At 35.9% G+C, this 288,358-nt stretch overlaps 1 protein-coding gene across 9 annotated transcripts; it reads right to left on the bottom strand.

Annotated features, from left to right (window-relative positions):
- Positions 1-22,125: 22,125 nt before the first annotated feature.
- Tp63 (tumor protein p63) lies at positions 22,126-239,558 on the bottom strand. 9 transcript variants are annotated; one of them, XM_026389332.2, is made up of 15 exons: positions 239,286-239,558; positions 238,984-239,084; positions 152,229-152,357; positions 151,312-151,444; positions 95,551-95,805; positions 52,867-53,053; positions 50,561-50,676; positions 49,409-49,518; positions 48,615-48,751; positions 46,820-46,902; positions 43,613-43,749; positions 31,577-31,734; positions 29,250-29,394; positions 27,911-28,004; positions 22,126-24,954 (listed from the first exon to the last, which is right to left on the bottom strand). In XM_026389332.2, the coding sequence occupies exons 2-15, from the start codon at positions 239,043-239,045 to the stop codon at positions 24,658-24,660; spliced, it is 2,043 nt and encodes a 680-aa protein (XP_026245117.1). In that variant the 5' UTR covers positions 239,046-239,084; positions 239,286-239,558; the 3' UTR covers positions 22,126-24,657. The 9 variants fall into 9 exon arrangements, with proteins under 9 accessions (XP_026245117.1, XP_026245111.1, XP_026245113.1 ...); XM_026389326.2 differs by lacking the exons at positions 22,126-24,954; positions 27,911-28,004; positions 29,250-29,394; positions 31,577-31,734 and adding an exon at positions 37,211-37,712; XM_026389328.2 differs by lacking the exons at positions 22,126-24,954; positions 27,911-28,004; positions 29,250-29,394; positions 31,577-31,734; positions 239,286-239,558 and adding exons at positions 37,211-37,712; positions 204,237-204,359 and having other exon boundaries at positions 238,984-239,269.
- Between the last annotated feature and the right edge of the window lie 48,800 nt (positions 239,559-288,358).

Here is a 288,358-nt window from a genome sequence, read left to right on the forward strand (position 1 = left end):
TGAAATGTTCATATAATAAGAATCATAATTTTTAGCTTTTCAGACTGTTTTCAGAGTGGCTCTTTTCACACAGCACTCAAAATTTAAGACTCCTCCATGCTAATTTATATTCTCATTGAATATCAATATTCAGTTGAATATCTGTATCACAATTTTTGGAATCCTTCACCTATTGAAGGATGATATAGTAGCTTCCAGGACTGACAAGTGTAAACAAGGCTGCTATAAAAATTGGCATGTTGATTTTTGAGTTGTTATAACTCTTCAAATCAATTACATGTAGAAATGCAATTGCTATAATCATAAGACCAAGTTTCATTTTGTAAGGATCATACGATCCATTTTCTAAAATGAACACACGATTTTGCATTACAAGTAGAAATACATAAAATTTTCTGTTACTATGCATTTGCACCAGTAATCAGTACTGCTAATAATCTGTTTTGTTTTGGTTTAGCCATGCTAATAGATGTATAGAGGTGCCTCTTTGTTTCAGTTTTCAAATTCTTAATGACAAATTCTTTTTATGTGTTTTCTGACATCTGCATGTCCTCTTTGATGATATACAAATTCGTTACTCATTTTTATTGGGTTGTTTGTTTATTTATTGTTTATTTTTTAGAGCTCTTTCCATATTTGAACATAAACCTTTTTTATCTGATGAGTGGATCAAAAACATTTTATCTAAATCTGTGGCTTATATTTTTGCTCTCAACATTGTCCTTAGCAGAAAAGTTCTTAATTTTTTTTCAAATTCCAATTGATCATTATTTTTTATTTTCATGGATTTTGTACATGTAATCTAAAATTTCTTCACATAGTTTTTTTCCCTATATATTCTTTTTAAGTTTTGTAGTTTTGCATTGTACATTCTTGTCTGATCCATTTTGACTTTATTTTTGTGAAAGGTTCATTTAGTTGACTTTTTTTTTTCTAACATGGATATCTAGCATGATTTCCTAAATAAGTACATTTTAAACACTGGACTCATTTACACCTTTTCAATTGGCTTTATTTTCATGAAACTATTTCTAGCTCCTGTTTTCTGCTTCATTGGTTTTATTTTGCAACTTATTTATATTTTGTGGGGTTGGGGATTGAACTCAGGGCCTAGAATATGCTAGGAAAATGTTCTACCACTGAGCCACATCCCTAGCCCTATTTTTCTTTCTTGAGTAGTGCTAACTATTCTAAATCTCTAACCTTTAAGTATATACTTAAGAGTCATTTTTTGCTGATATCTACAAAACAGTTTGCTACAATTTGTTTAAATTTGTATTGAATCTATAAATCAAGTTGAGTACAATTGATATATTTACAATATTAAGCCTTTCAGTTCATAAATATGAACCATCCTATCTAGTTGGGTCTTTGATTTGTTTCATTACAACTTCATAATTTTCCACAATTATGTTATATGCATATTTTGTTGTATTTATACAGACTTACTATTGTTTTCAATGTTACTGAAATGGCATTTTTTATAAAAACAATTTCAAATTCCAATTGCTTATTGCTGGTCCATAGAAAAATTATGGATTTTCTCTTTTTTTTCTTTTTTACATTAATCTGGTAATTTGTCACCTTGATGTACTTACTTATTAGTCCCAGGAAAGATTTTGTACAAAAATGGTCATTTTGTGCACAAAATATTTATTTCCCGTCTACATATATTTCATTCCCTTTGCTCATCTTACTATACCACATAGAACTTCAAAGCCAATGTGGAATGAAATAGAAAGAGAGGAAATCCTTGCCTTCTTCTTCATCTTAAGGGAAAGCATCCAGTTCAACCTCAAGTAGAACAGACCTTTATTAAATTGAGGAAGTTCCTTCTATATTTAGTTTCTAAGAGATTTTTTGTTTGTTGGATTTGGCTTTGATTTTGATCATGAACATGTCTTTGGCTTTATCAAATACATTTCCTGTACTTAGACATACGATTTTTTTCTTTAGCATTTTGATATGGTGGATTACACTAATTTTAAAATGCTGAAACAGACTTGCATACTTGGAATAAATCCCATTTGGTCATAACATATATAATATTTTCTATATGTTATTGAATTTAATTTGCATTCATTTGTTGAGATTGCTGTTCATGTGAGGTATTAGCTTCTAGTTCTCTTTTTTGTTGTTCTTTTTATTTTTTTGTAATTTTTTCATCTAGTTTTGATATTAGAGTCAAACTGGCTTCTAGAATGAAGGTATTCCCTTTGCTTTTATTTTCTGAAAAATTTGTTCAGAATTGGTATAATTTATTCCTTAAGACTTGGTAGAATTCACTATGAAATGATTTGGTCTACTGTTTATTTTATTGGATATTAATTATTGATTCAATTCATTGGTAGGTATAGGCCATTTCAAACTCTTTGCTTCTCCCTGTGGGAGTTTGGTAAGATGCTGTCGTAGAATTTGTCATTTCATCAAAGTTATTAAATTTGTAGCCTTTGAGTTATCATAGCATTCCATATAATCCTGGTCATGTCCACAGGGTCAAAAATGATGACTTCTCTTTTATTTCTGGTATTAGTAGTTTGTCCCTCCCTTTCTTCTTGATTTTCTGGCCATAAGTTTATCAATTTTTAAATCTTTCCAATGAAATAGTTTTTTTGGTCGAATCTTCTGTTTTCCTGTTTTTAATTCTATTAATTTCTACTCGAATTATTTCTTCTCCTCTGTTTGTTTTCAGTTTATGTCAACTTTTTTTTTCTATTTAGTGTCCTAAAATAAGCGATTAGTTTACTGATTTTACATCTTTCTTATTTTCTAATACATGGATCTAAGTATAAATTTCCCTTTAAGCACTGCTTTTTTGTAGCCTACCAATCTTGATGTCTTATTTCCATTTTCATTTAGTTAAAAGTATTCTAAATTTCACTCAAGACTTGCTTGTTTCAAGTGCTATTTAGAATTGGGATATTTAATCTCCCAATACTTGCAGATTTTTCACTTTTTACTATTAATTTCTGGCTTAATTTTCTTGTGCCTTTAGAACATATTTTGTATAATTTCACTTCTTAAAAAGTGTATTTTATGGCCTGGAATGTGATCTTTCTTGGTGAGCTTGAGCAGTGTGCAAATATTCTATCATTGTTGTGTGGAGTGTTTTATAAAAGTCAATTAGATCACATTGATTGATAAGGCTGTTCAGGCCAACTATATCCTTTTTGAACTTCTGCCTATTTAATCTGTCAATTTTTTAAAAAGTTTTGTTGAAATCTCTCCAACTGGAATAGTGAATTTGCCTACTTTATTTGTTGTTCTGTCAGTTTTACTTCATGTTTTGAGACTGTGTTTTAAGATGCACACACATTGAAAATTGCCTTAGAGTGTTGACCCCTGTTTCATTAGGTAATATGAACTCATTATCTCTGATACCTCGTTCTGAAGTATGTTTTGTCTGAAATTTACATATCTATGCAAGCTTTCTTTTTAAAAAATATTTATTTTTTAATTTTAGGTGGACACAATATCTTTATTTTATTTTTTATGTGGTGCTGAGGATCAAACCCAATACCTCATGTATGCTAGGCAAACACTCTACCACTAAGCCACAACCCCAGATTTCTTTTGATTAGAATTAAAATGGTTTATCTTTATTTTCAAAATGAGTCTTTGTATTTCAAATAGGTTCTTTCTAGAGGACATGTAGTTATATTTCACTTGTTCTTAATTCAATTTGATGTTCTATCTTCCTTAGTGTTTTTAGACCCTTTGTATTTAAAGTGATTGTTCACACATTTGATTGGAATCCAGTGTTTTAAACTGTTTCCAATTTGTTGCACATGTTCTTTGTTTCTTTTCCTTGTATTTTTTCTGACTTCTATGTTAATTAATTATTTTATGTGATTACATTTATCTCTTTGTTTTGCACCTCTATTATACTAATTTTAATTTTTTAGTGGTTTTCCTAGTATTTTCAATATTAATTTAAAATTATTCCAAGTTCACCTTCAAATAAAACTATACCACTTTACATGTAATATAGGTATTTTACAAGAGTGGATTCTCAGTTCTTCCCTGACATCTCTGATAACATTGTTGTCATCTATTTCATTTATCCATATGCTATACTCAATATTTTGTTACTATCATGGATTTAAAGTTATTTTTTAGATTAAGTATAAGAAAAATGTAAAGGTCTTATTTTACATTTCTTTGTTCCTTCTGTGTGCTCTTCCTTTTACAAATGGTTAGGAAGACTTACTTTCAAAGCTATCTGTGCTTGGAAATCTGTGAGAAGTTTTAAAACTAAAAACTTGCTTTTAAAAGTCATATGTTGACTATGTATATTTACTCTTTTACCTGTGCCCTGTCTTTGTACATCATGCTTCACAATAAATTTATTCATTTTATTCCAGTTGAAATTCATTAGATGAAAATCACTCTTAACATGCTCTTGTTCTTTCTAATATACGCATCAATAATGAGGTGCACTTTTACTTCCTTAAGTTAGTAATATATCCTTTTTTACTTTCTTGATTATTATTGCTAAAAGACTTATTCATTGTATTATTATGTCAGAAACCAACTCTTGCCTTTAAAAAAACCTTTTGTTGCACTTTTGCTTTTTAATCATTGATTTTCACTATTATTTTATTTCTTCTGTTGTCTTTGTATTGACACTGTCATTACTTTTCTAATGCCTTAAAATGAAAACCTGTCATGAAATATTCCCTTTATTCATTTCTAGTACATAACAGTGAAACAAAATCCTCCTTTGTGTCAACTTGGACTGCATACTAGAAGTTTTACTCTGTCATATTTTTATTTGTATTATATTCAAAATATTTTGTAAATTACATTACGATTTATCCCTTGATTTACAGGTTACTTTAGAAATATGCTAGTTAATATTAAATATTAAATATTAAACATTTAATATATAAATATTAAAAATTTTTAAAAGAATACTGTAGCATATTTTTGGGGGAACATAATCTTGTTAATTTTATGAAATATTAATATCAAATTCATTAATTATGTGGTTCAAACTTTCCATATTTATCTGATTTTGGTCTGCTAGTTCTATCTGCTATTGAAAGAAAACTTTAAATATCTCAGTTTATTTGTGTCATATTTTCTTTTATATACTAAGATTGTGTTATTAGGTAAAGACATTTATAAAATTGTTAAAAGTTGTGTTTCTTATTATTTCTAATAATGCTTTTCATTTTATTGCCTACTTTCTCTGATATTAGAGTCAATCTGTGTAAATTTTGGTTAATATTTGCACCATATATCTTTATTCATTCTTTTATTTTTAACCTCTCCACATCTTTATGTTTAAGGTGTGACTCATAAATTGAATGCACATTTTTATTTTTACCAAGTCTGAAATATGTACTGTTTACAGATAATTGTCACTGATATTTTTATGTTGAAATCTACCACCTTGCTATTTGATTGTTGCTTGCCCCAGCTGTTCCTATTTTCTTTCTTGTTTCTTGCCTATTTTTCAATTAATCATTTTTTCAATGATCATTCTATTATTCTATTTTCCTAGTAGTTGTATTTTTTCTTCTTTGAGTGCTTACCTTAAGGATTATAGCAAGAGTCATTGAATTATTAGTGTCTATCACACATTAGTATTTTGCTCATTTCTCCGAAAGTACCAGGACTTGAATACTCTTAAGTTTTATTTACCACATGCAGATTTCAAACTTTTTTTTATTCTATTGTCAGGTACTTTGATACTACATATACTTTAAACACCATATTGTATCACCATTGATGTTTTACCATTATGTATTACCATTATGCTATCAGGATTCATTTCTATTTATCTGTGTGTTTACCCTTTCTAGTAATTTTTATTTTCCTACTTACATTTCAATCTGGGATAATTTTCTTGTATTTCTGTCTAGGATAATTTTCCTTCTGCTCAAAGGACATCCATACTATATATTTTAGTCAAAGTCTGCTTCCACTGAATTTTCTCATTATTTGTCTGTAAAATTCAATATTGTTATGTATTTTGAAAAATATTTCAGTATTTTAGCATTATCAGTGTGTTGTCTTCTGGCTTTTATAATTTTCTTGAAGAGCTATCTTACCAGATTTTGTTATTGTTATTGTTGTTGCTTCCCTGAAAGAAATGTCTATTCTATTGGTTGCTTTAAAATATTTTCTTTTTTGCCTTTTTTTTTGTGTGTGTGTGTAATTTTTATCTAATGTATCTAAGGGCAGTTTTGTTTGTAGATGTCTTTATTAAGGTGCTTAAAACTTTTGAATCTGTGAATTAATTTATTTAATCATCTTTGGAAAATTCTTTACTGTATACACTTTACCTGTTAAGCTATTTCTCATGGACTTTTCCCTCTCTTGTCTTTTATATTATTCTAGAATATCTAATACTTGGGAATTGAATGCCTGATATTAAATATAACAATTATAGTATCCCTGTATATTTCCCGTTGGGAGATATTTTCTTTTCTTTTAATATACAAATGGATTATTGTTTGATAATCATACTTATATAATGCCAATTTGATGCCAAATTTTAATCTTTATGAGAATTGGTCTATTTCCAGTTTCCCCTTACTCCTAACCAATTCACAAGATTTATTTAATCCATTAATTATCTTTTTTCATTAGTCACCAGGAAGATCCACATCAAGTTTAGTGCTCAATTAATGTATTGAACTTGGTTTGTGCATTTGTTTTCTGTTTTTTAACATGTATTCTATTTATAATTTGATTATCATACTGATATCTATTATTGTAAATATTCTTAAATACCTTTTTTTAAAAAAAACTTTAAAAATAATTCATTCTTTTATTATTAATAATTTGTATTATTTGGGGCAGTAAACTGGACTCTAAGTGGATGAATTCCATATTCCCTGATTTGCAATCTAATAATGAGATAATAGACAAGTAAACGGAAAAGGAGAAAGTAGAAAAGCTCTGTAACAGGTGCACAAACCTTGGGCTGCAGGAATGCAGATGAAGGAATGGTCCAGTTTGTCTAGAATGATGAGGCTGGGCATGGGGGTGCTGGAATAGCAGTGGAAACTTGAAGAATGAGCAGAATTGCTAGGAAGGCAGTATTACTTCAGGCTAAGGATACAACATGAATAAAGATAAAATAAGAGAAAAATAATATATTTGGAGAAACAAGACTGCTCAAGGAAAGGATGAATGAAGTATGTGAGGGATATTGCTGTGGAATGGAGGCAAGGAAAACTAACCTCTGAGATTCTTACACCAGCCCTTCTCTGCTACAAATATGACCAAATGTTATTGTTTGTTATTTCTTTGTTGATCTTAATATTTGCGCAGGTTCTTTAATGACCTCCCAAGAGATTTGTTTACTAAGTAAAAGACAAGAAACAATTGCTGCCTCCAGGTCTTAGAGTAACCAAGGAAAAAGAAACACACCTGTCTTTTTGGTCACCAATACTAATATTTTACTTTCTTGCATCTTGAAGGGTAAGCTGAAGCCAGGAGTTGGAACGGAATGCAGGCCGCTCTAGGGTGATGATTCAGGATGACTGTTAGACTTGCAAAACTGAATGTGGGTGGTTTTGTTGTGTAATCTTTGGCCTTAATCTTTCTGCCTTTAATGAAGTGCTTTGACTGTCTCTTTATGTGTGTGCCTGTTAGAAGTGGGACATCATGGAGTTTCTTAATGGAACCTCATCAAATTTAAAGTCATGATTGAAAAATTGTTTGCCTTAGGTTAAAGAAGTCCTCTTTAGTTAGTTTGTTAGAGCAAGAGACAGAAGAAATACTATTAATCAAAGCCAGACTTAGCAGTTGGCGCTATTTTATTTTGGGATTTAACTTCCACACAATAAAATAATTTGGACAAATTTGCTTCCTATTTTAAGGACACTTTAGATACAGGATTTAATATGCATAGAACCAGTGTCCACCTTGCCATGTTGGAGATAAAAATATGGATATAAAGTGTAAAAACATATTTTGAACAGTAACTAAATCACTAGCAGAATATTTTCTTTATCACTTTGAAAGAAAAAAATAAGCGTTTTTTTCCAATCATTATGCCATCACTTCAGATATGACTCAATATTGCATTTAATCTTCCTTCAGCCAACACTTATTGACTGTATACTACATGCCACATTCTTTGTTAGCCTCCAGAGACCTTGACGATTAAAATATAGGCACCATTCTTAATGTTTCAGAGATTAGACTCTAGTTAGAATCAGCAGATATTTGTCAAATAATCTGCATATGAAAGGATAATTCCAGATTAAGAAAACACTTTGGACAAAAAAAAACAAAAGAAAAAAAAAGCACAATTTTATGAGCACCAATAATAAAGGGATTGTAAAAAACAAAACAAAACCCTCATTGTTTGCTGACCTCAGACCTGAATGGTATGGAGGGATTTGGAGCTATCAACTCCTTGATTCTGTGGGACGAACAAAAACTTAGAGATAGATTATTGTTCTCTGGACATTTATGTCTTTTCCATGAAGATCTGCAAGGCTGAAGTTTCCTAAGAGGCTCCTGAAATTAGATTTGTCTTTCTCCTCCTGGACCAGTCCCTTCACTAGTCCTTTGATTTCATCCGGTACATCTCCACAGTGCTTCCAGAGTGACATTTCCAAAACTTGACTTCTAGACTGCCTCACTCCTCCTCCACACCTGACATTTCTCCTGTACATGGTCGCATTTCCATGCTCCATGTTGATATAAAATCAGGCTCAACGTTGTTCTGGCAGCAGATATGCCATAATCTTCCCAGACTCCAACCAGCCTTACCAGATTTGTCTTTCATCACTCCTGTCCACACCCCATGCACCCTGAGTTAGAAACTCAGTTAATATTTTGTAGCAAAATCATTCACTTTCCTGAAAGAAGCATGCACAGTTTCCTGTTCCTGGGAAGCATCCCTTTTCTTCTATGCCTGGAAAAATCACAGTTCTGGTCAAATGTGACTTTGTCACTGAAACTTTCTCCTACCCCCTAAGGTAGAGTTAGTTGCTTCCTTGGTGCTGTTTCCTCAGCACTGGGTGCCTTCAATAGTTGCAACTGTACTGTTAATGATTTTATTTTGTTTTATTTCATAAATTAGCTTGTGAATTTCTCAGGGTGAGGACGAGGTCTGGTATGTTCTTCTATAATCTTATTTTGGTTCCTACTGGGAGAGTACTTAATACCATGCTCACTTACCTGGTTTTATTGGCACACAGAAAGCTAGAAGCGCCTGGGAGACCCTTTTTCCAAAGATTGATACTCATAGGATTATGAAATCTCAAGCTCCCTGATCTCAGGTTGGGACCTTTTTGAAATGACTTGATCTTTCAGAGTTCAGTTTCAAGTTCAGGCTGAAGTGTCCTCTCTCCAGGACTCTGGCTGACACTGTACCCTTGCTTGGATGGCTTCTTGCTCTCTGCTCTCCTGCTTTTTCCACTTATTGCTTTCCATTAGAGTACTTTGTAAATAAATAATTTGTACATTATAATTTTTGTTTCTGATCCCATGTGAATTAATTGGTTCCTATTGATACCAAGAACAGTGTCTTCTCATGGGCATGCAGTCCTTTTTCTCCACTAATGTTCTTTCGAGATTCGAAATGGGAGATTATTGTTCACTGGAACCAAGTTGTAAAGGAGACTTACAGTTAAGGAAAAGCATTTTGCAGGAAATTCCCCCTGGGTGTGCATAGATCCTGGTTCTTTGCTTCATGGAGTTCATGCATAGATTTGACCTAACTCATTTCCTCACCACATTTCTGGCTGGTAGACAAGGGCAGGGAGGAAGGAGGAGCTGAGTCATGGAAGCTTAATTCATTTGTCTATTTCTTGGCCCCTAGAGCTTGGTTTAATTGAAGAAGCTTTCAGTGGGATTAACTTTGCTGCAAGAAAGCATGCTGGGTCTCCTTTCAAAGAAGGCTTTGGCTGTATTGGAACAGCATGAATACTTAAGGTTTTTGAAGAATGCAGGTATTTTCTAATTCTGATGGGGCTGGCTCTCCAACTTGGCCCACCGACATCACCCCCTCCTGAGCCATCTCTCTCTGCATTAGAAATCTTTTAGGAATAGCAGCATAGGGGTGCAGTGTCACAAGATAATTATATCAGGTGACCAGAACAGCCCTTCTTCCTGAGGCCCAGGTAGTCATCACAAACATTAATGAGGTTTAGGGAAGACCAGACTTGCCTTATACCATATAAGACCCAACAGAAATTTCAGGCCTCATCTAATAACTATGGGTAAATGTCACTCTCAGAATCTTCCTAGTATGCTATTTGCTTGGCTTAAGCTGAAGTGGAACATGTTTTGCCAGAGAAATCAGAGAAATATTTGGTAATATAATTGTCAGGAGTGATGAAAAGAATATTGTAGAGTATAAAGAAGAGACCTGGTGAGTCATCCCAGACCAATTATTGACTAGCTTCCTGGCCTTGGGAGATAATCTCAAATTTTCTGGGTAATAGTGTTTGCATGTGTACAGTGAGGTGGTCCCTATGAGTTCACTGTTGTCAATATTCTACGATTCACCACTATCTCATAGTATTCAGTGTTTCTGTGGACAGTGAATTGTTCTGGGATGACCTAGCCTCTCACAGAAGACTGGGAAACTTTCCGTATGGCACTGACACCAACACATTGGAGCCTTTCTGATACATGTCTTAGAGTTAAAACTGTAAGTTACTTGCAGGGTAAAACTAAGCTGCTATCCAAATGATCTGAGGGGTGGCAAGTCCCACTACCAATTTTTAGATTTTAGCTAAGATGTAAAGTATGAAAAAAACAGTCTAAAATTATGTAATCCTTTTAGAGGCAAAAGTCCCCAGTCTAGATCCCATGGTATGTATTTTCTGGCTTTAGCCATATGGGAAGATATAGGTTCCCATTCATGTCTCTAGTCCAATGAAGTCATTTATTAATGTGTTCATATTGACCTGCCATTCTGGTGTCACTTGTGATGTTCATTACATTAGATAATTGCAATTGCTGCTTTTCTGTAGCATGTGGATCCATATCTCTGTAATCAAAAGCATCTTTTCTTCCTTTGGACTCTCCCAAGTAGTGCATACTGCAGTCTTATTCTGAAAGACTTTACTGATATTATGTGTTTATATCTTCTACTACCTTCTCTCTGAACTTTAGATTACGTCACCTAAAGGGCAAATTCAGATCCAACAACCATCTTGCCCTAAAGATACTGTGTGGAGACTGGCATAAATTAAAAATTATGGACTTTAAAAACTCTGTAGCACTGGCATATATTTTATTCTATCATTTTAGAAGGGTCAACAAGATGCAAGGCTTTGGAAGCAGAAAAATCAATTTCAATCTTGCTTTCTCTACTTTAATTTCTGAGTAGCTTTGGGCAAGTCATTCCAAATACTCAAATCTTTATTTTTTTCATCTACGTGATGGCTAATTGTATGTGTCAATTTGAATGGACAAAGAGATGCCCAGATAGCTGCTAAAGCATCATTTCTGATGTGTTTGTGAGGGTATTTCTAGAAGGGAATAGCATTTGCATCACTGGACTGAGTAAAGAAGATTAACCTCCCCAGCATGGGTGGGCATCATCCATTGAGGTAGAGGTGGGACTTTTCCTGCTCCCAGATATTGAGAGAAATTTGCAATATCCACCTACACACAAACACCTCAACCAATTTTTAGGATTTTAGGCTCAGTCTGAATTTTACCTCCAGCTTTCCTGGTCTGCCAGCTCATACAGAGCAGCCATGAAACTGCTATTCTCCAGTCACGTGACCCAATTTCTGGTTTGGTTTCTCTAGAGAACATTAACTGAATCTGAAACATGGCAGTTTTATCTCTTTACTCATAGGACTGTACAGGGGTAGAGAAACTGGATGAAAAAAAATCAAATAAACCCTTCAATGTAGAAGTTATTATGATTATGTTTATGTAGAAGTTATTATGATTATATTTATGATTATTATTATATCATAAATCTTATCTATTCCTACTATGAAGATAACCTAAAAGAGGGAATACTCTAAACTTATACAGGGCAAGGACAGGTAAAGATGTGCAGGCCTGTGGAGGTGGGGGCTTTTACTTTGTTTTGTTTGATTTATATGAAAAACATTCATGTATTTGTAGTAAATACCCCCCAAAAAATGTTAACAATCAAAATTTCTGAGTAGTTCATATATGGACATGTATTAATTTTTAAACCTTGTTTACCTTTAAAAGTACAAATTATATGTAACCAGAGAAACATCTATAGAGCTTAGGGTATGCTTTTAGATACTAAATCCTTTTTTCTTCAATAGGAAACATGTCACTGTCAAGCAAATGGGTTATCCAGGAGAAACAGAAGCATATATTACTGGAGCCTGAGCCCCAAAAAGAAATACAGATAAAAATGGAAATAGCAGGTGACTTCTCCAGTCTCCTAAAGCATTATTTCCCAGCTGGGAATTAGGAGTCACCCTTTTGCCACAGCTCTGTCCCTTCAGTGACAGATAGTAGCTTGAACCACAGATGATGCTATATATAGTATGAGAATGCAGTCTTCAAGGAAAAAATATAGATGCATGTGAAGATTAATTTTGAATATACCCCACTAGTATCTTCTCACCTGATTATGTCTTTCTATTGAAAGTTCTTCAGATAAAGAAAAACATATTACCTGTTTTTCCTGTTTGCACATTATTTATTATAACTTAATAAAGGAATCCACCAAGCCTTTAAACATTTAATATATTTTAAGCATTTTACTTAGGGATTGGGATAGAAAACGATATATTAAATGATCAGGTCACTGTGCAGGAGGAACTTTTAAGATACATGGCCATGAAACAAAAACACAAAGCAAATTGTGATGACATGCATAAGAACAGGAATTTATATTCAAGCTGGGTGCAGTGGCATACTCCTGTAATCCCAGCCCCTCGTGAGGCTGAGGCAGGAGGATCACAAGTTCAAAGCCAGCCTCAGCAAAAGTGAGGCACTAAGCAATTCAGTGAGACCCTGTCTCTAAATTAAATACACACACACAAAAAAAATAGGACTCGGGATGTGGCTCTGTGGCCAAGTGCCCCTGTGTTCAATCCCTGATACCCTCCCCCACTTATATAGTTATATATAAATATAACTATTTATATAATTATATACTTATATGATTATATAAGTATATAATATATATTATTTATATACTTATTATTATATAAGTACATAATACATATATTATTTATTATAACTTAATAAATAATATAAGTTATATACTTACATAACTATATAAATAGTTATACTCAAACTATTTAAAAACTCATGTGAAATGGGCAAATACAACATAGAATGCAGATGTTGATCAGTCACAGTGGGTTATCCTGTGTCAAGGAGCCCTGGTATTTTGCAAGACTTTTTGATGGATAAGAAGTGGGGAGGGGAGAGGAGGGGGGATAGTAGAGAATAGCAAAGGCAGCAGAATACAACATACACTACTATGGCAATATGTAAAACAGTGGATGTGTAACCGATGTGATTCTGCAATCTGTATACGGGGTAAAAATGGGAGTTCATAACCCACTTGAATCAAATGTGTGAAATATGATATGTCATTAACTATGTAATGTTTTGAACAACCAATAATAAAAATTTAAAAAAGAAGTATAATTGGAAGTAGCTAGGGACAAACATATTTTTTTCTTTTCTTCTTTTTTTTCCCCCTTCTATTTCTTCCTCCCTAGATTATGGAGAAAGTGCTGTCATATTTTTCCTCACAACAGTGAAAATACTTCTTATTATTCAGAAATAGGCCAAACTGGATGACGGGGGTCATCCATACTCTATCATCGAAACAGGAACAGAACTAAGTGCTATGGAGTCACTTCACTGGTCAAAGAAGCTTTGTTATGGAGGTGGTAGTTGAGTTTATTCTTGAAAGATGGGTAGAAAGAAGCAGATTGAGTAGGGGGAGATAGGGTCAAGGCATTCTGTTGAATAGACTAGCATAACAAACACACAGAAGCATGAAGACCCAAGAATTGTTTGTTCATTCTACAAATAGTTATTGGATGACTATTACATTGGGATCCATCAGTGAACTACGCAAAGAATCTTCTTTCCCTGTGAGGATTCACATTCTAGCAGGGAATGTTGAGTAGTCAGAATTGGTTGGAGCATCTGAAGACATCAGAGTTTGAGTAAATAATTGAAAGAGTTAGAGAGGCTTTATCTTGATGGCAATGGCCAGCTAGTGAAGGGTTATCCCGTCACAAGGAACCCGAGGAGCCAGCACTTGTCGGATGTAATCTAAAGCACACAGATTCTGGAAGAATCACTCTATCTTCATGTAGCACAAGAGCATAGCTTTAGATTCCTGTGGGTATATGTGTTCAGCCTAAGGGGGTGTACCATTTAAAATTTATTTGCTGATTGGGAACCATAGTGCCATGAAAAAGAAATCTACAATATAATAGAAAGGCATGTTGCACCCTTGACTCTACCACTAACTAGCTTTATGAACTTGGACATGCATTTTATTTCTGAGACAATGTTTTTTCCTCAAATTTCTGTACTAATAATGTTCACTTTTTCTGCTTCATAGTATTCTAGAAGTCAAAGAGACAATTTGTATGAAATTTCCTGAGAAAACCGAATTAGTATACACATAGAATACAAAAGAATGAGCATTTATTTATGCAGTGTGTATAATTATTAGGCCTCTTACTAGATTTTCTGTAACTTGTTTTTCTTGCTAATATTCTTCTTTTTTTTTAATAAAGATAATTTAAAGATTTTCCACTTCTTTCCCCCTGTGGTGACATCATCTGTTCAATTTCCTGAGAGATTAGTGTGAAGGGATATTGTCATGGAAAATGCCTTGAGGTGGTACATAGATCTTTGCTTTTCTTCCAGCAATTCCTTTTAGCACTTAGCACAGTTTTTCCTTGGATGTTATTAATTCTTATGGCCTCCTAATTTTAGCTACCTAGTGTCAGGAAGTAAGCAAGCTCTCTTGTCTTCCTCAAGTGGTGGGCTACTTAACATAGAGCTACAAGTGTCCAGGAGACTAAAGCTAGAAGAGAACTTTGAGCTCCTCTACTCTGTATTTCATCTTAGAGATCAGAAAACCAAGGCCCCCCCATGTCTTGTCTGAAGATACATATGAGTTCCTAGGAGAGGGAGGATGAGATGCTAAGCTCTCTGCTCTCCAGCCTATGTCCCTCCCACTCCTGTACACACGTCTTCCCACTTCTGTACCCATTATCTCCTCTATACCCCGCCTTGGGCTCTCTGTTGCTTCTGCAAAGGAAGAAAAGAATGAAGAAAGAAAGCCTAATGTCTCTCTTGCAAATTTTGGGTACCATTTAAAGTGAGAAATGTACCAGGAAAAGACTGATTTCAGCAATATCATGCAAAGAAGGGGCTTTCTCACAGAAACACTTTCTTCAAGTCTTTGGAACACAGAATAGGAGCTTTAACATGGTAGGGTGGCAGGATTCATCCAAGATAGAGATACAGAAGTCTTCTGTTTAAAAGAGTTAAATTGACATGAAGGAACTTTAGGCCTATTTAAAATAGTTTGCAAGCTAATCTAGATCCCAGAATGGAGTTATAAGTTACACAATTATCTCCATTATGAAAGAAGCCAGCCATTGAAAATTTAAATAATTTTTCCAAGATGACCAGCTAGAAACTGGGCTAGAAACATAGGGGATCATACTGCAAAATCTAAATTCTCAATTACTGTTTTGTTCAACACATATTGCCTACGCCCTCTCTTCCATGTAAGCACTGGTTGCCCTATAGCTTGAGAGATGTGATAAAAATCACAAAACACAGTGTCTTTTCTGGATTCTGCAGATTATTCATTGGAGGAGAATCTTGCTCTAGTCCTTCTAAGGGGTTCCAGGCTTAAAAACAAAACTGGCTTCTTTTGACAGGCCATATAGATAGATAGATAGATAGATAGATAGATAGATAGATAGATAGATAGAGATACAGAGAAATAGTGCCATCACTGTGCACTATATATGTGTGTGTGTGTGTGTGTGTGTGTGTGTGTACGTACACAGGTACATATATATGTAGTTTTATATATAGATAGATAGATAATTTTGTTTGTTTTATTTCATTGTAGCCAGAGATATTCATCATTGCCAGTGTTCTTCATGTCATGGGTGTTTGTGGTTAAAAACTAGTATGGGGGTAGAAAAAGTTAGCAGTAGGCACCCACTTGTAAGCAGAACTCTAAAGTATCCACTGGCACATTCAGTTGAGAAAGAGAATGGGAACAATGATAATAGCACAGCTTTCTCATGGAAGAGGACTTTTCTAAGTTGGGGTTATGTTGGTTGTGATAAAGTGAGAAAGGAAGGTCTGCACTGTCTGGACCTTGCTTGCTATTGGCTAGTTGAATGCAGCCTTCCTGTAAGACTCCAATTCCTTTTCCTGGCTGAGTCTCAGTTTCCTACTGCATACAATGAAGAGTTTAAACTAAATGATTCCTCCATTCTTGGATTACCCTTCCACCATCAGAGCTGCATCTTTCTCAACTCCGAATTTCTACATATACTCACATATATCAGAGTATCAAAAGAAGCTGAGGAACCCTTTGGACAGGAAGTACAAAAACAACTTTGAAAACAACCAAAGACCATGTGCCACTTCTGTGCAGACCTTTGCTGGCTCCACCTACCCACCTACCCAATCAGATTTTCACACTTACCAATGTTTATCATACCTGGTTTCCTCTTGAATGCACTCAATCCATTCAACATGAGGAAGAGAGCCTGGTATTACACAAGAGTACCATGGAAATAATTGGAATGAGGTTTACAAGAAATTAGTCCCTTAGCCAAGGGACAGGGAAGCTCTTTTCCTCGGGGAAGGAAAGAGTGCATTACAATCATGGGAGAGGAGGCAGGCCTTCACCACTCCCGCCACCCTCACCAGCGGAGGTCAAAGTGTTATGGAGGCTGTGATGATGAGCAAAGACTGTGGTATTATACCACAGGACAAGAAGTAATGAGGCAAGGAGATGAAAGACAGAGCGAAAGCCAGCCAAGCGACGTTCTTATGAATAGGATATTATACCAGGGAAGAAGAGGGGCAGTATCTGAGGAGACAGAACACCCATTGATTGCTAAATGCTGACTGAACACTAGCCAGCCAAGGGACAGTGTGATGCCTTCTGGTGAGCCTTTGAGGAGACCAGGCTTAGACATGACTTCCTGCCTTACATGTGACTCTTGAAAGTATCATGGGCCTGAGGGCAAGGGTCCATAAGAGTGAGGGGGCAGGCCACCGCCTCCAAGGAATGGTTTGAAGTGCCTGGCAAAGTGCAAAAAAACTCTGAGCCTTTCCACCATAAAAAGAAGTTAGGGACATAAGGTTTGAGTAGAGAATGGAATACAATGTAGATGTCTTCTGCAGAGAGGAAAAAAGGAAACCAGGAAACTGAATGATCCAAAGATAATTTTGATGTGGTTTTTCTGATAGTTTGTGCTATTTTTGAGAAAATTACTTAGGGTGACAACACCTTAGGGGTCCCCAAAAAAGCAAAAAGGAATGCCACACACACACACACACACACACACACACACACACACACACTTCTCAGTGGCGTGAGAACCCTTTTTAACAACGGGTATTGTTAGTCAGCATTTGTCTAATATACCAAATGCGTTGGTACCTAGATGCCACTATAGTTCCAGAATTCTTGAGAACAAACTTTCTGAACATTTCCAAAATGCTTTTGGCAGGAGGCCCTATGGAATGACACAGCAGAATTTTCTACTCATTTTACAGCCCAGAATCTGACAGTGGGTAGATCTTTTGTGTTTTCTCCTTTCACTTTCCTTTGAAATTTCAGCATTCTGTACCCTTGGCATTGTGAGTGCTTTCAGGAGCTTTCTCTAACTCTTAATTATTAATGGGGCAGATTCACATTAGGAAGACATTGATAAATTGGAGAAATACTGGATAAAAACTTAACTAAAAAATGGAAGAGCAGAGTGCTCAGCTTATAGAAGGTAGTACGTGGAATTTAAGAATATCCAACCAATATTTAAAATCATAATACTTTATCTTCCCAAATCCTAGAAAAGAATGTCAGATGAATTAAAGGGCTCATAAAATTCATCATTTTCCTTTGTTCCTTATTCCAAACTCTTCTAGTACTTCCTGTCTCTTGTCTCCCTATATCTAATTTTTATTTAAATTACAAAATGCTGGTCTTCCAAGGTCCAAGACCTAGAATTCTGATCAAAACCACAAAAAGGAAGTTTGCTTGCTAGTACTTGCCACCCACTTGGCACACACACACAGATTCAGGATTAGAATGAGGAGTAACGAATCTCATACATTTCAAAGACACACCCAGCGTAACTCTAAAAGCACCAAACTAATGAACTACATGTATCTGAAATATGTATGCGTGTGTCTAATGTTGAGGGCTCCATGAAGTTTCTCTAGAGAGGGAAGAAGTTTCCAGATCTGAATTTAATGTAGAGTGTAGCTTTAGACTGTAATTTTGTTGTAAAATTATGACCTCTTTTCTATACTGGCAGGGTGTTTTTTAATGCTACCATTCTGCTATTTTCCAAAGAATATTACTGACAAGTTGTGGGTCCAAGCCCCTCATTTTATAGATATTAAATCTGAGCTGCAGACTGAATCAAGTCACCAGACTTCTTTCAGTCCAGTGGTGTTTCCTCTCTTCATATGTCCATTAAAATCTATAAATCAACATAACTTGTTTGGAATAAATCTAAAGCATAAGAAAAATTGTAGTGTCAATCGAGATATTAAAAATGATAGTGGACACTAAGCCTTCTGTGGGTACAAATAAGATGCTGGAAGTCTATACTCAGGGTTCGAGTGCCCCATGTGCTTGCTACTAGTAGGAGAACTTAGAACACAAATGTGGAAGAAGGGCTGACAGGAGAATGGACACCGGCTTCTGTTAGTCTGTGGATGGCTGACTCATAATTATAAGACTGCATTCCTCAGGTCTAGGGAGACACCAGTATGTACCCACTATTCTTATGCAGTACATTTTTGCATATTTTTATTTTACTAAAAGAAATGCCTTCTACACCAAAGAGGATCCCTGTGTCACCTCCTTAGATAATGCAAATGCTGCCACAAAATGTAGACATGTAGCCCCTGGATCTCAGATATCCTGGGCAAATTTTAGATTTATCTAAAATTTGCCTGTTTATTCAACATTAGATCTTTGGTATTACATAACTATTAATAGCAGTTAAGGTAATCAAAAAGCTCCCAGCATAATAACAAAGCATTGTCCTCATCCATTATTTTTTTTCTAATTTTCCATATCTCAGTAACTTTATGAATGAAATAGAATGAAGAGATAGCCAAAGATAGTTTCACAAGAAACTTTTTTTTTCCCCTTTTCAAGATTTTAGTGGTATATACACACAAAATTGGAAATATCCTCTGAATGCAACTAACTGCTCATGAACTGGCATGCAATGTGGTACATATCAATCTTACAAATGTTGATTTCAATTGCATCACGAACAGGCTTCTAATTACTTATCTTGTATTTGCAACATATGAATATAATACCCCATATGTTTTTTGAGCATTTCATGGCTCATAATGTTTTTTGTTTGTGTTTTGTACTTGGGATCAAATCCAGTGCCTCATGTATGCTAGGCAGGCCCTCTATCACTGAGCTGTGTCCCCAGCCCTAGATGGCTCATAGTTTTTTGAAGAAAGATGACTATGTTCTTTGCTCCAAAATTTCAAATACTTTTTAGATTTGTAAACACTAATTAGAATGGCCAATTCATGAGTTTAATTTCTACTCCATATATTTACTTCCAACAATCTTTCATAACACACCTACCATTAGCATCTTTCCATTTGTGAAGAATATTATACATTTTGGGCACAAGAATCATTAGAGTTGAAAGAACACCATTATATATCCTTTTACAAAATACAGTGGCCGGATTTTTGCTGCAAAATGTATTACATGGTCAAATTCTTATTTTTGAATGACTACTGTGGATGACAGTACCATATGTCCTTTGAACCACATTGTTTAGCCATTGGGCCTTGTGTTTGGATAATTTATTTTAGAATACCATCAGAAGACTCAGTCTGAGACTTAAACAATAACTTCACCACCATCACAGTCTAAAGTGCCACTCTCTCTATATAGTCACCTCACATTTAACCCCTTTGAAATATTTTCCTCCATTAATTTTAACATTTTTGCCACTATGGGGAGAAAATGAAAAATTCTGACTACAAAATATTGTATCCTATATTCTTCTGTATCTCCTTAAAAGATGATGCAATACTCGTGGAAAAATTGCATAATTGTACAATAGTAAGTTTACTTTATTATCTTTCAAGGTCATTTGTCAATTATAATAAAAATCACATATAATTTTAAACATTTGACAATACATAAAAAGCCAGGTAAAATGAAATATTTAATCCAAAATATCCTCTTTTTTATAGATAATCAAGATAAAAATTATCAAGTAACTATTTTATATTAAGAATCTTATGTGTATTTTGCACACATAGTGCAACTTAATTTTGACTAGTCCTATGTAAGTGCTCAAGAGTCACATATGTAATTAGTGGCTAACATATTAGCACAGTTTTAAGTTCTCATTCTTTTTTTTTAAATAAAAATGGGCTCTTAAGAGTTTATTTTACAGTTAACTAAACAAATTTTATTGACAAAAATGAATATGAATTCATATTCAGTTACATGTTTTCTATAGGATTTAATATTTTATCACATCCTTTTACCTTTCTTCCTTTGTAAAAAAAATTACTCACTTTTATCTCACTGGAATTTCTCAATGAAGATAAAGTAATGCCTAAAATGCATAAAAAAAAATTAAATGTCTTAAGATGTGTAAAACAAAGATCATTATCTTTCCAAAATGTATTTTAGGTTTTAAAAAGGATTAATGGAGCCTATGATAATAGGAAAAAAATAAATTTTATTCTTATTTAACTTATTTTTCCTTGTACTTCAGAAAACCTGAGATAATAAAATCATTGAATACCAATCCATATAAATGGTTAGCATTTCTAAAAAAAGAAATAAAAAACTAAAATTGAGCTGCCCAGAAGTCTATGATTGTATATCAAATATTGGTGATTTTCATAGATGTTTAGTTTTCCTTGCCTCATACTGACACTACCACATCAATCATTTTATTTTGGATAATCTATCACCTAGGATTCAAGAAATTAAAATTTTGGTGTCATTTATATTCACAATGTCTTAATAATGTGATTATATCTATAACTAGGAAAACAAATTGATATCACTAAATATTACATATGTAATGTGGAGTATGTGTATAATGTCTATACACATAACATGTATATGTGCTATGTATTTTCTGTAAAATCCTCTGTAAGCCTAAGGTAACATATTGTTTTCAAGCCATCTAATATTAGTCAGTGAAAGAATGTTTTTTCATTTCTTTAATAAAAATCATTGAATTATTTTGTTAGGGACAGTAGATAATTTACTGACTGAATTGAAAGGCAATATCCTTGAGTTTAAAAGGTAACATGGCCAAATCAGAGCCCATTGTCTGAAATTATTCCCATGAACAACCAGGGTCGTCCGCATCACATTTGCAAGTACTAAGCAACATGGGTCAGTTACCGCAGTTACAGACATTAGGAAGTTCTGCAGTTTAGCCCCTTCTGGTCTTTAGTCAAATAAACTATACCTGTAAACGTATCATGTATCAAATAAGGATACCTTTCTGGTATTTTCTCTTTTATAGATTGGAAAAAATAAAACAACGATTGTTTGTGCTGAAATGAGAAAACATCAATATGTGTACTTCTATACTGCTTTCCTCGGTGTCTCTTCCTCTTCTCATGTATATAAATAAAGATAAAGGTTAGAAATATGGAAGACCCAGACACAAACGCACATACACTAATACAATTTCTCAATGCATTTTTATTTATTTTTAAATTTTATTGCATGTCTTGGCAAACATAGGTGGCTTATAGATTTGCCTATGGCTCACCAAAAGCCCAGAACATAAAAATACCAAGAGACAAGCAACTGAAGCTTTAAAAAAAGTATTACATCTATAAGAAAGAAATGTTTGAAAACATTAATAAAGCATATAAAACTTTTGACATGTGCTTAATTTTGTATAATTATAAAAATAATAAAAAAATCCAAAATCTCTTTAACATTCAACATCCCACATACTATATTTTAGGAGAATATAAGAAAACAAAAGTTAAATGGATTTAAGGAAGAGAATTCTGCTCTCTGTTCCTCTTTATAAGTTTCTCCTAGCAAAGATCATCCTGTTTTTCAGCTAACTGCACTGAGTTGAGGTCACAGAAGGCCACTTAACCTCCACTCCAGTTGTCTGTATGCCATGCTTTTTCTTCTTATCCTGGCTAGTCACATACCCAAGGAATAAAAGTTGACACCTATACGTAATTGTATGTATGTAATTGTATGTAATTTGGTGTATGGGTACACCAAACTCATGAGATACAGGTACAGGCATTTCTGAGTCACTAGTGCCACTTGAATAGATCAGAAGTCCTAGGTTCATTAAAAAACTAAGGACAGTAGAGGAAGCTATTTGTCTTCCTAATAAGGGCCAAAGCACAGCTTTTAATTTTCCCCAAATGAGTTTTCAAATCTGCATGCTCATTCCAGAAACTAATAGTGCTTACAATCATTTAAGCACAAAATGTTGAAATCAAGGACTCTCTTTCTTTAACACGCAAAATAAAAAAATAATAAAAAATGATAACTTCCCCTTCCCCCCTTCTTACAATTATGGTGTTCTTACTTGACACTGCATTCTTACTGAATAACATTTCCATTAAAATGTAAAAAAAAAAAAATACAAAAAAGCTTTTAACTGTGGTTCTAGAAAACCCACTATCCCAAGAAGAAAGAAAATACAAAGTATGCAATTTCACACACAAAACATATATACACTTCTCAAATGCAATTCATACATTTTAGAGCTCTATTAGCCCTTTTGCACTTTAAAATAAAAATGGAAGCTTCTGTGCAATGATAACCCTCTACCAGAATGCATGGACAGATTTTAGCGCTCATTAGCATATATACAAAATATTTGTTTTATATTCTGAAAAAAAATATATATATATTTGTTACAAAGTTCGTTTCCAAAACATCTAGGGGGAATATTGTCATTTACATGTTTCCCCAAAGTTCTAAAACAAGTCTTTGTTGAAGCAACAGCTTCCATGAAAGGGTTACCCCTCCGATCTGTGAAACATGGTTAAGTATGTGCACATTCCCCAAGGGACTGAAGGGAAACTGGGTCCCCGTGGTTACTTTCTAACACTTATTGATCAAAAAAGAAAAATAACACAGTGATGCAACCGATGCCATAGGAAAACTGATTTCACAATTCTATATTTTCCAAATCACCATTTCTATTTTAAAACTTGAAAAGAGAAAGATAAACATGCCTGCATGTGCAGTTTTATAGAACAGTAAGGTCTTTCAAAGAAACATTTACTTGCTATTACTTATGTTTCAAAAGACTATAAAGGAATTTCAATTTATTGCTTGATGATATATCTACTTATTAGAGACTCAATATTCTGAATCAGTCCTGTTATTCCTGGATATTATTAATAGAGAATACAACTATGCTGTAACAACTAGATAGATGGCATTCATCCCAACTGAGTCAACCTGAATTGTAACAAGGAGCAGCAAATGTGTATTGAGTTAGTCAATCCAGAAGTCAAATTTAGTTTTAAGACTCCTATAATGGATAATGGCAGCAAATGTTTCCTCAATAAATACTATTGTATCTGGTATTAAATTTGAGGAGGTTACTGATAGATCCAGCTTTAAGCTGGCTATAAGGACCTTTAAAGAAATTTAGTTGTTCCTTGTTCCCAAAAGAAGCAAAAAAGAGATGTATTCTCCTTTAGTGTTTCACAAAGTGAACACAAACATCCCTACTTGAGCAATGGCATTAGAAGGGATGCCATCAACATAAAATGGGCCAACACAGAGAACCATGTACATATATAGTCTTACCATATTAATAAGTAATGGTAAAGACAACCGAATCTATCCAAAGTTTTGATATGGCATGTGTTTAGCATCCAAAAAACTGGAAGGACCTCACACCATTGTCACTCACACGCACAATCAAGCTCTAGACACCTTTCATCATACATGATGCCCCTGATAAAAGGGGCCAAGGTAAGCCATCCAAAACAAGTAAATTTTTTAAAGGTTGATAAGTGCAACTCAATATCTATTCCTTTAAGTTATATTTTAAACAATATTCAGTGCCCCCACCCCAAAATATATATTGTATATTTATATATTTATATATATTTATATATGTATATATGTATATAGTCTTAGACTATAAGAGTGAAAATGCTTTATAAAAGTCAATGAGAGATCTCTACAGCTTAAGGAGACAGCCACTGCTTTTTTTTGCTCACTTCTATCTAGCCCTGACCACTCAGTCCTGCAAGCAAGAGATTTGAAGGCTTGAAGCCAGAATCAGAATCAGATGCCAGGTCAGAGGTTAGCTAAGAGGTAGCCTCCTACTACTTCTTTTCCTAAGAAATCAGAGAAGAGGAAGGGGAGGAGCTAGGGACAATGCTGTGAAGATCAAGCAAGGGTGCCTTTTAAGGGGTGGGCTGGCGGGAAGAGTGTAGGAAGAGCCCACAAAATGGGTTTTACTCCCCCTCCTCTTTGATGCGCTGTTGCTTATTGCGACGAGCATCCATGTCGAAGTTGAAGTCATTCCACTCGTCACGCGGTGGGAAGGAGATGGTCTGGCGGAGGGTGAAACGCACGGCATCAATCACACGCTCGCCACGGGTCTCACTGGAGCCCACGCTGACTGTAGAGGCACCACTTGGGGTCCGCAGAAGATGGGGAGGAGAGGAGAAGTCGTGCAGCTGCCTGTGGTCCAGAATGCCCTTCCAGATGGCATGTCGGAATTGCTCAGGGATTTTTAGACTTGCCAGATCCTGTGCCACAGGGAGTTCCAAGAAAAATGAGAATAGATGCAAACTGACATTTATTCCATACCATTTTACCATCCTTATTTAATTGAACTGAATTTACTGATCTGTAACCTAGAAAATAAAATATCTTTCTGATAGTTTCATGTATGTAGCTAAGCACAAAGGCATAGACTTGGCTTATGGATAACAACTCACTTATTCTCTGTTAACCTTAGTTTCTTCATTGGTAAATAGAGGAGTTAGCAGTAGGATGAGAGGGCAAAAATTCTAAAGAGAGATATCATGTACCTTCTGACTTCCTGTCTACTCAGCTGTAGTAATTAGAAGAAAGATGTTAATGGGATGTCACTACAACTGGGGAGTAGATGAGAAGAAAAGATTACTGATGGAGATTGAGCACTTTCCATGTGCCAGGCACTGAAGTAACTATTTTATATTCATGATCTCATTCAATCCTCTGTTTAGTGGTAAATATTCTTACACCTTTTTATAGATAGAAAACCTGAAAATCCGTGAGGATGAAAAGTCTACCGTTATACATCTAGGTAAATAAACTGTAGGCTCAGGATAGCTCCTCAACCTAAAATTGACCTATTGGTCAAAGGGTCTCTTGATGTTTGGATAAAACTGGGTATCAAGATACAGCAAAATTGTGTCCATGTTCTACAGATGTGGGTAGAGTCATTTCAAATTGTGTCAGTCTTAGGTAAAAGCTCTGGTCTCAGTTTCTTCATTGGTAAAACAGGGTATGATTAATTGCTTCTTTTAGGTATCCATATATTGTGGACTCAGGAAACTATTATAAAAGTATTATATAAATTACTAAGCACTCTATAAAATGTTAACCATTTATATTGTTATCATATTAACTCAACTTTGTACCTCACAGAAGATACTAATGAAGACCATTATTTTAATCACATTCCTCTTCTAGGAAAAGATGCCAAATAACTTGATTGGTGCTAAGAGAAAAGCTGAAAAAGAGGTAATTATTTCCAGAAATGAGCAGGGAGAAGCTGAGGCAAAGATGAGAAAATTCTATAGGTTTTCAACATTTGCCAATTCAGAAATTTGCAACATAGTGTTACATCTTCCTATGATGTGAATTTTCAGGCCATTAGAAGTACTCCAACTTCCTACTATAGCAGAGGAACAGTGTAATGAAGAGAATCCACAAATAGATAAGCTAGTATGCTCTTTATGCTTCTTGTACTTTTTATGCTTCTTAAGCTCTCAATTAGCCCGAAGCTCCTTGTAAACTAGACTCCATCAACTAGTCAACACCAGCAGAGATGGACTTGCGCAGAACATCTGCAGATCGAGTGGAGCCTCCTGCCATACCCCTCAGTGGGGGCAAATGAGCAAATGATAAGCATGTATTGAAAAATATAGGAAAGGGAAGATTCCCTGTTTCCTCAAGGAGGGCTCTACTACAGAAGACTCTCAAATATAAGGCAGCTCTGTTGAGTGGGTGGAAGCTGGTATAAAGTGATGCAAATCCTGTTGGAAGGTACTTTTAAAGTTCTCCCTATAGTTTTCATTTATATTCTTTTGGGCAGCATCCAGGGGTGATTTATGGGATGACTAGGGATGGGTGGAAAGGCAGCATAGCAGGTACTTGTCACCATGGGGCTTGGGCTCTCATGCTACAGGGACAAATCTAGCATCGGTGCTCAAGGAGGGGGTAAAGAGAGGTCCCAACTGCAGAAGCAGGGGCAGAGGCAGAGACTGTCTTCACCCAACAGTGCAAAGTGCTCTCCAGAAGCTAGAAGAAAGGACAGAGAACCCAAAGAGAGTAGCATGAAGAGCAGCCTGGAAGAAAAATCAGATTGCTGGGACCAGAATACCAGGTTCGGAGTGAGCAGTAATTCAGGAAATGAGGTAGGAAGCCAGAGATAAGTCCCCTCACCTCCAGATTCTTTCAAAAGCCAAATCAAAGTAAGGAAAGATTTTGAACTCAATTGGATTAGCTGAGACCCAGAGAAACAAGAGGATAATCCTAAATTCTTGTTGCTACTAAAAAGCATGCCTAGGATTTGAACCCATGACCAGTGATCATTCTCAATGATCAGGAATGGCTGGTCCAATTCAGATGAATGGATGAATGAAGGAACTTAGTTTGAATTGAGAGGAATGGCTGAATCCTCCTTAAGTCCTACTTTAAGGAGAGGGAGGAAAGGCCAGTTAATAGAGTTAGAGACTGAAGCTTACGCCCCTGGCTCTGTTCCTGATTCAGTCATCACTCACTGTTTTATCATCTCTCCATGCCACGATTTTAAGTAAGAATAACATGGCCCACTTTCTACTCTCCTCCCTGGGGACTTGTAGAGATTAATAAGAACATTTGAAAAGTTCTCTGAATTCTTCAGATTAAATTTATTTTTCCCCCTCCCTTGTTTAACATTTTTAAAGTAAAGGTTGTTATGTTGCAAAGGAAAGCGAATATAATCTTCCTGCCAAAGTCTCCCAAGTGCTGGGATTTACAGGTATGTACCATGACACCTGGCTGGAGATGATCTCTTGATGGTGGGAATGATATCTTTTTTCCTACTTTGAATATAGTATGGGCACAATAGCCAACTGTTGGTGGATCAGACCAGCTGAGGAAGATTGAGTGCTGAGTTTTAATATGTCTAGGTGGAGATGGAGGCCTAGGAATCTTTTTAAAAATTTTTTTTTAGTTGTATATGGACTCAATGCCTTTACTTGTTTTTATGTGGTGCTAGGATCGAACCCAGTGCCTCACACTTTCGAAGCAAGTGCTCTACCACTGAGCTACAATTTCAGCCCAAGGCCTGGGAATGTTCCTACTGTGATTAGGGGTTATTTCAGAATTGAAGATTAGGGGCATGGATAAAACAAAATTTAAAACTACCAAGGACTGAACTACAAGGCATGTGTCACCAGAGGGAGAAAGTGAAGAAATAAAACTCAAGAGAAAAGTCTAACAGTTACTTACATCCATGGAGTAATGCTCAATCTGATAGATGGTGGTCAGCCCCTGGGTCGTGAAATAGTCCAGACATGATGAACAGCCCAACCTTGCTAAGAAACTGCAGAGGGAGGAGGGAAGAGGAAGGAGGAAACAGAAAAAGAGAGTTCACCCCAACTGCATTGGCGAGATAAAGGAAAACCCAACATGTTGCCCTTGGATGTCCTACATAAGAGACTAGGGGAAGATAAAATATATGTGGGCCTCAGATTGGAGGTTCAGGAATTATAACTTGGGTTTTATGTCTACAGAAAATAAAACCAACTATGTGGATTGCACAGATCAAAGTTTTCAAATGGTGATCTGTGGTATTCCAGGGTTCTAAATGTGTTAGGAGCCATTGCAGGGGGTGAAAGGAAGAAGTCTAGTGGTCAGGTTCCCAGCCCTCTTGCCTCCTGGCTCTTCACTTCAAAATGAGTACCTCCACAGTAATTGTTTTATACTTGGATTTCTGAGAATGGTTCATATGAAAAACATAAAGAAATTGTCGGCCACAATTTTAGAAAATCATCAACACTTTAGGATATACTTCTTCCACAAAATACCAATCCTTCCCTTTGTGATGCTGAGAGGTATGGTGCCACCATCATCACAGAGCCAATGTCTGGGTGAGATGAGCCTTGCATTTTGCCATCTCTGATTAACACTTCATGGAGACTAGCAGCCACAAGAAAGAACCATTCTGCACAAGAAGCAGAGGCAGGAGACAAGTACTGGCAGGAAATTTAGGAGCTGACTCTTGCCTCTATGAGAAACAGATCTTTCAGGCTTCATGCATTTCTATTTTCTGCCATTTGCACTCCCCTTGCCGTGTTCTATATGCAAATGGGAGGTGTGATCTGCTTCTTGACTCTGTCATTTTGGTTAACATTTAATTTTCTTATGGACATTCAACTCCAGAACAACAGTTCAGTGGTATCTGAGAGATATGAGGCCTAGAGAGCAGGAAAGGGAGCAAGATAGCAAGTACTGCCCTTTTTGGGAAACCCAGCCCTGAGCACCAATTTGGAGTCAACTAACAATCTACAAACGTGAGGGAGGGAAAGGGAGTAAGTGAAGATGAGAGAACAGGAATGAACCTGTATGCATAGAAATACACACATTCACTTTCTCCCAGGCTGACTAGAGTAGCTCTCCTTGACTGAACTATGCTGACCACTCCACAGATCAGAGAATAGTGGCTGAACTCAGCCACTGGACTGTTTTCTTGATTTTCAAAGGTTTCTTTATCAACTTTGACAGTGTCCACCCTCCACCCCCAGCGATGCTGAGGACAGGTCCCCAGGAGCACATGCTGTGGACTCACCTGACAATGCTGCAATCTGTGGGATACGGAGGTGGGGGGGTGCAGTGGGAGGTGGATGGCATGGACAGTGGGGGAGGGAGGGCCTGGGTGGGGCTGAGTCCATTCATGTCTCCAGCCATTGGCATGTGGGTGCTCATCATAGGAACTGAACAGAAGCAGGAGGAACAGAGAGGGTTACTGCTGTTATCATATACCAGCACCCCAGTGGTCCATCTTGCCTGGTTTAATGTTACCAAGGGCCTAAACTACCAGTCTTGCTTTTATTTCTCATCTCTCACTACACTCATTCAAGTAAATTATATCTAGTCAAACAGAATAATCACCAGACTCCAAACTAATTACACACTTCTTGATCTTTGTTCTCCTAGGACAATTTCTTCCCATCCCTTTCTCTGCTCCAAATTCTCTGCCAAATGGCTCATTTCTCTGAATGTGAACAGATTCCTCCTTGTATTGGCCTTAATGGGTATATTTCTCTCTCCCTCAATTGATGAATCTCCTCAAGCAGGAAATCAGATCTTATACATGTTTAGATCTCCATAGACCCTAGCACAGTGCCTGGCACAGTAAGATGCTCAATAAACTTAGGTTAACAAATGAACAAACATGTGAATAAGAGAGAGACCTTTGGGATATTCATTTGTGAAAAGAAGGACTTATTTAAATATTTGTAAGAAACCAAATTCCTAAAAAGGAAGGAAATAATTAAAGATTCTAACTATTTTCTGATGGTCTGTCAGCCTTCTACAGGAATATTACCAATACTTGCTGATATTTTGACTTAGCCATGAACTCACTGATAGGGAATATTTAATATTTGTAAAACCCAAATAATGATATTTGTGAAACAAATATTACTTTCAGACCCCCAAAAGAGCAAAAATACTATATCTATAAAAAGATAAGTGTAATTTGTTTCCTTAAGTGAACAGAAGTGTACCCAAGGGGAAAGGTCACTAACTAGCTAACTACTAGCACATGACCCTATTGCATCTCATTCTGTTTTCCCCCTGATTTTCCTAAATACATCAGAGGATAACTATGAACTATAAATAAGAAAAAGCAGGCAAAATGAAAGTTGTACAAATGTAAATCATCATTCCCAAACCCACTGTTTTATCTTTCCAAGAAATAAGTTGGGATTGTCATAAGATGTAAAATAAATTAGGAAATGAATGCTTCCTATTCTCTTTTGCTGTCACAGCAGTAGGTCAGGTTTTGACTCATGCAGTTATCACTAGTGGGTGAGCAGTCTGGCTCTAAAATCTGTGTTGCTGTTCTAGATAATCATACCACACTCACCTCTCTCTCACTAAATACGAACAGGGGCCATGATAACCACATCTGGTCACAATCCAAGCCTCAGCATTTTTTTTCTGTTTTCATTCCCCCCAGAAAATCCAATATTTAAGGCAACACTTAAATGCAAGTTTAAAGCCTCCATCCAAATAATTAGGGGTTTCAAAGAATAATGTGAGGTTTTTTTTTTTTTTTGTTTTTTTGTTTGGTAGAGTAAGGATTATAGGGTACTTTTGCAATGTTTGGTCTTCTGCATCTCTGAAGATAGTATGTATCCTTCTGTATTTTCACTATCATTTTTTCTTTCAAGTCTGTGTATCTATTTTATTATATTTAGTTCTACTGGGCAAGATAATTATAGCAAAGCTATATGCCAATCATTATCCAAGTAGAGCCAATGTCTCATTGCCTTTTATATTTATACTTAGTCAATATATGAATTTACATGTGAATAAAGAAAAGTCAGAGCCTTTTGTAGATCAGCTTCCTACTGACTGTTTTGGGGATGGAGTTGATGAGTTGGAAAGGCTGATTATCAGGATACAGACTTATAAAATGTTAAATGTGCAGAGTGATATTTTTATGGATGGAAAGATGAACATTGGCATAGAGAAGTGATTTGTTCATAATTTTATAATAAGAATCCAGACCAGAATCCCTTTCTTTACATTTTAAGTCTACCACATCATGCTATTTCCCACATACTGGACACATTCAAGCTCAAAGATGGCGGGAAGATGGATTTCCATCCATGTTGGCAGGAATTGCACTGTATCCCTCATAGAGATCCTAATCCCTACTGAAGGATCAGCCTCCTGCATCTCTACCAGTGTGTTATGTAATGAAATATATATATATATACACAAGTGAGAGGTGATTCTGCAGAAAAGTCATGTTACTCAACTTTGGTCTGATCTGTCCCACTGTGCCTCTGGCTTGGCTTAGGAGAAAGCCTCTTCCCCAACCAGAGCAGTCTTCCCCTGTACTAGCCCTTTGGTCCTTCAGCTACAGCTACAGAAGATGCTTACTGTTGGCTCCCATGCCATCTGGAATGGTGGTGGGGGTGAGGGCGTTGCGCTGCTGGGGATTGATCAGCTGGCTCACAGAAGGCAGCTTGTTCATGTTGTTCATTTTGTTCAGAGGTGGGGAGCTGTTACCATATGAAGACTGAGACTGCATCGAGGTCCTAGGAACACAAATGTGGGAATCATGGTCAGCATAGGACTGGTCATTTCCAACAGGTCTTAGATTAAAACACGGCTACAAACCATATGCTTGCAAATTGTTCTTCCAAGACTGATGATAAGAAGTTATTTGCGTTTCCAGAAGATAATATTTCCAAGACAAGGGAAGGAATGCAAAGCTCCCACCAAATTATGTTTTCCCTGAATGTGGAGGGTATAAAGTGTAATATCTTTATGAAGTATCTCCTTTGTGAGAGGGAAAATAACAGTATCCTCCTTTTGCCCTTAGTATTTCCTCCATTCTCCTTCTCTTTCTGTCATCATCTCAAACAAGTTTGAAAAATAGTAAGGAAAAAGAATTCAGAAAAGATACAAAGGCTGATGAAAGACATGGAGATGCAAAGCTCAGATTGTAGCTCAGGCACTCCATCTGTAGCTTCGTAGGCCTATTGGGATATACAGAATATAACTGTAAAGCCAATCAAATAGGACATTTGGAAGCACATCCCACCAGCATACCCAGGCCCTAGGTTGGAAGCATGCTTTCTCAGCTGAGGGGTTCATGGGCCATGTGAGGACCTGCTGCAATGCCAACAGCCTTTCTAGGCAGGAGGTATAGAATGAGGATCAGATAATCCAAATTTTAGCCCCCTTCAGATACATTAGGAAGCTATAGTCCCTATGCAAGCTACTAATTAACAACCTAGACTTTGTTTCTTTAACAGAAAACTATAAATTACAATCACATGTGTGTACCCATGCTAACATCTAATGTCATTAGATGTTAAAGCTTGGAAAGCTAAAGAGAAACAGACTTCATTTCTGAGATGCTCATAAAATAGCAGTTACATGGGGAAAATAATCCTCCTACCATGGAGGGCTATAAAAAGAACTGGAAAAGAAGAGAAAAACAGTTTTTTAGATCACAGCAGTTATAGCAAGTAATTATTTTGACCATACAACAAATTTTGACTTAAAGCATATTTCTAACCTGTAGTTGGAAAAATTCCCCTTTAACATTCCTCAAACAATATGTATTATTTGGTCCCTATTTTCCTCCTTCTTGCATTAGCCATATTTATATTAAAGGACAAATTTTAAATAAATGTCTCTGAGGTGTATTGCATAAATATGTGATACAAAATTTTGAGGCTTTGTAAATGAAACCAGGTTTCAAACAAGCAGAGCACAATGTTTGAAAAAAAATTATAAAATGACTCTGAGCACTTGAGTGTCATAGGGGGTGGTAGTCTTTGAAAATCCCATCATGTGTCCTCTACAATTATGTGTAACCAGGAAAGCCCCCATACCCTATTGCTGAAGAGCCACAGCCAGGGTAATGTAAACAATATGCTATACATTCATTTGCATTAAATTAGCATTCTCATGAAAAATTAACAAATCCACTACATTTTACAATCACTGACTTTAAGGTAGGAGGACACTAATTTTTTTCTTTAGCTCTTCTCCTGTACCCACAATTATAGGTCCAAATTGTATAAACAGGTCTTGATGTAATAAGTCCTCTTAATTCATACTACTTCAGATTGCTCTCTTTCATACACGTTCTCAATGACTATGACAACAACCCTGTGGGCACACATCACATATGGCAGGGCAGGGATGGGCAGAAATTATTATTACTTTTTAACAGAGAAAAGCAAGTGTGAGGATTTAAGAGGAAAAAAATGTGGCAAGGTTGCACATTGCTGAATGGAGGGGTTACAGGTAAAGTAGGTCTCTTGGCATCTTGTTCAAGAGCTTTTGTTTGTTTTCATTCTATGACACCTCCCAGAGAAGTATGGGCAATAGGTTACAGGATCAAGAAATGGGTTACGTGGTAAGAGAAATGTGGGAGACTAACATAGACAGGGACCAAAGCAGGTAATAAACAGAGCCACTCCAGCTGCCACCAAGTATTTCCTAATCCACTCCATGCCTGTGCGGGAGCCTGGCAGAAGAACCAGCACATTTAAACCTATGCAAGAACTTCTGTAAGTCCACTCTAAAGTATAGAAAAGCACAGGGCAGGGAAATGAAGAGATCTTTTGCCAGTTGCTTTTTCACTGTCTTTGCTCACTATAAAGTACCTAAGATGTTAGGTGACCCATTTTTCCAGATGCAGGTTGGCCCTCTGTAACCAAAAGAGACCTCCTTCTGTCTCCCCTTCTCCAAAATATCCAAGAACTTAAGTACAAAAAGAACTTACAGACACCTTGTTTGAACCACCATTAGGAAAATAAAAGTATATTTATAAGATTTGCATTCACCCTGTAGTAAATGCCACTTTGTACATCCTGTTACAAATCCCTCTCCCTCGTTTTCATTTTTTTTAGTATTTATTAGTTCATTTGTGATTTATTGTCATAATCTACTTAATTTGACAAAGGTAGATCAGAAACCACAGGTGAAAAGGAAGGAAGGTGGATTTTGGAGTCTGTGGAAATATCTAGGTCACCTGGATCTGACACAGGTGAATTGACTTTGGAGGTTACACAAGTGTCTCCCAAGTTGCATTTTCTTAATCTTTAGAAGAGGCATGAGACTCACTCTGGAAGGTTCACTATTAAGATTGAAGGAGGTCAGGTAAGGTGTGTAGTGATTTGTTGGCACTCAAGGAACACTGGTTCTTTTCACTCTAAGAAATGAAAACTCACTTTAACCCTAAATGGTGAACCCTGTAACAATGGAAGGGAACAACTTAGGAATTAATAGAACTGGCCAGAGGTCACAGAGAATTTTTTCATTGAACAAATTCAGAAACCAGGGTGAGCAAATGATTGAGGGAAATTCTGAATGCATTCCCTATAATGTATAAGTGTGCTTTAAAACCACAGACCATCAGAATAATCTGTTTATTAACAAACTCACAGTGTCCGAAATAGAAGGATCTCGTTAATAACCACTGCACACTCAGGAAAAAGGAAGGAGTCTGAATAAATTCATGGTTAATTTACAGGGCATGAAAGAACAACCATATTTTTTCCACTATAAATATGATGTCATGATCCTTGCCAAATAGTCCCCCAAATTTCTGGAAAAATTAAAGAGAAAGAAAAGCATTTGAGAAAATAGGACCTGTGCAGTGTTGGTTTTCTCATGTCTACTTCACTGTGTTCCCATCATTTCAACCAAAAGCAAAAAATAAAATAAAGTGAGAACATAGCTCTGTCAGAAAAAATAACATGGTTTAGGCCTGACATTGTTTTTTCTGGAGTCTCACTAAATATTTCTAAGAACTTAGTGTAATGGAGATATTGAAATGTATATCTCATATATGTCTAGTTTTGAGGAAAAATCTTAGTGAAGCCTCACCCCAGTTCTTTACTCTAACAACATCAGCTTCTGTGCTAAGAATAAAATTCAGAATTTCAGAACTTTTGGTTTTCCATCACTCAGGATTAGAAATCATATTTCTTCATTCCAACTCTAATGATTGTCTATGTGGTGAATGTCAAAACTCCTAATAAGCTACAGCTACATTCTTTTAACTTTCAAAAGAAGCCGAGAATTACACAAGCTTTTTTTCTTTTGACTTTCCATTACTCATGGGGAAAAAAAAAAAAAAGCATCTCTGTAGAACAGTTTGATGATACCTTGGGGGAAATTTATTTTTTTCTAAACTAGTTCTTATAATATGAGAAGGGAGGGAAATAACAAATGTTGAGAAGAATACCCCATATAACTTGAGGAAGATATGGGGGAGATATGCCCTCAGAAAAGGAATGGGACCTCTCTACATTTGCCCCAGTACTGTCCTGCCCGTGACCCTTCTAACCCAGCAATCCCTCTTGTACCGACAAGTGCAAAATTGATTCCCTAGCTGGTCAACGTTTCTTTCAAATATGTTTCATGATTTTAAATATGTGCATTTATATAAAATTGACTAAAAACATATCAAAAACTTACATAAAATTGAAAGAAAAAGCAAATGTTAATAAAGGCAAACATACTTACCAATCTTTTAAGGGATTTGTGAATTGAATTTATAAGACAAACTGAAAACTCTTTGCAAATGTAACAAGACCATCTGCTTTTACTAACATACTTTTATCTCAAACATAAAGCTATAATTTCTCAAGAATTTATCTAATCTACTAGATTAGTTTCATTTAGAACAACTTCTTTTGTCATTTTAAAAGCAATTACTCAAAGCAAAGACAATAGGTCCTATAACAGATTTCTGGCCAAATATTTGCTAATGCTTATGTCATGTTGGGTCTTAATTTAAATTCATTTTAGAAAATTTGCCAATGGAAGACAATTTGAGGCTTGTTCAGAGATGTCAATAAAAAATACTGTGGCCCCACCAGAATGAAATTAAACACTCAGAGCACCAAAATATTTTTAAGCTACTTTAGACATTATAATTAATTTTTCAGGTTGATGACTTTGATACAGCGTATCTTAAATAAAAACACCAAATATATATGCAAGAATTATATGCAGGACCAAAGTGATTATTCTATTACACTCATTCTTTAGCCCTAACTCATGGTACTTCAAGCATTTATGTATTCTAGTATCTAAGGGAAAAAAAGTCAAGAGAGACAGAAACAAAAACTGCAAGATAAACCAAGATGCAAAAGTTTATTGAAAATTAAAATCACACATCCATAAAGCAACAACCTCAATAACAAGAAATCATTGTCTTGGTGACAGATTGAAGTGCTAGTGACCTGTGGGAAGATGGGGGAGGGTGGGTAAAGCCTTTACACTATATCTTAATATGGAAAGAAAAAGATTCTCAACTCTTTGAGTCAAAAAACAAATAATGAAAGCAAAGAAAATCATCTATTTTTTTTCTCTGTAACTTATAGACCAGAAATATTGATTTTAGCATGTCTGCTTGGACATCTGTTAACCAAAACATCTCTCTCCTGGATAAATGACACTGAGCATAGTCAGTAACCTGGCTGATTTTATGGTGGGTAGGATTGAGAACCAGGAGCCCCAGTTAAATAAATGAATCTTAGATTTGGTAAGAGGACTCTGAATTCCATTTTGGACATGGTGTAATGGTAAACAAGTACTTGGGGCAATATTTCTGGGTGGCTTTACCTTCCTATTAAAACCAACCACAAAGCTAGTTTACCTTCCTTGGGGTCTAAACAACAATTCAAGGGTTAAGTCTTTAGGGTTTCGTAGGCAAACAACACTATCATATCAGATGGTGACCTATGGTGCAGAGAAAACTCAGACAGAGCACTGAAGAACTTTCTACCTGTACATGAGGAGAGGATACTAAAAATGCAAATTCTCAAAAAGAGGAAAAGAGCACCCACCTTGCCCTCAACGTAGGCTACTTAAGGTGATCATCACCTCTCTGCCCAGCAGTGCACATGGTGCCCTAAATTGTTACTATTTGCAATATAACTGCATGACCAGCATTAAAAGGGCCTGACTGAGTCCCTCAGCCGCCGATGCATTACCTATGTACAGACAATAACAATTTTTGTCTCCTTTTTTTAAAAAGACATCTTAAGTTTGAGACCTGCTCAAAAGCTTCATTATGAGTTTGAGAAACACAAGGGAAGGGAAAAGAAAAGGGTTCCAATAAACATCCTAATGGCCCCTCTTCGGCTTAACCCCTCCCTCTCAGGAAACAACAGAAATCTCACGGACATACACAGTGGTTCCTGTCTGACCAATGTCAGATCTAAGGATACAAAATCTGCAGAAAGCGTCCTTTCTTTAAAGTTTTGAGTCCCTTCAAAAGATTTTCTCACTAGTGGCTGTGTGCCTTTGAGCAGTTGAGTCTCTAAGCCAAAGTGTCTTCAAGTTCTGTTTCCAAAGGCTGGATACAAACACATATACACACATGGAAACCCAACAAACACACACTTGAAATACAGAGACACAGTTCTATGGGTACACTGATCGGTTTGGGGGGTTGGAATGTCTAAAGAAGACGTCAGATTGTTTCGGAGTTTCTCTCCGGGGCTCCACAAGTTCATTCCTGAGGCAGGCTGAAAGGAGACTGCGGAGAGGAACCAGAGAAAAGAAAAGATGAAGGCTTAAAACTTCACATATCCAAATCTAATGAATGCAGAAACACTTTCCTCACACCTTCATGATCATAGTACAGACAGGATAGAATGCCTGCAAAGGGATTTTTGTTCCTTCCTAATTTTCCTCCTTTATATTATCCAGAAATTTCTCCTTTTCAAGAATTTTATGAAGAAGAAATGAGGTAGGGCTGTAGTAGGTAGCCACGCGTAAAAGTCTGAATCATCTGTCGAAATTATTTAAAAAAAAAAACAAACAAACTGGATTTCTCAGATCACTTCTGAGACCAGGTTGGGGCCCAGGCATATTATTTTTAACAGGTTCCAAATGGGGATTCATTTGAGAGTTCTGGATACAGGGTAGGTCACAGTGCTTCATACAATGCTTGGCATAAGGGTTACTGGACTCAACTAATTCAAAAAGGGAGTGCAAAAACAAGAATAAACTTTAAGCTTTCACAAAATGTCATCTGCCCAATTATTATACTTCATTACTGTTCATGTCTAGCCAAACGATGAAGTATGAAGAAATGTGATCTTATCTCAGTATGGGGGTTGTGTCGTCATGCGTTTGTGAACTATTAATGAGAATTTTGTATGGTGCCCAGATTGAGATGGATAAATACCTTAATCCTTTCAGTCACAAACTTGGCCTATAAATGCGTATATCAAATTCATGACAGCAACTTTTGCATAATTAAGAAATCAATTGTGCCACAAGGATGCCAGGAACAAGCCCTTTTATTTTGCTAAAGGTTGTGCAACTCCATGAACTGTTCGGGAACTATTTTCCAGACTGGCTTTCTGAATCCTACTTGTTTACTCCTTTCAGATGAACAAAGCCATTTTTACTTGGTTAGCTCTGAGAACCAGTAAACCATCAAAAACCAGTACTATCTCAACAGAATCTGCCAAAATACAAATTGGTGTGGAAGCAACTTATTGCCAACTAAAGAACCAGAGCTTTGACTCCTAGTCTGGATATTAAGGTTTGGTGCTTCTCTCTCAGCAAACAGCATGCAGCAGCATGGGATAGCAAGCAACAATCAAGGTGGTGTGCAATCATGATAAGAGATTATAGACCTAGAACTGAGACCATCCTAGGATGAGATGTGCAATGCAGAGAAGCGATGTAATCTGCATTTCATTAATCTTTGAGTTTTTTCTTTACAACCAATTCAGAGCTAATAAACCTCAGCCTTGAAAGCGTAGTTATGAAGTTCAAAAGTAACACTGCGTATTCTGCAAAATCCTGTGCATTTTCACGACAGCTATCAGGTTGAACCATGTGAAACTGCCAATATTTATTTTTTTTTCATCTATAAGGATAGCAATTTCAAACAAATATTCTGTGAATGTGGGGGATGTCTAGCCAAATTTAGAAACATAACACTAATAACTTCTATTTATTTACATATTTATGTCTTTGGTTTTCACTCATGTTAATAGCCTTTAAAATATTGCTTACTTCTCACAACATGAATACATGGAGCTGTAGAAAAAAATATTAGTACTCTTGAAGATAACCATAGACAAATGAGCTTAAAGAGATACACCTTTAAATCAAAACCGAAAGAATAAAATATCAACTGACATATAACAGAGACTCCAAAATGGGAATTAATACTTGCTTTAGTTATAGTAATACAACTCACTGAACTAGTGAAACAGACCAAACCATTATAAAGAGTTCTATGTTCTAAATTTGATTCAGTCTTATCTGTATTATGAATTGGCTATGAAATCACAGATGTAGTTTGTTGGGCCTCAGTTTTCCTACTTGTGCTGTAAGGGGCTGGAACTGGGCTCTGGCCAATCCTGCTCTGTTGCAATATACTCTGACTTGTGTTACTAATGAGGCACCATCATTGAGTGACCCTGAGAGAGAAGGAAACTCAACGTGAACCTCAGGATGTCTCAGATTTGTATTTAGATTTAAATGGAATTCATCCCATAGAAACTAGAAAAGAAATTTTCCAGAGGAAAGCAAGAGTTAGTTAGGCTAAGCAAAGCTCTAACAGTCATGTTGGCCTGAGAACAGTAGAAGCTAAGAAGGAAGGTCAGCTACAGAAAAGAATAAAAAATAAATAGCATGAGTCTGAGATATAAGACTGCCGAATAGGTGTCAAGCAGCTTGTGAACTGTTTTGCTATGAGTGAATGCCCCTTAGAAATACAAAGACAAGGAGTCTAGCATAAAAATGGGCTCCAATTTGTCCTCTCATTAGAATTAGTCTTCTATAAACATAATGGCCTGTATTTATACCAATATGGGCAAGTTAACGAAAATCAAGTTTCTTCTTAAAAAATGGAAAGCCTACTTTTATCTGTAACAATTTGACTCACAGCAACTCAGTATAAAATCTATCTTTCCTAAAACCTATGATCATGAAGGTAATTGTGAAGGAATTTATAAAAAAGGAAAACCATGCACAAATGAAAAGCAAGCAGAGAGAAAATACACAGCGGGAAAGCAATAGAAGTAATTAAAGTGGAAATATTTTACTGCTACCTTGTAGAAAGTATATTCCCTTTCCACAAATTTTCCTTCTAGTAAAAAGAAAAATATAAAATTGATTCCTTACCAGAATAAAATTGATACTATGTTTTGGGAAGGAAATGTCGAGCTATGACAGGCATTTTCCAAGCTGATTTCCTCTTTTAACATTATTGCCAGAAAATTAGATTTCCATTTTTCTTTGTCTAGTCATTCATGGTCTTTCATGAAGATTTGCATGAAAATTAAAGAGCTGAAAAATTCAGCTGAAAAATAAAGCAACTGGAGAATTTATATAGATGCCTATCAGTCACTGGGACCCAAGTATGTATAATGTTTTACAAAGGAATAATTAGACCAAATGTCTATATTTTGCAAAGATTTCATTTTGTAGTTAGATTTCCATGCATAAGTTATCACAGCTGTAAGATAACAACTCAAAACCATGCATATCATACTTTCAAATGAACAACCCAGAAAACTATAAGCTATTAATTCCCCACTATTATCTGTGGTTATGTGTGCAAAAAGGTGCAAATATGTTCCTAAAATCTTTTGAGCTAATTTTATGGGCACAATGCATTTTCTTCTCTGATGAAATAGATCATTTTATAAAACATACATAATAAAAAAAAGTTCCCTTTGGAGCAAGCCAATCAGACAACAATCATGGGGATAACTTATTGTGTAGGGATACAGGCTATGTATTTTCAAGTATACCATGTAAACAACACAAATAGCATCTGTCCCTGATTGATGTCAATCCTACTGGATTGTGAAATCTCTAAAATAAAGACATTGTACTATCCCTTCTCTTGTATAATCTATACAGGCTATTTTAAATTGTCATATTAATTTACACAATGCTGAGAATTAATTTCCAGAGCTCTCTTCAAATTCAAAAGGAATTTTGGTTTGGAAGGCACCACTGAATTGTAAACCACGAGAAGGCAGGAGCTCCATTTTTCTCATTTCTATCTTAATGCTTTCACGTAACAGATCTTCAGCACACACTTGTGTGATCAAGTCAACTATTATAGTCTTATCTGATAAAGGAACTGGTGTTATTATCCATTTTATATTTGGATAGACAGGCCTCACTTTCTAAGATACACACACATACACACACACACACATACATATACACATACGTACGTACATACATACACAAGAGATCTCAGTTATAGGCTACTGTAGTTTTTGTTAGTTAAGGCAATGTCATTTTAAAACTCACATTAGGATTTTCGAAAACCTTTTAATAGCTGACAATATACATACTAGCTCCTGAATACACATATGCAATAAAAACTGCACTTCAAGAAGCAATGGAAGAAGGGCCACTTATTTATTTATCAGAGTGTTTGGCAAACTATAGAAAGTGGGCCAAATCTGGCACATAAGGTAACAATGGATTTTACATTTTTCAACTGGGGAATACTTAAAGAGTACTGTTCATGTCGTGTAGTAAAAATATGAAATTCAAAATTCAAGACCCATAAATAAAGTTTCATGGTAACAGCCATCTCATTCATTCACGTATTATTTGTAGCTACTTTTCTGCTCCAAGAGCAAAACCAAGCAGTTGCAAGAGACTATATGAACTAAAAGCCTAAAATATTTCCTACCAGTGCTCTACATAAATAATGTTTACCAATCCCTTTGCTAAATGGTCAGAACCTTCCCTATTATCTGGAGTAAACAAACAAAGAAACAAAAAGGAAATGGTAGCACAAAACAACTAGTACAGCATGACATGTCACTAAACTCTATTCCAGAGTGAACCAAAAGCAATTTGGGACATTTTATAATTCCAAGATATACGTGTCTTGGGGAAAGGACTTATCCCTTCTGGGTCTGTAAATGATGTTTCAGTTCTCTATTTCTTTGATCCCTGTTGTATGATTTTATAAGAACTAAATTGATTTTGCACTTGAATATATTAACATATATTTCCATCTGATACCCCCTAAAAGCCATATGATTGGCAATAGGAATTCTGTCTGCAACCCAGAGCTCTAATTCTCCATTGGAATATAGTCTCCATGGAACCACCTGATTAAACGTCCTGATCAGCCTTATGTAAAACACCATATAGCTATGATATGCAAAACTTTCATACTGAAAGTAAATGATGAAATCCCTTCCAGCCAGAAAGTATATTAAATGCTCAAATAGCTTAAAGTCCTTTGAAGAGAGAGCATGAGTGTTTCTTGTCCTCCTGCTGTTCCCCACACACTGAAGACAACGGATACTCAGCAAGTGCCTCCTGTCTATCAGAGCTGAACTCCAGCACCTCAACCACATTCATATTTATTAAAGAAAGAATAAGGAGTCCTTTTCATTATACTTATCATATTCCTATAATAGCTAATAACATCAGAGAAAACTATTATTGATTGTTCATTTACCCTTTATTTAAAAGGTCATCTTTGCCTTAAAAAGGTAATTTTTGGTTTTATTTATTTTTGCCTAAAACATTAAATGTTTGGGTTTCTCAAATGTGCATATATATATGTCATGTGGTAAAAATATGAAATTCAAAATTCAGGACCCATATATACACACACATACATATTCTATCTATCTATGTTCATTTATCTATAGAAACTCTGTCAATACTTCTAGCACATATTCAATTAAGTGATTATTCTTAAGATAAGTGATTAGTCTTAATCACTAAAAGGTAAGTGTAAAGAGAGTCCTGATTGGTCAACTTTTCATTGATTTATAAGAGTTATTCTATTCTTGTTAGTCATAAAACAATTAATATCATCAAAGATCCAAGAGTCAAGGTGGAACTTAATATATAAATTGGCTATGTGTATATGCTAATCTCTCCTGCTCATATAAAAACGTGGTGCTAGAAGACAGTCTAGAGCAAGGATGCTCAAACATGGCCACATGGTATTACACTGTCCTTCTGCACTTGGGACATTTTCCCAAGGAACATACAGTGGGTCTCTGAATCCTTCTCCACAAAGCACTCAAACAAGTCATGGTGTAGTAAAACCTCTTCTCTCTCTAAAGTCTATGGCAGTATTCCTAAAAATGGATTGTGCATTTCAGGAGATGAACAAAAATCCATCAGGATGAAATAAGATTTTATGTTTTTAAATATACATGTTATTACTATAATCAAGCATTAGTAGTAACTCTGTTAGTATGAGTTTCTGTTTTTAATTTCAAAACAGACAAAACTTGTCAAAGAGAAGGTTACGATGAGGCACACAGAAAGCTCAAACTGAAAAATAAGTGCCACAACAACTCATCTAAAGCTATTATGATCTGCTACACTGCCCATCAACATTCTATTGCTGGTGTACATAAGCAGTCACGCTTGCCCATGCCTCCTTGAATGACAGATGGACACACTCACTGTTTCTGAAGTAAGTGCTGGTGTTGTTGTTGCTGCTGCTGCCTGTATGTTTCAATCGTGTGCTGAGGAAGATACTGCATCAGCTCCAGAGACTCTTTGATCTTCAATAGCATTTCATAAGTCTCTCGGCCCCTCACCTATGTAAGCGAGAAGAAGGAAAGATGGGACAATGAAGAACTGTAGAATTGTTAGAAATGCAGTCGGTCTTCCTTATGCATGGATTCTGTATTTGTAACTTCACCTGCTTATTAACATTTATGTGTGACATGAAAATCAATACTCTTGGCACTTGCAATGGTCATTCACAGACACGCACAGTGATGAAAAGCTTACGTCACCTGTGCTTATTCCCAGCTGAGGGTGAACAAGGAGAAGGACTGCCTTCTTGTTGCTGCTCTCATGTTTCGAACAGTGTCCTTTTCGTGGTCTGTTTAGTAGCATAATTTCACATTTTTGTTCTTTTTGTTGGTAATTTTGCTGTATTAAATGTCCCTAATACAATGCTAAAGGGCTGTTTTATGTCCCTATGTGCAAGGCCATGCTGTGCTTTTTTGAGAAAATACTTGAGTTAGATAAACTTCATTCCAGGCATCAATTATAGTGCTGGGGGCCAGGAATTCAATGTTAATGAGTCAAAGTATATATTAAATAGGATGTCTTTATACAGAAACACATGTAACACCTGGTTATGTACTGATCTGTTGATGTAATGTTGGGACCAGAGATTCACAGGAACCTAATCTTTTATTTCCCCTAGGAGCAATGATTAACTATTCATAAATATAGTTTTCATAACAACTTCATAAAACATGACTACCATAAGAAACAAGAATCAACTCTGGAAGGACGAAAAGTTTTCAGCAGAGACAAAATGTGCTTCCTTTTAAAAGAATCTCTTAAAAGCTTAAAAATGTTAAGACAAAGGCCAGGAACAGGATGAGGTGAGCAGGGTCCTGAGTGTGAGTGCCTATTTAAATTGACATTGCTAGGTACTTTGCTTGCTTCAACCCAGTCCCCAACCTGAGCACGCAGTGCAGAATTGACCAGAATTTGAAAATGGAAGGAGACTCTCTCCCTTGTGCTGGGTTAAATCCCAGCCCTGGGGGCCCTTCACTGAGCAGCTTTGCCTACCCTTCCTCCTTTGGTCTGCAACCTGATTTCTTCCTGTGCATCCATAGCTCCAGCCTCAGTCCACTGAGGCATGTATCTCATTACTTTGTAACTGCCCATGTGCTCAGTGGAAGACTAGCTCTCTGAAGGCAAGAACTGTGTCCTACTGCTCTCTAATTGCCCAAGGACTGGCCCATTTCTCCCTTAATGAATACCACGAAACACATGCTGAATTGATAGAATTGTTACCCCCACCCTCACATGCACTTAAATTTTGCTTATTTTCCCAAATTTCAACATGTAACCCATTACAGAGTACTTCTTCCTAAATTAAAATTTCACTAACTTTTCAGAGAATTCCCATGTTATAGGCTGAAAATAGTAAGTATTTGGGGATATTTAATATATCAGGGTAATGCTTTACCTAAAAGTCACAAATCCATTGCCATAAGTAGCCTGAGAAACAAGACACTGAGAAGCTCAGATGATTCGATGTTTGACTGGTTGATTGGTTGACTGGTTGTCTGTTGCCCAAGGGCCAGGACCCAGGGAAGGTGTGGAGCAAGATGTGACACACCTAAACCTGTTGAGTGGCTTTAGCTTAGATCCCAGGGCAGCAGCTCACAGTGGCTCTCTTGGCCCAGTGTGCCTGTCTCATGTCACTTAGATGGCATTTAGGACTATACTGGGCACCAAAATTTATTGCCACTCTAGATGACAAAGACCTAAGATAGCAGAAATTCAATGAACTACAACCATAATCTAATTAAGTAAGGTTATTAGTGACCCTGAGAACTGGGCCAAGCCTCTGACTATTCACATATAATTGAAGATTCTGCCTTGCTAGACTTTTTTTTTTTTTTCTGGTACTAGTGATTAAACTCAGAGGCACTATACCACTGAGCCATATCCGTGGTTCTTTTCATCTTATTTTGAACAATCTTGCTAAATTGCCCAGGCTGTCTTTGAACTTGTGATCCTCCTGCCTGAGCTTCCCCAGTATCTGGGATTACATGTGTGCACTCACTGTACCTAGTTCCTTGGCTTTCAATATTACACTCCCGAAAAAGAAAACGAAAGTTCCCAACACCCAGAAATGATTAATTTTTTTTTTTAAGGTCAGAGTAGAGATTAGAAGTTTATTAAAGGACAGCAGAAAAGACTTCTCCCGGAGGAAGAAGGGGACCCAAGAGGTGGAATCCTAGGAATGATTAATGCTTGAGGAAATGGAGTGCTTATTACCCTGATTTGAACATTATGCATTGTACACAATGTATCCAATTATAATGTACCCCTTAAAGAAGTACAAATATTATGTTTCAATAAAAAATAAGGAATCACATTCAATATGTGATTTCTTAATTCTATAATTGCTATATTTCAACTTTGTGAACTTTTTTTTGACAAAATTTGCATACTAAATTGTTATGTCCACACTGTCTTGTCTTATCATTCACAGATAATAAAGTACAAGTTTATTTTAAATATCTGGGATACAAAAATATTGTTAGGAGGGTATCATTGTTTGGGAGAGAAGATAAGTAGAGAAGCTCATGCTATTAAAGTATTTCAACTATGAAGGAGAAGGGTAATTTCTTGAATTTAAAATATATATTCTTTTTGCTTTATTTTGATACCTCCCCCTACACATTATGGACTGAACATTTATGTCTTTTCATAGACTTCATACCCTAACCCTCAAAGTGATATTAGGATGTGGGGTCTTTGGTAGGGTATATAGATCACTTAAGTGGAACCTTCATGAAGATTAGTGCCCTCATGAAAGAGACCCTGGAGAGCTCTCTGGCCTTCTGTACACCTGTGGGCCATGAGATGAAGGCAGTTTGCAACTCAAGAGGGCCCTTTCCAGAGCCTGACAGGCTGGCACTTTGATTTTAGACTTCTGATCTCCAAAACAGTGAGTAATAAATTTCTGTTATTCATAAGCCATCTCAGCTATGTTACCTTGTTGCAGCTCCAAATTGACTAAGATAGCTTCTATGTCACCACCACAGATAATTGGATGATTACCATTAGTAAAATCTCAGTATAAGACTGGTAAAATAAGGCAATCATGAACATCCACAGGAGACTCACTGGTAAATATAACAGCTCATCATCTGGGGATCTTCGTTTCTTGATGGATGTCATCTGGATGCCATGTGTGTTCTGACGAAAAGCTGGTGGAAGAAAAAGGCAAGTTTCATCCTGGGAACATTTGTGAAGCAAATGATATACATTAAACATATTGCGTTATTAATATTAATATTCATAACATTTAATAACACATGCTGAACAAACATGTAGCTCCAGCAACACCCATGACATTGGTCCTAAGCATCCATTTAATTGGTGATGACTACTTTTACATTAAATGAAATTTTACCAATAATGGGGTAGGGAAAGGTTGGAAGCAATAAGTGAAAGAAGGAAATTCAGGATGCTGGGAAATGTCCTTTAGTTTAAGTTATGAGGCAAGAAACCTCTGCTTTGCTCATTTGTGTGTGTCTGTAAAGAGTTATTAGGAAAAGAAAGAAGACTCACTTCTGCATTTCATATTTTAAGGCATTTATTTATTTCCCAAAGAGGCAAATGAATGTTACATAGACTGTCTTAATAATGGTAAAGTGAGGGAATTAATGGGAGATCAATTCCTAAGTTTCCCCAAATTAAAAGTGATACCCATCTAGGATCCAGTGGACAGAGACTATCCTTCTACCAAAAATCAGTCTATCTATAAATTAATGATTTCAATTAAGAATAGAGTACTTAGGGAAGAGTTAGGAACTATGCCATCAGGCAGGCTAAAGAGTACATTTAGAATGGACATATTTATCTATTCTATATCATATATATGATTTTTTGAGGAAAGATCAGAAAAAGGGAGAGCTCCATAGAAAAAGCATATCATACTGAACAGAAGTTGATGGTGATGAATTTGTTTGTAAAGTATAATACAATTTTTAAATTTTTCTGGATACTAATCAGTGATGATTAAACCCTTTTAATAAAATAAGTCATAGTGTACTGGTATACTTTAAAATACTTGTAGTGCTATCCAGCTTATGCAAGTATACCCTTCTAGAATCAAATTTTACCACAAGTGAGAAAGACATGGGGGTCATTGGTTTTCAAACCCTGTCATTTTGGGTTCTAGGACTCTATGCAGTGGCTGCAGGTAGACCATGGAGCTGTCGACTATCCCTTCAGCCTGAATAGCTCTGCTTTCATTGATTCTACATTATAGGTTCCTTGAAATATTTTATTTGTTAAAAAGCTTCCAATGATTAAAAATCAAGTTTGAAAACGTGAAATTACTGAGGCCCCAAGAGGGTCATATATGTGAAGTCAAGACTCAATGAGACCCTAATCTACAGAGCCCCATACTGTGCTTGGCAAAATTTGTCCACAAATATTACTGTTCTCATAGTCATGACATGGGCAGTGCTATTTTAGGCCTCATGCTTAATAGTAGGAAGATAAATTGATACCAACAGGATAGATACTGGTTCTCAAACTTTTGATATCATTAGAATCACTTGAATTGCCAGGCTGCACACCCAAAATTACTGATAGAGTAAGTCTGAGGCCTAGAAATTTACATTTCTATCCCATTTCTAGATGATGTTGCTGCTACCTGTGTGTTGGTCACCTTCTAAGGACTCTTGTACTAAGAAATCTGGGCACAGACTGTGTTTGTAAAGCCACAGTGTTACACCTGGGATTCACCTCAGTGCCTCCAACAGGTTATGCCTTCTCTCACCGACTCTCAAGTCATATTTGCTGCTGATGTGCACAGGTCTCACCCTACAGCTTCTCCAACGTCACCCCAACCCTTACATCTGGAGAAGACTCAGTCCTACCCCACGGGCCGGCCACTACATCTACTTACGGCGCTTCGTACCATCGCCGTTCTTTGTGCTGTCCGAAACTTGCTGCTTCCTGATGCTGTCTTCGTCTGCCTTCCTGTCTCTTCCTGGGCAAGCACAGATCCGGGCCTCAAAGCAACGGCGGCCCAGGACCTGCCCACTAGGAATCAGAGAAGAGAAGAGGAAGGGGTTAAAGTCAGAGAATTTAAAGGCCTCCTAGAGTCCTCCCATTTCTGTCCCCACTGCACATGGGCACCCTCACCACCCGTTCCGCGTGGCTGCTCTGAGGAAGGACCCGGAGCACTTGGCAGAACACGAAAGTGCTTCCATGCCACTAGCAATATTAGTAAATAACATTCCATTTGTTCTGCAAAGAACCTCCAAGCCATTAGCAGAACAGCTGTATTTAGCTACATATTTTGAAGGAAACTTGAGTTAAGCCAGTGGATGTCTTAGGATAAAATCCCCTTAGGCAGCCCAGACTTACTCAAAAAAACTGTTAAATGCCTTGGGGCCACATGAAAACAAACACTGTCTAATCAAAAACAATTCCAGTCAAATGTCAAGAATTCAGGTATAAAGCAACTTATACACCTTCCCAGCTCTTCTTTCCCTTCTACTTTTACCCACCCCTCTTCTGTCTTCACCTTCTGTGATCTTTTATAGTTAGTGTTTACAGCAAGAATCTAAAGCACAAAGGACAAAATCAAGGGCAGCTCTCCACTGTGCATGCAAAGTTAATCATAAAATAGACAATTTCACTCTGTCCTCTGCCTGTGATTGTTTGTAGAATGACAGCTCTACACATGCCACTTACTCTCTGGTTTCTAGAGTAACAATGATTAAAATTGGACGGCGGTTCATCCCTCCAACACAACTGCTGTTACACATGAAATTGTATAAGACTGTCGTGAATTCAGTGCCAACCTGAGAACAGGAGAAAAAAAATCTGTATTAATGATAGTTCGAACTGATGTTCTTCTTTCTCAGGTTTTCCCTTTCTTGAAAGAACTCCATTTCTAAAGAAGGGAGAAGCTTCCTTCTAGAAAGGAAAACTCTGAAATCCATTGTAAATTCCTCTAGTCTTTGCCTTCTGAAAAGCTTCAAGCTAATGTTGGCAACATTGGACAAGACTTAGGTAAGATAAGCTTTAACAGTTCTTTGATCTTTAATCCCATTCATATACAAACAGAACCAAATCACCCAATTCAAATAGGCTATACCCAATACATTAATATCCCTGAAAGGGGAGAGCTAAAAAAAAAATCACTCCAAATAGCAGCACTGCTCCAAGGATATTTTTCTTATGTAGACAAAACAATATGACACAGATTTGATTATACAGTTATTCCATAACTAAGAACCCTGGAGCTTCAAAGTTCCTCCAAATTAAATAAAATAGTCTGAAGTGTCTAAAGTGCTCATTCACGGTTAAGGCAACTGAAGCCCAGAATAGAGAATCATATGCCAAAGATCCTCACAGCAAACCAAAGAACTTTGGTCTAGTTCCTCCTGTTGCTTTCCACTCCACTACTCTGCTCTACACAACAGATTGATAAACTTGCCCTTCTGTGAGTTGAATTTCAGCTAAGAGATTCCTTTTAGGGAGTCCAATTTATATACTAGTGTAAGAATACTTACATTCATTACTGGGGCATGTCCACTACCAATTGCCAGTTGGATAAAACAATATCATTTGTAAACCCATTTTCCAGTTCAATCGTTATCTGGATGGGAACATGAATGGGAACATGGGTATGGAGCCATGTTCCCAAGTTAATTCAGTACGTATTTAGGAGTTATGAAGGGGAGGCACATGGAAAAGAGAGACAGAAGGAATACAAAAAGTTGCATATTTGATGATAAGGACTAAGAAAATGATAAGTGCCAGAAATACTCTTGTCACCAAAACTAACACTTCAGAACTACCTCAGTCAGTTGGTTAATCATTTTTTCTTGTCTTTTTTACCTGGGGTGGTTCATAAGGTACCAGTACACTCTGTCTTCCTGTGATAGGGTCTTCTACATATTGGGCATGGCTGTTCCCTTCCACTCGAATCAAATGACTAGGAGGGGCAATCTGTCCTGCAGAACAACAAAAGACAAAACAGTTAGTTTGCTTACTCTCACAGAAAGAAGACAAAATGAAACCACATGGATAGCATTCTGGTGGCCAAAAGAAAGAGGAAAAATATATGCTTGAAAAAGGAACGATCCTGTTGCTAGATATGTAACACAGGTGGATATCTCAATCTTGATGGCAGAAGGAAGGGCTGTAATGCTCTTCTCCAACTGAGGGAACAGTCCTTGCTTTGAAGTTTAAGGTTAACTATTCAAACTGTTATGAAATTGTATGACCACATCAATTACCTCATTCATGGAGAAGATTTTGCCATATTCCATAGAAAATGGAAGAAAACCAAGCAATGTTATCCCGAAGTCTGAATAGCAAAGATACTATATAGGTCAGTGGTAGAGCATCTACTAGGTATATGCAAGGCCCAGAGTTCAATTTCCAGCATGGCCAAGAAATCAAACAAAAAAACTAAATAAGAAGCAGAAGATTGCAAGGACACACATGACCTTCACTTTGCTTATTCCTTTCTCCTTTTCCATCTTAGACCTTGCTTTGGTTAAAAAGATAAGAAACTTGCTGGAAAGACTGTGTTGAAAGAGTCCCAGGTTGGAGACAAGAAAAGGCAAGCAAGTTTTAAAAGGAGCCAAGGCAAAGTCTTACAAAATTGTAATAGTTGGCAGGGCTCCAAAAGAAAGAAACTGCTCCAAGAATTAGCAGCTATAAAGCTGTTCTTACTTCTGCCTGTGTAGTTCTGTTATATGAAAACTACTGAATAAAAGTAAAAAGCTAAGTCTATCAAGATGTGCTCTTCAGCATCATCTATCTTGATCCAAACAAAACAACTATTATGTGAAAAAATTGAGAAATTTTTTTTAAAATAGTCTTTTTGATGGAACACAAGCATTTAGGTAAACTGATAATGAAGCCTATGTACATGGAATGTTCTTTATGCAAATTGTTAAGCAAAATGTAAAATGTGAAGGTGTGGCTAAGGCAGCCATGTGGGCAAGAACTAGGAACTAATGTGTGAAGAAGAGTTGTGTGAAAGAGAATTTTGGGTTTATTTTCTTCTTTTATATTTATCCATTCTCTTTCTTCCTTTAGCTTTTTCCTCTATACTCAGATACACCTGCTGTATATTGACATATTCTAACCACCTACCAATATTGGTTTCTAATATTTTTCCATGAAGTATCCCAACTCCCAACCCCTTCTGCACCATCACCAGGCTTTGATGATTCGTTATGTTTTCTCCTGTTTTTCTTTTCTACTTCTCTAATAAGTTTCCCATAAATCAGATCCAAGGGAACACTTAGAGGTTCTACAAAGCTGTTGTGCTCAGATGATGGGTGTGGTGCATACATGGACATAGAGCTTAAGTGAAGTCCTCCAGAAACTTGTGCTTGACTCCTGGCCCTCCATCTGATTACCCCATCTTAGGTTCTAGATCTTCCGTTTCCTCTCCTTACTCCTCTTACCTATTATTTTCCTTCTCGTTTCTTTTTCTTCCCCATTTTCTCTTTAATTTTGTTCATTATTTCTCCCCACCCCCCTGCCCCCTCTTGCCCTTCCAGCTCTCCACTCATCTAGACTTGAAAAGCACAAACATTAAAGAACACTATAGCCTGGGCCAAGCAGAATAACTATCACACTGTTCTGCTTACACCCTCTCATAAAACAAAAACAGCAAGAAAAACAAAGCAGAACAAAATAAAACAAAAGGAAGGAAGCAGTAAGGAGCAGAGAGACCAGTCTAGGTCATTCAGTAACCACTGATATTAAATTAAATAGTTTAAACACTGTAAAAGCCACATTTTTTTTGTTTTGTTTTTTTTGTTACTGGGGATTGAACTCAGGGCACAGGGCCACTGAACCACATCCCCAGCCCTACTTTGTATTTTGTTTAGAGAAAGTGTCTGAGATGCTTAGTGCCTCGCTTTTGCTGAGATTGGCTTTGAACTCTTGATTCTCACTGCCTCAGCCACCCAAGCTGCTGGGATTTCAGGTGTGCACCACCACACCTGGCAAGACCACAAATTTATTTGTCATTATACTCAGATACTCAGTCAAAAAGGAGGCTGAGCTGACATTGGATTGCAGAAGCCTGAACCAGGTAGACAGGAACCAAATAAAAGGCTCCCAGGATCTTTACCTTCAAGGAGCTCATTTAAAGAGACACAGATTCTAATCGCCCTTACCCTCATTGAATTCACGGCTCAGCTCATGGTTGGGGCAACGCTTCACCACTTCAGTGACGTGTTCGGCTTTCTTGTAGACAGGCATGGCACGGATGACAGCGCCCTGAGGAGGTGGGGTCATCACCTTGATCTGGATGGGGCATGTCTTTGCTATTTGGCAGTACAGTTTCTTCAGCTCGGTGGAATACTGCTTGGAGATGGGGCCAGAGGTGCAGGGAAGGAGAGAGCCAACAGGAGATATTGTTACATTCCAAATCACAACAGTCAAAGCATGCCCACTTTTTATAGGCTTTATAGCTGCATGATATTACTGTTACAATATACATGATATTTGGCAATCTTATTAGAGGAAGTTATATTCATTAACCAAATTAAAACTTTTTTTTTCTCTCTAAACAAAATATTATGTTGCTAAAGGTAGCACATTTGTGCCATTATTTCCTACTACACTGTCTTTAGAATGAAGAAATTTAGGTTCAGAGGAGTTAAAAAAAATAATGCCATGAGTAACTTCACTGCTCACCAGAAAATGAACAGAAATATAATACTTTCATATGCAGAGTGATACTGACCAACAAAACTAGAAAGATAGCTTTCTGCTTAATAAATTATAATTAACTCTTCCCTTATAACTCTAGAGATATTCACAGGAATTGGTGTTTGTAGAATGCTTTTTTAAGACAGAATATCTGTAAGAGAATGAAGGTAATTTATCTGATGTCAAGCAGCTAGAATACTGTTAAGCATGAGCACCCGCAAACTATTGCACTGATCTTCTGATGTCATAAGCAAAAGAGAATGCAAGAGCTGGGAGAAGGCTTTTGTTTCTATGCTCCTCAAAATGACAGGCATAGTGTAACACAGCTGATCACAGCAATGAAAGGATCCAGATATAGCTCTTTTCCCTCACAGTGATTGAAGTTTCCTCCCACTCTTCCTTCTTCAAGGAAAGGTAGTTCAGTGGAGGTTAGTTAGTTGGAAAACTAAAAGAGTGAAGAAAGCATGAGACCTAGAACAAGGACAGCATGAGTCCCGCCCTGCATGCTGCATTGCTACCTTTTCTCCTCTCTGAGCCAGAATAAAAGCCTTCATGCTAATCTTTCACTGTACTAAACCTTGCTCTCTGGGTCTTCATTCTGACTCACTCAGATGCTGGGATGAAACGACCCAGGCACTGGAAATACTGGCCAAAAGTGGGGCACCTAGTAACATGTAACCAAACAAAGGGTAAACACACTTACAAGCTGCTGTCATCAGTCGGCAGCAACATCCTTCCAGGGGAGGGACACAGGGGAGCAGCAGCCAGAGTGGCAAAAAGATTCCTTATTGATAGTCTCACCCTAACTCACCCTAACTCAACCTATAGGCAAACAGCCTAGCAAAGAGCACATTTTAAATGATCAATTTATCTCTTCCTTTTGAAATATAATGTTTATTTAAACAATAGTTCTTTTTCTCTCAACCATTTCAGGCATATGAATTTTTCAGTTAAAGACTTCCTAGTGCTAGAAGAGTATTGTGAAATCAGTCCCCCATGCCTACAGGCTAAGGATTAAATGCAGCAAAAGGGTTCTACATAGCTGGGAGATACAGGAAACATTCCAAAAAAATCAACCACAAAAATAAAATTCTACTTGGGAAACACTGAATAAAATGTAGATATATGTGTTTTGCCCTTGTGTTTTCAAATCATTACAAAGTCATTGTTTTCAGACATATTAAGAGTTCACTTTTATGGAAAAGTCTAAGGCAGTAAGTTTCAGACATATTAAGAGTTCACTTTTATGGAGAAGTCTAAGGCAGTAAGTGCATCCATCAGCATTTCAGTTAGGAGATAAAGGATACATAATTCTAACTATGAGTTTTTATCAAATGAACCTAACAAAAAATGACTGAAAAATCAGTCTGACAGCTATCACCTGAAGGCAAATAAGGCATTCTTTCAAGTATGTAAAGATTGCAAAAAAAGAGTAATGTTGAGAGTAGGACAGTTTCTTAGGAGAAACATTCCATAGCAATAATTAATATACTATAAATCAAATCTGACAGTCTAAAGTACAGAAGTACCAAGAATAAGGTTAGGCATCATCAAACACAAATCCTTGCTCACTCTCAGGGTAATGGTAATATAAGTTAGGTAATCTAAGTTATAAATTAACTACCAATAATAGATTCACTAATCATTGAGTTCTGTTATTAGAAATTCAATCCTCACAAGTGCACTACGAGGAACATATTACAGGTATACAATGACTTAGTTGAAACCCTTGGGGCCAGAAGTTTCAGAATTCAGAATTGCTTAGCAGTTAGAAGGGGAGTAAAGTTCATATATCAAATATGATAAATACCTCCATCAGCAATTAAAGCAGTACTCCATCATACCCAATATTAACATTTCTGTAGGATTCATAAACACTTGGAGAGGGAAACCATGATAAAGCCTCACAGTTCAGGCTAGATTTCACTACCAAATCACAATGCCACAAAGTCAGAAAATTAAAACAAAACAACTTTGAGTTTTCAAAGCTCTTTGAATTTCAGAATTGCAGATAACAGATAATGAACCTGTATTATTATCTCCATTCTAGAGATAAGAAAATCAAGGCATAGAGAAGACATGCCTGAGGTCACAAAGAAGATCTACTCTGTCCTTGTCATGTAACAACAGTAGGTTACCTCTCTATTCTTTCAGCTCAGCAGTGCAAATTTTTGTACTTGTATATTTTTTCTAATTTACAACATCGTGGCTCTTCGAAAACTGAACTTCAAACATACATGATCTTCTCTAATGTTAAAATGGAGCTTAAAAGTATTCCACTGAACATCAATAATTTTGCTCTCTTTCTCAGTAAAATGTTTGCTTGTTTAATTTCAGGAAGAGGAAGTAAGTAACACAATTGAAAAAAAACCTGGGCCAGGTGGAAGTCTACCTGGGCTCTAGTGACTTCTAGTATGATCTGGGGAATTTGAGAGTAAGAGCCTCCTTTTAGCAAGGTTTAGTAAGAACTTTATAAGGTATCCCCATCCCTCCAAACCCCTTCTCCTCTACTTTCCATTGCTTGTACTACCTCTACAAATTTTTATTGCAGGCTTTTTAAACATATCATACGTTTGCCACCCACAATTCAAGTGTGCCACCCTGTAGAATATTCCTGTTTTCCTCAGTTCTCTATCCATGTCAGGGCAATGTAGATATTAAACCTAGTGAAGAATGCATCTCACTTTAGCTATATCCATAAAATTTTGATAGATCTAAATTTAAATATTGAGGAGCATATGAATCATTCCTTTTGGGTATTCTTTTAGTTCCCTCTCATATCCAATATAATAAGTGACAATATTTAACATTTATGGAGAAAAATAATTCTCTACATCTCATGCTTGTACCATAGGTCCATTTCTAACAAATTTATTTCCCCTTTGATTTTCTTTTACCATTTAATACAGATTTTTTCATTGCTATCTCTAGGGTTCTTATATCTCTAGGTAGGTTTCTACTGCACACAAGCATTAAGTAAAGTATTCAGTTAATTTTACAACTGAAAAATTTATATAATTTTTATATAAATTCAGTTAATTTATATATAATTTTATACAAAGACAGAATATTTTAAATCTAAGAACTTCTTTGTTTCCACAAGTCCATTATATTGCACTTCCAATAGCTCTTTGGATGGATATTAAACACTTCAAGCCTTATATTTGAAGGCTAGAAGTATCTAACCCCTTAACGTTATCACTATAAGAAAAGTTATGAAGGTTTAAAGACTTTTATTAACCTCTTTCCAACTTCTATTTCTACATATTATATGCTTTTTTTGAAAAGTATAACAATGTGCACATAGAAACTCTGGCAAAAAAATTATATTCACTAACCTATAGCTATATAACATTATCATTTTGAACTTTTCTCTGTCTACTCAAACATATATACACACAACCCCTTATGTAAACTGAGGGCATAAGATAAAAAATTGAGTATTCTTCATTTAACATAAGGTGACTATGTTATAGTTTAAAAATACAATATTAAGGGGTTGATATTAAAGTATTTAATCATATAATTCTTACAGAATATACCAGTTTAAAAATAATACCAGTCAGGACATTTTAATACATAAATGTTTGGTACATAAATAAGTTTTAGTTAGATCTCTTGAAGCTGTAATTAACAAAAATAAAACAAAACAAAACAAAAACAGTGTTGCAGAAAAGTCCAATCTGAATTTTTTTCCATAAAACTGCTTGTTCTGCTGTCATGTATATCTAATTAGAACAAATAAAAAAGATACATAAAAATAAGATGACTTATGAAGCAAAGATGGACATAGGAAAGTTCCTATCAAATAATCCAAGTGAACTATGAAAGAGACTTCTGATGGAGTGGAGGTGGTGAGAAGTACCTGGTTTCTAGGTATATTTTCACCAGATTTGTTGATGGATAGGTTGGGGTGGGAAAGAAAGGGAAGACAATGTATTCAACTAAAGCAGGGAAGAAAAATGTCATAGTAGCAGTGATATTTAAACTAGGCCTTACAAGACAAGTTATCATTCATCACTGGATTATGTACCCCAAGAAGGGGAAGTTGGAAGAACTAAGAGGCAGGCAACAGGCTTTCTATGAGGAAAGCACATCATGAGTGAAAGCAAAGGGATATTTACTATGGGAAGTATCAGTGGGCTGGGGAAGGAGACTGAGAAGCAAAGCAGACAGCAATGAGATTAAGGAAGGAAAGTAGGACCAGATTCTGAGGAGCAATGGATATCTTGAGAAACTATCAAAGAAGAATCAGTGAACACTGTAAGGTGGGAGAAAGAATGAATCATAATATTATTAAGAAATACAAAGCTGAAGCAAAGAAGAAGCAGGGAGACCCAACATGAATTAGTCAAGCAAGAAATCTGAGTAGACTGTTGAAAAAGAATGAAAACGTAGAGAAATGAGAGTAAACTTTCTACCCCAAATTCAGTGTTCTTGTTATCATAAAAGATGTGAATGCATGCACCAAAACACACCAAGAAACATTGTTATTTAAAGCAAAATTTGCTTACAAAAACAATGCCAGTTATTTGCTTAACTATTCTCTGAAATCAAAGTGGAATGAGTGAGTTAGTTTTAACATAGGGCTCCTACTATTCAACAGTTAGCTAAGACCTGGCTTAGTCAATGGACTCACTAACAAATACAGAAGAGAGTTTTAATTCTGGACAAATAAAATAACATAAGGTAATCCTGTAATTAATAGATTAGTTTCCTTGTTAAGGAGGAAAGGGCTCAGTTCTCAAAGCCAGGAAAGCTACTGTTACCATAGTCTATAACTGGGGGCAACACTTACTAGATTAGGAGTCAAAAGACCAGATATAAATCTGCCTCTTCTATTTATTCCCTGTGTCTTTATGCTGTCACTTTGCTTTTGACAGATAGGAAAAATGTATGATATGTATCTCTTAAAGTGGAAGAAAAAAGTAATGGATATGAAAATCCTTAGTCTACTATTATCATAGAAGCCTGATCCTTTATAAGATCCTCCACACAGAATGTTTAATGTAGCTTAAGTAATTTTGAGACTATTATGCAAACTTCATTTCCACTTAAAGAGAATGTGGTTGTTACCAAATAACAAAAGTCTGCTGAAGTCTGAATATTAACCATTAATGATTAATCATGACTGCATTTATCTATTTATCCACTAGCAGTCACCAAATTCTGAATCATGTCAAAGAATGAGATTCATTTTTTTAAAAAATGAATTAATTTGGTTTATCCACTTCTATACTTTTTAATACACATCCATATATCTGTAAGCATATGCAATATAATTTTGTGCCTTTAAAATGTACCTAAATTACATTTTTCTATATTTAGCTTTAGCAATCTATTTTTGCTTCTCATGATTTCAAGATTTATCCATTTCATGTACACAGATACTTTTCATTCATAGTAATAGCTGGAAGGAGGGAGGCAAATGAGATAAGATGGCAAGGAACATTTTTCTTCACCTATACTTTATTTAATAAAAAGAGTTGAACCCAAACTACTAACAGTTTAGTATGCTAAACTGTTAATACTAACAGCTACTCAGGTAAATACTAAAGGATACTCAGTTAAACAGTTGATACTAACAGATACTACTTAGGTGTCTTCATTTACATGCATTTATTGTGTATATTTTAAATATTTCCTAATTTAAATTTTTAATGAATAATTTCAGCATGAGCAGCACCAACCTTTAAAACTGTTACAGACCTGTGATTTCAGAACACACAGAAGATGTTAGAATTCAGAAGGAACATGATAAAATATCTTGCCAAGTCTTACTCTCCCTCCAATTTTCAGATATATAGCTAAGACTCACAGAGGGGAAATGTGTTCATTAATTCAACAAATATTTATTGAGCTCATGCTTCATGCTAGGCTTTGTCATGGGTCCTAGGAAACCCTAGTGCTCCTTTTCCTAGAGAAGATGGTCTAAAGGAACACTGGTATTCAATCAATCATATCTAAAACTGTGATACAAGTTCTGTAGGAAAGGCAGAGACAGAGAAGGTGACAAAGGTCTATTTAATATAAGAGTCAAGAAGTCATCCCTGAAAAAAATGTTTTTTTTTTTAAAACCTGCACCACTAAATCCAGGCAATGAGGGGATGGACAGAGACTTTCTTACTTCTGTAAAGGTAATGGTTCTGTACTCTATCATAGTCTAATTACAGAGTTTCCATAGAAAACCAACCTGCATTTTAAACCAAGGCCTTGATTCTATGTTTCCATTATTGAGTCACCCTAATTCAAGGCTTTTTTAGTTGAAGACAACTTTGTTAAGATTTTCTTAAAAAGTGAAATCAGGAGAATTTGAGCTTCCGGATCATTTGGTTTAGGTACTTCATTTATGAAAGCTAAGCTCCAGAGAAGAGGTGAGATATGCTTAAAAACACTCATCAGCCAGGACCATCCTGATGCATGACCAGTGTTCTTCCTTATGTACAATGTGGTCTTAACGTTCATAACACTGGGCTATGGTGGGCCTGGTATATTTGGTACCAGTGAATTTACACAAATACACAACTGGAAAAACACATGAAGAGACAAAAAGTGTCAATTTCAGAGTTTATCTTTTTAAAAAATGTGATTACCAACTTCCTAAAGGATTATAAGGGTACTGCTTTTTGCCTCAGGGTCACATCCATTTTAGTTTAATAAATAAGTCTGTTTAGGAATTGAGATTTTCTTCCTAAATGGTAACCTTATTCTTTGAATGGGAGCTCAAAAGTAAATAAAACATAAAATGTCCAATAATTGTTTTAAGAACTAGCTCTGCTCCATCAGACCTTGGGCTAGATAAGTCTGCAATGGGTTCCACTAATCTATTTTTTTTTTTTTAAGAGAGAGAGAGAGAGAGAGAGAATGAATTTTAATATTTATTTTTAGTTTTGTGTGGACACAACATCTTTATTTATATGTGGTGCTGAGGATCGAACCCAGGCCACACGCATGCCAGGCGAGCTCGCTACCGCTTGAGCCACACCCCCAGCCCCAGGTTCCACTAATCTTTTTTACATACTTAGTTAAGACACCAGGTGCAGCTGTGGCTCTTTAAACCATGCACATCCTAATGTGAAATTAGAAATAAAATATTTTGATAAAGAAAAAAATAAAGAAAGCACATTTGAATGAATTTGCTTCCAAGGATGAGAGTGACTGACCTCTCCAAAGTAGTCCTGAACATCTGATAGCCACAGAGGCATTTCGATCAGCTCCCACAACCCCCCTGAATCTTGAGCTAATTATTCATTGGTGCAAAAATGAGAAAGTTATAGTGTTTTAGTTTGAATAGTTCATGATTTTATGCAAACCATTTGAAGAACCCTGTTTCCAAGTTCACAACGCCCAAGTGAGTCTTTAAAATGAATGTAGAAATGGAAAAGACAGTAGAATAAATCTAACATAATTTTCCCATGAACATATATGAAAATACCTAAGTGAACCCCATCACAGTGACCACCCACAAGAATGGGGTGCTAATTAGAATAAGATATATCTTATGCTTGTATAATTTTATCAAAAGGGATCCTACTCTTATGTATAACTAAGAAGAACCAATAATTTTTTTTTTTAAATGAGGGGAAAAAAGAATGTGAAAAACAAAGTTGTGACCATCTTTCTGATCTCTGATCAGATATAAATAAAAAGAATAGGATTCAATGTATTTTCTTATGTATATGTTTGCAAATTCAATATGTTGTTCATTCCAAGGAAGTGCTAACCCATGATAAGACTAAAGAACCTAATTATTTGTTGCACTCAATCAAATTTCGTCATGGAAGACATGACAGTTTTGAACATCAGCATGAACAAAATATTTCTTTAATGCCATGGAAGAGAAGTGCCTGAAAACTAACAAATGAACTCAACTCTTTCTTGTTATCCAATATCCCTGACAAAATGGAAAAGCAATCTCTGCCTACATTTTGTTTTGTTTTGCAAAGGAGGGGAGGAGGTTTGGCATACTAAGGGGTGAGCTGCTTAAAGCCAAATATCATGTTCAAATAAAAATAATTCCAGGGGATTTTGGAAAACAAGAGCAAATTCTGCTCCTTTACTAATAATATGTTGCAAAGAGAAGGAAGGGGGGGAAAAGCATTCCTGTGATTAGGACACCACCGTCACCACCTGCCTCAGTGACATACTATATTACACACTCCTGGCTGCCAGACTAGTAATTCAGTACAATAATTCACAGAGATGCCAGCTGATATCAGCACACACCTGCATAATTTTTGAACAGCTCCCTTTCCTGAAGGTACAAGCAAGACCTCCCTCCCCACTACATTAAAACACACACACACACACACACACACACACACACACACAACTTTACTTCTTTAAACTTATTCCAGAAAAAGTGCCAATATTGTATATAAATTTCAAACTAAATATGGATAAAATGAACTCCCAGGGAATGAATAAATCAATAATTTTATAAATCATCTTGTTACTCTACACTTCTTTATGGGAAGCAATAATATAGGCCAGTGCCAAAGCCTGATACTACAATACCAGATTGATCCGAATATGACATTCTATCATACTAAAAGGAAAAGTTTTAATAAAATGTACATTATGTCTATTGAGTGAACCCACTAAAAAAAAATTAGAGTTAGCTTATAAAACCAAATGCAGTTGTGACCCATGAACACTTAGGGAAAATTACCTATCCACAGAGAATGGCTGGTCTGAAGAAAAAAGAAAAATCTAGATGTGCTTAAATACATCAATAAACATATTAGTCTCATTTTATTTCTGGCTTTCTGAATGAATCCGAGTTCATTTAAAATAGAAAATAAGGGCTGGGGTTGTGGCTCAGTGGTAGAGTGCTCACTCAGCAGGAGTGGGGCCCTGGGTTCGATCCTCAGCACCACATAAAAAATAAATGAATGAAATAAAGGTATTGTGTCCAAATACAACTAAAAAATAAATATTTTTTAAAAATAGGAAAGAAAAAATTAACAAGATTTGCCAATAATCTTAAAGATAACTACCATTCACGAACAGAAAATACTAGATGTACTTCTAATTTGTGGTTCCTATTTTAAGAGAGTTCAAAAGAATGCAAGAAGTAAAGTGTGGTCTGTAATACTTTAAATAATCTAAAGTACATGGGGAAAATGTCAAGCCCAAAAGCTGTCATGACATTTCCATGAATCTCAGTTTAGCAATTATCAAGTACAAAGCCTGTCCTAATGGATGTTAGTGTTATACTAAAACATTCACAGATTTTTTTTTTCCTTTTCTAAACTGTTTTCCCGGGAATCGCCAAATTAAAATTTCCCTTTCAAAAGGTATGAGGATAGTAAAGTCAATAATTGTAATTGGTAGAGGAGGTCTTGGAAAACTAGCCCCAAACATCTAATTCATTAAAATACAGAAAGAGTCCTATTCAGAAAGAGGTAGACACAGCTGCTACTTGGTCTGCTTCTAACATATTAAATAACCATCCCATTGAATTGTATTGGGATGATTATATACCAAACTCTGGATTTGTTCTCTACAAATAAACATACTTGAGAAACACTACAAATTTTGCATATAGAAAAATATACTTTTTAAATTTTAATGATTAAAAATTGCTCACTTCAAAGATTAAGTATATCCACTCTAAACAAACTTCAGGTAAATACTCTGTAATGGACAGTATACCTAAATACCAGAAACTGAAAAGGGGGAGGGAAGGAGTATATGTGGTTTGGGAATGGGGCAAGACTTTCTTTTAACAAGCCAGACTTAAGAGGTTGGGTTAAAAAAGCAAAATATCATTCAAGAGGCAACTGATTTTCCTTCCTGTGACTAAGACCATGGTTTTATCATCCTATTTCTTTTTTGTTTGTTTGTTTTAATTAGTTACACATGACAGTACAATGATCTTGACATATCATACATTTGAATCAGATGGGATATAATTTCTCATTTTTCTGAGTGTACAGGTTGTAGAATCACATTGGTCATGCAGTCACGTATATACCCACAGCAATAATACCCTATTTCTAAACTGCATGTAGTTAACTGGGCAGTAATAGCTTGGTGAGTTAGGAACAGGAAGTCAAGGAGACAGGATTCTAGTCCTCAATCTGTCCATGAATTGCTGCACCTTCATGGGCAAACCATGTCCCCTCTTGAGTCCCAGCTCGCTGATTCATATACCAGGCATTCCACCTCAGACTCTATCTATGTCAAATGAACTTGCAAACAGGTCCCAGGCCACCATATCCTTTGGGATCTATAGTAAGAATCAAGCAGAATCAGATCCCAAAACTGGCCCCAGAGTCATCTGGCAAGGTATTCTCCTCCCCACCTCCTTTCCTGCCACAGCCGTCTAGCTGCCAGACATGTACGAATTGTGCTCTTCATAGTTTAAAAAAAAAAATCCTTCCTCCAAGCACTTTTCCTGACAGCCCCAGCCAAAGGGCCGCCTGTTGCCACCTGTCAGTTGTGGGGATTAATTACCTGAGCTGAGGCTGGGAGCGGCACATTCTTCCTGAGGCCTCACCCACAGATGTTGACATCAAGCAGGTGGGCTGTCTGCTACCCGCTCACTATGAAGACCAGCGGATGGGGCCTGGCAGGTGGGGGTTCCAAGGGACACTTTCATTGTACCATAAAGCAGCACAACCTCTGTGGTTGAGGAATGTACACTGGGGTCTCTCCCGGGGACCACAGCCAGTTCTGTGGCTGGCCCTGGGCATCAGCTGAGGAGGCAGCTTGGGCCTCCCTGTGGGAGGGCAGCATGCTGGCACCAACGTTGGGAAGGGGTGGGGGTGGAGTCTGTAAGCCTCATTCTAGTTGCCTGAGGTTATGAATTTGGTAAGCCAGTTTTTAAAAAAAAAAAAAAAAGTGACAGACTTGATTGGTAATTTTGCAACTTTATCTCCCCAGGAGAGTAAAAGGACCTTTCATGTAAAGTCTCCTGTCACTGCCACCCCTGTTAACCCTGCCTGACCAGTACTATCATTCAGTTACCTCCACAAAGTAGACCCTGGAAGGCATTTTTCAGAGGGAACTGGTATACAGACAGTGCTCAGTAAATGTTAGCTTACCTTCACATGTCTCCTACAGTCATATCAATATGAGACTAAGGTCAGAGTGAGATGACTGCTGTTTTGTGCATGTAAAACAGAAAGAGTTTGAAGCAACACTCCAATAAATGGTACAGTGAATTGATCTAGAGGCAGTTGTCTTCTCAGTGCTGATCAAACACCTTCACAACACTTTCCTTACTATCTGACGCACATGGGCTCCCTGTCCCTATGTAAACAAACTTGGGAAGACACAAATATCAGTTGAATAAAAACTCTTTTAGCAGGAATCCTGGTAGAATAAAGGACTTTTACTCCTCACCTTCATAGTACATATTTATTTTTATTAAATAAGACCCAAGGAAAAGATTCCACCAGGAGTTATTAGGAAGATAGAACTGTGACTTCTAATTTCTAATCCTGCCATCATTTCACTGTAAATGTATCTGGACTTCTGCTCTTCAAAGAGATGCTATCTGGGGGACATGGTTGATAGGCAGATAAGAGAGATTTTTGGATGGATGTGTGTGCTTCTCTCTTTCTAGTAGCAGCAGACAGTATATGCCAACCCTCCAGCTACCCTTCCACTGTGGAAGCAGCAGTCCAACTAGGGGAACTGCTATGCATTTTAGTAATCATTTGCCCTTAAGGTAGAGAAACTGTCATCTCTCCCCCTCAGGGTGACTCACTGTTCCCAAGAGTCTGCAAAAATCATAGGCTACTACAACTACTGTTTCTGTTCCTTCCGGGCCCAAACTTGTAGCTCCTGTTCCTTCCTCAGCCTCACCTTGGCATACCAAGAAGACAGCCTTTGGTTACAAAGGCAAGAGCTCTGCTCAGAGTTCAGGTCACTCACTGCCCATAGGGATATGTCTTACCCTCTGGTTTAAGATGAAGCCTTGCACTCAAACTAGTTGGAGTCCCTGTGCCGTCATTTCCCCTATAGCCATACTTCTTCAACCTCCAGATGCTAGAGATGAAGGTTACTGTCTATACTTCCACACACTCTTTCACTCTCTTATAAAATGACTCATGGTAAATAACTCTTCAGTCTCTAGTCCCTAAAGAGGGCCACACGATTCCTGATAGAAACATTCAGAGATCATTCATTGCTGAAGGCATTTACAGCCTTATTCCTATATCATGGCCCATACATGCTTGGCAAGATAACAAAAAACACACATGCTTTTTTCTTGTAGATCTGTCACAATGTTGTTTTGTATGTTCATTCTCAAAGTGAGCCCTCAGCTCAAATAATGTAATTTATTTTGTATCTGTGAGGCACTTTTTATGGGAAGGCTAGGTAGGCCTAAAGAAGAAATGGAACAGTGTATATTGACAGTGTTGAAGATAACAGCATCTATTGATTTCCATAAATTACACTATAACTCACCAATATGTAGCACCCTTAATAATTATAGAGCATTTTCATATATCCCATTCATTTAATTCTCAGCTACTCTGAGAAAATCATCTTCTCTTTTTTTGTCAACAAAGAATCAAAACCAAAGGCTTAAGTAGGTATATTAGTTTGCTCACAATAACACAACAGTAGAAGAGCAGTTTAAATCTCCAGTATAGGTTTTAAATTCAAATCCAGGCCCTTAATTGTACATATTTCCATACCATACATGCACATTATATGATGTTTTCCTGTGGGTGATGGAGTCCCTGCTGTGTTCGAGTTATTATACTACATGTAAAGATGGCAAGAGGTGGGACCAAGTCTCTACCCTCCATTTGGAAAATACCAACATATTTATTTTTAGAATATAAAATATAAATATAGAATTATGACACAGACAAAGCAGAGTTTGCATTTCAAAGTGCTTTCTAGATTTAAAACCCAAGATCATTGAGAAGACTTGAAAAACGTTTAACATTGCTCCTAGATGCTGGGCTTGCAAACACTGCGATGAACATCTTCCAAGCCTTTACTACATGTGTTCACCCTCCCCCATCTCTTCATCTCTGTCTCTTTCTTTCCTCATCCTTCCAACAAGTGTTCACAGGTAAGCTCTTTTTAAAACAACAATTGTTTAACAAAATTAGTCTGAATTTGGAGAAGAAAAAACAAGCAATTAATTCCTTAACTGTTTAGCTTACTAATTCAGGTTTTAATTCAGAAACTGAATTATGGATAGACATCTCATTTTTTAAGATTTTAATATGATAATAAAAACATTGATATCTACACCCTTTCCCAAGTCTCAGCATCTCCCACCCCTAGTTGCATCCTCAAATATTCTGTTTATAAGGAAAGATGTAGAAAATAGGGATCATGTTTGACATATGAAACATAAAAAGCTAACCCCTATTGAATATGATGTACAGTATCCACACTTTGATAAGTTCTTTTATGTCTTAGGTGATCTTCATAGTTACCTGTGAGGTAGATGCATCAACTCTAATTTGCCAGTTATTTAAACTGAGAGGTCAATGGGTTAAAGAAGTTGTCCGAACTTTCATAGCTACTGTGTGCCAGGGCAAGGCTCAAATCCAGTCTCTGGTTCACAATGCCCTTGTTCCTCACCTGTATAGGCAACAGCAGAGGGTACTGGGGAAGAAAATCCTCCTGTTGGCCTCAAGCCCCTATGTGAATTTAGCCAAGTGATGTGACTACTGAGCCTGATTCTTAATCTCTAAGATAAAGATACTAGTATTAGTCACTACAAGCTTGTTGTGTCAGATGAGAGAAGTTCATGCCATCCTGATCTTACCTTGCTTAGTGTCAACGCCTGATGAATGGAGCTATCATTTTTTGCATCACGTTGTTTAGTCTCAGTGATTATTCTCACTATGCATTTTTATTACCAGATCAGTAACCAGCTATTATTTTCAAAACAAACTTCTAGGTATCCTTCTTTACCTCGGCATTAGCTAATATTATTGTATGGGAAGATATGTTTCTGGGATAATTTAGAAAACTAAGAAAAGAAAGTAGGGACAATGAAAAAATTAGAAGGTTAGTTCCAGCACTACAGATAAAATCAGTTAACTGGACTCTCCATTCCATTTCTGCAGTTCCCATAATGCACCATGTTTCATTTTTTTTTTCCCCAGGGTGGGTAGAAATAGAGATTCCACTTTCTGCTTCTACTAACTATATATCAACTCTAATCCTAATGCAATGTCCTTCTGACAGGAACTAAGACAGGCAAAGAGTTTTAAATCTCTCCATGAAAGAGTTCCAACAATAACTGTTGAGAATCACTATTACTCTGATATTTTATATCCTTTATTCTTTTTACTTCAGAGAAATGGCTGCCCAGGTGTAAATATAATAGGATTTAAAAATGAGGGAAATGAGTAGCAAATGGATTTCAAAACATAAACAGAGGCGATGCTTGTTGATCTCCATTAACTTAACTGTATTTCTTTTCAAACTTAATGATACTGGGTGCTTTTTTGTGTTCTGTGAAAGTGAACTTACAAATGCTAAGAAAAGTCTAAGGGCCTTTAAGGTCCCTTCAACTACAGCTGTCCCCATGTTTCCATGTGAACAATGCTGAAGTAGATTTCTTTGAAGGCTATACCATCTTGCAGGCAGGTTGCTGAGTTTCTTTATTTCAGATAAGTACAGGAAGCTAACATGCTAAAATGCCTAGATCCGAGGGGTTATTGTTAAGATATTGCCAAAAAGGAAAGGTGTAACTTAATAAATTAGATCAGATTTGCTCTTTAATGCCTTTAAGCCAACTCTTAAACTTTTGCTCTCCTCCCTCTTTTTAAATAAATCCTTAAGAACTAAAATGATTTTGCGATGTCTATTTCCATGGTTGTTAATTAGGCACTATGTAGGCCACTATTATGTAAGTGTTTGTGTGAGCTGCAGGTGGGGGCTGGGGTGGTGGAGCAGATATTTAAACAAACCCTTTCCTCTGCTTGCAACACCTCTTAAAAGCTTATCATAACGTTACTTCCTACTTCTTTACAGTTCACTTGTTTAAGATGGAAACATGCTTCATCTTGCTTGCTATTTCTTTATTCTCTATAAACTTAATATCTAATTGGCCCCAACAGGGAACAGAAAGCAACATACTCATGTTGGTCATGCTATGCAGTTAGAGTATATTTATTGCAATTTTTTAGGAATAACAAGAAAATTAATAAAGCAAAACCCTTAAGGATCGGTTGCCTATACCAACAATTTTGAAACACTGAGCCAGGCACAGCTGTGCACTCCTATATATAGTTCAAGCTATTTGGGAGGCAGAGGAAGGAGGATCACTTGAGCCTAGGAGTTCAAGATCAGCGTGGACAACATACTGAGACTAACTCCAAAAACAAGTCAAAACAAAATAACAGAAGGAAACATTACAAGGAAGGATAAGAGAGGAAGGAAACAGAATACGACGGTTGCAATGAAAAATGGAAGAAAGGAGAGAGGAAGAGGGGAGACGCATGAGGCTACGGAAAATGAGATAGCTGAGTTTGTACCAAACTTAAAACTCATGTGCTACCTTTGATAGCTCGCTAATGCTGAATCCAGGATGATGAGAGAGATAAAATGTTCCCTTATCCTTCGAGAACTGTTTTTTGAAATGGGGATGGGGATGCCAGATAATATCTAACACACCCAGTTATAGTTCCATTTTTTTTTTTTAATGGTGCCGGGGATTGAACCCAGAGCCTTGTGCATGTGAGGCAAATACTCTACCAACTAAGCTATATCCCCAGCCTACAGTTCCATTAAAAAAATAAAAATAAAAATGGATCTGATTTTACCCTAAGTACCAAATACTGCATGAATTATACTTATGCTAAATATTTCTCTCATTGTTTATCTGAAATTTATTTTTAACCACTCTGTAGTTTTCTATTTGCTAAATCTAGCAACATTAGGTTGAAAAAGATAAAAACTTTCTTAAATTTTTATGACCTGCATTGAAAAGGTCAAATTTATGCACTCTATGTATCTGTCATTTATATTCAATATTTGTAATATTTCCCATTCTGTTTCCAGACAAGTGGGTTCACAGGCAAGTTGAAAGGGGAGAGAGATGTTTCTGACAGAGGCAACAGCAAGAAACCATGAATGGAGTGGGAAAACAAAACTCATCTTGTGATGACTATGATATACCTCTTCAGTTCTCAACCAGAGTATCTAGAAGCCCAGCACACTGTGAAGGACACGGTGCTCACACAGGCAGAAGCTCACACCCCCACTCTCCAAACTGATGTATAATCTCAAGAAAAGTTATATAACCCTCCATCTGAAAAGTGAGGGTTATATATACTTGCCAATATAACATGTTTGTTATAAGGATTAAATGTGATAATATATAGATGTGTGTTTTTAAAACTATAAAGTATTTTACAAACAGAAAGGGATTATCATTCATAGTCCAGGATTGGTCCCAAAGGAATACTCTCATCAGAGTGTGACATCGTTAGAGGTCAGTGTGCAGTCACCAACAATGGCCTATGTTTGATCTGAGTTGTGTGTTAAGTTCCTTCTACTTGCCACTGTAGCAAAGAATTGTGGGGGAAAAGGTCCAGGAGCATTGATGGGGCTATTTGAACCAAGTGTATGAGAGGTGGGTACATGGAAGGGCTTGCTATAAACAGAAACAGTGAAGCAAGATGAGGAACATTGCCAAAAATCTACTCAGCAGGATGCCAATGATTCTGTTTCTTGGGCATGAGATGAGGGATGGTAGCATAATTTGGCTAATCAATATCATTATTTCTCAAGTTACAGGACAAAACATTTTGGTTTGCCCAGTCCTAGAAGAGCTATACTTTTCAATGCTACCAAACATAGCAAACACAGACCTAATGCTAGAAGATATCTGCTAAATGATTCCATTTTCCTAAGGTGAGGATTATCATTACTAAAGTGCTGACTATTCCTAGGAAGCTCAAACACCACCTACACTCAGTTTTACATCTTATTCCAATGGTTAAGAAAAGTCAACTTTTTTTATTTTTTTATTTTTGGCAGGGGGAATGTATTGGGGATTGAACTCAGGAGCACTCGACCACCAAGCCACATTCCCAACCCTATTTTGTATTTTATTTAGACAGGGTCTCACTGAGTTGCTTAGTGCCTCACTAAATTGTGGAGGCTGGCTTTGAATGTGCAGTTCTCCTGTCTCAGCCTCCCAAACCATTATAGGTATGCACCACCACGCCCGGCAAGAAAAGTCAACTCTCAAAATGGAGACACTGACATTCTTAGTTGCACATATACATTTGCTTCATCTCCTTAGAAAAATCAAGTAAAAATAATCTATTCTTTCAAAATGGGCATTTTCCTGAATGTGGAATGCTGACAGAAACAAGAGCGAAAAACACCCAATACCCATGGACATAAACCATTCTCCATTCAATCAAGGGACAGGCATTCTGAGCACCTGCTTCAAAGACAGACCCAACAAGGGCAGCACCTGACTAGTGAGCCACATCTTTCTTCACTTGCTTCTATGGAACTCCTTAGGATGGTTTAAACCCAGACATATACTAGTGGCAGCAAAGTAGCTGTTGTTAAGGTGGGGACTCAGCACAGAGTAAGAACGGACTGCAGGGCTTCCATTATTCTAATTATATCTGAGATACCAGAGTCTAGTACACATACTAGAGTCAATTTTTCCACTTATTTATCGTATTGGCCACTAGATTCTTTCCAAATAGGATTAACACACACACACACACACACACACACACACACAAAAAAAAAAAAAAGAAGAAGAAAGAAAAAACTAAAAAGCTCAAGAATTTAGAAGTAAACGGCAGAGGTAATTTGTTTTAAATGTCTTCATAATCTATAATTTATTTCCCCCTCATTTAGTCTTTTAGCACTTGAGGTTTAATTTTTATCAAATATAATGAGCTATCTATATTTTTTCAGGTTATATAAATCACTGTCTAACTAGTTTAAAAGCTATTTGGAGAATCTGAGATATAAAGATGGAAGGAATTTAATCCTAAAACCTTAAAACTTTACATGTGAAGGATCCCACTGTCGGTATAGAATATGACTCCATTGAGGTCACAGTAAACTAGGGACAGATTAAAACACAGATTTTAGTCTCACAGGAGTTTCATAGGTCCAGGATACCCTCCCTCTATCCCAATGCAGATGAAAACATTTAGTGCAGGACCTGTTCTCACAGATAGAAAAATAAACAAATATATATATCCTTAAACAGTTTTGCAAAAACAACAACAAAAGGAAGAGAAAAACTTACAAAATCAACATTATATTTTAACAAAATATCAAATGTACTTGAAGTTTTCTTCCAAACACTGACTGAGTCCAAGCAAAAATGCAGATTCAGAGAAGTAAGAATTGTGTTTCCCACAAAGAAAAGGGTGTGCCTGCTGTGTCTAGGGCAGCCAGTGCCTTCACCACACCAGCGGCTTCACAGTCACAATCAGCACACAGAGGAAGCAACCCACAAGTTCAGGGACCTACATGCCACGTACTGGAATGGTGTGATCTGTGAAAACAGCTGCAGCACCATGGTGGAGACCCGTTGCACACAGAAGTACACAGAATGAACACTGGTCTCCTGTTTTTGTTGATGTTCATTCAGAATTCCTCTTGGAAAATTCCTGATTTAGACCTTATTAAAGCGGGGACAAGCCCATACATTTAAATGATACAAAACCCATTTTTTCTTTTACTTTGATTGATAAGAAGGCAAGCCTAAAAATCTGTTGTTCAAATCATATACTAGTCTTCCCCCTATGTCTCTCCTTCTAAAACTTAGAGGAAAAAAAAAATCTGTCAGACTATCAAAGCATTGCTAGTGCCAGTAAAACACATCATTAAGGTGAGTAATTTTCCTGTTTACTTCAAACACTTTTTTTCCCAAACTCCAACCTGGGCAGGTCTGATCAGGTAATGCCTTGGAACGAGTAAAAGCGTCCCCAATTTCTACATAAACGCTGCAGGCCATGGGGCAAAGACAAGTCTCAACTGAGCACTCCACGGTAGTCAAGCTTCCCGGCGCCTCTGGTCTTGTCTCCCTCATACCTTACAAGTAGCGTCATGTCTCCCAACCTTCCAACTCGGCTTTATCGGCAGCACACATGCGCACACATGTCCCACTTATTTTCTTACTTTTACTTGCCATTAATATGTATGTACAACAAATCTGCTTTGTAACAACTGTCTCTTTCTTGTGCACCTTTCAAATTCAAATACTTTGACTCTGAATTCATGCATTCTTCACATGGAGACAGCAGAGTGCAAAAGAAAGATCTTTTCTCATTGCTAAACTGTTCCACTTTGAAATCCAGCACAGGCAAAAACTTGCTTCTCAAATTTCTCATAGAAACAGTTACTGTGGTCAATAAAATTAATGTTTTGAAAATATATATTTATGCAAATATATCTCCCGTGTAATTTGTATTTGCCTTCTTAAAAGAAAAAAAAAAGGATAGAGATTGAGAGAGAAAATTGCTACCTTTAATGTAAGATTAGTCTTTCAGTGTGGTCTACCTCTAAGGAGACAGGAAGCTGGAGTTAGAGTTTAGTCTTCGGTCTATTTTGTAAACGTAGTCAGATCAGTAAGTCTCCTTGAGTTTATTTCCTGATCTATAAAATAGGGCATGAAAAGTTTTGTCCCTCTGTTACAGAGGGATGGTGAGTTCTGTTTTTTGCAAAGAGTTCTGCACTCTTTGTGTGAAAGGTATTGAGTTTGTATGAAGACAATTCACTTACATAATCCTAGACATGCTCTTGATTTGGGAAGGCAGCTTTCAAGCCAAAGGCACAGGGATTTTTACAATAGAGATCAGCTTACACCCTGGTCTGCAGTACTTATTTGCTCTTAGCATTCTCCCTATTTCCTTCTTGGTGCCATCTCTGTCATCACCGCTTCTTCCCCCACCACACATAATTTGTTTAGGTAGAACAGGAAAATGGCAAGGAAATTAAATAATGAGTGACACAGTCTTAAACTAAGTAGAAGCTCATGTTGCTTCCCAACCCCAGGGTGGCAGAGGCAAAGTAAAGGAAGCAGGAAGGAGAGAGGACCTTAGCAAAGCTGATGGTGTTCACTGTTCACCAGTGGGGAGTAAGAGAAGATCTAGTCCCACCCTTGCCCTTGCTCTCTTTATCTCATTGTTAAGTGCTTAAATTTGAACAGGCAAAAATGATAGCTATTAAATAGTATTAGGTTCACAAGGGTGAAAGTCAGGATACTAGCAGGAAGAACCCTCATTTCAGGGTCATTCACTTCTGGATTAAAGCTAGTTCTGTATTTATTTGGTAGGTGAATTTACCCTAAAAAGGTAAGTAATTCTGCAACAGTGCAATGGAAATATTAAATACCTACCTTGGTGAATTATTATATAAACCAGTTACCACAATGCAAAATGCCTCATGAAGTTCCTGACTTCACACTCAATAGGTGGGGACTACCAATTGCAGTTCCACCATCTAAATTTCAGAATCTGTTATCAGTTGCCAACTCCTGACACTGGAATAATATATACAGAAGAATAAACACAATTGATTTTGGTGCTAGAGTTTAAAAGATAGGTCGAATATCACATTATATTAGAAAAATGAAGGAAACAGCAAAGACCTTATTTTACCCTTTCTAACTATGTTACTAAGGAACTTTTAATTTAGCTGGTGAGATATCTCCAGTTATAGCTGCTGACCTTGAGCTATACTGGAGCCATTCTACCTGGGTATTATATACTTAGAAAAACTGTCTTCAAACTACTTAACAGTTATCCACCTGCCAGTCCCTGGGGTTGCTTATACGAAGGAAAGGGTAGTCCATCAAGTCCTATGCAGAGAAGTCCCAGTTAACTGTCATGTTTTCCATTAGCCATTCATTTAGCAAAACCCAGAGGGGTAAAGAAATTAAGATGCTCACATCATCTGAAGATTCATTTCCCTCTAATGAGAGCATGATAGCTTTCCTAGCACACCAAGTTCCAGGCCAAATTATAATGCTAGCCCTATATATTGTAAATCAACCTACTACTTATCAGTCAAATGACACTTCTTTAATTATAGTGCTCCTGTAATAGAGAAATAAGATTGGAGGGAAGGTTTGAACAGATAGACTGGAAAGAGATTCATGCTGCTATTGTAAAATGAGCACCTAACAAGAAAACCAGGATCCAAACTTTACCACCAGGTAGCCTTGAGACTCAGTTTGACACTTGATCTGTGCAATTCTGTGTCCCTATCCTCAACATGAAGACAATGAGAATAACACTGAGCTCAGAGTGTGTAAAGCTCAAACAATTTGGAAGTGAGAATATCCTGTGCATTATAAATGTATAGATAGAACCATTACTTAAGAATTACCTAAGAAATGCCCTCAAAAATAACTGGGGAATTTCCTGCCTATTAATCTTCTTCTATAAATACAAACTTATATTTAAGTCAATCAACTGAATTGAAAATAAAGATAAACAACCCATTCAAGTAGAAATATTTAATAGTTACAAAAAGAAGTCAGAACCCAAGGAACCTCACCAGCAGATTCTCCTCTGCACCAGAATTATAAGGATTTGTGTTGTCACAGATGGCACAGCCTGATCTCAGCTCATAGTCTAGTGACTCTGAACCCCTGGTACTGGCTGGGAAGGTGACAGGTGCTATAACATGGGGGAAAACAGACAAGAGAAATACAGCTACTCCTTTCAGGTAGCCTTTTCTAGACCATCTTAAACAATAAAGGCCAATGCAGAAACTTTTTTTTTTTTTCATTTCTCTCGTAATATATATGACCACTTTTGAACATTTTAAAACCTCATGGAATTCTATGTTCAAATCACTCTAGACTTTATACATGATGCTTATTTCACTTCATACACTCGTTCCTTTATTCAGTCAATATCAACTGAATGCCTAGATACTCCTTTCTTCCTTCAAAGTCCCAGAGGAATTTATCTTTATTTTTTCTTACTGATTTGTCTCTTATTGTAACCATTGGCCTTTATTTGTCTCCCCCGCCAAAACTCCATATTTCTCGATGGAGACATTACTTTATCTATTTTTCACTCAAGGGCAGGTACAATAAATTATAGCAACAACAAAGTTATATGCATGCTAGGTAAAAAGAAATGACCCTTGTAGAAAACAAGTAAAAAACTACATTTCAGATTAATATTGCTAAGATCTAAAATTCAAATTCACTAACATAACAGGAATCATGATTTTCACTCCTGCTATAAAACTGGAAGTTGTTTTTTTTTTTTTTACTCTGGTGAAATAAATGCTGATTTTCAACTCTCAAAGTTTAATTTTACAGAATTAGCTCTATCCATATCCACAAATCAAATTGTAGCCTAGATGGTTTTTATTTTCTTTTTCAAAACTACAAGTTTTTGATCTCTTGTATGAGGAATGGCAATAGACAGTTACATGGGTAGCTCTTAACTACAATTTGTAAAAAAAAAAAAAAAAAAAAAAAATCAAGCTTTATTTAGCAACTGCACTTTCCTGTCAGTTCTAGAATCTGAATTCCAGATATGCTTCAACTATCTTTCTGCAATCAATAGTCTAATACTCTCTCAGCAAATCCCCTTCTCCATCCTATTATAATCCCAGTAATGGCCAGGAGCCTCTTTCCAGAATCTAATAAAGGCAGGCTGAAGGTGTGGCTAACGTTTAATCAGACTTAATAATTCTTAAATTGCATAACATTATTATATATCTGGTGAGATGTGTCCATGAGATAAATACAAATGTACAAATGTACTACAGAAAAATAGCTTATCTTGGTTTAAAGAAATTAAAGTTACTTTTTTGGTTTATGATTAAAGAATTAAAGGGCAAGTAAAGCAAAAAGCAGTATAGAAGTATCTGAAGCTAAATTTAGTTAGAAGTCATCTGATCTAATTTTTAAAGAAGCTGTCCCAAATACTTTCTAGTTATATCTATAAAATAACCATGAAGTTCTTTTCCAGCTCTTCATTCTTTCTATAATATTGGGTCAAATAATTAGGTAAGGAAGAAGGAGAAGCTAATTCTCCTGAAATTAACTGTGGACTCTAATTTGTTTGCATGGATCTAACTTTGAGAATAACTGCTTAAAGCTCTTAATCATATTATATTTAGTGGCAAGTAGAACAAGCTCTGTACTATGTTTCTCAGAAATAAGATGTTTTAGGTATTCTGAAGGAAGATTTAACTGATTTCTTGAATTCTCTTTTCAGAATTTTGTATCGCTAATCAGATGATTTACAAAATCATCTCTCTTGTTCTGGCAATGATAGCTATATTTAGTAATATTATATTTGTCAAGAATTCTAAATCTATCTTTGGGAATCAGTAAAAATAAAAGTAGATTATTAAGAGTAATACATTTTTTATAAATTCATGATCTCTTAATAATTCATAATTATTCAGCAAAAAGGAAAGATTTTATAATTCAACTTACTGAATATTCATTGGAAACCAAACATGGGTAAAAAGACATATACAATTTTCCAGTGACTGATTTTATAAAATAGCATTGTATTTAATATCATGCATTTTTTTCATTATGCCCAAAACTGAAGTGAGAGATGTTTCTATTTTCACAACAATTATTAGGAATGCTATTTTTGCCAAAAGTGTACATTTCTATTAGGATGAGACAAAGGAAGAAGGCTTAACGGTTTTAGCCTAATATATACTTCTTTTATAGACAAGAAAACTAAAGCCCAAACTAGCAGAAGGATCTAGCAGAAGCCCTTCAAGCCTGTCACTGGGTACTTGGCCAGATCTCTCCCTTCTTCAGTCAACAAAACTTCTTCCTCCCAAACATTTCCAATGTAATTTACAGCCATAGAGATAAGGTGCTGTCTTATTTGGCCAACTATACACCCATGGGTCCTGTCATACACAAAGCAGTAGAATAAATAACCAAGGTGAATCCTAAATGATGACTATAAAACATGGCGCTAAAAATTACCCCAATGCTTGAGGAAAATATCCTTTGACCTGTTTGTTACTATAGTTCTGATAAGAAGTTAACCCAAAACAAATGCGTAGGAGATGCTACTATTGTAGGAGTCAAAACAACTACAGTCAGGAGAAGTGGGTTTTAACCTCTGAAGTATACACAGCCCTTCTATCCCCAGCTGCACACTTACTCCTCCCCATGCTTATCTCTTCTCTGCATTCTACCACCACCTCCCAGCCTGCCTGCCTACCCTCCATCTTCCAGCCTCTGAATACTGCCAGTTATCTTCCCACAGCAGAACATGACATCATTCCCCTACTGTCATTTTCTCAATGCTTGTGAGATCAGGGTGAAACTCCTTAGTATGGAATTCCCAGTCCTTTTCAGCTCAAGAAATAGACTTCTGCATATGTCTGTGAACTTCTCTCCAGCTTCATCTCTTTCCTCCACGTGTTCTGTGCCCAGATGTTATAAAAAGACTGCTTCCTACTCCTGGACATGTGTGACATACTTATATCTCCATGCCTTTACTCCCTCTGATTCCCGCCACCTGGAATATCCTTTCTGTTTTCCCCAATGCAAGACCTTTAAGAAACACCACTAAATGTTAAATCCTCTGTGAAACTAGGTAAATTAGTCTGCTTTCTATGTGGCCTCACATTTTGTTCAACAACAAATATCATCTGAGAACTGTGTGTTGTGACCAGCTATAAGTATCAGCACTAAGACAGGGAAGTGAAAAGACAAAGCTACTGCCTCTGATCTTCTGCATATGTGTGTGTGGTGCTGGTGGTGGTGTTGGGAGTGTAGTAGGGGAAGATTTTATCCATAATTAATGCTTCCAGTTTAAATGCATGAGCTGGAGTCTGCCTGGAAGACAAAGGTAGTAGTGGATAGAGGGACATTCCAAACAGATTATAGCACCTGTCATGCTGAATTACAACTAGGTTTATCAGTTTGCCCCAATTGGCTGCAAGCTCTTTGAAGAAAGGCTAACGTTATCTATTAATATGATTGCTCTACAGCATTTAGCCTTAATAATAACTAGCATGAATTATCTAGGCTGGCCCTGGACTACGTGCTTCCTATACTGAACTCTCAATAACCTCCAAGGGAGATTATTTCCATCTGACAGAAGAGGAAATTGAATCTGGTCATTTGCTTCTTACACCAGCTAGTAAACTATGGAGTTCTAGCTGCTTTTCTTCAAAGTATGCTTTCTGGAGCTCAAGAAATAGACTCTAAAATTAACAGTTCTATTCAGTGAATAGCAACAACTGAGACCTTACATGAGGCCTTCAAGTTAGCTTCAGCAAAGCCATCTTGGCAAGGCTGTGCATGTGCTTATTGTGTGAACCATTCAAGGTGGCAGTTGGGCAAATCCTGTGAGAGCCATTATGAATGTCCACTTGGTCATGTCAGTTTGGGTGACTAGAAATTTTAAGGCTTTTGAAAAAATTAAAATATCTCAGGCAAAATTCTTAACAATGCATTTTTTGTGTAATTATGGAGCTCAACACATTGCTGTTATTTTTTTAAATATTTTTTTAGTTGTCAATGTACCTTTATTTTTTTTATTTATATATGGTGCTGAGAACCCAACCCAGTGCCTCACACATGTTAGGCAAGCGTTCTACCACTGAGCCACCACCTCAGCCCTGCTGTTATTTCTTGAAACTTACTCATATTTTTTAAAGAAAGGTTTTTATTGGGGAATTGCTCTTAGATCTAGATTTCAGTATAGTTCTTTCATACTGTATTTTATAAGTTTTTCCCTCAAATAAAAATTGTATTTGTTTTAGAATGCCTAAATGTTCAAAATAAGATGGAAAATATGTGTCATCTTGCTTGGTTGAGAGACCCATTATTAAAATTTTGTTATCCATAAAATCTTTTTCAAATTATGTATGAATGAAAAGGAAATTCAATGTCTGGGTGTGAGTAATAATGCCTTTTCCAAGAAGTTGATCAAATATATTCAATTTGGCTTCCCTTAAGTAACTTCTGAATTTTCCAAGTCAGAGGACAGCATTTGTCCTTGACATATACAATATTTACAATTGGCTCAGAGAGTATGGAAAGATTCACATTTATAATCTAGAAAAGTTTTATTACACCAGCTCACCCTGTGGAGGCTTAAATGATTCATTTTACTAAAAACTACTGAACTTTAAGTTTCCTAAGTATTTTAAATCTTTAACAAGAGCAGTCTTTCTTATGAACTCTGGACATTTGATACAAACTACAACACATACCTGTAATTTTGTTCTCAAAGTATATTTTGAGAAAGTACATCACGGCCATAAAATATCACTGTTTATTAAAGCATGTAGATAGTAATGTCTATTTGGAAGGAAAAAAAAAAAAACTAAGACCTCCTCCATCTTTCCCATAAGAGATTTGCTCTTATAAAGATAAATAAAAGGACAAAGAGTGGTAGATACAATGAAAAATTCTGTTATTTGATATTATTATTATTATTAAAGACTATTCCCCCTAATTTCTGCTATTTTCTTCTTAATCAAATTTTAAGCAATATCTCAGTGTATTTGAGAGCAAAGATTCAGGTACTTCTGATTTTTTTTTTTTTTTTTTTTTTTTACAAAATATCTGCCATGAACATTTAAGAACTTGGAAAGCAAAATATATATTTGGTCTACTCCTGATATTCCTAATAATATTATATCCACTTCACATTGATAACCATGTTTTTGTACCACTTAGTTCAATACTCACACTGTCTGAATTTTATCAAGATGTATATTTTAACCAGACTATCAATACATATGCCTGTTACATGAGGAAATAATACTTTAAAAGTAATCCTCTAAAACTTTATAAATCTTCTTAAAGTTAGACGTGTTTGAACAGGCACTGAAGCACAAACAAGTCTTGGCCCTATCTCATACAGAATGGGTTGGTTACAGATGTTTTCCTGCAAGCTACGTCTTGCCTATTACAAGAACATTCATCTCCCAAACACATCATTTCACTTACTTTGCCTGAAGCAAAACAACACACACACACACACACACACACACACACACACACACACATCACAGAGTTTTATTATTCTTATTCTTAACTCTTAACCTATTCTATTCATCTACATTCTGACAGAGGAGAGGGGACCAAATACCAGATTTTTGAAACATCAAGTTTGCTTTCCCTCTGTATGAGCTAGTGCCAAGAAGGGAGTCTAACCTGTAACCTCTCTCTCTTTCTTAAACCTACAAAACCAATGCCTGGGCTATCACTGACTCAGAAAGCTGGAGACATTAGCTCATGAAATGATTCAGTCATGAGAATTCTGACCAGGCCTCTCCCCTCACTGGTGCTTCAGGAGGAAAATCCATCCCTAGCAGGTATGGCGTCTGATCTAGGCACAGTCATTCATGTACCTGTGGACATATACTATGAGTAAGGGGCAGCAAGAAAACATCTGTCTCTCTAGGGAAGCAGACAGTTTAACAGCATCCACAGCACGCCCCGGTTAGGAGAGTCTCATGAAAAGGCCCTTCTCTCCCACAGCCAGCCCTTCCAATCTGTCTAGGAAAAAAAAGTGTAAAATCTATTGTCTAGACTGCTTATGCTTCTCCTTCGGGAGACAGGAAAGGTAGAAGGGTCAAGTTTTTGGCAGTTGGTAGGCTTTTGGCTTTTATTATCAGGGGTGAGAGAGAACGTGGTAGGAAGTTTTGAAATAGGTTGGATAAGAATCATCTTGTTCAACCATTACCTTCAGCCTGGACCCTGGGTGAAAGGATGTGAAGTTCATTTTGCAAGACAGGAAGCTACAAGGCTTACCTGCTGCTTGTATCCCAAGGCAGCAGTAGCAGTTTGCATGAGGATAGGCTTCCTACTTCACAAACCACTTTTACCTCATTATCTCATTTGATCCTCACAGCAGCCCTGGAGGGTAGGCATCATTATCATCATTTTAAGATGAGAAAACTGAGGCACCAGGGAGGTAAGGCAATTTGCCAAGGTCCCAGCGAGAGAATGGCAGCCCATTTTTTACTAGCAGCTCTGCTCTAGAAAGATGCTCTAATCATTCTGCCTCCTTTTCTGGCTCTCAATTTCTCCTATCTTCTTATCCAGCCCCTAGAAGCAGTGACTTTAGCAACTAACTCTTGCCTTCTCTGATCCATCTTTCCAATGTCAGGAAGCCATGTCACAAATGTGTGCTCAGCCTCTGCACTATGTGTCTGCCCTATCTTGGCATTTTCCAAACCACTCTTTTTTATTCTGGTCTCCCCCAGTGACCTGCAGACACCATCAGATTAATCTGTTTTATATACAGATCTGAGCACAATAATTCCTGTGTTCAAAGCTATTCAGAGTCAGCACACTGCCCTTAGGACATGGTCCAATGTCTTAACCTACTGCTGACAGCTCCCTATACTGGAGCACAGCTTCAGGCAGAATAATAAAGTCACTAGCTTGGGAAAAGCATGGGTTTGTCCTGCATTTTTTTCCTTGGCTGCTTCCACCGCTTCTGTGGACAGTCTAATCTCTTCCTCACTTAACCGATAGCCATGCACAACAGGTTCTCTCTTTCCAGCCACAAAAGACTCCTCTCAGCATGCACAGAACTCTAACTCAGATGAAATTTCAGAGAACAGTTGAATCACTTCTCATCTAAACCTTGAGTCAAAGATCTTACCTCCATCTTCACATTTTCCAGAGACAAAGAGCTCACAGGCTGTGTGCTCCACTCAAGTACCCTCAAGTACCCTGACAATTCTTCATGATGAGCCAGAATCCACCTGCCTGTGACTTCTCTCACATGGTCATTGTGACCTTCACAGATATCCACACAATCCCAGAATGTGGCTAGTTTCAGAAAAGCTGGGGATAGGAAAAGAGCCTTGCCTAACAGATGGACAGGGTCGCCATTCCTTAGCACAGGTCCTTGTCTGTTTGCAATTAAGACTATAAAAGTGACTCCCCTGCACTGTTTTCTTCCAGAACAGTTGAATTTATCTCAAAGTTGTGTTTCTTAAACAACCACCAAATTATTAAAATGCAAAGCTGAAATATATTTTGCAAAAAACAATGATTACTTGTCTTCTATGGACTACTTCAGATTATACCCTCAGGATATGCAGACTTTCATCTTACTCTGTTCTTAATTGAGGTAAAAATTAAAAGTACTGTTCTAATCTTGCCTCTACCACATAGTATAAGGCTCATTACCACAAGCCAGAGCTTCTCCATGGAGTGAATTCTCTGCTATGGTTCCCACCATATCTGTGAGTAAGGTATATTCAGTATTCTAATCCTAAATCAACAACCCATTCTAATGAAAGTCAGCATTTACCAGACCCTGCGTTAAACACTTTCTATTCATTATAAAATTCTACCAATAACACTGCAACCAAAAGGAGCATAATCCAACTTTGGATAAGGAAACTACCCTAAGGAAAGTGTTGTATAGCAGGCCAAATAAAGAGAAAGAGGTGGAATTCAATCCCAGGTCTATCTTACCACAAAAGTGAATTCTGTCCTGTATATCACCTGTCTCCTCAGGCACTTTTTTTAATCCACTAGTAAAAGAACTGAAGTCCCTGCTTTCACAAAAAGGAAATGATGTGCTAGATACAGTATCTGTAATCATCAGTTTTGCAAAATTAATTAAAAGGATACACTGAAAGAGTCTTTTATATTTTACAAGATTGCATGCTTTATGAAACCTCATTAAAATTTAGAAGGGAACATTTTTGTTTTAAATCAGAAATTTGTGGAAAGAAGATCATACCAATATTTCTTTTTCTGTTTCTGAAGTCTAAATTCTAATGGCAACCAATATAAGAAGGCCATAAAGAGTTAATCTATGCCCTGTGACCACATGCTCAAGTGACAACTTCAAAACAAATTTTTAAACCATTTGCAAAAAGAAAACATGCTAGATTGAAATGCTTGTAAACAAGCCTTAAAAGGATATAACATCTTACTAGTCATATTATTGTGTGGGCAGTAACCAAGAAATAAAAATTGCTACTCTCTTTCCTCCTTTTCTAATTTACTTTGTCCAGAAAGATCCTCCATATGATGACCAAAGTTGACTCTCTATTGTGACCAGCATGAAAAGATGATGACACAGCTCTGGCCATTTCTTCCTTACATGAGGGCTCACTGTCTCTAGGAGGCAGACATCACTGTGGTCAAGAAGAACATCGAAGGCAGAGAGCATAAGCCTAAGCACCAGATCTAAACTCCTTGAGGTTGGGCTGTGTTCTGCCTGAGTCATTAGAAAAAAAAAAAAAAAACCTACATTCCAAAATAATTATAATAAAATAATAGTTCTAACATTTAAAGGTCATATAAATAAAAAATATGCTACATGAAAATACTGCTTCAATTACACAATGACATTAACCACTGAAATACAACTACCAGTGGTTTTCATGGAGAAAAGGTCTTAAAAATTTTATTGATAAATTTTTATTTTTTCTCAATAAAATACAGGCAGATATTGATGGATATTGACAGAGACCTTCTTTTTTAGAAATTTCAAAGCATTTTAGAAAAGCATACAAAAATTTTTTACCTAAAATATATTTTGAAGAAAATGAACAGTTCTCAAAAAGAAACAAGGCTTGCTAGGCAAAAGTAAGAAATGTCCCTTCTTCTGCTTTCCTGAAAGAGCTGTCAACTCCCCCAGGAAGACAACTGAAGGAAAGGAGAGGGCATGTCCTCACACACACCCAGGAGACCACAGAACACAGTGATCAAGAAAGTGAAGAGTTTAGGTTTGTTTTACATTCTTTTAAATTGGTTTGGGTCTCTTCCTCAAATTAGATGTCTATATCCATAAAAATATATCATCAGAGCTACAGAGTCTAAAACAGCTCACTAGCCAATTTAAAGTGTGTGTTTTTTTAAGCTTTTTGTAAAACGCTTGGTTAAAATCTGTTAATAAACCATTTCACTTCCCCTTCCTTCTGGTTATCCTTTCCCATCTCCACTCCTCATCCCAAAGTGTCTAAGCAGATGATTACTCTTGGGTGAGGGGTAATAAAAAAGTCTATAAAATCTTGAAAGACTGCTCCTAACAATTCTTTCTTTCTTTTATCATTTTTTTAACAGTAGAAACATATTTATTTACTAACTAGAGGGATGATCCTAGTTAAACCAATACTCTGAAATAGCTGTATATAAAATATTTGGGATAAATATAGTTGAACACTGGGCTGAAAAAAAAAAGCAGAATGGAAATTTGCTCAATAAACTCAGCTTGCTCATTCTTGAAACAAGTTGGAAGGATGGAATTTTTTATTCTACTTTTTCATAGATCTAAATACAGATGAAATTCACAATGCAGTCCACCACCAATTTCCCATTCTTCACCTTTCTTGCTAATGTGCTTTCCTTACATCCCTGTTTCTGATGGTGAACCAAGGTGCCACTGGAAAGCTGCAGACTGAGTTTTTCTGCAATTAGCTGTAGTTTATTCAAATTCCTTTTCCAGGGTATAAAAAAAGCTGTGTTCCAAAGTGCTTTCAATTTTCATGATGAGGTTTTTGCCATTACAAGTGATGACACTACCTGATTGGGCCACTATACCTGTGCTCTGCACTAGCCCACTCCTGCTTCCTTTCACATGTTCACGAGGCGCCATCTTCCTTCCAGATGCTCAGTGGGGGCCAGGGTGGGCAAGGGCACACAAGCCCAGAGGGGAGAACAAGGTTTAGCACCAGAAGCATCCTAACTCAGCACAATTCTTACACCTGGACCTCCATACTTGTGCAAAGAGAAGATAAGCATTATGACTGAAAATGATGTGCTAGATAAAATATCCATTCTGACATATGAATATGTTACAGAAACTTACACAAATGGCCATATATTTGTTTTTGAGTGGAAACTAGACAGGAAATCTATAATTCCTTCTGGTTCTGATGCAAAATGAGAAGTCTTTCTCATCTACATCACTTCCTATGTGATTCCTTTATTCTTTTAACAACAACAAGAAAAGGTATACAGATGATTAATGCTTATTAAATTATATCATGCTTCTCAGACATAAAATATAAATATCTTCAAAATATGCTTTGTGACTTTTACACACAAAAACATAGGCTAAAATCTTTTAAGATACATAAAAATAAAATATAACCCATTACCATGAGTATTATGGGAGAATAAAACAATGTAAAGAATGAGTTGTCTTGTGGTAACTGGTGGAAACTGTCAACTCTATTTTTAAAAGACAGACTTAGGCAATATTAAAAACAGTTATTTACCATGTATCTTCCTAAACTCAAAGGGAACAAAGTTAGACAAAAGACATTTTAAAACATTGTGTATTTATTTATAATTGTATAATTTCCACATAGTCTGGGTGGGAAAATAAGCAAAAAGGAAGAGGTTATTTCTGATGTGGGTTAGTTCAAAAAGATACCATTAATCATCACAATGGGGACACATTTTCTAACCATCCATTCTAACTGGGAAAGTATAGAAAAAGTTATTACAAATTCTTCTTTAGAAAAATTATTTTTTTAACCTGTTGATCAATCTACTTTATCAAATGATAAACTATAAATCATTTCCAAAAGGTACTATCTGTTAATTCCATGATTTTGTATAGAAAGGTTAAAAGAATAAGTATAGGTGAGTTTTAATAATAGTGGGTAAAACAGCTCTGGGATATATATAATATAAGATATATATATATATATCCCAGAGCTGTTTATATATATATCTTATATTCCTCCTCTATCACCATGGCAAAGGACTAGAAATCTCCCCACTAACACTCTAAGCCCTTGTCTGATTTGTTGCCTTCTCAAGACCACTCTATTTTGGGGAGTGGGCAGGCAAGAATAATAAATACACAAAGTATACTTTTGAAATCATTTAAATACATTTTTTTTCTTAAAAGCTAAATCCTTGGTAATATCATAAAAAATAATTCAACTTCTTAGAATAAAGAATAGTCTACACTATGGAAATTTTTGGTATCATTTCTGGCAATAGGAATACATTATATAAGTATTCACTCTAATGTTCCTATAAAAAATTTGGAGAAATGTACACTTCTAAAATTATTCCATATTAAATGCACCGAAATTCTGGCATGTCAAAATGTCAATTAAAATATTTATGATAGATAACAGTAATTCATTTTACCTAAGTCAATTTTATAAAAATAACCATTATAGTTGTGTTATACATAAACAACACATAAGTCAAGGAATTCAAGATATTAAGCAAAATCTATAGGACTATGAGAATCATTTTGCTGTTTTAGGTGACTACGGGGGCTTTCAGTAGCCCTAGCCTTGCATTTACTACATACAGTTAATCATATCTATGACTTACTTGATGACAATTCTTTGGTCAAAAGTGTAATCCATAATTACATTGTTCTAATGATAAAGTGTGATTATCTCTCCCAAGAACACAGAGAAGGAAAACAAAACAAAAAGAGTAGAAGTCCTTTATATTATCTCCACAGCTCTATATTCACAAACATAAAAATCCTAAATTAGTGAACAAGGTAGAAGGAAAAAGTAAGAAGGGTGAAAGGTAGAAGGAAGAAGTATCTTTATGGCCCAAATTATCAATATATAACCAGTATTGATTAATTACATTATTACTAGAAAGTAAGAATATTTATATGTACATATATACCTACATATGTGTGTGTGAATATATATTTTTGTATTCAAAAAAATAATTTTTTTCTTTTTTTTAAAGAGAGAGAGAGAGAGCATTTTTTTTTTTTTTTTTTTTTTTTGTAGATGGACACAACACAATGCCTTTATTTTTTATGTAGTGCTGAAAATCGAACCTGGGTCCCACGCACTAGGCAAGCGCTCTACCCCTGAGCCACAATCCCAGCCCTAAATTTTTTTTCTCATGATCCAGTAACAGTAATCACATTTAATTTTTTTTTCTGCTAAAATGTTGCCAATAAAACACTGAGGAAATAAAAAAATAACTGATTAACAGGTAATAGTATATAATTATTCATGTTTAAAGAAGTAATGTTTTTACATTAGAAAAAATATATTTTTAATCCAATATTTATGTCTAGGAACTTTACATCTATATTGTTTCATGTCAATTTTTTATATAAAATGGAAAAACCTCAGAAAACTGGCTGAATTATAAATACAGATATGATATAGTATTTGAGATGGTAAGTCTTAGTAAATCCAGGTGAGTGAATAACACATTAGATTCTTAGAGCTTCATCTCTCAGGCTCCTAAAGCACTTTATAAACTTTACTTAAGCCTCCAGACATCATGTAAAATAAGTATTATAACATCCACTTAATAAATGCAGAGACAAGACCACATGCCCTAGTTCACATTGCCAATCAATACCCATAATTGGATCATTCTGAATGCTGTGTTCTACTTACTGAGTCATAATCTTTAGTAGTCTATCAGATGCCTCCTCAACTTCAAATAAGAACAATTAAATAATCATTGTTCTTCCTTTTTACTGAACTTTGGAAACCATTTAAATAAAAATTCTTTTGAAATAGTCTTCTCAACCTAGTCATTATATTTTTCACAAGTTTCATGGGAAAACAAGATTTATATTTTCGCAGATGATACTGGTCAAACAGCATACAAAGAAAAGCAAAAATAAAAATTTAGAAAGTAACCCAGGAAGGAGCTCCTATTTGATTTATGAACTTGATATTTCAGTATTTATTCTGCATAAAGCACATAGAATTTATGTTGTCTATGTTCAGACCTTTCAAGTATAATAACAAGGTGGTAAGTTAAAAAGTCTTTTTCACGTGAATCTTCATTATTAGATCAAACAAATAACATGAAGGCAAATTCTATTTGTAAAGTAAGATTCTTTCCCTGATTTACCTCAGAATAAATTAAATCTAGAGTCTATATCTACTATCAAATGTTGTTTTAAATTTCAGCCAAAAGGAGCCTGATACTGGTGTCAAGATCATTATTAAACAGCACAGGAGAGACATCTGCTAAGATCAGTACCTTTAGACCTCTGTCTGCCTAATTACAGGACCCCTTATTCTGAAAAACATTCCATATCAACAACACATCTGCAGGGCTTCAAAGTACCTTTCTATTCTACAACAAACCCTTTAATCTAGAAGGATTGGAAGGTGTTGGGCAGAAAAGCTATTTCAGGTCTCCTCTCAGTCACAGTGATCCAAGTAAATATATTAATTGCTGCTGACATAAAATTCAAGGTTTCACTTTATATGGAATTGCTTTTGCTCATTAACTGACAACCGAATGCTAAATGCCTTCATGAGAATTGAGCATCGAGCATCTGCCCTTCACCAGAAGATGTGGGAACCCTTGCAGACTTGGCCACACTGTGGAAATGGCTAAATTGAGGGCGGGGGTGAAAACAGAAGAAGGTGCAAAGCTCATCTATGAGAATGCACCAGGAGCAACAATCCCATAATAAATGGCTCATAACACTCAGAAATGATTTTAAGTACACATTCATTTTAAGGGATATCTGTTGACCTTAATGATACATCATATTTTTCCTGAGTCATTAAAAAAAAAAACTCTTATGACATTATTCTATTTATACATCAATTTTCAGGTGATTTTTGTTATAGCACATTGTGCCAATTAAAAATAAACAGTTAGTAAGCTGAGAAAATTGATTTGAAGCCCTTTTAAATCTCAGTGACCTTTTCTGATTATAGCTTTGGTCAAGATGGTTAAATTATGGAGTTTCCGGTAAATTCTCTAATGATAAGAACAAAAACAAACAAAATAATCTATGTCAAGTATTCAATACTGCATATCAGACTTTTTTTATAAAATAAAATTTTAGTAATGGGAAATTAGGGAGGACATTTAGTCTAAGAATAAACTGAGAAAAATATATTCTGATAATTCATTGCTTAGCTAAATGTTGCAAGAGGATAGTTCACATTTCTTTTGAAAGGAGTACGAAATTATTATTTCTGAATGAAATACAACTGCTAGTAAGCCTTCCTAGGATACTGGCTTTAGCTTACAGTTATTTTGTTTGAACTTCAACCATCCTTAGTCACTGTTAACACATTGCACAGGATGGCATTCAGCTTGCCTACTGTTTTGTTAGTCCTGGAGTGTATTAAAGCTTAAAAAAAGTTCTTTACTCTTATTTAAAGATCTGGGGGAATCACATAAAAACCCGAGTTTCTAGCTGCTCTTTAAAAATCAGTCTTTAAAGCTAAGCCAACTTTCCCCCACATAATAGTCTGGAACTGTCAAGCAGATGACTCTATAAGCAGGGTATGCAAGTTCCTCCTGCCACAGTCCCTGAATTCACCATTTGGCTCATTTTTGCTACCCTGTTTCCCCAATGGCACCTGAGCTTTCTACCTCTGAGGCAGCCTATCATTAGTCAAAATGATTTGTTGAATGCAAAGGGCCTGATGATCTGAATCCTGATCCTGAGGAAAATGTCTATGATGATTAATTCATATGATAATCTTCTCCCTATTATTCCACTATTCCAGGAAAGTAGAAAAACAAGATACCAAGCAGTTGGTAATACCTACAAATACCAAATTGGCCACTACTAATAATGTAAATGAGGAAAAGAGGAGAAGGTGGGAAGGAACGGGAGGCAGGAAAGAAGGGATGGAGAACTTAAGGAAAAAGAACAATGAAAAGGAAAGAGAAAAACCAAAAAGAACTTTTGTAGTAAACAAAAACTAATAGAAGCTTTATTTAATTTTTAAAATTTATTTCTGTTGAATTAGTAGTCAGTCCTCATAATATTCATATATAGTAACTCAATATAAAATTTTTCTTTTAAAGAGAAATCCCACGGTGCAGTCAACGAATCACTTAGAACAGTGTGGTAAGGAGATAAAAATTAGGTGAAACTGACTTCTCTAATTGATCTAAGTGAATTCAGGTAAGTGTGCAGAATAGGTATTTTTCTCTGGACCAGGACAGCAGTAACAGGTCTTACCATCAACATTTATAAATCCAAACCATAGAAATAAGTGATGTGAACCATCACCAAGAATCACCACTTAGACATTCTTCCTCAGTATTCTGTGAATTTGAGTGAGAAACAGCGTGGATACCGGCTCAACATGTTCAATGTCACCATTTTCATCATCATGAGAGGGTTACAAAAATGCATCTCTATCCATATCTCAGGTGCTTTACAAAACAGCTAGGGCAAAAAGTGAAAAAAAAAGCCTCATTATGAACAAATGTATCACTGAAACAAGCTACTGATTTCTCTCCTGTCCTTCACCAGTACAATCTAAGAGCCACTCAACTATGTTAGATCAAGCCCCAATTGAGGCTCAGATTTTTTGAGGGGAGTAGTGCTCCTGTTTTCTCTCTCTCTCTCTCTCTCTCTCTCTCTCTCTCTCTCTCTCTCTCTCTTTCTTTCTTTTTTTAAAATTTTCTTTATTTTTTTGGTGGTGCTAGGAATTGAACTCAGGGCCTCACACATGCTAAGCCTGCCTTTTACCACTGAGCTACATCCCCAGGCCAGAAGTGCTTCCTTTGTGAAAGGAAGCTGATAAATCATATTTACCATTGAAAAGTTTGTATGTACATCACGTCCTTTGATGGGGTATGCTTAAGAGTCTACATTCCAGAGGACCATGCAATGCGCTGGCTTGCATTAGATTTCGGCCAAGCTGGCAGCCTTTTTCTAAAAGTCTTACATTACAGGTAACCTGATGACAGGGAGGGTGGGCCACACATCTCAGCTGCCTGTCTGCAGAGCCAAAGGGAACAAGTTTGCAAGAATGCAACAATATGCTGGGATCAATGGAACTCTCCCTGGAACTGGCTGTTCCCCCTTTCAAAGGACACCTCCCTAATCTCTCCACTTGCTTAAGGCAGATTCTTCAATGCTCTGAACTTGTCAGGAGTCTGGCATCATTAGGAAGCGCAAAGGGAGAAGGCTCTTTATTAATCATGGGCAGAGGCAGAAGGGACCAAATTCATGGACAATTAAGAGTCAGGGTCAGAATTGAAGGCTCCTCTTTGAAACTACAATTGTTTCCTTTAACCATGAAGAGAAAAGGAAACATTTTTAAATTTTCATTAAAGGGTCTACCCTATATCTGACATAGGGCTCGACCCTAGGTCAGAGCATCTACCTTAAAGAACTTGAAGTCCATGACAAGATAAAGATAGAAGAGGAAAAAGTGATCTTTCACCCTAAATGCAGGCTCATTACCTCAGTCTGAGCACAGTAAAAGATGGAAAAAAAAAAAAAAACAGCAATAACAAAATACTTACTTGAGGATTTCCACAGTATGTACAAAGAGTACTGTGAGCCACGGGCTGTGCAAAAATAATTCTCAAACTATTAAAGGTGTGTGAGGCTAGTAATCAAGACAGACAGACTGACACAAAGCTTTGCCACTGGAGTCCAAGACAAAGCACTCTGCCACAGGACTGGGGTTCTTCTCACTGCTCTCAGTTCTCAATTAGGTGCCATGGAAAGACCTTCCAGCTCCTTCCAAAAGCATTTCAAATCAGTAGGCTTCTGTTTAATGGCCTCACAGCATATTGATATATGGATAGGCTACAGTTTATTGGATTAGTCCTGCCATGGTGTTTAGGTTATTCTACAAGTTTGTCACTATAAATTAATATGCATACTCTTAAGTGAAGCCTATTGTTATTCTTTATTTAATACAGAATAATACGAAAGATATCCCCATAAATAAAGCAAAATTAAGAGCAAGGAATAGATAGATGCCTGAAGTTAAATGGTCTTTAAATCTGAGAAGGGCCCTTCCTAGTGCTGTCAAGGAGGCTCCGCTTGGGCTGGCTCAGAAGGCATTGCAGCTGGCTTCAGCTCTGCATTCAGGAGAGACAGTTATCACCCTATATCACCTGGCCATGTATATGTATAGTGGATGGTATCACAGCTCCTTGGGGCTGGAGTATGCATGTTAATGGATCAAAAACATTTAAGAAAAAATAAATAGTGGACATTTTATTTCGCATTCTCTCAGATTATCACCTGTGGTGCAACGGAACCCTCAAGGAAACTATAATAAACTCATGAAATAACAGGATTCAAATTCAGACTCAATGAATACCTGTATGCCTGTGACTAGCCAGGCACTGAGAGGCAAACTTACTGGTTGTGAAATTATCATCACAAAGAAAATATTAACATACCCATTTGTAGTTAAGAAAAGTAAGATTTAGAGAGATTGAATTTGGGAAAGTCCATACACTACTAGAAAATTTGAAAGTTGAAGTCTATCTACACTTGTGTTTCTTGCCATCTCCAAACCATCATTTTTTCAACTGTCCTAAGGCTGATGATTTCCAACTAAAATACAAGATAAGCAGTACACATGGTATTAAGTGATAGGCCTCTATGACTAGTGATAAATTGTGGAAAAATAAAATCTGAAATTAAATCTTAAATTGAGTGCTACTTTGTAAGTATATGTGTATATAAAATAGAGACTATGGAGTAATGTTATCATTTTACTTTATTTCATTGAAGGAAGTTTAAAATAAATATCATATTTTTATTGAACTGGAACCATAATCCCATTTATGATTTTAATTCGGAAAAAGCAAAGGAAAAATGTGTATATGCTTTAAATATGTTAGTTATATTTTGATAGCAATTCTGAGAGAAAAACCAGAAAATTCAAAGGGAAAATTCAACAGGACTGGATAACAAGTGATGAAGGGTAGAAGAAAGATTCTTATTGAAGAATTATCAGAAGACTATACAATAAACATGTGTCACCCAAATAACAGTATGTGAGCAATTCTAAAATGTATCATTTTATTTTAAAAAGTTGCCTTAAAAGCACAGATGGCTAGAAAAATAGATGTGCAATATAGCACCAAAAACATATCCTCCAGCAGTTGGGCTTCAGGATATAAGAGGACAGCACTACATTACACAGGGCCTGTCTGCTCCATTGTGTCCCCACCCTTCCATTAATCAAAAAGAGAGAGAGAGTCCAGGCAGGATGAAGGAGAAACCTGAACTAAAGAGGTAGGCCTTACATTCATCTACCTCCTTGGCTGGTGATTAGCCTTGCAAGTTTTACCTCTTGAATTCCTCATTTATAAAACTGGGGATAAGAGACTTAGTCATAAGGCTCAGCTGAGATAAATATATGAGAAAATATTTTCAAACATTTGAAGACTTTGTATATATGTAAGGATATATAAACTGGCCCAAAGTACTATATGATGCTATGGTATATACAGGTATCCATGACTAAGAAAAGAATATCTTTTTAGGTGCAGCTACTCAGACAAGGGTTCAAGTGTCCTAGATTTAGAAGAAATGCAACTAAACCTAAAATAAGCCTACTTGTAAGCAAGAAAGAAACTTAATTAAAATGTAAACACCATGCAATGTACTAGTATGAAGCGTCTTCTCTAAAATCTACAAAGTAGGCAGTAGACAAACAGAAATCCAAAAGATGCAAATTATTTAGCAAAGGTTGCTCATGAATGGCAGACAAAATACTTGATTATGATCAAATTCCTTCTAAGAACTTTCTGTGCTGATTATTAAGACTATCAGAAAACATAGTATGTTCACTGTTTTCATCCTCATCTGATGCACACGCTGAATGCCAGAAAGAGGAAGTGATTGATTGAGGTCACACAGAAGATCAAGACTAGAATCCATGTTTTCCAGCTTTCAATCTTTACTCTTTTCTCAACACCCAAGTGCCTATGCCTTTTTTCATGGTATTGACATTACTGCTGTTATTTGAAAGGAAACTGTATCAATGCATTACACAAAAATCCTTTCTTTTCTTTCTATTATATTATTTAGGTGGAGATCCCCAATGCTTTTTGTGAGACAATACACTCTCAGAGAAGAGCTTTGAATGAAGATGGCTGGGGAATGTGCTAACTGCAGAAAGACCTTAAGATTCCTTTGTGAGGAGATGGGACTGATCTGATGTACTTGTAGCAAGCTTCATCCCCATGGTTCTTACATGACTTTAGAAGGGAAGCAATTGTTCTTTTAGTGACCTCAATATGCCCATCATCCTCTCAGACAAGTCCATTCATAATACAGTGGAGTCCTGACTCAGTAAAGCAAGCAAGTAGTGGTTATCTTTGAAGAGCTGTGATTATAAATGTCCAACTAGTGATCACCCTCCTAAGCCACATGTGTCTCCTTTACAAAATGGTCACCCTGGTCTCAGAAACTTACTTAGATCAATCAACCATCTATGTAAGGCCTGTAACTCTTAAGTTACTCACCTGCAGTATCCATCTCCAGGATTATACATACAAAAGAGACTAAAGATTATCACACAATTGATTAGCAACATGTGGCGCAAAGACAGAGTTTTAAGCTGCTACTTAGACTTCATGGTTGAAACATGAGCTGTGACAGAACCACTTCGCACACCATGAAAGGAACACAGTAAAATAAAATAAGTTTTAGGACAATTTTGTGACAGATACCCCGATGTGAAATAGTGGAAAAGGAAAGGATACAATGGGGAGGGAGGACATCAGAAATCCATCCAGCTACACAAAAGCCTCTGTAAATTTCAGGATTTTTATCCAACTTAATCTCCTTGTTCTTCAGCTTTCCTCACTAGCACAACAGGAGTTATAAAATGGTCCTACCTACTTCACAAAGATGTGAGATCAAAATGGGGGAAAAGATGTGAAATTGTGCTGGAATGTCATCAACATTATGAGTATAGATAATTTAATAAACTCTGTACCACTGGATTTGAGTCTATAGTGAACGAGATACTATATAAAGGGTAAAAATGAAAAAAAATTCAAAGAATCATATTTTTTCACAGAGAAAAGGAATTGTGAAAATAATTCTAAAGTTATTTTTCAATAAGATGACATATTTGGAAGATTTGTATAATCCATGTAAATGTTAATTTTTTTTTTTTATAAACATGCATGCCATTTTGTTCTGGAGCGTTCTTTGATCAGCCTGTTAAAACCAGCTTTGTAAGTTTCTCCTTTATATTTGAGCCATTATTGTGTTAGAATGCATTATAAACTGTAAAATAGAATAAATCATTTTTAACTTTTGAAAGAATATGTATTCTTATAAAAGTTATATATAGAAAGGTTTTCTTTCTTTTTCTTTCAATATTTTAATTTAGTATTCATTTGAACTAAGGGTGCTGTGTGCAGCTGTAGAGGTAGGTTTGTAGCAAGTTGGTAACTAGAACAAGAAACGTCCCAATTTGGAATTGGGAGAAACCCCAGTGGTTGAGGAAGACCCTGGTACTGGGCAAAGTGAGATGGCAACTTATGCCGGGGATCTTACCGTCCAGGTGGCAGACTTGGCGGTGCTGGACTGTTGGAACGACACATCGAAGCTGTGCGGGCCTGGGTAGTCAGTGTTGGAGGGGATGGCCGGCGATGGTGACAGGGCATCGAAGGTGGAGCTGGGCTGCGCATAGGGCGAGGGCGCTGTCACGCTGTTCTGCGCATGGTCTGTGTTGTAGGGGCTGGTGGACGAGGAGCCGTTCTGAATCTGCTGGTCCATGCTGTTTAGGAGCCCCAGGTTCGTGTACTGTGGCTGCAAGGACACCCAGAAACCCTGACATCAGCCATCTAAGCCAAGATCAGTACTCCAAAACAGGCGTCATTTGGTGCATACCTTCTACAGAAGTCCCCTTCAGGCCCCAAAGATTCCACATGAAAAATAAAACAGGCAATCTGTGATACACAGAACCTTCAAGAGGAGTTGGAGGCCTGTGTTTGTAATGATCTTCACAGTTCACAGGGTTCTTATGGTGCCTTTGGGTATCCTCAAGAGTGTTGCAAGTAGAATACATGCTTATTCACAGACTTGGCAAAAAGTGCACTGTGCTCAGAAGATGCTTAGGGATACTTCAAAACAAAGAAGTACTATACCACAGGTATGAGTCTCCCTAGGGAGGGGGCATATAGTATTCAGAATGAGAAAGACCACTTGATACATTTAAGGGATTTAAGCATCATATTGTTTTATATATATGTAAAACTATATATATCATTTTATATATATGCATGTATTATTATATGATTAATATAATAATATATTGTTTATATCATATAAAATTATTCTATTCAACTTTAATTATTTTACATGAGGAGCAGAAATAAACTCAGCTATTCGATTTAGTCCAGAGAGTATCTGTCTAAATGTTAATAGCCGCACGCCCATTCCATGACATTCATGTATGTACACACACACACACACACAACACACACACACACACACACACACACACACACGGGGAAGGTGGTAAAAGGAACAGGAAATGTCCAATTTGGAATTGGGAGAAACCCCAGTGGGTGAGGAAAACCATCATACTGGGCAGGAGATGGATATATATATATGTGTGTGTGTGTGTGTGTGTGTGTGTGTGTGTATCCATATGTGACAAAATGAAATAATCTTCAAGTATTTTCTTGCCCTTATACTTCCACATTCTATCCCAGAGCACCAATAATGTTCCCTTGATCCCACCCCAAAAATTAGTGTCACAAGACTCAAGGGGAATGGGTAGCTAGCAGGTAAAGGAAAATCTTATGTAAATATTTTTAATTAGTTAATTTATTTAGAGATGAGTTTCCAGCCACGTTGCCCAGACTGGTGTGGAACTACTGGCTAAGGTGCTCCTCGTGCCTCAGCTTCTTCAGTAGCTAGGACTAAAGGCCTGCACCACTGTGCCCAGCTTCAACTATATATTTTAAAGTAACTTGCTACGGTATCATCTAAACCTGGTCTAAATTTTAAAATAAAATAAAATAAAATTTCTTTGCAGCTCTTTGTATTTTACTAGAGTAGAACATGTACAAGGGAATCACAATTTAATCATGAATAAAATCCTCTGCTCAATATGGTTCAGAAGTGCATCAGCTCATGTCACTCCATCTGCCAGCTTCTTTCATGTCTTCTATGTGAATGGACCTGAGCACAGAGTCAAGGACTCAGTAAGATGTTTGTAACAGATTAATTTCTTCCCATTTCACCTACAAAACAACTTTATTATATGACTACCGGAGAGGGGAGGTAAGAAGCATCAACTAATCCGTAGAGTAGAAATTTAGAGACTAAACCTGCTTTGAGTCCAGGGCTCTATCACACCAGGCCATCACATCCAGGGCCCGATAAGCTGAGTCAGGGTCCTAAGCCTAGCTTAACTGAGCACATTTCCAGAAGAAGCAACAGTTTTCCCTTTGTTAAGCCCTTTGACACATGGGAATCTCATATTTTCTTCAGGTTATTGAAATAGCGAGAGATCAAAAGCAAGAAGAAGGCAGCCCTATCATTACACATTTTGTTAAAGAAGCAAGAAAGCTGGATCTTTCATTGGAATGTCTCTTCAAGCTGAGGAAAACCATGAAGAACAAACTCACTAAGAAACAGGGGCCTGGAATTCTTTTTAAATTTTAAACTTTAAGTATAATGAAATTATTCTATTCAACTTTCATTCTTTTTACATGAGGAGGAGAAACGAACTCAGCCATTCCATTCAGTCCAGAGAGCATCTGTCTAAATGTTAATAGTCGCACGCCCATTCCATGACATTCATGCATTCGCATTCCACCGCTGAATGCCACCTCCCCATTTGCTCTGCAAATAACTATTAATCTCTTTACACTTATCCCCTTGCTGACAAGAGCAGCTGTTGGTCTCGCCTTCTCTCCCCTCTGACTTCTATAGCTCCTGCCTCTCTCCTATCCTCCATCTTGGGCTTCCCCTCCTGACAGGTGTGGCAGAACTACAGGTAAAGCAACTACTGAAGGAAAATAAAACCTGAGGCCCAGGCTGGTACAGATGTATCCACGCCCCTGGCTGAACTAAAGCTCTTAGGTATCCAAGCCTGAGGCAACCGCCTGGAAAGGGGGTTGAAAAGATATTATTTGTGTTCAAGTTAAGGGTCAGTATACAAAGCACTCCCTAACCTCCTGTAGGAATCAGATAATGCACCCAAAGGCACGTGCTTCCCTACAGCAGTACAATTAGGGAGGCAGCCGTCCCTGACAAAAAGGACAAAGAAACTGGCTGAGCACTTTCTCAGGCAGTAAATGACTGTTGGACCACCCCTTCCTCCGCCTCCTTGCTACAGGAAGGAACTATAGCTAATTGTGGGCTTGGATGAGAACAAAGAAGCAGGGGCCCTTGGAATGTTTTTCCCCAATATGTATAAAGGGAAAAGTTGGGGGCCCAGCTTTAAAAGACAGTGAGTAAACACTAACCCATTCTCCAAAGACTTAAGAGAAAGGGAAATTCCATTTACCAAAGGGTCACAAAGAAGACCCCTGCAACCACAGCAAAACTGAACATACTGGGTGGCACCAAAGAGGCAGAAACTGTATCCAAAGCCCAGTGAGAGCGGGGATTGATGGGTCTACTTTTAAATGCCATGTTTTAAAATTCTTTATAATTCCAAGTAACATATTATTCTTAAAAAACAATGGAACTTTTTCCTAATGCTAATGCTTCAATTCATATGATAAAGCTACATTTCTCAATATTGCAAAAAAAATAGCGTATTATCCAAAATAAAAGTGAGAAAACACATTTCAATTGAAATGTTTCCAAATTAACACTTTAAAGACAGAACCTGAGCATTATATTCAATTCTCTTTTTTTTTTGTGATGACATTTTATTTTATTTTATTTTTTTATTTTTTTTATTTATTGTTGGTCGTTCAAAACATTACATAGTTCTTAATACATCATATTTCACAGTTTGATTCAGGTGGGTTATGAACTCCCAATTTTACCCCGTATACAGATTGCTGTATCACATCAGTTACCCTTCCATTGATTGACATATTGCCTTTCTCGTGTCTGATGTATTCTGCTGTCTGTCCTATTCTCTACTATCCCCCCTCCCCTCCCCTCCCCTTTTCTCTCTCTACCCCTTCTACTGTAAATCATTTCTTCCCTTTGTATTATCTTGTCTTACCCCTCCTTTCCTCTTATATGTTCAATTCTCTTTTTTAAACATAAAACCAGCACTACTTACACATTAACAAAATCATCCAAGTAAGAACTGTGCGACTGGAAATCTACTTGGATACTTTTCTCAATGTACTAAAATTCAGTAAGTCAAAAGCCCTCCATAGGAAACAGTTCTTTGGAAGTTAATCATTTAAATATCTAGTTTTGTAAAAAGGATTTTATTTGCTTATTTATTTGATTAAAAGAGAGATTGCATGTGTTGACAGAGTATGATTGTAGGCCAAGGGCCCAGCAACATAGTAAAGTTGAACACGTGATAGGACCAAGAAAATAACCTGAAGTGTACAATGCTAAATGAGCATGCGGGATCTCTTGCTCATTAATTATTAAGAATGTTGAAACAGTGATAGTAGGGCTTTAAGCAAAGCACATCACTCTTCAGGAGACAGTCCCTGTTATGACTAACTCCATGGTTTGCATATTTATGAAGCTACCCCTCACCCAGGTCAGTGAATAATATCTATTTCTCGTTTTCCACCAGAGTGAAGTTGGTAGGGGGAAGGCAGCAATGCCTGGGCCCCTTCTTAATTGCCAATAATTTTATAAACACAGAGGGGAAAATGCATTTATGGGATATTAAGGCAATGCTTATTGACAAAGACAAGTAAGAGAATCAGGGATTAGAACATAACATTTTCACATCAGCCATAAAAACTGCCCTTGGAATAACACTGTTTGGCCCCATATGTCCCATGTGTTTCTTATCTAACAAAGTTTATTAGAACATTTGAAGTAAAAAGGAAGTAAATTCTCCCTTTCTAACTATAAAGTACTTTGATCTCAGAATAACCTAAACACACTCTACAGGCATAACAATATGAATGCACGACAATATTAGATATCTATCCCATCATATCCAAAAGGTACCTTATTTCCTATGAAAGAACTTTGAAATAGTCTAGGTTCAGGCAACAAGTCTACTATCAGAAATGTTTAGAACTGGAATATATTCAAGTTCATCCAGACTAGGCAACTTTAATAGGAAGGCAGAAGCACACTTTGGTTGCAGGAACTTAGCATATCCCAGGGCAACACAGAGCACTCTCAGAGTGTTCTGAAACATGGGTGCACCCAGGCCTGAATCTTAAAGCTGTTTGTTTTCACCATATAATTATAAGTCCTTTTGGCCAGATATTACTATCTGCACCAAATATAAGCATCAGTTCCCTAATATAATGAAGAGGGTTTTATTCATTATTTTTGGTTGTTTTTATTTTTTGTTCATAAGTCCTTTTACATTCTCAATATTTTACAGACTGGTCTGTTCACTAAATTTCAGTTCAGATGCTGGAAATTAAAATAGCAATAGAGAGGACATGATTTTCTCTGTTTGATCTTTTAAAATGTCCTATAAATACAGTTCCTCTAATTTTATTTTATTTATTGTTGTCATCATTATCATCATCATCATTATTTTTGTAGTATAGAAATTGAACCCAGGGGCACTTTTACTGGTCAGCTACATCCCAGCCCTTTACTTTTTACTTTGAGACAGGGTCTTCCTTAAGTTGCCCAGGCTGTTCTCAAACTTACGATCTTCCTGCCTCAACCTCTGGAATCACTGGGATTACGGGTGTGCTACACTGCACCCAGCTCATTTTATTTTATTTTTCCTGCACTATGTCTTTGTAATGATTTCAGATTCTAATATATTATAAGCCTGATATTTCTTCTCATAAGTGCAACAATAATGTGTTGGTATATATTGTTATAAACAGTGCTCAATATTAAATAACTAGATTTATTCTTAAAGTTGATGGCTTAATTACTTTCTCATAAAAGGATTGAACACCAAAAAGGGATTCCAATCAAATCATTTGAAGAATACAGTAGAAACAGGGACATAAGTATAATTTGTATTCCTGAAAATCTCTCCACCAATTTATCAATATTAGAGAGAGATTATAAGTCCTTTTGGCCAGATATTACTATCTGCACTAACAAGTTTATGGCAACAAAGCCAACAGCAAATGGTAAGAGGTTAATTGAAATGGAAATAGGAACCAGAAAAGGTATAGGAGAGTTTACTATTGGGATTTATAATCATCATTTATCTCAATTCATACAGATCCTTGATACAGGAAATAATACCTTGTACTCCTAATTTCATTAGGAAGAAACTGTATTTATAATCCTGGAGTGACTGTTAGATGAGGCTAGGGAATGGAACCGGTTTCAGTAATCCTACATTTCTCTCGGATCCTGATAATGCAAGAGAACTCTGAACTTAGACTTGGAATGACATGGGGTCCAAGACCCAACACTGCCACTAATGGGCTGTGTCCCCCAGGACACAACAGTGGAACACATTGGACCTTAGTTTCCAAAAAGGTAAATCCAATGTAAAATTGAGGAGACTGAATCTGATGATGCAACGTAAATAATATATCAGTTCTAACACGCTGTTTGTTCATCTCTGTGAGGCTACTTTTAAAAAGCTCCATAAGACCACTTTGAAAACAGGTTCATAACTGATTTTTTTCCCTTTGTACATAATTCCCTGAACAAAACTCAAACTCCTGTCTTGGAATGCATATATAGTTCCCTCCGCTGGTATAACCTTTCACCTCAGGCATCATGGAGGAGCTTTTGTGAACATTCTGTAGTCTCTCCTGGGAAAACAGTTTTCTTTGGGACCCTGGCTTTACAAAGTGTTCATTCAATAATACTTAAGCAGACAGTACTACATTTTCCTCCCCTAATATTAGCAGGATAGTGATTTTCAACAAGTATTGCCTAAGGGAGAAATATTTGTCATTTTTAAGTCTTCAACCACCTGCCCCACCTCAAAGAAAGATGGTTTGTTTTATGCTAGAATTAAACACAATTAACTTGAAGCACTCCCTTTGAGGTCAAGAAGATATTTGTATTATGTCAAGCAAAAGCACCAACTTTCCACCTTAGAAATGCATCTACTATCACATTTTTCTCAAAACCAGATTTTGTTAAAAATGAAGTATTTCACTGCTTTTGTCTTGTAAAATGATCCTAAATAGTGAATGCTTGGAAAGTCAATAGACTCACACACCTAATAATGAGCAAAATGTTAGAATAAAAAGCATTTAAGTACACATATATCATGAAAGAGAGTAGGAAGAGGGGTTATGAGAATGTGTTATGTTCTTATATAAACTGTCAAGATTCCTAAAGGGTCAAGATTCCTTAATTTAGGAGAGAGATCCCCTAAAGTCTTAACTGGCAAGCCAGACAAAGTTGGCTAATTGGGTGGACAAAAGTGTCTACAATTACTACACATAGCATTTGAAAAGACAGGAAGCAGGAAATGTATTGAAGATAAAACATGATCCAAGTATAGCTAAATTACAATATCTAGAGATCAATTAAGGAAAAAAATTTGAGAAGTATTCCTTTTCAGTAACCACAATAAATGAACAAAATAAAAATCATGAGGAATCTCAAATCTGACACATTATTATTTGCCAATCTAGTTAGTACAGTCTTAACAGAAAGCATAAGTCTATCATTTTAATATTCAATAATTCTTGATCCAGATTTTAAGAGAAAAATGTTTAGTGTTTCAGTTTACTCAAACAAAAAGTTATTTCTTGAAACAGAAGCAAAATGCATTTTCTCTATTTTGTGTTTTGAGGGCATTTTTTTAAACCCATGTCCATCAATTGTTTTACTGGCTTTATTTTGCACACATGGTAATGAGAGAAGAAAGCACAAAATAACAAAATCTTCAGTTAAAGCTCAGCCATCTATATGGAAAAATCTCCCGTGGCTTCAGAAGCTCAGCAATAAAACTTTGTTCATTTTTTTTTTAATATTTTTAGTTGTGGATGGGTGGACATAATACCTTTATTTTATTTATGTATATGTGGTGTTGAGGATCAAACCCAGTACCTCACATGTGCTAGGTAAGTACTCTACCACTGAGCTACAACCCCAGCCCACTGCTTCGCTCATTTTTAAAGTGAGTTTAAAATAGCCCCAATAATAATAATAATAATAATAATAATAATTTTGTTAGTGTATCTGTTTAATCTATTTCAGAAATTGTGAGTTAACACAATGTGAATGTGATATGAAGTTGAAAATATATCAATTCTAATAAAATCATGATGAACTTGAAGGGTAAAAAACAAACAAAAAAAAGCTGGCACATATTTAGCACCTACATTCAAGCTTTTCTATAAGAAGAATATTTGCTTTATTAGCTACTACTGCTACAATTATCATTGTTCTTACTGAGTCCTTACTATGTGCCTCATAATATTGAAATGCACTGCATTTTCAACTGTATTTATTTATTTAATATTCAGGAGATAGGTATCATTATCATCCCATGTTTTACATATATTTTTACAGATGAGGAAACTGAAGCGCCACAAGATTAAGTAATTTGCCCAAGGTAGTAACAAGAGCCAGAATGTGAAACCAGTAAATCCGGCTCAATTACCCGTTTTAGCAGCCTCATTTCTGATTACATGTGAACGGGAGTCACTCAAATGTCTGCCTGGAATTTTTATCTAAAAGTTACATTCAAGGAAAGCACATCTCTTTTCTATCTACAGATTTTTTTTCCTGCCCATTAAACATAGGGTATAAAATTTTAACCAGGGTTAAAGTGGGTATATCTGCAGAGTTAGAGACCCAGCTCCTCCAAGCCATTACCAGAAACAAACAACTCTGGTCATATGACTCTCAAGATGGACATATTCAGTCTTTTAATGGCCTAGGAGGTGCTGTTTGGAACTCCCCTTCAACAAATAGGCCTTCCTTCAGTTTTCTGAAGGTAAACTCCTTCAATCCTCAAGTCTTTCACAGATCCTGACTGTTTCCCAATTCATCATTCAACTCTTGGCTTCAACATCATCTCCCAGGAGCCTTCTTTTACTGCACAGGTCGATTATGCTCCTGTGTTTCACATTTCCTAGCACATTCTCTGTGTATCACATGATTATACTTAAAATCAGCTATCTGTATAAATTATTTTCTGATGTTGGTCTTCTCTAATACACAATTTAAGAAGAATGGTCTTATTTATATTTGGCATATTTAGTGCTAAATCCCTAGTACCTGGACTTTCTGAGACATAGTAGATGCTTAGGAAATAATTCTAAAAAGAATAAATGTAAAAACACTACAAAATAAAAATCACTTTCAGAAATTATCCCTTTTATTCTAGAACAACTAAGTGTTGCTTTTTTTTAATCTTGAAAAAAAGTGTCCAAATGAAATTTATCTCTTCATATATTATTGCCAGGTGAACATTATAGAGTATCATCAAATAATCTCTCCAAGACATTTCCTTTGTGTTTTACCTTGTCTTGGTAAGTGGGAATGGTTCTTTTACCTTCAGCTTTTATGGGAACTAGTAGCAGAATAGCCAGTCCTGTCACTCACAATACAGTGAGTAACACCTGGTAGCTCACACCTAGCTGAGAAGTTTACTAATGAGCTTCCACTTCCTTAAAATGAACACATACACACTTTGGTGCCAAGGCAGTGTTTTTTACCTGATGATCTAGATTTTGTTTCTAATGCATCTAGGTCAGCAATAAGAATCCAAAACTGTTTGGTGATATCATTTTTCATTTCCTACTGATGGCCATTATAACTGATGCAGGTTGCTTTGGAAAGAAATCACCTGGAAATACACTTAAGAGTGACACTTAGTTTCTTGTATATAGGCCACAGAATTGGTTCCTCCCTATCTAATTTCCATGATTTCTGCCCAGTTAGCCAGAATTTAGCTTAGAATAATGACTTAATTAATGGCTTACAAATGTATGTTTTGAGGAACTAAGATTATAGTTTATCCAACTCACAAACTATTTCTCGGAAATGATATAAATTCATGACATCATTTTCCAGACTTTAAAATACACCCTCAGAGTCCAAAACAGGAGCTTTTATTTGCAAGAATACTGAAGTATGAAACAAGGAGTATACTACTGGGTGTTAGTATTCTAAGTGTATTCAATTGAGGGTCAAAGCTTCAAGAGTTCTGATTTGCATTTGCTATTCAAATGCTTTGCTGGTTGATACTTTTTTATTATATTAGAGGCACAGTTCTCAATTATTTAATATGTTTTGTAATTAGACATGGAGATTTACATATCATTGGAGTATCCCTTTAAGCTTTTTAACAGCAAAGTAAAACTGAAGTTTGTAGCTGTGTGGAAGGCATTTCCTACTCTGAAAGGGCACTTAAGTATTCATTTCAATCTATTTACTCCACTATGAAAGCAACAATCCATCAATCAGTTTAATAATTATAACAACTCATTAGTGTCTTCAAGAAAAAACAAAAGGCTGGGCCACTATGTTTAAGAGCAAACTCACTTCAAGACTTCACAGGCATCCATTAGTAATAACACCATAGAAAATAAAAAGGGGAGAGTGTTTGCAAATCATCAAGCTTATTCACCCAGATCAAACCACCCACATCTCTGGTGATGATCGGGAGACATGCAGGGAACAAACTGACTCAGGTAAACACTCTTAAAAATTGATTGCAATGCATGATAAAAATCTAATCTGTTCAGCTTTTTCTTTTTTTAAATCAAACACATTCTCTGTCCTCATGGGTAATCAATTATGTGAAAGCAACATTTACTTCACATTTTTTACCTATTAGGGTACAAGTTCTTTCATACTTAGGAAACTACCCTGTATTTAAAATTTTTCCCACTGGAAGTATAATGAAAATAACACTGGGATCAACAAAAAGAAAAAAACTTGCAATGTGTTGATGAAAACTATATATATATATATATATATATATATATATATATATACACATACATACATACACACACATATACATATATATATATTTTAATTTGTTCTAGTTATACATGAGAGTAGAATGTATTTTGACATATCATACATATATGGAGTATAACTTCTCTTTCTTATGGTTGTACATTATGTAGAATTACATTGGTCACATAATCACATATGCACATAGTAAAATGAATTGGACATTATTATCCTATCTTTCCTGTTTTCATCCCCCTCCCTTCCCTCATTCCCCTTTGTCTAATCCAAAGTATTTCTATTCCCCCTGCCCTTATGATGAATTAGCATCCGCATTTCACAGAAATCATTTGGCCTTTGGAAAACCATATAATTCTGTTGTCTGCAAAACAGGCAGGTGAACAAAGCTTATGTAATGTATGGGAGCACGTTACTTCTTTTGCACAGGTTAGTTATAGTCTCTCCTTAGTTTATATCATATATCGTATGATATATTTCTTTCTGAAAATACCATTTCAAGCCACAGCAGTCCATGTTTGTCCCCAAGACATCCAGGGAACATTATAGGATACAGAGATAAATAGACATATCCTCTACTCTAAAACAGCCTTAGTCTAGGGAGAGGGCATCTGGTATAGAGAGAAGTAAAATGTGTACAGGGTGGAGGCCTCATTCAGAAGGGTGGGATCTGAGAAATCTTTAAGGCAGAACCTTAATGACTGGAAAGGACCTGTAGATAAATACTTGGATGTGGCAATGTTGAGGGAATAAAAAAGGTTTAGAAAAGAGTCTTTTCTGAAATCTCACTATTCTGAGTTTGCCTTTCTAGCACTGGACATTGTTGAAGTAATGCCCTAGGAATTACTAAGGCTTGTAAGAACTCATACCTCATCCAGTGTGACCATTTCTCTCTGTGTGCCTGTGGAGTCCTCCACCTTAGTCTGGTAACAAACTTTCATATAGTCTATTTGAAAGTAATCAAGCCATTCCCAAAACATCTGATGTCCTGCTCTGAGAGGGTAATGGTTTTCCTTTTAATTCTGATTCCATCAATAGGGTGACACTAATCCAGACTGATTTGAGTAAACAGGGCACATTCCCCATTGTCTCTGTGATCTGAGAAAGAATAAACTTGAAAAAGATCACTGCCTGGATTGGAAATGGCCCCTTTGGGTGTTTTGCGCAAGCTTAAAAGGAAAAAGAAAATGCCTGTGCAGAGTTCTGTCCAAAGCGAGCTCACTTTTGAGGGTGGTAATTCTCACAGGGGTATTATACTAAACTGCACCTATTAGTGGCTTTAGCACCAATAAGAAAGTAGAACTATTTCTTTTGTAGTGTTTCCAGAATGGCTGACAAGAGAGTTTCATAAATTTCTGCCTCTGGCAACACACCATAGCTTGATTCAAAATTCCCTCTTTCAGCTTTTAAAAATAATGTTTTTCCCCATTTAAGAAACCCAGGCAAGATGCAATCCTGATTACAAGTTTTGCATGAAATATCAATTCATCCATTTATGTACACACATTCACTAACATTCCAAAAATGCTTTATTCTTGCCAGTTATTCCCTCACCTAGAACATGTGCTTTATCTTAGCAACAGTTGCTGAATTTTAAATGGACAGGTGAGCATTATCTGGTGAAGCCATCTCAGCGCAAATCTCCGTAGCAGTCCAATTTCACATTGTCTTTGGTAAAGAAACTTAAAATTTTTTATTTATAAATCATAGTGTATAAAGCTATGCTTTATCAAACAGAATAAATTTAGAAACAAATTTCAAAGAATTTTTTTTTCTTTTTTTCTTTTCCCCCAAAAAGGAGTGTGTTTTGTGTAGTGCAGATGTGCTACATTATCATCCTAAATAAGAGAATCAAAGGTGGAGACGTCTATGCTTCTGAAAAGCCTTTGTAGACAATTCAGTTTCACTACTTATTCAAATGAGGCTGAAGAGCAATGTGACATTTGGTAAAACCTCATGGTTTCCATAATGTCTGAAAGAAGTGGAAAGGAGGACAATCACATGCTAAGACTGGATACTTTCAGAATCTGTTCGTATAAGTGGAGGAACAGGTTGGTAAGGAAGAGAAAAAAATGAGGTACAAGCTTGGATGTCTCCCTATTTATCACCTTCTTCCTCCTACCCCTTCCCTGGCTTTAAATCAACTCAGTGGCCCCAACATCACTGCCGCCACCTAGCTGTGGCCCCCCTCATCTTTCCTGCCTTAGCCTATTAATGCCTTCTCAAGTTGCCTGTTTTCTTCCTGGGTGAGATGGAAGTGGTGAAGGAGGCTGTGGCAGGAGAGGATATTAATGCGGGCAAAGATATGTGTTCTCCTGGTATTTCCCTTCCAATATAAAGTCCTAAATATGTTTTATTGTTTCAAAATGAAATTTGAAAATTTTATGACAAAGATTTTTCATTTGTGATACTGAAGTTTTTGTTGTTGATGATGATTTAATAGGGTGGGATTTTGTTGTTGTTGTTGTTGTTGTTGTTTAATAAGTCATTAATATTACTTCCCAGTTGGGATTCTCATTCCGAACAAATGCCATACTTCAGCTCTAGCATTACTACTTGCATTTACAACAGTGACCAGAGAAAAAGGTTTTTTTTTTTTTAATCCTATATCTAAGATGAATATTTAACGAATAAAATTTAATTCCTAATTAACACAGAGAATCAGTCTGAATTTTGTTCCTAATTTTGATTAACTTTAAAACATAAACCAAGATTCAAAAAGGTAAGATGCCTTATCAGTCTCTGGCAAAGTCTAAGGAATTGAGCAGGAAATCCTCTACTTCTCCCAACCCAAGCAATCATTTGGTCTTATTCTTTACTCTCACTGTACTATGCCAACAAAGTGCAGTGCAAGTTTAGAATCCTGAATTCTGAACACTGTTCATACTTTAAAAACATGAAGGTCCTGGCTCTTAGTGAGATAACAGCCCCTACTATCTTGTCTTGCTGTTTCAGTGGAAGCTTCCCTTTTTGACATACATATTAAATGCAGACCGGCAGTAAAATCAACACATTCCCTTTTTAAATCAATATACTATGCTCCTTCATGGGATCTGGTACAGTTCTTTGTGTCTTCATTCATTTTCTACATGCTACACAGAGTAACCTTGGTCCTCCCCATTCTCAGTTGAATTCTGGTCTTCTGACCATGTGCAATTGTACCTTCATCATGAACACCTTAAACTCTGTTCCTCTTTTTAGAACTTGTGGTGTCTCTTACTAGTCCTATTTTATACTGGAGTCATCTATTAGCATCTAAAATCCTCCTTTGATTGGTGGATTCTCCAGGGTTCACGGCTAAAAGGTGCTCTTTGCTACTTTCCTAATGATTTCTTACAGTGGGAGAAATAATCTAAATGGTTTATGGCTGGTATATCAAAATCATTGCATCTAGGGCCAGGCAAAGTTAGACTACTTTTTCATTTTGGAGTGGTGTATTGGGGAAAAGACTGAAACAAAAATGGGGTCTTTATTTTTAAAGTAACCAAGTAATTTGTCTGAACTGGGATACTTTTGACAGTGAAAAGGGGTGTTATCAAGAGTTATGCTGGAACAGCTGGTGTAAATAAAGACAAACTAAGACCAATGTTTCCTAATTTATCTATCGCAGAGACCACAGTTAAAGAGAGCTATGGGCAGAGAACACATGAGTTGTATGGGATCTTAAAAACAATCCATTTCTACTTTTCCAAAAGTTCTAGAAAAGTGATGGATGTTCTTACAAAAATGGCAGCCAAAGTATCAGGTGGAGAAATGCATTTTTATACTTCTAGGCATTTCTAGAGTGAACTTAAATTTACATCTTCCCAAGAGCTCCCTAAAAGAGATCAAACACACCCTTCCTCTCTGCAGTCCTTCCGTGGCTTGTCATCGTCACTATATTAAACACTCTCTCAGTGTTAGGGTCCTCATGGAGATGCTCTTCTCTTATATTTTCCTGACTGTATTTCATAATCATCTTATGCTTTCAAAATGCATAGGAACTACTGGACATTTCTAAGTGCACCAGCCATCACCCCACCCCTGTGCCTCTATTGTTTATTACTTTACCTCTCCTTCTCTCTTACATTTCAAGGAAACAGAAATTTCTACCTCTCCTTCCAAGTGCAGTGGCATCTTAAATATTTTTGTGGATTTTCTTGATCTACCTACTTTGGGACTTTCTTGCTTGCTTACTTTATATGGCTCACACTTCTCACATGACACTTAGGATCTTCCCTATGTTATAATTGTATGTGTATGTATAATTGGCTCACTCTGCCAATGAACTATAAACTTCTCAGTGTAGAAGTATTTTCTTAACTCATTTTTAGAGCCTAACATTATATACATAACTGATTTTAAACATTTATTTGAAAAGAAAGAGCAGTTTTTCTAATATGTAGTTTTCGCAATACTACTTTAAATGAATAATGACCAAGTACAACTCAACTAAAAACCATAAGTGTAAATTATAAAATGTTCAGAGAATGGACACATTAAAAAATTACACTTTATTATTTTCTTGTGCCTCTGAGGTATGTTTGAAAAGATTAGAAATAAGATTAATCTTGGAATTAATTTACTTCTTAAAAATTCAACCTATTATGTTCTAGACCAAAATGTCCAACCCTACTGAGTATCTTATGTAGGAGCTCCTAAACTGGCACTGGACAATGACACTGTTATCAGTAACCTAACCTTTTACTCATTACACATCAAATGAAAACTGGCAGTCCATGGGCTTGGACAATTTTTAATCTTCAAAACAGTAAAATTTTAATAGAAATGATAAGAATAAGTTACTTTTCACTGAGATATATTTTGGTTACCTGTGCTCATTCTTTCTTAATATAAAACAATTAGAAGTTAGGGCTGCGGCTGTGGCTCAGTGGTAGAGCGCTTGCCTAGTTTGTTTGGGGCACTGGTTTCAATCCTCAGTATGACATAAAAATAAATAAATAAATAAATAAATAAATAAAATGTCTATCAACAAATAAAAAAAAGTTTGAGAAAAAATTAATTAGAAGTTAAAAAATATTCAATAGGACAAAAAAAGTTTGATTTGATCATCATAATCTGAAGAGAAGATTTTTACCTATTTCTGTTTCTCCTACCAGGTCAGGTCCCGCTCAAAGCAATCACATGCACATCAAAGAAAGCTAGAGTGCATTTGTGGCAACATATTTCTCAACCATTTGATCCAAATCCTTCCTTGATAAACAAATCTCGTGACCTTAAATATATACACCCTTAATAAGCACAATAGAGAATCTAAATTCTCTATAGGCACATCGTCTAAAAAAATGTTAACAGGTATGTTCAGAAAATGAATGTAATATGATAAAAAAATAAAGCAGCCAGTATTTTTTTTTTTTGGTTGCTACAGATGATCCAGCATTCATTCATGGTGTACTCCCCATACCCCCGTTGAGGATCACTGCCCTCCTAAAGAACAAACCAAACATACTTTCCTTAATCGAGATAAAGGATAAGTGATTCATTATCACCAAATCATTTTTCCAATAGTAATGAAGGAAGGTACGATCTATGATCTGCAATCTTAGATCTCTTTCTCCCAGTCCCCTCTCTGCTTGAGGGCACCCAATTGGAAAACAAGTAGTGCAATCCAATGCCACAGCCTGAACTTAGGGATGCAGCCTGACTGACACCTGAATTAAACCTGCAGTTTCTGCTTCTTGCCCACTGCTATTTTTACAGGAGGCTAAATATCCCAGAAGCACAACATGTGAAAGCTTAAGATAATGCATTTAGTTAGCAAACAACAGTATTAAAAGAAAAATCACTCCCTCTTAAAACAAAATGGTTCAGCCTGTCTGAACAGTACTGAGGTACGAGAGACTATTCTCCTTGACCATGGAGGCCCAGAGGTCAATTAAATGACAATGACCTGGACTCAGAGCTCACACTGCTACCTCAGCACTTTTGCTCTTGCATTCAACTAGGTTTTCACAATGGGTTTTTTCACAAAAGCTATTTTGGAACATATGCTATGAATTGCAACAGCCCTCTTTAGGGTCTTCAATTTCTCCTTGATATTGAGAAAAGAAGTCTTAACAAGCAGAACTCAATCATATTCCTAGAGTACTCTCAAATATGGAAAGAAAAAATCATTAACTGTGATTTGTTAAATGAAGCGTGTTGGTGTATGAACCTTGAATTCTTGTTACGATCCTAATTCATTAGACAAAACTTTCCTCCTTCATTTAAAATCCCAGATGAGGACTTCTGATAAAGATCTTTTCTAAAATGGAGTGTGGGTCTCTGTTGCTCACATTTACACATGCAAGTGGTTGCACACATATTCACATATGCACACATCAATGCAGGCTAGGTTTTTTGGGGGGTGGGGGCGAGCAAGAAAGTGGAACTAAAACTTAATCAGTGAAGAAGCTCCTTTATTTTGAGCCTATCTTTCTCCAAGTCTGAGCTGGGTCTCAAGACAGTCAGTGGGTAGCGGAGCCCAGGGTAAAACCACTGTAACCCCAGGGTAGAACCTCAAGCCCAGCTTGTTACATCCTGCCCAGGTTCCCCTCCCTTCCGGAACTTTTCCTGTTCATTACAGCAAACCCAATCTAGCTCTGCTGAAGTGATAATAACTGGTAAGTTGTGAAAAAAGGGAATCAAAAAGGAATACGGCTCTTGTGTCACTTTTTACTCATCAACTCAAAGAAATTGCCTGTAAATTAAACCAACCAATTATTTGAAGTTGTAGAGTACACTATAGTTCTCAAGTAATTTTGATTTTTTTGCGGAAACTTCTAAGCCTCTTTTTATTCATAACCTGGCTATTTTAAAAAATTATTGTGGAATAACAGTAGAGTGCTATTTCTCTATTGATGTTGCTAATAAATATGAATCCCAAAACATTATAACTTTTGCACTGAATTTCAGGATTCTTGGGACCAGATGGCCCAGGCATTTCATAGTCTATAATGTAGAGCTGCATTTTTGTAGAGGACTGGTTATGAAAGTACACTGTGCATGGAAAGAAAGCTGCCCCTAAGAGCTAAAACAGAACCCTGACCATGAAACAATCCCACAATATGCCGGCGGAAGGATACGAAAATCATGAAGTAAATACACCAAAAAACATAGGGAGGGAGGAAAAGTTCAGCCATATTTTTTTTTCATAGATTCCTCTGTGCACCTAAGCAGCATTCCAACAGGAAACAGACAAATGCTGCCTTTTGAGCTCCTGACCACACATTTACCTAACGTTTTTGAAAAACACAGACCTGTGTAAAGGTATTTTCTTTCATCATAAGGATGTCATATTTTCCTATACGGCTGACTCTTTGGCCTCTACCTAAAAGTAATCCCTACAAAGATCTTCTAATCACAGTGTTTATGCAGTTTTTTTCATGACATTACATTCATTTTAAAATAATAATGTTTTTTCCACTTTGTACATCCTGAGCTTTTCTTAAAGATATCTCTGAACCAACTTTTCTTCTGTTTTGTAAAACTTAGCTACACAGATCTTACACTGATTATAAATACTATGTGAAATCGCTCGGGAACAAAGGCATATATATGTAACAGACGGATCATAGAGATTGCGACTGAGCAAAATGGGATCCAATAGAACACAACAAGAAGATCATAAAAAGTTATCACCGTTTAAAAAGAATTGTTGATGAGTTTAAGCTCTCAACTCAATTTTAAGGTAACTTTCAATATTAAAGCAAAACAAGAAACTCAAGTTTCTCTACTGAGGACAAGTAGGACTGCCTGAATGTTTTAAAGGAAAATAGACACTTCCTTTTCCTTCTTCTGATAACTTGATATTTCCCCTGTTATATTTACACAGTTCAGGTGTCTAGACAATAGCATGGTCAATGTGACAGTGCCGGCTCCATTGCCCTCTTCCCTTTGCGGTCTGCCTGGAGTACTATGCATTTTGTTTTGATTTTTAAGGAGCTCAGTTTGAGGACTCCAGCCTACTTTTTCAAGCATTCACCTGCAAGCATTTTCATCTGAAACACTGAACTCTCCACAACCAGCCCCCCCAATCTGATTAGTGTCAACACAGCTGCCCTATTCTGAGGAATGTAAACTAATATTGTTGTTAGACCTCCCTCAACCTTAGGAAACTTCCTCAAAGCCCTACAGTCTCTTCAGGATTTTTTCCCCCCTCCTTATCCTCTTTGCCCGGTGATTTAAATCCGTAAGTCAAACTTGTTAAGAAATCAGAGAATCATCAATTCCTTAAACAAAATCTCGCCTGCTATGGTAAACATTTACATGTATGCATGCATAATATTTAAGGATGTATTTGCTCTTAGAAACCTCTGTCATTACACAGCAAACATCCAAGTCAATCACCAGACAATAAGTACATTACTAAAATCTCTTCAGGATTTAAGTGGGTCCTTGGATTGATAAAATTAAAAACGAAGATGGCTTTCAGAAAAAAAAAAAAAATCTCACCACCTGATCATTTTGAGACAAACAAACTTCATTTGCTTTTAAGATGAACTCTGGCTATAGAACTAAGTAAAGACAACATAGCCAACTAATTTATCTCCCTGACACATGAATATCCATCAGAATAATCAACTCAATGTATGTAACAAAGTGCGATCTGCTAAAGCAGCCTGTTCTTAAAAAGAGTGATTTTATAAATTCCTGAATATTGGATTTCTTCAAATACGCAATGTTAACCAGAAATTTTTCTTTTCCCTTTTCTCCAAAAGTTTCATCTCCTACTTTAAAGAAAATATAATAATAATCTTAGAGCCACTACAGAAAACATTAACCAAGAAAATGAGATTCCCATATACAATCTGCAAAAACATTACATTGGGTAACCGAGAACCCCAAACATCTTTTTATTTTAAAAACCAAAACTGAGAAAGCATCTCTAAATGAAGTGCTTAAATCTTAAATCCTTACCTCACTAAATTGAGTCTGGGCATTGTTTTCCAGGTACAACATGTTAGCTGTAAGATTGATCAATGCTGCTGTCCTCTCTTCTGGTTCCAGGGTTTTGCCAACCCCCCCACCCCCTCTGAGACCCTCACAGTATAAATCTACTAAGAAGATAAGAGAACTCAGGTACCTCTCTCCCTTTCTCACTCTCTCTACATACTTTTAGGTTCCCTAATATATACCCAACTATAGGCATGAGGGGCGGGACTCTTCTCTTTACCTGTCCAATCCATCAACTTCCACCTGGACTCCTCCACTCCAATGGAGTGAGGCCTCTCCCATCTCATTAAGTAGTTAGAATTCCTTATCACCAATCTTTAAAAGAAAAAAGAAAGAGAAAAAAAAAAAAACAGGAAAGAGACAGACAGGTAAAACTTTCCCTGTCTCTTTCATAAGAAAGTGCACTCTCTCCCCAAAGCAAAACAGAGTCTTCCAAAGAAACCGACCACCACCAGGACTTACAGGAGGCATTTCAAAAAGTTATTTTGTACTTTAAAACTGGAGAGTAAAATGTCAGGGAAAGTTTTTGAAGTTTTTTTTTTTTTCTTTTTTTGAGTTTAAATCCTAGATTTAAGGTTTCATGAATGATTATACAAATTTATAAATTAGGGGCAAATACTAAAATCCATTGTTATACTTCCTAAATTAAAAAAAAATCAAAATGTGCTGCCTGAAAGCTCAAAAATTTCCACCTATTCTCTCCTGAGACATGCCAGTGGTTTCATACGGAGCAATGCTGATAAAGCCACTTCATTTTTCTGACTAGATGTTGATCACAATTCAAACCATTGGTCCCATTGCCTTGTAAGAACAAATAATTATCCATATTACATATAGGAAATATAAATCCTTGGAAATATGTCCAGTTTTTTAAAAAAATCTTCTCTAATTGAATATTTACTTTATCCACTTTATTACACCTAGATTTTATTAACACTCAAAAACATTATTATTTCATGTGAATGGATAATAAAATTGAGTATTTACTTGATGCTTCTATTGAAATGATTAATAGAATGTATTCTAAAGCATGACAGATCTATTAAACTTTTGCTTTAAAAATGTATTTACATAAATACATACAAACACATTAGGATCTGGCCTTGGTCATCATGATTTAGTAAAGATGAATATACACTGATAGTTATATGATTTTCTAAAATACTCTTTCATTATGCTCAGTGTTTGGATTAAGTTAGATTTATATCTGTCCTCTACCCTCTAATCAGGAAGCCAATTTCCTCTGTTCTGCCCGAAACTTACAACTGGCTAATATTATTATGCATATTTAAATTTCTTCCAAAATGTAGAAGAACATTAGATGAAAATTAGTAATCATAATAGATTAGTACATAGCTTTCAGAAATAAAGTTTGTAAATATGTTTATAATGTTGGATTTGCCTCCTCCTTAATTCTACTTTGGCATTCATAAAATGCTGCATATAAAAGATGATGTAGTCATTGGGATAAAGGTCATTTTAAGGTTCCTGAATTACTATCAATAATTCTGCTGCTGCTTTTTTTTAATGAACTATTTTCTATAGTATAATTTGATCTCAAGTATCCAAGAACATGAAAATCATATAAGGCTACACATTTATATCACATAAAACATTAATTTCTTCACTCAAACATTAAGAAGAATGACCTCTCTTTTACCTGTAATTAAACAAATGAGCACTAGCTATAAAGAAAAAAATTACTTACAAAATGCAGCATAATCATTTACACTATGTATTTCAGTTTTATACCCACTGACAGCTATAGGGCAATAGTGGAAAGCAGAAGCCTGCTTCCTTAAAACTGTGCTCTATTACAGTGTCTGGAAAACTTGGATGACCCAAGAATCACCCAAGGTTCTTTGTAAAAACAGGGATCTGGTCTCAGCGCAGTCTGACTGAATCAAATTCTCCAGATTTGCAGGCCCAACAACTGGCTTTATACAGCCTTGTAGGTAGTCCTGAATAAGTCAGGCTTTGGGGTCAGTGCTCTAGAGTAGATGCTGTTAGCACAGCTGCCCAGAAAGTCGTTACTGCATTGTATTATTAATTATTATTATTATTATTATTATTATTATTATTATTATTATTATTTACTCATGGGATAGTGTAACCATTTGAACCCCTAAATCTAGAACTGAAGGTCTTAAGTGTTGATAACATACAATCAAAATGTTAAACTTTAATTTTTACAAAGTCCAAAGATTTCCAGCAAGTAAAAAATGGTCAAATTTCTTCTGTGTATTAGCACAGCATGAAAAAAATCTGATATGGTCTTGATCTAGCATAAATCTACCAAGATTCCAGACAAAATCTCAGACAATATAGGCACTGTGACTCCTTGAGGACTCTGGTAGTTGAGGAGAAGAGCACTGGACTGGGAGTTAGAAGATATGGGCTGTGTTCCCAGTTCTGCCTTCAGCTAGGTCTGTGCCCTAGGGGCAAGTTACTTAACCACTCTGGATTCAAATTCCTTATTTGTGAAATGAGGGGCAGAACTAAATTATTTCTTAAGATCATTACTAAGATAAGGGTCTATATCCTTGTCCAAAATTCAAAGGAGTGACTTGGAGGATTACTTATGTTTCTCTTATTTTACTTTGACATTTTCCCCCTCAATTTGCTCATCTTCATATTATACAAATAAAATAGTCAAATTGTATAGATAATAAGATAAATGCCATAAAGCAAAAAGGAGCAATGTGTTGGGACAAAATGCATGTTTTTTGCTATTGTTGTTGTCTGTTTTGCCTTAAAATGAAAAATCAGCTGACAGGCCATGTAAATTTGAACTTCGCACAACATTTCCCTAAGAGCTAATTAAACTATTTCTTATAATGTATGATTTCTGAATTAGTGTGAATATTTTATGTAAGTATCATGCATTTATTTGAGCACAAGCTTACAAATAAAGTAACAATTCTCTGCGCTCACCACAAAACAATGCTTATCCATGGATCGCAAAGATTTAGTAATGTGTATTCATTTTCGCAATAACCTAGATGATGTAGGTAAGTACTATTATGCACACTTTGAAAACACATGAAAAAAATAAAATACCTTCAGTGAATGTCCCAAGCCCTCAGGAGTCAAAATAACTCTATTTAGAGTTCATAACTTTCCATTCTCAGGTATTTTTCCAGATGAGTTGAAGTTTCATGGCCTCAGAATTAAGGGTCAGTACTGTCCTCTGGATGAAAATATCATTGATATAAACCCACAGCTTTGGGAACAGATTTTTTACAGGTGGGATCATCATGTATTTTCCATAAATAGAAAAATGCCAATATTTTATTGAATATGCTTCTTAACAGTTATTCAATTATTTATCATAAATGTTTGAATATTTTTTTCTCTTTGCATATATCTGACTTTTCTTGCACATGTTTTTGTGGTTTGCTTTTTGGTACAGAAGAACTCTAATTATTTTCCATAATCAAATGTATTATTTTTCTTTTTATATGACTTGCTGGTTTTAAGATAGGTCTGAAAGGCCTTCCCTAACCCAGTGCTATAAAATACTACAAATGGATTGCAGTGTTAGAGAATCGTGTCCAAATATTTTTACAGGCAAATTTTCTAACTTTCCAGAAGTCATGCTTGTATAAGAAACATACAAATACTATCCATAAAATAAATGATTTTTATCATTTATTGAATAGTATGTATTTTTCTCTAATTTGAAATGCCATCTTCCGCATGTACCAATGTCAAAGGCTCTATAACATATCCCCCTGAGGAAGCTAAGCAAGTAGAAGAGCCCTTGGTACTCAAAGCATTTATGTAAAGCTCCTAACTCATACAATTTAGGTTGGAGAGAGAACAACATTACACATATGATATTTCAGAAAGGGATGGAAGCGATTTTGTGCTCTTACCTTTTTGTGCATGCATTCAGGTGGAGGAAGCGAAATGCTAAGGTTTTGTGAACTCAAGTAATGTACACCCTCATGATGAGATTAGTTCTACTGAATTGAAGGGGAGGCGAGATTAGAAGAGGCCAAGGGTTTGGGTAAATTTGGCTAGGATTAGGTAGATATTAAAGGAAATTAAAAAAATTGATGACTGGTTTTTATAGCAACAGTTGAAACTCTAAGAAATAATGTGTATCTAGTTCTAAATAGATCATTCCTTTGATTCTTTAACCAAAAATCTACCTGAGGAAGGTAGAAGAAAGAATGCATCACAGTGTCTCTTCCCTCCTGCCTTCTGGAGCTCCCTCCTGGTGACCTTGTCTTTTCTAAAGAGCAACTCTGATCATGTCTCTCCCCAGGATACCCCAATGCCAGGGGGAGGAAACTGGCTATTTAGAGAGGCATTCAAAGTCCTTCAAAATCTCTCCCCAAACTACCTTCTCAGCATCATCTCCCCTAAATTCCTATCTGTGGACTATATGCTGGCCTCAGGGACCATTTCTGTCCCTCTGCTCTATCTAGATCCTCTGTTTTGAATGCCACCATTCTCTTTACCTGATATATTAAGACATTTTTAGATTCTTTAAATGCTACCTTCATAAGGACTTTTTCAATTCCCTATCTGAAGTTAAATCTTAGCCCACACGAATGTTTATAAAAGCATTCATAAAATTCTACCTTTCAGCACACAAGATTGTGTACGTGTTTGTCTCCCTCATTAGACTATGAGGCTTATTGAAGTGAGAGTAGATTTCATACCATGCTTAGCCTCTAAAGCTCAATGAATATAAGTTCAATTAAAACAGTTTAATTTTTATAAGAAAGAACTAGAAAGTTGAACCATAAATTCTTTCCCAGAGTTTATTATGAGACTGACACTTATTTCAGAGATGCCTTTCCTATAAGAAGCTAAGCATGCTGATTAAAATATAAGAGAGAAAAAATGGTGCTCTCCATCAATCCAAGCTCAGCATCTCAAATCTCAAGGATTATTTGTCAAAAGGGAAACTTGCCAGCATGATAAACATGTAATTGTAAAAAAAAAAAAAAGAAAAGAAAAAAAAAAGGTTGGGGTTTTTAAAGCATATGTGAAACATCAGAAATGTGGGGACTTTCCAAGCTGCTGCAGAATAAAATCAATTAGGTCCTTTTAACGTCAGTTACCATTCAGGTAAAGGATGTTCAACAGAGCACACTGAGTAACTTTTGAAGCACTGATCTTCCCTGAGCCAAGTTTCTCTTACCTCACATAAGTGACAAGAATAAACATTTGTAGAAGCTACTGAAAGCCACTAAATTAATTCACCAGATCAATTTTCTCTCTAGTCTAAAGCTAAATTCCAAAACAAGATACAATACCATACCATTTTTAGGGTCACTGGCTAGGAAAGGAAAATGAGTTCAGTCCCAAGTCTGACAGCTGTACTCAAGATAACAGTGTTTTATTTGTGTAAACATTCTATAAAAAATAAAATAGTGGACAGGGTTTATATTTTCTCTCTCTGAACTTTTTATGAGTCAAGTGCTCTTCAAAACACTTTACATATATTGAGGTCATTTAATTCTCATAAAAATTATGATTAAGGCTATTTGTATTATCCTTTACAGACAGAGACATCTCTATGTAGGGTGATACCAAGCAGTGGAATCAATATGAGAATCCATACATTTAGGTTCCAGAATCCACACATAGACTGTGCTGTTTGGTTAGATGGCACCTTAATATCCCTCTGATCCTGTATTTATCCCTTTCTCTTTGTTAGGTCCAGAGCAGCCCAGCAGCTCATTTCCCAGAGAACTCACTCTATGATTATAATAGTAACAATATTTTTACTACTCCCATGGATTTAGATAATGCCTTGCTTTTAAACATTTCTAAAACAGGCTGAGTAAATAAATGCAGAAATGTAGGAGACACAATCACATTTCTTCACATTGACTTTCATTTTGCATTTAAAAGGAGTTAGATTACAAAATAATGTGATATTTAGAAGAAAAAAAGAAAAATCGAAATTAAAATCCAGCTAACTATAAGCATACCAATCAGAATTATTGTCAAAAAGTTTCCTTTGCCATCCTCTGTATTTATGTATGTAAACAAATTAAGATCACACGGTATATAATTTTTTGTTAGTTTTCACAGTATTATGGCCACTTCCTTTTTAACACATTTATGCAACTAAAGATACTGGTTCAAATATTATGGACTTAAATCACTAGATGGGTTCAATCCCAAGATACTAAAAAATATATTTGCATAAGGATATTATTATAGCACTGAGGATTATCTTTTCCAACTTTATAAATGAAAAAGTCTTATTTTATATGAATTCCCTTGGTTACTAGCAAGAACAACTGTGTTTCAATGTATTCATTGGCTCTTTGCATTTCTTTTTTAAATAATCTGCTAATATCCTTTGCCTTCCCCCCACCATCTCTGTCCCATTGGATTAGTGGTGTTTTATTATTAAAGATATTAAGACTTCGAAAAGTTTGTCAAATATTTCTAGGTTATTTTCTTTTTATTATAAATGCAAATAAGAACCTAAAATGATTTATTTTACACATGTATTATTTGTTTATACTATAAATATTATTGGAAGCATAGAAAACAAAGTATATGGAATATAATACAGTCATGTGTTCCAAAACCTGTAGGTTACCACTGTTAAGATTTTGATATATTCTCTGCCAGAGATACGTACTATACAAGTATGTATGTTTTATAAACTGAGCATATACTATTAAATATTACACACATATTTTGTTAAATGTTTATATGTGTATGTGTATACACACACACACACTCACACACACACGTTTACTATTTATTTGTATATATTCATGAATATACCTACTTTTTAAAATTAACCTACTAATACGAGTATATTTTCAGGTCATTTACCATATTTTCTGAACAACATTATGATTTTAAATTGCTACTTAGTCTCATTGAATTAGCCATTTCCCATTAATTGAATATTCATTTTGCTTCCAGTTTTCTTTAACACTCTAATGGTAAAACAAAAAGTACTATGCTACTAATTAACATAAGCTGAATTATTCAATTAACAGACAACATTCCATTGATAAATAACACTACATTGATTTCCAGACATTATACCAGTTTATGTTTAGATCAACAATCTGCACTGCACTTCACCTTACCACAATAGCACTAATAGCTGATAATAGTTAAAATAAGATTAATATTTTGTATAAAACTTATGAAAAAATTACCTTCTGCCTATTGCTATGTTACATCTGTCATCTTAATAAACATACTCATCTCTACCCCCATTGATTGGTCTACTTTGGAAAGAGCATGTCTTTAAATCAAGCCCATTTGTGTTTTGTTTTTGTTCTTTTGTTTTGGGCGGGGCGGGGTGGGGGGATACTGGGATTGAACTCAGTGCACTCAACCACTGAGCCACACCTCCAGCCCGATTTTGTACTTTTTATTTAGAGACAGGGTCTCACTGAGTTGCTTAGCCCCTTGCTTTTGCTGAGGCTGGCATTGAACTCAAGATCCTCCTGCCTCAGCCCCATGAGCTGCTGGGATTACAGGTGTGCGTCACCAGACCCGACCTGTTTGTGTTCTCATACTGTTGTTATTTTTTGTTTTGTTGATCTATTATCTTGTAAATTAAAAACTGTAGCCACAGTTCAGCTCCCAAAAGTAAGAGAAGTCACAGCTTTATGACTTTGGGAATTCTTGAATAATCCCATTGCCCATATTATAATATTTAACTTTCCCACCCAACCTTATCACAGTAGTTTATATGACAGATTCCAAATAAATTTCAGTATACTTTTAGTTATTTTATTCATTCAGGTCTTTGGTTACGAACTTGGCTATTGAATACCTTCAACAAATTATTTTTTAAACGTTAGATTGTTTTGTGCTTAATGCCTAATATATACTGTATTTCTGTCCTTGACCTTCCTATCTACTGTCACATTCTCTATGTGTGAATTCTCTACGGTGAGTGGTCATAAATGACACAGTCTACTACAAGGAATAGTAAAAAGCTCTAGAATCCTGGGGTCCAGGTCTCATTTACATCATTTTCAGTTCTTTTTGTTAAGTGGACCACAAATATTTGTTCAAGCTAATTACATAATGTATCATCTTTCCTTCTAGTTACATACTGAGGTATTGCCCAATGCAATTCCAGATTTTAATGATCTATACTACCTAAAACCACAGGGAAGGCAACCCTTCTTGCCTGTATGGATGGTACAAGAAAGATCATTGCCCTGAGAGTCATGGACTTATGTTTAAGTTCTTGCTCTTAAATTGGTAAACTGAAGCACAGTTGTGCATGCCTCAGTTTTTCAACCTGTTAATTAGACAAGTCTAATTAACAGGTTATATATCCTATATAACTCTGATTCCATTTTTTTGGTCTTTGCCTGTGTCTGTTTAACCATGATCTGAATTTTGCTATTGATGAAGACAGACAACTCCCCTATTAGCTGATACCAGACATCTGTCTCTTGTGGAATTTCCTTCCTTTAGAAGCCTATGAGGCACTTGATTCTGTGGACTTCTTGATGTCTATCAAGCTTTGAGCCCTGGCAATTTTAGGCTTCACTTACATTTCCTCAGAGAGTTCCAACATCTTTCTCCAGTTTCAGCTCCTGCTGGGCTGTACCTTTCTTGTAGGCTATGTGTCTACTGGCTGCCACAGTTCAGCTCCCCAAAATAAGAGAAGTCACAGCTTTGTGACTTTGGGGATGCTTGAATAATCCCATCTGCAAATCTCACACCCAGTGTGCATACCACCCTTGTGTCATAGACTACAGGGGTTGAATTAATCCACTCGGAGACCTCTATTTCCACTTATTATGCATTCTCCTATACTGCTCAAAACTGTACTACCCCTAGATACTAAATATCATTTTTTAATGATGTGCAAAGTGACTTAACTATATTGTTTTCAAGTTCCACTTTACTCACTCTGTGATTTGTCCACTGTCCTTGAAATTGCTACCTAGCCTGTTTCCTAACTCACTGTAAACACAACAAAGGATCTGAACGGCTAAATCCCCTGTGATTTCTAGAGTCCTTAACTGGGACTGACACTGTCAGAGTCTACACACTTCTAAGGGACATGATTTTCTTACTATGCAAATGCTTTCATAATGTCTGTTGTAGAAGAAAACAACCCTCTGCCAGAAAAAAGCACATGAAATAAAATCACAGGTTAAAAAAAAAAAAGAATCAAAATGATTAAAAACGAAAAAGACTGAAACCTTAGCTGGATCCAGAATAGCTGACTTCCCTACTACCTCCTGCAGAAGGATTGAGGTAAACTAGACAGGTCAAAACATGGTGTTTGTTAGAACTGGGGAGGCAGTATGCACTGGCTACTCTCTCAGGCACAAATATCACCAGGCTGGTGTAATCTTCTGTTTGTGACAACAGATCATGGGACGAAAAGAACCTGTCTCTGATAACCATTTCCACTCACTATAAGTGTAGGTTATAGGAAAACTTGGCCCACAGATATAAATACGAAGTGACTTCTTACTGTCCTTTTTGTCAAAGGGACCCCAAGTACAGAAGAGAGTGAAACTTATGTGAAGTTATAAAAAGAGGTGAATAATGTAAGCTTTGGAATTTACCACTGGGCATTGTTTTTCCCAATGGAAAAGCAAACCCAACTTCAAGAATATATGAAAATGTTTTATAAGAACTCCATGATTGAGTCTAGATTTATGACATTCTATATTTCTCCCCAGGATAGTCTTGAGTACTTCTATTGGAAAAAACACATTAATTGGCAAAGAGGATGCCAATATTTGGAGATGTACAATAACATTAGGGTGTGTACTGTATATTACCGTTTACAGAGCACACATACCCTATATTTCACAATTTTGCAGCTCTGCATATATTAGTTTCTTTATTTTCCCCAATAGGCAGATTCAAGTGAATTCTTCAACACCCACATAACACATTACCACTTACTCAACACTAGTTGATTGTCTGCTATGTACTTAGCATTGTGTTTAGATCTATCTTTTGTCCCCTCCCCCCATCCTTGGTCATTTCTTGTCTTTTCTAGGTAGACAGTTGCTCTCTCCTCCAAATTTTCACCCTATTCTTAGGTTGCCTAGATCATTATAGATCTCATTTTTTAATCATGTTTTCATGCGTCCCACAAGAAAATAAGAACTTGAGAGCAAAGGTTGTGCCCAGTTTAGTTCTATATTTCCTGCATTGGAGAGTGTGAAGGGTAAACAGGCAAACTCTTAGCTACAGGACTCTTCTGGTTTGATCCACAGACTAAGTCTGTGAAGCACACATGGAATCATTACTCCGAGTTCTCAGATAAAGAAATCAGGATGCAAGTGATGAATAATATAATGACGTTCACACATAAATTATGCTTAAGGCTGGGCCTTAGAACACAGGTCTGCTGACTCTAAACCACGTGCTTTTTGTATGCAAAAGTTGCTTGTCACAGAAGAGCTTGCTGTCTCATGCATGTGCCAACAATGAGTGGAGATCTAGTCTTAGAGTAAATCAATTTTTTGGTTTGTATGCTTTGCAAGGGGAAATGAGAGGTTTTGTTGGTACAAATGACCCCCACAGATAGACTTTTTCCTTTAGCAACCTTTTTCCTCAATCTTGGTCCCCTGAGTTTCCTACTGTTACAGACACAATAACAGTTTAACTCTAGCTTCCCAATCCTGATTCACAACTCGATTAAAAAGTGGTGCAACCAAGTAGGTGTGTCTCTGTGACCCAAGTGGTTAAGCCAGATATTCTGGCCCATAGAAGCCGCTGGTTTGATTTTGTAAGAAAACATTATCTGCATCGATCAAACTGGACAACTCTGTCAGCAGAGATTTTAAAACATCACAAGAAGAGTGAGGCATATAAAAAATAGGTGATTTCCAGCAAAGACTGAAATTTACTGTAGGATTAATATATATGTCACTTAAAGGTAAAGGAAAATGAGGGTAGGTGAGGTAACTCAGTGGCTGAGTTTTTTGCTTTAGCAAATGTGAGGCCAAGAATTTGATCCCTGCACCCCCCCACACACAAAAAAGGAAAAGAAAGTATAGCAAAACTAAAGATTATATCTTCTTATCCTAATAGATAAATAATGAGATTAAATAATTTATTCAAATGAAGTCTAATATAGTGTGTTACAATTACAGAAAGAAACAAGCAGCAAAGCAAGGCTTCATTATAAATAATTTAAAGACAAATGTCCACACATACACAAGCACACAGGAGCTAAGTGGCAGTTGGAGCCAACTAAGGGCCAGGTACATAGATCAGTAATAGCTCTTGCCTAGTATGCATAGGGCCCCCGAGTTTGATGCCCAGCTTCCCCCCTCCACACACACACACATACACAATCCTGAGGAATTATTGATAATTCAGTTGTTAAGTAGATAAAATAGCAATATTGCTCTCATCTTAATTCAGAACTTACATTCTCTTCTCATTCCCTTTTAATTCACTAAGCTTTGTAATTCAGACAGATTCTCTGTGGGTTAAGGATTTTAAGCTACATTGTCAAAGAGCTAAGTGGCAACAGCATAAGTTGTATGGCCTGAGGTTGCAAGAGTATGATGAAACCAGCACACTAGGGGTTCATCCTTAGCATCTCTTTAAAAGACATATTCAGCTTCTTCTCTGCTTACTGATTTCCCAAAATGTCATTTTTAGAATTTTTATTTAGCAACCATGATGAGTTCCTGGTCATGGTCAATAGTTAGAAGATGACTTCAGTAAAGTAAAACTTATGCAAAATTCTCAGACATTTCTTAGTCATGGTCCCTAGTTAGAAAAATCAAAGTTAAGGTTAATGTAAATAGTAGCTGGTTTAAACTAGCTGATTTGATTTGATTCTAATATTAAACCATAGATCTATTTAAAAGCTGTTAAGACTGGAAAGTGTATTAAAGACCCTCAATTAGAGACCATTTAATTTCATCTCACAATACACTTATGCACATGCATGTTTCCTTTCATCAGTAATTGTATACTTTATTGTATGTGTTCCTGCAATAAGACCTATGCAGATAGAGGAGGAGGTATATGTGCATATGAGGAAGATGAAGTCCAAGGACAGGTACTGAATCTTATATCTATAATTACAGACAGAGTTATCTATGGATATAGACTTAAATTGATATGTTTACAAAATTAAAAAAAATATGTGAAATAGTGACCAAAATAAATGCTAAGTATTAAGCTATAAATTATAGTTCTTTGGGAAAACAGAGGAAGAATTAATTCCCTTTGGAGAAGTAAGGAGTTAAATATTTAAGATGGAGAATGATGTGGAGGGAAGAAGAAGAGAAAAAAATTTTCCTAATTTAAAGCAACAGCACAGCAAAGACATAAAACTACATATTAAGAACAAGAAGGTTGAATCCGGTGAGGCTTGGAGGGACACGGGGGATGAAAGCTAGATAGGAAAGACTTACGTTAGAATAAGACTGTGGGAGACCTGGATTCTTTGTATCTTCCTCAAGGTAACCTCGGGCTTCCAGAAGGCTTTATGACTTAACTTTCTTGAATATAAAAATAAGGGCTAGATCAACTCTTATTTTCTATGACTATGTTTCTAACACCTGAGATTAAAAATGGAAACTCTTCATGTGGACTGAAGGAATATCAAAAAGACGCTAGAAATTTGGGGACTGTCTTCTGCTACTGCTATCTCAAAAGATCAACGTCAACTCCCCTTTTCCCTCTCATCTTCCCCCAAAGAAGTGTGCCAAACCCACCCAACTGTCACAACAGTGTTTGCCCTCTGACCTTTGGCAAACAATTACACAGGATGCCTTTCTTACACTGCAGGATGCTATACTCTTGTTTTTTTAAAGACTGACCTGCAGGACAAATTAGAGAGGTAAACTCTGCCTATCTGGGACTAACATTTACATTTAGACCCATAAAACAAAACCAGGCCTCCTAACAGATCCCTAGACTTGGGAGGATTCTAACTCAGTCGGGGCTGACCCATGTTTTCAAGATAAATTTAAGCTATCCAAATGCAAGGACCCATTTCCTTATTACTTTTCTGCAAGACTATGAGTCTTTAGCCATTAGTTTTCAATTAAGCATTCACTTATAAATTCTTTTTTCACCGTTTCCTAGGACTATAAATGGACACATCTATGATAGTGTCATGTTCTCTTCTTATACCCTAGTAATAAGAGCAGGGAAGGCAGAGAAGGCTCTGATACCGTCTCTGGAGGGAAATGTACAATTCCAAATATAAAAGAAGAAAAAGAACAGTTCGTGGTGATAATAATATGACTAGCAATGCTAAGCACTGCTAAAAAGTAGAACTGAAGAATATTGTTTCAGAATTTTAAATCCTCAAATAAATGTAAACACCAATTTCCAGGTTTTTTCTAGAGGATTTTTCTAAATCCTTAAATTCTTCAGAAATCTTATAATCAATCCTTTTCATTTTAGAAACAATATGAAACCCAAAGATTGAAAAGGAATGTTCTAATGCTTTGTAACAATTTTATGCACATCAAGTGGTTTTCCTTATCTTCTTATTCTTAGTATTGTATGCCCTATTTGAAAGAATAGCATTACCCCATGACACGTAACTATAAGAAATACATTATTTCCATATGTGGCCTATGGCTAATATTCTACATGTACTGAAAGTGAATATCACATACCCCAATCAGATGCTTCAAGTTCTGTTTTAAAATCTGATTTCGTGACAATAAAAGGTTTTGTAATAAACATAGCCTCTAATAAAAGACAACCTCTGTTGTTCTCTGGAGAAAAAAAGTTTTCTTTTTCTTCCCCCATTCTAAGTTTGGGCCTTATAAAAGATAAAGGAAATGTCTGAATCAAATGGGAAACAGTAAGCTATAAGAGGAAAAAAGATGAAAAGATGCTTCAGTCAAAGGAGTAAAACAGAGCCCAAGCACATTGGAAGGCACCTTATTAAAAACCAGAAACAAACAGTAACATCAAGCAAAAACATCAAATTAAAGGAAAACAAGAAAAGAAAAAAAAATATGATACATTAGGGCCTCAGTAGGTAGGCAGAAAGTAGTTTTCATCTTACATTGAAGGGGTAGTACCTGAAATCTAGCAGGAAGAACTAGAGTCTACATTTGGGGTTAAAAAAGGGGAACTGATACTGATGTGGGGAAGAATGATTTTAGAGTTGTAAAGACCTTGTCAGAAGATGACTCAGTATCATGGCAAATGGAATCTTTATATGTAGGTTATAAGTTACTATCCTCTCTGAAGGAAAATATGCACCCAAAATGGCCACTGAGTACCCAGGTCTTAAGGATATATTTGATAACAGTGTTTATTAACATTTTGTACAGCACTGTATCTTCACAGATGTATTTGCTATATCTGATACTATATTTGATAGCATGTCTGTCTTGGCTTGGAGGGGAAAAAAACAGGTCAGCCTGAAATTCTGAGTTATGATACTTACTAGGTCTGTAGCCCTTAGGAAAAACCAGAAATTGATGTTTACATTTATCAAATGAGGATTATACTACCTCACAAGTAACCACAACAGTTGTCAGATGAGAGACATACTGTTTTATAAATTATAAACTGAAAGGGAAAAATAGAAATTAGAACTAGCAATGGTACACTGAGTTGTCAAAATAATATAGGTGTTTTTGTATTCTCCAGATACAGGCACACCACATTTTATCTTTCACATTTTGTTTGTTTTTTTGGTGGTGGTGTTTTTCCTTTGGATATATTTGTGTTTTTTTCCCTCAACTATCCAGCGATTTTTTTTTTAATTAATCTTCAGGGGATAGACTACATGAATGTGTGTCCTCTTACCTCCTAAGGAAATTAGAGGCCAGTAACTTCCATATTGTAATTATGGAGTTAAAGGCCAGACTGCTTGGGTGGTTAGATTGATGACCTTTAAGATCTCTTCTAACCCAAAGATTTCTACAAGAAAAAAAAAAAAAAAAAAAAAACATAAAGACAAAAATCATCACACAACATAGTTAAAACAGAAAAAAAAAGCCATAAGTGGAAAGGATGACTAAACAATATTTTTAAATGTCACTTAGCATTTGTGTTTTATGGTTTAATGTCCAGAAAAATCATTCTCGTCTCTGATAAATAAGGAGTAAAGTTACCTGAAAACATGTCATAGCGACTATTCTCTAACTGTCCAAGGAACTGGCTTCTGAATTTTGAATCATGGTCTGCTATAAGGAAACAATTTTTGCTTGGCAGCTTACCTTCTTTGTCTAAATTAACACAATATGTTCAAAATTAATGAAGGCATGCCCACAGAGATCTCCAACAGTGCCCATCAACCTTATTAAACAAATCCAGTTCACAATGGTTTCTTGGAGCCATAATGGCCTGAAGCTGTCTTTAAGATTTACTATCTAAGGACTTTGGCCTAAAAGAAGATTTACAAGGGAATTTTTTGAGGAGTAAAATAAATGCAAGACTGAGAATTACTCTAAGGAACTAAGTTCCACACAATCAGAAGGGATTAAATAATACAGGAAATGCCTTACTTGGTATAGTGGAAGTTTCTTTTTTCAGATGCAAACATTATAGGGGAAAGTGCATATAAAACATTACATTAAGATCAAGATAATTTTTAGAGTGATTGCTTCACATCCTAGTGACTTAACTCCATAGAGACAGGAAAAAAGAGAGAAAGAAAGAAAGAAATAACTCTTTACCAGTAATCATCTTTTGGAAACTTTCTCACTGATTTATTGATCATAGAGAAGGCCACAGAGTAAAAGGAGAGACTCCTATCCTCCCCTTGATGTCTGAGGATATAGCTGCTTTCAGATGCTTAGATAAAAGACCCTAAGTGCAAAGTAGTAGTATTATCTACTTATTACCCCCACTTATCTGCTTATGCTTTCCTTGAAGTCCTACTTCTGTCTGCAATATCAATCACGTCTCTGGCAGCTTGTCTTACTACAAAGGGAGGATTTGATCCCCTGCTGAGCCCTCTAGAAGTCTCAGACTTGTGCAAAACTAATTCATTACACCACCAAGGCTGTAGGGCGAGTTGTCCAAGCGGAAATAGCACACTCTTAAAGTGAATTCTTGAAAATGAGGCAAAAATTCAATCTGCTTTCTCGCCAAACACAACACAGTCTAGGCACTGAATTTGGCACTGAGTAGGTACCAGACACATCAGAGGAAAAGTCTTGATACCTTCTCTGCGTAGGTAGGAGCTCTAGTAACACAAAATGACCATGTTAGGGCAAATATAACATTACCCTGAAAAGTTCAGTAATCTGAAGTTGGTAAGTTTTGATTGCTGAAATACAGAGTTAGTTTCCCGAGATAATATTTAGGTATTTAATTTTTTATAGGAAGAACCCTATACTCAGGCAAATTTAGTTCATGGCTGGCTCCTTCACAAACTGGTTGTGTGATCTAGGGTTTGTCATTCCAAGTCTCTGTGCTTTAGTTTCCTCATGGGTTAAAAAACAAAACAAACAAACAACAACAAAACTGGCTACTTGATGATCATTAAATCAGTTCTCCAGCACTGACAATCTAAATGAGTGAGTGGAGCATTAGGTTATGAAGAAAAACAAGCTAGCTTTCCATTAGATTCAAAATAGGATGGAAAAATACACATGAATGTTTGGGCCAGGGACAATAAGCAAATTAGCAAAACGTCTATATGAACTCCTAGACTTACTATAATGGTTTGTTTATTTAACTGTCTTCATTAAGTGCTCTTACTACATCAAAGGAATGTATCCAAGCCTCACAATTAGCCATGTAAATAATAGCACAACTTATCACTTTGCCATATTCAAGAAACAAGTTTTCTGATATGCTATCAAATCCTACTGAGGCTAATATTCATACTAAACCCATTAGGCTGGTCATAGACATATGAATCAGGGTTTATACATAGAAAGTTCCAACACATTCTAAAAGGAAATGCATCAATAGAGAAATCTGCTGAATTTTGATGTGAAGTGACTATTGATCAACCTTAACAGAAACTGTCCAGACTTCTGCCAAATGAGAGGAGCTAGGGCCTCACTCTCAGAAAATCAAATAATCACCCAAACACAGCTTCATTCAATCATAAGTTGTACTGCTACTACCAAATATGCACAGCTATTCAACTAGGGAGGTCTACAAATGCATTTGTAACATTACTGATGAGAAGGCAATCAACAGTAATTAAAGAAAGTGAAGATATCTTCAAAGCTAACTAGACAACTAATGCCCAAAATACCTTTCTCCCTCAATTTGACTTTTTTTTTTTTCCATTATGTTATCCCCTGGTAGACTAACATGACAAAGTTGGAGAACACATTATCTGTGAGATCCCAACCTTTTTAACTTGGAGGTCTGGAACAAGATACATATTTTCATTTGTTTAACATTAGTGTAAAATATGATGGATGCTTTTTACTTAGTCATACATACTAACTTGACATTAGTGAAGTTAAGTGGATTTTAATAACATTTAATTAAACCCAAAATGCAAAGAATTAATGCCCCTGGAATAGTGTTGGACATACATTTTATGTTGTTGTGAAGATCAAGGGTGATAATAGATGTGAAATAACTTACTAAACTGCAGAGAGTAATGCAAACATAAAATATTTGTTTGTTTTTGATGAATAGGCATCATTTTTAAAACCCTTACTGCAATTAGCTTTGGTTCATTCAATGGAAAATCTTTGACATATTACATGATTATACAGTGGAAGTGACTCATTAATTTCAAGAAAAAACTTGCAACATTAAACATTTTGTCCCAGCAATCTGCAGGGATGACTTGAATCGGTCTTTGAATTTGCATAAAATCAGAGAAAAATGTTCTTCAAAATAAAAAAAAAAAAAAGAACAGCCTTTTGGGCACAATACTTTTTGATAAGTCCCCAAATGCTCAACTTCTGCTGCTTGATTCTATTAAAAATTGCTTAATAGATGTCAAAGAAGCATTTTAAATTAATATTTACACGTACCAGATAAACAGAAAAGCAACAGATAGCATATGGGAATGGCATAAAATCCAACAAGAAAGACAAGGAAACACTGTAAGGATTGTTGAGTTTTCAAAACTTACATCAAGATGTTGTGGAGAGGCTTAGGGTAGAGTTTAATGGTAGAGCACATGCTCACCATGTGCAAGTCCCCATGGGTTCAACCCCCAGCACCAAAAAAGTAGAAACAGGACAGGCAGATTACACCACTTTCCTGAAGGAGTTAGCAAATTTAAAGAGATGAGTCTACTAACCCCCACACCATTCCACAAACATTTGCTGAGCACTAATGGGTGCCAAGCTTTGTAATGTGTTTAATTGAAAAGAAAAATATGATTTTTTGCTTTGAGGGAGCTGTGAGCCTGGGGAACAATCTGTTGGAACTTATGAATCAATCTGTGACTCATTATTGGAATATAATCAATGGTGACAAATTTTCATCCTTTAAAATATGCCTTCAGCCACAGTCAGTGTATAAAGTAAGTGATCAAATTGGGTAAGATAATTATAATATAGAAAAATTCTCATTAAAGTAAGAATACTTTTTGTGTGTGTGTGCCTAATAAGCTTAGTGACAGGAAAAGCCAAAGAAACACAATTGCCCAAGCTGGACTCTTGCAAACGTGTTTGAAGGCATAAAGGTATATAGGCATTTAAAGTTTTATTCATCTTTTGATGCACTCTTTTAGAGTACTTAAATCTTATATAGTATATTTATTATAATCATAATCTTAATCAGAGACAATATCAATGCTATATATTAGATAGATTATGAGCAAATTATTGGTTGAAATAAATATCACCTGAAGAGAAGAATACCGAGTAAAGACCAGTCAACACCTTCATATACCACACACATAATTTCTGATCCAAACAGATGGTGAGGCTGGCTTCTCAGTTATAAATCAAAACAAAAATGTGTATAAATAAGAAAACCTACAGTGCTATTATTATAGGAAATAAAATTTGACTTTCATTTTGACCCAGAATAAATTTCTACTGTGTTATTCAGCTTGTTCATTCGATGGAATCAAAGTCTTAGAAGACAGAACTTATTAATGCCCTTCATGTTAAATATTTTTAGAACTACATATTTGCACTGAGTGCAGTGGTGCAAGCCTGAAATCCCAGTGGCTTGGGAGAAGCTGAGACAAGAAAATCACAAGTTCAAATCCAGCCTCAGCAACTTTGTGAATCCCCAAGCAACTTAATGAGACTCTGTCTCAAAATTTAAAAAAATAAATAAATAAATAAAAAAGGGCTGGGGATGTGGCTTAGTGGTTAAGCTCCCCTAGGTTCAACCCCTGATACAAAAAAAGAACTACATATTTGCATAAATGCAATCAAGGACGGGAATAACAAATAGTGTATATTAGTTAAGTACTGCTTAAGGCAAGGCATAGTTCTTTGCACTTTATATACATGTTCTGATTCAGTACATCAGCCTGTGAGTGAGGAAGAAGAAACATAAGGAGATGCAATGGTTTGCCTGATATTACACCACTAGTAAGTGAAGAAGTCTTCTGCAGCCACACTGACTTGCTTTTGTGCTGACCTTAGAATGAAACAATGTTGTTTTCATCCATATGTTGATTTGTGTTTGTTACATGCATTGAAACCTGTACACAAAGTTTCACTATGGCATCCATATGCCCCTGACAAACAATATGCTCTTGCCACAACCTAATGTTAAGTCAAATTGATTCAATAACAAGTCAACCCTCATGCACAGTGGGTGACATTACATCAGAAGTAGTTTTAGTGAGTATGCTAAGTTTTAGATGTTTTAGTCAGAATTGCTTATGATAAAGAAGGAAAAAACAATTGTTGGTAACTGTGTTTGACTTTAAAATCATTTTTTACTATTTGCCATTCACAATTTTGGAGTAGTTTTCAATGATTATCCCCCCACAAATTGCAAATAAATTTTTAAAAAGCAATTTGCCAAGATTTACACTTGTGATTCAAGATATTTTAAAAGAATTTCTTTTGTTATTTCTCAATGATAGAAATAACATTGCTACAAAAATAAAGGGGAGTTGGAATTTGAGGCTTGTAAAACATTTTAACATCTATACAGAACTACTCCTTAAATTGTGTTTACTTAAAACCACCTATTGTGTTCAGTGACTGACCAAAGAAAAAGTAAATCTGAAAGAAAAGGCAACAGTGGTTATGCTTGCTATTGTGATGTCATTTTATTTCTCTCCTGTCTTTTTTTTTTTTTTTTTGAGACTGGCTCTCACTCTTGTTGCCAAGCTGACTTCAAAATCCTGGGTTCCAGGAATCCTCCTGCCCCAGCCTCTCAAGTAGCTAGAACTACAGGTGCACACCTCCCTCCACAGCATTGATAAGTTATTTATATTTATTATTTCATTTAGTTTTCACAATAATTGTATTAATCCCATTTTAACAAAAGAAAAAAATATAAAGTGAGAAAGGAATAGTTACTTCTACATTCAGGTATTTCAACAGAGCCTAAAGTATTTAGTCTTTAAAATAATTCTCTGATAGTACAATACTACTTGATTTTGTTTTATGCATTGGCATAGTGTATGGATTTTCACATTTATGGGTTATTCTAAAAAAAACCCTCTCATCTAGATTTTAATATTTATTATATAAATTATTTTATAACTGATAAAACTAAACTGGAGAGGTTAATAGTATATGTCAGGTCACACAATTAAATGATATAGAATTCATGACCAGAATCTAGGTCCAAAACATTTAAAGCTCCTTTTCTATACAACAATCTGCTCATAAGAATATTTGAATCTGTATATCCTCTCCAGGTGTAATTCAGTTATGAAATGTCGGTTTGTTTCTATTGCCCAGCAAACAATTTATTGTCTCCAAGTATATCTATAGTAAGCATTGATGCTAATAGTTTTCCAAACATTAGCAAATATTTAACTGAACTACTTCATAGATGAATATGGTTGGGTTTTTGACACTGTTAGGAGAGGAGCTAGAAATGGAAACCCAACTTCACATTGATTTAAAAGATGCTGAGAATTTTTCCAAAAAGAAAATTATTGAATAAGATTTCATCCATTGCCATTCAGATATTAAGCAGAGAAAGAAATTCAACAATGAATTATTCCCATTTGTACTGTACAAATTGAGATTGATGCATTTTTACTTTTTTCTTCACTGAATTTAAATCACAAACTATCCCTATTTAGTTAGCAACTACACATAACCAGAATAAGAAAATATAATATGAGTCATTACTACTCAAGTGTTTTTTTTTTTTTTTTTTTGGTTGGACTGGATGAACAACTGGCTTAGAAAAAGAGAAGAAAAAAATCGCTGACACCTCAGTTATTGCCCAAGATGCTATTATACAGTGAAGATAAATTTTGAAGCATATACTTCATAATCATTAAATTTATCAGCACAGATTAAGAATTGATTTTATATTTGCATAAAAGCAAAACTTGATGTGGCAAGATTTGTGTTCATCTGCAATTTATATCTTTTGGTTCACATTTTATAATTTATTCATCTAAAGACACCAGCAAAGACAAAACATACTTAATATTTTCATAAAATCACTCTATGGCTTCAAGGAGAAGGATCGAAAGAGGTGTGCAAGAGGAGAAAAGATTACAATAAGAGATTTTAATCCCTCTTAACCCAAAGAACAAATGCAATCCAGATAAAAAGTTTTCTCTTTAAAAGGAACAAGGCATCTGATGTCCTAAATGCTTTTGCTTTTGTTTTTGTTGTTTCAAAGTGGTAAGTAGGTTTCGGCATTTTTGTTTTAAGTCAAAGAAGAAATTTTGATGTGCAACATTTACCACTTTTTTTTTTAAAACGTGATTTATGTTTTCAGGGAGGTTCATTTTCAGAACTCTGAATGAGGAGACAGTCTGTAGAAAGACATTCCATTGAACTGGTTAGGCGAGTAGTTGTTTGGAAGGAACAGTGCCTGGGGCTTGCCAGGTAGATGGAGGCAGCAGGTTGGGAGAGCAACCAAAGGAGTTGGTTACTTCTCCTTTCACTAGCCCCAGACAGTATTCAAGGCTGTGACTAATCTTCATTGGGGTAATCCTTTGCCACCCACCCTACCTCCACAAAAGGCACAGATGAGGAAGGCTCATTTTCTCAGACATAAAAATGTTGCTTTTGTATTTAAGTTTTTGCAATACTCTTCCTCACTCCCACCCCAAGGATAGGAAGAAAAGAGCAACACAGTCACCAACTCTTTAGAGTCTATGCCTCACAGGTCTTACTTAGAAAAGGTTTTGTTTTACAATGTTTCATACAGGTTACACTGGTTTACATGTCCTTTTTTTTTTTTTTTTTCTTTTTGGATTGAGACTTGAACTCAGGGGTGCTTTACCACAGAGCTACATCCCCAAACCTTTTAATTTTTTTTTTTTTTTAGACAATGGTCTTGCTAGGTTAGTTAGGTACTCACTAAATTGCTGATGCTGGCCTCAAACTTGTGACCCTCCTGCTTCAGTCTCCCAAATTGCTGGGATTACATTACTCATAATCCTTGAAAATATACCAGTCATTGCCACTGAAACATAGGAGGAGTTCTAGTAAGATGGGATCGACAATTAATCATTACAGAGTAGCAAAAAACTGAGTCTTCACCTACCCCAACTCTCTGCTTTTACCATAAAGAAAAAGACCAGAGGGAGAAAGTACATGTCTATCAGTAGAAAACCTTCTGGGGATAGCAGTGTGGAGCCTGGAAGTCCTAGGCCAGTGCTCCCCTACTATACTTTATGACACTTTGCAACTGATAAAGTTTGAGTACCTTTAAAATCACAGGGACAGTATAAAACATAAATATCCAAACTGAAAGGAAAGAGAGAAAGAGAAAAAGAGATCCAAAGTGAAAAATGTTTCTTTCCCAGGCCAAAGGATCACCAAAGAGATGGATCTCGTACATGATGTGTTAATCCTTGAATTTCAAGAGAAGGAATTAATATACTGGGATATTTGTTTCCAGAAAGATTTTTTCCCCCCTCCATATCTTTACTTTTTATTTTTCTATCAGGTCAGTTCCAAATAGCCAATTTGTTTCTTTTGCTCAATAGGCTTACTGTTGAAAAGCAAATAAAACATCTTAGTTAAATTGAAAGTTGGTTGCATCTATTTAATGCAGTAGCAGAGATGGTTTATACTGATTCCTTTCATCTAGCATATACAACATCACTAAATCTATAATGCACCAGTAAAGCTCTATCTAGTGAAAAATGGTCCGATATTCCACCCAGACATTTAAAAGAGAGGTCCACTTTTAAAAGCCACATGTTGTAAGGCCATCTACTCTTAATTTGAAGGAAAGCAGGTAGCAGCATTCACTAGTACAAAGTGTTCTCGATTTCCCAGATGAATCATATGGGTTTTATTTTTAATTTAGTTTCTGTTTCATTATTCTGTACTACAGAGTACAAAATTCAAATGAGTAGAAAATTCAAATGTTAAAACACTTGCTCTTTTTCCACCTCTTTAAGAAGATGTGCCAAAAAATGACTTAAATAATATCTGTCAAGAGCTCCTACCTTCTTGGGAGGATGGTAAATAAATGCAAGGAAATGAGTGCTTTTGTTATCTATAAGTGAATTATAGGTCTTTCGCAAACCCAAAGAAAGTTTTAAAAGACAGAAAAGAATTAAGTTCACATCACTGCAGACAAGATATTTCTGATGGGCACTCCATGTCTACCAGTAAGGTGCAGAACCAAGGGAGCATCTTCAACGTCCCTCCCAATGAGAGATGAATGCTGCACAGAGGAAAAGTATGATATCCATGTACATGTGCATGTTTTTAAATAATTTCTTTTAACTTGGGGATGACTTCTATAATCCTTCCAATCAGGAATAATATCATAGCTGCTGGTTTCATCAGCCTTGTTTTATATCTCTATCTTAGCATTTTACCAATATGGTTATTGTTTCCTAGCTAATGAGATACACACCTGTATCTTCATGAGATTGAACACCACTTTGATTCCTTCTCTAAGAAATCACACATGTCTATTCCAGACAAATGTCAGGGAAGAAAAAATAGACAATAGGGCCTTATCTGAAAAGAACAGTCAGCCAGAGGGACTTAACCCTAATCTCAGGACACCCACTTCTCTTCATAGGAAAGCATGAGAGAGAGCAGAGCACATACAAGCTCCTCCACACGATGATCAGCTCAGCAAGAATATCAGGTTGGAAGATATTACCATTTTCCTTAGACTGACATCCAACTGAACTTTGTCTATGCCCACACTCTTTGTCATGCTTATAGAGTTCAAGCCAAACCAAGCCAATCCTCAATCCCTTACACAATTTATCATATTCATATCATATCATATCATATTCGTATCTATATATTGGCTGGGGCCTCAAACTGATAGCCTACATTATGTGTTCTGTGTGTCCAGGAAACTTTAAATTGCTCTAAAGGAGTCAAATATTTTTCAATTCTTTCTAAGCATTACTATTTCTTGTTCTCTTACCTTTAGTTTTTCATACAGTCTTAAATGATTCTCTCTCCCTAAAAGAACCCCTTGTTCATTCTTTTTCAAATGACCAAATTATTTTCTGTACTTTCACAAGAAATGATCATCCTGCTAAACATTACACTTATATTTTCCTCTGATGCTTAGTATTTTCTATCATGATAAGAGTTGTTTGTATAACCTCCTGTCCCATTATAAACTAGGTGGGTGTTTAGAAGCAGAATAGCAGAACTTTATCTCTGATCACTTGTTCATTTCCCATATCATCTAAAGTACAGCAAGCATCAAATGCTAGCTGCATGCAGGACCATTGAGCTGAGTATTGCCAATAAGTATCATTCATATACAATTTAACATGAATACTGTCCCCAAATTTAGGCGGTTAAACAGTTGTTGTACATGATCAAACTCTGGTCTATCGTTCAATGACAGGTGCTCAATTTTTGTCTTTTCTATTAATCCTTCAATATTTAAGCATTAGATATTTTCCTGGGTACAATCACTTGAATAATTAATCATTAAGCCTATTAACTTCATATCTGTGTCCCCCCACCAACTTGAAGTTATAGACAGAGATAAACTCTGCTCTTTTATTTAAGCCTTGCATCCCCTTCCAGAAGGTCTTGAACTTTGTAATCAGTAAATGCTTATTGAATTAACAAGAACATAGCTTGACATTTTAGCTTCTTATTTTTTTTAGCCAGGGGAGAGATTTTTTATTTTTATGTATATATCTACAATTAAGAAAATGAAATTATAAAAATTCATTTACTATTCTGCAGGCTCAGCAGTAGAGTACCTGCCTAACAGGTTCAAGACCTGGGTTCAATCTCTATCCAGCACCACACTAAAATATCAAAACTTGCTTATAAAGACACGTATAGCCAGATACTTCAAACACTTAATAAATACATATAAATATTTCTCCTAGTTACATTTATCTTTTAATTTTCTTTTTTTTTTTCCTTTTGAGACAGGGGTCTTATTACATGGCATAGGCTGGTCATGAACTCCTGGGCTTAAGTGTTTTCTCCTCCTCAGTCTCCTGAGTAGCTGGGACTACAGGCGCTTGCCACCTAGCTTTACTTATTTATTGTCTAAGTGGCATAACCCAGTGAGTCCTTGCACATGTTTTTAAATGAATCACAGATAGAAATATTTAAAGTAGAGACTGGCCAAAACTTTCTTTTTTGTCATCACAGCTGCATGTCCTTGGCCTACTTACTTCTCAAAGCCTGATTGTCTTACCTATAAAAATTGGCACTAAATGATTGTCTTAGTGATTCTACAATACCATAATAACCTGGAGGGCTTGCAGAAAGACTGCTGCTCTACTCTTTCTCCAGTTTGATTCCAGATCTAAAATAGTACCCAAGAGGATAATTAATGTTACTGCCCCTGGTTCTGAGGCCACATTTCGATAACCACTGAATTAAACTGGGTAGAGGTCTATGCAACTTTTGCTTTCATTATCGTGCTAAGATTTAAAGCCAAGTATATAGGCACATCCAATTCTGGTCTTAATCAGAAAAAAAATACATACTTCCTTATGTTATGATATCAACAATAACTAAATAACATCATCATCACCATCATAATTACATACAAGTTTTTGTGAGTTCTGAGATCTGAACAAACACAAGATTATACTGATTTTCAAAAGAAGTATGTCTACTTCAAAACTGATTGCAGTTTGAAGAAAGCTCAATTTCATCTAGTTTCAAATGGGAAAGGATGGCCTAGTTCTATTTTTATCGCATGTCAACACATCTTCAAGTAGTACTTTATTATTTATAAAACTCCAAATGAAAATCTATACAATTTTCATTTTTATTCATATATTAGTAATTATCATACTTAGAACTAATAATTCACTATTTCTAAATATTCATATTCTAAAGGGACAGCAATCATTACCACTGAGGACTTGGCCTCATGTAAGATATTGTGCTGCTTTACCAGCCTTATCTCAATTCTCAAAATAACTCTTACACAGGATGTAACCAGCATTATCATTTTTATTTTGCAGATGAGGAAACCGAGGCTCAGAAATATCTTGTCATTTTTCCAACATCAGCAAAATAGTGAATGTTAGGTTTGGATTTGGACATAGGCAGTCTGCCATCTACCTATAGAACACAGGTCTAGAAAAAACAGAGAACTGGGTTTAACTCTGCGTTTCTTTCAAATTTTATCAGAAGTGTTGGAAAACTCACGAGTAATATTGATTTTCCTGACTTTAAAGAAAGGCTGGGCTAGAACTAGAACAGGTATGGAGTTCTTAAATATAAAATTGTAGAGTTTTCCAAGTTTTGTAGACTGAAACTACATTTCCTTGCTGAAGGAAAGAACAGGTGACTCATAGGAGTAGTACTACTTCAAACAAATCATATTCTTTTTAATCCAGTGTGTTAGGATTTCATTCTGATCAGTTTTTAAGAGGATACAAGGTCAGAATCAGCCCTTGTGCTTCTGCTGAAATCCCTTTCTGTTTATCTGCCCTCTTCAACTTTGTCAATCTGGATGCATATGCACTGAGCCCAGTGTCTTAAGTAACATTGCTGTGGTTACACTAGAGACAGGTGTTAGGGGAACTATTTCCCTGGGGCTATCATTTCCAATTCTTCCTCCTCAAAAAGAGAGGGAGGGGACAGAAGGAAAGGGGTTGCTTTTCAGATTAAACACAGCCACTGCAAACACCTTCCCCTAGGCAATAAATTCTCTGCCAGTGTGTGCTACAGTTTACCCAAACACCAAAGCAAAAAGCAAACAGCCCCTTTTGTACGGGAAGAGCTGTCACCTGTCAAGTCGTATTTGTGAATTTCTAGAGAAAAGAAAAAAAGAAAACCCTTTCCCTTATTTTATTAAGCAGTCTGTTTGTTCAAGGTTTGAAATGCATACCTGTGTTTAAGGTAAAGTCCCTGAGTTGGCACTCTGGAACAAAGTGATGCTTTTCTATTGGCTATGCTATACAAAGAACAGAACAGAAAAAGTCTGCTCTTAAGGAGACACTGAACTTAGTCTAAACAGTATATAGTGAGCTATCTCATAAGGGGCATAGGTAATTACAATTCCATTTCACAAAAAGCAGAGGGCTTTTGCTATGTGGAAAATTTTTTCTTGTTTGTATGTTTTATTTATATTCATAAATTAAATAACAAAGCCTACATAGGGCAAATTATGTTTAAATGATACTAGTCAAGGAGTAAGGGTGGTAAAAACAAGGTTTAAGAAATGCTAGGAGGAAAAGGAGAAAATGTTATACCATTGCAATGTTCAAGGTTACACTGAGATGAAAGCTTGGAAATACACTTTGTTTCTTTTACCCTCTCCTTTCTTATAATATTCCCATCCCAGATAGGCTTGTTCACTCTGCAAGTAGATGTTCCATTGCCAAGAGGTCTTACCCATTTTCAGCCAAAAATACTATCCATACTAGTTCTTTAGACACATCTTTGATTTCAGTAAAAGGTATGTCTAAAGGGATAATTTTATCTTGATGAGCAAATGACCAGTTGAATTATCCAATAACCTAGAAGTAAGTTTTTGGTACTGGGGATTGAACCAAAAATGCTTTACCACTAAGCAACATTCCCAGCTCTTTTTATTTTTCATCTCGAAAGAGGATCTCATAAGTTTCTTAGGGACTTGCTAAGTTGCTGAGGCTGGTCTCCCACTACTGGGACTACATGTGTGCACCACACATCTGGAGTATTTGTCTCTTTAAAAAAGACACTGTAGAACAAATACTGATGTCAAGTCTGTGAACATTGTTGCACAGTTAGTGGAAGTGTAAATAGATAATAATAATGAAGGACAAAAAAACTTATGGAAAAAAATTTGGTATGATTGGTGTTCATACAATTTTACCCAATATTTATAACTTTAAGTATCCAGTGTAAGCAAATACTCTGTACTTAAATACTTCTCTTACACATCTATGTAGATCAGTTAAAATTTAAAACACATTAAAATTAAAGTTTAAGATTAGTAAATGAGAAAAAGGTGTCTATCATATAATGTAATTAAAAGGAGCATATTTGCAAAATTTATATAAGACATAATTCTAATTATGTTTTGTAAAATCTCTTTTAGGAAAAATTCTGGAGAAAAACTAGTGTCCATAATTGTTTTCATATAGCGAGGTGAAAATGCTTTGCATACTTCGAAAGTTCTTTTTAATTGTACTGCTTTTATAATCAGAAAATTTTGTTAATCTAGATTTCATTTTAAAAAATACCTATTACCTTTTTTAAAGAATTTGTATAGAATGAACACAAACAGATAACTGATAACAAAAATAACATTTTTTCTTGGCTACATATTTATATTCCAGGAGCTTTGAATAAAATAAATCAATAAAAATCAAAATTATTTCATAATATCTAAGGTAGATATTATACTGATCTGTACAAATGAGGAAAGACAAGTTCATAGAGATTATTAATGTTTCTCAGCTAAAACTGTGAGTCTAACTCCAGTGTGTCTAATTCCAGTGTGTCTAACAACAAATTCCATGAGCCTTATAATAAATGTAAGGTATTCATCAAAATTTTTTAAAGTTTAGTTAATTCTACCCACACTGAATTCTAGTGGTTGCCTGGATTGTCAGAAATGTATGACATGAATCATGAGGGAGAAATAGAGAATGTGAAGAGGAATGAGAGAAGATACAGGAAGAATAAAGGGAGGGTGACCTTGGTGGTATAAGTGTAGCTCTGGAAGCTTGATGGAGACCATGGTAGGAGGAAAAGGAAAACAGAGATGCCCTCCATAGAGTGGGCTCTTGATATTGGTGTCAGACTTACAGCTGGCTAACACTGCACATGTCAGAAGCCAGGATACTTATCACAGAAGATGGCTACTATATGTATTATATGTGGGGGAACCAGGGGTAGACATGTGGAGAAAGAGATTTAGGGTGTTTTAGTGACTCACACAGTGGTATGGTTAACTAGCTTCTTGTTAATCCAGTGTGCTAGGATTTCATTCTGATCAGTTTTTAAGAGGATACAAGGTCAGAATCAGTCCCTGTACTTCTGTGGTTAAGTTAAAATAAGGTTTAGTGAACTACTGAAAAATACTTTATGTTTTTAGAGCATTTGCTTAATATATATTTGAAGACTACTATGTATCCAATGAAGATTTATAACTATTATGATCTGTATCTCTAATATTAGAATGTATCTATAGGTGTGGTTCAGTTGAATTATGTGTGACTGAATGTGTGTGTGTGTGTGTGTGTGTGTGTGTGTGCATATGTACACATACATGCAGACAGAGGGAAGGTGATTTAATCAGCTCTTTTTTGCTACTGTGACTAAAAATCCTGCCAGAACAATGTTGGAGGAGGAAAGTTTATTTGGGGGCTCATGTTTTCAGAGGTCTCAATCCATAGAGAGATGGCTCCACTCCTTAGGGCTCAAGGTAAGGCAGAATATCATCGCAGAAGAGTGTAGCAGAGGGAAGTGGCTCACATGATGATCAGACAGCAGAAAGAGATTCCACTCACCTGATACAAAATACATACCTCAAAACATACTTTCAGGGACCCACCTCCTCCAGCCACATCCTACCCATCTTTAGTTACCTCTTAGTTAATCTCATCAGGGGATTAATTCACTGATTGGGTTAAGGCTTTCATAACCCAATCATTTCTCCTCTAAACTTTTTCCATTGCCTCACACATGAGCTTTTGGGGGACACCTCACATTCAAATCATAATAGAGGGAAGGAAGAGAGGTATTGAAGTTGATGTTAATAAAATTTGGATCACTTCAAATTTCAGCAAAAGAGAGCTTTGGCTTGGTTTATGGTCCTGCTGAGAAAATATAGCATTATTTTCTTTGAAAGAAAAATTTCACTTTGATAAGCAAAAGAATAAATGAGGTTGCATATTTTTCTTGGTACTGCCCAGTACAAGGAAAGAGCAATGGCACTGATAAATACCCTACTCAGTAAAATAGACTATAATTCTTCACATGAGTTCATTACTTTGACAGTTGAAAGTAAAAATTATAACAGTGGCTGGTGTGATTTTCAATGTATGGAAATGTAATATGAATGACAGCTATAATACAAAGGGAAAAGAATGATGCAAATGACATCATGCTAATGTTTTCACATTTCATTTTATATTGTAAGATATTAATTTTCTATAGATTATGGAATATTGATAATAAATATTATAAAAGTATGAATATTGAGATCACTAGAGTAATCACTAAAAATATGCATAATGATCTAGCCAAAAAACAGAGTAGATAAATTAAAATTGAATATTAAACATAGATCAAGTAATTTAAAAAGGCAGAATAAATGTAAACAGAAGAATAACAGAGGCAATTAATAAAAAACAAACAAATGATAGTCCTAAAATATCCATATTGATAATTACATTATATATAAATGATGTAAATACATTAAATTAAAAGACAATGATTGTCAGAATACATGAAAATGATCCAAATATATATTTTGTAAAGAAATCATTTTAAATATAATGTTAAAAGCACATTAAAATTAAAAACATGGAGACAAGATTTATCATGAAAAAAATCAAAAGAAAGATTAACAAAAACAAAGTCAACTTGGGAGAAAAGCACATTATCATAAATAAAAGAAAATACTATGAAATAATAGCAGGGTCAATTTATCATTAAGATATAAGCTTAAACATGATATATCCAATGACAATGCTTGGATATAAATGTAAAAAAACCTAAAAGACCTGAAAGAAGAAAGAGAAGATCCATAATTATAGTCAAAACCTTCAACACTCTTTTCACAGTAGCCAATAAAATGAATAGACATAAAATAAGAAAGGATATGGAAAAACTGCACAATGGCATAAACTAACTGAATCCAATTGACATTTATAGAACTTTCCATTCAATATAAGCAAAGTATAGTCTTTTCAAGTGCCTGTCATTATTTCCTAAAATAATCTACATCCTGACTCATGAAACAAACTTTAACACATTAATAAATTGAAATCATAGGAAGTATGCTTTCTGATCATAATGAAAGCAAAGTATTTTAGTATGGAAAGATAACAGAAAAAAGTCCAAATGCTCAGAAATTAAATGACATGCTTCTAAATATTAATGGGTCAAAACAGAATTCTCCACAAAAATTAGAAAAGATTTTAAAATGAACAAAACTGAAAATTCAGAGTATCAATATTTATTCGAAACAGCTAAAGCAGCGTCTAATGGAAACTTTCTTGAAATCAATGTTAAACTTTGTGAGAAAGAAGAAAAATCTCAAAAATATAAAATTCTAATTTAAGAAGTTGAAAAAGAAGATCCCAATAAGTCCAAAGGAGGTTAGGAAATCTGATCAGAAATAATGAATTTGAAAAAAGAAAAACAACAGAGAAGAAAAGTGAAATAAAAATCTGAGGTATCCTTAAAAGATAAATGAAATTGATGAATCTCTGGTAAGACTGGCAAAGAAAAGGCAGGTTACTAACATAAGAAATGAAAATAGATAATATCATTATAGATCTTACAGACATTAAAGGGATCAGAAAGGAAAATTCCAAATAATTATATGGACATGCATTAACAACTCTGATTGATTTCTCAAGTCACAACTTATCAAAACTCACCCAAGATAAATAATCTCAATACAGTCCTATACTATTAAAGAAACTAAATTCATGCCAGGTACAATGGTGAGTCCCAGCAACGCAGGAGGCTGGGGCAGGAGAATCATGAGTTCAAAGCCAGCCAGCAGATTAGTGAGGCACTTAGCAACCTAGCAAAACCCTGTCTCTAAATAAAATATAAAAAAGGGCTGGGTCTTAGTGGTTAAGCACCCCTATGTTCAATACCAAACAAACAACAACAAAAAAAGGAAACTGAGCTCCCCCAAAAGGAATCTTAAGCCCAGACTGTTTGTTTGGTAAATTTCATCAAATGTGAAAAACAAATATATAAATATTAACATTACACAATCTAAAAAAAAAAAAAAAAGAAAAAAAAATACTTCACTCAAAATAGAAATACAGAAATCACACTATAGAACATGAAGAATAGGATCTCTAGGATTAAAATGACTACAAATCATTACTAATATCATCTCTCAACGGTGGGATTGACACTTGCTTTGAACCGTGGTTTTTTCACCTATCTTTCAAAGTCTGAAGCTCTGGGATCTAAAACAGAATTCTGTCACATCATTTTAGTTACTACAGATGGTGCTGCAGCAAAACTTTCATTTCTCTGTGTGTGTGGCATGCTCATTTGAGTCCATGCACATACGCATATGTGTGTTCGAGTGTGTCCTTTATATCTTAGTTGTTTTATGGAATAAATACCTAGGACTGGAACTTAATGGCCAAAGGGAAGTTTCTTAAAAATTAAATAAGAATGGACAAATTACCCTCCAATATATCAATTTATGCTCCCACCAAGAATGAAAAGACTATTTTTCAGCAATCTCACCAGCATTAACTATTATCATCTAAACCTTTGTTGATCAGAGACATATGATAAATATGTCATTGTTTCAACCCATACAATTTTTATTAGTTGAGAAGTTGGAAATATTATGTCCATTTAACCTTTGTATGTTCATCATGTGTAAATTACCTATAAATTACCGTTGCCTATGGGGGAAATTCAAATTCCTCGTTAATTTTTAAGCATTCATTTTGTTAGGTTGTTAAACCTTTATCATTAATTGTAATTTTTAAAATTTATATTATTTTTATATATAAAATTTTTAGCCAGATTTTTTTCAGTCTTATCTTTTAAAACTTCCAAGCTTCACATTATATATTTTTATAACAATAGTTACCACATTTGGACTACTTTTCCCCTTTCCAATTTTGATCAATTTTAGTCATATTTCAAGGTCTAAATATAAATCACCATCTCTTTAAACTATTGCCATTCTTTCTCTGGTAGACTAACTCATTACTTTCTAATGTATCTTTTTAATATACACATATATCTGAGTAGCTTTTGTAGGCAATTTTATTCACATTTGCCTTTAATGCTGCATTCCTGCCTTTGTAAAGTAAGAGACTATGATTTTTCCATCTGCCCATAAACATCACAGCATATAGTAGGTGCTAAATAGTTACTGTGGTTACACCAGTATGCACGACTGAAATCATGTAAATTTTGTGTCATTTAAGAGGCAGGGTATTATGCTAGGTGCTACAGCCTAAGCCTTTCCAGATATCTGGTTATTGACCTGTTGATATGTAGAAGTGAAAGCCCTTCACATTTATCTGGAATCATGCAACAAGAATTTGCAAAAATAGATCATGTTAGATAATTACCACTCAACTTCCTAGGGAAAAATCTAACATGTTTTAAAAGGTTTTCCTCCATGTGCAGGAAATATACAAATGCAAAAATTAAGAGTAATGTGGCCAGTACCAATCATTTCAAGTTGTTCACCTTTTGAAGATAGGATAGTCAGGCTTACACATATTACAAGTAATATAAAGCTGAGATATAAAGTAATTTATTAGGTGATAGACTCAAAAACCAACAAGGTCTTGAAAAGATAAATTAAAATAGGATTGTTTGAGACACCTTTGTTTACTGTCCCCAAGAATTTCGTTTTCAGTGACATAGAACAAGACACAAAGACAATTCCCTATAATTCATTTCAACTCTCCCTTGTTAATCAGAATAAAACATTTGTGATTCCATCATGACTAGTTATTAAGGTAAAGTTTATATGAAAAATCAACACAAAATGGAATGAATTTCCCAATGTCAATATTTCTGTCATTAATAAGCTGACACGTCTTTTCATGTCCAAGGGCTGAATTTCTTGCATAGGAAGAGAATGCTTGGCTGAGATTCCCAACTTAATAAAATGTTATACTGATGAGGAAGTTAATTCATGTGCAGATTTTGGAAACTATTTAGCAAATGTACACAGAAAAGTGAAAATCTGCTATTAAGTAATAGAAGAAAAAATCCTCACATCCTTTGTAGCAACAGGCTAGAATGATGAGGAAAAAGGTGGCTTTTAATTTACAAACAGTAAAACTAATTAATAGTATCCTGAGCAAGTCTACCCTTTTACTTCTGCTGCTGAGGACTATTATGACTTAGCCCCATCTCTGTGATGGTAACATGTAGATACACACGATATGAAGATACTGGAAGAGTTCTAAGTCAAGGGAAGACCCAGGATTCACATAGAGGAAATGTCTCAGTTCTTTGGAGACAAAATCAGGGCCACCACAGATAGGCAAGCTCCTCTTTTCAGTCAAGTTCATTCTTGCTCTAATTTCACACACCTTTCCATACCATTGCCCCAAGGAGCCTATTTTGTTTCCTTCACCCTATTTCATTTTTTCCAGCTGTTTCTGAATTCCCTATTATAGGGACCTACTATATAACCTCAAGCACTAGGCATGATGAAATATGGCCCCTGACCTTTAGAAACAGAGAAATAAACAATTCAGACTGGTTGGAATGTATATGAAAGGGATTCACAGAGAAGGAGGACAAATAGGACAATGAAGGACAGATAATAATTGGATGGAGAGGAGAAAAAAATGGAAATGGTATTTTCAGGGAGAACATTTCCAAGAATACAAAGAAGTTAAAAACAGCATGACACTTTAAGAAACCACATGATTCAGTATGTAAAAAGATAATAATAATAGAAATAGAACCTTAAATGCTTGTGATCCTCCACTTTAAACTTATAAGTCTTTACCTACTTCTATGAATCCAATAGTAACAGTGGAAAATCTCAACAGAAAATACAAAGACAGTTTTGCCAAAGTAGGTACTACCCATCAAAATGCAATATTTTATGTAAACTGAGAATATCCTAATTTTAAGTTACTGTCAGTCAAATAAGAGTTTACACATCTTCATGTTCACTTATAATGCATTCAAGACCCCGAGTGACCTAACACTTGGAATTATCTGACAACTTCAGTAGTCCAAAGATAACTGGGAACAAATCTGTATTGAAATGAAAAGGGCCAATGACATAATGTATCTTTCCTACATCAACTTAGCAACAAAACACCACTGTATTTGTAGAGTTATGTTACTGCTTTCTATGTTTGGTTGTTTCCTCTTTCCTTTTTCCACTTCACTTTTTCCCAATATTAAGAAGTACATTTTATGTCCCAAAAAAGATGTATAGTGAAAATTCCAATAAAATCTTATACTGAGTAAAAAATACAAGGCATTTTCTAAGACATTCTAATTAACTATGTCAATAGGCACTTTAGGACACTCCACACTCTTTCCTAGCTCTTTCCCCTGTTTTTATAGAAATTTTAAGAGCAGGATTTATATTATAAATAAATAGTTTTTAAAAGAGAAGAAAATCCACTATCACTATTTACTGCATAAATGCAGTCAATTTCATCTAAATCACCTACACATCTCAGAAAAGTATTTTGTTATCATTAACCCATTATATTCCTTAGCTTGTCTGGGAGTTATATGACATTTAAGATATTTCATAAATGAGAAACTGAGGCCTAAGGTCATGAATGACTCAGTTGTAAATCCATGAAAAGGCTATCTTTATCTCAGTTATCTTCTTTCTTCTTATTCTGTTACCAGGTAATTAAATATCTGTTTATGCATAGAATTGACTTTCTCCTTTTTCATCACTCAATCCCCAATACCAAAAAAAAAGTCCAATGAGAAGGGTTGTTTGCTATAGTGGAAAGTACCCTCGAATTAGATCTAGATGCTGTCTCTACCCTCTGGTAAATCTTGAGTAGTGTCATCTGCTCTAAGTTGGGATTGACATTAGGAACAACTCATAAAATATACAAAGGATTCTTTCCAACCTCCTCCCCACACATTGTAAAGAGTTATGCAGACCCAGAATCCACAAACTACTATTAATCATGTCTTGGCTGAATAGATCAATTCTTTCCAATGTTCTATTCAAATCTACCTCTTTAGATGCCTTTAAAAAAAACAGGATTTATAGAATTGAGTAAAGCATGGCCTACTGATTAAAGAGGAAACCCAGGCCACTCACCCACATGGGGTCACTGAGGTCCGAGTCTTGCATGCGGATACAGTCCATGCTAATCTCAATCTTGTTTGTTGCACCATTTTCTGATGGTTCATCCACAAAGTTCAAGTCAATGGGCTGAACTGAACATATAGGCCTAACATAATAGAAGAAAAAAATGTGTATTAGCCAATGGGAAGGGACTAAAATATAATCACCAGGCTGGTAAGAATGAGTGCTTTCTACTTCAAAGTTTGCAAGGCTCACTATTTGTTGAGAGTCAGAAGAGTTTGAATCCTGACTCAACCTTTACCAGATAGATAATTTCAAGCGGTTCAAATCTAAATCCTATTTGTTAAATGGGAATCATGACCCCTGCACTCCTCAAAGAATTGCTGGATGGAATGAAGAACAGAAGAGATGGATCAATGATGAAGTATTTTATACCCTATCCTGCATGTCCTCAGTGCTCTGATATTCTCCTCAACTACCTCCTTATTTTTCCATTTATTCAAACCTGCTTTTAATAAAAAACTAGTAATATTTTTTCATAGCAAGACAATAATGATCAACAAAATTGGGCGTTTTACCTTTCTAGGCAATAACTACTTTGTAACATTGGATAAGTCTTCAAGACAAAGGAGTAGATTTTGAGCACCAGAGAGACACTACAGAAGTGATTTTGGGTAATTCAGGAGATCTTTTTAGATTTTCCAAAAATTTCTCTCTTTAGAATAATAATGATCTTTTGGTACTGGAAACTGAACAAACAACCACAGGGTTTGAACATAGAGATAATATTGGAGGCAAGCAATTTTCCTGACAACATTAATTTTTTACTAATTCTAGAAACACACCCTAGTGAGTTATGTTTGCACTATCCACATTTACCTACATTTAATGGTTCAAATACAATGTAATCTTGCTTATTTGATACTTACTGTTCCAGAAAATCCCAGATATGCTGGAAAACCTCTGGACTGAGGAATTCACTTGTCTGTGTGCTCTGGGACATGGTGGATCGGTAATAACTTTCTTTCCAAGAGAAATGCGCTGGGGTTTCTACAAAGCTTAAAAGGACAAAAATGAAGCTAGGATTATATTTCTGCATTTTTGATATAGGATATTTAAATTAAAGCATATTGTATCAAAACATCAAGGAAGTCTATAAAATCACACAGGTATACATAGTACATTTTTCGAGTTGCACAATGATGTTTCTTTAGGAAGCACTGTGGATCCATTTGGCTATAAAATCAGACAGACTTCCCATGCTAGACAATCAAGCCTTTTATCAAATTCGTCTTTCTTAGTTAATAATGTTATTATGTGCTATCGTTCCCTGATCCAACATCTGTGTTCTGCAGATTTCAAAAAGAAAATAAACATTCCCTCATTAAATTTGACAGCAAATCTGACCTATCATTAAACCCATTTTATAAGTGTCTCAACTGCTTATCCTGCCTCCAGCAGCTAAGAAGTAGAATCAGAAAATAGAAAAGAGCTCAGAGAACTTCATCTTCAGGTTAATCATCCCTCTCATAACTAAAATCTTAGCATCACACTCAAGGACAATAAACTCAAACTTCTGGACGGAAACTTTCACTTTTAATCACTAGCTCCTTTGATGTGTGTGTGTGTGTGTGTGTGTGTGTGTGTGTGTGTGTAGGTGGTATTTCTAAATTGGAGTTTAGAATTCTATGTTAGAAAAAGGGATAAGCAAGCAATTGAACACTTTGCAAATTAATAACATTTTTGTTTGCTTCATTTTGCTCCTGGATCTTCATTTTTTTTACTTAAGTATTTTTTTTAAACTCTCACTCCCACACATCTGAAGTGAAACACCAGGTTTCTCAGGTAACGCAGTCTCCAAATCCGAATATTTACATCTGAATATTTATGTGCAAATCATCTTAGTAGTGATTAACTGCAATGATCAGTGGACTGATTTTTACCCCAGGACAAAATTAGCTAAGCTTTTAATCATTATTGCTCATATTATAAAGAGTCATAGTATCCTAAGACAGTTAATCATCATCTTAAATTTTCAAATATATGTTATGGTCTAGTAAGAGAAGATAATAATATTGGATTTATTAATAATGATTTCTAAGCTACCTGAAACAGTGCAATTATCTGCTCAAATTACATATATAGAGAACACCTATTATTTTCCAGGGAGCATCATGGATATTAGAAATAAAAAGTGAATCAGGAATGTCTCACACCTCTGGGAAGTCACAGTGTAGAAATAAGGCAGGAAAACAAGCCTCTGATAAAATGGTTAACAGTATAGCTGGTACTGGGAAAACATAAAAATTGAATATATAACCTTATCTTCAGGCCCAAGGAAATTATCAGATGATGAGGAGAAACTAGCCAGGCCAGGTAAGAACCAAAGGTATGGAGTGGGCATTGTGTAGCAATAGCATAAACAAAATACTAAAATGGAAAATAGTTTGGTGAATGTGAGAAAATGTCAAGTGACTCTATGTTAGTAAGGTATAAAAGTTTGGAACAGATAATGCTACAGGATGGAGCAACAGAGAAACGTAGAAACAGATGCTATCTTAAAAAGTATTTGTATAATTCAATACTTGTATTGAAAGATATATTTAAATGAACTTTTGAGATAGCTGTATATTTGCATGTAGTTATAATAAATAAAAACACAGAGAGGTGTCTTGTATCATTTAGCCAGTTTTCCCAAGGGCAACATCTTGTAAAACTATCATACATATCACTACATGATAATGACATTGATAAAATCCACCAATCTTATTTAGAAATCCTTAGTCTTATATTCATTGTATGGTGTGAATTTCATTCTATACAATTTTATCACATATGTAGGGTAGTATATCTACCCCCATGCTATTAAAGGATTTAATGCATGAGATGGACACACATTTAGAATATGCTCTGCATTGATCCATGTGGAAGATCTATGGAGGAAGGATTTATATAACATGACAGTTCAAGGCTAAAGTGGGTTATTTAAGAGGTTATTTTACCAACCGAACTAAGATAATAGTAGCATAGAATCAGCATGGGTGGAGAAGTTGGAGACAAATTAAATCATTAGTGAAAAGGGTTAAATGAGTATGGGTTTGTTACTGTTGGAGAGAAATGAAATAGTCAAGCATGTTTCCAGCTTTTTTGAACAGAGGGACTGATGATTCCACTGAAGACAGTTTGAAAATTTGGCTTGGAGAGGAAAGAGATGCTAAGTTGCATGTGGAGTTTGAGGTACCTATGGATATATAAAAAGTAAATTTGCCTGTTTAATAAATCTTAAACTTTAGGCAGAAGAATGGGCCTGATGTTTAGAAACAGAAGTCCTTATCACAGGATGAAAATGAATCCATGAAGGTGGACACAGTGATCTAGGCAGAATATCCAATGAGGAGAGGAGGGACCCCATTTGGAGAATCTATGACCTGGCTAACTAAGAAGTGTAGGGTCAAAAACAGTAATAAAGTTATCAACACTACCAAGGGATTTAAGAAGATAAGACCTGAAAAACAGATTTGACATGAAAAGACCATTAGCCACATTGGTACTAGTACTTTCTGTTTATTAATGATGGCACAAAAATTTTAGTGATTTGAGGGATATACAAAAATATGAAGAAAATGTTCTTTTTTTCAATTTTTGTTTGTTATTATGGATGGACAGAATGCCTTTATTTGTTTATTTTTATGTGGTGTTGAGGATAAAACTCAGTGACTCACATATGCTAGGCAAGTGCTCTGCCACTGAGCTACAGTCCCAGCCCAAAGAAATGTTCTTTTCATATAGAGGTATTATGCCCCAAAAGGTAAATCAAAAAGAATGAAAAATTAAAAGATACTGGAAAGAAAAGGAATGTTGTGGAGAAGAATCTTGGAAGAGGCAGGCAGGAAGGAGTCGACGGCTTAAGTGGAGAATATGGTATTGAATGAAAACCCCTGGATCCCTCATTCCAAGAGGAAGGAAAGAAGTCAAGATGACATGTGGACTTATATGTTTTTATAGAAGACAAATAGAAGTCATGGCTGATGCCTTCAGTTTCTTGATGAGGCAGAAGGTAGGCAAAGTTAGCTGAAATGGCGGGGTCAGTCACTAAGTGGTTGGATGAGAAAGGTAAGGGTTTAGGGTGGAGTTGATTAGGAAATGTGACTTTTTCATGGCCTCAGTGTTCTCAGTTCTGTTTCTCTGGTTTCTATCAGCTATTGAAGTAGGGAAAGACATAGGAGAAAGCACCATACCTATTATTCCTCTGAATAGGTTGTTAGGAAACTGAAATCTAGTTTGGGGTCCAAACTTGGGGGGAGGGGAAGAGAAATGAGGACAGAAATGGAGGAAAGGGAACTAAAAGGTTTTATGAGGTTAAAGAACAGATATATAAGAGAATGAAACGAGAAAGTCAAATGATGAAAATGGAAATAAGTGTCCCTCTCATGACCACATCTAGAAAATGTACCTATAATTAGAAGAGCATCTTGAAACCCACTATCTTTAAATTAAAGGGTAAGTTAATTTTATTTTTAGAAGCAGGGCAGACCTGATTTATGTATTGCAATTAGTAAGTAGAAAGGAAGTGGAAATTAATGTATTCATTACTGAAGTGAAAATTATAAAACATTCAGATGACACTTTCAAATGTGTTTGATTTGCACTAACATTTATCTTTAGACTAAACTGAAGTAGAAATAGAAAAAATAAAAGTAAAGACTGTTCCTAAGCAATAGTAAAAATGAATTATCCAAACCCCAGAATGCAAATCAACTTTCATGTGAGTAGTTATGTACATGACTCCCAAGTCCATTTCCAACACCCAAAGACCTAAACATTCAAAGCATCCAGGACCTTGCAGCCTAGCATCCAGGCAAGCAGTTGAAAATAAATGGAGCAACACAAATTGGATTCTCAGCAATCGCATTATCCAGTGTGATTCCAAAAGACAAATATAAGAGTCTTTAAGTTGGCAGATATTTAATTGTAGTTTCTAAAGAGATTGATAGTTAATGTGACCTAAGTCTTATATAACAAAAAAGCATGGAACAGATTCAAAAAGAGACAAACAGAAGACACTGTCGTGTTTTCTAGAGCAGAAGAGAGAAAGTCTCCATTCCACAGCCACATGCCATTTCTTACACAGATCTCCACAGCAAAGTTCTGGTTTCTCCCTATGCCATTAATTTATGTGACTCCCACCCCATTTCTGTCTGACTCCCAAAGACCTTGCTTGTATTTAATGTCACTTCTAGCCAGCTATGAAACCTTGGGTGATCCCCTACACTCTTCTAATCTCAGCTTCCTAGAAAGCGACACAAGGGTGAGCATCTGTACCCTGCTACCTTTCCACTCTACCCCGTCCTCAGTGCCCTCTTCTCTAAAAGCACTTCATAGACCCTTATTTGAACTATACTCTTTCTCCTTTGAACTTTCCCAAACTTTTGCTTTACCTCATTAATGCTAGTTTATTCTATTTTGCTTGTATAACAATTAATCTACTGTAGAGGATTTTAAGTAATTCGAGGATAAAATCCCTCTCAAATCTGTCGTATAGTTTTATGGCTGCTTGAGGCTCCGGTGGCATGACCAAGTTAGTTAATGTATTGGAACCTTGGTGTCTTTAACTCTGCTTCCTGCAGAGGGTGGTTGAGAGGCTGACTTAAAATAATGTGCTATTCATTTTTTATATAGTGTCTGGTCACAAAGGCACTGGTTCTCTTAGATCAAGTGCTACATAATTTGTACCTGATCAATTAAACTACTAAGGATGTATTAAAAAGGTCTGTTAAGGTTGTAATCATGCCATATGAAAGTAATTGTATTAGAAAACTTGTATCATCCTTCATTTCTCGTCAGTCAAACCGTCCTCCATCTATGGCCTTGAGCCAAAAATGATGCTCCCATTGCCTCTCTTTATTCTGGATCATCTTTGTCTCAGACTTGCCACAACAACTGGCAACTTTCCCCTTAGGGCCTTAAGCTCTCAAACAGGATTTATTACAAACAAACAAACAAAAACAAAACAAAACCCCCAAAACAAAAAAAATAGCAACAAAACAAACAAAAAAAAACAAGGGTAGAGGTTGAAATTGATCCATATTATATTTCATAAAACAGTCATCAATGGGGAGGGGATTCCAGATACCCCTTCTTATTAACAAGAAGTTTGGGTTTTACTTCTCTTATACACACTAGAGCTCTGAGCATGATTTTATTAAAAAACATTTTTTTGAAAGAAAAGGAAAGACCAATGGTCTAGGTTAGGAGAGACTCAAGGTCTCTCCTTTGCAAACCAGTGCTAATTTTCCTACTCCCTGGATCACCATGCAAACAGGGATAGAGATCAAATAGTGATAGGGAATAGGTCAAATAGTGCCATTGGGCAGGAAAAGTGAAGCAAACCCCATCTATCTCCAAGTCTTTGCCTTTGATGAATCTCAGCATCAATTCACTTGTGGAATAATGACTATTGAAAGCCTTTTGTCAAACCAGTCTCACCCAAAGTTAGAAAGCGTGAAGTAATTTTTTTTTCCATTTCAGCTTATTTTTTCTGAATGAACTATCCTCTTTCTCTATTAATTCAGGAAAGAACCGTATTCTCTGCAGAAGGTACTGGAAAACAGCTAGGGAACTCTTTTCATAGTCCGCATCCCCTCCTGCCTTTCCTATTCTTCCTAGAAGTCATCACACACACACACATCTGTCCCACTTTGAGTTTCTTCCAGAGTTCCTACAAATATCAAGATCTTTAAAATTTCAGAGTCCTAAGGGCTGGAGATATAGCTCATGTGGTAGAGTGTTTGGCTTGCATGCACAAGGCCCTGGGTTTGATCACCAGCACCAATAAATAAATAAATAAAATTTCACAGTCCTGAACAATCTTGAGTTTATAGATGGATTTTAGAGCCAATGATTCACAGAGATCCTCTAGTTCAGTTTTTCATATTTAACACATAGAAAAGCTGAAACAAAGAAAAGTCAATTCATCCCATATCTGTTATTCTTAAACCTGTTTCCCCCCCAAAACACAGTACAATAAGAATAATTTTTTTTTCATCAGAAGTTAAGTCTCAGCATGATTGACCAAACTTTGGTACCTGGATATGATAAATGAGAGAACACAGGTAATATATAAATATATATATATATATATATATATATATATATATATATATATATATATATATATATAAGTATTACTCCCTTTTTCAAAACTAGAGATACATTGATTCTATACAAACATGCCCTTATTGATCTAACAAAATAGGACAGCATTTAGTAGTGAAGAGAGTCAGAATCTCATGGCTGCTACTAGATTTCCTGCCTCAGTCCCCTTGACAGGCTATTAGTCATTCTGATAGAGGGAAAATATGGCATCAGGAATCCCAGCCTGCTGCAGGAGCCTCCTTGCTAGCTGGGCTCACACTGCTGCTCACATTCCCATTGGAAAGATGCAGTCATGCTTGAGTCTACACCTTTGAGTATCTCATAGTGTGTCAAAGTTGGTAGCACCCTTAGACAGTGCTTTTCTAGTCTTGCTCCTGCATTTCATAGAGAAGCTGAGGTCAGAATACTTGTCCTAGATTCATTATTGTCTCGGGGTGTCAGCTAATGAAAGCAGAAATGTTATATAAGCAAAAAGAGAATGTTAAATTCTCTGGAGTTTTCTAAACCAGTTGTTAAAATTTAAAATTAAATTGTATTAAAATACAAAGATTTTAATAAGTTTTTCAAAATTCATCTATTCCTAATTATTTTTCTATCATAGGTGCTTCTAAAAGCCATTTGGAAAAGTAATGTAATTCCTCAGATTAAAAAAAAAATTCATCTGTGAATTCAATGCTGCCTTTCTCTAATAATATATTTCAAATAAAGGTTTTATGTGGGGGCTGGGGATGTGGCTCAAGCGGTAGCGCGCTCGCCTGGCATGCGTGCGGCCCGGGTTCGATCCTCAGCACCACATACAAACAAAGATGTGTCCGCCGAGAACTAAAAAATAAAAAAAAAAATTAAAAAAAAAAAAAAGGTTTTATGTGTAAATGATTCAACATGATATTGGGTATTATCTGGACAACTATGTGAAACAAGTAATGAATATGACTTTTTGGGGGTAAGTTTTCATAGTTTACTGCTAAAATGTAGAACACTTTCAAATGTGTCTAATTTTTACTTTTTGTCATAAACTTCTGTGTTCCACCTCCTAAGTTCCCACTTAGATTTACGACCTTCTTCTATAAGGATAGGAAAGCCAACATATACCAAGCATTTTGGTTTGTGCTCTATTTGCCTGGTGATTGGCAGAAAAGATTGCCATTGATTATGGCAGATTTCTCTTGAGAGGACCTGTTTTTCCAGTTTGAATGTGATGATCCCTGGACTCAGAAAAAGGAAGTTAGTCAAGGTCACTCAGCTAGTAAATGATAAAGTTGGGATTTAGATTCAAGATTACACTACTTCAAATTCATTCTTAAATGACTTATATGATTTTACGATTTCTAATTTTCATTCATTATAGAACTTGGGACATAAGCTTTTTTAAGGAGGATATTTTCTATAAAAAATAATCCATTAATTTTGTCTCATCACAATAGCCTTCCCTTTTCTACAAGATGAGCATAAAATGGCATAGGAAACAAGTAGTGGTAGTTGAAAACTATTTAGAGAATGTCTAGTTCTTTTTCAGATTCTCATTATCACCAAAAGGAGCTGATTTACAAATGCAGCATAAGAAAACACCTGATTTTACTATTACTCAAGGGAACTTGACCAAATACTCTGAGAGCATCCTAATCCTTAGATGAAAGTGCTTCATAATTCTAAATAAAGTTAGTCAATCTCCCCAAAACCAAATGTCAAATGTTTTCTTTGATATAAGGAGGCTGATTCAGAGTGGGATAGGGAAAGGGAGCATGGGAGGAATAGACAAACTCTAGATAGGGCAGAGGTGTTGGAGGGGAAAGGAGGGGGCATGGGGTTATTAATGATGGTGGAATGTGATGAACATTATTATTGAAAGTACATGTATGAAGACACGAATTGGTGTGAATATACTTTGTGTACACCCAGATATATGAAAAATTGTGCTCTATATGTATAATAAGAATTATAATGCATTTTGCTGTCATATATAAATAAAAATAAATATGACTTTTGCTTCTTCTGTTCATTCACACATCCATCCATTTATCACCCATCCATTCATCAGCCACCCAGGCATCCATTCATTCGTTCAATCTTATCAATTCATCAAATTATTAGTTAAGCCTTTCTCACCAACCTCTAGATAAAATGTGTTTTTTAATTGACCTTAGGCACATTCTAGATCATACAATTCCTTTACATTTTTAGTTAAAAACCATTCACATCTTTGGGCTTTCTCTATTATAATCATTATTGATATTCTCATATTGTGTTTTAAAGATGCCAAAGAATACCTTGATGTATTTTAGTGCATTATCTCTTCATTGCACCCAATAGTCTCCATGGGCCCTGGAGGCTTGATTTAAATCTATCTTCCCAAATCACTCACCTGCTCTAAATCAGACCTATTAATATCTCCCCTTCTTTATGTGGAAAATTTCTCTTTCAATTTCCCGTTGAAAAATGACCAGGTACTTTTTTTCTCTCTCCATCCATCCTAACTCAAACCTATATATCAACCTCACTCTTAGTAACCAAAACTTTAATGGTCAAAATGCATTTACAGCAATGTTATGCCTTAAAATTTCAATGTATTACAATTTAAACAGCAAAGTATCACAGCCAATGAAGTCTTTTATACTTATCACTGAATTGATAGATTCTTAAAAGAATCTCCTTTCTATACCCACTTCTCCTCTGCTCTACTGCTCCTCATAGTTAGTGGACCTCCTTTTCATCTTCAGAACACATTTCCCCCACCATGACCTTCCTTAAGATTTGATTGCTCTCAGCTTGACTCTACCATGACCCAGATTTCTCTCTATTCAGAGAGAAATAGAATAACTATAGACTAACTCTAGCTTCCTTCTCTCATACTCCCCATCCCACTAAGCATTTGGTTAGAATTCTCTCCCAAACTATGTACCTATGGGATGCTCAGTCTTCCCTATAAAACATTTCTTTAGGTTATTCCTTCCCTGACTTGGAATTCACAGTCATTTACTTTGTGCCCTTGACAAAAATCTAGCTCCTTATTGCTTTTGGCAAATCTATTTGTCCCAATTATTCAGCCAGATTTAGCCTACAGGTTGTTTTTCACCCTGTATCTTTTTCAAACTGTGACCTCTTAGTCTCCACCAGCATTTCCAAATTCTTTAATTCTTTACATTTGCCAATGCCCAGATCAAAACTTAGCTGAGAAAAGGTGAAATATTTTTATTTTTTGTTGTTTGAGTGTTCTTGTCCTTAGTTAATTCTATTGTAATTTAACCATGTTGAAATGGTGTTTCCTTTTTGTATATACAGGTCTATTGCTCTAACAAGTAAGGAACTAGCAGTGAAGAAACACTATTTTCCTAGGCCTTTCTGCGACAGAACTATAGAATGAAGAAAACTAGAAGGCAGACAGAGACATACATGAATGTATCTTTGCATTCCTACATAAAACAGAATCCCTGACATAATAACAGAGCATTCATGAACACTTGTTGAATGAATGACTTTAGAGTCATAAAGAATGGCCTTGGGGTTGGTGTAGAAATATAAATTCAACCAACTTCTATTCTCTTTGATTTTCGTGGTGCTGGGGATCGAACCTTGCTCCTGCTAGGCAAGTGCTCTTTCATCAACCCAACTCCTTAGATTTCTTTATGTTACATCATAATGGCTTCAGTTTAAAAAAAAAGTGCATATTTTGAAATGAGACAGAAAAAAAATGAAAACCAAACACAAGAGCAAAGAAGTAAGTACTTCTCAGAAGTGCCTAAGGACTCATGTATGATACCACAACCCATTAAGTGAGGACCCGAAGGAGGTCCTGGGGGATCAAGAGAAATGTACAAGTGCATGCTGTTTTTGGTTCCAAAAAGCAGGGAAGTATGCAGTATTCTGAGAAATATCTACTCTGCAATTCTATAAAAGAAAGAAACAAACTGCTATTTAAAAAGTGTATTTTTCAATTTTCTAGAAAACTTGGCTATCCAGAATGTCATATTTCTTTACAACTCCTTGTAGGATAAGTTTTAATTTAAATCATTATAGCACTTTTTGTTCCTTTCCTTTTTTGTCTTATGGTCCATTTTTTTTTTTTTTTTTTTGTAATCCAGACTATCCACGGAACTTGTCGGTTCTCAGAGGAAAGAACTATCTTTTAGTTTCTATCCTTTGCAGCTTTACATTCTAGCACATTATCTGGCACAGAGTAGGTGTAAAATAGTTGCTTGTTAAAGGAAATTTTTAAAAAAAGACTACATATAACAAAACCAACATCTCTGTAGCAGAAACAGCAGCTGCCATCTAATTGCCTCCATGAGCAGGGCACCCTGCAACCTGCCTGACAGTCACTGATTAATTGCACAACATCCTGTGAGATGGATACCAACATTATTCCATTATACAGAGGAGACAATGCTCAGGAGAATGAGAATGTAAACCTCTGTATGTAAGGATATAGCTTCAGAGTCCCTGCTCTGCCATTTTCAAGGTTAATGACTTTGGATTAGCTATTTGACTTCTTTAAATCTTAATTTCCACATTGACTTCATGAGAATGAGAACAGCACCTTTCCAATAGGGGGAGGGGAGGTCTTGCATCATTACATTAGATGGTTACTCACTTCCCCACTGTGTGGCAATATGCATCACTTTACAGGTCAATGGAATCATTTGAGTACATGTGCAAAATGTAAATTCCCTGTCCCTACCCCCAAGAGATTATTTTTCTAATGAACTGGTAAGAGACCCACAACTCTGCACTTTTAAGAATTACACTTGGCTTCAGGATTTGCCTAAATCTCAATCTATTTGGAATTGTTTACTTTTAAAAATTAGAGTGCCTTGATAAATCTGCATTTTCTCTAAATAACCATCATTAAGTAGAAAGTATCAGAATCTTGTTCATTCAGATTCAGATATCTTTTCTTTCTTTCTTTCTTTCTTTCTTTCTTTCTTTCTTTTTTTTTTTTTTTTTTTGGAGTGGGGGACAGTGCTCGGGATTGAATCCAGGGTCCAGGGTTGGTGCACACTCTACCCTAAGCTACACTCCCCAATACTCAGATATCAAGTTAACACTTGAATAAAAGAGTTCAGTGTGATAATTACAATTAATAGTATAGAACACACACCACATGCTGGACATTGTTCTAAATGCTTTCTGGATTAACTCATTTAATCCTTTCAATATCCCATCATAAATTTTTACTATTATAATCTTCACTTTATAATAAAACAGTATGGCACAGAGAGCTAAATAAATTTCCCCGTATCAAAGGAAAAAAAATGCAGGCTCAGCAGTCAGCCTGCCAGGCTTGAATTTTCGATCCTCCCATCAACTAGGGGATTGTTTCACTGTATTACATCCCAAGCCCTTTTTATTTTTATTTTTTAATTTTAAGAAAGGTTCTTGCCAAATTGCCCAGATAGGCCTTGAACTTGTGATCCTCCTGCCTCAGACTCAGGAGTTGATGGAATTAGGGCATGTGACACTGAGCCCGGCCAAAGCCGGCACCTTTAACTGTCACATTGTGGTCACTCTCCTGGGAATGGATATAGGTCAGAGAGGTCAGGGCTGTGGGTGGAGGTGAGAGTCCTACCTTAGGGGCCTGGGGCCTGATACCATCACTGGAAGGGATCTTAGGCAAGTGCCTCCCCTCTCCAGGGCTCAAATTCCTCCTCTGTGAAGAGAGGCGGTTGACTCTGATAAACTTTAAGACCCTCTGGTCCAAAGATTATATCATTCATTTTACAGAAGACTAAGGCCCAAGGGTTGCTATCAGCAAAAATGTACTCCCTCTTCTAGAAGAGCTCCATTATTATTTTTCTTTACCTACCAATTCAAAACACTTCCTTCTGGGTCATTCGTCCTTTGTCCTTCCTTCTTGCTGAGAAAAGCCAAGAGTACTGCAGCCTAGAGAAGGTAGCTCTGTCTTCCCGGATCTCCTTCTAACCTCTGTTTAATCTGACTCCCAGAGTACTTCCACCTGAGCCTATTTGAGCCCTATGCCTCTCCTGGGGAGGCCCATCCGCTGTTAGCCCCTCCTTTCCCACTGTCTTCCCCAGCAATGGCGTTCCTCACAGCTAATTCATCCTCAGTGATCTCTGCTTTATCTCTGCTGACCTCTCCACTTTCTTGCTATAGTCCCAGGCTTGACCTCACAGGCTTCCCTTAGTCCTGCATTTCTCAAACTTGGTAACGCTTTAGAATACCTGGGATACTTAAAATACACATGACTGAGCGTGACTCCAGTTCAATTAAATGAGAATTTTGAAGAGTAGAATCAGAGAGTAAGTATTATTTTTAAAGGTTGGAAGTTCCACGAGGTTCTAAGTGTGGTACAATAAAGAGCCATTGCTATCTATCCCTGTGATTCCCAAAGAGAGAAAAGAAACAGATCAAAATCACCTGGGCAGCTAGATATACCTCACTCCAGGGAAAGAAGTCTGGGCATGTGAAGCCTAACACCTCCCAGGTGGTTTGAAGAAGCTACTTTAGGAAATGAGATTCTAGGCAGACATGGTTGTGCACACCTATAATCCCAGCAACGTGAAAGACTGAGGCAGGAGGGTCACAAGTTTCAGAAAAGCCATAACAACTTAGCAAGACCCTGTCTCAAAATAAAAAATGAATAAAAAGGATTTGGGATGTAGTTCAGTGGTAAAGCACCCTGGGTTTACTTCTCAGTACAAAACAACAACAACAACAAAACACCACCAAGTTTCTAGCTGAACCTCTAAAGCCCTAGGGATCACTATACCCTCCTCTTAGATGTCTTTGCAAAAAGCTCTAGGCTTCTGATTTGGTCCTGTGCCAATTTAGAATTTCTAATTATAAAGAGCTGTGCAGAGATAAAAATACTTGACAGGGCCATATTCTTTGTTTGAGCTAGCTGGCCTGTTAACTATGGGGAGTCTCTTTTCCCCTAGGTTTCTTTCCTCCTATGTGGAAAGGAAGGGTATTGGATTATTATACAGTCACTAAACTTCCTTCCTAGTTTATTATTCTACTATTTTAAGATTCTCAGTCTATTGTTGTTCATGATTACACAAGCAGCCCCAATTCTTTCTACACTCAGCTGACAACAGGCAACTCATCTGGGCAGACCTATTTATTCCCCACACCTGGGACCAAAGGCCCACTGTAAGCTGATACCACAGCTGAAGACTTCTTCGGTCTTCTTTATTATACCAACTCTCTGCCCGAACTTGAGATCAGGCCTCTGAATATCCAGGGAGATCTTCCTTGTCCGTGCTTTCTGAGGGCAATGTCATCTGATGGTGATCACCTCTTTCATTTCTGGGCTTCCACCTCCTGCAGGAAGATACCTATGAGGGTGGCTCCAGAACCTTAGGGTGAACACACACACAGCCCTGGGCTCTCAGCCTTCCAGCTGTCAGCTGTGGGCAGGAGGTGGTTACCAGAGTGACAATAGAGCAGCTGCCACAGCCTTCTGATTGTCAGCTTTGTCTCACTGAGAGATGGCTCCATCTGTCAGGAGGGGTTGGATGGCAGAGGTGAAGCAAAGAAGGAGTGGCTATGGTGGGGTCTTCCCCACCAGCTTCCTGTATGTCTTGTTGACTTGAGCTGCACTCCGTAAAGAAGCTGGGGACAGGTTGGCCTCTCAGGCCATGTGCCGTGACCACATTCTATATACTCTGTATTTTTTCCACAAGTCAATAAAATATGCTTAAGCCAACAAAGATAATATAAAGAATATTTAACATGATTTAAAAAAAAAAAATAAGTAAAACCAGGAGTGTACATGGGGTTTGGCCTTCCCACCAGTGAACTATAATCTCCCAGCTTGGCCTGATGCCCTGATTTTGTATCTAAGAATGGAGGAGGGAAAAGAAGGAAGAACAAACAGAAGAGGCAAGGGTATTTTAGTCCATCTACTAAATAAAGTGTTCTGAGACAAAGGTGGAAGGGAAAAAATGAAAACCTTGTGGGCTAAATATGCTGGGGGCAGGAATTTGGGGCAGGGTTTAAAGGAGGAAAGATAAAAGGATTGTAGCTTATGAAAACAGGAGAGAAAGATGAAGAAAAAAGAAAGTGTTACCCAAGGTTATGGAGTGGGTCTTTAATGTCCTGGAGACTAAGAACAAATGAAAATATTAAAAGAATGGAATTACGTGAGTTAAAAAAAAAACTCTTTGTGTTTTTTTTCCACTTTTTTTTTATAGTGCTTATTATATGTAATACCATTTAGAGAACAAACCCATGATGGTCACAGATTCAATGGTGTCTAAAGCATTATATATATATTCATCCAGCCCTGGGGCTTGAACCCAGTCTCACACATGCTAGGCAAACACTCTGCCACTGAGCTACATTCACAGTTCCCAAAGCATTATATTATTAAAGACATTTATCTTTATTTAAAGAAAAAAAAAGGAGTTTTGTTGTTGTGTTTTTGTTTTGTTTTATTTTGTTTTGTTTTTTTAAGTTTAGAGAAAGGAGAGGGTATGTTTCCATAGAAAAAAGGTTTCACAGAACGTTTGGCTCAAGAAAAGCACTCTCTTTTAAATAGAGCTCTAGCCACACAAACTGTTTTTGGAAGGTTTTTAAGAAATGCTAGTGTGCATAGATAATAGTTGACGGTTTGAGAGCCCAGGCTACAAAACTGAACACATGACTCTGTTTTATGGAAAAGTTTGTTGACTCTGACTAAAAACTAAAATTTTAACTGTGTTGTCATGAACGTTTTAAATTATAAAGGAGGGACTTGGTAAGTGTACTGGCTGGTTAGAGAACTGGGGGATAGAAAATGATTTCTGATAAATTGGATGCAAAAGCGTCAGCCATAAAGCCTAAAGGATGGGCTATCACTGAGAACAAGCTGAACATCATACATTCTCTTTCCAGAACTTATGAGGAAGCTTATAGCTGAAGAGTGGGTTGGAGTTTTCAAAAATGGCCAAAGATTATCTTTAAGTAGAAATATACACAGCTGTATAAAAGGAAGTTGCAACTGCCAAGGGCAGCCTGGCTTCCTGAAGAACAAATCTTCTCACTCCCACCAAACTAATGGGGAGCACTATTTTCCATGGAATGGTAGCTTTTGTCTTGCTTCTGTTTTCTTCTTACCATGCTCTTCAATTTGTCAATGAAGTCAATGCTTTTTCTTCCAGCCATAAGAACTCTTCACATAGACCACTTAACCTGGAGACATTCATGCATTCAAACACTTTATTCTTTTTTATTGATTTTTTTTAAAAAAAATAAATGACAGCAGAATGCATTATAATTCTTATTACACATACACAGCACAGCTTTTCATATCTCTGGTTTTATATAAAGTATGATTACACCAATTCATGTGTTCATACATGTACTTTGGATAATAATGTCTATCACATTCCACCATCTTTGCAAATCCCCTGCCTGCTCCCTTCCCCTCCCACTCCTCTGCCCTATCTAGAATTCATCTATTCCTCCCATGCTCCCCCTCCCTATCCCACTATGAGTCAGCCTCCTTATATCTGAGAAAACATTCGGCATTTGTTTTTTGTGGATTGGCTGACTTCACTTAGCATTATCTTCTCCAACGCCATCCATTTATCTGCAAATGCCATAATTTTATTCTCTTTTATTGCTGAGTAAAATTCCATTGTGTATATATGCCACATTTTCTCTTATCCATTCATCCACTGAAGGGCATCTACGTTGAATCCAAGTTTAGCTATTGTGAATTGTGCTGCTATAAACATTGATGTGGCTGTGTCCCTGTAGTATGCTGTTTTTGAGTACTTTGGATATAATCCAAGGAGAAGGATAGCTGGGTCAAATGGTGGTTCCATTCCCAGATATCCAAGGAATCTCCATATTGCTTTCCATATTGGTTGTACCAATTTGCAGTCCCATTAGCAATGTATGAGTGTACCTTTTTCCCCCATCCTCACCTACACTTATTGTTATTTGTCTTCATAATAGCTGCCATTCTGACTTGAGTGAGATGATAGAGTAGTTTTGATTTGCATTTCTCTAATTGCTAGAGATAATGAACATTTTTTCATATATTTGTTGATTGATTGTATATCTTCTTCTGAGAAGTGTCTGTTCAGGTCCTTGGCCCGTTTATTGATTGGGTTATTTGGTTTTTTTTGGTGCTTAGCTTTTTGAGCTCTCTATATATCCTAGAGATTAGTGCTCTATCTCATGTGAGAGGGGTAAAAATGTGCTCCCAGGATGTAGGCTCTCTGATTCCAAATTTTTGTTAAATATACCTTTCTCAGGCTGGTGGCAGAGCACATGAACAAGGCTCTAGGTTGAATCCCCAGCACACACACACACACACACACACAGACACACACACACACACACACAGTCTTTTCTCTCTATAAATAATTGTTAGAGTGGTTTTTTTTTTTTTGGTTTAGTTTTTATACGTAAATAATTCATAGTAAACTTCAAACATTATTTCTACCACCTTTTCCAAGTCTCCAAACTCATCTTATATTCATAGTTTCTCTGCCCCCATGGCAAACTGAATCTTTATCATTATTGGCTAAATTTACAATGTTCTATGCTTATATTTATTTAACAATACAACACTCTCCCATAGTAACCATGAAAATTTTAAATAATATGACAAGGGTTTTCATCCTTAGTCAGTTTAATGTTATTAATGTAGTATTCTCAGGTTTATTTTTTTCTCTTTAAAAAATTCATTTGAAAGATAAATACAGATCACTCCTATCCTAAGAGCCTCATTCTCTTATTTCATCATCATTCCCTGGTCATTGCAAAGCTGTCCCTGAGAATTGGCTATGGTTATTTAGTAATCAAAGTCCATTATGCACAGATTCTTTTGCAGTATGCTTCGAGTTTATCCTCTTAAAATGATCACTTTTGGGCTGCGGTTGTGGCTCAGTGGTAGAGCACTCGCCTAGCACATGTGAGGCTCTGGGTTCGATCCTTAGCACCACATAAAAATAAATGAATAAGGGTATGATGTCCAATTACAACTAAAAAATAAATATTTAAAAAAATGAGCACTTTCTGTTTTTCTAGTACCATATGTCCTTTGTCTACCAGAGCATCCTCTCAGTAGTTATCTGTCCTTACTGTTTTTCAGTGCCAGCTTTTTTTTTTTTTTTAAAGAGAAAGAGAATTTTTATTTATTTTTTAGTTTTCGGCAGACACAACATCTTTGTTTGTATGTGGGGCTGAGGATTGAACCCTGGCCGCACACATGCCAGGCGAGCGCGCTACCGCTTGAGCCACTTCCCCAGCCCCATGTATCTGCTTCTTAAAGTCTGAAATAGCAGGTTTCATGGCAAGCTTTCTTTCCTTTTCCCACATGAACACATTCCTTTAATTCTATGCCTTGCACATATATTCCTATTACTACTAATTTTATGTCTCCTCTTCCTAAGCTCAAGGTAAAGACTGATTTTTGAAAGTTGGGTTTGATTTCAAGCTTAAAAGAAAATAAACATTTCTCTAAGGGAAAAGGCTAACCCAATGCAGAACAAATATTGTCTAGCCTAAATCTCAGATTTTACACAGCTAAGGAATTGAAAAAGCATGATTAATTTTCAATAAGGAGAGTAACCTCATTTAAACAAGATGTCTCCATCCCTGATTTTGGATTTTTCTCTATAACCTGTAGGCTTTTGAGGTCATGTTACGAGGGTAAAGAGCTTAGAAGAATTAAAATTCAGTAGAGCTGTGTAAAAATACTACAGCTGCTTTCTCTTCCCATCCAGCTGCTTCTAGGAGATATCAGCTCCCCACATCTTAGTTATTACATAAAACTTCATATCCATTTATTTTTCAAAAGTATTATGTTTGTGAAAAGCAAATGACAAAAACTTTCTCAAACAGATCTCTTCATCCGTGTGAAAGATATTTCATAACCCAATGCAGAACAAATATCGTCTAATGCAGAACAAATATCGATCAATCTATGATTGATCCAGATGAGCATGTGTGTTTGTGTGGTGCTTTAATGTCTAGTTGTAGATACTATTTTAGAGATGTGGAAACATGGGAGCAGATTTGGGACAGAAAACAGTGTGTGTGTGTGTGTGTGTGTGTGTGTGTGTGTGTGTGTACGAGCGCATGTGCGCACGTGCACTCCTTCAACTTAGTTTCGTAAATGTACACACTGACAGTTTTAGGAAGGTGTTTCAATCAATAGTACGAATTAGGGCTAAAGACTCAAAGAGATTCTGCCCACCCTTCTTTGAAGGAGACACATGTTGTGTTAGGAAGATGGACAGAAGAAAAGATGCAGAAAGAGATGAGGGCAACAGAGGGGAAAGAATTTATTTGACAGAACTGTTATTTTATTTGGGGTCCTTTAAAAAGATTGGGCTGGCATGGTGGTGCACGCCTGTAATCCCAGAAGCTCCAAAGGCTGAGGCAGGAGGATCCAAAGTTCAAAGCCAGCCTCAGCAAAAAGCCAGGCACTAAGCAACTCAATGAGACCCTGTTTCTAAATAAAATATAAAATAGGACTGGGGATGTGGCTCAGTGGTTGAGTGTCCCTGAGTTCAATCCCTGGTACCCATAAATAAATAAATAAATAAATAAATAAATAAATAAATAAATAAATAAATAAAAGATTGGGATATAAAACTCAGGCTATCATAAAATTCTTCAGTCTTGTCAGAGTAAGAGTTATAAATTTCTTGCATCTTTACTGTGTTTAGCAATGTGAAGCTGAAAAGTTCCTTTGCATTGCAAGTCAGAAACTGAATTAGGAAAAGGATTAGCAAATTTTATGTCTTTGAAAGGACCGTGGAAGTCACTTTTCCAGGATTTTTTGAAACTGAAATTCCAAATAAATAAAAGATAACATAAACTATAAATTATCACCTTGTTTCCATAATGTCCTCTAAGTCCAGTGAGAAATAATCTCAAGGAACTTGTATAATGTAAATTCATTAAAACAAAATGGTCATATGTAAATATGTTATTCCTTGGGGTGTGATCTTATTTTTTAAAAAGTGGATAGAAATACATTTTATTAAAAAGGGGAGGTTTAATATGATTAAAGATTTGAACTATTCAGGTCAATAACAGAAGCATTTAATATTGGTTAAGAACATGAATTTTAGACTCCACGTTTTGATTCACTGCAGATGTCTGATCTTCAGCAAGTGACTTAAACTTTCTAAATCTCAGTTTCTTCATATGGGGAAGAAATATATATATGTATGTACATATATATATATATATATATATATATATATATATAATACATTATGCTATTGAAAGAGTAAATGAGGTGTATATAAAGTGTCTAGTACAGAAACTGGTGAGAACTAAACAGACTGTCAGTAATAGTCATCATTATTCTAAGCTGAGTTAGCCATAAGAACAGTGAGCAGGACTTGCAATGAAGAATGTGGTTCCATTCCTGGGAGCCTCAGTATTCATGTAGACTTATAATTACTTCTCAGATAATTGTATGGTCTCTTGAGATTTTTTTAAATGAAATGATAAGCCTTTACTATTTCCCAGTAAGATTCATTTCAGTTTATGTATGGTACCTGAATTCTTCAGAGTTACCTGCTCTAATTTTTTGGTATTTGATTTATATACCATAAAAGGTTTGGTCTCAGACTCAGTACCCGTGACCTAATACTAAGTAAATAGAAGCATTTACCATCACTGTCAGTATGTAATTAGAATCACATTTTGTTGGCATGTATATACCTAATAGGCTCTAGGATTTATTAAGGCATATTGCCTACAAGAACAGAGGTAGCACATTCATAGACCAAAGGTGCTTTTCCTGAGGACTTCATCTTCTAGCAGATGAGAACATATCCTCCATGAGCCTGTTTTAAATAAAACACTAACTATAGTAAAAAGTGAATGCTATAATCCAAATAAATGGCACCATAAAATTTTACTTCTTTCTCACACCAAATCTTATGAGGATATTTTCCTGCTGGCAGCTCTCCAGTGAGGTTTTCTCGAAAGCAGTGGTTCACAGATCTAGAATCCTTCTATCTAGTGGCTCAGCTGTCCCCTCCAGTCTCATAATTTCCACTGGGTCTTCTCTATCCAGTCTATGGGTGAAGAGAGGACTAAGTACAGAAAAGGGAACAGGGTGATAGGAAGAGGAGAGGAAATAGAAAGCACATGGAGGATGTTATGTTAATTTTAGGGCCACATCTGGACGCAGCATAAAGCACTCCTGTCCATATTTCATTGGTTATAATCAAGTCACATGGTGATGCCTGACTTTAAAGGAAGCTGGAAAACATATGTAACTGTGCCCAAGAGGAAATTAAATAGTTTGTTTAACATAAAGGATTGTCTCTCTTTCCGTGCCTCTCCCATGGTGGAAGAGTTGTTGAGTTCTTGGATTTTTGTTTTGTTGTGTTATAGATTTTGTATTTAGACTGAAATTTTTCTTTTTTTTTTTTTTTTTTTTTTAGAAAAAATGCCTTTGGATATGTGTGTGTGTGTGTGTGTGTGTGTGTGTGTGCACATTTGTGTGTTAAATGACTAGGAAGGATGCCAAACTCTTTGTCACTTATTTATCTCCTCCTTTCATATTCCTTCTTAAGAAACTAGAGACCTCTCATTTTTGACAGAAACTTGGAGAAATATAAGGTTTATTTCCAACCAAGAGGACTTGAAATCTTTACAGGGAGGTCCCTATGACACTACTAAGTGATTAAACATCACCAATGTGCACAGTAACATCTCAGGATGTCCAGGAAATTGGTGGTATGCACACACCTTAACACATCTCTGTCATTTTCTGTACTGAAGTTGACATCTCTGCATTATTCTCTTTTCTGATCTATGCTTGGGTAGTGATCCTGTACTACTTAAAGGAAATACTTCTGGGACAATTCTAAGTATTCATCTCTTTGTATTTGTCTCTAAGCTTTTAGACCAAACACAACACCAGGGTTATCAGGGAGCACTGGGCACATGACCACCTCCCCAAAGGCCATGGCAGAGAGTGTTTAAGCCCAGGACTTGAAGAGAGAATATTTAAACTTGAATAGTGCTTTTTCCAAATTCCACCTTGTGAGTGGCCTGAGTTTCATCTCTCCCTCTTCCCCTGCGTTCCCACACAAACACATGCATACATATTTCCATTCAAAGGGTATCTTTAATTCACTTTCAGGTGACAATATAGCACTGGGTACCTGTGAATAAACCATATGATATGGAGAGTGGGAAATCCAACCTTTACAGGTTGCTTTTGGTGTTTAGGTATTAAGGATAAATGAGAACTATTAAAAACATACGGTGGAGAATAAAGACCAAGGTTAAACCACTCTAACCAGATTAGACTTAAAAAAAAAAACCTTTTGCTTGATCAAATTCTTTCTGATTTGTGGTTTTTAAAATTTCTCAAAAGAATTAGAAACTAACTTGTTTCTAATTATATTATTATTATTGCCTTGTTCATTAATCTAATAAGCAATTATAAGTGTTGCAAAAACATCATCCACAATTAATATAAGATTTTAACCACTGACTCAATCAATAATAGATATGAACTTGCAAGTTAATTGCTTAATTGTGGTATACATAAGAGAATATTTGATATTTTCTTATAAAATATTTTTAGGAAAAATTCTTTATTATTTTATGCCAGTCTTCAATCTCTGGTCTTTTCACAATTCAAAGAGTAAATAAATCAGAGTTATGTGAAGCTTCACTTTCTGCAGTTAACACTGGATCAGTCCACTGGGGGCCATGTACCTTCAAGACTGCTCCCTAAAAGTTTGGGTAAGATGGACTTGTTTTAAATTAAGGGAACTCATCCCAGGAAGAGGAGCTTTTTATTCAAGAACCAGAAGACCAAAGGGAAAGCATCAAAGGTTAGTTCTCTCTCCTGGGCAAATACCAAATAGTCACTTGTAAATTATTTACTCAAGTGCTAGTAATGATAGTCTAACCCATGCTGAGAACAAGTGAGGAGTTGTCTGTTCATTCAAAAAAACATTTGCTGAGCACCTCTGACTTTCCACGCAGTATGTTAAGTGTCCGAAATACAAAGAATAAGTAGAATGCTGCGAGAGCCCAAGGGTGGTGGGTAGAGTTGGAGATGAGGGTGATTATATCATGAGGATTAATGCCCTTATAAAACATGCCTAGGAGAGTTGCTTTGTCTTATCACCATGAGAAGGCAGAACAAAAATGTCCCATCTACACAAAGGATAGCCCTCATCAGGCAGAGAATCTGCTGTTGCTTTGATCTTAAGACTTTCTAGCCTCCAGCTCTGTGAGAAATAAAATTTTGCTGTTTACATCCACTCAAATTTTTGGTATTTGGTTACAACAGCCTGCACGAGCTAAGATACTTATCAATAACCCGGTAGCTCCCCTCAACAGTAGTTTTCAAAAACATTCCTCCCAGATCAAAATAAATCTCTTTCCCCACATTCTCTTACTGAATTCTTCCTTGTGCAATAGTTAGTTGCTCATATGCTCATCTCCCTTCCTCATAGTTGGGGAAATATGCTGTATCTTCTCCATCACTGTGCCTCAAAGTATGTGTTCAATAAAATACATATCAGCTTAAACTGTTCTATTTTCTTTCTCTAGACATGAGAACTGAAAATCTCCAGAAGGGAGAAACTCAAGATGTCTACCAGGCAGTTACTACTTGTCTTCCAGGGGCCTCCGGACTCTCTCTGGTTTGGTCCTTCATACCCTCCACTCTTCCTCTGTCCATCTACCAATGACTACCCAATATTACAGCTTCCTATTATGGAAGCTCCATCAGTCCACTTCTCTCTCCCTCTCTCCACTTCTTTAAGTAAAGGATCTGGCAATCCTTTACTTAAAACTTTACAAGACCTATAACAGCAGTATAAGAATCCAGCTGGTAGAAGATAATAAGAAGTGATAGACCTAGTTGGAAAAAAAAAAAATCGTACCCATTTGAAGATAAACAGGTTATTTAATTTTTTGTTAGTTGCCAGCCCAAAGGATGGTGGGCTTCCAGTTAGAATGGTAGAACTTCAGTACAAGGCAACACTGAGTTCTGACAATCCACTTGAAATTTCCCTCATCCCTTCAGATGGACTTTGCCCCCGCCCCCAACTCCTGTGTTCCAATTGCATCTTTTAAGCAACTCTAATATGCCAATCCCCAGAGCTCCCCTCACATTAGTTCTGATCCTGTATGTGAGCTCTTCTTGCTGTTGTCATTCTTTACTTCATCCAGCATAGGACCTTGCACAAAAAAAAAATGCATAGCTCTGTTGAATTAATTGCACACCCCTGTTCTACCTCTTCTGCGCAGTAACAAATGGGGTTTTCACTCTAAATTTTACAAGAAAGTTTCTGAAAATCTAACTCTGGATGAGAAAAGGCTCTGCTTCCAATGATTAACAGTCCCTCACTCAATTAGTAAAACAGTGGCAATACCCAGCCTTACCTCTGACAGCGCATGACCCAGGCCGTGTTGCCCTGGCCATGGGCACTGTTACCAATGTCTCTACATGCTATTTCAAACTTCCAAAGACAGCAGAGAGGCATTACAATTGATGAAAACACTGTTGATATTGAACTTATTTATAGTTTTTGGAGGAGAGAGAGGCAGTTTGATGAGTGTGCTGTTAAAACTCTAGGAACTTGGCAGCAGCCAGTGTACAGGAATTCCCCCTGCTCTGCATTTTAACACTGCTGTGATTTGTAGACATCACTATTTAATGAAGCACACAGCTGTGCAAGAAGAGCAGGAGGCAGGGTTTGGCAATTAAGAGCCAGCAGGAAATCTGGCAATCCTTGTCATCTGGAATTTCCCTAACTCTGTCAGTCACCCCTCCTTCCATGGCCCTCCTCAACCTTCAGGCACTCTCTGAGAAGACCATTTTTATAAAACAAATAACTGAGCCGAGAGATTGCAGTATAACTCCTTCCCTTTAACTCATCTTTAGCAAGTGTATTTTTGTAAGTCCAAGAACTAGAGTTGGACAAATCAGCAGGATAAAATAAGAAACGATCCAAATCTTCAGCTAAAATGGTAATGGAAACATTGAGGGAAGCTAAAAAAGAAATTTCTTTGGTGAATGTTATAAATTATGTCTTTTAATTAAATTAGCCCTGCCCTTTCCTATTTTAGTTGCAAACAGAAGTTTCCAAAGCAGTGATCTGAAAGCTGAGAGAGTGATCTGTAAAGTTGAAATTTGTAGCTGAGTTCGAATCCTAGCTTAGGAACCTATTGAGTCTGAGAACTGGGCAAGTTATTTAGCTTCTTTGAGCTATATTTTCCTCTTTCACCCCATGGAGATAATAGCATCTGATCCATAGGCTTATTAGGAAGATCCCCTCAAAAAGTATATTTAGAAAGGACACTCAATTAAAATATATTTTTTTCTCTTTCTTTCCTCTCCCCACTCCTTCTCCCAACACATACACAGATCTTCATGACTTAATTGTTCAGTCTTAGTAAAAAATAAGCTGCTTTTGAAAACATAATAGATTCAAATAAGTATTTGACAACTGGGGTGTCACATGGCACATTGGTTTTGATATTACTGAGAAAATGATATAATTACAGTATCTTGATTTCAAATAATTCAAAGCATTTATTGATATATATATATATACATACTTAATCATTTCCAGAGTATACTTATAAAGCATAAACATGGCAAAAGGTGTCTGTATTGTGGAATAGAGGAAATGGGAACAAAGGTTAAGCTGTATGACCCACGCCTCCAAGGAGAGCTACGACCCTGAGTTCTGCAATCCCTTAGAATAGCCCTTCCCATGTTAAACTGTCTCACACCTGTGCCTTCTCTTGAGGGTTATAAGTCATAAACAGAACTAATGATCCATGGGAACATTTATTAGACAGCATAAATTTTAAAAGCAATTCTAATTCAGTTTTAAAAAAGCAGGAAAACATCATAATAATTATAAAAGCAAATTTCAAATCATACCAAAAGAGAAATGTAATAGTTTATTTAATATCATATTATCCTTGTTGTCAATAAAGCTTAGTATTAATTACTGAGTATTAATTACTAAGTGAAAAAAATCCACATTGAAGCTGACATACACTTAAATTATGTAGAAGATAAATAATATAACCAAATATGTATTAATAATTTACTTATTAATAATGTTACATAGGCTAATAGGTTAAGTGAGGACAAATATGAAAGAAAAAGAGATGAAATCTATATTACCACATAGGGAAAGTTAAGATATATTATAGTAACTTACATTTCAGATATATAAGAGGATTACTTTTTGTAGGGACCATGAGAAAATAAACAGGCACTCTAAAAATTTCTTAAACAACATAATGGTTCTTAACAGTACTGTTCTATTGGTGTCTCTGAACCATGGAGCAATGTGTGGGGATAAAGAAGTCTAAGAAGAGTAATCATATCTTAAGAATTATAGAAAGTAAAAGTTCTGCTTCTTTTGCATATTATATTATTTTCTAGAAGTTCAGGCATGTTCATTGTTGAGTCTAGTAAAATAGCAGATGATAAAAGAGTGCCAAGCAGCCTGGGGTGTTTAAGCCCATGATTTATCTTTTTTAAACACATATATTCATGCTCCCCTCCATAACCTGTTCATGTGTGATCAGCAAACATGCATCATTGGCTCTATTTATGCAAGGCACAACAAGACACATCCGCATGCTATTTCTCAATGAGGATATGCCATTTGTGTTCTTCCCTAGAAATTAGATTTATCCAGGCCAGAGAAGAAGAAATTTATCAACTAAACTGAATGTTATTGTATTCACCAGAATTTAGATTTTGGAATAAAACATCAAATGACAGAACCAAAAAATCAGGCGCAGTTAATGAACTAAGGAAAAATAGATTGTTTTTTTTTTTTTTTTATACTTTGTTTCAAAAAACAACAGGTTGGTTTCCTTAAGTGAATATATTTCTCATGACAACTACAACTGGCAGAGAAAATGTTTGCTGTAAGCAGTTCCAAATTTGAAGTTAAAAGATAGTACATATAGCTATTTGGATTCAATGTTAGTAAACACTTTTTAAGCTCTGGATATTGTCAAGGCTGCTTTAGGATTCTTTTTCAATCTGCTGATCCAGATCTTGAAAGCAACTCAGCAGCTTAAGCAAATAAAGAAGAAATAACGAAAGAAATAATAGATGAGCCTGAAATGGAATAAAATGCAATGGAATAAAATGGAATAGATCACATCCCATTGTATATAATATGGAAAGCAATGTTTAAAAAACTTGCTGTTTAATTTGTAAAGATAGATATTTGTGTGTGTGTGTGTGTGTGTGTGTGTGTACACAGTGCACACAAGCTACATAAGCAGCATCTTCATTATAGCTAGTAGTCAAAAATTTTAAAAAGACACTCTAAATAATAGTTAATTATTGACTTTTTTTTTTGGTCCTGGGGATTAAACTCAGAGGCACTTGACCACTGAGCCACATCCCAAGCCCTATTTTGTATTTTATTTAGAGACAGGGTCTCACTGAGTTGCTTCCTGCCTTGCTTTTGGTGAGGCTGGCTTTGAACTTATAATCCTCCTGCCTCAGCCTTCCAAGCCACTGCCGATTACAGCCACTGTGCTCCACCACATCCTGCTTAAATCCACATATAAATGTAAATAAGTTTACAAAAGTAAAATATTTACAGTTCTAAATATGGGTTCTAAATTTGCCAGTGGTAATAATAATAATAATAATAATAATAATAATAACAACAACAACAACAACATTTATAATACTATTATGCTTTTTAAAGTAATCATTTTCTAGGATAATGATCTAAAGTTTTAATTAGTGGTATTCTACTTAGTAAGGTTATATCATGAAATATGTAAAAGAATGAAAATTTGATTATGCTATAGCTATAAATATATAGCCTCTGACACAGCAAACCTATGTCTAGAATTATCACTAAAGTAAATTTTTAAAAAACAAAAATCACAAATGTACATAGATGGTGCCTGTAGATTTTTTTTTACTAATAGTAAAAATATGTAACACCTAAAAGTGAACATAAAATATTGGTTTTAGTAAATCCCGGCAAATCTACATAATATAATGTTATTAAAGTGATCACACTTTCACACATTTAAAAAATGCATATAGAATAAATTTAAGAAATATTATTTTATCTGTGCTGTGATTACATATATGTAAATACTATGCAGGCATCTAGTTAGATTTTTGAAAGGGCATAGGAAAATAGAAATGTTTAATTTCAGTTATAAAACTAACAGATGCTTTTTAAAAGATAATATTTTTAGATAACGTTATCATAAAATAGTATTATAAAACATGATCATATGATTCTAAATGCAATCAATGTTGAGAACAATTATCAACAAAACTAAAATGCTGAATCTGCACACATACTTCAGAAATCTTACGTGAGCTAGTAATAATGCTTTCAAACCACCAAAACAAAATAAAGTAAAATCTACTATACAGTGTGGGAGTCTTTTTATACATTAAATAAATTACATGTAAGAGGTTGAGGATGGTTCCTTCTCAGTTCTGGATGCCTATTTGGTTTAACATTGAAATAGCAGGAGTGTAGTGTCAGAACTGCTTCTGCATTAGATTATGTTGCAAGACTTCTCTCTGGTCCTTATCTACCAAGGCTGGTGATAACCTGTGTTTTTTGGTCTTACAGAGTTTTGTCTTTTGCCTGACTGATATGTAGAAGCTAGCTAATTCTGGGTCTGATTTATTGGTATTGGATGGAGAATAGGTACCCCAGTGTCAGATGTAAAGCTGAATGTCACAAGATGTAAGAGCTCACAGGCAGACAAGAGGAATGGTCTCCAGTACAGGGAAGAGCAGAATTAAGAACTAGGGTCTGCCAACCCATTTTTTTTTCTCTCTCTTTCTCACACACCTACCCCACCCACACACACCATATATAAAACTATATATAAAATATATACATAAATATATATTTTTTGTGCAAGATAATGGTTGACATAATTGTCATTCTGTGTGCTATTTATAAGGATGAGGGGACTGATGAGCTAAAGCAAAGCAGCATTTGTGAAATATTACAATGTGACATGGTGGGAGAGGTCCATGTCCTGGTGGACATTATATTTGGAGTAGCAATACAGAATTAATAAATTATTTTTTAGTTCTGTAAATCATGATAATCTTAGCCTTCCGTTTGGATGTCTGAAGACCCTAAAGTGTCATTGCTATTGTTAAAAAACTGGTAGTATTATTAATTCATGATACATGGGTATTTTCTCCCTAATATGAGCACTTTAAGGAGGCAGTTGTATCTATTCAGATCTAAACCAGTGGTCTTTTCTACTTTTTGACATACAAAAAATCTGGATAATCCAATTTATTCCCAAGAGGATTTTTCTTCTATACATCTTGAAAGCAACAGATCCCATTTTTATTTTCCAAATGTAAATTTGTATATTATAAAGAACAGGTTTTTAAAAACTCCACATGCTCTTCCACCTCCTAAAGGTTCTAGTTTAACTTGGGAAAGAGAGAATGCCCACTCCAGGAAAGAAAGATGGCACTGAGCTAAGGTATCATAATTCATGTAGGAAGGACATGTAGCAGATATCACCAACCATATCTAAGAATGAACAACACTGAAACTTAAAAGACAGAAGAGACAACACGATCACCATTTTTATGTGATCTAGTCATTTATTCTACAGCAACATCTTTTAAAATTACATGTATGTTTAAATATTTCCAATCATCTCACTGAACTATATTAGTCACTTCAGTGTTCCATCTTTAGATTCATATGGGAGGGTGGGGAGAAGGGGTGTGTCTGAGTATGAATACATTTAATTAACTCCCTGGATGCATGTTAGAGTCAATTGGAAAGCTGTATTTTTTTTTTTTTTAACCAGGGCCAGGCTGCAGCCCAAACTCACTCATTAATTCAGAATATTGAGGGGTTGGGTTAGAACATCAATATTTATCAAAAACTCCCTGCATGATTTCTAATGTGTAATCAAGAGTGAAACTCCCAGGTTAGCAGATTGTAGAATGTTAAGATAGAAGAGGAGCCTTAGAGATAAGCTTGTTCAATGCCTTTTCCTCTGTTTCTTTCTTTCTTTTTCTTTTCTTTTTTTATCTATCCCCATCAAGATCATCAGCCAGTTTTTATTTATTTAAGCTGTCTTTGTTTTTTAGTAAAATTTTATTTGAAGCAAAATCTTAAAAGTAAGGGGGAAGAAAGATGAAAAACCCAAAACAACTCTCTCTTTTCCTCAATAAGAAAATCAAGACTCACATAGTGACATTTCTTTGCTCAAGGATTCCATGTCAGAACAAAAGTAAGTCCTTGCTTTCTATATTCCTTATGTTCACTCCTAGCAGTGCCTTGCTATTTCTGTGTCTGCAAAAAATATGTAGCAATTCATAAATTCAACTACCTTGCAGTGAGGATGCCACCTATGTGGTCATGACATTCCTAATACAGATTAGGATTTTACAGTATGGAATAATTTCATGGAATAACTTGGTATTTGACATAATATTAATTGTTTGAAGATATATATTGCCCACTGACTAGAATTAATGTTCCAAACATTAGTCAAGATAGATGACTTACATCTACATAATTTCATTTTTACCTTCTATATAGTCATTAAACACACACGCGCGCGCACACACACACACACAGAGTTTTAAATGCTGTTGTTGTTGCTGGTTCTATCTATCTATCTGTCTATTTATTTATTTATTTTGGTGTTGGGGATTGAACCCTGGCCTTTGGACTAACCACCGACTCCACCCTTGAGCTACATACAAGTCCTAAACAAATTTTTATTAGTTTTAATTAGTTTTATACATGACAGTAGAAAGCTCTTTGATTTATTGTACACAAATGGAGAAGAATTTCTCACTTCTTTGGTTGTACATGAAGTAGAGTCACTCCATTCATGCAATCATACATATACCTAGGGTAACGACCTCCATCTCACTGCATCTCATTCCACTGTCTTTCCTTCCCCTTTGCCCCCATCCACCCATTTGTCCAATCCACTTATTCCATGCCCCCCCCCGCATATGGATAAGCATCCAATTATCAGAGAAAACATTCACCTCCTGGTTTTTTGAGTTGGGCTTATTTAGCTTAGCATGATAATCTTCAGCTCCATCCATTTACCTGCAAATGTCATCATTTTATTATCTTTTAATGCTGAGTAATATTCCATTGTGTATATGCACCAGAGTTTTTTTATTCATTCATCTATTAAAGGGTGTCTAGGTTGCTTCCACAGTTTAGCTCTTGTGAATTGTGCTGCTATAAACATTGAGGTGGTTGTGTTACTGTAGTATGCTGTTTTTAAGTCTTCAAAGCATAGACCGAGGAGTGGGATAGCTGGGTCAAATGGTGGTTTCATTCCAAGTTTTTTTTCTAAGGAATCTACATATTGCTTTCCAAATTGGTTGAACCAATTTGAAGTCCCACCAGCAATCTATGAATTTGCCTTTCCCCCACATCCTCACCAACATTTATTGTTGTGTGTATGTTTGATAACTGCCATTCTGACTGGTGTGAGAGGAAATCTTAGAGTAGTTTTGATTTGCATTTCTCTAATTACTAGAGATGTTGAGCATTTTTTCATATATTTGTTAACTGAATGTATATCTTTTTCTGAGAAGTGTCTGTTCAGCTCCTTAGCCCATTTATTGATTGGGTTATTTGGGTTTTTTTATGTTAAGTTTTTTTAATTACTTATATATACTGGAGATTAGTGCTCTATCTGCAATGTGTGTGGCAAAAATTTGCTCCCAAAAAGGGGCCCTTTGTTCACCTCATTGATTGTTTCTTTTGATGAGCAGCTACAAGTCCTAAACTTTTTAAAGAATAAAATATCTGCTACTGTGAAATCATTTTCTTGAGAAATTCAGATTATAAGATAATCTTTTTTGGTTTGCTTTTGGTTCACAGTTACTTACCACTTACCACATTATGTTAAACACTGTGCTTTATCTCATTTAACCTTACACTAATCCTGCAAACAAGGTTTTATTATTATCCTCATTTATCACATAAGGAAGCTGAGGCTCAGGTTGGCTTGCCTGAAGGACACATCTGGTAAGAGAAGCTGAGACATAACTCATTCTGATAGAAAAGTCCAAGCTTTTGTGCCTATGTTATCAGCTTTCCAAAAAGATAGGGCATTGAAAAGCCCAAGCTACTAATCACTAAATCAAATTTGTAATGATAACAATAAGTATAAAAATGGAAAGTACTTGAGGGCAGTCATATTTCTTGGAAAATATAGTTTAAAAATCACAGTATTTTACAAATATTTTGAACACTAGATTACTATGACTTTTATACTTTTCCTCTAAGGAGAAGTGATAAGCCACTCCTAGGAAATCTTTTTTTTGCTAGTTGGCTGGATTTATCAGATTTTATGAAACTTCTAATGGAAAGGGAATTTACCTTCAAACCTTTCTATATATATATATATATATTAGTGTTTTCTAGTTGTTCCCACCATTTTGTTTAACTCTAAGAAAACAAAATTTGGGGAGAGTTCCAAATGTGTGGGAAGTTACATAAAATACTAAGTGATAAATGCAAAGTGATACACACTACTCATACAGTCAAGGAATATTTATCAAGAGTCTGTTCTGTGCTATCAGGAAAACAGAGCCTCAAGAAAAAAAAATAAGGTCTTGTTCTTCCTTGGACTTGCAGCCTTGTGAGGCAGGACAGACTTGGGTCAAGCACAGTAATTACTATCATAAAATTCATGAAGAAAAGAACAGAGGAGGCGCTGGGGATGTGGCTCAGCGGTAGCTCGCTCGCCTGGCATGCGTGCGGCCCGGGTTCGATCCTCAGCACCATATACCAATAAAGATGTGTCTGCCGAGAACTAAGGTAAAAATGTTTAAAAAAAAAAAAAAAGAAAAGAAAAGAGCAGAGGGTACAATGAAAGTATGGGTTAGGGGGGCTGATATCGGGTACATTTCCCTGAGAGGCAGACATTTAAACTGAGGGCTAAATAACAGGTAGATGTTATCTAAGTATTAGGCTCTCCAGAAAGCTGAAGGAACCACTTGTAAATTATGGGTGGCTTCACAAGGGAAGTAATGGAAATTGAGGTTTGCAAAGACAATTCAATATTATCGTGCAGAGAACCAGAAAAAGAACATTTGGCAAAGAAAAATAACATCAGCCAATCTGACCTCACCACTTAACCTTTTAAGTCAGAGCAGGACAGACACCCCATCAGGCACCCTGCATGCACAGACACATGCACCAAAGTACTCTTTTGCCACCACTGTGACTTTTATCATCCAGCTAACTGCACAGAACTGGAATGAAGTGTAAGGAAAATCAAGATGGTAGTTGGAAAGAGGATGAATATAGGTTGGTTGTCCAAACCTGAACCCAGAGAAATGTTCTATCAACAAAATGCCTTTTATTCACAGTAATATGTGGTCCTTTGCAGTGGATGGATTTTTATTACAGATCTGGACTCTATCTCAGTGACTGCACTTCCTCCTTCAGAGGTGGGGAGGACCAGGGCAGGAGAGGCTTTTGTTTTGGCTCAGTTTTCCCAACAGCTCATCCTAGGACTCTGGGTAAGTCCTAACCTTTTTTTTCTGGGCTTCTATTGCCTTCTTAGAGAAAAAGATTGATAAAAGTATCAGAGTTAAACATTCCCTTGTCCAGCAATGACAATGCAGGATAGGATCAAAATATGGAGTGTTACTGTACCTCCTGCCTGTTTGTTTTAGGATTTAAAGATCTGGATTTGGAAAACTACTTTTATGTAAAATCTGAAAAACCTGCCCCTCTTCACCTTTTCTCTTAAGCCCATCACATGCAAACCCTAATGCACTGGCAATTGGTTGCCATTTCTTTTACTTTCATTTAGACAAACCTTCTGGTTGAATAGTCATAACATGGCATCAGTGACCAGGGCTTAAGAACATGGGGTGGGCTTTGGGTCCCACTAGCGAGTTGGGAGAAAATGACTTAGCCTCATCAAAACTTGTTTTCCTCATCTACAAAATGGAAATGATAATGACACCTATTGTATACATCTCTGGAGGAACACATGTAATATAATGCACGTGAAGTACAGAGTATGATGCCTGGCAAGCATTATCCAAGTCAGTGCCTAGCAGCTGTCTTAAGGATGTAATTTATTAGCTTCCTGCTATTTATACATGCTTCATTTCTAATAATATCAGTAACAGTTTAAGATAGGAATTATTTCAGAAACTTTACAGAAAAGAAAAATGAACATTAGAGAGCTTTCCCAAGATCACTTTGGAAAAACAGAGCTTAAAACTCAAATTCAAGTCTGTTTTGTGGTTCACTGAGTCCCGATATTATTACCTTGTTAAAGACAATGTGGTGGAGGAAATAGTAACCTTCTGCACTGTTCAGCTCATGGCTTTCTCCTTTGGCTCTTTCCTGTGGCATCTGCCCTGCTCATCACACCCTTGGCAGGGCCCCCACTGGTTGCCTTGGGACCCATGCAGGGTAGAAAGCTTTGTGGAATGCACTGTCAAAGTTCTACTTAACTTCTGAATGAGTAAAGAATTTCAGGCCTTAGGGAAGAGGCAACTTACCAATCAAACTTCCCCTTCTACAAGTCAAGAAACAATGGAGAGATAATCTATGACAGCCAGCAAAAGCTCCCTAATGCCCTCAAGTTCCAGAGAGGCCCCTGGAGGGTTTCAAACCTGAATCATTTGGGCTTACAAGGAAGTTGGTTTCAAACGAACCTTTGGAAAGTTGAGATTCATTCAATAAATCTTCCCCACAGTTTCTGTCTGATGTTTCACATTCAGTTAAAACCTTTAATTCCCCCGGGAAGCTACTAAAATAACAAGAGCCCACTGGAAGCTTAGTGAATAACCCACTAATGCAGTTCCAGAACCAAGGAACCCCCAAAGGCCAATTCAGCAGGTCCAGTGTCAAGCACAGGCCCTTCAGTGCTAATTTGAGGAGTTCTTTGGCCAATCCAATACTATTAGGGAGGTCCCTGGTCTCCTCCAAATAATGCACTTGTCCTCAAAAATTTCAAACTTGCAAGAAAGGCACGCACTTATATCTATTAATCTATTAAGGCTAAATTGTGCACATGGTATTCATCTACATAGGAAAAGAAGAAAAAGGAGGAAGAACTAGAAACAAATTGGAAGTACTTCAGATTCATGGGCGATTCAAGTAATATTCATGAAAACAACTGAGTGTCAGGCATTATTGTCCCTGATTTCACAAAACCAGAGTACAGAGACAATGAGTAAGCCATCCACGATCACTTAACTAGTAAATGACAGAAAAGGGCTTGAATTCTGTATGCAAGTTCAAGTCTAGGTCTCTTTCTACAGGACCTGCTGAATCTATGAAATTTTTGCTTCCATTTTCTGTGGAGTGAATATTATCCAAATCATTTCTGTTTTACATTCCTCTCACATTTCTGGTGAGCTTAAAGGTGGTATACATCCTTAAGTTACTGCCAATCAGTTCTCACTTACCCTTATCTCCAGGTTCCTAAAAGGTGGTTGCTAATACTCAGTTGGACTTTTGTCTTCTGACTGCTCATTCATGTGGGGTACACCTCACTTACATTTGTACTCTATTAGTACTCTTTCCATCTATTATGATCCTTAAGAACACTAAAAGAAGCATTTTTATAACCTTTATATCCTCACAATTATGCTATACATAACTGGTGAGGAGCAACAAGTGGAATGGTATCTTCTAAATACGAGGGTTTTGTTCAAATGTAATGCAATAATAGTAATGGCAATGATAGAAATAAAAATAATATTCAATAACATTGAAGCTGATTCTGTACTAGACTCAAAATAGTTTCATATATATTTGATTATTTAATATTTATTCACCATGAAACAGGCATAATTTATTTTCTTCTTTTTCAAATTAGGAAACTTAGACCTAAAATGTTTTTATAACTTACCCTAAGGAGCCAATTAACTAGCAGCAGAAGGATGCTTTAAACCTGACAATTTTCAAGGCCTCTTGTTATTCAAACTCCTTCATCATAAGCCATGGAAATAGAAGAGTCCCAAATTTCATCTTGTCACTATAAGTAAACAATTCCAATTCCTAGCTTCAAAGTCATTTATTTTAGAAAATGTGGAAACCAATATTACTTACCCCTTCAGAAATCACATATCACATATGTTCTAGTTTGGATAGGCTTCAGTAATCTGCCTAACGAGGATATATTAACATGAGTTCTGTGATATATTAAATTTCAAAAAGATTTGTATAATAGTAATATGACTCAAGTCTTATGCTCCTAGCATGGAATGCTGGGATTGTTTCCAGTACTACAATCACCCCTAAAATTGTCCCTGTAATTGTTAGGCAATATAAAAGAACTCACTATCTTGACTTCAAGAAGTGGAGAAGGTGGTACTACTAGACATTCCTGTCTCCAGATCTCTGTGTATCACTTCTTTCATTAGAGCACATTGGTATTAAGGTTTTGCCTGTCACAGCAAAGGACAGAGACTGTTAGTGTGTCAGAACTGCCCCAGGCAGTTGTTCCTGTGCACCTATGATCCTGAAAATGCCACTTTCTTGCTATGGTGTCTGTCTGCCTCATATTAAAGTTCCTGAACTTGCAACTAGAAATTTGACATGTCATTTATTGGCCCTCATCCCATGGGGCTTCCATTTCTTATCTGTAATTCTGAGATAATAATAAACTCTTATTAGGCAGTGTTAGGGTGAGAGTCAAATGAGACCAAGCCCAGAGGAGCCCCAAACATTGGGCCTGGCTCATAGTGCAGTAGTGAAGAAATGCCTGTCGAAATGAATCTCTGCAGGACAGCACCATTTCTTCTTAATGCCTGAACAATTTAAGATACAGCTATATATCAGAAAACCTTCCTACTAGTCTTCTTGCTCTTCATAGTGCTGCCCTACAGCTGCTGTTTAACAACATCAATTAGAAAAATCAAAAGGATCATCTTCAGGAGCCTCTGGGAAGACATTTAACCTCAAGTTATTGCACAACCTGTTCGTCTAGCTTTTAGTGAGGCTCACTCCAGACACTTCAAATGTCCATGCAGATTAAGCGTCTAAGACTTCTAAAAGGTACAAGGGGATTTATCTACTCAGCACCACAATCAGACAACTGTTCCCTCGTCACCAAACAACGTCAGCACATATAACCTGTCTGTTTCTAAAACAAGATATGGCCAAAGCTGAGATAACCTAAAGGCCATTCCTCTAGTAGTTAAAATCTGAATTGGTAAATATTTATGTAAGGAATTATAACTCAAGCTTCATTAATTACTTAATATTATAATTAAATATGAAAATTACTTTCTTATCCTTTTCCTTTCAAGTCAGCAGATGAATTTAACTTCTCTATAATAACAGAGTCAACTTTCAACAAAAATCAATGCTGCTATGCATAAAGCTATGTCAGGAGATGTAGATTTATAGTTTTGCAAAACTCCAGAAGTTTTGTTAAAAACACATATCTGATGCCATTTTATACCCAATCTTTATATCACTGGTTTGGACAAAACAATTTACAACTAGATTTTCAATTGATAATACTTGCATTCAAATTTGATGTTTTATAATCATTTGAATAAAGTCTCTAGGTGCCTCTTCAACCCCATGCAAAGTATCTTATTATTATCTTATTATTATTTGATGGTATCATTATTATTTGAATCAGGACCCCATACATACCAGTTACATGCACTATCACTGAATTTCACACCCAACCTCATGTCCAAACTTTTAATTTGAGTTTTTAGTTCACATTTCATAGGTAAAGAGTTATTAAAATAATTTCGCCAGACATCATGTTGGGGAGTAGAAGGTGGAGAATTGCATGTAAAGGGCAATGACTTTGCGTGAGGAGAAGTGATTGTAGATCATTCATTAATTTTGTGACTGGAAGCAAATCTCAACCAGTGTCTTAGTTTTCTCATCAGCAAAATGAGTGCTAAATAGCACCTTTCAGCTGGATGAGATAGTACCCAGCTATAATCCCAAACACTCAGGAGGCTGAGACAGCAGGATTCCAAGTTCAAGGTTAGCCTCTTGCAATTTAGTAAAGCCTTCTCTCAAAACAATTTTTTTTTTTTTTAAAAAGGGCTAGAGATTTAACTCAATGATAGAGCACTTCCTTAGCAAGTGCAAGACCCAGGTTCAATTCTCAGTATGGCTAAATAAATAAACGAATAAATAAATAAAAGTAACTGCTAAAGGTAGTTGTTAAGTGTTAAAATGAGGCAGTGAATTTGCAGCACTTGGGACAGAGAAGATGCTTTATCTACTGACAGAGGAAAGAATTGACAAGAAAATTGATACCTTCCATTCCCACAAGAATGTGAGCTCTGTGAGCAAGAACCAGGCTAAATATTTCATCATGGTGTGCCTGGGAGCTAACCATGGTTAGCACTTGATAAGTATTCAAAAACAGTGTGCTTTCATTCACTTGCATTAATGTCTATTATTCCTTTTTATTCCAACAGAATTTTTATGAGACACATATAATAGATACTGCCCTTTGTATTAGACACTATCACTTTCACAATGTAGTAGTACTCTATCAAAAAAAGTGGTATCAATTATTGAAATATTTTGTAAAATTATCTTGAGTAGCAATTTAAATATAATTTTATTTTAATAAAATCTATAGATCATTATCAAATATGAAAGATAATGTGCCAAGCAATATAGAGACACAGTAATAATTGTTTTTAATAAAATTTACTACCATTCAGATACTCTTCTAAGAACATTATGTGCATTAGCATATTTAATCCTCATAAAGCAAGTTCTATTATTAATCTATTTATAGATAGGTCAAGGAAAGAGTAATCTTTGTATGGTTTCATATCTAATTTAAATGTAAAGCTGGGCCAGGTTTGTGGCTCGGTAGTATAGCACTTGCCTAGCACGCATGAGACACTGGGTTCAATTCCTCGCACCACATAAAAATAAATAAATAAAATAAAGGTATTGTGTCCATCTACAACTAAAATATATACAATATATATGTATATTGTATATATTTTAAAAAGGTAAAGTTTACTGGAAACTCAGGCATTTTGGTTTTAGAAATTATCATGATCTACTCTATGTACCCCTTTTGAGGAATAACCTAGAACCTATGTATTAATGAAGAAATGATTTCACCTCCAATTGAGGTGAGACAAACTGAGGAAAATACTGAAAGGACCAGTTATTGTAGCTCTAGGGATGTTTCAATTTAAACTTTTAGAAATTTGACCACAAACAGGCTAAAGAAGAAGCATTATATGGTCATGTTAATTGAGGGAGGGAAAAAAAAAAAACAAACAAAAAACATTTAACAACATCTAATACCCCAGTATGATAAAAAGTCTCAGGAAACTAGGAATATAGGGAACTGTCTCAATTTGACAAAGAACATGTACAAAACACACACAGCTAACCCATGTCATGGCAAGAAATTGGATGTACCCTAAGATGCTAAGATTGGGACAAAATCAAGAATGTATGCAGGGGCTGGGGATGTGGCTCAAGCGGTAGCGCGCTCGCCTGGCATGCGTGCGGCCCGGGTTCGATCCCCAGCACCACATACCAACAAAGATGTTGTGTCCGCCGAGAACTAAAAAATGAATATTAAAAATTCTCTCTCTCTCCTCTCTCATTCTATCTTTAAAAAAAAAAAAATGTATGCAGGCATCAATCCTATCCAACGCTGCTCTGGAAACCCTAAAAAAATGGAGTTAGACCAGCAAAACATAGGGAAAAACCCTGACATTTGGAAGAAAGAAATAAAGCTGCTTATATTCACAAATGACTTGATTATTTATGTAAAAAATCCTAAAGAATTTGTGAAAAACTTCATTTAATAAGCCACTACAATAAGATCATAAAAGACAAAGTTGGTATATAAAAGTTTTTTCCATTTGTATCAGTAATAATCAATTGAGAGTTAAAATTTATAAAGTTCTATGACAGCACTAAAAAAGAGAGAGGAAATATTTAAGTGTAAAACTAACAAAATACAGAATTCACATGCAACAAAATTCCAAACTGATAAAAAAAATCAAGAAAGATCTAAATAAATCGGGAGATTTTGTGTTTATGAACTAGAAGACTCAATATTCTCTACACGTTAGTTCTTCTTCTTCTTCTTCTTCTTCTTCTTCTTCTTCTTTTTTCAAAGAGAAAGAGAGAGAGAAGAGAGAGAGAATTTTTTTAATATTTATTTTTTCAGTTTTTGGTGGACACAACATCTTTATTTTATTTTTTTATGTGGTGCTGAGGATCGAACACAGTGCCCTGTGCATGCCAGGCGAGTGCGTTACCACTTGAGCCACATCCCCAGCTTACGTTAGTTCTTCTTAAATTATAGGTAACATATTCCAAACTAAAATCCTGTAAAGTTATTATTTAGATATTGGCACACTGATTCTAAAACACATGGAAAGATGAAAGATTAATAACAATCCACACAATACTGAAGAAGAACAAAATTAGAGGATTCACTTTACTTGATTTCAAAACATTTTGTAAAGCTACAATAATTAAGATGGTGTGATATTGGCAAAATAATTCACATATTAGATCAAAGTAGCAGAATAAAGGGTTCAAATATAGACTAATACAAATATTATTAATTAACTTTAGAGGAAGAAGTAGAATGTCTTCAATGGAAAAATTACTGTCTTCAACAAATAGCATTGTAATATTTGACATCCGTATGCCAAAAAATGAACTTTAACATAAGCCTTACAACCTCCACAAAATTATCTCAAAATGGATGGTAGAACTAAAAGTAATTTTTAAAAATATGTACAAAATTTGGGGCTGGGGATGTGGCTCAAGCGGTAGCGCACTCGCCTGGCATGCGTGCGGCCCGGGTTCGATCCTCAGCACCACATACCAACAAAGATGTGTCCGCCGAGAACTAAAAAATAAAAATTAAAAATTCTCTCTCTCTCTCTCTCTCTCTCTCTCTCTCTCTCTCTCTCTCTCTCTCCCCTCTCTCACTCTCTCTTTAAAAAAAAAATATGTACAAAATTTATAGAAGAAAATATGGAAAAAAATGTAGATGACCTGGAGTTTGGAAATGAATTTTTAGGTAAACGTCTAATAGTAATCTCTAAAAGAAAATAATTGCAAGGTAAAATTTACTAAAATTAATACTGCTTTATGAAGGAAACTGTTAATGGCCACAGGCTGAGAGAAAGTGCTTGCAAAAAAATACAATGGATATCTCAGTGGCTCGTGAGGTTGAGGCAGGAGGACTGCAGTTCAAAGCTGTCTTCAGCAACTTAGTGAGGCCCTAAGCAAAACAGCAAGACCCTGTCTCTAAATAAAATATAAGAAAAGAGCTGGGAATGTAGCTCAGTGGTGAAGCGCCCCTGGGTTCACTCACTGGTACTAGTACTACTACTACAAATACAGTGGATAAAAGATTTTTATCCAAAATATACAATTCAATATAAAGCAATATAGAACTAAAACTCAACAATGTAAAACCAAATTTTTTAAATGGGCAAAAGATGAGAATAAATACCTCAACAAGGTCTACATACAGAAGGAAAATAAGCATATGAAAAGATGCCTAATATCCTCCCTCATTAGAAAAATTCAGATTAAAACAGGAAGATACCACTGTACACTATACTATACTATAATGGTTAAAATCTAAACAAAGAATGACTGCCCAAACTGCCATCTGATTGCTGGTGAAGATGTGAAGCAGTAGGAACACTCATTCATTGGTGGTGGGAATGCAAAATGGTACATGCACTCTTGAAAACAGTTTGACAGTATTCTTAGTAAGCTAAATGTTGCCTTACTATAAGATCCAGCCATCCTGCTTCTAAATATTTCCCAAATGCTTTGAAAACTATTTATACTTAAGAATGTGCATGGAAATGTTTGGAGCAATTTATTACCCAAATTTAAAGCAACCAAGGTGTCTTTCAATAGGTGAATGAATGCCATATTCATTATGCTTTTATTCATCCTACAGAATATATTATAGTGCATTTTTAGCAATAAAAAGAAACGTATGGCTGGGTGTGGTGGCTCTGGCGGCTGAGACAAAAGGATTTCGAGTTCAAAGCCAGCCTCAGCAAAATGCAAGGCACTAAACAACTCAGTGAGACCCTGTCTCCAAATAAATAGAGCTGGGAATGTGGCTCAGTGATTGAGTGCCTCTGAGTTCAATACCTGGTACCCGCTCCCTCCCTCCAAAAAAAAAGAAATGCATGATCATAAAAACCATAAAAAGATATGAAGGAATCTTAAGTGTATATTGCAAAGTGAAAGAACAGATCTAAAAAGAATATATAGTGTATGATTACGATTATATGACATTCTGGAAGGTGATACTGAATGTGACTAAACAATGTCACTGTATTACAAACTTATGAAACAACTTCACTATAGAGATGGAGGGGGAAAGGTCTTAATCTAAGAAACTCTAGAAATTAGTAGAGTCCATAAGACTTAAGGCAAAAGGAACTGTACATAAGCCCAATATTTAGTTGATAAAATTGTTTCCCACAGGTTTCTTTTTAACAACTCTGAACACTATACAGGTATATTGGAATTAAGTAAATTCAGTGGACCTTCCCAACAACCTTGTGAGGCCTAGAGGTATATATTATCCATATCTGTCACCCATATTTTATAGTTAAGAAAACCAGTACTGGGAGGGAACTCAATCTGATTTAAGATTACAGAGCTAAGGACCACAGACCTATCAATTACATTCTCTGCTCTCGATCACTACCTTGCATGGCTTTCCACTTGACTATATGACCTCATCCATTCAAGTAAGCTAAAAGCAAAAACCTAATTTCTATCACAATTCTCTTGCCTTGTAGATTAATACAAATACAAATAAATTGCCTCTTTCCAAATTTATTCAATGATTCCTTTTTAGCAGACATGGTATTCTGTGCTTTGTGAAATAAGTAGTTGGTTACTAATGCAAAACCACATGTGGATTTAGCTATTATCATTCCCCAAACAAAGAGGAATACTTCAGGCTTTTTACCATGTTTACTTCAAAGAGAAAAATGGTCACACCTTGTTCTCCTCTCCCTTGTTTTCAATTAATGTGTCCTTTGAGGGAAAACATTTCCTGGGTGTTCATGAATGCAGGGATGAGTAACTAACATCTAGTGGGTTATTATCAGGAATTGGAAGAGTTAGTTTGAATTCTAAAATGCATACACTTAGAGCCTCACTTTATTTGATTTACTGTATCACCTTTCTTTAAACAGCAATAAAATATAAACTTCTGGAGTCTGAGAAACTGTCATCTTGTCTATTCCTGTTACTTTACCAGTGAAGCCTTAAAATGAGAGAATGTTGCAGAGAGGCTATAAATAAAAGATTGTATGTAATGAATACCTATGACATAGTTATTGTGAAAATAATGAGGGTTGTTTGTTTGTTTGTTTGTTTAGGGGAGAAGTAGTTCAAATAAGTTCTTTTCTGAAAACTCTTCTGAAACTTTCCCATTTACAGGAAGGACATCAGTCTTTTGTACTGGCCTTGAGATCATCTTAAATAGAGTGCAATGTACTTGCTAATTAAATCTCCATGGCGATTTAATCCATGTTCTGTCTGCCTAAAGGAGGTGGAGAGGACACACACTGAGATGGATTTCAGCAGAAGGTCCAGCCATTCAGCTTGAGTGTCTTTGGTGGTCATTGCTCCCAGCATTTTAGTGTCTTTCTCTCTCCCAGTTCTAGATGGATTCTGAGTCAATGATTCTGTACTAACCCCCTCCTGCCCCCACTGTTCTATTTCTCCTCTCAAGTTCAGGAATGAAGTGCATGCATATAATACTGTTTATGCTTTTCTTACTTTGCATTTTAAAATAATGCAGAATTCGCTTTCACTTACACAAGGAAGAAAAGATCTGTTTTCTAACTACGCCTATTTTCAGCCTATTGAGTGTAAGTTATGTCACATTTCTTTGGAATGAGACATAACCTACATTTAAAAATGAAAGGAAGGAGAGGAAGAAGAAAGGAAAGATAAAAACAAACAAACAAAAAAGGCTGGGGGAGGGGATAGGAGAAGGAAAGAAAGGCAGGGATAAATAAACAGGGAACAGAAGTAAGGGAAATAAGAAAGGGAACACGAAAAACCAAGAGGCATGCATTATGAAAGTAAAATCCACAGAAGTTTCAGAAGCATTTTGTATTTGTTGAAGTCCCCAAGGAAACAGCGTTTAAGAAGATAACACTAGTATGTGCATGAACTTAGGTGAGTTTGAATAATCAGCCATATTGGTGTCAATTCTCAATTGCTGTATGTATGTAAAACGGGGCTAGAAATAATAATAGGATCATAGTTGCTTTCAGAAACCACAGTCTACAATAATATCAAGATTTGAATTGTGGCAACAATGGTTAAAAATCATGAGGTTTTTGTCCTGGCCATTCCTTACTTTAACATTGAGAAGCTTATTTTCTTTCAGTTCTTAAATGTGAGTGTCTCTCAGCAGATGACCTGCTGATCTATGTGATGGTTTGGTTCTAGCTATGATGGTCTGTGCTTTTATTAGTCACAAATTAAAAAAAAAAAAACTGGCCAGTTTACATTTTAAATAGTAATCAAAACCCAAAGGGTAATAGTAGCAGAACAAAATAGTTTGAACAGAACAAAATAATACTTTTCTATTATATAACAAAATAAGAGGAATCTTTTGGCACTATAGATATTAGTGGACAGTAATTTGGACCCTTAAGACACCTAGAGTGAAACACATGCTTTCTCTTCCAGATAAGAACCATGAAACTTAAACAGAAAAAGGGATTATTTAAGGCAGTGTTTTTTTTTTGTTTGTTTGTTTGTTTTTTGTTTTTTGTTTTTTAACCAGACATTTGGAAATGTGTGGCGGCATTTTTGTTTGAATCATCTTGGGCAAAAGGGATGTTACTGGCATCCAGCATGAAGAGGCCAGAGATGGTGCTAAACATGTAAAAGTGAACAGGAAAGTTCCCCACCTCCACAACAAAGAATAAAATCCCCAAATGGAGTTGCCACATACAATGAATTACCTTTCTGTATGTCTGGCAGTAATATAAAAAGTTATGCTACTAAATATACCATGAATAATTTAAGTCACTCTGTATCTTGGTGGTCATGATGATACAAAGACTAAAAACTCACGGTAGTGACAACTTCAACTAATTTTCTGTTATATTAACTCACTGGGGTCAAGGGTCCAATCGAATAAGCACCTTCAGGATAAACTTTAAGCACATGAGAAAGAGTTATTGCAATGCTAGTTGAAAATGCAAGGTTCAAATAGAAGAATTAAATATGCTTCTACAAACAATTCTGTAATTATCAGGAACTGCATCAATAGAGGGATTTCACAAAAATGATTCATACCCTCATCGAGCTGGTCAGGATAAAAACCAGCAGCAGATTACAAAACAGTGAAGCATGACGATCATAGCCCAACTCATCATTCCTCTGCCTCCCTCAGTCTAGTTGGGATTGAGTTCTTTCTAAAACAACAACAACAAAAACAACAACAACAAAACAACTCAGTTCTTGGCCTGTGAGGATTTTGCTTGAGATTAAGCCAAAGAACTGTGCAGAAAGTTCTTTGAGGTGTTGCTGTAGGGGAATCATGAAATGGCAATGATTTCAACAGATCCCCATGAGACTTCTGAGACAGATGCAGAGACAGCCCAATGTCAGAGCTAGAAATACAGGAACAAGGACTTTTGGACAAGGAAAGGTAAATCCTGAGATGGGGGCAGAGGAGGCTGACTGGTTCAATACCAATCAGAAAGTTAATATCCCAGCCCAAAGAACCTGCACAACTGACAAGAGCTCTATAGATTAAGTACATATATAATCTACTTCCTTTATATTTACTTTGTTGAGTTCTTCATAACATAGATGACTTAAACTCACAATACTAAGAAAGCATTTTATTACAATCTACTGAAAAAGTTTTCTAGGAGATTGGGGTTTGAAAAGAAATAGCAACCTACAGAAGGTCACTAAATTAGCAAGTAGCAGAGTATGAATTTAAACCAGGTCATTTCATATCTGGTCCCCAAATTTAACTCTTTGGGACTCAATATAGTAGAGAGATTGATGAGGACAAGGAGGCAAGGATTCTATTATTCTGGAGATGGACAACTCAAGGACTTTTCCTGCTAAAAATATAAAGATACAATATATAAAAAAATCAGAATAGTAAACTGTCTTATCTGGTCTCAATATCTACTCTCTTCTCCTTCAATTCTCTTCCCCATAAAGTGGCTGACAACATCTCAAGTGGAGCCTTTCATATAAATATTATTTTCTCAAGAAAAAATCTCCCCAACAATTTAAGACACTGCTCCTGTGTATGTTCTTCAGACATTGAAAAAATATGCTCTGATGGCCCTTGAGGAGCAGGTAAATTGTAACAGCAAAGTCCTTTATTTTTTTGAAAAAAATTATTTAATTGATTTTATTTTTTTGAATACATGACAGCAGAATGCATTACAATTCTTATTACACATATAAAGCATATTTTTCATATATTTGTATATAAAGTATGTTCACGCCAATTCATGTCTTTATACATGTACTTTTTTTTGCATTACACTTCTTATTACACATATATACCACAATTTTTCATATATCTGTCGAATATAAAGTATGTTGACACCCAATTCATGCCTTCATACATGTACTTTGGATCATGATGTCCATCACATTCCACCATCCTTGCTAATCTCCTGCCCTCTCCCTTTCCCTCTCACCCCTCTGCCCTATCTAGAATTCATGGATTCCTCTCATGCTTCCCCTCCCTAACCTACTATGAGTCAGCCTCCTTATATCAGAGAAAACATTTGGCATTTGTTAGTTTTGGAATTGACTAACTTCACTTAGCATTATCTTCTCCAACACCATCCATTTACCTGCAAATGCCATGATTTTATTCTCTTTTATTGCTAAGTAATATTCCATTGTGTATATATGCCACATTTTTTAATCCATTCATGCATTGAAGGGCATCTAGGTTTGGCTCCACAGTTTAGCTATTGTGAATTGTGCTGCTATAAACATTGATGTGGCTGTGTCCCTGTATTATGCCGTTTTTTAAGTCCTTTGGGTATATACTGAGGAGAGGGATAGCTGGGTCAAATGGTGGTTCTATTCCCAGTTTTCCAAGTAATCTCCAAACTGCTTTCCATATTTCAACACCCTCAGAACACTACACATTGTTTGGGGAGGGGTACTAGGGATTGAACTCAGAGGCACTCAACCACTGAGCCACACCTCTAGCCCTATTTTGTATTTTGTTTAGAGACAGGGTCTCACTGAATTGCTTAGCACATCACTTTCCTGAGGCTGGCTTTGAACTCGTGATCCTCATACCTCAGCCTCTCAAGCCACTGGAATGACAGGCGCGTGTCACCATGTCCAGCTAGAAAACTGCACACTTTTTGCATATAATCTGTATGTACTATTCACACACACACACACACACACACACACACACACACACACAATTCATGAAAATCCCAGAAGCCCATTGATGGACCCCAAATTGATAAGGTAACAAATTTTTTGTCAGTGAATGGGTTACTGTCTAAGATATGTGTGATCCTGAACACATTAAATGAGCCTCAGGGTCTCAGTTTCTCAACCCATATGAAGGTGAACTTGGACCTTGGTGACTTCGTCATCTTATGCTGCTAATGGAAGTGGACGATCATGGAGACGATATTTCAGGAGTCAGAAAACCCTCCTGTCTTTTCCGCAAGGTGTGTGTTAAGTGAACTTCCCCTCTATGGAGCCTCATGTCTACAATTGTAAAGTGAGCAACAAATAAAAGATGATGTGTGAGTTCCTTTTGGCTCTAGCACTTTGAGATTCCTCATTCAAGGAAGAGTAAATGGTAAAGGAAATCATTTTATCTCCCTAATAAGCAGTTAGGGTTAGATTCACCTGCTCTGATCGGGCCTCTCAAACCACTTACATAGACCAGACACCATACAGCTCCTGGCAAAGACTCAGGATGGATGTAGGAGCAGAGGATATCAGTTTTTCCATCAGCTACCTTACCAAGGTTAGTGGCCATAAACCTTTGAAGGGTTGAACCATATCAGCAGCCCCATCTTCACTTGCAATAGAGCATGGTGATAAGGACTCAATTGGGTTTTGAGAGAATGAGTCAGGAAATAGCTTCAGAAGCAGAGGAGACTAAACAGCTGTTTCTGGGACACAATGGCGTTGTAGTCAATACTCTCACTGTCAGAAATGTGTGTGAACTGCTTCCTCTTGAGCAGCTGAGTGTCTGTTTGTAATCATGGAACTTTCCCCAGGCACCAAAAGGACTGGAATAAATCTTTCTTATCTTAGGAAAGATCACACCTTGTAGTCCCATTCACTGAAAAAGTTTCTGAATTTTTTGTGACCTGGTGATCTGGGGACTTGAGTTAAACTGTATCCTTTGTGTGGGTTTCAAGTTACTTGTCTCTAAAAAGTGTGTACTAGGGGGATTAGACAAAATTATCTCTGAGGCATTTTATAGTATGAAGACTTTAATTTTAGTGCATTTTTCTTGCAACTAAAATATTTCTTTAAATTCAGCTCCCCAACCCCCAGATCAGTGTAGAGAGTTACACACTGACTATAACAGAAGAGGTTAGTTGTTAGGTTTGTTTAGACTACAGTATACGAGGGTTTCTTTGAAATAAAGAGCCATAACACAATCTGGCGTTCCAAAGAGATCTCCAATTGAATGCTTCACAGTTGTTAGGCTTATTCAGTTATTTAATAAGTATTTATTGAACATCTGCTACATTCCAGAACATTGTGAATCAGACATTATTTTTGCTCATGGTGGAGGAGAAGACAGTGGGGTAGTGATAATAGGGCCCAAAGTTACTCACCACAGAGCTGTAGAATTAGATGGCAGCACACAAGGGGTATCTCATCCAAGCACTGATCTGAAGCTTGATATTTCTTTACAGTGGTTTTCCATGTGATTGTCTCGCTGCCCTTTGATCAACCTAGATTACTGGGAGTCACTATTTCTTGTAGCAGCCCATTTCATTTTCATTTATAACTTTACATTCCTTTGAAATTACTTGGAGCACAAGCCAGGTTCCCATAATACGAAGGAAGTAAACAGTTCAACTGAGGGAGAGTTCAGGGTCATTGAGGTCATGCAACATTCTGGCATCAAGAGTCAAATAAGAGTTGGTTTCTGACACAGTTGAGATCATCCAAACAGGAAAGTGCTTACCCATTTCTTGCTTGGTTGTCCCATTTCTAAAAGGAAGAGGTTGGATTATGTAAAAGGAAAGCTTTGTGTTCATGTGAATACTGGCCTAGGAAATATAAAATCTGTCTAAAGTTTTATCACAACTGAGTCAAATCAAGTGACACTGATCAGGGAGTGATCCTGGTTCACCAGATTCTAATGACTCTTGAGACTCTTTCCTCATCAATAAACAAGGAGACTTAGTCCACTCAACTGTGTTTATCTATAGACTACTTCTCCATTATCTAGAGTGCTAGTTTCATTTCTTCATTACCCCAACCACATTGAACCTCCTGTTTCTACCACTAAAAAACCCTGATTCTTTTCCCTCAGTCAACTTCTCAGTGCAATGTTTCACTGGTAAAGTATCCCCTTACTCAGAAAGATAGCAAGCTTTATTATGATTTTTATTTCTTGGGTATTTTTAAAATTTATTCTTATTAAGCTCTAGTAGCCCAGGCATCTATGTTTCTGAGGAAGCCACAGTAAAAAGCCACCTGTCATTCAATTTTTGAGGGCAATGTTGTGAAGATCTTTGGTCCTAAAGAACTGAGGATGCTATGCCCACACTTTCATATTCTTTAAATCATCTCTGGATTACTTAGAATACCTAATGCAATGTAAATGCTATGCAAAGAGTTGTTGTATTGTATTATTTAGGGAATAATGACAAGAAGAAAAAGACTGAACTTGTTCAATACAGGTGCAGTTTTTTTTTTTCCTGAATAGTTTCAATTCACAGTTGGTTAAATCTATGGAAGCAGAATACAGAGAGATACAGAATACAGATGAATACAGAGGGCCCACTGTATTTCCAACTCATAGGAAAGCAATGGACAGGAAGATTAGACAATTTACAATGTAATATCTCATTACAGAAGAAAATGTTCACAAAGTTAAAAAAAATGAAAATGTGACTAAAAAAAAAAAAAAGGAAAGAAAAACTATGGATGCCATGCATTGCCATATCTCACTTCTGTAGACAATATGATCACCCTACCTCTGAGAGCGTTTGGTTCCTAGCGATTATGTTTAGAATATTTCTCACTCGCTGTTTTTATTCCCAGCCTTGGTACTGAGGAGGAAAAGCTACAAGACTAATTCTAAATATCTTCTCTTTGCCTCATTAAAGAAACATGCAAAAGTACAGAGGACAAACTAAGAAATCAGCGCCCAGGATGGAGGCCTGGCCCTGGCCTCAGAACACACATTCCTCCTCCTCTTACTTTCCTTTCCTGGAATCATGAGTCAGAGCTTTGCACCCTTTCCTTGTCCCTCTACCACAAAGTCAAACAATTTAGAGAACTTCTAGCCAAGCTCCTCATCTCACAGGGGAAGGAGCTGCCACTCAGAAGTGTGACGTACAGTATTCAAAGTGCAATGGCTGCTTGGTACCTGGTCAAGACAGATACACTGAGTTTCCACTTCTCAAAGCACTGATGTCAGTGCTCAACCCTCCTCCCCGTATGTTTATTTTTCAGCTAGTTTTTAAGCTGATATTCTCTCAGGGTTGTTGTTTTATGAAGGAGAAATACGTGACCTCTGACTCATGCTGTTATCCTTTTAAAGGTAAGACCGTTGGGAAGATACAAATGTATTAAATTTTATCAGATTTCTATAGAAAAACAAGCTGAGATAGCTTTTCCTTTCTCCCTTCCTACCCTTCTTATTTTCTTCCAATAAACACACTTACTGGAGGCTTACTTGTGAAGCACCCCTGGAAATACACAGATGAAACTTACTGAAGTTTACAGGAAACCATGCACTTTGAGAGGATTCAAAGCAAATGCTATAGGAATGTGGAGGAAGGAGACCTCAAACCTGTGCCTTAAGAATAGGAGGAGCTGGAACTGGGGTTGTGGCTCAGTGGCAGAGCACTCGCCTAGCATGTGCAAGGCCCTAGGGTTCGATCCTTAGCACCATATAAAAATAAATAAAAAGAAGGTATTGTGTCCAACTACAACTAAAAAATAAATACTTTAAAAAAAAGAATAGGAGGAGCTGGAATGAAAAGAGTAAAGGCAGGAGGGGTGAAAGGAGAGACAGACTGAAGACAAAGAAGGAAAATGCTGGAAGGTTTCAAAACAAAATGAAACCCAGGAAGAGATAAGATGCTGGGGACAAAAACAGGAAGACAAACTCAAGCAAAAACCAAAGCCATCATCTCCAATCCACTTGGCTCTTGGTCTCTAACTCTGCCAAAGCAATTAGCATCTGTTCCACTGCCTATTCATGGGCCACCTCCTTGCAATCTCCTCTCCTTTCTAAAGTCCCTTCTGCACTATGACAATCTACTCACTACTTCTTATCTTTGATTACATTAAAATAATCATCCACATTTGGGAAATTGTTGTTTCTCATTTCCCCAGGGCCTGTTATATTTCACAGTCTTCCTTATTTCTTCCAACTTTCCCCAAATGATTCTGTTCTGTATTTATTAGATTAATTATCTCTACTACAGATCTATGAATATATTCTCATTATAAAATCAGAATAATATGAAATATTATAGAATAAGTCATGAGAATCTTCCATTTTCCTGCATTCCCAGGTTAGCATTGTTAATAAATGTTTCTTTTTTACCTTTACATAGACATTTTTTATAATTCCATTTCCTCAGTGTAAATAATTGTGAAATGTCTGAGGCACAGATTAATTATATACCCTTTCCCATCACCCACATTTTCCTTCTGTCTTACTCTGTTCCTACGTCTGTTCTTACTTTCAGACATACTAAAGTGCCACACTTTTGAAAAGATTGCCCTGTTCATGTTTTTCTGCCTCCATGAAATCCTCCTTTTCTGAAATTCCCTTTCTCACCATTTTCTTGACTTAGTAATATAAAATTAGTCACTCTTTGAGCTTAACCTCAAAGTATTCTGTTGTCCACTACAATATTCATAATGTGTTTGCCAATTTATAAGTATCTCTTTTCCCTACAGGATGTTAAGTTTTGAAACAATGAAAGTATCTTGCTAAGCTAAGTATTCCTGGCACCCAGCTGGCAATGCCACAGATACCAAATAAATGTTGAGTTACTGAATGGAAGAATAAAGGATGAAAAGAAGATTTTTTTGAGGGGAAATATAACTACATCATCTTGAGGTGTGGTCAAAAGTCTATAGAAAGTCTACACCATGTTATGGTTTTTCTTCCACCCAGTGACACCTTGTACTGCAGTCAGAATGATATTTCACCAACTGCCTTCCTGCAGTTGCTGAAGCTGCAAATGTCTAGGATGTAATCAAATCTTGTTAGACTCAAAGTTTGAATGTAAAACTTTACTAAACCTATTTTTCATCCTAGGTGACATGTCTGAATTCTGCAGATTTCCGTCTGGTGAGAACATTGGGCGCTTTAACACTTTGAGAGCAGGTGCTGAGTTGTTGTTATTCCAGGTCATGCAAGACAGAGATTCTACAAATTCAGAAGTAGTGAGCAGAGGGTACGGCTGGCAGGCTACTGTGATGACTTCATGTTCAAGTATAAAGAGGAGACCGAGTTCCCAACAAAGGAACAGAGGATGAAATCATCATCTTGGCTGTGTTTGGGAACTGAGATTGTTCAACTATATGGTGGGACATTCAATATGCTAAATATGATAGGGGATGAAACTGACTCACCGGATGGTAGGGAAGAAATATAGCTCTTCATGTTTTGGAAAGGGCATTTTTTCCCCCTGCTGTCTTTCTGCTTCTCTGGCATCTTATATTTCAACAACTGAGTTGTCAAAGAGAGATTTGTTTCTAAAAGGAAGTGAATAAATTAAATATATGCTATAAATTTTCATTGAAACATCACGCAGATAACAGGGTCATCACAAAGCAGTAAAGGCTAATGGGTGTGACTTCATTCTAGCTTTGTAACTTACTGGACACAGGCCATGGGCAATGCACATAGTTGCTTTGTGTTGATTTTCTCATCTGTACAATGAATATAATAATAGCGTATCTCATGGAGTTGTTGCAAACTTTAAATGAATAGGTACATATAAAGCACTTACTCTGATACATAGTTTATGAGTTAGATATTGCTGTTAATTGTGTAATGTCTTTATATTCATTAAGGGTTTGAATTATGGAAAAATATAAACCTGGGCTTACATCTCAGCTTCACCGCTTAATAGCTACATGAACCTGGCAAGTTCATTAACTACTAAATCCAAATTTTCTCATCTGTACATGGAGATCTTTGAAGTCTCTAAATCATTATGTTTTTGTGAATATCAGATGAGATAACATATGGAAAGTGCCTAAGAGGATCCTAGGTGCATTAAAGTTCTCCCAAGTATCATTTCTAATCCTTCTGAATCATCCAGTAACTGAGGCTCCAAAGATCCAAAGATTCCATCTCTTAAGAGTCCCAGTATAGAGGAGGAACAATAGGGTCAAGAGATGTCTAGCAGTATAGAAAGATGTCCCTGAGGTCACAGAGGAGGAGTAGGAGTTTTCAGAACAGGATAAACCAAAAAAAAAAAAAAAAAAAAAAAAAAGAGTTAAGGCTTTCTATATAATGTAAATTAGCTAAAAGCCATTATTGATTTCCTTGGGTTATTCTTGGCTACTATAATACATACTTCAACCTTATACATAATCTATACTGATTTTTTCCCCCTTAGGGCTAATTGCTAGACGTGAAACTACTAGGTCAAATGGCAAACATTATTATGTTTTTTCCAAAGTACTATTCTAGTTTCCCCCAGGATGATGTGACTATTATAAACTAGCAATATAGTAGTAATACCCACTTCCTAGAAGCCTTTACAACACAAGGTATTACCTTTATAACAAAAAAAAAAGGTGTCCAAACATTTATCAGGAAGGAAATGGCAGCTTGTTCTTAATTTTTCTCTCTTGCAAAACTAAAAATTTTCACATAACGCATTGGGCATCTGCAGTCTTTCTTTAGGGAATTACCTATTAATGCCTTTTTAAATTTTCATATGCAACTTCTGTTTTGCATTGGTATATGAATTTACGTATTAAGAACATCAACACTGTCACAACGTGAAATATTTTTCCTATATGCCTTTAAATTTATATATTCAGTTTAGTATTATTTCAAATTATAGACAATTTGAGTTTTATATGACCAAATCAATTATTTCTTTTTAATGGCTTCTACATTTTATTTTTTCTCTTTCTTTCTTTCTTTCTTTCTTCCTTTCTTTCTTTCTTCCTTTCTGTACCAGAGATTAAATCCAGCAGTGCCTAACAACTGAGCCACATCCTCAGCCCTTTTTTATATTTATTTATTTATTTGAGACAGGGTCTTGCTAAGTTACTGAATCGCTAAATTGCTGAGCCTACCTTTGAACTTGTTATTCTCCTGCTTCAGCCTCCCAAGCTACTGGGATTATAGATGTGCATCACCATGCCCTGTCTAACTTTGCTTTTATACTTAAAGAACACTTCAAAGTTTGATAAATGTACAATTATAGGAACTGGTTTTTTAGTATGTTTGGTTTGAGTTCTTGACTGTTTAACCTTTTCTTCCTTCTGACCAGCAATGAGCACTAATAATCTCTCAATAGCACTCTTCTTTATAATACCAATAGCAGAGTCTACTCCTTGGATTCCTATTTTATTTGACTGATTTCCTTGTCTATTCTTTCACTCTTATTTTCTATGCAACTGTATAAGGTTGTAATGTGTCTTCATATATGGTCATAAAAATCTAATTTCTATTTTTCAATTTTTTATAGGTTAATTACATTTCTAGATTTTTAAAAAAAATTAGATGTTGATGAACCTTTATTTTATTAATTTACTTATATATAGTGCTGAGAATCGAACTCAGTGCCTCACACATGCTAGGCAAGTATTCTGCCACTGAGCCACAACCCTACCCCGTCTCTAGATCTTTTTATCCTTCAAATTCTAACCATAAAATAAAATTTGTTAGACTTGGAATTCCACTTTATTAGGGAGAAATAGCATGGAGTCTTTATACTATCAAATATTTCAATTCAGAAAATGCTCTCTCTACATTTGTTCAGGTGCTCACATGTTTCTTGGTGAGAACTTCCTCATACATAGCTGGTACTTTTCTTGTTAACTTATTTTCGAGTAATTCATGTTCATGTTATTGTTCTAAATAAGATATTTTCTTATTAAAAATTTCATATAATTTTGCTAACATATGAGAAAACTGTTAATGTATAAATATTTAATTTTTTAACTTAAATAATTATAAGCTTCAAAATTTATGCTAATGGGAATGACATCAGCAAGATGATGGAATAGGAGATTCCAACTCATGGCCCTCACAATTTGAATAATATCATATAGAAAAATACCTTCATAGGGGCTAATGAATCCAGGTGATAGATCATAATAACTTAGTGAAGCACAGAAATAAGAAAAAAAATGCATTCCAAAGATTATGAAGGGTAATTTCACAATACCAGTTTCCCTTATCCCCCATGTCTGGGCAAGGCAGTGTGGAAAGTGACACTATCCACATAGGGGAAGGACACTGAAGCCAACATTCAGCTTTGCTGTTGACTCCAGTACGAGGCCTGCCCTATTATATATACCCTAGCACTACGCCATCATCCCCTGAAGCCTCAGTCACCAGGCCCACATTATGGGCAGAGGCTACAAGAGTAACTCAGCACCAGTCTGGCTATACAGACTCAGGCCAAAAGGCTATAATTTGGATCCCCTGGACTCAGGCTTCAGAATATCCCCACAATACAAAAGCTCCAGGACCACTTTCAAAAACATTAGTCACCAGGCCCATTACAGTGAACCCCAGCTCCAGGTCTGCCATGATGGAACCAGGCTACGAGTCTTTCCCTGTGGAACAAGACCAGATCATAGGCCTGCCTGCTCCTCTGAATTCAGACACCAGGAAGATCTCTGTGGACCCAGAAACAAGGCCAGCCCACTTTCTGACACATTCACCAAGCTAGTCTGCCCAAAGACTCCAACAATAAGCCCAATGCAGACCCCACTAGCAGGCCCATTCATATAGTCTTACTGGTAAAGGGCTTTCCTTGGCAAAATCAATCCACAAAAGCTGGAAAAAAAGTGCATACATCTTCAAGGGCAGACACCAATAATCACAAATAATCAGGAGAACCTGACACCATCAAAGGAATAAAGCAGAGCACTGGTATCTGAACTAAAAGAAAGAAAACCACCATCACCACAACAACAAAAAACAAAGTTGAAGAAATATGAACTGACTGACAAAAATTCAAAATAATCATTGTAAATAAACTCAGCTACCAAGAAAACACAGATAAACAACTAAATGATGTCAGATAAACAAAACATGAAAAAGTTAAAGAAAGAGATTGAAAAAAGAACCAGAGAAACTAATGCTGACGAATGCAAAACTGAAAAATTCCAGAGACCTTCAACACTAGACAGAACCAATCAGAACCAATGGGGAACTCAGAGCGGAAAAAAAAGAGAATAAAAAAGAATGAAGAAATGTAATGGAATTTTAGGAACACGATGAAGTGAACCACTGTAAGTATATGAAGTACCAAAAGGAGCAAAAAAGAGGAAAGAGACAAAAAAAAAAAAATACTCAAAGAAATGATGACAGAACACTTCCCAAAATTGTAAATGGAAATGAGTAGTCAGATGAATTCCAAAGAATGGTACAACTAGATTTGCTTTACATGAAAGGCTGAAAGTTGAAAGAAAAGATATTAACTAAAAGCATAAGAACTTACAAAAGTATACATTCACCACAAAGGTAATAATAGAGTCAAATTCAGAATTTTCTAATGCTGTAATGGTGGTGTCTAAATCACTTTTAACTACCTTGTGAAAAGAATTTAAAATAATTATAATTGCAATAGTTTGTTCATGGACAGCAAATATATGAGCTGACACATCTAGAGTACTGTATCGAATAGAATTGGTAAAGAGGTCATCCTTGACTTATTCCTTATTTTCAAGAAAAATCTTTCAGCTTTTCACCAAGTAAGAAGTTATCTGTGCATTTGTAATACACAGGCTTTTATTATGCTGAGGTATATTCCTTCTATACCCAAATTTGTTGAAATGTTTTTTAACATAAAAGGATATTATTGTCAAATGCTTATTCTTCTTCAATTAAAGTGATCATATGATTTTATACTCCATTCTGTTAATATAGCATATCATATTTATTGATTCATATATGTTGAATCCTACTTGCATCATAGGGCTAATTCCACCAAATCATGGTTTATTATTCTTTTAACATACTGTTGAATTTGACTATTATTTTGTTGAGGATTTCTGCAACTAAATGCAACAGGAATATTGGTTCATAGTTTTATTTTCTTTTAGTATCTTTGTCTTGGTTTGTTATTAGCATAACACCGTTCTACTAAAATGAGTCATCAGCAAACAAACAAAATTTTATCTATTCCTTTCTGCTTAGGTTTTTTTGTATTTCTTTTGTGGTTGGGCTATTTTCTTCTGATGCAATAACCTCTTCAACTTACAAGGAGGTTATTGGGACATAAGCCCTGATAACTTGAGGAGCATCTGTGTAGAAGAATTTAAAACAATTCTATACCATGGAAACAAATACCCTGTTTAAAAAAAAAAAAAAAAAGGAAAAAGACTCTAAATAGACTTTATTTTAACAGGAAATTTGTGAATGGTCACTAGGTACACAAAAAATGTTAAATACCACTAATAATTAAAAAAATGCAAAGAAAACCCACAAGGAGTTATCTTACACCTTACAGAATAGCTAATATCAAAAATACATGAGACAAGTCTGGGGATGTGGCTCAATCGGTAATGTGCTCGCCTGGCATACTCGAGGCGCTGGGTCCGATCCTCAGCTTCATATAATAAATAAAATAAAGATGTTGTGTCCACTGAAAAATAAATATTTAAAAAACTCTGTCTCCTCTCTCTCTCTCTCTCTCTCTCTCTCTCTCTCTTAAGAAAATACATGAGACAGTGAGTTTTGCAAAGGATGTGCAGAAAAGACAGCCCTTGTACATGACAATTGGAATATAAATTGACAGAGCCATTAAGGAAAATAATACAGAGATGGACATTGAATCTGCTGGTGCCTTCTGAACTGACAAAAAAATTCTGTTGTCTATATAAAATTATATCCTTTTAAAAAGAAGGAGACCCTGTCACTTGGCAACATGGATGAAACTGGAAAACAATATGATAAGTGATATAAACCAGACACCTAAAGATAATAGTGCTTGGAAAGGGATGGGGGGAATGGGGAGATATTAGTGAAAGGTTACAAAGTTTCAGTTATGTAGAATGAATAAGTACAGAAGATTTAAGGTACAACATAGTGGCTATTGCTAATAATTCTCTATTGTATACTTGAAATTTCCCAAGAAAGTAAATCTTAAATCTTCTTAACACACACACATACACACACACACATACACACACAAATGGTAACACACACACACACATACACACACAAATGGTAACTATGTGAGGTGAGGGATATTTTATTTTGATTGTGGTACTAATTTAGTAATATATACTTATATGAAACATCACATTGTATACCAGACATATATGTAATATTAGTTTTCAATTATACTTTAATAAATCTATAAAAAAATAAAATAAAATAAAATTTTGTATTTTTTATAATAAAATAATGAATTTTGATAAGGTGCAGAGTTCTTTTGGGTGAACATGTTAATGGGCACAGGAAAGTCTGGCTACACTGGAAAAGAAAAGTTCTGGCAGGATTTTACAATTTTGTTCCTCAGAAGAACTACTTCTTAGTCAGTGGAGCATATTTCATAGCCACTAAAGCTCCCTCTTCAGCCCCTTAAATGGGGTGACATTTAGGAGATCTGAAGGTATAGGTTGTAGTTGCATTTTTTTTTTAAATTGCAAGCAATCCAGCCAATTGGTGAGTGAGGGGGAACAGAACAAATCTACGTGATAGAATTCGTCCATGTAAACCTTTTTATGTATAAAAATTGATTTAGATGTCAAGGCAGGTGATATGAAAACAGGCTGAGTAGACTAGTGAAAAAATCTATGGGCTGGAATATGGGTAATATTTCTGATATCTAAATTAGTTATGTGACCTGGTACAAATTATCATTGCCAATCTAGAATTTATCAAAATATAATTTTAGATGATATTCCTAAATACAGTCAAAATTTCTTTTGCATTCCCTGGTTTTATATTCTTTTGAAAAATGACCTATGGGCATAGCAATTTTTTCTACTTAGCATGATAATTATATATTATAATTCAGTAATTATCTTTTGATGAAAGTCCTTTTCATATGGGCTCCCTCCACCACAAACTGATGTTGAAATCCTAACACCCCAGTTGATGGAATTCGGAGATGGGACCTTTGCAAGGTAATGGGTCATGAGGGCTTTGCTGTCATGATTGGGGTTAGTTCCCCCACAAAAAGTGACTCCACAGCTATCTAGACTCTTCCACCATGTGAGGACAAATAGGCAGTCACTGGACATTGAATCTGCTTGTGTCTCCAAACAGGAAAAAACCTCTCGTGTCTACAAGCTATCTATTTTATGGGCTTTGTTATAACAGCCAGTGCAGATTAAGATATCTTCCACTTCCCAGCATTAATAGAGTGAACAGAACTTAACCTGTTTTTAGACTTGGTGTACTAGATTCTTCTATTTAATGTCATTATCCACTCAGTTCATCTCTGATTTCAACCTCAGCTGTGGAGGGCAGGTGTGTGCCAGTTCCAATCTACCACACGTGGGTAGAGCCTCATCTCAAATTCACTTTATGTGTACATCTGTATTCTGCTTCATTGCCTTCTCTGATGCTGTAGCAATTTGCTCAGCCTGGTGCAAGGCAGCCAGGATAGACACAGAGTGTTCAGGTCATTAATGTCCTAATGCAATCTACAACCAATGAAGCCTGTGTGTAAAGCTCTAGCCTTCTGGGGTGCTAAGGAAAAGTTGGGGGAGGCATTCTGTATGTTCTTCAAGAGATTCTTTGGGAAACAAGCCGTCATGGCCCACAGCAGTAACCTCAATAAGTCACTTCATAGTGACTCTTCTGTTCCCCTATTCTACATCCTCTGCTCCTTCATTCTTGCTCCTTGAGATCATCACCTAAATAAGGTAACTAGCACCCAAGTTCTTGTCATAAGCTGTGCTTTTAAAGGAACCCGAATTAAGACATTTTGAGATGAATGTTCCAAATAATAATGACCATTATGTTTTTTGTCTGAGTTATACAGATTAAAGTAAAATGGTTCAGGATTGAATGGATCATCATCAGAGGTTTTGGAATACTATCTCCTTTTCTTAGGAAAATATTTTCTTGTGCTGACATATTCCTGAGCCATATAATACTGAACTTCTGTAAGACCCAAGTTCTGTCCCAATTACTTCAACATTATCATTTTCATTCTATTAGAAACCCAACTGCAAAGTGAACTTTGGCAATGATGTAAGAAACTTAGAAAATTGAATTTCGACTTGTTGTAGAAGCAAAACAACTACAGAAAACAGAACTGTGATGTAATTTTTACCCAGGTATGTCAGGCATTAAAACATGTGCTTAAATTTCTCTCATCAGTGTTTCAGTATAGTATCTTTCCTGTATTTTATCATATTCATTGCTAAATATTTGTGATGTTATTTTTATGGTATAGTAATATTGGTTTTTTCCAATTATTAATTACTTTTATTCAAAAATAAAATAGACTTTTTAATGTTTAAATTATGTGCTAAATTGCTTGCTAAATTTACTGACTAATTTTGATGGATTATTTGGTTTTGTAATATTCTCAGGAATTTCTTTGATTTGCTTTTTGTATTTCCAATACTTCTGATTTATGTTTATTTGCTTATTTGTCTTATTACCCTAACTAGAGCTTACCAAGTAACACTAGATGAAATTGTCAAGCGTAAACTTTCCTTCTTCCCAATGCTAGGAGAGCTCCCCAGTGCTGAAGTAGAATAGAGCACATAGTGGCATAGAGAGAGGGAGCATGAGAGGAATAGACAAGCTCTAAAGGGGTGGGAGGGGAAGGGAGGGGGCATGGGATTAGAAATGATGATGGAATGTACTCTATATGTGTAATAAGAATTGTAATGCAGTCTTCTGTCATATATAAATTTTAAAAATAATTAAAAGAAGGAAAAAAGAGTTATTAAGGTGATTTTCTTTCTTCCTTTGTAATGGTTTTGCCATTTTTTGGTCTTTTATAAATTATATTCACATCAATTCGTGTCTTCATACATGTACTTTGGATAATAATGTCCATCACAATCCATCATCATGATATCATGAAAAACCAGGAATATGCTGGTCACCAGGAATATGCTGCTTTTTACAATGAATTATGGTGTGCTTGTTCCTTCATCCTCTATATTTTGAAAGAAATGAATGTAAGATCAGTATTTATTCTTGCTTAACACTTCAATTGAAATTATCTGGGTCAAAGAATTTTGTGATGAAAGGTCATTGGTAACAAAGGCCCTTATCTAATAAATTTAGAAATACTGAAAATTTCTCTCTCTGTGAGTCAAATTTGGTAAGTTACAGTTTCCAAGGAATAGGTCAATTTCATGTAGGCTGTTTGATTTATTGACAAGGTTTTTCATGATATTATGGTATTATCCTTTGTTGTTTGTAGAATCCATTATAGTGGTATTGCTTCTCTGACTCCTGGCTTTGGCTTTTGTGGTATTTTTAAATCATTTTTATTAATTGTATCAAAAGAATAAACTATTGGCTTTGTTCAATTTCTCTAATATTGATTTTTGGTTGTATCTTAATATTCTTTCCTTTTACTTACTTAGGTTTTGTTGTTGTTGTTGTTGTTGTTGTTGTTCTTCTTCTTCTTCTTCTTCTTCTTCTTCTTCTTCTTCTTCTTCTTCTTCTTCTTCTTCTTCTTCTTCTTCTGCTACTGTTTTAGGGTAGGAACTTACATCATTTGTTTTAAACTTTTATCTTTAAAATAGATATTTAAAAGCTACAATTTCCCTTTGCACTGTTTTGACTCTATATATTTTCATCTGCTTCTATTTTCTTTTACTTCAATACATTTTCGTTTATGATTTTTTTTCATTTATTTGTTATTTAGATGATAATAAATTCCAGATATTTGGGTAATTTTAAAATATTGTGTTTAACACTTAAAATCAGCAAACTATAGAGATGTGGCCACCTCAATGTTCATAGCAGTTAAGCTAATTCACAATAGCTAAGTTATGGAACAACCCTAGGTGCCCTTCAATATAAAAATGGATAAAGAAAATATGGCACATATATATAACGAAATATTACTCAGCCATAAAGAAGAATGAAATTTTGGCATTTGATGGTAAATAGATGGAACTGGAGGCTACATGAAATGAGTCAATCCCCCAAAACCAAAGACCAATCTGATAGGTGGATGGTGACTCACAATAGGCTGGGGGAGAGGGAGAAGTGCAGGTTCACTGGATTGGACAGGGAGGAATGGCAGGAAGGGAGACGAAAGGGAATGAAAAAGATAGTAAAATGAATCAAATATAACTCTCCTATGTTCATAGATGAATACACAACCAGCATAACACCACATCATGTACAAGCACAAGAATGGGAAGTTATCTATGTATGTATGATATGTCAAAATACATTCAACTGTCATGTATAACTAAAAAGAACAAAAAAAAATCTTTTGAGACATTTTATAGCCCATCATATGATCTGTTTTGGTGAATATTCAATGAACATTTTAAATAATGTGCATCATGCAGTTATTATATGTTATGCACTACTAATGCCCATTGGGTCAAGATCTTTTGTAGCTGTGCTGAACCTTTATTAGTTGTTCTGTCAATTACTGTGAGAGCATGAAAACAACCAACATGACTGTGGATAGCTCCATCTCTAGATATGTTGGGTTCTGCTTCTCTTTCAGATCTCAGTTATTAAGTACATAAATATGTAGCTTATTTTTTCTTGGTTAATTGCCTATTTATAATTATATGTGTTTTTATTTTTAATAATATTCTTCTTGATTTCTACTTTGCTGATTCCAGCTTTCTGATAAATCTATTTTATGAAGCATGCCAGCCTAATTTGTTAATTCAATATATTGATCTCTCCTTTTTAACTGGAGGGTTTATCAGCATTCAGTGCACATGTTGATGTGCTTGCATTTTTCTGTGTGTTTTCAACTTGACCTTTCCGGTTTTCTTGTTCTCTTGTTCCTTTCTTGCCTTTTTTGGTTTGATTACATACTTTTAAAAGTATTCTATTTTGTTTTCTCTACTGGCTTTTTTTTTCATTGATGCTTTCATCTTTTATCTCTAGTTATACAAGTACATGTAATGGATTTTAAAACTTTTCAGTTACTTGATTTATGTTGTAGATTTTGTTTCATTTCCTTTTATGCTTTTCTTTTTTTTTTTTGCTTAGATTCCTCATGTGTCTCATATAAAGAACATATTTTTCTTTTATTCCTTGAGATTATTAATAATAAATCCCTCTTAGTTTTTGCTTTCTACATAAATTTCAGAGCTATCTCTAACTATGTTTTTATTAATTGTTTTTCTCTTCGTGTAGTAATTTTTTAGGATTTATACTGGGCACTTTTATTTAAGATCTGACTTAAATATACTGGATTTTTTTAATTGTAGATTTTGCCCAAGCAAGCAGCTCAATCAGTGATCATTTGCTCTGTACTTGTATTATCTTAGTTTTATGCTTTGTTAGGACCTATGAGTGTCATACTAAAGTGTTTCTTAAGTCCTTCTAACTTAGTGGTATTTAGACTCTAAGCTTCTCTTCTGTGGGTCTTATCAAGGCTGAGTTTTAGGTTTAATAAGCAGGTATAGCGTAGACCTTACTCTACAACAAGAGTCAGCAAACCATGGCCTGTAGGTCAAATTTAGATCAACACCTGGTAATTTTATAATTAAGGCTTTATTAGAACAGAGCCACACCCATTCATTTATGGATTGTCTATAGATGTTTTCATATCATAAAATCAGAGCTAAAGTAGATGCAACAGAGTCCATATGGATCAGAGACCTTTTTGGGGGGTGGGAGTTATCTGAGATTGAATTCAGGGGCACTCAACCACTGAGCCACATCCCGAGCCTTTCTTGTATTTTATTTAGAGACAGGGTCTCACTGAGTTGCTTAGTGTCCTGCCTTTGCTGAGGCTGGCTTGGAACTTGAGATCTTTCTGTTTCAGCCACCCAAACAGCTGGGATTACAGGCATGCACCATCACACCCAGCAGGATCAGAGATTTTATAATATTTATACTTTAGCCATTTACAGAAACATGTTTGCTTACCCCTGCTCTTTGAGAGGGGCACACACGAGACACGGCCTTTCTGACGTTTCAGCTCAAGGCTCAGGATACTAACAAGATTTCTCCACTCTGGCTGAGTTGTGGCATCAAGGCCACCCAGCACTGTGCACTCTCCAGTGTCTCCGTTCTTTTCTCAAGTCTGTAGTATCTGCTTACAGTTTACCCTCTCACAATCTCTTTTTCAACTTAAGAAGCTCAGCCCTTAGCCAGACTCTTGACAGAAAAACCTATACAAATTCTGGGGTCTCCGTTTAGTTCAACTGCCTACTTTCTAGTGCCCTACCCCCAGAATTTCAGCTCCTTTAGTAACTCCTAATTCTAACCTTTGCTTTAACTCTAGTGTTGAGCTCTGCTGGGGTTTAGGCTCCCTCTCATAGTCGAGGAATGGTTCTCAGGAAGACAGTTGGGACAATCATGGGGGTCAACTCCAGGAGCATTTCTTCATTTAATAGAATTTCAGGCTTGTTTAATATTTTTTTTCCTATTTTTGTCCAATATTGGTGTCTTTCTATATGGTCTCAAGTGGAAGTCCCCTACTGTCATTTTAAAATACCAAATTCATTTTTTTTTGGCAAATGCATGTAATAAACACAGTTACACATGAAACCTTTTACCTTTTAATAGATAACTATGAGAGTGATGGGCTTATACTTATATTACTTGATAGATACTCATATATAATTACCCGAATATAGAGGAAATTTGAATTTAGGAGACTGCATCACCAGTTTTTCATCTAAGAAGCTGCAAAGAGTCTCTTCAGCTGCCTTTCATATGGGAGCTGACATCTCACTAGGTAAATCAACAACCAATATACCAACATTGTATTATCTATTATTATTATATATGGTTTACCCATTCCACATCATTTATTAATATGCACATCTCTCATATCCTCTACTTCTCTCTTTTTCTAGTTTAATTAAATTAATAGTAGAATTCAGACTGTAGGTTGTCTTTGCAGACTTCCAATTCTATAGTTTCTGCTAGAATATGAAACATCTGCCCTTCCTTGCATAGAAAGAATAATACTCTATAATCATTATTCTTGTATTACTTTGTATTAGTTTCGTGAAACAATCCTTAGGAGTTTTGAGTTACAGTATGATAACTTCCTTATTATCAGCCAAAATACAGCTTCTCTATTAAATGATCACATTTCTTATAGTATAAAATTAGGACATTTTGTGTTGTTTCTGTCATTATTAGAATTTCCAAGTAAGCATAAGAATTGTGTTTAATTAAAAGCCTCTCTTAAGTTTATAATTGTATACAGGCTTACTGATGATGTGTTTGATAAATATGTTATGGCTATAAATAATAGAGGCTTTATAAATATTTGAATAACTGGATTCTGATGTCACTTCCTTTGCTAAAGAAAACTACTTTAAGTTAGGTATTAGATATTCATCATAGTCATTAGTACTCATAATTATATGGACACATATTTGGAATGTTCACACTTTTTCAAAGTTCCTTTCTGGCTGGGTTGCATTTCACATAAAGGACCTAGGTTCAAATAACACTTTCATATACTGGAAACTATAATTAAGTCAAAGTTATACTTAAAATTAAAAATAAAAAGACAAGCCTTTAAAATAGAAGTGCTAATAAGACCTTAAATGAACTTTCCTAACTGTCTTGGCTGTAGAAATCAGCTGACTTTTATCTATAAAAAGGGTAATTGGTATATTAGTTAGGTTACTCTCTGCTGCAAGTAATAGATATCCCAATTAAAAGTGGCTTTAAAATATATTTTTCACATGACAAGAGGCCTGAAGTGTGATTCCACAATTAATTAATCCAGTGGTTCAGTATCATCACCAAGGACGTGAGTTCTTCCATTCTTTCTGCTCTGCCATTCTCAACATGCTGACTTTTGTCCTCAGACATGGCTCCTCATAGTCGCAAGCAAATTACAATGGCTGCAAACATCGGATATACCTCATCCTCAAACTTTTATACTAGAATTTATCTCAGATTTTTATGTAGAACATACTAACTACATGGGAACCTGATGCTACGCAAAAGCCGTTTAACAAGCAGAAACACAACAGAGTATAACTCAAACCAAGATCAACTCTGTAGGAAGCAAGAACTGACCAATATTGTGATACCCTCTGCTCCCAGTAGCATTCTGATACATATTTACTAAGTGGATTTCTGATGAAGGGAGATTGTATCAAAATTCACTTCTGTAGCATAAATTCCCCTGTGGCCAACTTTAAACTATGAAAATGATGTCACTTAATGCAAAGTAGAGAAAGAACAGAAGCATACTCTTAATAAGGGAGAGTTCTACCGTAAAAATGTGATCCATGTAAAAAATTACTAAACAGCTCAGATAATAGAAAAACAATTAAGGAGTGATATATTTTTATTTTGATTATAGATATCTTCATTTTAATATTATGACTACATATCTTATTTTTAAATTAGCATCTATGTTTCATCATGATTTTGATAATTTCCTAAAAATTTAATATCCAGTTCCCAGGAGCAGGTATGAGCTATCTCTAGCACACCACTGTCCCCTCACCAGCTATCACTTACCTGACTTTATTAATATCAAAGCCTTATACTATATGTGCACCCAAAAGGTTACAGATTTTAACCAAACATTACAGAAAATAAACAGTACCATTTTGTTCACTATGAAAGTAGACAAAACTTTTTCATTGAATATTCAAGTGTAAGATTATACAATAGCCTGAGATCACCAAAATATTTTATGAAATAAGAAAGGAATAAAGACATAAAGAGTAAGTTTGTCACATTTTACTGAAATTTGATGAAGAGAAAAGAAAATTTTAACTGGAAAATGGCATTTTTGAATGCAATATGGGCACAAATCTCAAATTCTGTGTCATTGTTTCTTGGCTTAGGCTATGGGTCCTGTGTGAGCCTAGTCAAGGCATATCACACCACAGAGACATCATCCTCAATTGGAAACTAGGTAGGAGGTTCCAGATAATACTGAATGTCTATGCTAGCTATATAGTTTGTCATTTTAAATTAAAATAAAATTCTAGCGCTTAGGATGTACTTCAGTGGCAGAGCACTTGCCTAGTATATGTGAGGCCCTATGTTCAATTCCTAGAACTTCAAATAAATAAATAGATTCTATGAGACCTTGGGCATAGTTATTCACACTTCATATTTTCACCTTAAAAAATGTTAGTGAATGAGATAGGTCCTCCATAAATGATGTCAAATTTATGTTGAATAATATTGCTAAGTATTGTGTTATAGTTGTTATTTACATTTTATTGTTGTTTTATATGCTTATTTTCCCTACATACTCCTAAGTTCTTTAAGGACAAGTGTTAAGAGGTATAGGTGAGGTGAAAGAATCTGGTCTTAGGTGGCAGTTAGACCTAAGTTTGAAGGTCAAATCAGTACTTTTCTAAAACCATACAGATTTTAGACATGTGACTTAATCTCTCATGTCATTAAATCTCCAGGTTTGGGGGACTTTTAAAATGTATTTAAAACTCATTGAGCTAAAACACACTTAGTAAGCATTCAAAAAATTATAGCTATGTATTTGTTTCTTTTATCCAAAGCACCTAATAGTATGCCTGGCACATATTAGAATCTTATTTTCCCAAAATGCATGAGCAAATGAAAGAATGAAACTAAAGAATGAAATAAAACATTCAAATTACAAATTTGAACAAAATGTTGTTCATTTTGCTGAAATTAGTGCTGATATTCTTCTCTTTCTGTAGCAACTCATCTTCATGGACTTCCTTTGGGTCCATGAATAGGATAGTGTAACCACTTTGAGATACTATTCTCTAAGATGCTTTAAGATGCTATTCCTTTAGATCTCTTCTTCCAGTTCTCATCTCAGTGTCCTTCATTGAAGACATGGGAATTCAATGACACAAACTCTGTGGTTCTTGACAGCTCTAAGACCCTTCCAGACCTTATTCTTTACTTGTAACTATAATCTCTATTGTACAGAACTCAAATATTTTTTTGAAAATACTTTTATTAGTTGTTCATGGACCTTTATTTTATTTACTTATTTATATGCAGTGCTGAGAATCGAACCCAGTGCCTCACACATGCTAGACAAGAACTCTACCACTGAGCCATAGCCCCATCCCTCAAATAATTTTTAAAACACACTGATGCTGTGGGCAGGGGTTGTAACTCAGTGGTAGAGCATTTGCTAGCATGTGTGAGGCACTGGGTTCAATCCTCAGCACCATATATAAATAAATAAAATAAAGTTATTGTGTCCATCTACAACTAAAAAGAAAAAAAAAAGCACATTGATGATGATATATGTAAACACTAGACAGGAACATCAACTTTCAGGTTTCCAAAGAATGAATACCCTGCTACAGAAATTATATCAGTTCTCTCATTAACCCAGAAAAATTTATTAATTTGTTCAGCTTTTCCAGAAAAAGTTATTGATTTGTTCAGCTTTTCCTTGTTATAAGAGGGAGAGTGACAACCTCAAAGATCCTTATGTTTTGTAGGTAAACCAGAAATCACCCTAAACAATTTTTGAAGACGTTTATAGAAGCAGACCTCTCAATTTCCAGTAGTCTAAAGTAGCTAAAAAGTGATGATTAACATTTTTTCACTCTCCCAATTCTGTGTCCATGAATAGATTAGCTCTGGCATCTTTGCCTACTGATTTCTTTATTGATTTTGAGACTAAACTACTACAAAGTTTACTGCATAGTGATAGTTCAAGAGCTTGTCTCATGATCTTCCCACCCAGGTGTTCTCAGGGAAATGCAAAAGCTAAAATTTGGCTTCCCTCCACTAACCCAATTAAGAACCCTTCCAGCTCACCAAGCTGGACAAGAAATTACATTGAAGGCATGGGACAATGGAAAATGGAATGACATAGCATGAAGACTTGGGCCAGGAAATTTCTTGTTGAAATCTGAGTGAAGGGTATCATGGTACACTGGAAATTCTAAATTACTAAGTCATTAGTACACACTTATAAAATGTCTTGTAATTTCTAGATTTTTCAGTTTATTTATTCTATTGATCATTTATTTAGTTTGTTTTGTAGCTTTTAGAGCATTGGTATATCTGAGAATCTTAATTTCTCCAAAGATAAACATTGATCATTTACTCCCCTAAAAAGAAACAGATGAAAAATATTCTTAAAATTAATTTATACAAAACCAAAAACATATATGAGCTGAAAACTTTCTTACTTTTTAACCTCTTGAAAAATTTCCAAAATTACATTAAGATACTTAGTGTTGGGCTGGGGATGTGGCTCAAGCAGTAGCATGCTCGCCTGGCATGCATGGGGCCCGGGTTCGATCATCAGCACCACATACCAACAAAGATGTTATGTCCACCGAAAACTAAAAAATAAATATTAAAAATTCTCTCTCTCTCTCTCTCTCTCTCTCTCTCTCTCTCTCTCTCTAAAAAAATAAAATAAAATAAAATTTTTAAAAAAAGATACTTAGTGTTCTAATATCAAAATCAGTAAACAAAATAATTATTTAATATAGGATTAAACTATTTTCTCATCCTATACAATGTGGAGGAAAATATGTTATATTCTTTTACACACATTTCAGTTTAATTTATATATATATATATATATATATATATATATATATATATATATATTTTTTTTTTTTTTTTTGGCATAATCCCTGTTGTTTTGATTTTTTGGAGTGAAGACAATTTTTTTTAAGAAAATGTTTGGTATTAACATTCTTTTACTTAGGTAAATATTTATTTCATATGTTTAGAGGATATTTCAAATGGTTTTATAGTTGAAGGCATTTCACTGGCAAAGGGGACAAATGCTTTCCCAGCTTTAGCAAATAAGAACAAAATTGTCTCACAAATAAATGGAAGATTAGGTATATGGAATTTGTTATGAATAATATAAACACACATTAAAAAGAGGGTCTAATCATCATTTGATTCTTTAATCTCTTTAGCCCTATAGGAGGGTGGGCAGAAATTCAACCATTTCTCCCCCAAGCACAAAGGACTACATGAAAGATTTGCAATGCTTCTCCCTACCTCACTGTATTGTTGCTAAAATAACAAAAGAATAAGAATCTATCTAGATTTAATCCCTTAAAAATATAAAGATTATAGAAAACTATACAAGTATCTTATTATAAATTAAACATGGTTTAGAACAAACCTTTAAGAAAACTAAACACTTAAGGAATTTTTACTTACCAATTATAGCTCATGAAAAGCTTAACTATCATATACCTAAAAAGGTTTAGTCTTGGGTAGACTCAACTGAGACATCAATAAAGTTAGTTTATTTGAGTACAGTGATTGAAAAAAAAAGTGACCTGCATATAAATGATTTGAAAACATAACTAACTGTACCTTTTTTGATTCACTTAGTATAAATTTAGCAGATAACTCTATTGAGTAGAGTTTTAGAAGGATAATGCAATAACTCCTAATAATGATGTATAATCAGTATAACTCAGAAACTGAGAAATAAGGTGATTGTTCTTTGTAAGTAAAACAAAAATATAGTGGAACTGGTTGAGAAAAATCATTAAAGAGATGAAATGACCTCAGGTCAAACTATAGCAAAACCTACAAAATATATTAATATATCAAAAGGAAGAATGTGCTAGCTACGTCAGTGGAGGTTGTGTTTGTCATTAGGCAAGGTAAAGGAAATACAAGAGAGAAGCCCATTCTGACTGTAGGGACTCCAGTCCTATGCTGCATATGTACTGTGGAGCAAGAGCATGAGTAGATGTCTACATGATCCCTTAATGTGTACATCTTTCCACTCTGTAGGGAGATGGATACACCCAGCTACTATGTTACCCATCTATCTTACAGGTTTTCTTCCTTGCCATGCTCAATCAGCAACATACTGAATCTATTTTGGTGTCCCCTACAATGTATCTGCAGGATATCCATAGCATCCAGCAGAAACTTATTTAAGATACTCATATTTATCACCTAAGATATAATGCACTGTCTCCTTCATTTTTTTTACATTAATCTCTGAATGTTTTATTAAAAAATTCCTGGTGGCTCATCAGGCTTCTAAGCTTTCAAGGATGAGGACCAGTTTTGGTTTGATATGTGTCTTCAGATAATGCTCGGCTGTGGGAACCACATGCCCGTCTTCACATGACATCCACACCTGGAATAAGGCCCATCTCTACAAATTTCAACAATCTTTTGTTGAAATTGTGAAACATGTCCCTGATATTACCACTCTTCACCACCTTAGTACATAGTACTATTGACTTTCATAAAGAATAACAGCCCCCAGACAGGGTCTTTGCATTTTTTCACCACATAGATAAAGTGACTCTTTGAAATATTAGATAATAAAATCCCTTATCAAGGAAAATCAATCCTCCTTTATAACCACCCTCCACACTGTTGATCCCTAACAATGGACCTCTTTTCCTATCTTTCTGATCTTGCTCACTGGATTCCATCCACTCTGACCTTGTATTCCCTCCCTAGAATGCTCCACCTCTACAAGCTTAACATACTCATTCCCTTCATATCTTTACCCAAAGGTCAAAGTTCACCTTTGTTGAGAGGAATTGTTAGATGACCATCATATTTTATGTAGCACTCTTTCTAATCCTGTCCTTCTTTCTTGATATCCCTTGCCTCATTTTTATGCAGAAACCTCTCATGGCCTATCAAATGATATGCTTCTTTGTGGAATAAAAACATAATTTCCATGGTAGCATGGGTTAGAATTTATTCACTAGAGCCTGGAATACAGCTTAACACAGAGATGGGATTCTTCAGTACCTTTTAAAATGAACATTAGCAAAAGAGAAATATTTAATATCAAAGCCTAGTTGATTCGATTCTACCTTTGCCATTAGTTAGGCATTTGTATGATCTTCAGCAAGTCACTAACTCTCTAACCTCTTGTTTATACATAAAATGAAAATAATGGTAGATTGGGGGACAAACACTGTGTTTTCTCAAGACAAAAATCTTACATAATTATGAGGATTATGGGCTAATAAGATGCCTAAACTTTCAAATAGCGTAAGTAGGAAGACTTAGTGAGAACATGATATTTTAAGGATGACATATTAACTATTAGTATTGTTTCTCCTACTAACCACTGTAAGACTTAGGAGTACTACCCAACCCTTTTAAGCCTCATTTTTATGGTGAGAGGGAAAGCACTTTTTCTTTCTCAATAAGATTGTTTTTCAGTAACATTTAAAAAATATATATCTTAATCATCAGGAAAAGCAATATAATCAATGGTGACTACAAATTTTAATAACTATTTCTCCATAATTCATTCAGCCAACAGTTATTTGTGCTGAATACCTGTGTATGACAGGCTCCGTTCTGGGTACATGGGATTAAACCGGCACAAAGTATACAAATACTCTGCCTCATGGTATTTACTTTCCAGTGTAAAGAGACAGATAGGAAAAAAATAAACTTAATAAAGAAATAAATAACTAGTATTTTGCAAGGTCATGTGTGTTATATGGAAAAGATAGCATGATAAGGAAGAGGGGCTCTGGAAGGGAAGGGGATGTCAAGTTGCAATAAATTTGGTGTCATGATATTTGAGCACACAGTGTCATTCAAAAGCTTTCCTTTCCCCTCTTTTTCCTCTTCCTCTCCTCTATGTTAGTCAGCTTTCCTTCACTATAACACATACCTGAGACAATCAATTTTTAAAGATTTATAAAGATTTTATTTTAATATAAAAATTTTAAACAATTTTTAAATGGTTTATCCTGGCCCATAGTTTTGGAAGTTCCAGTTCAAAACTGGAACAGTTGATTTGGAGGCCTGTGGTGAAACAGCATATTGTGGAGCAAACCTGCTTACCTCATGGCCAGTGAGCAAAAGAAGAGGAGATCATCATAAGAGTTCCATAATCCACTTCATGGGCACACCCCAAATGACCTGAAGACCTGCCACTAGGCTGTACCTCTTAAAAATTTTCACCACCTCCCAAAAGCACCAAATTGGGGTCTCAGACTGTAACACATGGGCTATCTGAATCATAGAACACTAACACTCCTTTTCTTTCTCTTAAGTTTTCTTAAAAATCTGAAATTATATTATAAATATATTTTTCCTAAAATTAAGGAAACTTTATACTCTGTTATGGTTTGAATATGAAGTGTTCCTGCAAAGCTCCTGTATGAGATGATATAAGAATATTCAGGGGTAAAATGATTAGCTTGTAAAAAGTGTAACACAATCAATGGATTAAACCACTGATGGATTAACTGGGTGGTAATTATAGGCAGGTAGGGTGGAGCTGGAGGAAGTAGGTCACTAAGGGTGTGCTTTTTGGGATTTATATGTTGTCCTTGGTGAGTGGAGTTCTCTCTATGCTTCTTGGCCATGATTCCTTCTACTATGATATTCTGCCTCATCCTAAGCCAGAGCTGTGGAGTCATCCAACTATGGACTAAACCTCCAAAACCAAGAGCCAAAATAAACTTTTCCTCCTCTATATTATTCTTATGAGGTCTTGGTCACAGTGATGAAAAAACTGGCTAACACACATTTCTGTTGGAGTAGGTGATTACGATAACATACATTTAACAGATATTACTGTAAAAATTTTTTTTAAATTAGTTTGTTTACTCTTTCCATGAAAAAATGTTTGCACTTCCTAATTATGAAATCTGATTGAACTCATAAGGTGCCCTAATACCTACTTTTTTCAAAGAAGCTGTGTTTCCGAGGCAAATGAAATAAATAGCAGTATCTTTAAAAATAAATGCATACTTTTTAGTCCACTTGTTTTGAAACTCATGATTTTATTACTGACTTTTCTATTCTTAGAAAGCTCTATAGCAAGTAAGGAGATGCAAATTTGAGGCCTCTTTTGCTTTTCTTTCTTCTTTTAAATTTTTAACACTAATCCTTTACTTAGCATAAGCCTTTCTAGGATGACTGAAAAATATACAATGACCAAGCCACTGTACCTTGCAGAAAGAGATAAATGAAAAAAAAAAATAAGAATAAAAGAGGATGACAGGCTTCCTAAAAGACACCATAATCCCTAAGAAGAAGCCGTGCAGAACTTGTTTTACAAGAAAGTGCAATAAATTGATCCACTATTGACAATCTAGATTGTACTGTGTGACTAAAGAGGGCAGCACAAGAAAATTTGTTGAGTTGGGCCATCTCTAGGAAAGGCTGCTAACATATAAACCATATTTAATGATTTTAGTAACTCTTCACCAGGGAATTTAAATACAGAGCAAGTTATTGTCTTAGCTCAGATATTCAAATTTTTAGAAACTCTTGGTACTTCAGTAAAGACCTACTTTTTAGGTCAGGAGTCAGTAAGAAAAAGTCTAGAACAAAAGTAAAATCATAGTCTAAGATCCTAAACTGAAGGGGATCATGGGCTCCTTTTTAAATTTATGTTACAGTCTGGGTTATATTGATTCTCCTCATTGTGTGTTACACACTATCCACCTGCAAACTGATAAAGAACATTGGTATCTATTGCAGGGCTGTTGGGAGTTATTGAAGCTGACAAAATGCTAGAAAATATTATTTACATTCTGTTCCTATTCAACGAAAGGGATCCATGAGAGGTTGAGTAAAATTGGTGATCTAGCCTGGCAATTTCATGTCAGGGTTTCAACTGGTTGAAACTAAATGACATTCTTTGGTCAATGGCAATCAATTCTGGCACTGCTTTGTGATGAGGAAGCCCATTTAGGACCCAAGGTGGCCTAAGCTTCCAACAATGCTGCATCACACGCCTTACAAGTTTCAGAAACCATCTCTAACTCAATCCAGATTCATTCACTTCCTCACTTTCAGTGTTGTTATGAGGAGACAAATTCCAGCTCAGGTTCCCACCTTTCTTATATTTCCTATTTGGTGTTTCACTTGATCTGAAACAATGTGTCATGGGACAAAAAGGTGTGTGTGTGTGTGTGTGTGTGTGTAAAATTACAGAATAAAATCATTTCAATCGAACTGAACACTTAATGAATTCCTACTTATATGTGAAAGGCTCAATGTGAGATAAGTATATATTCAGAAATAATCAATTAGTCACTGAAGTCAGTAAATATACATAACATAAAAGAAACATAAATAAAGTTCTATGGTTACTAGAGAAAGAAAAGAATACCTTATTTGTTAAGATAAATGAAAACTTCATTGATCCATTCATTCATCTATTCACCTATGTGATTACTAAGAATCTATAAAATACCTCCTCTATGCCTACAGGAAATATCCATACAAAACATTCCATTATCAGATATACAGTCAATTTCTCAAACTTTAGGATGCCTCAAACTTCAGGGTGTATATTAAAATACGGATTGGCTAGGCCATAGCTTCAGATTTTTGATTCATCAGGACTCAGATGGGTCTGAGAATTTGCATTTCTAACATATTCCTGGGTGCCCCCTCTGCTATGTTATTAGGATCCCACCTTGGGAATCAATAGGCTGGAGTGCTGTTTCTCAAGCTGATCAAATTCACAATTCACTTTGCATTTCCTTGTTAAAATGCAGATTCTCACTTAGTAGTACTGATGTGGGCCCCCAGTTTTGCATTATTCCCTGTGTTTCATTTTGAGTGGTAAAGGTGAATAAAAACTTATAAGTAAAAATGCACAAAATACATTATAAAATACAAATAAATAAATTAAGATAAGTGTTGAAGAAGAGACGGAGTTTCCATTGGGAAGCTGGTGAAGGTATTCAGAGGGAAGAGGGTTGATGCAAGATGGAAGAGAGATGGAGGGGACAAGAGATAGTGATAGACAGGAAAGTGTAAGATGGTGAGATCGAGGACTGGAAGGTTGTGTGGGTTGGTGACTCAAATGGAGAGGAAATGGGAGCTCCTCAAGCTGAAGAAGCAGTAGAACTTTAGAAAATATTATGGGATGGTTGTCAAAGGAAAATAAAGTTCCCAGAGTCAGCAGAAGCCACAATAAAGAGGGAAACTTAGCCACCTAACAGAGGAGGGTTTTCCAAAGGTCAGCACACTGTCATCAAGTTCAGAGAACCATTCTGATGCAGAGATCTCAGAGAACATGAGATTGTTGAGTGAAGAGGTAAAGGATGATCTGAAAACAGTAGCATTGGCCAAGAAATATGCTCATTTCTTCTCTTGACCTCCTGAATGAAAAGGAGAACTTGTAGAAGTCCTGGCCTCTACTGAGGGGTGAGGGGCAACAAAGTATTTTCAGAGAGAAAACAGCTTCCAGATAAGATGGGGGGGCAAACAAATGAAAGGAAAAAAGGATGAAGATGGAAAGAAAAGTTTGTTAAACTAGTGGTGAGTCAAATTACCACACTGGGAGAAAGATATCATATCAATAAAGGGGACACAGAATAAAAATGTAGGTAGGATTAATCCGAAAGGATTGAGAGTAGGCTCAAAGGGCTCTATGTAAGTTAGCAAATTTCAATAACAGAGATTAGTAAAGGAGATTTGTGAAATATCTACAGGTGAGGGAGCAAAAATATTAAGTAAAAAAAATAGTTAAAGGGTAGCTTTTGAAATAATCATCCCTAAGTTTCCAAACTGAGCAAATTCAAGTCCTCAAGGTTGAAGTAAGGTGCTCATTATTCTATTGGAAATGTTTACTTTCCAGGTAGAAAAAAACGATCCTCTCTGGGGTTACATAAATGGTAAGAATGATGGTTGGAAACACATGCCTTCTTTAGATTCAGACCATTTCTCTAGAACATTAAATTATTCATTTTTAGGGTCCCTGTCATAAGTGTTATGCTTCAAAATCATAAAAATCATTCCTACCTACAATTTCCGAAGAGTTAAGGCACTCACCATAAAAATGAAAATGTAGGAGAAATCAGGTCCCTGTGTGTTTTCACCAGTGTCTAGCTATTCTACCCTGGGTAAATTTCATAGCCTCTGGGTGCCTCAATTTCTTCATCAATACAATTAGGATAATAAGTGCTAACATTTATATATAAGGTTTAGTATTCAGATATTTTCTTTAGCTATTTCTAAAATTAACTCATTTAATTCTCAAAGCAACCTGATCAGTTAGGTAATACTATTATTGTGCTCATCTATACATGAGAAAATAGATTAAGCTAGGAGCTCTAACATTCACTAGGGTGAAAATAGGAATACTGGCCCCACCACACATCCTGTCTTGATTAGCAGCAGATAATACCAGTAACCACACCTGAAGTGGTTTAAGGAGTAAATGTGAAAAGTCTATGCAGAGCACAAATTCAGAATTCAAAAAACACCATATTTTTAGCTATTCAGTTCTCATCCCCACTTTCTAAAAATATAGAATCCCAAATTGAGGTATTTTAAAATTAGTAATTGTGGTTTTTGTAGTTGCCCTAGTTAATTAAAAAAAAATAATTTGAACCATATGTCATTTTACTTTTATTAAATTAACAAAATTTAAAAAATAATAATATCCAAACTGGAACTCTTTGCCAAAATATATGGGCTCACTCATTTAAATAGTAATATTTTCCAGTAACTTTCAAGCCTTTACCCTTTTACTGGCCAATACTGTCTCTTCTCAGGCGACAGCATGTCACAGAGGAAGCAACAAAATTTTAGATCAGATAGGCCAAACTAGGGTGAGAATGAAAGTACAAGGAAGTTATCCACTTACTAGTTAGGTCACCTTGGTAAAGTTAGTTATCTCTGAGCACCATTTCCCTCATCTGCAAACCATAACTACTAATTAGCTAAAACATTATATTCTCAGGTAAATTGCAGAGCAACTTGTATGGGTTGAACATGCTTGAGTTACTTTACTCAAATATTTGTTCCTTTGTACAAGCAAGGAAATAACTGAAAAGAAAGTTGATTGCATAAGATTTTTAATTTATAATAAAAATTGCAACCAACTATAATGTTCTAAATAAAGAAAATAATAAATATATGAAGTTGCATTGATATGATAAGATCCTGATGCTGTGACTGGTATGATAAATGTAAACACACATGACAACTGGAAAATGCTTATTATAATATTTTATAATGAATAATACAATAAAATTGTTTATGATTATAACTTCTCTGTAGAAAAAATTTTTGGACCTAGAAGGAGACATGAACAACTGTTGTACTAGATTTTTCCTCATTGGCTTCCATGATTATTAAAATATATAATCTGTCTAAAAAATACATATTGAGATATAATTAATGTTGAGTTATGCAGATTTTTATCTGAATATGTTTCATCTAAGAATACATAAAGTGCTCTGATACTTATGTTTCCACCTGGGATTCAAAGATCTTCCTTTACTTCATACTTAATTCAGACAATTCTGGAATCAGATTTACTACAGAAAAAACAAATACTTAAAAACTTCAAATTTTTAAATTTCTTTTCCTATATCCACCATCTATCACTTCATAAATCTTTGTTTAACATTACTGAATAGTTTGTACTCTGCAGTGAAGTTGAACTATTCAGGGCATTCTCGTTTCCCTTTTCCTATCTCCCCTTGTCTCACCAACCAGACAATGTTTATCAGTTTATTTAAATATAAACTAACATACAAATCTTCTTTAAAATTTACTTAATAACTCAGGTACTAAAAAATTCATTCCTGTAACTTCAAAAAGGCAAATATTTTTATCAGCTGAATATATGCTTTAATTTATTTATTTTTAAAATTTTATGTGATTTTATTTTTTGTGGTACTTGTGTTTGAATCCAGGGCCTTCACATGCTAGGCAAGCACTCTACCACTAAAACACATACCAGCCCTTCTATTTAATTTTTATTTTTTAAGATTTGCCTGGACTGGTCTCAGATACTTGCAATCTTCCTGCCTCAGTCTCCAGAGAAGCTGGAATTACATCTTTATGCCACCATACCCAGTTTATGTGTTTTTATTTTTGGTACATTATTGTTACAATATCTTACTTTGTTTTCCAATTTGGGGCAATTTCGATTTTGCAAAGCAGAGCTTGATCTGATTTTTTTTTAAAAAGTACTCTGTGATATTTTGAGCTTTTTCAGGAATCTTCTGTATTACCAAGAAGCAAAGAAATGCAGAGCTTCAGGGAAAGAAAGAAAAAATAATAAATTAATAATAATAAAAATAATAAATTAATAATAATAAAAAGGAAGGCAGGGAGAATAGACAGTATTAAGAAAAAACAAGCTTTTTAATTCATTCCTCTGAAGGATTTAAGACTTAGAGGTAAAACCGTATTTGAGTTTTATGTAGGAAGATAAGCTGGGACCTCACATGTCCGACAGAAAGGCCAGCAAAGCAGTCATAGGCCTGGTGACACTGCATGCTTTCTCCCAATGAGCATATATGAGAGGGAGCCTAGAGGAGGGGCAACCCCTGAGAGGGGGAGCCCCATCCCTCCCTGTCCCTCAATATGAAACTGCAGAAACTTCCAGTGCGAACATCTAGGGTGACCCGTGTGCACTCCACACTAACTAGAAAATAAGTCATGCATTAATTATCAAGTTTTAGTGAGGAATTCAATCAAAGTCACATTAGCCTCTACAGAAAACTAAAACACAGCTTAGGCAGGTACAAAGATTTATCATATCAGATAGCATCAATTAAGTAGCTAGAAAAAGCTCATTGTAACTAGATCTTTTTTGATTGCTCATAATTTTGTTGGAAAAATCCTGTCAAGTAGAAACTTCATTCATTGTCCAAGATGACAAAAGTATTCAAAAAAGAACAATAAAATGCAACCATACATCTTATTAGCATTCTTTATTTACAGGCAGATGCAGTATAATGGAAAAATTTGAAGAAAGCAGGTTTCCTCCTGAAAGCTCTAATGAATATACTCTAATTATTTATGTAGTTAAGAAGTAAATGATGCCATTAAATTCAAGCATAAAAATAGAAGTTTAACTGAGCCAGAAAGAAAAATATTAAAAAGGAAAAAATCTAATTATTAATTTAAAATAAAATATTTAAAGTTTGATATTTTTAAGGAAGCTTTAAATAATGACTACCTCAATGAAATGTCAGGATGTTCCAGGTAGTTATGTTAAATATAATCAATAAATTTGAGAGATTAATCTACATAACCTCAAAAGCAAGAGTCTCTATCAAAGTGTTCTTCCTGTCATGAATTTGTGTGTGTTGTTATTTATTCCAATTTATGCCAACATCTATAGTAAAGAAAAAGCTTACATTATGAAGCTACTCTAGGTAAGCATGTGGCTGATTAAATTATCACACCAGCTTTCATTCTGTCTTTTGACTCCAAAGACTTTCTCAGTTTTAATATTATTATGAGGCTGGTTTTACCCTTAATTATGAGAAACTGCCTAAGTTAATGGAATTTGAGAATAGGTGTTTGCTGTCCAACGTGACAGATTATGCTTGCTCATTTGAAACAAAAGGAAAAGGTAATGGGAATTTGAAAGTAGCAAGAGATTTGGAGCCCTTGCATTTCTGCTGTTAACCTTAATCATTTCATTCTATTCTTCAAAGAGTCTAATTCATAATAAGAGAGTCAGATATAAGTGGAGAATGGAAAGCAGACAATAAGAATAAGGATTAGAATGGAGTGACAATTAATTTTCTCCATTTAAATTATCTCCCAAATATTATGGCTTAAGGAAAAAAAGAAATGTTAATAACTGTCATTTCTAAAACCCTGACTAACCAATAAATACACATCACTCATGCCCATTTCTCATCCTATCTTAAATGGAACAAAGTGACTTTCAGAGGCTGGGAAGTGCATAATTACACAGAATGGAGACTTTGGACTTTGATCATAATTACAGTGCTTTATCCATCCATCACTTGTTGCTTGAGGACTAGTCCTTGGTGAGTTCTTTAAAGGAGATAGAAACCCTGTCAGGACAAATTTGAGCTTCAAAACAGCTAATCAGAAACTTGGCTTTCTTGTCCTAAAATAGAGATTGAAAATTGCCACTTTAATCTGACAACCCATTTGGCTTTTAAGTGAAGTGAGAACATGAAGTCTCTCTTTGAGAAGACATGTGTCTCTGTTATACATTATCTCCGGGTACCTTTTTATGAGCTTCTGTTGAGGCCTGGGAGCCTGTCTCAGTGTAGGTAGTGGTTTTCAAAATTGGGTGTACAAACAAGCAAATCATCCAGAGTGCCTGCCTAAAACACTGATTTTGCATTTCTTCCCTTGGTCTCCATTTTCTGGGAGGAAGACATCAATCTCAAACTAAAATTGAGAGAAAATCTTACAGCATAAGAAGGACTGGAGTTCTTTCTCCAAGTGTGGTCTGATAATTACTCCAATCAAAAATTTTTTTGTGTTTGTTTGCAGTGTAATTCCAAGGATCCAACATAATTTATGAAATCATTGTCTCAAAGACTTGATATAACATCTGTCTTCATACCTGACCACATAAGAAGTATATCCCTATGCTTCCAAAATCAAAATTTGGGCTCCCAAATATTAGAGGTATCATCAAACAGTCAAATATAATATCTCCTCATAAAACAGTTTGAAGAGCTTTAACAAAATTTACTAACAAAAGTCACTCTTCCAATTTGCTGCTTGGACAGCAGGTGCTTGCACCTGCTATCCTCAGATAGCTTCTCTGGAGTCCTCCTAACTTCCTTGCATTTTGATTTAGTTCTACACAAGGTAATTTTACTTTGCATTTCCTGACGTCTAGGAATGTATCTTATTTGTATCTTCAATCTTCCCCAGGTCACACCATAAAAATAGTAATAAATTCATGAAGTAGTTTATTAAACCAACAAGGCCTAGTTTTGGTTTCTCTATCTATGAAGTTGGTAGATTAGCCTCCTTTGGCCCTAATAACAAGATTATTACAAACTTAATGGTTTAAACCGACACTAATGTATTATCTTACAGCTCTGCATGTCAGAAGCCTATGCAGGTTCAATGAGCTGAAATCATGGGGATAACAGGGCTGTGTTTGTTCCCTTTGGAGGATATAGGGGGAAATCTGTTTGTTTGCCTTTTCTAACTTTTAGAGGCTGCCCATCTTTCTTGGCTCATGACTCCCTTCCATCACCAAAAGCCAACAATTGTTTGTAAAGTTTCTTTTTCACACCACATAGCTTGGATTCTTCTACCTCCTACTTTTAAAGAATCTTATGACTGTACTATGCCCACAGGAATAATCTAAATTAATCTACCTATTCTAATGTCAGTTGATTTTTAGCCTAAATTTCATCAATAGCCTTAATTCTCCTCTGCTATATTGTTCCTGGCATTAGAATGAAGCTGTCTTTCTAGGCCATTATTCTGCACACCACACTTGCTCACATCCCAGGTACATCAGGTAATCCACAGGGAAACATTTTGTTCACTGTAAAATTTTACACAAATCAAATAACATTTTCTGTTCTATGGTAGACATAACATTAAACTGGAGTCAAGAGATTTAAATTCTCACCCAGATTTTGGTAGTATGTTGCTGGGTGATCTTTGGCAACTCACTGAACTCCTCTGGGATTCAGATTTCCTAATTCTAAAGTTTAAGAATTAAGAGAGACAAGCCAAGATGATCTTTGTTCTTAATTTAAAGTTGATAAACAGAATAGTGGAACTCAAGATATGCTTATATGAGGTAACAATTATTTGTGGGAACGTAGGCTCAGCCCATTAACACACAGTAGAACTGAGCAATACACTAAGATTTTCATAGTTGCATTTCTTAGTTGCATTGGTTTGTTTAATTCTCGAGGTCCTTGTTATGAATGGCAGATCAGAGATTATCCCTACTTAACTTATGAGCAACTTTGGTTTAGATAGCTTAAGTGATTTCATGAAGGTCATCTAACCAGTTAATAGTGGAGTTAAGACCACAATCCAGATCTTTGACAAGTTCTGTGCATACTCTGCTACCATTACTTTTTCTCTGAGATAAAATGCATGTGAAGTTTGGCAGCAGCACACAGGATTAGAACAGTATTGTAGTATTAGTTAACTACAGTTGGTCATAAAGGTATTTTGAAATATTTTTTCTTGTGCAAATTGAAGTTTGAAGCACTTTTTTTTTCTGCTTAAGACTAAAGGATATGTTAGACCCTGCAGATAGAGCATAACAATATTCATTTACTGAAAGAAATATCTAATATTCTTCCTGTGCTCAGTACTAAATTGGTTCATTTCAAGTACTAAATAAAAACATACAGATTGTACATAGTGGCTCATTTCTTTCCTTCAGATAGAGAAATCTGGTCATCATGGTGATAGCTAATACCTGGTTTTCACATTGAGCTAGAGGAATTTAACATTTATCTCACATTAGAAATTATATTAGTATATGCTATCTCAATTATTTAGAAAGTCTTAATAAAGCACATAAACCACTATAAGGGCAAACTTTTTGTTTGTCTTGCAATGATCCTGGCAGATAAAAAGGATATTAAAGGTAAGGGATATGATGTGGCTCTCTAGAATTAGCAGTGGCTAGAAATGGCTACTGACCCTGAGATCATAGGAAAGGGAGGTGGGGAGTAGTTGCTCCAAGTCAAGAGACCCAAACTGTGACAAGGCCCCTTGATAGGATCTACAGTCTTTAACAGATAACCCAATAGGAAGTCATTCCGGGAAATGGGTATCCCAACTTCATTTTGCCATTTGTTGAACTCAACAGGAAATGGGAGGAAAGAGGAAATGTTTAATGCAATCTTTTGATGTCAGCTTGCTGGACACAGAATACAAAGAAGGATGCAGGTAGATGTGGAGGGTGTGTGGAGGACACCTAACACAGAGCTACGTCTGCCTGCATGTTATTTTATTAGAAACTACAATTCACTGTCACATTGCTGCCTTTCAGGATGCATTTAGAAACACAAACAAGCTGGCTTTTAGCAAAGCACAAAATTCACAGCAAATAAGTAATTCACACAAGAAACTCTTCTAACTCGTAGAGTACTTTATCAGTTTGTTGCTGCTTTTAAGTAAAGGGTGACTGTGAAAAATAATAAAAAATATTTTAGGAGTGGATCAAATTGTAATGGTGTTTCCTTTTACTTTATTCTTGTACCTTGGTTATCACATTATTTCAAAGTTTAATCTTAATTCATCATTGTCATTTTAACTGATTTAGTTTTTGAAAAGATATTTGGAAAGAATTTAATCTGTCTCAGAAATACTTTGTTCAAATAATCTGTTTTTACAAACTAGATGGCAATTCTAAAAACTCAAGTTTGCAAAAACAAAAAGATCAAAATAATATCCCCAAAAGTAAATTAATAAAGATTTAGCTCCAAAATCTGCTGAATTTTAGATTCATTTTGAGAATTCACATAATTAAACAAAATAAAACAAAACAAACTCACTGTGTACAGTTTTTGTGTATAAGGAAATAGTAACTAATCCACTGCTTACTTATTGATATTGCATAATTTCATCCATGTTTTGATATTATTGTGAAAATTAAGTTAGTAATCGTATAACATGTATGATTTTAGCCATATCACCAAAAGAAAATCTAATAATCACCATAGTTTTGATTGCCTTTTTGATTTTCAGAAAATTTTTTGCAAAGACCTAAGTAAATGGACTCAATCCTGAGCATAATTAAATGTATAATATATATTAATATGTTCAGGTGGAAAGAAAAAAAACAGGGGGAAATCTCATTTAACTGAGAGAATGATTAGCATACACATTAGATTAAATGTGTATTAAAACTGGCTTTTTTGAAATGGCATTAATATTCCATAATTAACAATAATAACATGTTTTTATTCTATTTTGTGATAAAAGGAAATTCATGAATTAAGGTAGCTTATTGTTAAAAATATCAGGATATCCTGCCCTTTCTTTTTTTAAGAAATTCTTTCATGACTTCTTTCTAAAGACAAGGTCAGGAAAGACAAATTTAAGTATGTAGATGACTATGATTATGGAATGATTAAATTTGGTCTTTCTTAAAATAGATTTTGTAAACTGAGAACTGCAAGGGTTGTCTGCTTAGAAAAACCAACTCAAAATCATTCACTTATTGAGCATCAAAGAGAATATTGTATGATACTTACTTTGACAATACATAGTATCTAAATTTTTATAGTGATGTTTCATTTATTCATTATTTATTCAACGAGGATGGATAATAGTAACAATTCAGTCCTTAAACTATTTGACAAAATAGTTAAAATACTTGAAGAAAATATCTTACATTAAACATATAATTCTTTAGAGTTACATAAATGAACTTTATACACATCTTATTCATCTTGTACTTGCAGTGCCTTACACACAGCAGATGCTTAGTAACAAATATTTCTCCTCTTTATTTGATAATACAGTTTTCATCACAAATTAGAAGTACATATTTTAGCCTAAAACAATTTATTATGCAAATAAATGCTCCCTGACCATTCTGAACTGCAATCTCAGAGATTGCCACATGTTCATGACCTTTCCCCCAAAATGACACTCACCCTGATGGAAGCTCAGGGTATTCTAGGAAAATTTAAAAGTATTTTAAAATTCTATTACTCCTTAGAATTTTATAGTAAGTTAAAAACTGAGACAATATTTATTCCATGAACTCACAAATTGTCAGGGCAATATGAAAAGCCATTTCCTCATTTATTTATATTTATCAGCTTCTCTTGATAATCACTAGAAATGTCTCTATAAAGACATGTGCAGATTTGAAGTGTGAGGTGCTAGTCAGTAGAAGAAAATGTCTTCTAAAGCTGCTAGAGGTCCAGGTACCTACTTTAGGAAAGATGTCTTCAAGGGAAACATTAAGGGGTTGATGTTTTATCAAAATTATGTTCTTAGAAATATTATTTTGAAAGATGAACAATGAAGTTGATAATTTTGAGATGAAAAAAAATCTCTGAGAAATAGAAAATTTGGGGTGTTTTGCTTTTTTAATCAACCCATCTATAACTAAATCTAATGTTCAAGTCATCTCAGAAGATTAACTGCAGGATGATTCGTTTGTGCTGTCATTCTGTTTGTGGCCCACAGAGAGCAAGGAAGGAATCATGTCACCATTCACATTTCCCAGTTGAGTCTGGGAGACCAGCTACTTTTTCCTTTTTCTCCCTCTTCTTCCTGTTTGTGCCATGCCATTTACCTTTCTGCCTTATTCTGCCTCTTCCCCTTTCTCACACATCCCAACAGAAACCTCACAAGAAGAGAAACAAAGTCTGCATAGTCCATATCAGTGTTCTACACGGTGGCACATCATATTAATGAAAGCAGATCACACATCTTTCATAATATGCCGTAACTAAGTCCTGTCCAGAGCCATTCGATGCCACTTCTAGTAGAGGCTCCAATAGGCACAGGTGGCAAATGTCAAGTTAACCCCTTTCTAACCCTGCCGTTTTTAACACTCAGAGGATCTCTCTCATTCGTCTTTAAAATAAAGTACGAAATTCCAACATCAAATCTCATGCTGTTAAATTAACAACATCACACCGCTCCATATGACTTGAATATTTCCCATAACTTTATGACTGGAAAAACACTGTTCAGATTTCATTTACCAGTTTAAAAATAGCAAACTCTAATTTGAAACACACTCTCTCCCTCTCCCTTTCTCTCTCTCTTACACACACACACACACACACACACACACACACAATTGTGCACTATCAATAATATTTCCTCTCAGTACTAGGCAAGTATTTCTTAGTACAAACACAAATAAGATTCAGTATAATTACAGGTTTTAAAAGTCAAATATGTTGAAAGATGATGTTTGTTATCAAACAAATCAAAAAGAAAATATTACTTAAAGCTAAAATGACAAGCCACAGTCTGTTTTGTATAACAATGGCTATTTATCTGTTTTTAATACATAAATCAAAACTATTCGGTATTTCTTTTGACTTGAAGATTATTCATAGATTATTATATCCCTGTCCAGTGCAATTTCATTTTATTGAGTGGGTGGGTGCTGGGCAAGGCAAATAATATATTTTAAACATCTTAAAGTGGTATGATAATTAAAAAAAATGAATTGTTTTCAAACTTTGTCATTTTGTAGATCTGGAGATAAAACTAAATGACAAATTTAGAAAAGATGCCCACAGATCATTTTAAGTCTACATAAAATCCAAAATAATATCACTGTGCAGACCAAACAAGGAGGGGTTCCTCTTTGTACACAGCAAAAACACTCATAATACACAAGGCACTGAAATTAAGTTTTGATAGAAGTTATGTCACATTTAAACTCACCGCTGGATGTAAGGGTCGGGGCAGTACTGTAGGGTGGCACACCGTGAAGTTTCAAAATTCATTTCCTTCAACTCTCCTTGATATCAACCAACGGAGAGCAACTATATAAAATATACACATATACCTGTGTATATATAGATATTTAGCCAGAAGGCTAAAAGCAATAGGGTCAAATGCCATCAGACATAGAAGTTTAGACACTTCCCCCCTTCACACACATTTGCAAAGAGGCGGAGCATTTCTTCGTTTTAGCCAATGAAATCCATCGAGTGACTAAAACATCATAAACAGTTGATTCTTACCAGCTGGGCATCCTCTCTAAAGTTGTTCTTCCCCTTCTATCACGGCTTTAGAGTCCTTGATGTATGGTAGCCACACTTGTTGGCAACTTGGAGGCATCTCTGAACTTCTGCTCTCTCTCCTGATTGGATGTCGGCATGAATGGCATCAGAGTTTAATTTCAGCAGCCTGGACTTTTGTGATAGAACTGAGCTGAGGAGTGTCCACCTCGCTCCAGCTAAATATCATTCCCTTGTATCTGGGTTCTGACTTGATTTGAGGACTTCTGTGACTGCGTCTAGGGCTAAAATGTTTTGCAGGGCTGCTTAGGGAAGTGTTTTTTTCTTTTTAAATCTCTTCCCCTCCTCCCCCCTTCAGCCTTCCTTTCTGCCAACCGCCTGTTGTGGTCACAATCTCAAATAGCAAAGACAGGGAAATTCCTTGATTATATTTAACCTAGAACGCACTCTTCAGTCTCAACTAAGAGAGAGAGAGAGAGAGATCCATTCATATCTCTTTAGAAATTTTGCCTGCCCCCAATAAAATAAAACAATTTTCACTGATCTATTTAAATATTCTACCTCAAACACACCAATACATATATATATAATAATTTTCTTAAAGTGATATTAAAATGGGAAATCATATTTTATTTCAGAACATTTTTTGAAGCTTAACAGAAGTATTTCAAATTGCTTGCTAATGAAAATGTTCTAGTTTATTTCAGTGTAGTTCATTGTCTTACCGTTTCATTTTTGGTTTTGCTTTGACTTGACCTACTTTGAAATAAAACCATGAAATCATCCATGCATTTAATGATTAATATCAGGAAAAGTATACATACAGAATAATTTCCTTCCTGTTGGAATATGTGTTGTAAACTTATCTTGGTTCTGTAGATTTGGAAATTGAATGAAATATGATTCAAAAGCTAAATTAGAATAGACTCGAACTGAAAAAAAAAAAGTATGCCCAAGTATTACTAACATGGCAAGTTCACATCTTCCATTTGTCTTCTAATTATAGGACACCTGTAAACTAGTGACATCAGAAGATGTCCACGTTGTGAGACAATCTAAAGTCATTTGCAAAGAAATTTGACATTTCCCTATAAGAAATTCTGGTTCAAAATGTGTTTCATAAAGATGTTTTATTTGTTGCTTCAGCCAGGATGGAAGGGAGAAGCTATTTAAAACTTGACATTCTCTTCCTTTACTTAGCCCGAGTGTGTCTAACATCTGTGAATTGTGAAATTCACAAACATGCCGGCCTGAGCCCCAGCCAAATCAAACAGCTTGTTCTACAAAATGTGAAACTTGAAGGGAAGATCATTTTACTAATTAATTAGATAGTTAATTGGAATTAAAGGGCTTGGTTTTCTTTCCTCCTATTGGCAATTACAAATGACCTGAATACAAAGTTCTTAAATTGAGGAAAATCAATATCCTGTGACCAGGCCAAGTGGGTCTGTCACACAGGTCATCAGTTTTCCCATTTATAAAACAAGGGAGATGATAGCTTCAAGTGCAGAGGTCTCAAATTTTAGTGTGCCTGTGAGTCACCTGGAAATCTTGTTAGTGCAGATTCTGGTTCAGTAGGTCTGGGGTGGGGCCTGAGGCTCTGCATCTCTTAACACCTTCTGAGGAGTCCTATATGGCTGGCCTTTGGACCACCCTTGGGAGTAGCAGTGTCTAGTGATCTTTCCAGGTCTGACATATATAATCCAAAGTTTCTAGGAAGTAAGAAAGGACTATTTTAAACATTCTAAATTACCATCTAGAACTGTCGACTCCCAAATAATCAGTTTTCAAATATTCCTCCTGGTTTTTTTTTAAATTTTAAAAGACTTACAGCTTAACTCATATTAAAATATTTAAAATATATGCCATAACATCAATAGTTGTTATAAAAAATTCTAAATTTACTTGACTTAAAAGGACCAATTTTATATAAGTAATTATGAAAAATAGTGGTTCATACTACATAATAGAAATAAATAGGCAGAGTTACTTTGACTAAGGAGGAAAAAAAAATAACAGACTCTTTAGATTTCAACACCATACTAATATCACATAACCATCCACAACCTGGGAAAATAAGTGACAATTATACTATAATTATCATAACTGCCTCTTATTTGCATCCTTTTCCCCCCAGGAGACTCAGGTTACTACTTAAATGTATGAATTATTTTCTTGGTACGCAAGTTAGATACTCTTTTGAGACTGTAAGTTTTTTAGGCAGAGGTTGTAATAGACTGTGACATAGAAGCCTAGGAGAAGGTAATTGTCTTTTTGAACTGTGTGATGGATGTCTGTGAACATGTTTGATCTATATAAAGACAAGGAGAAAGGGCTCAAGGAAGCAGCATCATTTAGTGTCTGGAACACTAGATTCAGTGCTTCTTCCCTCTCAACTTCCAGCAGCTAAGAATGTGCACTCTGCCACACTCAGAGAGATTCATACTGCAAGCTCTTCTCGCTTATAGCCATGAAATGTTTCACTACTGCTCTATTTTATGCAGTCTCTCTTCCAGATTGTGTACTTTTCTGGTTGATCTCCTGCCTTAAATCATATTTTGTTCTCCACCAAAGATTTTTAAAACCTCAAATGCACGTCCTTCAAAAACTGAAAAAATGTCCCTCATCCCTCCAGATAAAAGAAATCCCTACCTGTAATGTCTGAAATCATCATATCCACACTTGTGTTTGGTCAGGGATCCTACAACTTTCCTCGTTGATTCTAGCTATTTTTGAGTATGATTCATCTTAGTACTAGACCACAAACAACTTGAAGCCAGGCTTTCTGTCTGATTCATCTAAGGACCAGCAACATATTACACAGTAGATGAATAACCTGCTTATAGGCTTGTAAAATTCACCTAGCAATAAGTTTTACAGATGATTAAAATTAATTTCCATAAAACACTTGACTTTTTAGATTTAGCCTTATGATACACAGTTTGTATATAATAAAATTTATCGATTTGGGCTGGGGCTGTATCTCAGTGGCAGAGCACTTGCCTAGCATGTGTGAAGCAGTGGGTTTGATCCTTAGCACTACATAAAAATAAACAAATAAAATAAAGGCATTCTGTCCATCTGCAACTACAAAAAAAATTTTAAAAAAAGAAAAATCACTGATTTAAAGTGCTCAATTTAAGGAGTTTTGATACATTATACAACATTATCTACATTCATAATCAAGATATGGAATATTTCCATTACCCCCCAGACTCCTTTTCGGTCCATCCTCCCTCACTGAGGTCCTTAGGCAAGCACTGTCTTGCCTTTTTTTGTCATTATAATTTAAGTATATATTTTCAAGTAACATGTTATCCAGTAGAACTATTTGTGAAGAAGAAAATAGTCTATATTTGATATTTGCATTGCCTGGGATGGTAATCACTAGTACATATGGTCAATGTTATTGAGGAACTAGATTTGTATTTTTATTCAATTTTAATCAATCTAAATGTAAATGTTCACATGTGGCTAGTGACCACCATTTTGGATAAACAATGCTAAACTGTCCCATAAATTGAGGCACACAGTATATATTCTTTGCTGTTTAGGTTTTTTTGCTTAATGATGCTTTTGCTATGTGTATAATTGTGTTAACTACATCAGTGACCCATTCTTTCTATAGCTGTTCAGCATGTAAATTCCTTTTTTTTTTTTAACCTACAATTAAGAACAATCTGGCAGTCTGATCTCAGATACTTAATTATGGCCACAGAGTTCAAAGTCCAATAAGGCGTTAAGATCTCAGTGATAAGAAATCCCAGAACTTGTTCTTGATCCTACTGAGTTTCCTAGAAATGTAGTATTTCCTTCCCTGTAAGACTTCTGCCACACAACTCTAAAGAAGGAAGCATATATACTAAAAAGTAGTTGGTTAACCTGGGTTCATCTGGACTCTGGTCCTAACTTACCCGCAGAATTTAGCAGACTCTTCAAATTTTTTATTCTATCTTCAAAGAAGGAGGTATGTATCAATACAGATTCTTTTGACATAACTAGTGGAAATAGACACTGCCTCAGTAAAATCAAAAATATTAAAACAGGAAAAAAGAAACATGAAAATTCAGACTGGAAGAGAAAAAGTTGGAAAGCTTGGTATCAAAAAGGGCTGGAACCAGGATTGTTTTAAAGATTGAATTAAGAGGAATGAGTAGAGTGACTTCATGTGACCATTTACATTTAGATTGATTAAAATTGAAGAAAAATACAAATTTAGTTCTTCAATAACATTGACCACATGTAACTAGTGGTTACCATCCCAGGCAGTGCAAATCTCACTACCACAATAGGGTAAAGTCAGATTGAACAGGTTTTTTTATTTATTTATTTATTTTAACTCAAATTTCTCAATGTAAGATTCAAATTCCCAGAAGAGAGATACCATATTTGTTCAGGAAAAGTCTGAACAGCCTACCAAGACGGAACAAAGAGTTTTGAAAAGGAAATAGACGGAGGTTCGGTTAACCAAAGAGAGGGCAATAGATATAGGGTGATAGAAAAGGACAGATGCCATCAGAAAGGCTGAAAGCAGTTGATCTTGCACCTTCCCTACAGCTTTGGCACTCAGTGACTTTATGATCTCTGCATGATCAGAGAAGCTGAACTCCTTTGTGTCGGGATAACTGAACCTTGGTTCTCTCCAGGGCATCCAAACCTGCACCACTTTTACAATATAGGAACCACACAAGGGAGTGGAGTAAATTCTCTAGATGTTGCCCAAACTGAAAGGACTGCAGAGTTCGATAATTTTTAGTTTTTAATACTTTTCTGACACAACTTCAGTTTAACCACCTAATATTTTATAAAAGTGGAAAACAAAGCTCTGCTTTAGGTGGGATCCTACTATCCTTCCAACTTAGTGATCTAATATTTGCTACAGTCTACACATAGTAGTAAAGCTAGACCGAGAAATTAAGTGTACTGGATGGGCCTTTTCTTTAAAAAAAAAAAAAAAATTCAATGAAAAAGCAAATTCAGTGTAAACTTAGTCATCTGCTTCTTCTGCTTTCACCTCCACCTTCTTTCAGGTCCTGGAATACATCATATGGAAAAATGTATAGTTAAACTAATGTCTTAGAATCTACTGAGAAGAAAGATGCTTCAGGGACATGTCCCAAGGAAAGGGACACTTTTCTATTTGGAGGACACTCAAGGAAACAGAGGCCAATTGGGTAGGGAAGAGGTTGGCAGTTTCTCTAATAGACAAACCTGATACCCTCTAAGTCACACCCAGTATCCAAAAGCAATGTGGGTGGGCTTCTTTACCAGACATCCCTGAACAGCTGTGTGTGGGCTGCTCCTCACTCCCACCCCTCCTTTGCTAGAAGCCCATGTGAGTGGGAGATAAATAGGGAAAAACAGGAAGTCCTTATTTGGAGTTGCCCAGATTTTTTTTCCTGAACCATTTGTCAGTTGCAGATGTGATGTACCTTTGCTCTAAATGTTTCAGTGTGTATTTCTGAATGTGAGGAAATATCTTACATCATCACAGTTTAATCATAAAATCAGGAAATTAACATCCATAAAATATCTCCTCTATAGGACTTCCACAGATTTGTCTGTTGTCCCTGTAAGGTCTTTATAGGAAGAGAAAATCCTGGATGCTTTGCCTGCAGTCGGTCTGTTTCTTTAGTCTCATTTACTTAGGGACAGTCCTCGAGTCTATGTTTCATGACATTTCATGACACAGATATTTTTGAAGAGTACAGGCCAGTTGTTTTGAAACATACCTTAGTTTTGGTTTGACTAATATTTCCTCATGGTTACAGGTTTAGTTATATTCTTTTGGTAGAAACATCACAAAAGTGATGCTGTGTCTGCCTCAGTGTATCATATCAGGAATTGCTTTGTTTTTAAAACCCACGAATGGATTTTCCCCAGGGCTCCTTTCAGAAAGCAGATTTACAGTGAACCTAAAAATTTAAAAGTCAAAATTTACACAATCCCTTCCAAGATTCTGGGTATCTTAGTTTTACATTGTCATTTGATTTTGTGAAATGTACACATGTAAAATGTTTTCACCATAATTGTTTACCCTTGTTGTCCCTTTATACTCCAATTTCCTCTTCATCATTTTTAATCTCTGAATGAGTTGTGGTGGTATTGTAGGGACAGACAAGGCAAGGCACCGAAGATAGCAGCAAACAGTTTTATTTGGCCGCAGCCAGGCTCAGAGGGCACAGCTTTTGCTGCAATTAGTCAATCCTCTGAACCCCGAGTTCAGGTAGTTTCAGAATTTTCTACCCAAGCATGTAAGGGGAGGGGCTCAGGAGTTTGTAGTCTGTAGAAGTTCACATAAAAACAGCTTTTTCTTTCATTGTTTTGGGCAAGTTAATCCTTCAAAGCAACACCTGAGAAGGGGAGAGCCTCTTCTCCCCTTGCCAGCTGTTACCATGAAGCCCAATTGGTAACTTCTCTTATCTTAGAAATGTAGACATCTCTGTGAAGCTGGAGCTCAAGGCCAGAGGCCTTGTTCATACATTTCTACAAACTACCATACTGGATACATGTTTGTGAAAAAGTACTAAGGGGGTGGCCAGCACCTGGAATGCTGATTTCTTCCAGGCTAGCAGCCAAGTAAAATATGGCAACACGAAAATAGGAAGTTTATCTTCATTGAACTCTTTTGTAGAGACTCTTTTGCTGAGAGTCCTAAAATCAGCCATGGTGAAGATTTCTGGAGAAGCCCAGTTAAGATTTTCTGTGGAGAAAGGGGGTGCCACTACAGTGGAAGATCAGCTGCAGGATTTTTAAGAGCCAGCCTAAGGTAATTTGAATCAGGAATGATTTTAGCTTGAGTCTGAGAAAATACATTGAGGTAGTTTGCAGTTATGTTTGTGAATAATTAAATTATAGTTACTCATTTGGTGTAGAAAGAGCTTCCAACAATACTTCTCATGTTAATGTAGTTTATAAAGTACTTGTAAGATTAAAAATACACAAGCAGAGTTATAAGGATCATGGGTGATGGAGACTGGTAATTTATTGGTAGTTTAAAAGAGTTTCAGTTTTGTAATATGAAAAACGTCTGTAGATCTGTTGCATGATGATATGAATATACTTAACACTACTGAACCATATACATAAAATAATTAAAAAGGTAAACATCTTTGCTATTCTTTTCTAAAATTGTAAGAATTGTAGAATAAATGAGGAAAACAATAATCAGAATAAATATCAAGGGTAAGAAAAATAAGAAGAAAATATGGAGAGAATTTGTTCACAAATGTATAACATGAAGTTTTCGCTTGTGTTAAAGGGCCACAAATTTGTGAACATCTAAGGTGGATTTTTATGTGATTTTTAAATCCACAGTAATAGCTTAGAATTTGTTAAATTTAACACTTGCTAGGCATAAAATAAATATTTATTGAAGTAATAGTTTAACGATGATAACATGAGCTGAATCTTCCAAATAAATTGACCTTTAGCTCTTGGTTTCTTATTCTGATGCATTTGTTTGATTGCTCATTGCAAATAACTAACTGGCCATGGAGGATGTTGTGAGAAAACCCAGATTTCTAATGGGTTTCTGGTATCATTTGCTCACAGGGCTATTTAACACTCATTTACTTAATGGATGATTAATAAAAGCAACATAAATATTTCTTGAGGGCTCCTCTCTGTGCTAGTCAATGGGAGGGGAGTTGCTGGTAATAAGCAGATCAATAAGAACCAATCCTTATGTTCATATAGGTCCCAGGAGAGTTCAAAATGATTTTCTTTTCCTCTTTGCTTCTTGAGTTTCAAAGACCCTGAGGTGTACCCCTGAGTTACAGATAACCAGCAGACCTGCTGGGCTTTTAGTTTGGAGTATCAGGTGCCTGATTAAAACTGATGAGATAAGATGTTTACTAGCATTCATAATGTACATGTGTAGGTGGGAGAGAAGAGAATGTTGAATTCTTATTTGCTTTTCTATGGTTAGTTTGAGCCCATGAGAGACAGCTGTGGCTGAACGAGTCACCACACACATTCACAAATTTGTGCCTTGTTGTTTAGGTACTTCTCATCAGGAAATCATAAAAGACCCAATTTCTGGCAGGACGGGATGTGGCTGAGAGCCAAGATCTGTATATTGCAAAGACTATGACAAGACAATCTCTTTTTGGTGTGTGTACCATTCTTAAATATAGTGTTTACCTGTTGAGCCCATCTTTCAAAAGAGGGCTAAAGAGACATTTATAAATGCTTTTAAAAAACTGAACTATACTCAAAGTTAAAAAGGAATTTAGAGATCATTTACTTACAAAAAAAAAAAAAATCCCAGCAAGCAGAATGACTTAAAACTAGCAAGTCTTTCTGTAATGGTTTAGGTTTTATAGAATACTTTCACAGGCATTATCTCATCTCAGCCTTACAACTGTCATGTGAAGTCGATGGCTGGGACAAGTGGTGTCATTACTGCCATTTGTGTGTGAAGAAGCAAGACTCAAGGCAGCATAGAGAACAAATTCAGTCATAAGACTGGATAACCGTCAGTAGCTGTGGCCTGTTGTGGACCGAGCTCTAACAGGGATTGAAGCCATCCACTCAATAAAACATAATTAAATGCCTTTGATATGCCTGGTATTGTTCAGTGCTCTCGGAAAATAAGGGTAAATAAAATACAGTCCTTCCCCTTCTTATGTAGCATTTTTCAAAGCCAGGATTTTTATAGTGTTTGCCATTTACTAAATACTTTATGTCCATTACCTCTGTAGATAACCACTAAAATCCCAGGGAGGTATTTAAATTAGGTATTCTTTTCTCCTTTTACTCAGGAAGTGACAATGGTCTGTCTGCAGGAATCATTCAGCCAGATAATATTAAGGCAGCCTCTGAATACAAATAAACCTATTTCCCTAAAGTTATTACCAAACTTAGAGCACCCACCCCCAAAAGGCTCAGAATACAATCATAAACATTTTAAATCTTGCAGTCTATGCATGGTGTCTAGCACATGTCCCTCAAGATCTTCTTGGACCAATTAGCCCATGATAACAAAAGCTCCACAAATGCCAGCCCCCAAAGGAAGGCATGAGCTCATGGTGAGCACCCACATTTGGGCCCAGAGTCAAGAATGTTAACTCTGCTTGTTTTGAAATGTGGGTCGTGCACACTGTTAAAGCATGTGTGGGTGAATGCACTGATAAAATGCTTCTGTGGGATGGAAATCCTTATAGGGCCTCCATACAGGGGAATCCCTGTGGGATGACCCCTGAGTGCGTCTTGTTTACAACAGTATCTCTGTGCCAATTTTCCGAGGGGTAAATTTAAAACACTACCTTGGAAGAATAACCTCTCTCTGAAAACACAACTGTTCTTTGCCACCTTAGGGTAATAAACACTGTTTGGCTACTCAGCTGCTGATCTGTTCAACCCATCTGGATTCCTGTTCAGTTATTTCTGACATTATTCTTGTGAAACAAAGAAATAATTTTCCCCATGGACCTGACTACCATTAATATTATGATAATGATTGTAAGGAAATTATTTTCAAAGTAAAAATCATTCTTCTTTTTTTGTATCATAAAACTCTAACACTATGTGCATAGAAAAATGGGAAGAGTAGTAAATAGATAAACAGACATGCATGCATATATACACATATATGTATAAATATAAATATACATGTACAAATATGTTTACTCATAAAAACATGTACACATACATGTTTATGTATCACATAAAGTATGCATATGTGTATGTATATAGAGTATGCATATTTACTTATATGTATAACATATTATACAATGGTTACATATATATAATAAATATATGTAAACATATGTACAAGGACAGAGAGAGAACTCATTAGCCAAGTTTCTTCTCTATTTTTTCTTTCTATATTCTAAATAAAAAATATTAAAAAAATTATTTTTTAAAATAAAAATAAATATAATGGAAGATACAAAACATTCTTATGGTGCAAAGCAGGAATATGCACACTTTACCACAAAGGCAAAGCAAAGGAAAGGAAATTCACAAACTCTTGACAATTAAGTCTAGGTAATGGAGGACAAAAAGTTTCTCTCTTTTTTTTAATGTTTTTAGATGTTGATGGACCTTTATTTATTTATTTATTTATTTTTCCTTTAATTTTTATTGTTGGTTGTTCAAAACATTACATAGTTCTTGACATATCATATTTCACACTTTGATTCAAGTGGGTTATGAACTCCCATTTTTACCCCATATACAGATTGCAGTATCACATCAGTTACACATCCACTGTTTTACATATTGCTATACTAGTGTCTGTTGTATTCTGCTGCCTTTCCTATCCTCTACTATCCCCCATTCCCTCCCCTCCCATCTTCTCTCTCTACCCCATCTACTGTAATTCATTTCTCCCCCTTGTTTTTTTTCCCCCTTTCCCCTCACTTCCTCTTGTATGTAATTTTGTATAACCATGAGGGTCTCCTTCCATTTCCATGCAATTTTCCTTCTCTTTCCTTTTCCCTCCCACCTCTCACCCCTGTTTAATGTTAATCTTCTTCTCATGCTCTTCGTCCCTACTCTGTTCTTAGTTACTCTTCTTATATCAAAGAAAACATTTGGCATTTGTTTTTTAGGGATTGGCTAGCTTCACTTAGCATAATCTGTTCTAATGCCATCCATTTCCCTGCAAATTCTATGATTTTCTCATTTTTTAATGCAGAGTAATACTCCATTGTGTATAAATGCCACATTTTTTTTTTTATCCATTCGTCTATTGAAGGGCATCTAGGTTGGTTCCACAGTCTTGCTATTGTGACTTGTGCTGCTATGAACATCGATGTAGCAGTGTCCCTGTAGCATGCTCTTTTTAGGTCTTTAGGGAATAGACCGAGAAGGGGAATAGCTGGGTCAAATGGTGGTTCCATTCCCAGTTTTCCAAGAAATCTCCATACTGCTTTCCAAATTGGCTGCACCAATTTGCAGTCCCACCAGCAATGTACAAGTGTACCCTTTTCCCCACATCCTCGCCAGCACTTGTTGTTGTTTGACTTCATAATGGCTGCCAATCTTACTGGAGTGAGATGGTATCTTAGGGAGGTTTTGATTTGCATTTCTCTGACTGCTAGAGATGGTGAGCATTTTTTCATGTACTTATTGATTGATTGTATGTCGTCCTCTGAGAAGTGTCTGTTCAGGTCCTTGGCCCATTTGTTGATTGGGTTATTCGTTTTCTTATCATTTAATTTTTTGAGTTCTTTGTATACTCTGGATATTAGGGCTCTATCTGAAGTGTGAGGAGTAAAGATTTTTTTTCCAGGATGTAGGCTCCCTATTTACCTCTCTTATTGTGTCTTTTGCTGAGAAAAAACTTTTTAGTTTGAGTAAGTCCCATTTGTTGATTCTAGTTATTAACTCTTGTGCTATGGGTGCCCTATTGAGGAATTTGGAGCCCGACCCCACAGTATGTAGATCGTAGCCAACTTTATCTTGTATCAGACGCTGTGTCTCTGATTTGATATCAAGCTCCTTGATCCATTTTGAGTTAACTTTTGTGCATGGTGAGAGAAAGGGATTCAGTTTCATTTTATTGCATATGGATTTCCAGTTTTCCCAGAACCATTTGTTGAAGATGCTATCCTTCCTCAATTTCATGCTTTTAGCCCCTTTATCAAATATAAGATAGTTGTAGTTTTGTGGATTGGTTTCTGTGTCCTCTATTCTGTACCATTGGTCCACCCGCCTGTTTTGGTACCAGTACCATGTTGTTTTTGTTACTATTGCTCTGTAGTATAGTTTGAGATCTGGTATCGCTATACCGCCTGATTCACATTTCCTGCTTAGAGTTGTTTTTGCTATTCTGGGTCTTTTATTTTTCCATATGAATTTCATAATTGCTTTATCTATTTCTACAAGAAATGCCGTTGGGATTTTGATTGGCATTGCATTGAACCTATAGAGAACTTTTGGTAATATCACCATTTTGATGATGTTAGTTCTGCCTATCCATGAACAGGGTATATTTTTCCATTATCTAAGATCTTCTTCTATTTCTCTCTTTAGGGTTCTGTAGTTTTCATTGTATAAGTCTTTCACCTCTTTTGTTAGGTTGATTCCCAAGTATTTTATTTTTTTTTTTTGAGGATATTGTGAATGGAGTGGTTGTCCTCATTTCCATTTCAGAGGATTTGTCGCTGATATACAGGAATGCCTTTGATTTATGCGTGTTGATTTTATATAACATATTTCAAACACTGAAAGAAAATGGGTTCCAACCAAGAAGTTATTCATTTATTTATATGTGGTGCTGAGAATTAAACCCAGTGCCTCACACATGCAAGCACCCTACCACTGAGCCACAGCCCCAGTACGAGTCTTTTCTTATTTATACTTTCTGTTGTTTTTGAATTTTACAGAGTGTATAGGCATAATTTTTATATCAACAAATAATATACAAGAAATAAATATTAAAAATGGTCTTCCTGGGGAATTTTTAGTCATGGAGTAAATGTATGTGAAGAGAAAAAGTGTGTCTTTGTTTCAATCTATAAGAAGCTATGAAACTGAAAGTCATTGTCTTTGGAAGGTATGCATGATCGACTGGTGACAAAAATTATATCAAGATGAATGGACTCTAGAAGAATGTATCTCAAATTCCTGATAAACTGCCTTGGGATCTAAAAGGAGTGTTCATACTAAGAAATAGGAAAGCTGCCAGGCACAGTGGTGTGCAACTATAATCCCGGGGTTTGGGAGTCTGAGACAAGAGGATTGTGAGTTCAAAGCCAGCCTCAGCAAAAAGTGAGGCACTAAGCAACTTAGTGAGACCCTGTCTCTAAATAAAGTACAAAATAGGGCTGGGGATGTGGCTCAGTGTTTTAGTGCCCCTGAGTTCAATCCCCAGTAACCTCCCACCCACCATGGGCTGGTGGATGAGGGTGGAACTGTGTGACCTCAGGTCACCGGGTCAGGGTGCAGTGTTTTATACTGAGTTCTCTCTACTGACAACCACAGGCTCCAAAGAAAATACAGCCTTGTTAAAACATGAGTGATGTAGAGTGTGGATGTGTACAGTCTGGCTCTCCTAAGGTGGAGACATAAATGACTGCAGTCACACCACTGCTCCTGGGCCACTCTGCTTCCATACCTAGGCTACACTCCTCTGATCTACTCCCAACTGGTAACTGAACCTGGTGGGGCTGCTAAACCAGACCCATTGCAACCTACCTGGAATACCCTCTCTTGACTCAAGAATGTCTCACCAGCCTGGCCAAACATTTCTAGAAAGTGCATTTTGGTTTGAAACTCTTTTTATTGAATCATTTTCTCCTTTCCAAGGCTTTCAGGGGGAGCTTTCACTATCCTCTTCTGCTGCCTCCTTCTTTATTCTCCACATTCTCCATCATGCATCTTTTGCATATCAAATCCCTTGTTTAGGTCTGCTTCCAGAGAACACAAAGTGGGTCCAAGAATGGAGAAGGAAGTTGGACATTTTAGGACTGGCTCACTCACCCATTTAGCAGTTAGGATGCCCACTTGAAGTGTGTGGAATGTGGACAGCTCCTGGCTAAGTGTGGGACCCAATTGCTATAGATTCCACTAACACTGACCTGGGAAAACATCAGTCAGAGGGGTTGGATCTAGTATGTGCTAAGATTCACACACACTTTGTGAAATAGAGGAGCAGCAGTGCGTACGAGGACAGCAGTGCAGTATGGTTATTCCTGAACTGTATTGACACCCTGCAGAGAGATATTGAGAACCTGAGGGCTCTTAACTTGCAATTAAAGGTTAAGTGTAAGAGCCAGATGGTCTCTTTTTAGCTTACAAAGAGACAAGGGCCTCTCTACAAAAACAAACAAAACTAAGCACCAGACTGAGAACCTGGTAGTTAGAGTCACAGCGCTCCAGAAACATTTGAGTGCTCAGCTAAGGCTGGTTGGAAACACCTGTTATTCTGTTATATAGGATAGTGACATTGAGAAGATTCCTCTGGTAAATTGGCTATGCAGGCTCTCCTGCCCTTTCAGAGATTGTACTGATGGTGCACACTTTCCTAGCAGAAGTTAGCACTTCCCTCATATTGAACAATTTTGTAGAGGCCGTTCTCCCTGACACATGGGTATCCCACTTCAGGAGTGCCTTCACCTCCTCTCTTGGCTGTCAGACTCCTAACTTGGGTTCCATTCCATCAGAACCCAGAAAGAAATGTGCAGGTCAAAAGAAGGAAAAACACAAATAATATTTCAAAGGAGTTATCGGAATTAAGTAGCATGTACCAGTAGAATCCAAAGAAATATCCAGAAGAGGATTTTGAGGATAATCTATGGAGGGAACTGGAAAAATAAGAAGACATAATATAAAGTTCATTGACTTAGGTGCATTTTCTCATGGTATAGGTTTTAATGCCCCAAGAAGTACAGTTCTGGTTATACTCTGCAGCTCAGGGATGGTGGTAGAAAAGGTGATCACAGAGTGGACTCATTAATATCCATATGGCCTTCAAGTAATAGAAGCCAAGTGGTGGCTTACCCATCAGATACCAGAAAACTATAATTACTATAATGACCATCAAACAAGGTTGGAGGCACAGTCAATGGTGCTTGACCTCCTGGGAATTGTGGAGATGGTCAATAGAACAAAGTATCCCTAGGAGTAGAATCAACGGACAGCAATCAAGAATGCTGCAAAACATCCATAGCCAGAAAAAAATCAAGAATAGGGGAATGATAGGTTAAGGGTGGTCATCCAAATACACAGTCACAATCTCTTAATGCATTCTTGGGTTTCATTGTATCTTTAAATCTAGAAAATCTAGAATCCATTGACTGAAGAGGTTTCTGGGCCTGAAAAAAACAGAAACCTTTAACAAATGAAGAAGGTAAAAAAAAAAAATAGCCTTTGGGCTGGGGATGTGGCTCAAGCGGTAGTGCGCTCGCCTGGAATGCATGAGGCCCGGGTTCGATCTTCAGCACCACATACAAACAAAGACATTGTGTCTGCTGAAAAACTAAAAAATAAATATTAAAAAAATTCTCTCTCTCTCTCTCTCTCTCTCTCTCTCTCTTTAAAAAAAATAGCCTTCAACCAAAGACAGCCAGCTACATCCGTATCAGAACAAGTTGGATTTATTATTTATTATAACAACAATCAATATGCAACATGAGGATATATGGAGCATCTCAATAAGCTGTGAGAAAGGAATTACTATAGGGTTTAGGTTTGGGTTACCTTGTTTGGGGAAGGTTTCAAGGATTGGGACTTTTTTTGTGTGTGTATACTGAGTATTATAAAATTAGGCAATTCTGTGAATGGGTATCTTTTTATGTCATATACATAAGGTAGGCTGTATGAAGTAAAGCAAAATTTGTAATGTGGTAACAAGGCAGCAGTAATTCATATTAGCTAAATTTAGGGGTATATGGTCATTTTGTGATTTGAAGAACATTAATCTTTTTGACTGTATAAACCAATGATTACAAACTGGCCTTAATCTTGTCTCCATCATCACAGTCATGGAGAGTTCTTGTCTGATATTGATTGTATCAAAATGTAATTATGATCATTTGGAGAACACCAAGGGCTAGGGTAAGTTCCAGGTTGGCTTCTGCACTGCCAGGTTCAGCTGACAGCAGACCTTTCTAACTGTCCTGGGCTACTCTTCTTCTCAAGGGCAAACTTAGTTATAGACAAGTTGACTTGGTCAGTGGATGATGGCTTAGAATGGACAGCAGCACCCTTCGGGAACGTTTGAGGATGACTTTGAAAGACACTGGAGAAAGGAGATCTTCCCAAAGGGTAGAGCTGTGCATGGTGAATCTGGCCATCCCTTAATGAGGAAGGAGAAATGGCCTGAGATGATTAAAATAAATAGATTCTTGAACAGTTGCCAGTGGTGTATGCTCGATTGTCAGAGGCCAAGAAGGAAAGGGATGGGGAACATGAAGGCAAGGAGGTCCAGAGCATGGACATATGAGAGTGGGAGTAGAATCAGGATTTTTATGTCACCAGTTCACTCTTATCAGGACCCAGGAAAAGAGACCAAACAACTAAACACATAAAACCACGTCAATGTGACAAGTGCCATTCATAGAACCTAAAGAGGACCCAACATGATGTGAAAATAAGAGGTAGAGATAAACCTAGTTTAAACAGGAAAGGTCTTTTGAAGAGGAGATCCAGAGAATGAGAAAGAAGGAGCCATGTGAAGAGGGAGGAGAAGGGTATGCTGGGTGTGGGGCACAAGGTGGGGAAGGGCTAAGGGTGTACAAGAAACCAGAAGAAGACAGTACATATGGGCCAGAGTGAGTGAGGGGGAGATGGCAAAGAGGAGACTGACATGTTTAGGAGCCAGATTAAACCAGGCCAGGGATACATTCAAAGAGAAATGGGAAATTTTGGAAAGTCTTTACTCATGGCTGGGATATGACCCAATTATGTTTTAAAGAGATTACTCCAGCCTGTCTGTAGGTCAAGAGTGGAATAGGAGGATCAGTTAGGTAGCTACTAAGATCATCATTTGGCTTAACAACAACCTAAATCAAGACAGGACCTCACCTATCCCATGAATAGGTTACATTGTCTGCCGTAAGTGGGGAGTAGCTGTGTAGGTGGGTGACAGCCTTTCTCTCACTGACATTCCAGCACCTGACATTCTGACCTACTCAATTCCCAGAACATATGTGGCATGGTATACCTAGAGTTCAGCAGGATGGGGTACTGAGATAATACTAGGAGATACCCCCCTGAACTTCATTGTTTAAATATCTGCCCCATATCTTGTTTTTTAAAATTCAACTTTTAACAGTCAATTTCGGATTAATGTATTCGACATGAACTTCTGTTCCTAATCTGGTACTGAAGCAAAGCAAGAGAACCAAACAATGGTGGGTAATTAAACCTGTATAATCACATAGTCTATATACATATGGTTTCCTACAAGGAAATGAAAGCAATAAAAAAGAAAAGGAGTAAGTTCCCACTTAGACTGGTTAAACCAGGCAGAGTTTCCTGGGGATTCTGTTAGTACAGGGCAATACTTCCCAAAAGCACACAGAGCCCTCAAGAACATGTGTTACCCTGGACATAGTCCATCAGATTGCTCTTCTAAGAGACCATCAAGGGGTGATAATGACATCCTATCTTCATTGGTAGCATGATAACTAAATTCACTCTTATGTTCTATTAAGAGTTTCAATACATTGAATATTAGTATTTTCCAAGAGTGAAAAGGAAAAGCATTCACTTAAAGAAACTGACTTCAGAATTTGCTCAATGCTATGTGAAATTCACCTGGCATCCTTGTATAGAAAGACATCTAAAATGAGTTTTAAAGAGATAATGAAAATTTATGTTAAAATGATTTCTTATTTATAGAAAGGATTTTTGTCAGAAACCTGTCCTAAAAGGTTATAAATTCAGAAAATAGAAGAACTCAGTGGTACAATCAGCTTGGCAACATCTTGACTAGATAGTAAGAGAAAGACAAAGGAAAAAATACCATTATATAAAGCCCCAATATTTACCCCCCTGAGTTCTAAGTTTGAAACTATTAGTACTCATTCATTAAATTTATACTTAATGGGCTAGGGTGTGGCTCAGTAGTAGAGCACTTGCCTGGCTTGACACAGGGAACTGGGTTTGATCTCCAGTACTGTAAAATGAATAAATAAGTAAATAAATTTATACTTGATGTTTCTTATCTTGGAGAGAAGACTTACATATCAGTGAAGCAGGAAATTTATCAAATTTTTAAAGTATACTCTTTTGATTTTAACATTGAGGAGCTGTGTGGATTTCTATGTAGAGATATTAAAATACTCTTAATTACACTTCAGGCAAAATAATGAGGAATTAATGTTTTGGTAACAAATTAGATATTGCTTATTGGAGTTCTTGCTTAGAGTCAAAATTTAAAAAGAAATAGGGTAATAAAACTTCAAGGAAAATTTAATGTGAATACTTTATAACATATTCAAGCCAGCCATGCCCCCAATTATTTGGAAATGAGATATCAAATGAAAAAAGTTCATTAAACAGCCAAAAAGTAAATATGTAAAAATTTTGGCATCACCTGCAAATTTTATCTTTGTGAAATCTGTATTCATCATGATCTAATATCCTGATGATTGCCATGCTTCTCTGTTTTGAACTGTAAAAGATACCCTGGCCTCAGAAAACTTGGCTTATCATGTATTCAAGAATATGGAAAATTGTGTTCTGTATGTGTAATATGAATTGTAATGCATTCTGCTGTCATATATAAATTAATTTAAAAAAAGAATTCAGGTCCATGAGCTAAGGAATTAATCCCTAGAAAACTCATGTACAGTGTTATTGTATGTTCTCTTTATTTAACCTTATACTAGAAAAAATGTTTTTATATCCCCAATAGTCAAAATTATTATGTTTTTAAACTTCTTTATGCCTATTGACTTGAAATGATTCCTCTTTGTTATTTTACTATGTTAAACTTTGTTTTCAATTTTCAAAATTGGGGAAATTTTTATTCATAATAACATATAATGCTGCAAATGCTTACCAATATCCCTTTTTCTATTCTGTTAACTTTTTTAAAAATAAACTTTCTAAGTTTGAAATAAATTTTGATGTTCAGAATTTTAAAAATTAACATCAGCTCAACTACAGATTATACACAGATTTCACCAGGTTTTGAATATCACAATGCATCTGTCCCCGGACCCTCTTTGTTAGCTGTGACCTGTGTCAGCTCCTCAAAGTCTCTAACATTTCATGACCTTCAAACTTTTGAAGAATCCTCCTCAGGTATTTAGTTAAGCATCTTTCAAGCTGGATTTGACTTTTATTTTTTTTTATGAATATTGGCGATAATGGTAAGTTAACCCTTGTAACTTTTGGATATGGGTAGGAAAACTTACACTAATACTTAATTGTTAAGGTAGCAGAAAATGGTTTGCAGAATCCAGTGGAGGCAAAGCTTAAATATTCCAAGATATTCTTGCCATACTTTGCATAGCATAAAGCTAGTCTTCAAATAATGGGAAGACCAAAATGTATTCTTTATATACATCAGCATTTTAGAATGTGATAGGTATTTTACCTTATAATCTTACTTCATGAATGATAGTTTGTATATATTTTTTCTCTCCATTTTGTCCCTATGAATAAAGTTTTCACAATTATCCTAAATTTTCTGCTGCAAATTGTACCTTTTGATGACAGCGGTTTTTAAAGATAATAGTGATTTTTAATCCACAGCTGTCTCTCTGAAGTTTTATTACTATGTATCTAGAAGTTGAATTATTTTTTTATTCATCCAATTTTGTATTCATTCAGCATTTTGAAAGTATTGACTATTTTTCATCAGTACCAGAAATGATTAGCCAGTATCCTTTAAAATATTGTCTATTCCCTATTCTGCTTTTCTTTGAATTTTTTTTTTCACATTTTTCACTTCTGATCTTCTCTGTTGCACGTTGGGTCATTTCTTCAAGTTTGTTCTCTAATTTATCTTTCATTTGCTGCGTCAATTTGCCACTCAACTTATACACTGAGATTTATTTCATTATTATTATTATTCTTTTAATTTCTGAAAAGATTTATTTGGTACTTTTCCCAAAATAGTTCTTCTTTATAGTTTTTAAATTTTTACATGTATTTTTCTTGCTTGCTTCCATTTATTTAATATACTAATTTATGAATTATCTATTACAAGTTACCTGAAAACATAGTGGCTTTAAACAATACCCATTAATTATTTGCAGTTTCCTATGGGTCAGAAATCCAGACACAGTATAGTGGCATTCTCTGCTTCAGAAGCTCTTAAAGGTGGTGGTCATGGTATCAGTTAGGGCTGTATCTGTATATCAAGGCTTAACTCATGAATTTTGTGCTAAATTAAATTCCTTGCCACTTCTCCCTGGCACTTGACTGGAAGTCACACTAACTTCCTTGCCACATGGACCTCGCCAACATCGTTGCTCACTTCATCAAAGCAAGACAAGGGAACATGGAAGAGAAAGTACAAACAGGACAGAAATCACAGCTATATGTAATCATGAAAATTATTTCATCATATTCATTAAAGCAATTCACCACATACAGCCCTCCAATAAAGAGGATAGAATTCCACAAGGAAGTGAACACTAAGGGTAGGGTCACTGGGATTCATCTTAGAAAACTGCCATTAGTTAACCAGTTATTTTTTACATTGTATCTGTTATAATATCTGATGTCTCTGTAAGCCCAGTTCTGCTTTGTTGTTTTCATTGCTTTTTACTCACAGGGTCTTATTTCTTCACATGTTTTGTTATTTTTGACAGTGAATTGTTTATTTTAATCAGTTTTATATATGGCATTTTTCTGTTTTTGAGATCTGTCATGAAGGTGAGTATCTATAGGGAAGATTTTTATTTGTTCCTACCAGGTACCTATAGAAATTTTTAATCAGTATCTGATAAATTCTCATCTTGAGATGTTTGGATGAATAAGGTAGTATGAATTTACACTGAAAACTTCAATTAGAGTTAGGTCAAGGGTCAAAATTACACATAGTGCAGCTTTCTTCCTCTATCTTGTTTGTTCAGGCTTGTAACATTCGCCGCCCCCCCCCCCCACCTCCCGCCTTAGCCTTAATGTCTCCTAGATGAGAGAGAGCATGGGTTTACTTTTGTTTCAATATTTTATATTGTGTACAGTCTTTGACATCTCAGTTTTATGGCAGGAATACATCCTAGTAGACCCCTTAGGCTGAGTAGATATTTTGTTCCATGTTTTTTATGCACTTTGAAACCATGAACACCAAAGGTCAAATTGGCCCAGGTCAATAAACATCCTCAGAATAAAATTTGCTTTTGGTATTCCACCACATTCCATGATTACTACCTTAATTTGCTCTTCATCTAGAGGATATGTCACTTTTTCTCTAGTTCGTTGATGTGTCCAACTTTATTTACTGATTTATTTTTAGATATATAGATTATTTTATATTTTGTTTGTTAAAATGTTAATTCATTCTTTTATAGTTATTGTATTCACTAAAATGCTGTAGTTTTATATTTAAGAAACTGCCCATTTTATTTCTAAGTTTTCTTGCCCCTATTGATAAAATTTATTGTCTACTTCTTTTGACAATTTTATTGCAATTACATTTAATGTATAGATTAAGTTAAGAAGATGACAAGGTTCATGTTCATTTTCATCCTTCTTTTATCTCTTTTATTTTTTATTTATTGGTCTTTTTAATTATATATAAAAATAGGACCTATTTTGACATCATTATAAAAGCATGGAATATAACTCGTTCTAATTCAGTCCCCAATACCCCTCCTTCCACTTTCCTCCCCATAAGCCTTGTTCTCTTCCCTCTACTACCTTTCTATAATTTGACCATAGTTATTTGTTTTAATCAATTTCTTGTGGATGAACACAATGGTGAAATTCACTGTGATATATTCATTATTGCACCTAACTTTGAAAAAAAATAAGAGACTTTGTTGTTTCACTGATATTTGATCTCATTTTCTAGACTACCATATTACTAGAAGTAGAAAACTTGAAGGTCTTTAAAGGTTCATTTTATTTGAAAAATATGTAGTAACCAGATATCAGTACTAGAATGTACATTGAGCATTGGAAATCAGACACTGTTCTTCAAAGACCTCACTGTTTGATAGTGAGGCAATTGTGCAAATTGTGATATAACACAATATAAATTCCATGGTTGAACACTCTGAGGGCACAGAGAAAGGCACAAACAACTCAGCACAATAAGACTCCATGGTATGTGTCTGGCTTTCACAGTTTGAAGGATAACTGAGATAATTTTGCATTTTCTTCAAATAGCAGTAACCCATACACAGATGTTTGACAAAATCAGACTTCTGATGAACTGTTTACTAATGATGTTAAACTTCTGGTCAAGTTTAATAAATTATTTATTGTCTTGGAGTCCTCAGTGTCCTAACATCAGAAACCTGAGTTTCCTTCTTGGCTTTAATAATATCTGTAGGCATGAAGACATCTTTGTTTACTTGTAGGAAATTGAGCCCCTGAGAGGTCATGGCCTCTTTCTTTCCACTTTGTGTGAGGTCTCAGGAGGAAAAGACACCATTAGAAGAAAATCAAGCTGCCAGAGAGCTCCAGGATTCCCAGCAGGAGTCACTGGGTAAGGAATGTCATATCAGAACCTGGCCATCAGCAAGATTGGTAATGGAAATAGGAAATAGGATGGCAAGGAGTTATGTGTTCCAAAAGCCCTCTACTTTCTTCTTTGGTGGTTCAGGAAATTTACTTATTCTCTATGATTTCTAGGCAACTAAAACTTGAAGTTGAACTTATGACCTGACTTTTAGAGAATCTTAGAGAATCACATAAGGTAAGATAATTAATGTGAAAGCTTTCAAATAGCTTTACATAATTGAAAGGTGGCTTTCTCAAAATTTTCCCTATTTTTACCTAACAGATAAGAGAATAAGATATGTTGAGTTAAATGGCTCATTTCTCAAACTGAATTTCAGCCCTCCTCCCCCTAAATCAATCTAAGCCTTTACAGTTTATGATAAAGTTTGGACCTCTGGCAGTCTAGAGGTCCTGGACCACCATACTTTCAGTAAAGACTTATTTACATGTCCATAGAGGTTATCTTTAGCAAAAAAAAAAAAAAAAAGGAAGGAAAGAGGGAAAGAAGAAAGGAAGAGAGGAAGAAAAAATATGAAGGAATCTGTTTCTCTTTTGTCCATTAGAATTTGTGTGGGAAATTTGTAGCCCTAATTTTACTTTATAATTTTTATTGAGAGGACTCTCAAGTTAGCTAGATGGGTAAGCATTTTGTGGGAGATGGTGGAGAAGTTTTAAGACATATTAAAAATATCTATCAGATAAATGGATGATAACTAAATAGCAGAGAGAATTTAAGAAGTATTTCTCTACCAAGCATATTATACTTATCAGTTTTAATTCTTCCATCTACCTTGCAGTTTATTCTTAATTTTTAATGTTTTTTTTTTTTTTTAATTTTCAAGTTTGAGGAAGGTGAAACTAGAAAAACCTTGTCCAAGATTACATCAAAAGAATGTGTTAGATCTAAAATTTAGACTTAGGACTGTCTAAATTCATAGATAATGTCTTTGTACAATAGTTAAACAATTTTTCCTTCTCTACTAATTATTTCTTAAGAAAATAGATTTGTTTCTTTTCAGTTCTCTGCTAACACATTCATTCAGTTGCTGATCATTTATTTAAGATAAATTATCATTAGAGACTTGCCTGGAGTATTAACTTTTGAACCAATCTTGGAAAAGGAAAAGACATTTATTTGTTTTTCGTTGTTGTGTATTTATTTTGTTTGGTTTTTCTGAAAGATGAATGAAAAGGAAAGAATTTTCTTTTCTAGATGAGGGCGGAGAGCCTGGGGTTCTGAGTAATGTGTATATTTTCCTTATATTAATCAGATAGTAGTTTAATATTTAAAGGAAAAAAATAATCTGGTGAAAAAATTCTCTGACTCTAGGATAGTACTTCTTTTATTTCTGTGACAGTAATAATAACTAGGATACAACAAATTTCAAAGAGTGACCATGGGTGGCTTATATGGATGTCTGGTGTGTCGGGTGAAAAAAAAAAAAAAGACAGAAATCAGCGTGAGCCTATCAATCCTTCATCTTCCTTGACAAACAAAATAACTACTTAAAGAAGAAGAAATTTAAATGCTTTCCATGTTCATCTTAATAGGAAGTAAAATTAACTAGAGTTTTGTCACTGCAAAGGAAATTGCAGGAATAAGCAACTCAAGGAAAGGCGGGAAAAAAAGAGTGTAGGAGGACAAGGAGAAGAAGAAAACATAACCTGAAATGTTCACATTTATCATGTAGTTCAAATTTTTTCACCTTAGAGGTTAGGAAAGTGAAGCCCAGAGACAGGAAGTTACTGTTCTAGGAATAAACAGGCATTTGGGACTAAGACCACAGCCATCGGCTTTTAGCCCAGTGCTTTTATATAGAGAAGAGAAATATATCTTTAGTGTTTTAGGCAACATCATGAGTACCTGTTTCACTGTAAACTAATTTTCAACCTAACAACTGAGCCCTGGGCAAGAGATTCTGTTCTTTTGCAATAGATATTTATCCTTCAAAGCTTATTTACTGGTGCATCCGAAAATTTATAAACAAATTCTCCACCCAGGAGAGTATCTATTGCAGCCCACCAGTTCTGTGCTATTAAAGTGAAGCATGTGCCTCTGTATTAATGATGGAGAGTTCCCTGTTAAATAGCAGACTCTATGAGCTATATAATTTAACACGGGGGGCAATCCAGAATTTACAAACAGAACTTCTGGTACAAAAAGTATGTGTGAAATCAGTGTCATGATGCAACAGCCATTCCCTGCAGCCCAGGGAAGAGGCTTGAAAGTGCAGTCAAAGAGAATTAATATTTTCTGGCTTGGATGCATCAGTGGCTGCACAAGGTGATTTTACTGTGCATTATACTTTAATTATAACTGCGCTGTAGCCATCTGCTCCACTTCATTCCCTAATTATAGATGCAAAAAGCATTTCACAACTCCCACCCATAAAAAAGATCTGAGGGATTTCATGGCAGGCTTGCTCTGAGCTCCTCCCTTCTTTCTTGGCCTGTGGACTCTCCCTTCAACGGTACATCTAAACAGACCAGGAAAATGTTTGTGGTGCACTGATCACTCCATAAGGTCTGAGGTGTCTGAGCTTGTTCCATCCATTAATGATTCTCCTCTACCATTATTACATACACTTTGGCATATGCACTCTGGCCAGCCCTTCCTATGCCATGGTCACATGTAACTTCCTGTTCACATATACTTTTCTGCATGCATCCCCCCGCACCACTGATTTTTTTTTATTAGCCATTTTATTTGCAGTGAAATCTCTTCAAGCATCTCTCTAACTCCTGAGAATTTTGTAATGAAGATGTCCTCATTTTTCAGTGGAGAGGAGAGATTTACACAGTTTATAAAGGTTTTCTTCAAAGTGATACAGTAGGTCAGTGTCAAAATCAAGCTGAAAGCCACCGTTTCTCACTTACTACTTTCATGCATCATTTTAAGTGTCATTCAAATTCCCATTTGGGGAGCAGAGGTTTACTGGAGCCAGCTCACACTGCCTCACAAGAGATAATTTTGGGTACAACCTCTTTACCTCCCCATTTTCAGGGACCTCCTGTTAGTATATTAAAGTTGTCCATGGTGGGAGCAGGAAAAAGACACACACTACAAATCAGAATTTTTCCTGCTTCCCTGGGTGATACCTGCTAATAAGTTACTAGAATACCAGTACATATGGGAAATAGATCTATGTTTTATCAGGAAAAAAAAGGCATTTGAATCACAGAGCCCTCTTTATCTCTGAACTTGAATAATGTGAATATAAACACAACTCACTAAAAAGGAAAAAATGTATTTAAATTAGACAAGTTACACTTTTAATATTCTAAAGATAAGATACTAACCAGAGAGAATGAGGGCTTTTTCTCCAAGTGCTAAGTTTGGCATTTTTGGCTTTAACTTTCCATGGTTTCTAAAATAGCCTGCAAATTAGGAATTTGGTGTCTATGGTAGCTGAAGGTGATGCCAAGGAGTTCCAAAACCAAAGAATCTAGTAAGACAACCAGTTCTTGCCATCCAACTTCACTCCAACCAGACACTGGCATGTGAATGAATGCCTTTCTGGAAGTTAGATTTGGATATTTCTGAAGAAGAGTAAATGAGTATATGTGGCCTTATTCAAGAGTACAAAAGGGGAAACAATTTATAAATTCAAGTTCCTTCTTCCTCCTATTTCTTGAGTTTTCTAAAAGCTATTAACAAGATTAAAGTTCAAGTCCAACAATAAAGTTATAAAAAAACATATCCAATCTGAACCAAAGAAAGGTCTGCAATATCACTGATGAGACCAAAAATAAGCAGTGAATTTCTAGACAGAAAATGAAGTGTAAGCTTTTTACCCAACATCTAGTGAAAATATCAAATCACAAGGTAATAGAAACACAACACTAAAATTCAGCACATGATTAGAGGTTCAATTAGGTTCTCTATATAGCAAAGACAGCTGCATCAGATGGTATGTATGCTTCCTAATGGACATTCAAATTTATATATGTGCTGATCTCAAAAAATTTATTTGTGGTGACCTCAGAAGTATTTAGTCAAAGCTAATAGGAAGATTAAGTGCTAATATGCAATTGCCACATTCTGCAGATGTCTTTTTGCAACTCTTACTGGATCTACCTTTGGAAAGTCCCTCAAGGGCAAGTTAATTCAGTTAATAGGACATTAGCCTAGTAGTCAGGAGTTTTAGTAGTCTTAGATCTAACATCAATGAGAAAAAGTGCTTTTGAGAGCATCTAAAGCAGTAGGGGACAGTATAAAGAGGCAGTAGGTTGCAATAACGAAAAGTGGATCTACTGGATTCAACTCCCACTTCTGCTACTTACTGTCAGACCACAGGCAACTACTTACGCCTTAAATGCTTTTGTTTTTCCATCTGCTGGATAGGTATAATAACAGATCTGCATTCTTCTTCAGGTTAGTCTAATAATTAAAGAATTATCCTGGTAAAATTCTTAAAACGTTTTTAACATGAAGCAAGTATTGATTTTGAGTTAATTTTTAGACTGATACACCTCCTTGATTTACAAGATTAAAAAAAAAATCCCCGAGAGTTTAAATGCACTACTCAAGGGTATATGGCAAATAAGGGGTAGAATTAAGATTAGGACATTTTAAATGGGGGTCTGCTTTATTCTTGAAGTTTTGTTGCTTCACCACAAGGGACTTATTTTAAAACTGACATTTTTATTTTTCCTTTCCTTATTCTTCCCCCTTTCCATGTTCCTAATCTCAAGGAAAATTAGGCTCACATGTTTTTTTCTGTCCTAAGCTAAGTATCTTATCCTCACTGCCTGGAAGAGATTCATTCACTGCTCTCAAGAATAAAGTGACTCCAAACCTTGGAACTGGAACAATGACTCTTTCAAGACCACCAGGCGGGCAATAATTCATTATATTTAGTGACAGTGTTTGAATCCCAGCCCTTGTATTCCTCATTTAAAAGCCTACTGTTCCCCTTGGCAAAGAGAATCCTAACCTCTGGGACAGGTGTTTCTCTTTTGCTAGAAAAGTAATTGAAAAGGTTTTATTTTATCTCAAAACCTTGGCTTCCTTTTTAGACAGGCAATAGAGACAAGGACCAATATTTTGCTATCAAATGGGTATGTGATATGGGGCCTAAGAGCAGCCCTCAAACCAGCCTTCTCTAGCAGGTCTGGTATTCTGAGAGAGCCTGCCCTTTCCCTGCTGAGGATTCAAGGTGGCCAAGCTCTTTGAGCCAACCGTTTGAGATGTCAGAGATGGAATGAGTTCCCCTTGGGTTAGACAATTTTGACAGAAGTTCCATTCTGCAAGAAGGAGAAAAGACTGAGGGATGTTCCCAGCAATTGCCAAGTCTCCTTTTCTTCAGGGAACTCCTGCTTTCACTCTCTGAGTATGGTTTGCTCTACCATTTGGTCTACTTTCAGAAAAAGGAAACTAAATACAGTAAAGTTGCAACAACTTGGCCATCTGGTAAGTCCCCTAGTGCGCATGCCAAGATGCCCAATTCTACATATCTGATTCTTCTTGTAAGGACATCTGGTTCCCCTCCATGGGAACATTTGGTTCCCTTTGTGGAGACATCTGGATCTCTTTGGGGGGGAATATATAATTTTTCTCTGTGTGGGGGGGGTCTTCTGGGATGCCAATGGTTAGGAATCATTGTTTAGTGGGACTAGGGAACCTAGAACACTTTCCCCTATCTGGTCTGTCTGTTTAAAAGTGTCTTTCTGTCCACAAGACTTGTTTTGGGGAATTCCCTCTAGTTGCATGTCTCTCTAGGTGTCTTGTTTATATCTGTTACTGATCCTATGAGATATCACAATGCTGCATTAATCCATACCAGTAGACTCTTAGGAAAGATCTTGGCTGAATGAACCATATATAACTATAAGCCTATGATTGATAAAAGGTGGTGTTTTACTGTAACACACTCTGGCCATTGAATGGTGTTCAGAATTACCATACAATCTTGTTTTTGAAGTTGATCTGTCAGAGGTCAAAGAAATGGAAGAAATTCTGTATGTGTTGACATTTATGAAGTTACATTATAAAGATTCTGAACAGCCAGAAGCCAAGTTAATGGTTCAGAAAAATTTACAACCTCTGATATGCAAGGATAGCAGGTCACCAAAAAAAAAAAAAATGTTGAGAGAAATTTAAATCCTTGTCTTAATTTTAACCCAGTGCTGGTTGGTCTGGCACTTCTTTCAGCTTCAATAGTCCTTTCTTTGCCTGTGTATGGTTGGGAAGGCTCACCAACTGAGAAGAACATGCAACACCAAGTTCCCTGCTGTCAGCACTGGTAAATTATGACCTGGGGACAGGAATGGTCACCACTTTTAAGACAGGACAGGACACCCCATTTGGCCAGGGGACAATTGTTCCTAGGGCAAATCAATCATGCAGTACCTCCTTGACATGAATGCACAGGCAGAACAATAGGGCATGCACCTACAAGGAGCTGGGGGTGGGGGACAAGGACTAGAGTCTCCCAAACTGCTACCTCTTCTGTTAGGCTTTGTGGGCCCCAGGCAAAGGTAGTTATGGGGCACCCTTGGAGACTTTCAGGAGAATGGGACAAACCAGAGGAAAAACGGTGGCAGATATGAGGATGAAATTATGGCCCCAGAGGAACCCTAGGTACAAATAACAATGGGGACCCAACTGCAATTAACACTGTGGCTATGATAGGAGTGACAAGTCATGATCAACAGCTTCTATGCTCCGATCCCTTGAATTCAAGCTGGGAGAGCAAATATTAAGGCATAGCATTTTGTACATGACAGATTGTTCAGCTCTCTTCTGAGATTTGTTGTGTAAATTAAATACTCAAATGACCAACCAGATAAGGAAACTAAGCCCACTCTGGTGAAGGTCTGCTAAAAATAGTAAGTAAGGCCATATAGGCCAATGGGTCACTGGGAAGGGCAATCAGTGTTGTGTCTACCAAGGTTTTATTTAAGGAGGGAAAGAGACTTGCCCCAAGAAGAAAGAATACCTCCACTTAATAGGCATTAATAGCCTCTTCCACACCCATGTTTTAAAACACAAATCACCTTGGCCCTACTGGTTCCTCACAATACTCGACTCCTGCCTGATAAGAAACCTCACATTAATGAGTACTGATTTGTGTAAGACTGGAGAGCTATAAATGACACTCTTGATATTCACCCCACACTACCAAATCCCTACACTCTGCTGACTGCTTTGATGCCAAGTGAATCTGGTTAGTTCATGGTGCTCAATTTAAAGGATGCATTTTTCTATATCCCACTGGAAAGGAAGTTCCAATTACTATTTGTTTTGGGGTAATAGGACCATAATACTAAAGTAACCACCAAGTATTTCTGGAGTGTCCTACCTTAGGGATTTAGAAACTCTCCCACATGGTTTAATGAGATTCTAGCAAAAGCCCTGCAAGGGTGAAAGCAGTATCAAGGAGTCCTTTTGCAATATGTGGATGACCTGCTTATAACCATCCCTAACTATGAATATTGGCTTTCAAACACTCTAACTGTACTGAACCACCTAGCTTTATGTGCATATGAGGTGATGGCCAAAAAGGCTCAGATTTATAAACAAGTCATTTATCTGGGATTCCAGATTAGCCAAGAAATCTTCCAGATCAGAGGCAGGCTATCTTGAGGCTTAGAAAACCCAGGAAGCAGATACAGTTTTGTGGATTCTTAGAAATGGCAGGATTCTACCATATGTGGATCCCTAATTTTGTCCTAATAGCCAAACCCCTGTATGAGAACTTAAAAGAAACCAAAATAAAACCCTTGATTTGGATCCCACAATGTGAAGCTGCCTTTGAAAAGTTAAAACAAAGCCTCATAATAGATCCTGCCCAAGATCTATCTGACTTAAAAGGGGTGATATATGCATGAATAACCAGGTATAGCCCTTGAAGTCTTCATAAATATATTTGGAAATATACTGCAACCAATAGCCCATTTGCACAATAGCTTGGCCACACAGCAAAAGGATGTACCCCTGGCTTTGGGTGGCAGCTGCCACTTGTGATATACTCCAAGATGATAAAAGATTTACTGTAGGACAAACATTACTGTATTTGTTTCTCACTGTGAACCTTAAATTGAGTCTAGCTTAAACACAGAAACCCTGTTGCTAACAGATGATCATGGGTCAATACAACATGATTGCCTGAAAATCTTGGAGACTGTTTAATTTTGTAGGTTGGATTTGTTTGATCAGCCTCTCACAGAGCTGGCCTGAGACCTCTTCACTGGTGGTAACAGCTTTATGGCCAGCGGCCAATGGAGAGCTAATAACAGGTGTTACAGTCGACTGTAAAATATGTGAAAATACAGGCTTTGGATGACTGTCAGATTCTACCTAAATGCCTAATATCATGGGAAATTTAAGATACTTGCTTGTACTGATGAATAACTTCTCAGGATATATTAAGGCTTATCCAACAAAGCCAAAAAAGTTTCAGAAATAATTAAAACATTCCTAATGAACCAGTCCCAAGATATAGATTCCCCTCTTCCATTCAGTGACTGAACAAGTGAGCAAGGCATTAGACCTTCAATGGAAATGACCTGCTTCCTGGAGACCCAGGAAGGAAAATGGAAAAGATGAATCAGACCTTAACAAAAATGGTGGCTAAGTTATGCCCTCAAACTCATGTACAATGGGATAAGGTGTTGCTAATTGATCTCAGAATATGGGTGGTATCCAGAACTGTACTTAGATTGAGTTCCTATAAAATAGTATATGGGAGACCCTTCCTGGTCCCCCAGGTTAGGAAAAGTGAAATATGACTCTAGCATTTAAAAATGCCTACATTATATTAACTGCTATACATGAGTGTGCTTCTTCCAGGTTCTTACCAAGAGTGGAATCACTTCTTGATTCCTTCCAGTAAAAGCCCAGAAGTGAGGATACCAGGTAAACCCTTCTATTGTAGGATCCCTCTCTTCCCCTGTTTTCAGCAGTGAGAGAGTCATCATCACTCATCTTTCCATAGAAAGGGAAAGTAGAAATTAACAGTGGGGAAATGCAGCTGGGGTCTACTTTATGCTTTGAGTACAAACTTTACTCCTGGAGCACAAGTGGCTTATTTTAAAACTGACATTTTTTTTTTCCTTTTCTTTTTCCTCCAAATCTCCCTTTCCCTAACAGTGGTGGAAAATATAGACTACCATATTTCTGTCTTGTCCTTCACTGCCTACAAGAGTGTCACTGCCCACAGGATTTTCAACAGAGACAAGGACCAATCTTTTGGCATCAATTTGACCCTTTCCCATTGTCCCACTCCCTTCCCCATCAGTGATTATTAGATTACTTGCATTTATCCAATTTAACAAATTTTATCAAATCCTTCAGGTGATTGAAGGTACTCAAAAGGATTTCTCCAGTAAAATAGTGATTTTTACTATTAAAATTCAATTCAACAAATTGAATTCTCTGACAAGATCTTTTGACCATAGGTAGATTTTTTAACCTATTCAACATTCACAGTATGAGTTTTTAGAAGAGTTTATTATTAATTTCTGAAATAGGAAAATTATTGTTATAACAACAATAGCAGAAAAGATACCATGATTGATATAAAAGTGTTTGAAATGTCTTCAGAAGGAAGGTTAACATGATGCAAACCAGTCTATCATGACTCAAATTCCAAGCATATTATATGAGTTTCAATATGTAAATGACTATTATTTCACAATTCATATACAATTAAATTTATTAATAATCTATATACAATTTAATCTGCTTTAGATTTTTAAATTAAAATTAATTAAACATTATTTTTAGATTTTGAGACAGCTTAGAAAAAGAGCCATTTATGAAATTTATTAATTAAATACAAACAAAAAATTCAGTGTCAAGCAAAAAGCGAATTAAGCAAACATATAAACTAAAAGAGTTAATATGAATGATCTTTATATTTGGATCTGAGTTTCTAAATCACCAATACAAAAATGAAATATTATTTAATTGATAAATTTCATTATCAAAAGGAGAGGAGGTATATGACAGTTACACAGAAAAAGTTTATCATACTACAAAATGTTTTAAATAAAAATATTTTATGCAAAATATCCTATTGAGTATCTGAAATACTGAAGCAGTTGAGTACTGAAATGTTAACTCAATGTCATTACATGAAAATGAAATAAGTATGTATTTGTTTTCATTGACACCAGATGACAATAGCCAGAGCTTTATCAAAACCTTAAGGATAGCATGAACTTTTGTTGTTTCTCCTTTCCCCTCCTACTTTATTAAGGTACAATTGTAAATAGAAGTTGTAACATTAAAAGTATAGAACATGATGTTGATATTTGTGTTCTGAAATGATTACCACAACCTAGCTGATTTACATATCCATCAACTCACATTGTCTCCTTCTGCATGTGTCTCTGTGTTGAGAACCTTTAAGGTCTACTCATTCAGCCAACTGCAAGTATGCAATACCTTGTTATTAACTACAGTCACTACACTCTACATGAGATCTCCAGAGCTTTCTCTGCTTACATAACTCAAGCTTGGTACCCTTTCTCCAACATTTCCCTATTTCATTCACCCTCAGGCCTGGCAACCACCATTCTACTCTTTGTTTTCATGAATTTAGCTTTTTAAGATTTCACACATGAGTGAGATCATGCAGCATTTGTCTTTTTCTGTATCTGGCTTATTTCATTTAGTATAATTTCTTCTAGGTTTATTCTTGTTGTCACAGATGACAGATTTCCTGATTTGTAAAGGCTGAATAATATTCTGTTGTGAATGGGTATTATCCCATTTTCCTTATCTGGTCATTCATGGATAGACACAAGTTGAGTCCACGTCATGGATATTATAAATGTGACCCCTGGAATGTGGGAGTGCAGAAATCTCTTCAACTTATTGATTTCATTTCCTTTGGATATATACCCTAGTGGGGGGTTAAATTTCCAGATTATATGGTAGTTTTATTTTTAAACTGGGAACTACCATACTGTTCTCCATAATAGTTGTACTAATTTACATTCCCACTAACAGTGTACAAGGGTGTTCTTTTCTCCACATCATGACCAACACTTGCTATCTTTTGAATTTTTGATGATAGCTATTCTATCAGCTCTAAGTAATATTGTCATTTTGCATTATGTTTTCCTGACAGTTAGTGGTGTAACTGTGGATCATTTTATGTCTTCTACTGAGAAATGTCTATTTAGATGTTACATCCTTTTGATAATCAGGTTATATGCTATCTTTCTATTGATTTGTGTTCTATATGTATTTTGTTCTTTATGTATTATAACTCCTAATGAAATATATGAATCAAAAATATTTTCTTCTACTATGTAGGTTATCTTTCACTTTTAATCATTTCCTTTGTGCTATAAAAACATTTTAGTGTGATATAATCCCATTTGTCTTCTTTTACTTTTGTGGGGAGATCTATTGGGATCATATCCAAAAAATAGCATTGCCTAAACTAGCATGAAGAAAATTTTCACTGTTTTATCCTAGTGGTTTTATAGTTTCAGGTCTTATGTTTAAGAATCTGCTACATGTCAAATTTGGAATGCCCTCCAAAGGCCCCTGTGGTATAGAATTTGTTCTAGCCTATGACACTATTGGGAGGTTGTGGCACTTTAAGAGTTGGGGCCTAATTAAAGGTCTTAGGTAATTGTCTGTGTGTCCCCAGAAAGGATTCTTTTACTCTCTTTTTTCACTTCCCTGCCATAAGGTGAATGGACTTCCTCTGCCATACAACCTTATCATAAGGCACTGTGCTATCATAGACACAAAGCAATAGTGCTAATTAGTCATGAATGTGAAGCCTCAAAAACAGAGCCAACATAAACCTCTCCTCTACTTAAATTGATTGACTCAAAAACTCTCAATCATTTTCAGATAATTTTTATATATTGCAAGAGATGAGTCCAGTTTCTTTCTTCTGCATGTGGATATTTGTTTTTCCTATTATCATTTATTGGAGACTATCTTTTTTGCCACTGTGTGTTCTTGCCACCTTTGTGGAAACCCAACTGATTATAAATGCCTTGATTCATTTCTAGGATCTCTATTCTTTCCCATAGGTCTGTATCTCAGTTTGTATGCCAGTCCCATGCCGTTTTGTTTGCTGTAGGTTTATAGCATATCTTGATATCAGTAAGTGTGATATCTTCAGTTTTCTTCTTCTTCTTCATGGTTGTTTTAGATATTTGGGGGTTTATGCTTTCATATGAATTTTAGTGTTTTTTATTTCTATTTTGTGAAACAGTGCCAATGAAATTGATGGAGATGTAGATTTCTTTAGATATTATGGACATTCTAGAGCAGTCCTTCTTTAAATTTATGTGCACAAATAATTATCCACTTACTTTTATCTTCTTCAATTATTTTTATCAATATTTTATTGTTTTCAGTGTATCAATCATTCACCCCCTTGTTTAAATATATTCCTAAGTATTTTTTATTTCATTGTAAATGGGTGCTGTTGATTAATTTGTTGAACCATTCATTTTTAGTGTGTAGAAGAAACTCTATGGACTTTTGTGAGATAATTGTTTATTGTACAATTTTACTAAATTTACTAACAGCCTTAAAATTTTTTTGGAGTTTTTATTGTTTTCTATATAGAGATCATGTCATCTTCAAACATAGAAAATCTTACCTTAATTTCTGATTTGGATACCAATTGATTGTCCTTGGCTTATCCTGTGGCTTGGATTTCCAGTACTCTATTACATAAAACTGATAAAAGTGAGCATCCTTGCATTGGTCCTGGTCTAAAGGAAAAAAAAAAGTTGAAAGCTTTTAAACATTAAGTATGGTGTTTACTATGGGCTCTTATATATGATCACACTAAGTGACATTCCATTTGTTGAGAGGGTCTGTCATGAGAGATATTGTCAATGCTTTTGCTGCATCTATTGAGATGTATGATTTTATCTTTCATTCTCTTAATATGGTGTAGCATATTTATTGATTTACATGCATTGAACCATCCTTGCAAACCAGGAATCAATCCCACTTGATTGTTGTACATATTCCTTTTAATGAGCTATTAAATTTCATCTGCTAGTAGTTTGTATAGGATTTTTTTTAATCTATGTAAATTAGGAACATTGGCTTGACATTATCTTCTCTTGTAGTTTCCTTGTTTGACTGTGATAAGTTATGCTAGTCTTATTGCAGGTTTGGAAGTGTTCCCTCCTCTTCAATTTTGGGAAAAAGAGAATTTATATCCATTCTTTTTGTACTGGGCAGAATTTAGCAGTAAATCCATGAGATGCTGGATTTTCTTTGTCATCAGTTTTGAGTATTGATTCAATCTTTGAGGGCATGTCTATAGTGACCTAAGACCTTCAACTGGGTCCCACTGCTTAAGGACTGCACCTTAAGCTAGATAGACTTCTACATGATCTAAGTCATGAAGCATCAGGCTGGGGAACAAGCCTTTACCACATGGGTCTTTAGGGGGCATTTCATATCCAAAATACAGCAGGAAGGAACATCTTTCTACACCATGCTGCAAAGGCTTGGAGGGTTGTGACATGTACAATAACAAAACTATCCTAGTCTGTCCCCATGTCTGTGTCCCACAGGTGTTGTCATCTCTTACTTGGATTTGTTCACTCTTGGGAAGTTATTTTCACACATGGATGGTCCATCAAACTGATATTTCTGTCAGGAGATATATGTGAAAATTTCTATTCTATCATCTTGCTGACTGTTCTTTCTGCTATGATTTTTTGCTATATTTTCTTTCTTACATGTTTATAAATATCAATAAAGTATAAACAAAGATTTGGAATCCAAATTTACTTCATTGTCCATTTAAATTTTAGCAACAATATCTAAAGGCACTTAGGCATTGTGGAAATTTCATTTATATATCACCAGTCAGAAAAACCTAGACATAAGTATACCAGTACGCTGTCATCAATTTAGTGCTAATAAAAGGTTTTATAGAGGAGGTTTGGTCTTACTGCACACTATCATAAGACTGTCCTGTTAGTAGATGCAGCTGATTTTTTAACAAAAGTATCTATGAATAAATGAATGACTAAATGAAAAAAAATGAATGAATTTTGGCTATAGATTTTAGGATAGTACTCCCCTCACAGACAGCATTCAGTAACCCCAGCTGTGGAATTTGGAGGGCTCAATGGGTGATGAACCAGACAGCTCAGTACTCTACTTTCCAATTTCATCAGCATCTTTTATAAGCCATCTGTAACACTGCAGTGATACCTCAATTAACACAGCCTTTGGAACAAAGCTCCTTTATAATCAAGTTGGCAGCATTGACAATAGCTCATAAACATGCAAAGCATGCTACCATGTGTCATTCTACTCAGTGACAATGTCTAATTAAGCTGCATGTGTGCACATGGCAAACACTGTTGTGCTTAGCTCCCGTTGGCACACACAGTCAATACGGCTGATCTCAGAATGCCCATGGCATTATTTAGTTTGTTCTCTCCTCTTGGCTTTTTTTTTTCTGATCCCTCTTGACATTTAATGGCCATATCTGCTCCCACTCAAGTTGCCTTACTGTTCTTTACTTACTTAAGGTTCCCTATCATAGTTTTTAAAAGATGGGGTTTCCTGTGGATAACTATTCCTGAGTGGCTCCCCTAATGGACCTTGGCTAGTTCTGAGGTACTACATATTTATGCAACTAGTTACCACACAGTATAACATCACATCTGCCAATAGTGCAAGGGATGGATAACAAAGGCTTTAGGGAGAGCTAGGTAGACTTCTGCATGATCTAAGTCATGAAGCCTTCATTGTTGAATCACTACCAACTCCTAAGTAATTCATTTTTGCTGAGCTTTGTTCCATTCCCACATTTTAAAACAAAAAAGTTTGGTGATCTCTAATAATGTTTCCAGACCTAACTTTCTGGAATTCATAAGTACACCTGGACACCTGTGACTCTCTCTAAGAGTTTGGAGAATTGAAAATACATGTTTTGGCTGATCTGTTTTATGACTTAAATCACAAAAGAAAATAAATTTTTATGACAATATTTATCTTTTACTGGGCTTGATGGTGCATGCCTCTAATCCCAGCAACTCAGGAGGTTGAAGCAGTACGATTACAAGTTCAAGGCCAGCCTGGGCAACTTAGTGCAACCCTGTCTCAAAATAAAAACTAAAAGGGGCTGGGAATATAGCTCAGTGGTAGAGCACCCCAGGGTTCTGGTACCCCAAACAAAACAAAACAAAATTCTCTTTCAATATAAAAGAAATTACCTCTGGGATTCTTAATAATCCCTTAGAAGGAAGAAAGAGCAGAGAATTATAAAACTACGTGGTATGATTTCACTTTTGTTCCCGGAATCCAGACAGATGTTTCCAGCCTCAGGAAAGGATTCACTGTTTTTCATCTGTGACCATAGAAGCATGTGTCAAAACATACCTTCCACCAACCTTTGTTCTTGAGTCCCTGGGATGTATATTGCTCCCTAGGTCTCTTCCTTTGTGCACATACTGAGAAAAAAAATATACTAGCATTAAGTTCCTAAAAAACACATGAATAAACACATTTTAAATATCACCTATTGTTAACCCAGCTTCCTCCTACTCGTGATTCTCCTGCCCTTTCATCATCCCTAGGTAGTGGGAGGATGGAAGGATGAAGTCAAAGTACATAATTTGGGATTGCTGGATTTACCCTGTTCATAAAGCAACACTGTGCATTTTGCCTGTAACTCTTTGGAGAGAATTTACCAGGGACTGTCCCCAAGCTTACCATGAACTTATAAGGTTTAGAGGTAGAAATGGTCATGTCCCTTGATGTTCACATATTCAAGGTTCTTTTATTTTCTCCTTTCTAGTTACTCTGCCTTCATGAAGTACTGAAATTTCAGATTAATGAAACTGTCCAGGAAATTTTAGCAAGTGTTTCCTCTGCTGCAGACCCTTCCATACCTTTTCCAAGTGAGAGTCGGTTTCTGCCTGAACCTTTTCTTTGGTAAAGAACTCACTTCCTCAGGAGGGAGGAGTCAGCTCCATTTCTGCACAGCATCAACTTTGAATTCTTCTCTGTATATTGGAATAAAATATGCTTTGCTTCAATTTCTACCTAATGAAATTTTTCATTCTGCCTTTTGGGGCCACCGATTATGCTGCTAATCCTTAATAGTTTTTAAAATATTTGAAGGCCGCTATCACAGTTTCTGAGATGAAGTTTCTTGAATTTTCCCAAAGAAGGAAGTCCAGTCAAAAAATTGGTTTAGAGAAGAAATGATAATTATAGGGATATGGAATGATTTCCAGGTGGTCACAATATTATTATTATCATCATCAGTAGAGACAAAGTGAAAATTAGGTAGCAGAACAGAAGTAAAACTCTCACGTCCTCAAATCTCAAATAATGAATTGATGAATCAGTCAGATTTATCAAAAACAGCAAGTCAGAGCTCCAATTTGGCAGGAGGAAAGCTGTCACATTCCCCTTTTCTACTCCTATCTCCTCAGACTCCCTCTGTTGCTAATTATCTACTATGAAAGTCTTGCTGCAAGCTTACCAATAATTAGAAAAAGAAAGCAAGATATAAACTGATAAAGTTACTAAAAAGCCAAGCTCAAAGAGACATGGAGGGTGACACAGAAGATGACACATTCAGGGTACAAAGGATCATTTTCCAGGTAGGAAAACAACCCCACATTTAATACTTCAAAAGTGAAAAGGGACAACTGAACTGGTCTGCATTTCACTCTGCACAGAAATGCCAAAGGACAAAGTGAGGGTGCTGGATGCTGTAAAGTGCAGAACGCAGTTGGAAGACTTAAAATGTTTTTAAAATTTATTTTTCAACCAGAGTAGTGTGGCTATTAGAAAAAAAAAAAAGTTCAAATAAAAGGCTAGATCCATGGAGGGGTGTATCCATACAGAATACTGTGATGTTTAGGCCAAGCCGAGGATATGGTTCTAACTACCAAGGCTCTCAAGAAATTCAAACATTCTGGATTACTTTGAGAAGAATTTGGTTAGGCTGGTGAAAATAACATAAGAGTGTCTTTAGAAAAAGAAATGAAGGCATTTGAGGATGTTCGACTTAAATCAGAAAAAGCTCATGGAGAAATGGCAAAGCTCTTATGATGAAGAAGAATTAGTACAAGGGGGTGGAGAGAAATTAGAAGGCAACATAAAGTTGACTTTATGAACAGAGAGGACTCTTCAACTGAGGAGTTGGACCTCCCTGTCAAGAAACTGAATCTTGAGTTCATGGCTGAGGATGCTTCTGGGGAAGTTCCTGCAGTTGATGAACATCCCAGCTCACTAAGTCCTTAAACTATCAAACCTCAGAAGAAGACAGAATTTTGAGATTCGAATTTTCTCTGAGAAAAACATCACTGAGGTAGGAGAAAGGGATCCACATGAGAAGCCTAAGTTCTAATAAGAGCTTTGCACTAAACAATTTTGACTTTAAGCAAATTGTTTTTCTCTTTGGGCTTGTTTTTTTTTCATTTACAAAAGTTAGAAATCTGACCTTGGGTGAGTGATTTTCAAATGTTAAATCTTACCCAGAAACATAAAAAATGAAAATAAGTTAAATATTTATACCTGAGTTGAAGGAAGTAGGGATGGGTTCTCTTTTCTGTCTGAGGCTTCTGAAGGCAGCCTCTGAAGGGGCTTTTCACATTCATTCCCCGGGGACTCCAAGCAGCATTGTGCATCATGTCCTCATGATCCCTGGGATCCTACGTGGATGCTGGATGCTCTATGTGTCATCCAGCACTTCCTATCTCACAGAATCAGGAAAAGAAATTGGGGTTTTGAAGGTCATCAGGAAAGTTAGTAATTGAGGTATTTAACACCATTCAGGTGTAACTCCCTAAACGTACTCAGTATCCTACTATTTCTGAGCCTCTGTCAATTCATTTTCTTAGGACTAGAATATCTTCCCAGGTTTTATATAGGCCCAAGTTCCATATACATTTCAAAACAAAGCTCAAATTTCCTCCAGAAAAAGTTTCCTAAACCTGCCCCACTTCCCATTCCTTTGCCATCTCTTGGAACACTACATTGCATATGTTTGTTTTGTATCCCAGAGACAGCATAATGAAAAGTGCTTGAAATTAGGAGTGGTAGCTTCTCTAACTTGCCAATAATGTCACCTTGGGAAAGTAACTTAACCTCTTTGAGCCTCAGTTTTCTTGTTTGTAGAGCAGGAATGGGCTTGTACAATGAAGAGGGTCTTTGCAAAGATCAAATGAGATAATTCATGCAGAACATAGAGCACAAAGAAAAAGCCTTGAGATTAACCGCATCTATTCTTTCCTTTTGCCTGGGTGAAAGGAAATTTGAACATTTCTTTGGGGAAGAACTTTCTACTTTTATGACTTGGTTATTTCTGCGCCCTATTTTCCTTTGACTCCATCATCACTCAATATTCATAATAGTGAAATGGAGAGAGAGAGAGAGAGAGAGAGAGAGAGAGAGAAATTGAATAAGAAGAAAGTGTATTATCTCTTTCATTAGCAATGTTTTATAGAGCTTGTGTTTACTTATCTAATCTGATTTGATCCTCATAGCAACACCCTGTGGAAGACATTGATCTTTTACTGATAGCTGAGAAAATCCAGGTGAATTATTAAGTACTTCACTCGAAGTCACTCTCTAGTTGGAGAGGAACTGAGATTCAAAATTGGTCCTTTCTTATTTTAAAACTCAAGACTTTTCCACTTTGTGTTACTAGTTAAGTGGACTTTTTTGTTTGTTTGTTTCAGCTCATGGGAGAGTAGAATGCTTCCATTTGGTGTGAGTACTGGGGAAGAGGAGGTGAGATCTCACTCCACATCAGAAGACTAAGAGAAGTATCCTGATCCTGCAGGAAATAGCCTGATGTAGTCTTTTTTTTTCACCTGTGGGAATCTTTCTTGGTACAGTTACTGCAAAACACCAAGATTTATGGCCCTATTCTGTGGGAATATCTATGCTCCTTCCTCGCACTCAAAATCTCTGTCTGAGATGTGAAACTTCTCTGGGAGAGTTTTTTTTTTTCCTTTTTCAGCCTTGTCCTTGCTTGTTTCTAGATAGATCCATAGCTCACTCTGTGCTTCCCATCCCTGGATTTTGCAATCACCCTCGGGACTTTTGGAGAAATAGGAGTTGTCCCTGAAGTTCACCCTGACACATCAGCTAAGAAGTCCCAGAAGCTTTTAGGGGAGACTCACAGATCAAGGCAGAGCATTGAAATAGGCACCAGCAATTTACCAATCTCAAATATGGGGCATCTGGGTAAAGGAAACCCCATAAAACTCTTGATGAAACAGTTGCCAACGTATTTCACCCACCTTCCTTTTCCACATACTCTGCTTGCCCCAACTCACCTTATCAGAGTGATAAACATACTTCTGAAGGCAGAGCTGGGCACTAGCCCTTCCTTCCTCAGGGCATGGCTGGGGTTTGCATGCAACCTATAACCCACCACTAAGGATGCCTCACACAAAGACAACCATTTCAGGATAGGGATGTTTTCCTCATTCTGGCTAAATTCATAACTATTGGCTCTGTGCTAGCTTCAATGGGAACACAACAACCTTCCTTCCTCTCTTCCTTGAAACATGGCTACCTAAAATAGAACTGAGACAAATTGCATGGATTTTGCCAGATTCACTCCTTCATATTAAACTCTGAGAATTGCACAGTAATGAAGATATTTTGAAGAGAGCATGATAGAACAGAGATGTCAGACATGACTCTTTATACCTATTTCATATTCTCAGCAACATTGTCAAGATTTAACATAGCATCGGGAATGTTAGGGCCATTGCATTCCTAACATCAGTGGACTTTTTACCTCCACACTCCAAGGCAATGGGGAAAGTAGTATTTATTGCTTCGGTACCTACTATTTGTCAAGCATTGTGCAAGTGGCTTGTGTACTTGTTTTCTATCATTGCTATGGAAACATGGTGAAGTAGGTATTAAACGACCATTTTCAGATGAGAAAATGGAGTGTCAGGCTACCAGAAGTGAATAGGAGCATGAGTTTATATTCAAACTCTGCTCTCTCTACTATAGATATACTTCTGTTCTTCGATGCTTAATAAGTCGCTCTCACTTCCTAGTTTTCTGGTTGTACTCTGGGTCCTTTGGAAATCACTGTAGTGGGTTCATATGGAATATCTATGTCAGAATACCAGTACTTGTGAAGACATAACATAATATAGCTGAGATCTCCTCCTTATGGATGACCACAGAGAGGTAGATCCAAGAATTTATAAGAAGGTTTAGAATTGTATGACAAGGGACAGACTGCACATAAGTGACAAGGGGGTACTAAGTGAGGGAAGGATAAAATACACCCCGGGAAGTCTTCATTGAAGTACTGATCTCTGAGAGAGTGAAACTTATCTAGAGTAGAAGGCTGGGAGAATGAGGGTCAGCTTTGTGCATCAGTTAGCTTTTATCCCCTCCCAGAGAAAAGAGAAATTTCTTTCCAACATTTTTGTTTTAGAATGTTCAGTGACCACAGTGATGGTGTGCAGGACATAGCCTCACATCCTGATGCTTTAACACAAAAGGCTGACCCACTCTGCACGACTTGCTCCAGAGACTATGCTTTGGTGTACAGATTCCTAGGGTAAAAATTTGGTCCTAACCTGCCTGGTCCAGCTATGAGATCCTTACAATTTTTTGTTGGTTTATTTGTTTTGTGGGCTGATTGGTAGTTTTTTCTTTGCTGATCCTCAGTGGGCTCTGAATTAAAATAGAAATGGAAACATTGGAAGGCTGATCTGTGAAGGGGCTTCTAGTGCTGGCTTGCCATAGGTCTTCTCTCAAAAAGCTCATGCTTCTAAATATAGGGGAATGAGCTCTGGAATGAGTGTCAGGAGTTATTGGCCCAGCCCTAATGAGGTGTGTGATCTTGGGTAACTGCTTTTCACTTCCTGGGTTTCAGTTTTCCCATCGACAAAATGAACAAGCTAGAGAGGTTCTCCCAAGTCCCTCTGCAATGTGACATTTATGAATCTAAATATTCTGTCTTAAATTATTTCTAACAAACATATCCCTTTGAATAATAAAATAAAGGAAACAAAATAGGCCTCCTGCAGGCACCAAATTGAATATTTGATATTATTCGATTAAATCGGGATTAAATCGGTTTTGACTGGAATTTAGCATCTTTTGCACAGACAATGACTCAGAAAATTAATTAGCTCTTGCTTTAATTAAATAATAATCCTGTTTAACGCCAATTAAAATACCACATCTGAGTCCATGTGCTGCGGTAAGGTGTAGTTAATGCAGGAAACATGCTCCTTGGCCATGTGGAGCTGGGTTGATGACTGAGGTGTTGGGGCTCCTGATTTCCAGATAGACACTCAGGGCTCCAAACCACAGCACAAAAATTACCAGAGGCCATGGGTGCAGCCCTCTCTGATGAAATCCTGCATACCTTAGCTTTCTTCATCATATTATTTTGCTTGTCTTATTATTAGCATTAAAGACACAGAGAAAAATGTAATAACAGTTCTGAGTTTTCCAGAAGCCAAGACATTTTGCCTAGTGTAGCATTGTTCCAGAAAATTTCAGTTATGGCTGCACTAAAGAGATTTTTGGACTTCTCTGAACATTAGAGTGATACTACTCATTTAGATTCCTGCATGATTGAAATTATTAAATAATAATCATAAAACCTTCCTTGCTGTTGTGATCAGACTTATTCTTTCTCTCCTTTGAAATGACATGATTTTGGTTTCTGCTAGTTATGTCAGCTGCATATACTGTGTTCAATTTTAGTTTCATATGTAATTGCATCATATGACATTTCCAGTATATCTTATTTTCATGACTTAATAGACATATTGATCAAGTTTGCTTTGAAAAAAAGTAATGTCTAAGATTCTACAGTATGCATCCATACTTTAGGGTCTATGATCACAAATTCAAATGCTAAAATTCCAACCCACAAAGTGATGGTACTAGGAGGTGAGTCCTTTTCACAAGTGACTAGGTCATGAGGGCAGAGCTCTCAGGAATGGGATTAGTGACCTAAAAAAAAAAAGGCTCAAAGAGCTCATTTGCACTTTTTCCACAATGTGGGAACACAGGGAGGAAAAGCTGACTATGAAACATGGGCACTCACCGAACACCAAGTCTGCCAGGTACTTGATTATGGACTTCTTATTTTCCAGAACCCTGAGAAATAAATTTCTAATCATAAGCTACCCATTCTATAGTGTTTTGTTGCAGCAGCATGAGCAAAGATAATTTCCACTATAAAGAAATGATAAATGTTTGAGGAGATAAATATATTTAATCTGATTTAATGGTTATATGATGTATACATGTATCAAAAATTCACATGGTACCCTATTAATAGGTGCAATTTTTATATTTCTATGTATTGGTTAAAAATAAAATTTTTAAAAACCCCACAAGAACCTTTGAACACAAGTGTCATTGTTTCTTTTTTATAGATAAGAAACTTGAATTTCAAAGCATTTAAACAGTTCTCCCAACATCACAGATCTAGACCTGCTACTCTCTGTCTCTGGGCACTACTCTGCATGTAGCAGGAATTCAGTAACATCAAATGAAAAGATGGAAAATTGTGTTCTTTTCATAAGTCCTCCAAGGAGCATAGAAATTTAGGACTACAGAAGTTGGCTCTTCTTTGTTGGTGCTCCACATAAGCAGTCAATGACAAGACTGTAAAGAAATAGCCAAAAGAAAAACAAAATGAGAAATAGTGCGATTTAAAAAAAAAAATCACCCCCAAATATATAACCAAGTTTGTTTGACTAAAAATGTCCACAAAACACTGCTTCTCCTTTAAAAAGTAGAGACTAATCCCCATCTACTCCCCTAGGCTAGTCTCAAGATTTGTCTGGCTAATAGAATGTAGCCAAAGTGAAATCCTGGGACTTGCAAGAATAAGAAGAAGGAAGTCTTGCAAGTGGTCCTGCAGGAATGTTATTCCAAGGGAGTGCTGAGTTGTCATGTAACATTAACTGCCCTGGGATCTGAGATTGCCATGCTTAAAAGGCCATATGTAGGTGCCCTTGTCAACAGTTCCAACCAGTCCCAATCTCCCAGCCATCTCTGCCAAGACATAAAACATGTGAATGAAGTTGTCTGTGACACTCTAGACCAGTCATCAACCATCTAGACTAGCCATCTAAATACTCTCAAATGACTTCAATCAATGCCATGTGGAGCAAAAATATTGCTTGATTGAGTCTATCCAGATTTCTTGACCCACAAAATTATGAGATATAATAAAATGGTTATTTTAAGTCATACACTTTGGCATGGTTTGTTAGTTAGCCCTAGGTAACTGGAATATGAAACTACAGAGGAGTGGGGAAGGAAGTAATGATGATACGTCTTAATATGTGGTTTATTTCTACAGTAAAATTAGAAACTGAAACTTATAAGTCATGGCACTGCATCTCCTTCTTCTCTTCAAAAAGTTCAGAAGTCAAATGCTATTGCCCAAGTGTAGGTCCTTTTTACCTCTTTCTATGAATTCAAGAAATCTGGAAGTACCATGTGCCAGACTCTATACCAAGTAGTGCCAATGAATGGAAGCCTCGTATAAAAAAATTGATAATTTCAAGAGAAATAATAGATACAGAGTTTAAGTATATGGGTTTTAGAGTTAGACTATGGCAATAAGTGATTTCTATGCTTTTTAGTTGATGGAGTTTGCTTTAAGCCTCTTACACAGTCATTTTCTTTAGCTCCAAAATACTGTCAGGAACTGTCTTAGAGAATTATGTTGAGGATTAAATGAGATAAAGCATATAATAATGATTAGTATAAATTATTATTCATGTAAATAATTGCTGCACAATTAGGGCACACAGAAACAATAGTAGAGCATCAAGGAAGGACACTTGGCCACATTGAAGGCAGGTGACTTCTGGAATAATGTAGCTGGCTAAGTGTTTGACTGTAAATCCATGCCTGAAATAGGTATCTCTGCTTGTGTGACAAATTGCTACCCTTTCCAGTATGAAAGGGACCTGAGTCAAACTGCCACAAGTGGTCAATTGGTCTCCAGGAGGAATAGAACCATATTAGAGGATTAGTGTTGGTCTCTCTTGCTGACACAATAGACATTCAGAGGCAGCAAGAGCTAAGCCGTTCTCAGCAAGTGGGAATCCATGTCATTAGCCAATGCTTAGCCTTCAGCTCTGCCACCATGACCAAGCTGTGTACACTTTGTGCCCAACTTAAACTGAGTCATTTTTCTACTTCTTTGTTCAGTACTTCCTTAGTGGTAGAAGATTTCTGTTGCATGTAAGTATGGGATACAGTATATTCACATCTCTGCTTATCCTTACACATATATCCACATAGCATCATCCCAGATCTCTTTTCTCTGATTTTCTTGATTGGATATCAAGGCCATTAGCCACTACCTAAAAATCAATCAACCTGTCTGTAAACCTGTTTATTGATATCTCTTTGCTCTTTCCTTATGTCACATCTGCTTCCACATAAAATGTTTTTTTTTTTTAAACAGTTTTCATTGTTCAGTTCCATGCATTGGGAAGATTTTTTTCTTCTCAACTATAGGGGTTACCACTGAGTGAAACACTATCACTCTTTAGATTGCATTTAAAAATCAAGATGATGCATCTATAATATTATTTTGAATCTTTTCCTCCCCTTTGAGGAAAGGTCATAGGTTCAGCTAGGGAAGGTTTCTGGTACAACCCTGGTAGATGACATGGAGGTTTGGACTACATACTCATGCAGTTTATCATGCCCTCTGGTGCTGCTCAGAGTCAATCCCAGCTTACCCAGTTTATCATGTCTTCTGATTATTCTCAGGTTCAAATACCCTTTTCATCTTATAATGGACAACAATTGGGCACATATAACTTTATTATTTTATGGGTATTTCAGAACCCAAGTCATAATAAATATTTCCAGACTCAGAGTCAGTTGCTATTCCATATTGAAACATGTTTCTCTACCATGGATCAGTAGTATGCCAAGAATTTGTTACAAAAGATGTAATTTTCTAATGCTGAAAACAACCATGTTCTAGAGTCTCAGGGGGATATATTATAAATATTCAACCTGAGTTTTCCATAGGCTTTATAGTGTATCTTTTCCCAACACTGACATCATAGTGTCTACTGGATAATTTCACCCAAGTGTCAGAGCAGATTGGACTATGGATGGATGGCTGCCAAACTCTTTTCTGCTCCTGGTTCCACTCAAGTCTGCCAGTAATTCAATGACTCAAAATATAGGCCAGAATACTATTCCTAAGTGTGTAATATTATGTGTCCATTGCCTAAAGAAAATCACCAGGCATCATGCTTTCTTCTTTGTAGGTTATAAGAGACAGCAAATTTTCTTTTAGAGACTTTTTTTGTATAATTTAACCAACCCCAAATGAAGAAGAAAGGGAAAGAAGGCTAAGTGTAAGAAAAGTTAAAGCTGTAAGGAATTCTTTAGCAAAAAGTCTTTCCTCAAGGATCCTGGAATAGCTCCCTTTGTGTACTGAAAGTGCTCAGTCATTAGGGAGAAGAAGCTAAGAAGTATAGCCTCAGTGCTAATGCTACAATGCATGTCAGAGCACACAACTGAAGCCTATGTCAGCTATGTTCTCTACAGTTAGGAATAAAACCCCCAAATTGTCTCTTATGGTTAAATATTTTTTCAAAGTGAATTGAATTCAGAGACAGTTACCAAATCACATTAGCACACTATGACTACAAGTGCTGACTCAATATGAATGTTTTTCATATTTGTTGATGGAACTCCACTATTACCTATGTTTGTTCTAACCAATACCTGAATCTAACTCAACTTCATTCATTGTCTTCATTATTGGCATACAAGTTAAGAAAATGCCTTGTGGGAGTTTTAGTCTAAAAAAGAAAGGTGTTGTTTTTCCCTGCTTTCAAGTTTATGACTTGAAAATAATTTCCAGAAGGATTTCATGAATAGTATTTGTGCTTTAGTGTAGGATTTAGTAATTCTTTCTATGAAGGGTCAGAGAGAGAATGTTTTCAGATTTGCAGGACATATGGTCTCTGTTGCAAATACCAACTCAGTCATTGTAGCATGGAAACAGCCTTAGACAATATGTAAGCAAATAGATATGTGTGTTTCCAATAAAACTTTATTCATAAAACAGGCAGAGGGAAATCTTTAGCTGTGTGGGCCACAGATTGCCTATTCTTGATATAGTGGAAAAGGATAATAATTTCTGCTCATGATTCCTATTTTTAATTCTTCTAATCAACCAAATGTCACTTTGCCTTTTCCTGAATAGTCCTCAGTATTCCTATTTGTAGCATATCCTTGTATTCACAGCCCTAGCACAGTGTCTGAGGCATGGTAAATTTTATGATTTGCTGGGTCAACACATGCATACCTCGCTGATAGACTTTGGCACAATGGCTGACAGTTTACATCCAAATCTAATATTCTCTTTAAAATGTCAACTAATCCAGAGAGTTAAATTTATCTCCAGACCTCTACAAATCATGAATTTTGCATGTTCCCATGCTAATGAGATTAAAAAAAATATGCAAAGAGTTCTAGTCACTCTAAATCAAGCAAGTGTGGGCCCACATTCAAGGGCATTGTTGAAGGGTTTGAGATATCTCTTAACTTTCCATTCATTCAGACTCAAAGGAATCCCAGAGGAGAAAATGAGTCCATTTTGGAAATAATCAAGATCATATTCATGTACTCCTTAATTTTACAGCCATAATTCTTTTTGGTAATATGGACTATGTCTTATTTGCCATGAGTTACTAAGTCAGTTCACCTCCATTGCTCTCTTATACAACAAGTAAGCTCAAACACCAGTATTTTACCCACGTCACAAGCAAGGCATAATAAACCAAATACCAGATAAAATTTGAGAATTCTGTTACAGATTCTAGAGAACAAAATCATGGGATGTGGAAATGCTAGTGTGTGTGTATATATATATATATATATATATATATATATATATATATATATATATCTTCTAATTGTCATTTCACATTGAGGAAATAAAACTCAGAATGACCCCAAAACAATAACATCAGATCAAGTCACTTCTCTGTTTATAATGTTTCAATGACTTCCT

The sequence above is a fragment of the Urocitellus parryii genome, chromosome 2 (assembly GCF_045843805.1).
Source record: "Urocitellus parryii isolate mUroPar1 chromosome 2, mUroPar1.hap1, whole genome shotgun sequence".
NCBI lineage: Eukaryota > Metazoa > Chordata > Mammalia > Rodentia > Sciuridae > Urocitellus > Urocitellus parryii.

Excerpts from the sequence above, each read along its gene's own strand:
- Tp63 (XM_026389332.2), bottom strand. The coding sequence starts at position 239,045 with ATGAATTTTGAAACTTCACGGTGTGCCACCCTACAGTACTGCCCCGAC. Across the intron at positions 49,519-50,560 it reads TACCTTATGAACCACCCCAG|GTTGGCACTGAATTCACGAC; the intron begins GTAAAAAAGACA and ends TCCTGTTCTCAG. Across the intron at positions 48,752-49,408 it reads GTTACTCTAGAAACCAGAGA|TGGGCAGGTCCTGGGCCGCC; the intron begins GTAAGTGGCATG and ends TCTGATTCCTAG.